This window comes from Solea solea, chromosome 3 (assembly GCF_958295425.1).
Source record: "Solea solea chromosome 3, fSolSol10.1, whole genome shotgun sequence".
Lineage (NCBI taxonomy): Eukaryota > Metazoa > Chordata > Actinopteri > Pleuronectiformes > Soleidae > Solea > Solea solea.
In genome coordinates, this window is record NC_081136.1 from 14,887,628 (window position 1) to 15,141,880 (window position 254,253).

The window sequence follows — 254,253 nt, forward strand, 5'->3', positions numbered from 1 at the left end:
AAATAGAGAAGAGAGCAAATAAGAGAATATAAGAGAACACCTGAGTGTTTGACAGCTGGTATTGTCCAACAGGAGCCTGGTTGCAGGTAACAGGTATGAACCTCCAGTCTCAGAAACTGTCAATCTCAGTGCCTCATAACTGAAGGTTGTTTTTTTTGTTTTGCTACCAAAAAAAAGCTACATCCATTTTTAAGTTTTCAAATCTGACGTCCACGTGTGCTTTATTAATATTGCATCTACGTGACTCTTAATTCTAACTCTACTAAATCTACTGTATTCATCTCCACACTGGATGGAGGCTATATTAACAGTGCTATATTTTTGTAGTATTTTAGGTTTTTGATTTGTTGCATTAGAGATCATTTGTAGCTTTTGTTTTTTTACACACACACACACACACACAGACAGACACCTTGCACAAACAGTGCAAAGTGTATATCACAAACACTAGGTCGTGCCTATGTTAAGTGTATTAATTAGGGCTGCATCTTTGCAGAGAAAAATCACCTACATTCACTTTTGATTACAATAGATTGCAGGCTACTGTAGGTGTGGACTTTACACCTTCTCTTCCCCCATGGAAGGTGGCACAGGAAGCTCATCTGAAATGTCCACTGGGTTGTTGTAGCCCTGAGACTCTTCTTCTGTGTGCTGGTGCCTCGCAAAATTCACAAAGACCTGGAATGTTAATGAGGAAAAGTTACTCAAAGATGAAGGCAAGATGAACACTTAAGACACGCAGCACTCCAACATTTGCCTCTAAACCAAACAGAAATTGTAGTCCAGGCAACGGGGTGCATGTGAATGAGTTATCAGACGAGAGCTACGAAGCATCAAGTAAGCATCTAGGCTCACGCAGTGAATGTCGGTTTGACATCTTTGACCAGCTGAGAAAAGGAGTAAAAACAGTCATTCTTGGCTCTGCGATACATTTTGATGTCAAAAGAAATCAATCTTAAGTCGTTCATAAAAAGTCATGTGTGTGCCGTAAACGCTGCTGCAGTCCAGGCTTTTTGTTCTCTTAGCTTTCGCTGTCTGCTGCGAATTAACCACATAGAGGTTTTCTTTTTTTTTTCCTCTGCAGACACAAGCTACAAAGAGAATCTAAAATGATAAGAGAGATTTTCAGCAGCTGCGTGAATATCAAAAGTCATGTGGATTACTGGATTGTATATTAAATCTTAATAAAAAAAATAAAAGCCCATTTCTGAAAGAAACTACTCAGTCATCTCCATGGCTACAAACTGATACAACAATGAGGGACAATAACGGGATCTTTTCAAGCTTTTGTTTAGAAGAAGCTTGGAAAAACAAAGACGTCTGTTTCAAACAAACAATTAATGTAATTGCATAAGGTGTAGCCTGATTATGTAATTTAACTAAAACAAACAATAAGTTGTTTTATCTATAAAATTTAATCTATGAGCAAAGGAAAAGGCTTTTCGATGACTATAATGCACTGTTTCTAAATCTCTACGACACATTTATGGGCGTCACACATGTAGTATATTTAGTTTGACAATTTCAGACATGATAATGACTATTTTACTTTATTTAACTTACTCAGTTAGTAACTATTTAGTCGTATAACATTCTTTTCTTTATTCTTATGCGGGACAGAGACACTGAGCACATCTGCTGTTTACCAGAAAGGTCTTACGTTAATTCTAGAAGCAAGGGAGGGTTATGGAAACTGTAAAATAGCAGATAATCTCACGAGTGGAAAAGCAAGTCACACCTGTCGCACACCTGAGGCCAGAGTTCGCTTCTGCTCCTGGGATATCAGACCATCGGCCAAGGTGTGTTAAGGTCAGGGTTGTGCAGACATCACTTCAACAAATGTATCGCCTGCCTATCTGTTTCTCTCACTCCCGTCTTGGCCTCTGACCCTGTCATGCGCTGATATTGGCTGGATGTGCGGAGGTTTGCTCTGTATTTCATATTCGTAGTCGAGCCCAGATACTTTGTACAATAATATTTATAAGCACAATTCACATTTAACTTTCTGAAAGAGCTTTAATGGTGCAGTTGACAGCATTTTCGGCCGAAGACAACTACGGTAAATTCTTCCTCTGCTTTGTGATGTGATTCTGTATTTAGTCAACCATCCAGTCATGACCTGAAAGTCATGCACCAGCGCTACTGAGTGACATTCCCTTAATAACAGATGGATACGGGCATTAATTACATTACAGAGGAAGCATTTGAGTGTTTATTTGATGCTCGTTGAGGCAGAACAGAAGAGGTGAAGGACACTCAATCTCCCAATTAACTTTGCACTGTGCACAATGGGAAAAGGCCCATATATGCATCTACGTCATTCATACTGTGTGTCCATGTTGTGTCCTAAAAGTGCAGCAATTTTTTAACGTTTTTAAGACGTTAGAGTTTGCTTTATTTTTGCCCGTCACAAAATGATTAGACATAGAAAAAGCTGTGACTCTTAAAAATGAATATAAAAGGAAAACATTAAATTACATTAATTATCAAACAAAAGCCATTCTTGCTGCCCTTAATACAGCTGACATTAAGAGTTCTGTCCCCGCAATTATTATTAGACACAGTTTGAAGCTGCACTAATGATTTTTGGTGGCAGTGCAACCCTTGACATGTTTTCGTCATAATTGGTTAATGGGGGCATCACGTTAGTGATTCGAACCATTATGTGTAAGGAAAACACTAATCTCATTTGGAGTCATGTCTCTGTCAACATGATTCATTCAGAGTGGGCTCATCCTGCTCTTTGCAATGTTGACAGCAGAAAAAACCCCAAAACAAAAGAATGCTTTAAGACTGAGCTTTCATTTCTGCCGTTACTGGTCTCTCCCTTAAAACGAGGACAAAGGACCTGAATGATATGTTTGAACTGACAGCAAACAGCAGTGATCAGTCGTGATCCATTAGTGAAAGATTTAAAATTAGACTCGGATAAAGTTAAAAACAGAAGACAACACACTGGCTAACTAATACAAACGGAATATTTCCTTCCTCAATGTTCCATATGGGGTTTTAGCATGCACTTAGCGTTACATATTACATCATCAACGTTACAGAACACGTACTATTAGGTTTCCATTTCATTTGAAGCTGCAACTGATGTATTAAAATGATGATGTTGAGTTTGTTTGGGTATTCCAGTCATTAACAAGACCGTGTGATTATGCTAAGGAAATGTTCATTCTCTAAATCCTATTGCATATTAAGGAACCAAAAAAAGGCTAAATAAATTTGACAAAAATAGAAAGTGTTCAGCCATTCCACCGCAGCGGTCACAGTGTGAATGTCACACGCACAAAGCAGCAAACACTTCATATTTGCACAACATACTCTGTGTTTAAAAGACACTTAAGAAAGCCACATTTTCCTTTGAAACGCTCCGTCTGTTCTGCACTGTCCTGGCCACCAATGTTAACGCCCCAGCTCCAGGCTGTGTGGATCAATATTAATTGTAGTGCAAGTTGTGTGTTATACTATAGGTCAGGGCTCTTCTCTATAAATCACCAGCTGAAAAGTGACTGTCTCAGCCTCCACAGGTTCTCCTGCTGTCCCCTCTGTGACCTCCTGAACCAAGTATGATTTATTTACTACCTCTGATCTGGTAAATATTGACCAGAGCACAATGTGGGGCAAGTTCACAAAGAAGAAAACAAAAAAAAAATTACCCAAGGTTAGAGTTAATAGTGCGGCTGAACACCAATGATCAGCATAAACAGCGTTCTGCTGAAATATCCTCCAGAAGAAACCTAATCTGACTGTAAACCCGACTGGATAAAAGCATTTATATCTTCATAAATTCCTTTCGTGCCATAGTGGAAGGCTAATCTCCCCCTGAAGGGTATATATTTATTTAAATAATGCTGCAAAAAAAAAGGATTTATCTTGAATTACCACTGTGTTGCTAATGGCAAGCTTGAAATCCCTGCAGTGTGTATTGTACCACAATGTAATTCATTTAAATATAACAAAGCTGCAGCTCAATTAAATACGGAGGAAAAACTCAGTGTCATGACTTCTGACCCATGGTTTTGCAGTCTGTGAAGATTTAGACGACTTACTTATTTAGTTTCTACCATTTGTTTGAATTGTTTTAGGTTCCAGTGGATCTTCAAGTTCTTTCATCCTGGTTTTCTCTGTTGTTCGTTTTGATTATGTCTTGTTAGTTTCCTGTTTTATTTTGTAGGTCCTCCCCACTGTACACCCTATCCGGTTTTGCTTCCTGTGTTTGACATTTGACATGTTTGACACGTGATGTTCAATTATCCCTGCTTCCCTAGTATATTTAGACTCAGTGCTCTTCAGTGTCCTGGGCTATGTTCAGATTATCAGGCTGAAGTGACTCATAAACGTTTTGCTATAGATGTGGCTAAGATCTGATTTTTCCAGGCCTGAGTGGACGAATTCCAAATGTCAAATCTGATCCGCCTCACTTTAGTATGTGAGCCCCCATATGTGGCCAATGTGACATGAGCGAGAGCAGTCATATCAAAATCCATGTGGCTTTTTGCTGATACACATGCACTTCGTGTTGTCGTCTTTGACCGACACCGCAGAAGCATGGCAAACTCAAATAACATCGAGGAGAGTGTTGTCCTCGAGAGCTAAAGCTCACCCACCTTTTGAGAGGGCAGCTGTGTTCAAATGCACGACACCTGTAGTTAAGAATGTGAGCCCTCGTATCTGATCTGTAATGGATCTCAGTTGAATCAGATTTGCATAATGTGTCTGGTAATCTGAGCATAGCCCTTATCGGTTAATCTGTTGTGTTTGGTTCCTGCTCTTGTGTTTGCATTTTTGCTCAGCTTTTGAATAAAAAGTTTTGTTATGCATTTGGCTCATATTTTTGGTTGCGCACTGACAACTCATATCTTCCTCTAATCCAAGGATAGGCTTTTTAATCCCCTCTTGGTGGCGTGGAGCACTGACCTTCCTGAACCCCTCAGAGGACATCCTCACCCCCACATGGTCATCTGCTGCTGAGCTAATGGTAAGTTTGCAGGACCAGACACGCTCACACCCTGAGTTACTGATTGCATCAGGTCAATGGGGGCATTTCGAAAACACAGGGTGAAACCAGTCTATATCTCAACAATCAGGGCTGTGTAGTGCACTTGTGCTGGAGTACAATATGGGCTCTGGTGGAGGGGAACTTTGTGTGCGTATATAAATATATAAAATCTGTCTTGATCAATACTGGGAGCTGGTGGATGAACTATGGCTACGCAAAAACTCTGTGTGGGCCTCATTGGTCAGTCTGACAGCCTAAATGGGAGAAGAAAATGTGTAGGCAGTGATAGATCTTCAAATCTTATCCTGGAATGAGCAGACTACCATTAACTGAGAGCACTTGCAATGCTGAATTCATTGATTAATGGCCTAATGATCTGTTAAACTGAGCTGTCACAGCACAGAATTACAGTACGACAATAGAGCATGGCCTCAGATGCCTTACAGGGCGCCTAAATTCTGTTCCTGTCAGAGAAGACATTTGGAGTCAGATCATGTTTCCTCTGCGTATGCTCCAAAAAACATTTTTATTTTGTTCTCAAGGATCATCACAGAAATGATCACTGAACATCTCTAAGTGAAAAATTTGGGCTTCACTCTTTTTATCCAAGTTCAGAGAAAACAGTTTCTCCATCTGGATTGAGAGAGGGGTTAATACCACATTAATTTGGTTTAAATTTAGTATTTAATCACTGCAGCCGTACATTGACTGAACCTTTAACAATAATTAAAAAAAAAAAATTAAAAAGTAAAGACTATAAAATACACGAAAAAAAGAGACAAAAAACATGTTTTCCTAATCCATACCCACAACTGTAAAATACATATGCACAAATCACAAAACCATAGTCTTGTGAATAGAGAGACTGGAATAATGTACTGTTGCATTTCTATAGTAATAAAAAGAAAGGATATTTATTAGGCACTAACCCAATGCAAAAATATTTCCAAAGTCTATAAAACTTATTACCCTCGGTCTTTGAGCCTGAGTTTTCTGAGTCTAAAGAAGGAAACAATAACACCTAAAGTTGACAAGAAAAAAGCCTTACCTGATCCAGAGTGGTCTGTGACACAGAATAATCCTCCACACCAAGCCTCTGCTGGTGGCTGGTGAGCTGGCTGAAGATGGTGGCCAAAGCTCCCTCTGCATATGGCAGCTGATACTGCAGCGTGTTGTGATGCTTTTCCTTCAGGACACTGCCTGCGAAGGTCTGCTGGACAAAGTCCTCGACGAGCTTCAAGGCCGGAGGAGAACCACCAACCCTCACTATCAGCGTGTAGCCATCCCCGAATCTAGAACAAATAAGCAGTACAGGACAATAGGGCCAAGGACAAAGAAGCATGGTACTCGCCAAGAAATTCACCTTTCTTTAATAGTCATCATGCAGTGTGATGAATCAGGGTGAAGGAACTAAGGAGTTGTTCAAATGAAAACTGGTCTCATTTTATTGAATGTACTCCATGTATTCCATGTAGGGTGAGTCATAAGCAGTTATGAACAAAAGAAACTCAACATCAAAAGTTCAATGAAATTGGTGTTAGGTGGATAATAGACTCCTCCATTTTTGCAATTAGCAAAATGCCCTGCACCTACTTAAGCATAATAGCTCAGAGGGTCAAAAGCACTCTAAATCAGAAGTAGCTTTAATGCAGCTGGTGCATTTTGCCAGTGATCAGTAAGGAAATGTAGGGAAATGTTTAATATTTAATTGACAGATTTATTTGGATAAAGTTTAAATCACCTGTAGTATGAAAAGTGGCTTGTAATGCAATTTGTGTAACCTTATCACTGAGATATTCAGGTTTGACACTTCTTTTAAGGTTAAGCCTCACCACTCCCACATGCATGTATAGGAATACTACCTCTAGCAGCAGCAGGAAGCAGCTATCTTCAGTAAAGCGGTCTGATAAAGCTAGAGTCAAATACTTGGAGAATACTAGATTTACATTCCATGGCCAACATCAAGTTACTGACCTCATCAGTTAACTGATAATGTGTCACAACTTGTTTCATTGCCTTAAAGAGGCAAAACTTAGTGACTGCTGTTTTAATAATGTGAACATTATGGTGTGATGTGTAAAATGAGTACAGCAGAGTACATTTGCATTATTGAACAACTATCACTTTGAAAATATGTCAATGTGCTCTTCTGTGTGAGCGGCGTCCTTGGACATAAACATTGTCACAGATGAAAATGGGCTGCAGCTAATCTCCAAACCTAATTATAATTCTGCATCTTCCCAGTTATATGCTACGTCTGGTGAGCACCAAATAAGACTCAGTGCCTTGTTATTCTGTCGTTAGTCCTCTTATGACCCATTGTTTTCTACCTAATTAATTCCCTAATGTTGGATTTACCCATGGAAATGTCCATTGTGGGCCAGTACAGAGCTGCATGCAACAAGAGTCACAGGCCCCCTCAGTGGTAATTAGCGGTATGCTGAATAAACTGTCGGTCTGCACGATCCCAAAGGGAGTGAGAGGAAAAGTGAGGCTCTCTGCTGGTGCTGAGGAGAACAATGACTGGACCCCTTGGGTAGCAGAGTTCCTTTAGTTAAAGCATGATTGCTTGAAGATGACGATCTACAGAGCAAGAACAGTGTAGAATGCCTATTAAATTCTCAGTTTCATTAAGATTGTGGAACAGCCCAACGCTACCTTTGGATCGTGCTGAAGCAAATGTTCACCTTGCTATAACGTTCTTACATCTTACAGGATGTAAAAGGTACATGGTGTATGGTAAATTTACAGGAGCTGAATCATCTGAATCAGGAACATGCAGATTTTCTCACATTTGACTCACATTGAATGACTTCAAACTAAACTGCTTCTGTACTTCACAGTACTTGGTCAGTACTAGTTCATCCTTATCAACTAAGGATAAATAAGGCTCACTGAGTTAAGTCTGTTCTTGATTTGCATTGCAACTGTGAACCACGAACGGATTTACATCACACATCTGTGATATACAGACATTTTGAACGAGTTGTGATATGAAAAAAAAATGTAAGTATATTAAAATAACACACAAGGATGCAGACAGTTTGTCATTTCCCATCCTACCTGGCTCCAGGTATTGGAGGGATCTGAGAACTGTTTCTATACTGTGATCTTCTCAGAGGCTTTACACCAAAGGTGATCAAAAGCTTACCTCGTGTACTCTACAACAAATGATGTAGTACACCGCGGCAAGTATCATAACGTTAGCACTTCATTAAGCAGCTGCCTGGTGGACAACCCTTCAACCATACCAAATTGTACTTCACTCTGACCTTAGCTGTGCTCCACATTGGCATGAAAGGCTTGTCTAAGCATTTAATGCACAAATGGCATCATGAGGCAAATGGGAAAAGAATCATTCAATATCTCCGGTATCATGACACAAAACAAATTATACTCTCTAACATACAAAATTCCTGTCTTGCTAAGTAGTAGAAAAAGAAAACAACCAGTGTGTTTTAAATTAACAGAATATCAATTTCCACATTAATTCTAATTATAGAAAAAGCTTGACCTTCAATTTGTTTTTTATTGGAAATCCATTTGACCAAAATGTAGGTGAAGTTGAATGTATGGCTCTTCAGTTTGATTCCTCTTCTTAAGATATGTTCATAAATATCTAAAGTACAGGCCATCTAAATACTACACAACCTTTTCTGATGACTTTGCTGAACTGACATCTGTACATTTTGCAGTTAGGGTTGCATTTTTTAACATTGACGTTGACAAATTCATGGAGAGGAGGCACTAAAGGCACTGAGGAATTGTGCTTGAGAAATAAGCACTGACAGCAGCATGTGACTGAGCCCACACAGAACAAAGGACACACTGTGGACTGGTTTATGTCCAAGGGTCGGAACACTTCTAAGGTTGGGGTGATTGATGCTGAGCCCTTTGATCATTCTAGTGTTTTCTTGTACAGTGTTCAAAAAGACAAATTCACATGACATGCCTCTGAAAACACAGGTGCTTCTTCAGGCTTTCACTCGGGCACGTACTCTCCAGTGTCTCAGACAATAACTGTGTTTTTCAGTTCAACTTCAATATTAAAACAACAAATGTAATTGGTGCCGCTGGGTTCCATAAAGGCAAAGGAGATTGCTGGTAAGACATTAAGGATAAACACCTCAGTGGTCAGAACTGAAAAAAGACAAGGGCCAAAAAGCTGAACACATGTGGCAAAATCACCATTCAAATGATAAATGTTGAATGGGATAGATTACATTGATTCAAACAAATTGTACAACATCGTGGAGAATAATCCTATAAAAGTGCGTTGAGGAGCAAAAATAGAACAGTTTTGAGATCGGCCATTAAGATCATCCCAACACTAGTGAAAATCGCTGGATTGGATATTAGAAGAAGAAAAAAAACATAAAATCTAATACTATTCAAATCCCATAAGTGTTTCATTCAGCACAGACGTAGGCTGTTTACTTTTTGCTTTAAATGTGTAAATTATTTGTGATACAAATATTAAATGGTGACCCGGTGGTAAACACATCATCACAAATGTGTTGTTCAAAGTTTGGTAATTTAAAAGGCAAAAAAACCAACTTTATTGGGCTGATACTGGTATTGGTAGATAATCCAGGTTGAAAGTTGTTTTTGAGCCATCCCTAGTACATCTCAGACCACTTTGTGTAAAATATTAAAAACATGGCTGTGGACATGATAATTTATTAATACATGAAGATAATAATAAAAAAAGAGGTTGTTTTCACCTGTGTTTTAATTGGGTTTATTTGTGAGTGAGTGAAAAACAACACAATGGATCTCCTAACTTGGCAGAGGGAGGGGGTCTGGAACTAACCCATTACATTTAGGTGCAGACACAAACAAAATGCAGAACCAGGATTTTTTTTCATTTTCTTTAACCATAATAACAATTATATTTGTACGGAACTGAGCTACTGACTAAAACATCTACATCTACAGACACTACCACATGCTCGTCAAGTGAAATGTAAAGACACAATACCAGAATAAAGCATCCACCTGCCTCCTCAACAAAGCAAATCATCTTCCATTTGCTCAAAACAACATCCACCATCAGTAAAGCACACACTTTATATGAAAAACAGCCAGAATAGTTATCCTGCTTTGTAATGAAGCATCATTATGGATGTTTTTATATGATGCAATCAAGTACAGCATAAATCTTTCAACACAACTGCCACCAAAACATCACAGCCATCAGGCTCAGCCAAGATGCAAAAAAACAAACCAAAACAATGGTGTCGGGAAGCAATGCGGCTCGGGTGGTGAATGGGCGGGAGAGCATAATGAAATGGTGCTTGTTAGCAACAGCAAAGGGGCTTCTCAATTAGCGTCTCCTCTTTGTCTAACTTACTTTTATTTCCTTTCTTGGTGCTTTTCTTGGGCTTCAGGCAGCACTTTGGGGAAAATGTCTTTCCTTCATTCTCATCATTTTGAGTCTGCCTCCACATTCCCAACAAAACAATTTCTTTCATTTATGATACACTGCCTCTCCTCTCCTCATATAAACTCTGACTGTACAGGCAAGGGTAAGCTTGGACTGAAACTAAAACCGCACTTCACCGCATGATCATGGCAATAGCACTGCATGTATGAAATAGCTGATTGGCTTTTTAACTGGTATAATGGATGACTAACTATCTTAGTCAATGGATTATGTTTAAACGTTGGACCTCATTGTTACAACCATAGCAGCATGGCTGAGCCTCTGTGCAGCCATGTCCATGCTGCAGCTCTTGCTTCTTCATTTTCATTATTCGGGCTTCTCCTCCACACTGGTCTGCTGGAAAGTCATTGCTCCATGTAATTTAAAACAAACAACAGCTAGACACCGATAAGGGCATGACAGGCACAAAATAATTCTGCTGCCTTCCTTCATCTGGGGGAGTCTGGAAAGGTCACCCTCACCACTGGCAAACCTAATATTTGAGTCCACGGGGGTGAGGGCTAACGTGGGGCAACAGGTCACGCTGTGGCTGTGGTGGTCTGATGCTTTGATCAGGCAGGAAGTCATCCAAAACTTCCTTGGTTCCTGGAGGGGGAGGGGGGCAGAGCTCGATGCAGGAGCTGCACTGTCAGAACAAGGACCAAATAGACAGATGGGTGGAATTTTTTTTGTCTGGTCAGTTAAGAAATGTACTCAATGTCAAAAGATATCAAAATGTGTATCAAAAATAAATGTGAAATAATACTGTAGAATAAAAAAAGGATTTTTTCAATGCTTTTTGTCAAAAAGTAATTTAAAATATACATATATGTATATGTATATAGATATATATGTGTGTGTATATATATATATACACATATACACATATATATATATATATATACACACATATGTATACTGTATGTGTATATATATATATATGTATATATATATATATATATATACACATATATATATATATATATATATGCCAATAAAAAAATATCACAACTAATTAAAAAGTAACTAACTCAACTAGGTATCTTTAACAAAACAACAAAATAACAAGTTACTAGTGTCAATTTGCAGTGGGATGTGTCATTATGGTTGGAGAGGAAAGGGTGCTGCCTTCAAGGAATGATGACTTCAGACGTTATAAATATGAGTGAACTGTGAATAAAGGTGTGAGAGACTCATTCATGACCTTGATTTGTCCATAGTAGCAGTTTTTAAAGATTAGTGGTGTCTGTCTGCCTCTGTGTTATAGTGTATTTACACGGTGTTTGCCTGCGATGTTGTGAATCAAAGGTGAGCTAACATGAAGGCCATCATGAGGCCTGTAAAAGTTATTACTGTGGGCTATTCAAACATGTACAGTATACTTCAACAAGGACCTAATAAAATACCAAGATATATAGAGCACTTCGCAGACCATGAAGGGCATTATGTAAATGTATTTTCTTGCTTGTTGCTTGAGCATAAAAAATAAGCTTGAATACAAAATCTAATATCTGTACAAGAACCACGCTCACACATGAAATAAGATTCTACCAACAAGAATAAAGATGATGTGTATTTTTGTAGTGCAGTCAGATATGCATGGCATATGTACAGTACACCTTCTGTGTCCGTCAAAGTCTCAATTACACGTTCATTGCAAAAGCATTGTAAACCGTGTGGAGAACGATTTCGTCCACCGTCTCTGCCAGTGACACGCACTTAAAAGCTGTAAACTATTGAGATAATGGCACACCTGCAGAGCTGTGGCACAGACAGAGTGGGAAGAACTTTATTGGACTTCTCAACATCAACTTCAGGGGATTGATCCAAACTTTTAAACACGGCTCTTGTAAAAACTCTCCTGTGCCCTCAGTGCATTACCTTAATGCATTAAACACACCCCACCCCCAACTTTTATATCATGCCTTGCTTGGAGCAAGGGGGAAATAAGACTCCAGACTGTGGTGTGTACTTACTGAGGGTACTATATGAAGTATTGAGTGATATCAATCATTGGAAAATCCTGCCTTGGCTAGTGGGTGGCCTTCCTAACTGACAAGATTATAGGGGCGCTTTTGAAGCGGCTTTTATTGGTTCCTCCACTTCATTTGGGTTTACTTAACACCTGGGAACTTTCATATTGTACACGCTGCTGGTGCTAAAGCACTATTTACAGCCTCTTGTACTTTTTTCAGCTTTACTCCTCCTTTTCCATCAGCCTTTCATAAACACCTTGAATGGTGATTGATTTGAGGGGCTCAGTCTCAGGACAGGTAATGAGGATGTTTTTAACCAAAGATAAAGATAATGAATGAGTTTCTTAAAATAGCCACACTACTGCTCAGATTACAAGAGTCAAACCACATCCCTAGCCCTTTTTTTGACATGCCAGCTACTTCTACAGTAGTTTAAATGGATTATTTTGGCTGGAATGAGGCTTGATTAATACACAGAGAGGTTGTTAAAGCAGCAGCAGGGCATCTCAGTGATAAAGATGGGGTTACCACTGAAGCCGCACTAACAAGCATGTACATGGCTCGGTTGGAAGTCTTGCCACCTAAGAGCAGCAGCAGCAGGAAGAATAAAAAAAGAGGAGATGGTGAGAGGTTTTTGAAGGAGATGGGTAGGGGGAAGAGAGTGACGGAGGCAGGGGCTGATGTGAATGTAGTTGGGTGAACATGTATTACATGTGCGCAATAGGGGGTCAATGTGTGAGAGACGCCATGTGATGATATTCCACACCCCTTTCAGGCGATTGTAATCAAAAAAGAGATGGAGAAACTGGGGGTGGGGGCAGGAAGAAGAACAGGACCCCCAGCTTTGCAGGTCAGCTGCTCACGCCGTGTGACAACAGTGTGCAGTCTGCCTCACCGACCAGTCAGTCCTCCACCCTCTCTGCACCAATCTCCTGCTGTCTGATGGAACTCTTCCCATCTATAAACCAGCAGCAGACTCTGCCCCTCCATTACCACATCATGAACATAAACATGAAATACTGGTTTCACCCCACACAAAGCTGAATTGATAAGGCTCAAGCAACCTTAATGAATGTAGACCACATGCTTAAACAAGGGTGGGAGGGGTTTGTGTGTGTGTGGGGGGGGGGGGGGGCATGGCAGCACAAACATGTGGCAGCATAGTGACATGAAAGGAAAACAGAGAAGACAGTCCTTAATTGCCTTTTCAGTCATTAACAGGGTCCCACACCTCATGAAACATTAATTACACAAAGTGCTTTGGAGATAGGGATGCTTAATTAGAAATGATTCACTGCGCGGTGAGAACTAAGAGATAACATTTCAGTGGCATGTAAATTGTCCAACATGAGATATAAAATAAGCACGCAAAAAAAACGTCACGCTTATCTGGCTCCTTCTCACTTGCCTGTCTAGTGAAGAGCTATTCTCTTCTGCTTGATAATATGTTGAGTGAAGTAGGACACGTGTTAACCCTCTGTTCTCCAGACCTGTTTTAGCTTTTAGCTCATAAATTATTTACAACCCTGCTCTTCCCCCTACAGACAGAATGCAATTGACACAGAAGATCTGACAATTACCTTAACATCTGGGAGGGACGGATTTGGACAGTGCTCTCCCACTCTTTGCATGTAAACTCTCCCTTATTTGCATTCTTTTTAAACATTTTCTCCCGTAGATTGGTCTTAAAGCATGGCCAATCATATGACATAACTGCTCTTAAAGGAAAATACCCTTGACACTTGTATCCCTCCTTGCTCGTTCAGGCGTTTCCTCTAAACCTCTGTATGACTTGAAAAATGGTCTGCTCCACCCCTCATCCCAGGTGTATTGATCTTTCTTTCCACCCGGCGATTGTCACCGCATATTCTTGTCGTGAGTGCAGTCCTTGCGTGTGTGTAATGTCCTTCCTCTTATAAGATCACACAATGTAGTGGTAATAATGTCACCAGACTGTACCTAAGGTAATGGATCGTTCCTCAGTGTTACACGCTGGGCTTGGGGCATAAATGCTGGCCTTGGGAAATGTCAGCTGAAAATCAGAGAGCCAACCTGAGTGCTTAGAGCTAACGGCAGGAGATATCTGGGGTGGAGATGTAGCAAAACACATTAAGAGACATGCACAAAGCCTATTAAGGGTGTGCATAAGGACAAGGATGGTGAAAATGGAATCAATGTGTCTAGAGGGAAACAACTATGAAAATGAGATAATGGTCAGAGATTTGAGAGACAGACCTGACTGTCAGCACAAAGGCTCCTTATATGAATCTTTTCATGTAAAATCAATACGATTTTTTCTATGGGTCTATGCCAAAAAAGGGGAGAGGCATATTTAGCTTAGTGCACCAAACCACATGAGACATACCTCTTCCAGGTAAGCAAAATAAATGAATACATTATTGTTCCGCACACATGAAGCTGCAAAGAGCCAGAAACTGAAGTTGTATACACTAAATAAAAACTTAAGGACACACATAAACGCTAAGTTTCTTTCTCTGTGACTGGAACCAAAGGCTGGTGAGCTTGACTTAGAATTACAGCCAGTTTCATGAATCAAAAATGTGATGGAGTCTACTGACCAGCAGCCCTAGAGTTGGGAATATGAATAGACACCAAGCTAAGCTGTGGAGTTAAGGTGCCATTCCACTGGCAATGAAATGTATTGTTCTGTTTTTACAGAATGTTCCGTTTTTAGGTGGAAAAAGAAGACACTAACCTGCTCTTTAGATGTTGGATGCTTCCGAGACACTTGAAGCGACCATTGACCATGATGGCCATTCGTGTGCACAGTGCCTCACACTCCTCCATGCTGTTGAAAGGAGGAATATTTCAGTATAATACATTTCCTTGGATAGTATTTCCTTTACAGATACAGTGAGAGAGACAATAGAAACTCTGTGTAATGGCTGTTTTTGAGATGCCTGTCTTTCTCATTCTAATGCTAAAATGTACTCGATCATGACAAGAACACTGTTCCTAGATGTCTGTATAATGGATACAGCTCATCCAATTTTAGACTTTGTTCACTCACAATTTTCTCCTTTCACAGCTAGTTTAAGTTTGACTTTGAAAACATGTCTGACACCTCAAATGAACAAAACATGTTGTAATTGGAGAGACGGTGAGGGGCCGCCTGCAATTTTTTTTATGATCTTTTTTTTGGGTGTCGGACTGGAGTCATTTGTTGCTGAGGCAAAAACCTGTGAACCCTTTCTGTGGAATTGTTCAATTAGGATTATGACTTTGTAAAACCTGGTGTATCTGACACCAGGTCATGCCATGGACAATAATTGGAGGCAGCTCTGACACACTGCAACCATGTCACACAAATGTTCAACACAAGTAATGAAGGCAATGTAGTCCAAATAAAACAGCCGCACAGATTATTCACATAAACTGCCAGGAACACTGATGACACAAACACTGAGGCAATTTGGGAAATTGGAAAATGAAGAGGTATTTTAATTGTAAAAAAGGATCTAAATCAGGTTGGCCCATCAAGTTTGTAAGCTGCAGTGTGCAAATTTTGTTGTTGTTATTATTCTGCTGATGAAAATAACATTGTAACATTATTTGTATGATGTGTCCTTCATCTGAAAACCAGTTATGTCATGCAATACTATCAGCCCTGACTGAGCGAGCATTTCTGTGTATACAGTGACTGTGCTAGAGCAGGTGGAGACTGGAAGCGTCAGCTTTTTGAGCAGTAGAATTCACTTCTGAAACTCCTTTGCAGCCATCTTTCCCTACTAACGCAGAGTTACAGTTGTCTCCGTCTGTCTTGACCTAAAACAAATCACTTCCTGTGTACAGAGTGGGAATGAGGCCGGGTGAGACAAGGTCTAAACACAACTATACTGGGAAACATACGATAGCTGATAGGCTTCATCAGCACTGTGGGAACCCATTTGACACTGGTTTAAAAGTAACGTTCATATGTTTATGTTTAAAAGTTGTGGACTATAGATTTAAGCTTCACAAATAAATCTATATTTTTTCCTCTCTCAAAAGTAAGGAAACGTAAATTTGCCCCAGGAAATCGAGGATACTGAACAGAATTCAGGACAGTTATTGACAGTTTTTTTCTTTTCGTGGTGGAAAAAATGACAACAATCAGTCAATATGCCCTCGTGCTTCATGAAAGCTTTTGAACAGCAAATGTGTTTTCAGGCAACTAACAGTAACTGAAACACAGGAAACAATATCTTTCAGCTAAAGTGTAACTCAAATCACTGCACATTCATTTTATGGACAATTTGGCAGCTGTGCTTTCTATATGATGACTGAAAATAGATCTTGCTGGGTGAAGCATGAATGTGTCAATGAAAATCAATAGATATATAGTGAGCGTGTACCTGTGCGACGTGAGAATGACCGAGCGTCCCTCTTTGATGATACTTAGGATGCAGTCCCACAAGAAGCGCCGGGCTTTGGGGTCCATCCCAGTCGTTGGCTCATCCTACAATAAATGCAAACTCTTTAACATTGTTTATAATACATGACACATTGGGAAATCATTGTGGAATGTATTGTGTCGTGGTTTACGTGGGTTACACAGAAATAGGTGATGGCCAAAAGGAAATACCAACATAAACAAGTAGAGAATTGTCATGAGTGACAATAAACAACACAAAGAAGGTGACAAATTCAACAAGTCATTTTTTGCCCTGACATGAAATGTTCATTTAATTTCTTATCCATCGACAATACATCATATAAATCTAGGTGTATCCGCAGACTACTCACAGAATGCACACAATGCAGACGTGTACTGAAACACTCTCCAAATACACACACACAGTCTCAGTGACTCAATGCTGTTTCTTTTCCTTAAGGCTAGTCTGTCCTTGCATGATTAGAGAGTGACAGTACTCAGTCCATTGCCTGGTTTCGTTCCAGGTCTGGTTTTGCCTCACTAGCAGAATCCTACAAATCCCATGGGGCATTTCCATCACTGTGCCCAATGTGTCCGTCTGCAAACCGAACATGGCAGTGCTTCAAGGCTGCCTGGGATAGTAACAGAATACTGAAAGTGACACAGACACTGACGACACATTATCCCACTGCCTCAAAGTGAAGGCGAGCCATGCTCAGGCGAGTAAATCAGGAGTTTCAGAACAGTGGAGCTTTATAGTCTGCAAACAGAGCCAGAAAACTGAAATGGCCACAAAGATTATTCAGTAAATGTAATTTACTGTGGAATTCCATTACCTGACTAAAATTGTTATTAGGGGCATAATTCAAAGAATTGCTTTCAATTATGTAAAGTCGTATTTTATATTTATCAGTTTATGAGCAACATAGTGAATTCTAGCTGTTAAATATTTATTGCAGAGCATTAACAAATAAATATATATAATTTTAAATATTATGTTTCTTAACAATTCAACAATTTTTACTTTTCGCATTATTTGACCATGTGGCACTGTGGTTGGGACAACCCACTTCACATTAATGCTACTTTATTGTATACATGTGATGTAGAAAATTCTCTATCATGATATGATTAATCTGTCAGTCAGTGAGGAAATGCTAACGCTTTCATTTTAAAGTCTTAATGAATACAACTTTAATATATACATAACGTTCTGTGTGCATTACAAATTGGTTCTTCCCTCACAAACACTAAAACATGACCAGAAATTGACCACTGAAAGGAACACCATGTCTATTCAAAAGAAATGTGTTTTTCATCCATAAGTTAATTCAGTGAGGATTTGCAATAACTTTGCTTTTGAAAGCGTATATTAGCCCAAACATCTTCCAACTACAGTCTTGTCTCTGTGCACTTGTAAAAAGAAAATAACTGATCTGAGGTAACACCGAATCTGCACCACATAAATATTGATTTTTAAGTATTGCACTCACAAGTCTTAATAACACAGAAGCGTAGCACATTGTTCCCTAATGTACACCACATCAGTGAAGCCGTATCTTACCAGGAAGATCACTGGAGGACAACCAATCAGGGCTATAGCAGTAGAAAGTTTTCGTTTGTTCCCACCGCTGTAGGTTCCTGCTGACTTGTTGGAATATTTGATCAGCCCCAACTTCTGGATCCCCCACTCAGCCACCTAGTGAATACAGAAAGAAAAGGTAAATATTACGATGTCAAGAACAGTGTTTGCTGAAGGGCAGCAACCAGGTATCTTTCCATGCACATGTGCATGATGCATCCTTGATCATTGTCATTGTTGAGCAATACTATCAGACCTGACTGAGGGAGTGTTTGTGTGTATAGGCTGGCAGCACAGAGACGGGTGAGGAGGAGGAGAGGCATTTATCCCGTGAAGCTGCTGGATGACCAGGTTTTATGTGCAGTTGCATAACCTCCTGGAAATGTTACTGGGTGCCTCTTTGTGTTTTCAGTCAACTTGTGCAGTGTTGCGTCACATGGGAACTTCAACATGTGACACAAGATCTACAGTAATTGGTCTGTATTTATATTGGGCTTTTCTTGTCTTGATGACCACTCAAAGCTGCTTTAGTCTAAAGTTTTGGCCATTCACAGCCATTCATACAGTGCAGCACATTGTCACATCTTTGATACCTATTCACATGCTGCCAGCACAGCTGTCAGTAGCATCCTGGGGCAAAGTATCTTGCCAAAGGACACACGGGCACACTGACTAGCTGAGCCGGGAATCTTAGACGACTGGCTCTACCAATGAGCTGCCGTCGCCTCTATAACACTATACTGAGAGAGTCATGTAGAGCTGAAAGGCTTAATCAGCATTGTGTAAACTCATTTGACATGTGATTTGAATGCAGCAGACGTTTTTATATGTAAAAGTTACACACTAGAGCTTTAAGCTCTGTCGCTTTCAAGGGCGAGACACGACAGCTGGCATCACTGTATGAGCCTCATCACAGGCTGCTGCAGTTCTTCACTTTTCTCCCTGCTACTTCAACAATGTATCACCAAACGTCTGCACAATGTCACCAGGTCTTAAAGGGCATGTTTACATGTCATATTAGATGTCGACCTGCAATTCTCTTTTGCTGTATATTCTTTACACATATCAATATTTGTTTATTCATTATGTAAATACGACAAGTGCAGTTCGGTTGGAGAATTGCTCCCAAAACCACAATGGGCCACTGTAAAATTCATGGTTGTGGTAGCAGCAGAGAAGTGAGTTCCTTTGCACTACAGCTCAGAGATCAAAGCCCTGGCGCCGGGTCTAAGGCCTGCAGTCGCCGCCAGCGTATTCCATGTTTGATCTTACTGTTGGAGAATAGGGCAGCGCAAAAGGAGTACAGGGGGGCCGCATCGGCCTGGCCACTCTACTAGGCATGCTGAATAATGTAGAGCCGTAACCCACAGCTGCTGCTTTTCTACCACTGGTCATTTTTCATTATGTATGTCTTCTCCAATTGCGGTTATCTATCACACTGAGGTGTGGTTCGGCTTGCCCTCCATGCATCCTACTTGAAAACTATGAGTGCTGGACGGTAGAAACACAAACAGCAAAACCAATCTGTATCGTGGAATAATAAACAAGTGGTTCTTAAACCATCCTAACTGGCTTCTCCATGTATGGACAGCAAATCTGTAGTAATCTATGCCTTGTCCCACTCTAACAGTAACAGTGAGTTAACTTATTAACGTGTTCCAAAGGGAGTAATAGTTACCATGGCGACCTCATGTTCTGGTACTCCCCGCAACCTGGCGTATAACTCCAGATGTTCTCGTCCAGTGAGCAGGTCATCGATCGCATCAAACTGTGGACAATAGCCCATATTCTGGTGCACATCCCTCATTTCTGTTCGTATGCTGGTGAAAAGAACACATGTATTATTTGACAAGTGATGCCATCGACTTTTAAGATAATGTCTCAAGTTTATATTAAATTTTTTAGCAACACAGAGACTATAGTATGAAATATGAGAACAGCTCTGAGGCCAAGGAGCATACAACATGCATTCTCTCTCTTGCATTACAATGAGGGCTCAAACTGAAATGTATTTGCTTGGAAGGATTCATCAAATATTCACAACGACTTGTAACAAGAAAAGGAAAATCAGAGCTGAGAGAATGGAGGCCTGTGCTTCTATTTAAAACTCTTCCAAAAATAATTGGGTGAAGCAGAGTGGTTCATTTACAGTCTGTGCTCGTGGTATCAAGCAAATGTCCTAAAAACTCTGCCTTTACACGTAAATAAATAAATAAATAAGATAAAACAGAATAACAAATCACAAAAATATGACTGTGACAGACATGTTGACGTTCATCTGATAAAGTCCAGCCATATAATGACAGCAGTAGAGGTTTCTGGGTAAATAAATTGCCATTTTTTTGGACACCATAATATCAATACTTTCACCACATGCAGGGAGCAAATGTTTCACCAGACTTTATTGATTTCAATTGCTTAGCCTTTTTCAGGGATAGTACTGGAACCGACTTTGCCATGGAATCTAATTTTTCTGGAGCAATGGTCACACTCAGTGAGGCTAAATGAGATCTGATGTGTTTGTAGGTTACTGCATCTCAACAAGGTAAAGAACAGAACGTTTGATTTACCTAGTTTGATGTTTTGTTGTTGCTGGAGAGTAGGTCAGCCTTTATTTACCTAACTGCGGAACCACCAGTTTGTTAGTACAGTACAAGCTGGACTGTTTCTGCTGATGGATGTCATAGATAGAATTAACCCTTCACATCACTGACAGCTGTAAAGATGTATTGCCTTCAAAAAAATCAATTCATGTCCTAACATACATACAGTTTGCCTTGAGCTTAGTTTTATTTATTTATTTAGTTATATATATATATATATATATATATATATATATATATATATATATATATATATATATATATATATATATTTTACATATGGTTAGATAGTTCTACATAATGCTTACTGCTTCCTTTCAATGAGCTACCAAACTTAGCCTAAAGGCTGGACACAAAAGGAACCTGTGGCTCTAGCCACAAACAAGCCGTATTGTTTCTTTTGGTAGATACTTTGTTAGTGTTGATTCATGTTTCCAAATGGTAACTCAATCGTATTTTGGCATTTCCATTCATAAATATGTGTACCAATGAAGTATGTTTTTTTTTTAACCATTTTTATTCATGACATCATATGTTTGTTCTGATAAAATATCATCAAAGCAGTGACATAAGTTGGCGAATTCAATTTTTGAGATGTTACATTTTATGAATTAATGAATCCTTTTTTGAAATGTTTATTTAAAAATTTTAAATTTTTAAAGTTAACGACAATGGGAGCAGTCATACCAACTGTTAATTTAGGCAATGTACACTGATTATTATTTACCGTATAAATTAGTGTTTTTGTTTGTTTTGTTTTTTTAAATTAAGAAATCTGACAATGGTTTTGTATTGGTTTATTGGCCTGTATAATGAAATAAATAGTCAAACTAACTTCACCTCTTCATTGGCTAAGGCAATCGTTTATCTTGTTTAGTCAGAATTCATACGCCCTGCATGAGAACATTCACAGTGGCAGGGGAAACCGTTAGTGATTATTGTTGTCAGGAATGCTCTCAAACTCGCATTTTAATAGCAACAGCTCAGATCTACCTCGACAGATCTGCTTCGTCTCAGTCATATTCTAAGGATTTCTGGTGTAAACATTTTTCCAAAAGTCAAACCTCAAGAGGTCTGGACTCTGACTGGGCTGCTGCAAAAGGCAGATTTGGTTTGTTTGAAGTCATTCTATAGCGGATTTACTTTGTTTGTTGAGGGTCATTGTCCTTCTACAGACACCCTGATGTTATCCTGGAAGAACCTTTGAAAAAACTTTAATTTATTTCCCCTCGATGATGTCATAATGTCCAGCTACTATCCAGTACTTTGCTGCTGTGATGATGTTTTCATTTTGATATGCAATTGCCTTTTACACCACATGAAGTGCTGGATGTTCCACCTTACTTTCAGCAGTTCGCAAAACTTTTCCTCTATGCCTTGTGGAGAGTCAAGGTGCTCAAATTTCATGCACTCTGTGAAGGTTTTTCTTTTTTTATTTCATGACATTCATACTTTGAGGAGTCATGTAGACCTTTGAACGGATATGTAAACCAGGTTCAATGACTCCTTTAGTCCTTTAGCTGACTCTAAGGCTCATTCTATGACCTTTTTTTTCTTGCAATTGTATCATCCATGAAATACAATGGCATATGGTTCTACTCAGTGCTATGTTTTTGGTTTTTTTTAGAGAAATTAAAGTTTCTTTCACCAATTAGCTGTACTTCATACAACACAGATATCAACCTTTTGCTTTGAATAATAAATGAGGTGCTTCACTGTCTGTTCTTGGTCAGCCAATGAGAGATTATTGGTGGTTGCCAGCCTATAACAGGCAGCCAGCTTTTTAGCATTCAACAGATTGAGACTGGGTAGTAAACATATGTCTATATAAAGAAGAACCAGCTCTTCTTTGTGAGCTCACAATCACAAATAAGAGGCAAGATTGTCAGCAGATCTAAGACTTCTATTTAAGAGATGCTGCTTGTTCTCTTCTGCCGATCAGTCTTTCACGCTGATGCACAGAAAGCATAATGAGATGAAAAGAAAGTAGTGGGAGTATTCACAGCTGTTTTTCTTTCTTTTCAGGTTTTGTGTCCTCCAAAGGTATCTGGGATTTGCCTTTATCTCCCTTACACACGTTAATCAATATTAACGCTGCTTTTTTAAGCCATGGTCCATTCAGGTTTATGTGGAACACAAAGTCAAATACCAGATATACATTACAACTACAGCAACAGCTCTGATGCACAGCCAACCAAGATTCACACCATGCTGGGATGTGTTGCCTCACAGATGTATGTTGAAGCAAAGAGACACTTGTTTGTTCCAAAATATAAGGAAGAGAAAGGCTTCCCACGCTCAAGCTCTTGAGTCACGTATCGCTGGTGTCAAGGTATTTTTTGGCATGTACAAAAGTTTCTCATGTCTGATTCTGCCCTGCGGAAAAAAAAAAGAAATAGAGCAAGGTACAGGGCGACGGAGTGAAAAGGAATGATATGTGTGAACGCTGTGCAAGACTCAGGAAGAAAGGGAGAGAAGAGTCTTCAGCATTTCTGAGAATATTGAGTGAGGAGACATGAGAGAACTTGAGTTGAAAAGGGACAGAGACAGCGAAATGTATGAGATATCGAAACTACCTACCCAAGAAAAACAAAGACTGTGAGTGTGAAAGATGGAGAAATAGAAAGCGGTGTTACAGTGAAAACGAGTGGCTCAGAAAAGGTGTCAGCTCGGGGAAAAAAAACCTCAGCTCGATCCCCATCTGAACAGCCATCTTGGGTGGCTAATTATGATGGGTTTCCTGGCGCACTAGTGGGAGTTAGAACCTCACCTGTATCCATTTAGGAAGGCCTCTCCACTGGAGACTGGGATATCCCCTGTCAGCATCTTGAATGTGGTGGTTTTCCCAGCTCCATTGATTCCCAGCAAGCCGAAACACTGACAAAGACAATGGGCAGGCCTTTATTAGAAAAACAGCGGTGTGTGGACGCAAGCCTCATCGGAAAACAAACTGCTGTATGATGAGACATTCTGTACATAGTAAGATTTTCTTGAACAAAATTGTATTCATTTAATGACGTGATTCTATCCAATGTGTAAATATTGCAAATAGTCTATATCACTGACTACAGTTTAAACATGACTAGTTCAGTGTTGTCAGTGTGTAAAATAACAAATATTCCTGTACACAAACACAATCAACACAGGAAAACATGAACACATTCTGCAAATTCTCTGTTTGTGTAAATTGCTACAACAAACACCGCCCTCCCTTCTGCTTTTCTCCCCGATGCTGCTGATTTTATTTCTCTCTGGACGGCAAGTGGCAGGAAGTTGTCTCAGTGACACTGTGTGATCATGTGACCTGCCATAGGTGCTCTGGCTCCAGCATAAATATTTGATTCCTGTCATTCATTGATCTCCGCTTGTTTGCGACCTGTGCTTGTGAATGCATAGAGGAGGACTAAGCTTGCTGTAAATAATGCATGGAAATGTGGTGTGTGATCAGCCGAGTCCTGTGAATCACAATATTCCGCTGGCATTTACACGGGCTTTGAGTAAACAGTGGCAGAGAGGATGGATATCAGCGCAAAGCTCACCAATCACGACCTCCTGTCAGCTTTGGAGATTATGTTCAAATCAAGCTTTCAGCGGCACAGCGTTTGTGTGTGCAGCAGTGAGAGTAAAGACACTTTGCACAGACAATTTGAAGGTTTATTTGTCCCAAACGGTGTTGTATTTGGTCTTTTCCTACTGCCAATTTACAGGTTTAGTGAACTAAACAGCACTGGGCCCCGAAGCCCTGCTGTTGCTTGTGTGTTTTAATGTTCTTCCTCACACTTTCTCCGAACGGTGCCTGTTTTCATGCTTGTCAAATCATAATTATTATTTTTAATGGCAAGAGGCCATAAAATAATTTCTTCCATATGGGTGATGCTGATAAAACATTTTTTTAACAAATGGGCAAATGCAGAAATGTGGCTTGAAAAGGTCCTCGTGTGATGTGACAGCGTTTGGCTCACCTCTGCAGCAGGCACGCCCACACATATCCTGTCCACAGCGGGGGTGCTCTTCCGAGGGTACACCTGTCGGGAGCAGGCGATAAAATGAATCATCCAGCCAGAGAAAAAGAGAGGAGGCAGGGGGGGGGGAGAGCAGAGACAGTGAGAAAGATAGCAGAGGATGGCATGAGAAAATATGGAGCGATAGACCAGAGCAGCAGGGAAGAGGTGAGACGAAGTAAGCAGGTGGAAAAAGAAGGATAGAGAGACACAGTAGGAGAGAGGGGGATGACTTCTTTTTTTTTATAACAAGAATGGGATGATTTGCCAGATGGGAAAGGGTAGAAAAAAAAATTGTGAGACAGTTGCACGGAGGGAAAGGGAGGACATGAACATTATTATATGTGACTTCAGTGGCAGTATTCATGAGGAAATGTGTCGCCACCTTGAAGGCCACTTCACTTTCTGAAGTAAGGTTATGTAAATCACACCAATATTTTATGTACAGACAGCAACTTTAACCTGCTTTTAGTGGTCTTAACATACGACCTGATGACTTTAGCAAAAAAAAAGAAATGTGTCATTGGTTTGATAAAGTACTACATGCTGCTGTATTGCAGATAAGTCTAAAATCTACCACATACAGTAGAGGACCCCTATAAAGAATTCATGCTCACTACACATTTGATATAATGAGCAAAACACACACTGATGGAGGGATGAAAAATCACTTGCCTCAAGGTGTATTTCTTTGCTACTTGATACATGAAAAGTCTGCAATATTCACTCACATTATTTATTTTTGCTCTCCACCCTCGAGGAATTGGCACCAGAATTCCCCACTGCTCAATTTTCCACATGGTAATCCAAACCATTTCTATCTTGATCAATGTGGTAAGCGTTCATTTGCTAAGCATATTTCAACAATGTACAATAAAGTACAATAAAAGAAAGAGAAAAAAAACCAAACACTTTTAGGCAGGCCAACAGTGCCACACTGGAAAAAAGGCTAAAAAGAATGCCAGGGTCCCATCTCTCAGGATATGAGGGAGAATAAAACTTTTTGACTGTGAGTCAGTATCCTGCTAAGATCATAAAGCGGCACTGGGAATGAGAAGGCACTTGATGTTTTTCACATCTCACTTGAAAACTTTCCACGCTGCATCCACATCCTCCCACGCTGACCAGCTTCCTCCATACACGTTTGCATTCTAAGTCTGTATTATCTGAGGAACCTCACCAGAGGAGGCAAGGAAACTTCCACTTCAAGAGAACAGGATTTATTAAAATCGGTATTGCACGCGCGCACACATTAAACAAAATAAGGTATTTCATGAAGTTGTTTTTTTCCACATCCAAGACTAGGCACGGGTTTGATCTAGTTTCAAAGTGGTTTGAAGGCAATGTTGTCTAGGTCTAGCTCAAAAAGACGAGACAAGGTCTTTGTTGTTGTTGCTGAGTGTGACAGTTAAGATTTTTAGCATTTGAATTCAAGGACAAAATGACTACTTTTGTCTGTTTTTTCCCCCGTTTTTAAAAGTCGAAAACATATTTATCCGTGTGTTTACATGCTTGTATGTGTCAGACACCGAAACAATGTTCAATAAAATGGAAAAGCGACAGCACATGTTTTTGTCTGTCGGAAGCATACAGTACATCTACTATATAGAATTTCTAAACCAACTAACCACCATCAGAAGAATAAGCTGTTGCAAATATATTTAGAAGTGTCACTTCAAGCCTGAAAAAACAATGTATTTATTACACAATTGGCACAAAGAGTTTGAATAAAAGCAGGAGTTGCAAGGATCCATCATTATTTCAGTGCCACCTGGCAGCTGCATTCAGAACTTATCAACCTGTATTATACATAAGATTTTAGTGATAGTTTGCAGTGCTTACGCTACATGAAAGTAGCGTTTACGTGTCAGGAGGAAGGCAATTAAAGGATAAATCTCCTCTGACTCGAGCACCACAGGAGCTGTCATGATAAGCAGGCCAACGTCTAATCAGTTGAGACAGTTAGGAGAATGTGATGATAGCAGTTAACATTAGATACAGACTAAAAACAGGTAGGAAAATTGCATGCCTTCAGCAGCGAATGTTACACTTCAGATATAACCATGACACTGATGCTCCTTTTTTTAAAGGAAGTGACCAAAATGTGGTCCCATCCAGTCGAGAAATTATATTTTTTCAGCATAATGTGGTTCCCCACCTTCCCCCTCCATCTTTACAAATACCTCTGGCAACTAGAGATGTATAAACTGAATTACTGCCCAGATGCAAGTCTAGGGCGATTAAACCAAAACACTACATACTAAAAATATTACCTAGTCAAGATGAAAGAAAGCATAATCACTCAAGAAAGTTTGTGGACTAAAGCACAAAATCCAAGAAAAAACCTCAAAGCTGTAAAAGTTTCAAACAAAATTGGTATCCATCCTCTCTGCCTGAATATAAAAAAAATACTTCCTCCTTCACTCATATAATACAAGTCTTATAACCCACAGTACACATTGTCAGTGGAGCATTAACAGCTGAAAAATAAAACGTTTTTGACAATAATCATGATTAAAATTCCTCATGGGTAAAACAACTAAGCTGTAAACAAGGAGAAAAAAACAAACAAACAAAAAAAAAGATCAAGACCTGTGTGGAGAGCCAAAATATCTGCACATCACAAATAATGTGTGTAGGAGAGAGGTCACAAAACACTGGCTATTGGAAATGGTAATTGGTTTACTGGTGCTGAACATGCATCACAAACCCACTGAGTATTTATTGGGGACCTGTGGGGTTGGACAGGAAACAACAGCAGGAACGACAACGACATTTAACATTTTGTTCCTTCATTTTAAGCTGTGTTTCCCTTTTCACTCATTACTTTATTATACAATATGGACTCCAAAAGTCAAGTGAGTCCACTCATATTTTATATGCCACATAAAAGTGCCAGTGTGCCAATATGTGTGGCTCATGTGGTTCATCTTTTGTGTGATTTCACACCCACACAGGTGTGTTTTATTATGCTGCCATTAAAAACCATTAACATCCTATTTGTCCACACCCACATAGTCCTGAGAAGAGGTCTGTGGGTGGACTATAGGTGGCAAGTGTTGGTCACAGATAAGTGAATTGTGTTTCAGAGCTGTAACCCTTACTTTTATATTCAATTCTAAACATAGTCACATTAAAAGGTGTCCTGCGGAGTTTGCTTGTTTATGCTATAACTTAAATGAAGAAAAAAAAAAATGTGTTTGCCCTTGATCACTGACACTGATAAATATTTCTGACCACATTGCCCAGCCTGAGGAATATGGTCTTAGTAAGCAAAGATCCTATAAACACAAGGTTCCTAAAGACTTTCTCTGTCAGCTTAGTGAGTGACTGACGGCAAAATGACAGCACTGGGCTCGGAAAAAATGCTCACAGGCAGACGCACCTCCATTAAAGTCTCCATTGATTTCAATGCCACTGCCAATGCAGCGGCTAAGTGGAGGCTAGCAGGTGGGGGCCACAGCAAAAGCCTCCTGCTTAGAGCGGCGGGAAAAGGAAAGGGAGGAGCAGGGCTATGACACATGACTGATGGCCTGTCGATCGCTTCAGAGGCATGTTTAGATTTATGACAGGGCCCAGCCTGTGGAGCATGGCCACCTTAACCACGCGCTCATTGATCAATTTGTTATCCACACCCCAAATGGATGAGGCACAGCTGTGGTGGGAGTCAATGAGGGCACCGCAGGAAGAATCCCGATGCCTTCTGCTACTGTTTTGTGTGATGACGGGCCACTGTGTCTCATCTAAGAGGTACGTCGTCAACCATGAAGGTGCACATTAACGACGGCTGAGCTGCTAGTCAACAAAAGAGTAGCTCAGACACGTGCTGTACAGTAGATGTGTTTTGATTAAGGGGGATTAAGTGTTGCCAGTAGTGCACCAAAAAGTTAAGTGTGCAACTTTTCCCAAGCAACGGAACATTCTTCTTGAAACATTCTCACCTTGTGAGATGATGTGTAACACATTACCCATCCAACTGTTTCACCTAGCACTTGTTTAGTAATTACCCGAGGGAGTGTGGTGCACGTCTGTGCCCATGAGCAAGAAGTGACAGATTAAGTATGATGAGACTGAGAAGACAGAGGGGGTAAAAGAGTGAAGAAAGGTGGTAAGAAGCAAAAGGCTGTTAGATTGTCCAGCTGTTGGCACTGAAGCTGCAAAGCAGGCAGCTGTGGCGACACTTCCTGCTGCCACGGCGCCTGCAGGGAGGGAACATCTGCGGATGGATGAAGCGTTAATCTCGGTGGTGTTGAGCCATGCACTCTCACAGCATGCTCGACTTCACCCACCAGAATAAGGGGAGGGCCTGAGCTGTAAAGGAACACAGACCTTAACACTCCTGTAAACGCAGTCAGGTCTGGTTTCCATGCCCACTCGTGACTGTTCAGAGCTGCACTTTGTGCGGCAACCTGTAATTAAACCACTCTGCAAACTGAATGCTGCAGGTGAACGGAAAAAAAGAAAAGAAAATGAAAACTTCCATCCACAGAAATATCTTTGCGCATGTGGGTTGTTATAATTTAAGATCTTGCTTGAAAAATACTTGATGAGTCTCAAAAGATTTCAGGTGAATGAAAGGTTAAAAAAAGATGTGTGAAGGAAAACAAATGATGTTGGAAAACAACCAGAAAGGTTTGCATTGAGTTGGAATTTGGAGTTCACTGTACCTTAGTGAGGTCCCACATCCTCAGAAGGTCATTCTGGGCTTTGCCTCCATACACTCGATCACGTTCCTGAGCAACATCGAGATCCTCCTCCTCGTCTGCAGGTAATGATTTCCCTGAAGTTAGCCTGGCAGAGAGAAGTCAACCACAGTTGGCACGACACCCTTCATTACAATTAACATGAACTCACATGACAAATTATCTCAGTCAAAGTTTAAGCTCTGGGAAAGAATCTCTGCAATTTTCAGAAATGGTAGAAATGGTAGAAGCGGAAGCACACAGAGATTGGTTTCCATGGCAACCTTGGTTTCAGACTGCTAATTTATATGGAGGAGAATAGGAGGGACATGGGCGAGCTGACTGGAAAACATCACGTAACCACGTTGGAATTAAATCTGACTTTGCCATTGTTGACAAACATTTGTACCTTGGTTTACAGAAGAACTTGTACTGGATAAGGAATGTGATCGCGAACATCACTACTCCCTGGATGGACATCGCACAAAGATTCTTTCCCACCATGTCCCAACTGAGTGGATCCTCAAAACGGTCTTCACCTGCACAGATGGCACGAAGGGAAAAAGGATGAAAACAGGAGGAAAAAGTGTGAATTTACAAATTGAATACAAACAGAGGGCGTGTAATGAATAAACACATCAAAAACATGCAAGTTCATGTTGATTTCCACCTCTTATCAACAAGCTTAGCAAAAAAGCATGTGTGTTTTATATTGGAAGCAAATATATTTTTGTCAAAATTCAGTAGAGCGGTGGAATGTGTCAACTCCTGTTGTGTGTTTCAGGGATAGATTTGACAGTGAAACAGTAGTTTAAATGCTACTCAGGCTTAAGAAAAGAAATATGCGTCACCACTGTAATATTGGGAAATTGCTGATATCCTGTACTTTTCCTGCTAAAGCCTCTTTTAGCTCATGAACATGTTAAGTAAAGCAGTGACAGCCCCATCCTCTAATCAGTGCCGATTTTCTTCTCTCCTCTCGACTTCTACAATCCTTGAGCCTGATGGGGGAGACTAAAGAGTCAAGAAAAACGAAAGTGCTTTTGGTCTCATTCTCTGGTAAATAGCACCTCTCCACACTAGCCCTTTTAAGTTGTGATTGCTTTCCTCTTTCTGCTCTCAACCACTGCCGCAAATTATTCCTCAAACCCCCTTTTCCTGCTCCATCTCTCTACAGATAAGACTCCTCTTCCTCTTTCATGTGCCACTTTGCCTCTTGATGCCCCCAAAGCCCCTGTTTTCCTCTTCACCCTTGCACCGGTCTAAATTTAATACATGTGGAAAGTAGAGACAAAGATGAGCCTTGTGTTACTGGTTGTGTTGCTTAAGTGGTATTCAAGGCTCAAATACACACTGAAGATGAGGGGTAACATCTCCAGCTTTATACTCCAGATGAGGGTCATGGAGCTGCTGGTGCCAATCCCAGCTGACAGAGAACGAAAGGGCGGGGCATTCACTCACACCTATGGTCAATTTAGAGTGTCCAATTAACCTCTTGAACCGAGAGAAAACCAACGCACAGGGGTAACAATGATATTGGCAAAACAAAATATAGTAGTTGGTCCACCTCTTTGGTCCAGATTGAAATATCTCAACATCAGTTAGCTCCAACCCGTTGCAAACAAGCAATTTGATTGGATGAGAAGCATTACATGAGTGCTGATATTGAGTATAACAGCACTGGGACTTATCACTGGGGACGTATAACTCCGCATATAATAATCACTAAATACGCTGTTGGGTGCTATCAACGTACACTGTTATGCCTGGTTCACACTGCATGCGTGGTGTGAGCGTCCCTGGCGAGTTCTGTCATATTCTGTCTATTTTTAAGTCAACTTTTTTGTCCACAGGTGACGTGCGTGGATCTCAGCATTTCACAACCGTGCTGATATATAACAGCACTGTTTCGATTTGCACCTCACTTAATCCTCACACAATTACACACACATTTAAAATGCACCCGAGTGTCCCGATTCTATCAGTGAAAAGCATTACAAAACCCCAATGTCCCTGCAAAAGTGCAATGACTAAAACTTAGTGTGTGCCTTAACGTACAACTACAGACCTTATATTTTATTTTTTTGTGCTAAAGAATAAAAAAAAAAGTCAATGTCCTGTTTCCATTAAAGAAACAGTATTAGACAAGGAGTGAAATCTTTCTTGTATTAAAATATAATCTCTTGAGTGATGAGAAACTAATGCAAGTTTGGACTGTGTAATGGAAAATTCTATTATCAATAGTACTTAGCAGATGTGGTCACTTTTGTTTCTGGAAAATGTGGCAATTTATTTTCCCACAGATTAGTTATGATGTGATAGTGGTTGTGGCCTCTCACCAAAACTGCTGAAGAGTGTGGCCATTGCCTGGTTCTTGGCCATGTCAATTAGCCCTCTGCCCAGACAGAAATGTGGGAAAATGAGCAGCACCTGCTTCACTATGTCATTGATGCGAGAAATATTCTGTTGAGACAAACACACACACAAACAAGACACCAATGAGTAGCATGTAAAAGCTTTGATTATGTGAGCTCTGACTGGGAGATCAGCTGCACCGTCCTAATACTCAGAGATTGACTAGCCACTTTGACAATACTTTGCCCTGATGCAAGTGTGGATAGTGAACAAACATCCTGTTCTCCCTCGACATGCATGCTGAGTGCTCTACTGCTGTGGGGATGCAAATGATACGTAGAGGGAGCAGAGAGCAATATTAGTTCATCTACTTTCTTGATATTGAAATTAAGCAAACATGCTGGTTTGTATCCATAAAACCATCACCGAGTGAAGAAGGGGCATCACCGGAACAAAACCACAGAAACACAAGAGAAAAAGGAATATAAAAGTACATAACGCCCACGGGCTCTTTGCATGTTTCTGTTTCTTTTCCTTCTTCTGAAACTGTATACAAGAACAAAAAGAGAGGTACACACAAACACAAAGCCGACACATTATTGCTTCACTGTTTCGCAGGGCATAAACAAAACAATAACATTGTCTAAGGGCATTTTGTAGCTGTGTGTCCTTCCCCTAATAATAATTGATTACATGAAGACACAATGGAAGAGTCTGCAACAAGCTCAGAGAAGGTGGTACAGAAAGTCAGGAAAAGGAGGAAAAGGTGAGAGTATAGAAAACGTCAGAAAGAGGGAACACAAACTATTACTACATTTGGCACAGCATGGCTTTCAAACGCAGGCTCATGCATTATGCATGCGGCTTTATTGCAGCACAGTCTTCGAAGCTTTTGCATACATGGGGAGACTACTGGATAAATCCATCATTTCTGTGCAGGGGGGGTGCTAAAGCAAAGAGTGGGTGGGGCAGGGAAAGCGTTGCTTTTTGTTATAGCTATGTTGAGATTTGCAGATGGTCGTCAGAATTTATTCACCGATGTGCGCAACCGTGTAAGAGTAAGCTTTCAGTAGGGAGTAAAAGATGAACGCATATAACCATGGGAGTCCGAGCCTTAAGAACTATTCAAATGCCAGATATAATTTCTTGATCACCTGTCGACATTTCCCAAATGCATTTACAATCAAGAGGAAAAGCCAATGTGCTGTCTTTTAAGAATTAGATCCCACCACTCACTCAATCAACTCCATATTTAATGTGCTGACATTAAATATAGAGGAGGATGCAGTGGACAGTTAGCTTAGCTAAACATAAAGAGTGGAAATCTCCCCTGGCTCTGTCCAAACTTAATATCTGCTCACCAGCACTCCTAAAGCTCACTAATTAACATGCTCCACCCTGTGTTAGTGACTCCTTTCAATCTCTGCTGGCACAGCGTCTAGATGTTCATGGCTAAACATAATCCCATATAACACCCACATAAAATGGCAAAAATGTGTTTTTTTATGCCAAGCTAAACTAATTGAATGCTCGTTGCATTTTCAATGACACTGGTATAGCCACTGGCATTGTTATTGTTCTGCAAACCCAACTCTTGGTAAGGAAACAAATAAGCTAAGTTTTTTTTTAAATGTTACATTTATAGGTCTACTGTGTAACATTTCGGAGGGTTTATTTGCAGGAAAGCATTACACTAAATGTGAGATGTTTGTACGAGTGTATAATTGCTTTCAAATGAAATTTGTTTGGTTTTTAAAGCCTGAGAATAAGTGTTGGGAATGAACTTTAGGCCTTGCTTTACAGAGGCCACCATCTAAACAAACAAACAAACAAACCAGTCAGAGAGCTGTGTTTGCATTTTGAAGTGGAAAGTTAGTGCACAACAAATACTCTTGGAAAAGAAAAGGTCCCTGCTTCTTCTTTTCACAAAGCAACTCCAGGACAGTAGTTCTAAAGTTGAGCTAAAGCCATACATTCATAACATTCATGCATTGATAAACTAAGTGTGCTACATGAAAAGGTAATGTCTTTCTTATTATTCATACAGTATTACTGTTCATAACACATAATTCAAGAGCATCAAGGTCGAAAAATAAGAAACCATTCCATGTTACTTCCTTTGTTTAGGATCAGCAGTGGACAAATGCATGTGAGAGATTATTCTGTGCATCAGCAGATATGAGAGCATGATGTGAAGTCCTCATTGACTGTGATGTCAAAGGAAACCTTCAGATCTCCGACTATGTGTTTATCAACAGTGCATCTCTATATTTACACCTGTGCTGGGAACAAAGAGCAGTAAAGACACTTAAAAATCAATATCTTATAAATACTTCAGTTTTCCCAGCATTCAGAAATGAATATCCACCTTACACAAAAAAAATGTCGATAAAGAATAAGACAATAAAAACATGGCTTGTTAAAATGCATAAAGGTTGATATCTTCTTCTTGCAAAAGGTCACACATGAATGACTGGAACTGAGGTGTATCCAACAACATCATTTCACGTCAGCATTTCTAACCAACATTTTGCACACAGTTTCTTGTAACCGTTATAATTTAATCCATGTTTGTCCTGTTATTGCAGTAAAACAGCTTTTATTTACCAGCTGCTTGTCAGAGTAGAAGCAGCAGTGCAATTTTATACGAGAGTGGAATCAAAACACTACATTCACTAACCTGGTTGCATTACATGAGAGACAGTATGTAGACACAAAAACACATATTAAATCTCCAGGTTTGCTGAAGACTTCACTGTTCTTTAGATTCAACTAAAACTAAGCTGATAGCGAAAGTCAAATAAATAGTTCTGACCTTCGCTGAATATAAACCTAATTTGAGATCAATACAATGAAATAACATCTTTTCTTGACTGGGTGTTCATCAATGAGATCTAAGAGGCTCTGAGCTGGAGATGGAAATGGTGGACAATTTCCCCCCTTACGTTCATGCTATACACTCATAAATCATTTTCAAATTGTTTTGAAGGTGGCATTGTCTGCGAGGTGCTTATCTGACCCACATCGCTACTTGTGCTAATTCCCACAGCAGGGCTTCATTTGTAATGCTGGGAATCACAGTGACAACATACAGACACGACTCCTACTCGAAGACTAGTTTGATATTTTATGGAGAAAACGGTCAGGCGTTTTATTGAAGAGTTTTTGCTAATTTGTTTTGGTTTCTAGTCTTTACTGAGGAGGAGAGACCAGTCAGCTGTCTGTTGTGACAGTACATTATAAAACTATCTTTTATTATAAAACACACCATCAGTACTGGCTGCTGGACTCCAATTACACGACATGAGGTGGGTAGTATCTGGTCATACTGCCACACCTATACTTTTATCCTGCAAAATCTGTTTGTGCCTGTGGTTATCTGTGAGTGGCACATGGTGGAGGTATTGACTCAGACACTGCTTCAAGCATTTAAGGTGGACTGGGATTGATGCAATCCACAGGGAGCTGGACAGTCCTGGGGGGAAGAAAATCTCCCATTCGTCTCGAGACAAAACTGGGGCACAGAGTCTGTATCACTGCAGCTGTGCTTGTTCACTCTTTTCCTTTTGCGATGTCCTCACTTAGAAAAATGGTGCCATGCCCGAAAGCAAACTAGATTCACCCTGTGTTCGAAAACAGAGAACTGAGTGAAGTCTATAGTTAACTTTGATTAGACATGCAGGATCAGTGGGGCATCATTGTAGTATCGACAGTGTGTTAGCTATGTTGTAAATGGTTTGTTTTGGAGCACTTACTTGTTTCAAAAACGAGAAACAAGCTGCAATTGTACTTCTTTTTTTTTGGTTAGTTTTTTTAGATAATAGTAAGTTTTCCTTTACCTTTGTTAACCAGTTTTTGTGGGTAATCTTCCGCCTTCCACAGGAGTGAAACTGACAAAACTGGTTAACAAAGGGAAAGGAAAACTTACTATTGTCTAAAAACAAACCATAAAAAACTAAGTTCAATCAGAAGACCTTAGGAACTTTCACAATAACATTTGTAGATTGATGTTGAGCCATCAGGTTCCTTTATCAGTAGTAAAATCAAGTCAGATTAGTTGAATTATCATGGACCCTGTGTCCCTGTCGAGTCTCATAGAAACACTATCTCTGTCCCTAATGCCTTGGACAAGAGAAGTGCACCATAAATCTGTCCCTTTACTCTACCCGTGGGCAACGTGCTGTCCATTAAATTATCACCAGTGGCGCCCTTTATGAGTAATATGCTCCACTAACACTGTATCAATAAATAAAGTGAATGCAGCGACAACACAATGGCAACAACCACTTTGTTTGAGGAGCGATGCACCAGCTTGAAAAAACAAATTGATTATGGATGCTGGTGATAATAAAATTGCAATGCAAATGAGTCAGCCTCGTTAGGAGACAGAAAACATCCCATGCCATCACCACACGGTGCCAGAGGAGACATCAAGTCAGGGCAGGAACGTCGGAGGGGGACAGAGTGTGCAGAGGACTCTGAACAGACAACATTACCCTCCATCTGAAGTGTCGGATTAGTGCTGTGGGAGACATTCTGATGAAGAAACTGATGTACAAGTAGCTCGTCAGAGAGTGAAGCACCGTTGTGACTGTTAAGAAGTAATGACTGATCAGTGCCAAGCTAAAAATATGAAGTGAAAACAAATGGGGTGCAGGAAGCTAATTGTGCAAGTAACAATCAATCAGCCAAATTAGATATATTCCATTCAGAGGACGAAGAAAAGTTATCACCACCTGGAGTTTGCTATAGAGAATCCTGTCACTTAAACACATTTTATAGTCACAACAGGCCAATTTCTGTCTTCCTCTTCTTTTTTTTTTTTCCTTTTTCATTTATTCCTTTTTCTTTAAATGGAAAATGATTTCAGCTCCAATCAAAAATGAAATGACTGACAAGTCAACATCACCCTCTCGTTCTTTTCTCACCAAACTAAGCTCTCCATTTCTTCTCCAGTTCCTTTCTTGTGTCTTTGTCTTTTGATTCCCCAGCGACTAAAGCAGCTCACAGTTAAAATGAACAGTTGCTGAAAGATGGATAAGGAGAGTTCTCAGAAGACCCAATTCTCACCAAACGATTAAACATTAAGGAGAAAGGGGGAAATAATTCCTTTGAAAAATCCTTGGGAGGATAAAGGAAATACATTTAAAGTTATGCCAGGTAGGTACACACTCCACCCACAGGCGTACGAAAGTCTCTTCTTTGAAAACACAGCATTCTAGGATTCGAGTCAATTAGCACGTAGTGCTATAGCTTCCAAATATAGTTTCCGTGCAGTTACTGAAGAGTGAATGTCTGTGCTGCTGCTTTATATTAACTATACATATGTGCATATATACATATATGTATATATATATACATACATATATGTATATATATATATATACATATATATGTGTATATATATATATGTGTGAATCCACTCACTGCATAATGTGTGTATGTATACATGCACACATGCATGTGTGTTTGATTGAAGCTTGCACTTACATCATCATCAAAGAGCTCCATAAAAAAGGTGGCGATGCTCCCGTTAATACCAATGAAGAGGTTAATGCAGGTCAGAACCACGTAAGCTGTGCTGGGAACACTGAAGATGAAGGAGGCCGGATACATCATGGGGGTGATGGACCACCTGAAGAAAACAACACACAGTCACATAAACCTTACAGACCTAGCACAAACACATTTGGAAGTGGTTTGATGGACACATGTGACCACATACAAGTGAGACAATGCTATAATGACACTAATACAGCTCAGCACATCGTCTAAATTATGCAGATGATTAACAATCAACATATTCTGACAATAAACGACAAACACATGTAAGCCATTTTTTCTCTAAAACAGCATTCTGTCAGAAATATTTCTACTTTCCTAAATATATATAGAAATTCAACTAAGCACCAGACTCTGCTTATCTGCTTATCAGAAAACATCAGCAGAGCTGTTGGCTCAGTCAAACTCAATGCTACACCATGCATCTCTCAAAAATCAAAACTTGTACAACAAAAATGAGATCCTGCGTTGTCTCCTAAAGTCATCAACAGATGCATTTGAAGTATCAGGCTTTTAACAGAACTTACCCATAGAGGATAAGCAGCAGAATCAGTGCAGGCAGGTTAGGAGGGGAAACATAGGCTTTTTGTTGAAAGGCGAGGAAGATCACAATCACAATCAAACAAGGGATGATGTAGTTACACTGTCAAAACAAACATAAACAAGCAAATAAGTAGCTGTCCTTATCAGAAGATGTTGATGATGAAGGTGTTTTGATGATGCAGGGTATTCATAACTAAATCAAAAGATTGTACGGTTTTGAGCTTTTCTCTCTGTTTTTTTTTTTTTAGATATTTCAGACAATTTGTAATTATAAAATCAGTCAGTGACTTTTTAATTAGCACTCAGAAGCACCAGGCTCCAATTTTCAGTGAATAACAGACTCATCTGTCTCATATTGGAAGCAAGTGGTTGCTCAGTGAAACCTGAAAATGTTTCAAATCACGAAACCTGAAAACATTTATTTTCTATTCAATCTATTCAGTATCAAGAAAGGCTTTCACAATTATAATCTTCCCACAGAACACAATAAATATATTTGACAACTTTGATATCATTCAACTGTAGATAATGACTCATTTTCTCTACTGAACTTTTTATTGAAACAGTAAATAGAGAGGAAGAGTGGTTTACTGTATGTCCAGTTCCCAGCAAAAGAAAATATGCCCAGTTACATAAAAAGGCTTTCAATGTGGATTTCCTGTTTTCTATTGTTGACGGAACATGCATGCAGATGCTGAAAGCTTCAGGCTGGAATCATTACACTGGCACCGTTGGTACATTTGTCTTGCACTCAGACAGCATTTATCCCCATAATGATGAGTGCCCTGATGCCATTTCTTTACTGAAGGTGGCTGATAAAATGTTTATTTCTACTGTGCCTCGGGGAAACTGCAAGTAAGCCTGTTGAGTATAACCAGCAGGGGTAGCTAGTGTCGATAATTACGCCTCAGCCAATAACTGTTGCTCAGGTGAAGCTCTTCCCAGAGGCAATTGGTCTAAAAACCACACTATAAATTACAGCATCTCTTTCTCAAATTTGAATATAGCCATTTTTGGAATAAATATCATCAGCGTTGTGGGAGATGATCAAACTAGGCTAAAATGAGGCCTGTGGCACAAAAGCCAGATTTAATTAATTGAGTAATAAAGTGGGAATACTACACTGTACCTCGAGAAGCAGTGATCAGTCAGGAGGTTATGCAGCCTAACAAAACAGGTACTTACCATGTCCCAGGCAAAATTGGCCAGCCAGTAAATAGTGGGGTTTACTCCACTGACAAATTGCAGATGCTTGGCTTTGGTCACCCGCTCTTGGATGAGGAAGAGGACAAAGCTGGCAGGGATGAAGGACATGGCGAAGATAACGCAGATGGACACGACCACGTCTGTGAAGGATGAGGCCCTGTGATTGAATAAAGCACAGTAAACAGGAAGTTGATGGGAGAGCTATTACTGACACTGTTAACGAAACAGGAAAACAGGAGCCGAGATTAAACTTTAGCCTGTGAACATTTATTTCAATCAACAAGAGACTTGTTGAAGTGATGTATTATTCATATCCTTTATGAGGTGAACCAAAGACGGCCTCACAGAAGAAAATAATTTCATTAGAAAAGAGCTAACTTTGTTTCTATTCCTACTGTTACCACTGGGCTTTCGTGTGCTTCGATATCTAAGTTCTTACCTTAGGGCGCCATTCAGAGCGTTGGGGAAAAAAACGCTTTGTGAAGTGAAATGTGAGATCTTTATGATTTACATAATTATAGCTCAATGCAAATCTAAATTAAATGGTCTCATGGTTCATATGAAACTGAAATAAGAGCTGGAGAATACAGGCTCACTTGATTTTCCATTTAAATTGGAAATCTATATACGACAGCATGTAGTATAAATACTGCAGCATTTACTTCGGTGGACCTGTTATATACATTGCTTTACATTAACAGCATGTAGCATATATTGCCATATCCCACGTAGCAGGTGGTAAACTGTTTATTGTCTTCCTCGGTCAACATTTAAATATTGTGGTCATGTATTGTGGTCAGAAATACAAATACAAATAACATATAAAATAAAAGCGAAGAGTTTCTCTCGTCTCCTGGAAATGAGCCAGATGACACTTACAGAGCTGAAGCAGCATTTAGTTCATTTCCTGTAATGCAATAAACAAATTAGATTTATCACTCGGCAACAGTTAGGATGCATTAAAACCACTCTTGTTACACCTGCTAAAATAATCAATATAAATAATTTAGTTGGTATTGATGACTTAATTAGACAAGCATTACATACGTTAATGGAAAGCACTGCCAATGCTATTTGTACATAATAAAAAAGCTTTTAAAGATTATGATGGGCCAATTCCTGTACAAAGAACAGAGGAGTGCAGACTTTTATATGTTATAGTCTCTCTCTGTCATGTTAGAAACAAATTATACCTTTCTCCTCCAATATGTCGACCTTCATTACGTAATTATATATCTTCATTAATGCCACCCGAGCTATGACAGTGTCCTTCATTGTGCCTGTGCAATTAGTATGTGGTGTATTCTTTTAACCCCCACTATCTTCCTCAACCTCAGCCCAGAATAATCCCTTCACAAGACCTCCTACTGCGTAATTAGCATGTTAAATAAGTTACCCTGTGCGGATACATAGCTGTATTTATCATCGCCAAACAGACACAAGTAGAACACATGAATATGGAATAATTTACATCAGTGGGTGCTAACCCTGCATTTCAACAGGTTTCAAGGGCTGTGAGATCTGTTTGGGTGCAGGGAAGAGTATGAAGAAGCGATGGATCTAACCCTGAAGGGTTACAGCTGGTTAATGGCTGTAAAGAAGAGGGCATGCTATCTGCTAATTAACTAATAATGGAAGAGCGAGTAAGATGAGCTGTGGGGGTAAAGCTTTATAGCATGGACTGCTTTCAAATCTCAGACAGCTTCGATGTTTAAGTGTGGGGGGTTTGGGGTAAAAGAGATAATTATCAAATCTGAGGCTCCAGGCATTATATCCAGGTTATGGATTTGTGACAGGCAGAATTATGTGGATTATATAATCATTTAGATTCGAGTAGATGTAAATTACAATTTGGCAGTAAGAAAAAAAAAATGTACATAGACAGATAGATGTGTCAGAAATTATATTAATCCATTGATAGCAATGGAATTACACATCCATTTCAAATGGATGGTAAGACATGACGTTTGTCAGTTTCATTAATATTCCTGAGCAATTAAGAGGTGAGAAATGTCACAAGAAAATAGAAGTTATTTGATGGTTTTTGTGACATTCCCAAAGAAAAAAGGAGACATCACAAAAAATGAGGTGGCACATTTGACAGGTGTAAAACATCAATTTGTTTCCACCTGCATACTTCCCACAGTTGTGTGGCTCGTAACGTCACTTGCACTAGAATTGGTTGGGGTTTCAGAAGTGAAATACAATAATTATAATAAAAACCCACATTCTAAAAGGTCATGTTTGGGGAATTAGGCCGACTGGTACGAGCTACGACCTTATGATTTGATGTTGTCATTATGTCAAAATAAACTTGCATGGGAAATACACAGTGCCAGGCACTAATATGTTTCGGAGATCAAGCAACCAAGTGCAATTTGCAAGGAGAAATTAATATCAAGGCCTGCAGCCCTTCTAAAGGTAAGCTAGCCTTCAAGATTATTATTATGCAGCACTGAAATATTTAGTCAGTGTGACGTATAATATACGACATATTATGTCGTCTATTTCGAATGTGCTAGAAACCATGCAGTGTGTTTGTGTGTTTGAGATGGAGAGACAGAGACAGAGAGAGAGAGAGATGAGGCATCTTTTGCTCAGTGTGTGTGTTTGTGTGTGAAAAATACTTTGTCGCATATTTTAGAATTGGGTTGGCGAGTTGGGAAATTCCTTATCGAAGCATTTACATCATATATTGATTTCTCGAATGGTATAAGTTGTCTGCCCTACCGCAGTTTACCCTAATGCCCCCGATTAGAAGCGTTCAGACTCCGACCCGGGTGAAGTGCAGTAGGGGAGAATATTACTTCAAATTATCACGGGCACAGTCTCGTAACTTATGCTGATAAATAAAAGGCGAGGGACCAGTTCATTTAATGATGAATTATTAATAATAATATAAAAACGCTAGCAATTGTATCTGCATGACATTCAGGTCATGTCTATGAGAAATATAAGGATAGAACCGGAAAAGTAATACTTCACTTCAGTTGTCAACAAGCAAATTAAAATAGTGTTCACAAGGAAACAAATGAGTTTAAAGTAGATTTTGACCAAAACACGGCAGGAAAAGTACAAGCATTAGCATGCATACTAACATGACGCTGAAATGTTCCTTTTGCTTTTACATATGGAAATGTCTACCAAGGTTTTTTTTTTTTTTTTTTTTAAACCCTGTATCTATTAAGTTTTATATGAAGGGCTTTTTTGCAGCTTAGAGGCACCATTATGCTAAAACTCTACAACTAAACCTTCACTATGCTCACCTCACAATGCCACTACCTCCACAAAGGACGGCTTCTACTGTGTATTATGCAAACAAACTGAATATTTTTGCACCACTCTGGTGTAACAATGCTTCAGAATCGATTTGAAAATCCTTGGACACCATGGACCTGGTCTGTCCTCTCTCTGGAACCCTCAGTTCTTCTGGTAGATGTCTTGTAATTATTCCCAAATTTCGAACGTGGACCCACTGTGAAGCATCCTTTTCTCACTATGATCCATCAATTCATTTATCTATCTACTTACGGGTAATGTGATAAGAAAATAACTTAACAATTGGTTAAATGAGGCTTAAAATGTAGATGAGTGGTAATCCTCTGTGACTTGTCATTTGATCCATTTAAGACTAAAAGCACAAATAAGAAACCCAGTTCCATAGTGCTTCATTATCTGCGCAGGTACTCCTTTTTCCCATTCTTGTGTGAAATTATTCACACAAGAATGGGAAAAAGGAGTACACTTATTCATCTATGAGATTCATCTATGAGATGCCTAAGTTAATCTGAAGATCACAGCTCATAAATTTTAGTCATCACAGCCTGCACAGAGAAGCAGAGAGGGACGATGCTCATCCTGGATCTATGGTAGGCAGGCCATCGTAATTATCTGCACCTGCCGCAGTCTGCCTCTTTAACTCAGGACTGTCGTCAGCACCTGATCACTACATAAATACCTAACTGAGGACAAGGCTGGAGTGGCAGCAGAATATGGAATAAAACTGGGGCTGTGTGGTGATTGGTAGCAGCCACTGAATTTCCTGTATAATGTCAGGCCTTGTATTATGACACTGCATGGTAATTTGCTGCAGTGAGATGTGTTCCCGTGGCTTTCCACTGAAAGCCTTGATTGAATTAAGGTCTCTGAATGGCCAAAATACTAAATATTCACATTCAATAATGTTCAGAAATACACATTCATATCTGTGGTCATAATAAGAAAACAAAACAGTACACAACATATCAAGAACTGCCTAAATCCATATGGTGTGAGCTACTATTTTGTGGTTTAGCACGTCATAAATCTCTAATTCTCATGGGAATCTGCTCCTTTGCTAGTCCTTGATAAGACATGAAGTAAAAATCCCCTTTAGGAGTTCCCCTGGGTCTCAAAATCTGTGCACAGTCTAACAAATCCCTCATCTATCTATCATCCGTCCTACATTTTCCATTGTACTGTCTCTTACTCATCTGTTCTCCCTTTGTCTGGGCTGTCTTCGCTTTTCCTTCCCACTCCATTGCTCTGTCCCTCTCCCTCTGCCTAGTCTCTCTCAGATCCCCAGTTACCATCAGTTTCTCTCGTGCATCTCCCATGATGCATTGTCAGAAAATCTGCATTATCGTTGCAATAGTGTATGTTGAAATTTGATGTCAACCAATTTTAGATTCTCGCCATGTAAAACATGCACACGCTTAGTTGTATTCAAAGTGCTGCTGTGCTGTAGATTTGACAGGTTTTGGCACATTGTTATCACATAAGTTATATAAAACATGGACATGTGCTCTACAAAGCTGAAACATGACACCATGTAAGACTCTACTCACTAACTCCATGCTGTTTGAACCTGATTTACCCTTTAATCATTGTTTTTTTTTTTTTTTTTTGTACTGATGACTCACAAGGCCATGAAGGAGAGTTGCTCTCTGGTGAGGTTGAGGGGGTGATTGGACACAGAAATGCCGAACTGGCGGGGATTCTTGCCTGCTGGCAGATTTCCCCTCAGGATGGCATTGTTGGCCACACTGAGGAAAGACACCACGGCGTGCCATGCCTGGTTGTAGAACCACACCTGCCGAGTTAGAGACAAGTGTAAGCATGAAAAACAGCGTGTAGAGGCTTTGCGCTTGCTTGAGATGCTTCCCAGCAACTATTATGTTTGACACAATTATTTGTAATTAAAGATCTAATAGAAATGTTTTGAAAAAAGACAATCAAAGACGTTCTATTGTTGAATATATGTGGCAATGGACACCACAACTTGTTACAACACCACTACTGTTAGCAAGTTAGAAACAATGATGGGACAAAATCTTGTTTTAGAGCCGAGTTGTTACAATACAATGATGTGAATCACCATATGGCCATAAAAAATGTGTGTTTGATCACTTATAAACACTTGCATTGATTTGCTGTTGTAAGATGCGCAACACAGTATTTTGTTACTGTTGTACTGTTGTATAGGTATATCATTATCTCATATAATGGGTACAATCCTGAAGAAAATACAATGCATTGTGTCCATTCTGTGCTAAAAAGCCACTCTGAGGAGAAGTGGTCAATTGATTTTCAAGCTGTTTTGCTGGAGATACTGTTCTGTCAGAATATGCAATCATTCATTTAATAAAAGATAAAGATCTGTGATGGCTGCCAATTCCAGATATGGTGGAGCATTCCAGCTGTAAAGAGAGTCAAATACGTTAATTGTTTGCATTCATTTTTTATGCAAGTGATCTGTGGCTGCTGGAATGAAGAGAAGAAAAAAAACGTTGCAGTGAGAGAGGACGCCCTGCTGATTGACAAAAAGTAATAATATGTCCCTTTATTATATTCCCTTCATCCTGTAATTTCTGAAACGCTTGCAGCTAAAATATCATTTGATGTATTCAAGATAACAGTAAAGAGCACAAGCTCGTCTGTGAAATACAAGACGGTAAGACAGAGGGAGTGAACAGAATATGTGAGAAAGTATGACAGCAATTCAAATTTTCACTTCTAAAAAAAACATCACCTTGTTTTACGGAGGAGGCAACACTCTGATGGGATTTTAACGTCAGTCCCCATTTTGAATTATGCACACAAATGTAGTGTGCTTTGTTTGAAGGCTGCCTCTCTATTCATTATACAATGAATTATGTAAAAACACTTTGCTTTAATTTATGACTGTCAAGAAAGTTCAAGGTTGGGCTTGCACTATAAAAATGGATTTAATTATCAAGTTTCCCATCCTTGTGTCAATTTTTGCATTAATAGACGGCACCATCATACCGCCGTGCCATATTGTGACTCTATCCCAGTTGTCATTATCATCACATCCATTCCTGACTTTAAATGCAGAGGATGTGGGCCATATAACCTGTTTTGAATTAAACTATCCCTGTAGTTAGAAATTGTGTGCACTTTTACCGTCTTATACACCCCATCATACCCCATTTCTTTCCAAAACATTTCAACGGCAACAGCCTAATGTCACTTCTACGATCATTACAACTTCACTTTATTATTCTAATGTATGAAAGAGAAGGGGCACCTGCCAATTATTCTAATACCTTGACGTTGTTCCTGGTTCCCAGCTTCTTCAGCAGCGTCTCAGACTTCTGTAAAAGCTGATCAGTGACATTATCCTACAAAAAAATGTGGAAAACAAGAAAGAGAAACACTTAGTTAGAGACTTAATTGGATACACTTGAGAAACCACTACTGCTCTTTGAAATCCAAAAACATGTGTAGGAGGAAGACACAAATTAAGACTTTCGGACAGTATTCGGATGTGATGAGGCACTAATTTCCCAAAGGCCAGTGTGTCCCGTTTTTCTGGCTACCTTTTCCTCCTCTGACATTTCTGTTATTAAATAGTGTGAAATAATTAAAACATAAGAGGAGGAAGACTAAAAAAGAAATCATATCAATTGGCTAATTACCTGGTGTCCCTTTAAAAATGTAACCAGTGTTGCCAGAAACAAAGTCTCCAAATATTTTTTCCAGAAGTATTGCCCAAAACATCTGTCTGTTTTTATGGTGACCATGTAAATGGTTGACTGGACAGGTTGCATTAAAATCTGCAATACTCCACTTGTGCTTCATGTGCAATGAGCCTTGGGATGATGGCTTGAGACGACAGGCACGCTTTTTTTTACAAACTGTCATGTTGATACCATGCTGTTCAGCCTGGTCATAAGAGCATTGAGCACATTACATGTGTGATATAAATGCAAATGGACCACCTGCTGGACTCAGCTTTCATCACAGGGCTATAGGGAAGGAAGGAATGAGAAAGGCACGGAAAGAAGAGAGGAGAGGAGAGGAGAGGATGGTGATGGAAAAAGTGCAGGTGACAACTGAGAAGAGATGTGGGGACAGAAAAAAATAAAGGGAGAAAAATCAAAAAAGACATCCCAAGAATGCAGGAGAACGCTCAGGTGCATGTGCTTGTCTGAACTGATAGAGGCTGTAACAAAATAGACACAAGAGCTATTTCTAGCCCTGAAGACATTTAACTAAGGACAAGGGACTGAGGAGATCATAGCACGACTGTTTTTTGTCTCCTTTCTGCGATGGCATAACATCATTTCAATAACACAGCATGAAATCTTCATCTCATTCCATATCAATGTGTAAAGAAGGGGGGGGAAGAAAAAGCAAACTATCAAAAAACCAATCTACACTGCACAATCACAAGTCACTACCTATTTATACAACAGGGAAAGGACACAACGACAAAGCTTGTCTATGAGAATTCTGCCAGCAAAAGCAAAGGAATCATTACTGTGTTTGGGATGTTTTTTTCTCCTTCTCCCTGGTTTGCATTGTTCCAAGTAGCAACAGGCAGTGCCAAAAGGGGACCATCCTGAGGATTAGCGGTAGCTGAAACGAGATGAGAAGTGCTCCAGCAGCTGCCTGGGTCTAATCCTTGACAAACTCCCCCCCGCTCAAGGACAATGACAAGGCTGGTTTGGCCAGTGGACCTGCCAGTGCCACGGCTAACAACAAAGCCACTCGAGTGTGTGGTGACATTTTTGGCTGTGGCCTGCACAGTTCAGCGGTCATATGGTCTGTATGACTGTCTGCCTAAGGTGAGGATGCATTAAGAAGTTGGCAATAATGAGTATGTGCTTTAGAGGGGTTTATTTCCCTAATTTATTTAGCTAGGTATGACAAAAAGTGTTGCAAATGGGGGATTATAGAAACTTCTCAAGGAAGAGGAGTGACATTTGTTCCATCTACATAACAATGTGTGCCATCTGAGATTTTTTTTTTGGCTTAATTATACAATTTGAGCACAATGTCTCTCTCGCTCTCATGGTTTTCTTCACCTTTTGCTGCACAGAAGAAAATGTCTACCTGCTTGACAGAGGAAATGCAATTACACAAAAGTTTCAAAGCGCAGTTTCCAGACTGCACAGGTGGCTGAAAGAGCAGACGCATGTCTCTACATCCCGTTACCATCTCACATCACAATGCCTTCAGAGCAGCAGCAGCAGCAGCAGAGAGTCAGCCATTTCCCAAAGACAGTGTAGCACTTGGCAACAAAAGGAAAAGAGAACTAATGCTACACCATTAGAGTTGTATTAGTATTGCAAAGATTAAAGTCACATCAGTGTCAAGATCCAAGAGACGGAAAGGGAACTGTAGTAAGGATGAGACCCGACATGCCAGAGGGCAACGTGCTGATTTCAAATGTAGTTTTTAAATGTGTATAACAGTTCATGTGTGTGAACTGTTATACATGTGTGCAAGAGAGAGTTTAAGAGAGAGAGAGAGAATGATGCAAAAAACTCATTGGGTAAAAGTGTATGACTATGCTGTACATAGATGAATTTAATTCAGGTAATTGAAGTAGAAATGTTTTGCTGCATGATTGTGCGTGTGACTGTCAAGACTCACATTACTCAATTTATTCAAAGCAATGCACAGACCTTTAGACCCCGTTGCCATAGACACTCAACGAAATTAATTTGAAGAATGGAAACCTCCTTTCTCCTTCACTTTTATTCCTCTTTCAGTGGCATCCAGGACTCCACAACAAATAACATCACCTGTATCCAAGATACAAAGCTGGCTGAACAAAGAACGCTGCGCTCCAATTAGCAGCAGCTCTCTCAAAAGATGACTTAGATAAAGGCAGTTTCTTAAGCACCAACTTCAGTGTCAAAAATAATCAGTATGTTAACATGTGACAGAGTAATGTCACACCTGCTTCAATTACCAGAAAGAATAAGGAGTTCTCAAACATACTATACCTTTGCCATTGACAACATGGCTCTAATATAACAAGAATAATACATATGTAGATTTTGGCAACATTTGGAAATGGCAAAAGCCAAACATGCAACTCAAAACAATTTATTTGATGTAGATAAAAAAAAGTATCCTTTAAAAACTTACAAATTTTTTTGCTTTTCTTCTAATGACTAAATTAATGAGTAATCAGACAGTGTGCATTTCATACACCATTGTTTAATTGTATGCCATCTCCTCAGTCCCTTGTCCTTAGTTAAATGTCTTTGGGCCGATAAACTCAGGCCTATCAAGTGCCAACCAGGTAATATTAAAATAAAGGCTCAACATGGATGACTGCCATCCTGTATGCAACAAGAACATGTGTTAACATCAACAAATAACAACAAAACAAAATAAAATAACAACAAAAAATCCACAGGGAGAGGGAGAGCGAGAGAGAGAACAGCTAACCACGATAAATTATTTTATCGAGTTAATCTCGGCTGTATTGATCGCAACGATTAATGCGTACACTTTGACGGCCGATTTGTGCAGATCTGTGAGAAAGAAATGTTTTCCTAAATCTGTAGAATAGGATGTGCATAATGTTTCACCTAAATTGGTAATTTGCCACACATTTTGGCTTTAAGAAATATCACCTCCTGTGATTTGAAAATTGCAGTAGGCCATATTGTGATTTTGATAAAAAAATTGATGAATCGTTCAGCCCTACTACACAAGTCCTAATTTAATGTGTTAGCACGCAAAGATCTGCTGAGTGATGTGAAACTTTAACAACTACTATGGATGAAGATACATTGGCTGTGCAGGTATTTAGTCATTCACCATAATATTCATGCTTGAGAAAAGGCAACATATGAACCAGAAAACTTTGATCTTATGAGAATAGTCTGTTTTTTTCCCTGAAAATTGAAAATACAATCAACATTTAAAAAAAAAGGGAATGGTGAAATGTATTACAAACCTGAAATGAACTTAATATGTCTTTCAGATCCACAAATGCAGCCTCAATCTCTTCTTCAGTCAGACGGACTTGGGAGTTGACTCCTCCAACAGAAAAACCCCCATATCTAAGACAGAAAAATTAAGAAAGGGAGAGGATATGAAGAATACTACTCAATACTTTCAAAAATTTAACTCGACAACTCGGCTTAATGAGTAACAACACTTTCAATGTATGCTCCATCAGAAGGTTTCAGTTGCCTTCTTGGTGACCAGTCACATACTACTATCCTCCAGCTGGCTTTTCTATCATCTTAATCTGTTAAATCTATTTGTTGATACAATTGTAGATACTTCCATACACAACACAAAACAAACAAAACAGACAGATTAACATGTGAACACTTGTTTGTTTCACAAAAGTGTGCATGGACTCCTGATCCTTAACCTCTATACAGTTAAAGGCCATATTTGAGGAGCTGTGTTAAAAAGTGGTTCAGTAGGAATAAAGCTATATGTCATAAAGAGATAGAAATTGCAGAGTGCAGGTTTTTAACCTTTCATATTCATATTACGCTCTGCTGACCTTCTAAAAGTGGATGCACTGACACCACAACAGCAGCACAGGTAGTAATTTGGAGGTCACTTGTCTCTAAAGTACCATCAGATGTGTGAGTGAAAGAACTGTAATAACACCATTGAAGAACAACTTAAATGAATGATGGACCGTATTCTAAAACACCTTCACCTTGTTTTACCCAAGTCCTCATAAGTCTTGACCAAGAAGTCTGTCATGTTCCGTCCAGTTAAATCCAGCAATGTGTCAGTTGTGTTCTGGATCCGCTGTTAAATGGACAAAAAGACAAAACACCCAATGCAATATATTAGTATGACCTGTAGTAACTTTTTGTGGCTGCTTAGGGTAAAATAGAACAGGTAATAAACAGTGACCTTATAAACTGAATATGTTTCTTTCCACATCCAGCAGATGCTCTGTACTGCTGTACTCTGTTCACAACAAGGCTAATGAGAACGCTGAGTGGAAATCAAAACATTAACCTGTGGCCCTTGCGACAATAATAATGAATCAAACGATGCTAAAACAATGCAAAGAGCTAAAGAAAGTGGCACAACCCGATTAACATGCACCTTTTTAGTTTTATTTTCATTGTCTGGACTTCGATGTTGGACTTTCATTTTCCTGATTTTATTTTTGTCTCGTAGTAACTGGTGGTGTTTTTGTCATTGTTGGTTTTGGAGGATTTCCTGTTTTATTTAGATAGATCGATATACTTTATTGATCCCAGGCTGGGAAATTTGACACATCCTGTTTTGTTTTGATACTCACTTGTTGTCTTTTCATGTCACTTCATCACTCCCTGGTCTTTCGATGACCTGCCCCGTCATAATTAGTTTCGCCTGTGTCGAGCCATCGCTCCCTTCCTCATGTGAATATATACTCACCCTGTTCCCTTTGTTCTCGGTCAGATTTTCTGTTTTGCTGCCCATTTTTGCTGATTATGATTCTGGTTTGCTCTTTGTATCCTGTTTCCCCCCATGGTTTTGATCCAAGTTTTTTTTTTTTTTTTACGTAACCCCTGTGTCCTTTTGCTTTGCTTTGCTTGCTTTGTTCTTTTTCTATTTCTACTTGAGTCTGCCTTCATTTCATTCATTAAAGTGATTTTTACCTGCACTCACCCCTGAGTTGGCCTGCACTTGGGTCCTAAATCACAACGTTTGTGTCAGTTTTCTTTATGGGTAGATGCAAAGTGACATACGAATCTAAGATAAGATAAACTAATATGAACTCCAATTAATACCGGGGAAATCATAAACATACAACCCTTATTATTTGGTGGGAAAAAATGGATGTACACAAATCGAAATTATACACAAATCAACATGGCTGAAGTTGTAAATATTTTAACTGTGCATTTCTCAACAATTCTTGTAATTTTAAGAGTTGCATTGCAATCAACAAAACCTGAGTCTGAATATTTTGCAGGTGATATCTGTTCGCAGAGCTGTGGAACACATTCTTTCAACCCTTATCATAATAGTCACTTCAGCGCAGATGAAAACAACACCCTCACCATAGCTGCAAAAACTGTGCCTAATGCCAAAGGACCCTAATTAGATGTTGTTCCTTGGATAAATGGGTATATTCAAACGTCTAATTAAGAGAGGGAGAGGACACCACACTGCAATGAACACACTCCACAATGTGTAGACTGATACTTCCCAGCACATACACTCGGGCCGGCACCAAGCTGCTTTATCCCTGCTCATTTAGAGAGTTAAAATTATGCTAATTAGCAGAGGGATCATTGATAAAGTGCAAAGTGAGACCCCCAGCTGCAATGCAATTTACCACTGTACCCTCTTGTTACAACAGTTGTTGACGCTTGTGTATAAACAGATTGATGCGAAAGCTTTTACACATGGTGTGTTGATTAATGGGCCTCCCCTTTGTGTTTATTCAGTAAATGGATGTATGTCCATGTATTAATATTTTCACATCTTTATTTTTTCTCTGTCCAAAACTCATTTTGGATTTAAATACTATGTATTTGAGTTACAGTGCAGAAAACAGTGCTCATGCACAGGGTGTTGAAGCAACAGAACATGATGTTTAGGTAATACGATGAGAAAAAAAAACGTAGCAAATTGAGAACGTTGCTGAGAAAAACTGATTGGGACGGTGAAAAAAAACATTAAGAGGACTGAAAAACAAGTCTAAAAATATAAGAATTCAGAAAGATGCCAGAAAAGAGAGGAGGAGGAGGAGGAGGGAGACAGAGTCACAAGGCAAAAAACAAACAGAGGGAGGAAGCAGAGAAAGAGGAAGAGAAGGACCCATCTGGTTTATGAATCAGAGATAAGGAGAACGAGTGGCACAGCAACCTTCGCTTATCTCTGAACAAACACGCTTCTCTTTGAAAAGCCACAGGAACTCGGAAACAAACACAACCAAAAATAAGAGCTTTTACACTGTGCTGTGTGCACAATGAATCTCTACACAAGCATTCAGGCAGTGTGCATTTAATTATTTTGGCCTAGGTCCATGTCCCTCATAAAAGCACCTCAATGGGAACATGGCGTAATGCGTTCGATACCTGGGCCTGCATCACTCGTTCATTACCTGGGAGCAGATTCACTGTGCTTGACATTTCACATGACATCCGTCCTCCACCACACAGTGGTAGCTTGATAGTGGAGGAAGCAAACGGCGGTGAAGGAAATGTAAATGAAGGAGTCACAAAATCTATGTTGAATGAGCTGGCACACTCGAGCACGGCAAAGAAAACAGACTGCTCTGTGTTTAAATCACGTATACCTCTAAGGTAGGATTCAAATTGGATCCAGTGCACGCAAAGAATAGCTATTTCAGGACAGCGGCGTCGTCTGTAATTAAACATGTTGTGTTACAGTGTGCGGTCACTCGTCTGTTGCATCTTGCAAGCGATGATCGGGTTAATTGTGTTTTCATGCAAAGTGATAGATTTCTGCATGTTGCTGAAGATGAAGCTCTTCATCTTAGCCGAGCATGTTGTTGAGTGAAATAAAGTTTGTTGTGTGATTACGTCCAACGTGATTACACCACACAATTGAACTTTTAAGCTGTGCCAAGCATAACTTATGAAATAAAGAGGGCGTAAGAGGAGGCTGTAGGAGTGTGTGAAGTACTTGCTGCTAAGGCTAATCTGTTTCAGAGTTACACAGGTTTGAGCCACAACAGAGACAAACCACTGCCTGGTTGCCTGGTCCAACGCTTGTCTCACCTCGCAAACCAGTGAGCTTTGTGCTGAGAGAGTGGTTCTAGTCTGGAAATGTCACTTTGCACAAAAATGAATGTGCAGTCGTCAATGTTGGTAGACAACTCAACAAGCCCCAGCATTATAGAACGAGTCTGACTGTTGTTTTTACCAGGCTGAGTTGGACTGGCAGGGTTTAGAGCACAGACTGTATATAAACATGGTGGAAAAATAACCCATCCAATTGTGAATCTTTGTGATTTGACAAGTGTTGGAAAACACGGGCTCAATGATGTCACCTGCAACCAGGCAGCTATTTCATGATACCGTGAATTAGTCAAATGAGACCATGATACCATAAATCAAGAAAAAAAATAGACTTATTTTCCCATAGACTCCATTCAAATTTAGCCTGGTAGGTGAGCGTTACTTCCTCGGACAGCTACGTCAATTTGGCTTGAAGCTCATCTGTGGTAAGCTGGATTCCATCACTGCTGACAAAAATCCAAGAGAAAACCTGCTCTCAGACTCAGAATGTACAGATTTGTTATTATTTCATATAATATATATCATTTCAATTCAACATTTTCTTATAACTGTGCAACAACATTTTCTCTTTCAAAACAGCAACCTCAAGTGGATAAAGACACAAATAATAAAATAAAAGACTCTCTATCTTTCTACACAAATGGTAAACCAATGACCAGCTTCAATAGTCTGATAGATGAGGCCAAGGAGAGTTATTTGCAAGCGAGCTGTAGTTAGGCCAGTCTCCAAATGATAAAGACATCAATCGTAATATGTTGAACGGGGTGGCTTTATCAATTCCTCTGCACGCATGATGCCCCCCCCCCCCCCCCCCCTCCCCTTTTTTCTTTTTTTTATCTATGAAGGTTAAATATCACCAGTGAACAAGAGTCAATACCAGAGAATTGATAATGGGCTTACGGTTCCCTGCCATTTCCATGGAAACAATGATTTCACACTACCTCCTGTGGTGCCGTGTCCATGTTTTTTTCTCTCTCTTGTCTTTTCTCTGTAGTTTCTCAAGGGCATATTCGGAAGATGGAAGGGGAGAAATTATAAAAAAAGAAAACCAGTATGAAGATGGTTCACTGTGTCATGATTTATTCAACAGCAGAGGCTTTCAGGTCAAAGGGAATACATCCTGAAAATGTGCTCAGCTTCTGTGGGTGGTCTCTGCCTTAGACATTTATTTATAGCTCCCCTGCGATTGACCACTGTCGACTTACAGGTAAGCAATGTCGCAATGATGATAAATGCATATGTTCCCAAGCACATGGGCGTATGCACTTACAAAGTGCACACATTTTGTTTGGCAGCAAGTCATATTCATTTATTTATATCTATGACAATATTCTACCTCGCTTGATAGAAACAACACTGTCAATCTACAAAAATGATACTCTCTTCAGACTCCATACTGTATATTTCAGTATGATGGCCACATCATATGATACTATATACAGGAAATATATACAAGCATGCCAAGACCTAATGCACTGCACTACTCACAACTGTGTTATAATCCACTGGTGGACTGTAGCTCACAGTAAGGAGAAAGAGAAGGTCAAAGAACTTTTAAAACAGCTTAGTGTAGACGCATAGGCTCTTCAATAAGGTTATTTTCATTACTCGTGAAAACTAGAGACACTGACCATCCACATCATCTCAAAATCGTGCTCCTATATGAACTCACACTATCACAGGGGTATAAATATTTCAAGAATTCAGATGATGAAATGAAAGGTTACAACGCTTCCTGGTTTACTGTGTTACAAACACTGACCCCCCCCCCCCCCCCCCCCCGCCAAATAAAGTGCTGCATAATGCAACACAACCATGATGAACAGAGAAAAGTCACAGTTAACAGCACATGCACTGCATATAAATGTGCCCATCGCCTCACTTGTCTTCTGCTCTACTCTCCTGCAGCAGTTTCTTATCTTACGTTTTAAAGTTCCTTTAGCCACAGAGGCAGACGACTGTCTATGGTCTTGCTACACGATAATATTTCACTGTCCGCAAGGTTGTTTCCATGCAAAATGAGAGTCCATTTGATATCCTTTTACACAATCGGAATTGGAACAAAATACGATGTGAATAAAGGAGTGATGATGCAAGTTAATGTAACAGGATGTAGGCAAGCATTGGACTTTGAACATTTCTTCTTCTTTTTTTCCACCAAGGCTAAGTGTAGTCGCAGCCATTTACAGCATGCAATAATGCAGTCGAAATAGGAGGTAGGAAGTAGGAAGTAAGAAAAAAAATAGAGAAGCAAAATGAAGAAGGAAGACCTTAATGGCCTGGGTACCAGAAGAGAGACACAAGTAGCTCCTGAACAAATGAGGGACTCCTTGACAGTGCTGTCACAAGCTATGAATGAACGTCGGGGAAAGGAAAAAGGTTACACAAAGGGCACTTCTCCTGTTTGACTGTCTCAACAATCATCCTATAATACGATACCTGGACAGTTGCTCCGTCAAAGTGGCCATAAATGGCCTTGTCACAGGAAGCAGCACACTAAAGAATCACACAAGTTCAACGAGGCATTACAGATTGGTGGAGGCTGAAATGGCAGATGGCCGGCTATATATGAAGGAGGTATAGAGGGGAGTGGGAGGGGAAAAAGAAAGGAGTGGTAAATGAACCTAGCAGTCGAGTGTCATGTCATGTCCTCTTTGTTAGAAATCATTGGCTTTTTTTATTTTACTGTTTATCTAATGTCTCAGTTGTCCTTCTGAGATTTCAAAACACAACAAAAAGTAATTTGATATATCTAAGAAAGTATTTTCAAAGTAATCAGTGCTGAACAACTTATTTTCTTGAGTAGACAATAACAATAATTATGCGTTATGTTGAAGATTTTTTTCCCCCAAAAAATGCCACAGCAAAGTCAAAACCACTGACATTGAGTCATGAAATTACGGGACCATGTGTAAAACGCATACAGTTAATGTCCATATATTATAATAATAAAAAATGTAAAAGTAGTTAAAACGCTGTACTGTTTTCATGATGTGATTTGGTTGATAAAGTAGCTGAGGCCTAAATGAAAGTTGTGATAAAAAATTGAAAAATGACAAATTAAACAACTGCTATTTTTGCTGATTACTTGACAGTTCCTGAGTCGAATCGAGCAAATATTATATACTTTTATCCAGTTACAGTTTATTTCATACCAACAAAACATACCACCACAGATCACTGCCTATCTGTAAAAAGCAATGCTGTTTTGCAGCCTGAATTTCAGACATGAGCTTTGCGTTTCCTCTCTCTCCATCTGGAGAAAAGCAACTCAACCATCATTAAAATCCAAGAAGAGGAAAATATTATGCGAATTAGGGAAAGGACACGGTCAAATTAGAATATTTACAAAATACAGACACATTCACACAACACAACTGACAAAATGTTACTAAATAAAATAATATTGTAATGGAAGTGGAAACTTCACCATCTACTCTCTTTGAAAGCAGGAGTGTAAGCCATTCATTTATTTCTGTGCAGGGTCTGCTCATTGATCAAGACTCTTACAGTGTTCTGTATGTAATGTATGCTGTTGTGTTAATGTTGTATAGTGTATAACAATATGATCTATATAGGATCCGTACTGACTCATTCAGACAACCTCCTCAGACTTGTGACGATTACAAAGAAGGTGTCATTGTTTTCAAAGTCTATGTTGCTGGATTTGCCAGTCCTACTATATACTACAGGATAAAAGGTTATCATATAAGAGCAAAAATTAACATTGGACAAACATTGGACAGATGTTTATAAGGTATGGGAGAACAAACTGAATCACTGGCAAAGGCCAAGTCTGCGTATTTCCAGTGGAATCAATTTTGTCCCTGCTTTCATGTATGCTCGCGAGTTCACAAAAGGGACGCAGCATAAAAAGGCTGATTTACATTTTGCAATGCAACGCAAAATCCTTGTTAGTAAGTACCTTTACATTTTCAAATCAAAATGATGCTGACTGTGACTTTCAGACGGTAAGCCAAAAGCTTCCTTGATAAGCATTTTTTATTGCAGTGTTGTGTCACTGATTTATTTTTTTTTTTTTACATCCAGAGCTAAGCACGCTGCAGTTTTTCCCCTCTCCGACACACATTTATTACGTGTGCAGATTTTAAGCAAAGAGCTGCACAGCAAACGAGGAGCAGTGGCCCTCGTTCAGTCAGAGTTTTACTGTCTCGCTCAAGGAATCACACGACGGGACTGACACAACAGTTAAGATCGTAATCTTGCCTTCTACAACCAAACCCTCCCAGGGAGAGTAACAAGCTTCAGTTTTAGAGACTAACCTGAGGTGGAGGGAGTCCTCCTGCTCCAGGTGGACAGTCCGGCAACATGATGTTCCGTTTAGGTGTGCTGCACTGACAGGAGGGGGAGGGGTTAGACATGCTCCAGTTTCCATTGAGGAAGATGTCGGACACTGACTCATCTACCGGTGGAGTTAACCAGTCAGACCCACTGGAAGAACATGGCAAATTCCTGCAGAAGAAGAATGAGGGAAATTGATATTAATTCATTTCTTCCACTCATGTCATCCTTTCCATAATATTCCCTCTTATCTTTTAAGTGCTGTGTAGCATGCTGTGCCACTGTTGTGTAAAGGACAAAAACTGTGGTGAGCAAGTAACCTATTGCTAACTAACTGGATATCATACAGTATTATCATAGAAGGCTAAGTGGGCTTTTTGCCCACTTAGTGTCACAAGTAATATAGATTTTATAGACGGATAATCAAGCAGCCTACTGTGGTTGTGTGATGCATTTTAAAAAAAAAAAAGTGCATTATAAACTTCCATGATATCCTTGGTTTATAAACGGTTTTCAACTTATACTGATCACAATGATGCAGTGTGCAACAGGCTGATAAACTCCAAGAAGATCAGCAAGAATAATGCAAACAGCACTTAGTGGTGGAGGGACAGAATGTGGAACATTAAATTCTGTTTTGAATCGGACAATCCAGATATTTTTTTAGTATTTTCCAGAACATTTTGGCCAATTTCTTGAGACCTTGAAGTAACAACCAGACACAGAGTGTGGCCTTGGCAAAGCAAAGCACTCTCTCAGACCATTGTAGTTATTTATTGATCAAATTTGTTCTTAAAAATTGGATTTCAAAGTCATTTAGGTCCCTCCTTGCCAATGCTCGGGGTTATTTGGTTTGTTTGATTGCTTGTTTTTGTTTCTGCAGTGAGATTTGTTAAAACAGACATGCTTAGATATGGATGACTCCACAGGTGTAACTTGCAATGCATACTTGCATAGTATAAAACGTAAAAACTACCATTTAACATAAATACATGTCAAATACACCAGGGTGCGATTATGTTTGACTGGGTTGTTTTCTTGTTTACTTTATCACTTACGGTATAGGGTCTCCGTTCATGCAGCGAGTCCCAAAGCCAGGATTGTTCACCAAGGATTCCACCACCTGAGACACCTCCAGGTTATCTGGCCCATCATTGCTGTATATAGTGAAAATTTAATTAATGAAAATACACATGCAAACATTCTGATGTGCAATGACATTTCATCCCACAGCAGGCACACGTTTGTTTAATCCATGGCAATCAGCCAATCTGTCATAAGGTCAACAAAGCAGACCAAATGTACTAATTGCGTCTTATGTTCTGACAGAAGAAGAAGAATAAAAAAAAAAGAAGAGGAAATGACTTGGATCATGGCTGGTTTTTGTGGAGCCTTGATATAAAAGCCTTTGCTCCAAAAGAAATGGAATAAGAAAACACTGTCTAAAATATGAAGTAACACCTTGTCTGGTTGCAAAACAGAGGTGTGGCTGCTTCACAGACAGCGAGAATTAGGCTTCCTTCCTGGTTTACCCTAGAATTACCGTCTAGACTTTCAAAATGGAAATACGAATAAGAGTCCCAGTAGACATGATAAATGACCTGCTCAGATCCTCTGTCATTCCTTTGAGTGACAGAGCGCCGGTGTCCATCATCAACAGCTGAACCGATTTACAGCACGAGCGCCGCAGAATCGATAACATCAAAATGCTTGGTATTCGCACCCAGACATTTTTGACGGTGTGTGTGTGTGTGTGTGTGTGTGTGTGTGTGTGTCGTTGAGAGCTCAGACTCCTGGAGGGACGACTGGTAACATACGATATAATTTGAATTTAAAGTACAATGGAGCAGAGTGGATGTGTCTCACTCGTGACCTTTATCCTCGGGTTTTAAACAGCATCACTTCACAAAGCACATTATTTCATATTAAAGGGCCTGATGTTGAGTAAGAGAGCATTTCAAGTAGTGACTCTATTACAAGTAATACAGCATTTGTACTGAATCAGCTCATATCCTAATACTGCCATTTTGTTTGAATACAATAAAAAACACAATCCATCTTCCGTCACAACTGATTAAGCGCTTACAAGTTGTCTAATCTGTTTTACACACTGGCCATTAATCTTCAACATATCTCGACTTCCATAAAGGCTGGGAAGGAAATAAGACATGCACTGGGAGATTGGCTGTGATGCATTTCATGTAAATACTCAATAGAAATGCTGCATGCCACTGGAGTTAGCTTAATCAAAAGTGAGAGAAAAATCGTTGCTTTTACCAACCTTTTTCTTCAGTTTCACATACAGAAATTCCCAAAACACTAGTGAATGTAAAACCCACAGGCTGCTATCATTTGTGGATTTTCTGTCTATAGCGTGAGCTCAGCTCTGCTCTTCATATGCACTCTTGTTCAAACGTCTGTCATCACAATCTTTGTGCCCTATACACGACAATGTCTCGAGTCTCAGTTAAACAATCTTTCCATTTCATTTAAATCCTTATTACTAACTGGACACACTTTTTTTTTTTCAAGCTAATTTTTAAAACACGGTGTTTCTTAAAAGACTATCGTGATGGCTTTCTGCCAAGAGTGGTCACAGCCCAGTCAACCATTTGGATTAATGCAGTGTTCATTGTCTCATTTAGAGGAGGCTCCATGAAGGTCATATGGTCATTTCCTTCTTGGCCAGTGCAGTTGAGTGCAGCTGAAGTGGTCTGATTGTAAAAATGGATTATGTGCAGCCATCTGTTTTGCAATTAACAATGGCTGGGTTGCCACGTTATTCAAGATAATAAAACCACTGGACAGATCCAAAATGAAGACTTGTGTATATACACAGAAACAGTGGAACTAATGAGTCAATGAGTCAATTTAGTGAAAAAGAAAGATCACAGACATTAGAACAAAGATAATAACAGAAAAAAAGAAAATGAGTATGACATAACGATATGAATATATATTATTTTATAATTTGATGTAAAACAATTGTGTTCTTGAGCTGTTGGATTTGAGTGTAAATACTTTGTTTAATATTCTGTTATCTGTTTTGCAATATCATAAATGTATACATTTAACTACCCCCCACCAGAAAAACAATATGACAGTATACTACTGCAACAGCTATACTTGATACACCAGCGAACAGGACCAAAAGCTACTAGAACTTCTAAATTGGATCAATCATTATCTTTAATCACCCGGTGCTAAAATGGATCATTGGCATTTATGAGGTATATCGTGCAACAATGCTCCTCTGAATAGCTGGGATAGATGGAAAAGAATGAAAAGGCACACTACCTTTAATCACACAGTCATCAGCAAGTCGGGTGTTTAAAAGTCATTCAAGAGAAGACAATATTTAGTAATCAGCCAAGGGGAATGCCATAAAAATTAACAACACTGGTTTTAAAATGTATCACACAAGAATATTCCCGGGGATGTGTGGTTTCGGGTTTTAACTATGACCTCTTGATTGTTCGCCAGGATTTCAGTCCTATCTCTTGCGAAAATGAAAACTGCAGTTTACTTTGGGAAGTAAAGTCACATCAATTGATCTTTGGTTTTTTGTTGGATCATTTAAAGGTTTTGTCATTGTTTTAAAAACATCCACTTAAATAGTGCCAACCTATTTCATTATTGTGAATGGACAGCAGTCAATTTGTACTGTGTAAAGACATGACAAAGTGTGTAGGTTGTTTGTGTGGGAGTCAGTGGTTGACTTCTTTGTTTTCGGTTGTGAATGTTTGTGGGTAGACTTTGATGACAACTCACTGCACAGTGTGCAGTGGTCAGAGTGACGGAGAAACTTTGACAGCAAAGGGACTGAAAAACTGAATGTTTCAGCACCACGGAGAGGGACAGGCTGGTTTAAATGTTTCAGCACCATGGACAGAGAGATGCACAGCCAGGCAAGATTTGTATGTTACAGCCCTGAGGAAAGGGGCTAAGGATTGCATTTAAATGTTTTACTTTCCTGAATTTCACCCACACTTTATTTTATAAAATTAAATACACAATATGCATATCATTATAAAAGGGAAACTATTAGAACAGCTCAAGATCAAAAATGACATAAAAAAAAGTTTTTTTAAGAGGAACAGAAAAGTTTCTTCAGCCTTGTGAATTATTTCAAGATTTTAGCTTCTGCATCACTGGAGAAAACAAACCTGCCAAAAGTAATGGCAACAGTGCCCTCCAGTTAGCTGGATGTTTGTGTATCATGTGCTGTATATGGTCAAAACTGAGTGTCCAGGAGAAATGATTAATTATTATTGTAATTATTGTTATTATTATTATTATCATTATTATTATTATGCTAGACTACAGTGATTCTACAATTTTAATTAAAAATTTAACACAGCATTGAAACTATGTATCACCATGTGAATGGCAAATAGAATTATTATTATTAATAATAACAAATCACTTTATTTTGCCTTTGTTGACAATGTATGTACCTATTAAACAGATGTACAATGTACCTATTGTACAAGTATCACATCAAAAAGGTGTAGTGTAGACCTTTTTAAAGTAAAACGTCTTTGAACAGTCTTTGAAGTGAAACAGTAAGTTATGAATGTGTAGAAATGTATGAATTGTTTTTGTGAGGTTTCAGAAGCATAGTAGATAAACAGTAATGCATTTTACCATCGCCGTTTACAAAGAGCAAATAACCCAGCTTGAAAAAAGCTTCACACCTATGTGTTATTTTGTTTTTCTGTTATCTGTATCTCCTTTGCAATCATTCAGTTGAATTTGATGTAAGCTGAAGATGTGCCTTTTCACCGATTAATGTCTGCAGTGCTCGATGACAGAATATGAAGCTGCAGCCAAGGAAAGGACAGACTGATGACCTCAGTGGTGCAAAACTCCCTAGGCAATTGAACACGAGCAGGACTGTAACTTTGTCTTTCTTTGATTTTCTGTCCCTTTAGTTGAACTTTTTTTTGCAGGGTTGCCACATATTGTTCATTTACTCTGGTGTAAATATGTATCATGCCGCCTCTACCGCTGATAACAGTAAACATGAACTGCAGCAGGATTCCTCCCTGAAAAAAAAGCCCATATCAGTCAGCACAAGAGAAGGTATTAAAATTACAGTGGATGTGTGGACACTGAAAAGTAAATAGAAATTATGTGGTGAACTGCAAGGTTTTCCATTTATTATGAGACACCACGAAAAAGCATTTTTGCACAGTAAACAATAAATAAACTAAGCTGAATGTTCTCAAATGCTCTGGAGAGAAAAACATTCTCGGCCGGTAGTACTAGACCTATTCTTTTGAGTAGAGAGAGCACCAAATGCAACTACTAACTACAGCCTTATACGTTGCATTCTAAGATATTCATAGCCGTATGCTTGTGAGTATGACGGTAAGTTTAAGAGATGATGAGACTTAAATGTGTTTGATTTGTTCGATTTAACCTGCAGGCTTTCCTGAAGCTTCTTCTGCCACAGAGGAAATCAATTCTTCCATGAAAAATCTGATCATGGTGCCTCCTGACTTTTCTGCAGAAATGAAACTGTCACACAGCCAAGAATCACATCTGTCAAAGGTGATGAGCTCAAGACTGAAGTATGAACAACAATAACTGTCAGTCAGAGTAAGAAGGATCTGAGGGATTGCTTAACCAGTGCTTACTTGATAATTGTATTTGTAACGTAAAAAAAACCCAAAAAACTGTTTTATTCTTTTATAAATATTGTAAATATACTGATCCAAAATGATGAGAAAATGTCTACTGCCATAGGCAGGGCAACACATAAGCCCTCCAGGAAGCTAAGGCAAATCCTGGGATTTTAAATGAGTATGTTTTATTCAGTGTTTTTAAACAACAGTAATTCCACAAATTCGACATTTTCCATTTTCATGGGGATACCTGTAAAATGTGGTTTGCGGCAATCCATACATCCAGGGCTGCAGCTCCAAACTGGGATATTCAGCGAAGGGTGGGATGATGAGTGAGAAGATCAGGGACAGGCACACAAACACAGGGGGCAGGATCACCTTGAACAGAAGAGTTTTCAGTCAAAATACTGGATTTAAAACGCCACCCTTTGTCTAACATATTTATATTTTACTATTTGTTAGACTTTACAAAGTTGGAAGTTAAGAAAGCATTAAATGGTGTTTTAATAAACCAATGGACACAAGCAAACCATACTTTTTTCAGCTTCAAATTAAAAATCTGTTCCTGGACACTGCAGCTAAAATAATAATAAAACAAAATTAAATTAAATTAACTGTAAACAAATGACTTAATCTTTAATCATGGACTAATGGTACCCAAGTGTATCAGCACGTGTAGTGTAATTTTAATTTTAATTGTAAAAACATACAACACCCACACAATTATAACGTTGTTATTGTTGGTCTCATTCCAAAAAAAAGATTAAAAAGAAAAGCAATACTCTGTGTGGCTGTCCACGTTTGTCAGCACGGGGGATGCGTGTTTATGTGTGGTAACCGCGAAAGCACAAGATTCACTGTGAGATCAGTTTCCTCATTGGCCTCCCTGAGCCTCCACACTGTCATTATGTGCTACAAAATGAGTGATGCAATAAACAATAAAGCAGGACCACTGCGATAATGTGCGCACATTAATATGCTCCCCACCAACTTGTTTGGGCTCTTCTGCATGCTTTATGAGTTTGATTAAACACTTCCAACACCACCACCACCACCATCTGGCCACTCAGATATAATTAGTTTCTTGCTATTCTCTTGTCTTTTGCGTGTGTGTGTGTGTGTGTGTTTTTATAAACCAGACGCTGCTGTACACCTCCTACCCCCTTCACCCGAGCCCAATCCTCTTTATTCCGATATGTAATTCTCTTTTCATTTCATTGTTGGGGCTGACAAAAAGGTCAGTGGGAAATACGCAAGGTATCTTAAATGTTTAATCACTTTTTAGTTTGGAGCATATTGTGCGGTTAGTGTGAGGTTTGCGTACATTTGATTAATTGCAGACCATTCAATTTGCAAGGCCAATTCAAGATTCTACAACTGGAAAAACTAAATTCGCTGCACAGCCATTAAAATGTGCTTGGTAGAAAGATAAAGAGCAGCAGTGAGACTGAAAATCTTAATGACAGACTGCATAAGAAAGAACTATTCTTTTTTTATTTTTTTTTTCCCTCACTGCAGACACACTCTTTTTCGCTCTCTCTCTCTCTCTCAACAGTAATTGCAGGTGACAGCTGGTACTTGTTCCATTGAGAGAGATCTGCAAAAAACAGGGAGAAGTCATTATGCTCACAAAGCCAAAGCACTCCCATGAACAATGCATGAGTTTATGGCATTCTGAAGTTTAGCAGGGATTTAAAGAAGAGGATTGGCTTTTATGCGGAAAGGGTATAAGCAAAAAGCAAAATTAGCTTCTTTTTTCCCCCTGCAAAGTCAAATAACTCATTAGATTTAGTTTCTTCAATAAACATTTCTGTTGATCCAATTTGGTTTGTGAATGATGGCAAATATTGCTGCCCCTTGTGTTTAAGTGGATAATAGCATCAGGTTGGAAATTGTATTGATACAATATATGGACAAAAGTATTGAATTCAGGTGTTTCAATCAGGCTTTAGGTTAGGCCCCTAATCTCCAATGAAGGGCAATCTTAACACTTTCAGCATATCAAGACATTTTGGACGATGCTTTGCTTCCAACTTTGTGGCCCTTTTCTATTGCAACACGATTGTGCCCCAGTGCACAAAGCGAGGGCTATAAAGACAGGATTTGACAAGTTGTGCAAGAACTTGACTGGCCCACACAGAGACCTGACCTCAACCCTTTGGGATGAACAGGAAGTTGGACTTCTCATCCAACATCAGTGCCTGACCTCATAAATGCTCGACAGAATGAGTGGGCACAAATTCCCAAAGAAACACTTCAAAATCCTGAGGAAAGTCTTCCAAAAAGTGTGGAAGCTGTTATAGCTACAGTTTATCCATATTAAAGTCCTATTGGTGTAATGGTCAGGTGTCCGGATACTTGTAGTGTATGTACATGTGGCCTGTTCTTCTTAGTGACTATTGTTATCTCCAAAAATAGATGAATTATAGTCACAACAATCAGAGTACTCGCACAATTTCACTTTCATACATAATAAAGGAACGCAAAAACAATGAAAATATTCTGGATTACAGAATGCACAATGTTAAACAGCAAGACTGTTGGATCTTGAGCTATTGTAGGAAGTTCAGTGTGAGCCAGTCAAATCATTTACAGCAACGCTACCAATAGCTGCGTCGCTGACATGTCCTCAAGTTTCATCCCCATAAATCACTTCTTTTGTGTAACATGCCATGATCTCTTTTATATTCCCCTAACTGCTTGTATTCGGAGAGATTACCTCGCCACACAATCATATCTGCTGACAATGGGAGCTGTTGACATGACGGGGGGAAAAAAAACCCTTTAGCCAAAGGAATAAAGAGGAGGAGGCAGGAGGTGTGTGCTGGTGACTGTGTGTATGTACCCTGATACATACTCACACTTATCTTTCCATCCTGTTCCACGTTCACTCTAAAGGAACGTCCAAGACTGACAGTGACTAATGGGGATTGGTACTGCAGCAAATTACAAGAACAGCCCATACACCTTACAGAGGTGAAACATTCCCCCTCTCTCTCTCTCTCTCTCTCTCTCTCTCTGTAGACCAGATGAGCTGGGATTCTGTCATCTTATGTTATTGGAAAATTCATGACAGCTGTCATAACTGGTGGCATTACATGATATTTACATATACTATGAATTTAGATGGGAGGTGAGTTTTTTTCAAACTTAGGGAGGGAAAAATCTCATTTAAGAACCCTGCAAAGTGCTTCTTAAAATGAAATTGAATTTGACTTGTTTAAATCACGCCTGTTTATTGCATTTGACTTTTTGAATTATGTTCAACAGGCACAAAATAATCTAGACAAACATTTAATAGGCTAATAGCAGTCTGTCATTTCTGTAATTGTTGTGCGATCACTTTTAATACAGACGTAATGGAAAGACATGATTAGCAAGTAAAATGAAAGAAAAACAAATCACGAGTGTCACTTTGCCTTTTTCACAGGGACCAGGTGAAATCACTGGTACTACAACTGAGGCGGGCACCATAATTGACTTATATATATATTGACTGAAGTGTAAACAGTGTTATGACAGCAATATGACATCAGGTCAAAGTGAAAAGACAAAACAAACAAAAACCAAAAGAAAGGAAAAGGATCTTCAGCAGCAGTAATAAACACATGATCGTGACATCTTTAGCCTCGTTCATATCCCTGGTTTTTCGCTGCAATAACTCAGGGCATCCTTTGGGAGGTAAAGGTGATTATTGTGTGTACAGTTTATTGACGTCGAGTTGCATCATTCAGGCTGCTGCTCTTCACATTTCTTCAAACTGTAATGCACTTTCACACTGTTTCCAGTCGATTTTGAATTTGAATTCCCTATCTAGTGACTCTTATCAAGATGGATTATGTGATTTTTTTGTCCCCCCCTTCTGATCTGGAATTTTCTTATTCTGTCATAATATGGGTCATTAAGTGATTTTGGGTTTTATACAATTTCACTTTCATCCTCCAATGCAACTCTCCTAGTGACACCCTTTAATTCATCAATATGACAGACTGAGGCCATTACCTGGGCAATGAGTCCCTTGCGGCTGCGGCGGGCGTGGTGGAAACGCTTGATAAAGAGCGCGAGGAACTGCCTCCTGATCAGCTCCCAACCAGTGATGACCATGGATCCCTTCCCATTGACACTGGTGGTTCTCTTTATGTCTGGAGTGGACATAAACTCACTGGTTATTTGTCATCTATGCATTTAAGGCTCGTACGTTGACCACGTTTTTCCGGCCCCGCTAATGGGCTGACAATTTAACATATCATGACACATCATGACAAACGGCGTTTGGGTGCGACGAGGGAAAAAGGTGACAAACAAGGGATTTGTAGACACTTACTTTTATGTCTCACACTCTGAGTGAATACTGAAAATTGAGGCACTATATTTTCTCAGTAGTCATTAAAGTAATAAAACATGGTCTGATTGAAAACCATTTTCATGATGAAAGACACTGTATGAAAGTGAATGTCTTTTATACGACCAAAATTGAATAGGTGACAAGTTAAGTCAGATAAACCTGTATGGATTGGAGGAAAATTATATTAGAAATTGCTTCTTGTGAAGACGGGGCTCTAGTTTATGCCCTCCTTTTAAAATGGCTACTGAAATGAAACTGTTCAATTAAAGTTGAACTAAATCAAGCTAATTATTAAAGAATAAAGGGTGTGTAGAAAAACAGACATTTGCAGGTATAATAAAACTAAAAGTCCGTAATAAAGAAGAAATAGAGCACCTACCTTCTACTTGACATGTAAATCTTTCCTTTAATTCTACATAAAAAGAGAAAGGAACAAGAATCAAGCAGGAAAAACAGCTCAATGCTATTTAAAATACAGTAACACCGATTTAGTTTGGTGAAAAGTTAACCTTCTGCACTACTGAATTTATTTAGACTAGTTTAGTTGAGATTTCTTTATTACAAAAGGAAATCGGGAGATACTTGCCACTCATTCCTGACACTTGCTCTGATGTGTACATGCTGGAGATGCTGTTCCTCTTGGATTTGTGGGAGCTCCTTTTGCAGTCGCTCAAAAACAGCTCCTCTGTTGCTAAGGGAAAACAAATAAGATATGTTGTTTTGGCCTGACCTAATTTAAGGTTATAAATAACAATAAGAATAGCTACCTGCCCTACAGAATGCCATATTATTTCTATAAAAGCACAGACCCAGGTGTTTCAAGAATGTGAAAAAAAAAAAAAAAAAAAAACAGTTTTAAACTGAAAAGTGAGGTTGTTTTGTGATGTAAACCAACAAAAACGCTTGTTATTTCCACTAAGGTCAAACAATGACCAGTTAGAAAACCTGATACAATTTTGTGATATATTATGTTATCTTTATACACAGAAGAAATCAAGCAACAACTTTACGTGAAACAACTAAGTCCCAATTTCAAATACCACACAAAACATACAGAATGAGAGACGTCGTTGCACAATGTGTAAACTGTAAAACTGAAAATGGACATTAAGCTAATTGCACAATACAATGGTGTTAAACCTGCCACTCAAACATGATGGTGATAATTAAAGATATGTCACCCACAGACACAGATTTTGTTGTATTAGCCATTACTGGTCAGTTTAGTTGGTTATTTTTAACCAGGGTGTGGCTACAGTGTACATCATTATCACCTTACTTTTTATTTCGGCATCCACTCCAGTTTCTTCTGCCACTTTAAGAAATATCTGTGAAAATAAATGCATTCTGAGTTTAAAATCTTAAAAAACGACAGCCACAGTTTGCATCCTCACATAATCATGCACACAAACTGAAGGCCCAATGCAAACCAGTCAATGTTTGTTGTTTAAGCCGCTGTCATAGATCAAAGTTGACATACAGAGTGCATGTAGATTTGATGTGGATTTCAGTTATTTTGGTCAAGTTTCCGCATGTAATCAGATTAGGGTTGTGCACTGAGGTTTTAACCTTCACTTGAGCATGTGCCAACTGGCCTCTCAGTGCGAAGCACCCTCCTCGACTGCATTTGTTAATTCAGGTCATATGGCAAAATACACATCTCTATTTGTGAGAAAGAGAGACTACTCACTACGCTCTTTGCACATTTCTGTGAGACTTAATGTGGTGAATAAATTCATTGAAAAATAAATACATTTTCTAATACATATAAAACAATTCAAGGGCAAAGATACATGACAAAGCTATTCAACATCAGGTGACGGTCGCCTAAAGTATACTATTCATCATTTTATGAGTATTATATGGAAATCGCTGCCTGTTTTACTCGAAGTGGACCACATGAGTGTATCTCAGTTTTAGATATTCGGAAAGAATTATTCACATTGTCCTCAGGCTGCGAGTGTCTGATTCATGGTACAGTTACTAAGAGTCGCTCATCGTTGTTGTACCCGGGTGTAAATTGATTAGGGCTGTCAATGGTTTAAAAGAAAATTAATAAATTAATCTCACATTTTGAAATTAGCCAATCTAGATTAATCGCAAAGTTTGCTTTTCTTCTAATGACTAAATGAATGTGTAATCAGAGTGTGCATTTAGACACTATTGTCTAATTGAATCTTCAAAGATTTTCAGGCCTATAAACTCAGGCCTATCAAGTGCCAACCAGGTCATCTTAATATAAAGGCAATTGTCAATAAATAGTGCCGTGAAACGCAGGTAACTTTTGTTTTCTTAATGAAACCTTCCATCCAGCAACTGACTGCAGGCAAGTGACTGTTTCACGTGCATAATTCCCAGCTTTCATGTTAGAGGTCAGCGCACACCAGAAGTAAACAAATTTGCGTTAACTGCGTTAAAAAGAAATCTTTCACGTTAATCTCGGGTGTATTAATCCCGTTAACTTTGACGGCCATAAAATTGATACTCAATTTTCTTTCTCTGTCCTATAATTTGCAAAGGTTCAAACATTAGTGCATGTTGTGGAGCACAACCAGCAAACACTGTGTGTTACATATTTGCAAACTCTACAGATGCTCGACGTTTGAGAAAGAAAAGTCAGCGAAGAAAATGTAATTAAATCAATGCATCGCAGCGGATGACTTGCTGTATTGCAGTTTCTCTCCAAGTCCCAAAGTTCATACCTGTTGGATAAATATAGATATTGATCCAGAATATCATTTATCATTCATGATATGTGATATATGAAGCAATGATAATCAGCTACTGATAGAGTTGGTTTGGATTGCTAATATACTGTCTCCAGTGGAATGGTTTCTCTCCATGTAAGTGTTTGCTATTCATGTTATTTTATGTTTTCTATAGAGAAATTTCAAAACATAGAAAAAGTGCAAACTGCAATCTAATTGGGTTTATCTGTAGGACATCCAACAAAGACATTTTACCTTTTAAAAGACGGATTCATTAGCAATGACTACTTAACACCATGATCAAAAAAAAAGATGAAGAATAACTTGTGTACTGCACTGTGTAGGCCAACTCGCTTCCTTTCTCTTGTGTGTGCATTACTCTCTAGTAGGGCTGTCATTCCCACGCTGAGTGTACCTCTTCCAGTGTGGTGTCAGAGATGCCGTAGCTGGTCAGTCCAAGGTCAGCCAAGGCCAGGTCGAGCTCTTGGAAGAGCCGAGCAAAGGTCCCATCTCTGGCTCCACTGTAGGGCAGTATGTAGGTGATCTCTTGACCAATGCTCTCCAAGAAGACTGCCCCCGGGACATGACGCTGCACAAGCTTATCCACAGCTGTCAAGTCTGCCAGACGGATAAAAAGGACTCCCAATAAACCAAATATTGTACACACACACACAGCAGACTTTTATCGAAAAATTCTCTCTGTTTATGTCGATTTCATCGAATAGTTGTTTTTTAGTGAGTATTTTAGGAACCATGCCCACTCCTGGCTGCAAATAAATGTACAGTATGTACTGTAAACGACAGCAGCTTTCAAATATAACAGGAAAAACTTTACAACTTTCTTCATAACTACTGCTGGGATTGCAACATAATTCACCTGATGCTCTAACCTTTAAAACATAGCCAAACACATCAGTGGATATAATACTTGTGCTTCATCTATTCGGAAGCTGAGTCTTCGCAGGAATCAATCTGGACAGTGTTGCAGAATACAGCACATCCATTATTGATCCACAGCCTCTCATACATAATTACTGCAGCTAAACAACCAATGGCTCTGTGCTTAGGAAGAAGTAAATGGATCTACTTCACACATCAGTCTGAATTATTTGTGAAAATATTGGTGTGTGTGTGTGTGTGTGTGTGTGTGTGGGTGGGTGTGTGTGTGTGCGTGGCAATAAAGTGAAATGTGCTGTCACTGGTGGGAATTACTTTTCAAGATTATATGTAGACATTGCGTACAGCTATGTTGAAAGAATGAGCATTGATTCAGGTATATAATCCATGTACAATAACCTCGACTCCATCCGAGTTTTCTTCTCATGTCTTTCATGAACACATTTGTTTATATGATCAAGGTCAAGAATGATAAAGATAAAGAGTAACTAGAATCATGAACATTGTATGTTGACATCACATCTGTTCTTCCTCTGCTGTTTCTAAATGAAATGGTACATTCTATGACTATTTGTAAATGTGATGTTTATATAATACGTAAGCATCTTTGGCTCCTTGATTGATTGGCGTACAATAAAGTAAGTGATTAGGAGTGAGGCGATGTGCATTATCCTCAGCTTAAAGGGATAAAAAGAGAAAAAAGGACTATGACAAATGAGATGCAGCTGATAAATATGCATTTTTCATTTTAAAAATATTTAATAAATAATGCAGAGATCTGTGTTGTAGGACTCCTTTTATTCAGCGATAAACACTGATTGTCATTAATAATGGGAGTCATTTTTTTTCTTCAGGATTCAAATCATCACCCACACTCCACTAAAAACTGGGATAGTGTTTTGGAAAATGAAAGAGACAGAGGCTACACACGGAAGAATTCACTTAGAAAAACTAAAATTAAGAGTTGGAGACAGAAGAGGCTCAACTGTAAACGTTAAGACTATTGTTTGTGGTTATTTGTTCATAAAAAAAAGACACACAAAAAAATAAGGTGATCTCATGACAATGACTCTTTGCTACAGTAGTGGGTGATGCTTCTTAGTGGCAGAATCTCTGCAGCGATTTGTTGTGGAAGAGAATGCTTTGGCTGAAACCTCCTTGTGACAAACATTTACTTGAGAGTACATTTCATGTGGATGTCCAATCAAACAGTAGAGCTGCGGCCCAAGCTTAACTAACTAACTAACAAAAACACACTGCTATAGAACAGCGAGTGATCAAAATCTTTCCTTTGGATTTATTGATTTCCCATTATCTGAAATATGATGCTCAAACGCCCATTACTACACCTTACTGTCTCCTGTTTTTTCTGCACTAACACTCCAATGCTCTCCATCAGAAAATTCAGGCATTTTACTTTAAAGTGCACTGTGCTAATAGTTCTCAAGGCAGCGGTTACTTTGGTGCCCGTAGCGCTCATATTGAAAAAGTGGAACTAAAATAATCTAGCTCATGAGTCTTCAGCACACTAGAACTATTTTAAGACCGTTAATGGTGACCTTTTCTGAACATTTTCATACATTCTTGTAATGTTTTAAAGAAGGCTGAGTTGTCTACATTGCTGCATAACTTTATTTAACTTAGTATCACCCACTTTCCTCAAATCTTTTAGTGTAGCATACATATGTAGGGTGTAAATCTGAAAATGTGCAGTTAGGGGAAAGAGAGTCTCTACCTGTGGGATCTGAGCTGTCCCAGCTTTGGCTGCCAATGCCTTGATCTGGGCTGCTCCTCCAATGAGAGTCTTTCTCCTGTTAATCAGAAAGGGATTAGAACGACTTTATCAGTACCTGCATTACAGTAACCCAAAAATGACTGTTTCCATCCGTTTTGATTTAACTGCTGTAAATAATGTTATGAGTACAAATATTAACATGGTGAGAGTGTGTTCAACCTGTAGAGGAATTTAGAATCCTAGGCAATACACAGGAATGAGAGGAACCTTTGACTGATTTCAACAAAGGGTGAATAAACTTGGCTTTTTTGGCATTTTTTGTACAGTATACAACACGACAATCAAACTTTGTCCAGCCCCTTTCTTTGTTTTGACTGTGCAACTGCAACATTTGCCACTGAGTTACACAGTTGTCATCCCGGAAAGGATACACTATTCTTCCTCACCCACAAAGGTGTTGGCGTGTTTATTTATTTCGAAGAAATGACTTTGCTCACCTCAATGAGCCTGCAGACTAATGGTAATTGCTCTAGTCCTGCTGGCATCAGTGCATCTTGTTCATTTGCTCCTATTGATTAAAACTAAGTGTGCGAGGAACCACTGGCGAGCAAAAGTGAGAATCACCCCTCTCCCCGGTGACAATTAGTATCATCCAGCACGTAGGCGTTTGCCAATTCTCATGCTGGGAGAAGACTAAACACAGATCATTACAGGGGGAGGGTGGTAAGAGAGAAGGAGAACACTCAGGAAAGCAAGAGGGAGCCATGTTCAATAATAGACTAAAAAGAGGTTACTGTTGTGTCAAAGGAGCTTGCAGCTGAAGTTCTTTTGTTGATGCACGGAGTCAAAAAGACTGATCCCCTACCAATTACAGCAAAATTATGATAAGATATTTTAATAAAAAGCGAGAAGTCACTGTGTGGTCAGGCAGGGGTTCTAATCACCAAAGTCTGAGGATAATTAGTGCACACAGCCAGTGCTGTCTGTCAACCATATGCACTGTTGGAATATCCTTGAGGATAAAACATTACAACAGTGACTTTTGATAACTTTATCTGCGGAATATTAAAATATGCTAATATTAAAAACCCTTTGACTCATCCAGCCACACAATTTAATTCTAGTGTTGTAGTCAATAGTGCAGCTCATGAATCCCAGCATGTGCTTTTTGTTTTTTGTTATCTCCCTTGTTCTATTTTGCTTTGTTTTTTTATTATTTTTGTCAGTACTAAAACCCACAAGTGGAAAAAAAACCCAAAGATGATATAAGACGCATGAACTGCTTAAGACAGCATATGACACAAGCATGATAATTATCAGATGAAATCTAATCAGTGCCCAGAGAGCACACACTAATATGTCCGTACCTCAGTGGCCTGACTGTGTATAATCCCATTACGCTGAGCTGTCATCTTTTCAGACCCATCTCGAACCAGAGTTAGGTAGTAGCCACTTCCAAAACATTTCTTCAGGAAGAGCGAGGAGCCACAGCAACGCATCTTGCCATGGGAGATGATGGCAATGCGATCGCCTAAAATGTCTGCCTCATCCATGTGGTGTGTAGACAAAATGATGGTGCGACCTGAAAGCGAGGCGGAGAGAAAGAGAGACACACAATTTGAAATGTGAAAAGAGTAAAAGGGGGGGGGGGGAACTGTAGTTATGAAAGTCACAGCACGGACGTGAAATCAAATTAAAAAACACTGTATTTCTGCAGCATCTTTCTCTATCGTCCACGTTTGACCTGACAACTGTCAAACTGACAAGAAGCCTGACAGGAAAAAATGTCACACATTAAACAACTCTTGTAATCAAGCCAGTTTCACCCTCTAGTATCCGTCTCCGTACTCACTTTTCACTCTCCTGTACTATCACATGGCAACAAAGCAAACTCCACAAGAAAGCGTGGGTGTGATTCTGAGACAAAATTAAAAAATCATGACAAAGGCCAACCCTAAACCTCCTTGCCAGTATTTCTGTGTGATCACACATTATTTCTGTGCCCCATGTTTCCCGTGCTGCGGTTCCTTAGATTTGAGATGCATCCAGCTGAGCACAATTGCATTGACAACTTCAATATGCATTGCAAGGTTATTCACAGGTGTTCTAATACCTCTCTATCAAGCTGCATCAGATAACACATATTAATTATCACATAGCCCTGAAATCAAAATAGGACTAGATCTGTCGAGAAGACACAGCATGGTCACATCTCCGTAAAGCTGACTCGAAAGCAGTATCACTTTAGAGTACTTCTGATCCAATAATGTTTCGGTTTTCTTGTGCGACAGAAACTATTTTATCGACTACATTTCTTGTTCGTCGACAAAGAAATCTCTTTAGATGTTAGTAAGTTTGAGAATTATTTTAAGTTTTATCATTTCTTTTAGAATAAATTAAACATTGTAGCCATGCCAGAGGCTCTGCTAGAAGCTCCACAGATGGTTGCTCTGCTCTGATAGTGCACCACTTTGCACTCTTTTATCATCCGTTTAATGGCTTGCTATGAAGTTTACCACAACTAATGACATTCATGATTCCCTCAGGACCAACTCTGTTGACAGTTGAAAATGTTCTTTTAGTAACACCACCAGGAAATAATTACCCTTTTTTGTAAGTCTATACTTGTGAGTAATTCAGCAGCACGCCGTACACTCAGCGTTTTCACAGTGAGTACCAGATCAAAGCATCTCCCAACAGAGATGACAGGTTGGCTATATCATGCATATTAATCTGAAAACATGATAAGTAGATATATTCTCAGTAATAAAGTTCCTTGGATTAGCGAGGGTTTATTGCAGAACTCCTGTGCTGAGCATGGCAGCTTTTTTTTTGTTTGTTTTTTTAAATGCACTGAGCTAGATAAATTTGTATCTTCATAGGTCGTATTATCCAGGGGACAAGGACATGCTCAGAGGTCATTAACTGCAGCCATTTTGCTTGGCCAACTATTTCAACTCTCTCCCACACTCCTCTTACCCTCCCATCCCTGTCCCTTGTTTTGCTCTGCCACCAGCTGAGCTGCTAAATCCGTCTCTTCTCTGTTAAGTATTGCTGCCTTGTGCTATGCCAAACAAGTCTGGATCTACATATATTCAAACTCAACAAAATGCCCAAGTTGAATGAATGCCACAGCCCAGTCAATTTAGCATATGGAGGAAAAGGCTATGCTTATGCATGGGGGTGGGTAGAGGAGATTGCTCGAGATTTAGTTTGACTGAGGCAGCTCATTTTGTATGGGTTTCTCAACCTCACAGATGATTTTTCTTGGTGTTTTTTTTGGTTGTGGCTTACAAGGAAAATGGGAATATATATATAAAAAAAACACTGCATTATCTGTGAGCTGGGAGCAAAATTAATGTGTTTGGACTACAGATGGTCCACAAAGGTATTCTGATTTATAGCGTGTTGTGGTGCATTACAGCACAAAGTGATATATCAAAAGCAGTTGTGCGTGTTCAGGTAAATTGGTAGCTCTCGCAAAAAGGAAAGAAAAGCGAGAGTGGAAATGTGGTGTCTGTTATTTTGCCTCTTCCCCTCCATATCAAAGTGATAGAGATTGATTTCACAGTAGTTAAATAACTCCTCACAGATATTATGTGCATGCATTGGGAGTAAGACAAATCACAGATCAAATCTTTAACAAGTGATGGCTACGGCAACCAACTGAGAACAATACATTTTAAAATTAATTCAAGTAACTTATCGACCAGATTAAAACTGTTTTGATAAAAAAGGATGTTACATATGTCAAATGTAACATAATTCATTCAACTCAGTAACAGAATTCTCAGAAAAGTCTCAGACCACGACAAGTGACAAACTTTATCGTAGCCTTAATGCAGCACTCGTTATGTCAGTTTCCATGGTGGGGATCAACATTCTCAATGCTATAGTAGACGGCTATAATGCATTTTATGGCATGTTTGGAGGAGAGACTTTATGTAATTTAACTGCATAACAACTGATTAAATCCTTATAAGCAACTTGAGAGATGTTAATGTTTTCACTCTCAGTGATTACATGGCTGCTGATACAAGCTGTTCAAATGAGAAAGTTGGTGAGTCAGTGGGAGAAATCCCTTGAAATAACAACTTTCATTAGCTGTGCAATCTGAAACACATTGGAGTGCGTGTGTGTGTGTGTGTATGAACAATATTGTCCCATCCACAAAAAACACACTGGCCTGTGGAAGGATGAGGCTGAGTGTATACTATGCATGACGTCCTGACACAATAGAAGAGCCACTATTACAGTAATCAGCATTCAATCATATGAATAATCATTAAAACATTGCTAAATTAAATCTTTACACGACACAGTGATATCATTTCGATGGACACCTACTTACAGTAAATCAAGCATATTAATCTTGAACAAACACTGAAGTTCCCTTATTCCTTTTTTTAAGATGCCGTTTCAACCATCATTAACCATATAATCTGCAACTAAAATTAAAAATAAATACAATAACAATCTGGTCAGCTTGTTCCTGTAAAAAACGTGTCCCGCTAATTATCTATGAAGAACTACAACATTAAGTCCACAAGCCTTTAGCTTTTTCCATACAAATGCACTGTCTGTGGCCTTTTATGCTAAATGAAAAAGCTTCATAACACTGTGGTGCAAAACAGGACTGGGGAGGCAAAAACATGACTCATTGAACCAGCCAGAATGTGGATGTTCTCATTATAACAGAGTTATCTCCGGCTCTGCACTGGAGTGAAAGGACCTGATTAGAGAGAGAGAAGCTAATGACACGTTGAGAGTGGAATGTCACTCAATGCACATTAAACATTTAGACATCTGCTAAGAGAATGTGCTACTATAATGTTCATGTCCTGCTTTCAGCCAACAGCAACCACAAAGTATATAAGGCCAGGGGAGAGACATGCTGACTGATATGGCAGACAATTAGGGACTGTGTTAAATAGGGATGTCAATTAAAGCTTCTTGGATTCACTTGTCTTCACTCGCATTTCAATCTGTTCCAGTACAAATTACAATTTCTCCACTCCCACAATTGAGTGTCACAGAGTAGAAAGGCAAAACGAAAATAAGTTCAGCGGGCTGCTCTAAATGGTTCATTAACTTAACAGCCCTTACATACTCGATACTTTTTAAGTTTTATTAGTTCAAAGTTAACCTCCAGCTCAGTTTGGAAAACTTTCTAGGTTTGACACAAATCAAACATGCACTCCGTGCATTCCACTGGATCCTTCACATGAGACTTCAAAGCCTTGAGTGGAGCCATGGTTCTTCCCACTGATCTCATACCTTGTTTGTACTTTAACAACAGTTCCCAGATCCCCCTGCGGGCATAGGGGTCGACTCCTGCTGTGGGTTCATCTAGGATGACAATTTTTGAGCCTCCAACAAATGCTATGGCCACAGACAGCTTCCTCTGCATGCCACCTAGAAGACAAAACAAGCCGTTATATTATGATCTGAATATCATTTTTAATGACAAATAACTGCAGCCGATACAAAATTGACAATCATAGTTGCTTGTAATCAGTGAATAGTATTAAATAAAGTCAATATTGAGACAATAGTGGGGACAGGTTATGGAGTAAGCATGTTGAGATGTACGTATCCATGTTTTTGAAGGCTGGGAGGAAGATATACCTCACTAAGGTTATTACAGTCACCACTCATAGAGAGCTGTTCAAATGCATCCAATGTAGTGTTAATGTAGTGGAAATGTCAACATGCATCAACCTTGAAAGTCATATTTTGCTCACAAGCAATCCATGACTGGGGACAATTTATCAAACAGGACTCGCTCCTGCCCCCAGACAATGAATTATAACCTGTGACATGCAGGTACTGTGTATGTGTGTGTGTGTATGTTGAGCGTGTTGCTTGTTCATGTGCTAGCAGAGGAATGGCATAACTAAACCGCTTTATCCTGAGCAGAAAGGTTCATTTCCAGATGATATATCTTCCCAGAAATAAATGCACCATATACACAAGCTGATGCACACGAGAAAAATATCATTTACATCTCTGCATAATTTCATTCACAACGTCAAGGAAACACAGATGCTAAAGACGTCGACAGACACGCACCTGACAGGTTCTTAGCAAGATCCTTCCGTTTGTGTGGTAAACCAACATCCTTAATCATCTGGTCCATCTCATTTTTCACCTCATCACGGCTGAGTCCCTTCAGTCGAGCATAGAAGTAGATGTGTTCTTCCACTGTCAGCCTGGGGACGGGAAAATAATTCAAAAACACGTGCTTGACAGACACATGGGGTGTCACAAACAACCAAAGAGGGCATCCTGTGCCAAAACGTCACATTAAAGCATTTTGGAAGATGATCCACTACTCTGAAGTGAACTAAACTAATATGATGTAATTTCCAGCTCAATGTTTGCATGAATATTTTAACTCCATTTAACAAAGATGCTTTGACTGCCTTGTATTAATATTAATGAAAGTAATTTGTAGGTGCTAAGCTATAATTATGATGTAGGACTCCGGTTGACTTGCAGTAGTCACTTTATAGAGGGGGACTCTTAAGGTGAAAAAAAAATACTGCATAATGGCAGAGAATGATGATATGAGGAAAAGTTCGGCGGCTGGATTGAAGTACATTTAATTTTTAGCATAAAAGAAATAATGATGTGTTGATGTGAAAAATAAGCTGAGACTGAGCCCTCATTAGGCACACGATTAAATTGCTCTGTGATGATTTCTTCCCCTTCTTCTTTTTTAATACTGCAGAGGCAAAACATAATTATACTAATGACCAGTTGAGAACATGGATTGATGGCTATCTGCTTTACGTTCACTCACTCATTGAATAAGACATTGTGCTGTGGGCACATTCCCAAATATTTCCGGATGCTGTCCATGTTAGAGAGGATGTCGTATCCATTGATGAGGGCTGTGCCGGATGTAGGCGGGAATAGTCCTGTCAGAATCGACCTAGAAAAGAGAACGTACAGTACATACCGAAGCTTAGAGGTTAGTTTTAACTTTTAATATAGTGACAATCATAAAGAGGAGGAAAGTTTTTATAACTTCAAAGCAGTTGGCGTCAAACAAGGCCCAGCTATATATATTTAAAGCTCTATTTAAATATACCAGGCAATTGACGTCTTGTCTCTTCTGACCAACACACTGCATTCTAATTAAATTTTCATAAAGTAGGGGAAATGATTTTTCTGTCACAAGGACTGAAAAATGGAACCACCAACATGGCTCTGACTGTCTATATCATCCCCATTAACTTCTATTCAGTCTCAGGTCATTAATGTTTAATTACAAGTACACCAAACAAAAAAACAACAGTGCGATAAACAAACACACGAGATTACACACATATTTGCACCACCATAAAGCAGCACAAATTCAGTAGTATCAGTGAATCTCACAGATGGATAGATATCTGCCATCTTGCAGGGAATGCAATGAAACAGAGCTTCAGTGTGCCACAGTCCTTCCTCTGTCCTTTGAGTTATTGTGCACTGTTATGTTTCGTTACAGTGCTCAGAGCGGATTTCTTCCCTCAGCCTTTAGTCTTGCATTACTTGCTCTCTCTCCCTCTCTTTCTCTCACTCATTCTTTCTGGGCCACTGGGTTTCATTTATTTGCTGTCATCCTAAACCCCTTTCCAACCTTTCCACAATTTTTTAAATAGCAATTAGATGCCTCCCTCTATCAACACAACAGCTGACTCTGTGTGATAAATGCCCTCTGAGAAGATGTCACTGCTTGAAAGCACTGACCACTGAATTATTGTAGCTACAGTGTGCTCGGCATTGTGAACAAGTTAGATTAGTTGCACCCAGTGAAATTACACAAACACTGAACCCAGTGTGGCAGAGCATGGGCGAAATAGATAAAACAGCTCACATTGTGGTCGTTTTTCCAGCTCCATTGTGGCCAAGAAAAGATGTGATCTGATTCTCATAGAAGTCCACAGTTAGTCCATCAACAGCAAGCTTCTTCCCAGTCTTGTAGATCTTGACAAGATTGCGGATGGAGACCCCTGCCTTCATATTGGGTGGTGGTTTCTCCAGATATTCTTTGGAAACACATACATACAAACAAAGAAACCAGCATTAAAAAAAGGTGTATTATATCTGTGCAAGTTTTGAATAACCATCCATCCATTGTCTACCGCTATATTCTCAACATGAGGGGCTGCTGGTGCCAGTCCCAGGTGACATAGGATGAAAGGTGGGCTACAACCTGGACAACCATTTACTGTCACACTCACATTTGGGCAATTTAGAGTGTCCAATTAACCTCTGCATGTTTTTTTTTTGACTGAGTACCCGGAGAAAACCCATGCACATACAGGGAAAACATGCAAACTCCATGCAGAAAGGCCCTTGATCCGACAGGGTCGTAAACCCGGATCTTTTTGCTGCAAGGCAACAGCTCATATCACTACACCGCTGTGTGACCTAGATATCTTACAAAGATAAGACGAGAGGGTGGCAGCTCTCTCAGAAACAAGGACAAATAAAAAATAAGATCATACTTTTTATTTTTTTGTTGCTGCAAACCAATTACCTACTATTTATATCTGCTGATTGGGAAAAAAGTTTTTTATCACCTTGTGCGACAAATACAGCGCTAATCACTCGCGCAATAAGAGCACACACACAGTCAACTGTGAGATGTGGCAAATCCATCATGACTGAGTGGGTTACACTATGACAATAGGAGAAACAAAAATGTTATGACCGTTTACCGTTCTGTTCAGTGAAGTCCTTTGGAAAACCGGGGTCAACACTGGTTGTTGAGGCTTTGCCACACCAATAAGATGCAGTGAAGGGGAAATACCACGGCTTAGGGATTCCATATTGTCCTGGAATTGAGCGTGGAGAATATTATTAACATTTGAATAATGGCCTGGCTTGAGGGAATGTGGTATTTCACTGTGTAGGATTCCCCTCGACAGCCTGACAAAATTCATGCTTTCTTTTAATTAGAGTCAGCGAGAAAAGCACAAGGGCTCGTTAGGACAGCAGAAGCAGTTGAATACTGATTTCAGCGAGACCACAAAAGGGAATAAAATATATATAGTCAAATATATCATCTTTTCAGATCATTAATTGGAAATACATAATGATTACCTGGAAAGACATTCTCAATGTACCAGGTGAGTGTCCAGTACAAGGCAGCATCAAAAAGCATCATGATGTTGGACAGCAAGAAGGTGTAGCGCTCCCCATCTTCTGGACTCTGGTTAATGTTGTACCACTGAATGCCGATGCCCTGCTCCTCATACTTGGCAAAGTTCTCACAGCCGTAGCCAAAGGCCACGCATGACAATAAACTCTGAAGAAGACACATGTGACAAAAGGAAAGACATTAATAGTTAAAGGAGTGAGTGGTTTGATATTTTATGAAATAGGCAAGTTTAGTGCTGAACGTTAAATGGGACTATTTATACCTTTTATATTTTTAATTATATTAATAAATATTAATGAGTGAGGACTAAATAAAGAGTAACCAAGTGAGGCCTAAATAAATTATGTACATCAGGTAGCTTATTTGGGCTGTATTATGTCCACTTTCACACACAGTATATGATCTGTTGACAGTTGTCACAAACATTATTGAAATCAATTGCGGGGGCAGAACCAGTTAGATTTTGATGTGGATCACATCGCACAGGGAAATCAAAACACTTCCATCCATTTCTTAGGAAATAACAAATGGTTCCTAATGTAAACCAGACAAAAACACAGTTAAACGCAGTATCTGGTAGGATGTCAGCTGTTTTTTTTCGTTGCCTCTTAACATCTCTGAGGACGTTTCAACCAAACAAAAACAAGACAGAAACTAAAGCGTACGTGCTGCAAACTGAGATTGGTTGGCTCTTTTATACAGAAGGAAATTGCAAATGATGTGTTGCCTATGAGACATCATCTGCCATGGCCTATCACTCTGCGTTGCCATGTTGCGTGCCAGCTGTTTTATCATGCCTCATTTGCTCGCAGCATTTTCACTGCGACAGAAGCCGTTGCTGTTTCAAGTTTTAGAGACGAATGATCACGGATACTGTCAACACACTGCTGCATTACCAGGGGCAGAATCAGAAAAGCTCTGCGGTGACACCAAACCTCGAGCCTTGCTACCAACACTGCTGGCATCTTCCCGGCTTGTCTTCCACTGCCCATCCACTGCCAAGCAAGTCAGTCAGCAGATGAGAGGTGACAGGACAGGGCTAGTGGACACACATCCTTGACCTCTTCATTGAATGGCTGACAAGAACGGGAGCCACGCGTCTTTGGCTTTAGAGAAAAGGGCATGAGTTTGGAAAGAAGACAAGCCCCCCTCCTTTGAACACATGTCAACACTGCAGACATAACAACCATTCAGTTGACTGTAGACAAGACGGTGTAATCAGGGTTGAAATGACGGAGAGTGATTCTAATCGACACAAATGAACGTCTGTCTGTAGAAGTTTGCTCAAATAAACTGTTGTCGTCAATTTGAGAAATAAATTACAAACGTGAAAAAGAGGCTGAAGCTGCAATAATCAGTCTATAAATAAATTACTCCACTGCATGAAGATAATAATCATCGAGGGAACCGACAGCTGAATGGTTAAATAAAACATGTCATTTTTCCTCGTTTACTTTTATACTTTAACTAATGAATACAAAAGTTGCAGTCTACATTTAAATCAGTGAAAGCCACGGCACCACAAATAAAGTCCAAACAAAATTCATGTGTTAATTAGATGCCAGATGTCGCAAAGGCTTTAATTAACAATTTTCAGAAGTAAAACTAGCAACTAGCCAAGTTTTAAATTGCTTTGAAGACCTCACTATTTTTGACTTTTCCTGGATATAAAAGAACCCTTGATTCTCTCTTGTTTCAATCCTTATTAAAAATTGAAACTGACAGAGAAAGAAAACCGTCAAAGAAGCAGTACGTAGGACGTTGGATTGTGACTGTGACTGATACACTGCCTGGAGTTCTTCTTTGGCACCGAGCTGCAGTCAAAACATGTTCATATAAACGTAGGTGATCTTTTAAAATTCTGAATAAATGCTTCATTATTGAGGGAGACGTGCGGAATAATTTGTATTCCACATCACGATGTGGCTCTTTCTAAGCTAGAGGAGACGGAGAGAGAGAGTGAGAGAGAGAGAGAGTGAGTGTGTGCCTCTGCACATACATACACTTCTCTGATAAAGTGTGGGGATGAACAGGATGGTGGTTTGGTCAGAGGAACATTGCTCATGCTAATTAGAGGGCTAGAGGGCTATCCATCTAGTTGGAGCAGGGGAGAAAAATGCCAGTGCCGAGGGACAACCTAGCAATGGCACTTTATGTAGAGATTAAATAAGGTTTACAAGACCTTATATGTAAAGCTCCAAACTAATCTGGACGCTTTCTGTAAAATTAAATGGGCTTTACATTTTCCTAAAGAAAAGGACTGGCATAATTTCCACGGACTAACTCAAAGAGAAGTGGTTTTACAAAAGATAACAAGAAGATTAAAGCGTGTGCCATGGAAGATATTATTGCTGACTGCAAATATATCAACGTGATAATCAAGGGATTGTTTATTTACCAAAAGAGCAAAAATGACCTGATCTAAATTCTAGGATGATGCACTTGCATGCACAACAATGACGTTTTACATTTTGTGTCTTTGTCTGCAAAAAAGACAGCAAGTGGACAAATGATAGTGGCAAAAATCGTAAAGGTCACAGAGAAAGGCTACACTGAAAGTTGAGCAATGGTGAACAATTTATCTTTATCCCTTCGAGGATTCAAGAAAGTCCCTTACTTCCATAGTTTCTCTGTCTAGTCTCATCTTTTATCTAAATATTTGATATTTCTGTCATTTGTTTAACAAAAGTCTTCAGGTTTGCACCACAGTCTGTCAGAACAAGGTAACAGCATTAATATTTAAAATAAATCCTACATGTGTTTCTGTTGCAATTTGAGTTCTCAGGCACAGACTTGTGCAGATGATAACAACAAATCTATGACAGATATTAATGGCGCCAAGTGAATGTACTTCACTTGGAACAAGTGACTATGACTGCCTAAACTGGGATTATAGTGACAACAAACCTAACCTGAGATTAAGGCTGAAAACTGAGCTAGGCTGATAACAGCAGGAGAAGATATTAAAACATGTCAGCGCTAAAGACAGACTTACCACAGCAACCTTGGCCGGGAAACCCATGACGTCCCTCCAGGCATAGCAGAGGATGTGCGGCAGATAGAGGACAAAGTAGATGAGGCCGCCACACGCCGCTGCTAAGTTGGCCTTGGAGAAGAAGACGCTAATGAAGAAGCACTGAGTGATGGTGACCACACAGAACACCAGCAGGAAGACAAAGATTACTGAGGGGTCGCTGTACTGCAGCACTTTCCCGTACTGTGTCAAAAGAAATAAAATAAAAGATGGGGGAAAAAAAACAAACATGTAAACATAATTCATATAAATCACACACCAACATGCAGAGAAATATTTTAGGTTGGTTGAAAAGCCAAGCAAACAGAGAAACATTAAGACTATTTGATTATTGATTAGTTGGAAGACAACACAGGCAGAGTAAAAGGTGTTTGAAACTGGTCAAAAAACATTTGATAATTTGCAAAAAAAAAAACATTTTTCGCATGGACTCATTTTTTTTAAAATATATAATCTGAAGTCATTAAACATGTCACTCTTTTATTCTGCCTGCTTGAAAGAGAACCGTTCTCTAATTTTAGAGAGTTACTCCTGAATCCACCCATTCACCCACATTTCACCATGACACTGTCTTCACTCAGCTTAATTCACTGTAAGATAATGATGCCAATAAAGTGGATGCTATTATGACCAAAGAACCATTACATGATACTGTATGAATCTTTCTCATCTTTCTCCTAAATTTACACAGGCTAAATGAACAACTGCCATTATTTTTGAACAGAGGTCCCTTTGGAAACTGCAGACACTTTGGTGGCCAGAACTCTCCAAAAGTAGTAGTAAAAGGTTCTCCTTCAAAGACTGTTCAATCATTCTAAAATCACCTTTAGTATGAGGGCAAGGAAGAGAGCACTTAAAGCAAGTGGAACGACACTGGACACTGCCCAGCTCAACCAATAGATGGCACTTTTCAGGCCCATGATCCTCACGGTCTCCTTCAGCCTAGCCTCTTTCTCTGCAACAATGCTCTTTACGATCATGGCCACTGAGTAGATCCAAGCTAACGTCATGTATAAGGGGAGGGAGCGTGCCAGAGACCGGAGGAACCTGAAGGATTGAGGAGCCAGACCAGTTAAAACAATCAATCCACGCAGTATTAATCACAATGCCACATGTTATCAAATTGTAATCGCATTTCTTTGGAGATGCATTTGATAAATACAGTATATGTCATTTTCCCACCACCACTGCGCTGGGTTGGAGTGGGTCGGGCAAAAGACACCAAAGAAGGCACCATTATAAATCCCTCCATCTCTCTCTCACACACACACACACACACACACAACTATAGTTAATTTTTACCTTTTACCTGTTCAAGTTATCAACATTTTTTCTGCTCGCACATAGAAATCAACACACACACACGCATATCATCCGACATCTTGTCAGACAGAGGTGCTTGAGGTTTAACACTTCACAATGCAATGATCTTGGATCGGTTATGTGTCATTGTTATTATTTATTTTTATTCTTGCATGAATTTATGATTGATGAGGTGTCAATAGCTGTCTCCCACCTGTGGTCTCCGGCACTGTCACTTGAGTTCCTTTAACATTGCTGCTGCATGTGTTGCAAAACACAACACATTCATCAAATTTTAATGACCGACAGCTAGCACGGCAAGACATTTCGGAAGGTGCTTTCACGCTGTCAAAACAAGGAGAGTCTGTTTGGATGAGGCACACGGTAGCAGCGATGGGTATTGATCACCACTGATCTGTGTTATTTACACGGAGTTCTTGTCACACACACCTGAATTGAGGAGGTTTCAGATGGGAGCCAAATATGGGAACAGTGTAAATACATTTGCCTGGTTCCACATAATGAATGCATTGCCTCCTTCATAATGAAAGAGGAAATATGTGTAAATTGGCTGAGGACTCAGGTGCAGGTGACAAAACTGGTTGTTGTCACACCTAATCCACATACAGCCTTATGATAATTACCATTTGATTTGCTATTATTATTAATGTGCCGAAAATGGCTGTGAAATTATCATTTAGAATGGGCCTGTGATTTGAATACACATTGTACTTGCAGTGGCTCCTCCAAGGCACTCGACTAACTCAATTTATTGTTATTAATGTTTACAAATTGTCGATGGCTTGCAAACACATTAGGCGGAAGGGAAATTACATTTCATCCAGCTGTTCAAATATCAGTTGTTTATTTACCAGCCACATTTTCAAATTAAACTGCAAAAATTGATTAGGCCGATCTAAATTAACCAATCCTTTTAGGTTTCATTAATGCTTACAAAACAATAAGTTGTTCGAGGATGTGCTCTGTCTGACGAAACTCTCTTTCTATATTATACAGTATGTCATGAGGGGTGCAGCTTTTTTTGAAAATCGTGCGCTTATATACTCATATTAGCTAAATAAGAAAAATCTTAAACATACTAATACACTTACTGAGCTTTCGCCATTGTCTTCAGCCCCTAGTGTATCTTGTTTTTGATGAGTATGTGTTTAATGGGTGTTGAAATATTCAGTACAATATTCAGCACAAAGCAAAACATATTTGAACACTAAAATTGGAAAATGAAAGGAATAGAAAACAGGAATATCAAACCACAAACTAAAATAAGGTAAAATAATATAGAGGTAATTAATTTTCAGTACCAAATATTCACTTGGCTTCTTGGTGTACAAGGCACAGAGGATGAGGTGATGCTATTCAAAGATATATAAACAAAATACTACTGGTGTGGTTTAATTAAACTTAATTACGCATTTGGCTGCATGCTTAATTAATTAGCCCAGGAAGGCTGATTTAAAGAATCAGAAGTAATGATTTGATTCTGTGTTCTGTAATTGGTTATGATTAACAACAGCATGAATACCAAAACACAAAGCATGAACAATTTGCCGCCATTAAATGACCCACATTTTCCATATTACTGCAAGAATATTTGCATTTTTGTTGTGCAAGTTTAATAAGTTAACAAGTTCAAATTTAGAACATGTGCATTATATTCTCATGCTGATGCTTTGTATTTTGATACTTTCCAGTATGGGACTCTTGTCTACTGACCTTAACCAAGATACTTATGAGCAAACAGGGAACTGTGAGCAGAATAATGTTCTCTGTGAAACTTGAAGACCAAAGGGCTCCATTTCGAATGCCAACAACACGCAGCACTTCCTTGAGCCTGAGCTCCTTCTCCAGCACCAGGCATTTGATGATCATGGACACAGAGTACATGAAGGCCAGCACCAGGAACATTGGAAACATGCTTCCAATACTGGAAATGAAGCTGGATGTTGAAGAAAACAATCGAAAACATCAGGACTGCACATTTGCACAGAAAGGGAACTGTATGTTGAAAACATAGCAATTTTGGCCGATTAATTATTTAATATGCTGCCTAATGCATACAGTCTTTAAATTAACCCTCCCCTTAACCCTTAGTGCTCACACGACACAGATCAGTGCACCTTCGTAAATTGCCATGGGAATAATATGCCACACCTTATATGGACATCCTGGGGGTGTGTGTTTATAGGACACATTGTCTTATGTGATGTTGCCTTATCCTCCATATGAGGGTCACAGGGGGTGCTGTGCCAATCTCAGCTGACATAGGGTGATTGGCGGGGTAGATCCTGGACGGGTCGCCAGTCCATCTCAGGGCCACATACAGACAGACAACCATCCACTCACACTTATGGCCAATTTAGAGTGTCCATTTTACCTAATCCCCATATAGCATGTTTTTGGACTGTGAGGCAGTAGCGATGATTTTGCAGAAGTCACAAAAAAAACTTTTTTCTTTTATGCTTGTTTGTAAAAAATGAGGAGGTATTTCCAAATTTCACAAATTTCAAAAAAATTCTGCTGTGTTTAAATAATTGGTGAAAATTTCATCAGATTGCCTATAGGCTGTGCTCAAAAAAAGAATGTAAGACACTATATTGCACATTCTTATAGCCTCTGTATATACTTTTTAACATAGTAATGGAAATGCTCTGTGCTCTAAGGGTTAAATACTTGTTGTTGTTCAAACTATTTTGGCAAAATGTTGATTGGATGTAATGGTCAGTTTAGGTTTGTGGTGCTGTTGAACAGAACTGCATTAGACAGATTGTTGCCTCATAAATTGGGGAAGACAAAATGATGACAGATGATAGTGACGGGTCTCTCTCTCGTTCGCTATACATGACATGTAGAGATTACAATTACAAATTACAGTGTGTTATTGCAAATTGGATTACGAACTGATATACAGTGTGTACTCACTTTTATGTTTGTATGCATTGCAAAAAGATTTTAACCCGTTTCATTTCACTTTTTTCATCAAAACACCACATATATAACTTAATGAACAACAGGTATATGGAACATAATATTTGAACACTTTGGCAAACAACTAAAACTAAAAATCTTTGTGTCTTAAACTATAAGCTAAACACTTTTCTTTAATCAATCGTCTGATTATGAAAACCCTATAAAAATGGAAAGAAAATCTAAAATTAGCGTTGCAATGATAACAGAAGAATCAGCTTTTCATTGTCATCACAATCGATAATGGAAATACAACGATATTCCACCAAATTCATTTTGAAACTAAGCTAACCTTCACAAACCTTGTGCATCCGCTCAGTCGAGCCATTTAGCGCTGCACCTTGTGCCAGAGATGATGTATGATTTAATTCTGTTACAACACAATGAGGTGATATTAAACTGGCTCCATAATGCCACCAAAATGCCATGTCAATATCTCCTCTGTCAATATAGCAAAGTGCTTCCTCTCCTTTATTAGACAGTGAAGGAGGGATATCAAAAGGACAGTATAGATTTCACATCTTACTAATGCTTACGTTACATAAAATGCCAGGCATAAAATGCAAGCAAAGCACAGATGTATAGATGACTGTAAAAGTGTATAGTAATTGGCTGAATATTGCTCCACTTCCAAGCACATTTAATACAAACAACTAATCAAAGTACGATTCTTTGCCCTGTAACTCTGGACAAGTTATAGTCTTATTGAATTCCTGTCATGTGAAAATTGTTCACTCCAATATTTCCTTTGCATAATTGCTAGTTAGCCCAGCATAAGCACTTTTTCTGACAGTAAAATTGAGTCATTTAATAGTAATTTAATGTTCCTGTTTTTGCAGTTGTTAAGTGCATTATTGTTAAATGTATTTATCCTCTCTTTAAATGATCATTCTGGGACACATTACACAATAGAAGAGGTTGCATGGAAAATACCACTCGTACAAGTATATTCAGCTCTAGTCTTTAGAAATATTGTTTAGTCGAAACAGTTTTGTCGATCACTGAATTGATGATGAAAGAACTGGATTGTCTTACAAAAAAACAACTGAAGAGATTTTGTTCCACGAGCACCTTGGAGGAAGTTCAGCTATATGAGAACGTGAATGAGGGACAGACATGGGCTCATTTTCAAGGACACCTCCCTGCTCTCACAGGATGGATCTTTCAGAGCAGCAAGAAAAAAGTTTCTTCAAGTTCAGAGCCAGAGCAACTTAATCCAAAATCCCTTATGAGATAATATAAATAAAATCTCTTCTTTAAAGTTGGATGTTTAAAGAGAACTGACATTACCATATCAACACACTATTTTAATGAAGTTAATATATCAGTACCCTTTTGAGGTAAGCAGCCTCTAGGAACCAAGGCTGCTTTTGCCTGCATGAAGTTACTTACACTAATTCTCAGATTATCTACTCCCGACTCTACATCTATATAATAATTTACACTCTTAGTGAGTTAACTCCCTCTGTGACTTTTTAAAACTGCAGGGGGAGAGATCAGTCATGCACAGTGTCTGACGTTGACAACCTTGCCAACAAGATGCTCTTGAATTATACATTTGTGGATCGATCAAGGGTGCTTAAGTAGCAGAACTGTGGGTGGATCTGTGTGAGAGGGCTCCAGTTACATTGGCAGCCTGACCTAAATTTAGGGAAGCTGGAAAACTGATTTCTCAGTAAATCGAGAGATAGTAGAGCATGGTGTCCCCAGAGGTTGACATAATATAATGCTTAAAAAAGCTTGCCGACACCTTTTAAATGCATGTGCTGTTTAGTTTCTTCGCTGACTGGGAATGAGAAATTTACTAAAGGGAACATACGAGTTCAATCGGGACACTGGAGGTACAAATTATCGCGAAAAGAGACCTGCAAATGTGGCTACTGTATGAAACAGATGTGCTTTGTGATTTTTCAATGTTTATTATCTACCTACTCTATCTAAGATTATCATTCGTAGTAAGGCACACCTTTTATTAGTTCTTGCTGCCGACAGTGTAATTAATTGTATTAAAAATTAGCTGTGTTCTAAGAAATTGAGATTGAGAGTATAAAAATCTGTAATCTTTATCATATTCCATGGATGAAGTAAGCATTCAAAAATCTATGGTTGGTCAGATCCAGTAAAAAATAAATACCTAAAGCAGATACCTTAATTCAAAATGAAAAAGTAAAACCCAATTATAACAACTAATAATATTTAACATGCAGGAAACAATATGCCAGCAATATTACATGCTTGGCTGGTATAAATACCCAAGTATCTGTCATATGGCCTCCACCTAATGCTATAAAATGCCAGGTCTTAAAAAGTGTCACAAAGGACCAAATGAATGAATAAACACACTCATTAATGCACAGCGCTTATTGCACACTCAGCTTCAGCCCTAATCAAAGTGTTGATCAGTCACACACTTGACACTTTAGATTCTGCCCATTTAGCAAATTAATAATGGCCATATGAATTTCAAAAAATATTGCCTATACTGTACATGTTGCTGGCCATGCTTTAAAAGCTAGAGTTACAGTGCATTTAAAGCCCTTTTTAAGGTATAGATACAAGGGGGGGATGCATGTTTTCTGATGTTATTAACACAGTATGCCACTAGAAACATGAAACAAAACATCAGCAGCTGATTTTTGCTCTTGTGAGCCTCAGATGTCCCAATTATGCTCAACTATTCCCCCCCCCCCTCTCTCATTTCTGGCTGTGCACACATTAGGTTAATTAGCCACTGTAGTTGGTCAAAAGCACATCCTCATGTCCACTAAAGGCCTGTGTTATGTATCGTGAAATGCAGCCTCAGATCTCACATCAAGCCCATGTCAATGTGAATGACCCACTGATGTGGAGCGCAGCCTCAGGATCTAAACAAGCGATGCCTCTGATTCAGGAGCATGCGATGGCAGAGAGGCCACTGATTAAGCATCAGTTTATGTGCTATCAGGCCTCACAGCGGTCAAGCTTTATCCCATACGGTCATATCAGGCCTGTGCACAGTGTGAAAATAAAGACACAGACAGTGGGAGGTAATACAGTTTTTGGTTATCTCAAATTCAAAATGCCAGGAGGGTCAGCAATGGAAGTGGCTCGGGTTTGCTGCAAGTTCAGTGGGTGCATTTCAGCCAAGATCACAGCAAAGACAGCTGTGATGTTACTGTTGGTTGAAGTGAACCAGTAAATTGATTGTTTTAGGTATGAAAGACATTGAACAAAGTCAAACATAAATAAATAATGTGATGCTAAGGTCATCACACAGAAACTAATGGAGCAAGTTTAAGTCAGAATATTATTGTACACTTTACATGTTCAATTTAGCACAACAATTCTGATTTTAACTGAAGTCTGTTATGTTTTAGATGTAACACAAAAACAACATATTTTACATGACCAACTCAGCACTTTCTATCCACACATTTTGCGAAAGTATTATTTAATATCATAATACCAAGGTTGTGAACTTTTTGTTTTATTAATGAAATGTATCTAATCACATTTTAATGTCTGATTAGACTTTTTTTCCCAAAACTGAGAGACAGTCACAGCAAAACACAAATATGTTCATTTGATTGTACAATTTTCTTTGTCCTTTTGGCAAAGAAAACACAAGTCAAGATAAAAAAACAATTACCAAAGAGGTTCTTCCCCATCTTGCCTCTCTGTATTATAGCACATCTTCCTACGCGTGATTTCACTCTTAATTATTCATGAACAAAATTGCAGTTTTAAAGTGTTAATTATTTATAGAAATGCCCAAATGGTGAGGCAGGTGGAAGAGTAAACAGTTGGGGGGACTGAGGGTATTGCAGTTCTTTATGTTTCCCAGTTATCTTCTGTAATTATTAATCCCATGTTTCATAGAGATGAAACTGAGGCAACAGCAGTAACAGCAGGAAATAAGCTGCAATATGGCTATATCATTCAAGATTATGATGACACAACAATGAGGGGTGAATAGCAATGTAACAAAATCTGGGCTTTTTATCTGAAAAACACATTTTAGAGATGATGTGTTGAATTATTCCTCCTGTGAAACTGCTCCGCATTACTCTAATATGTAGAATGTTTCTGCTATTTTGTGGGATTTTTTTGATTGAGGGGAAAAAAGACAAGTAAAAATCCCAAACATTCAACAGTAGGGATGTCAGGCATCTTTCATCTACAGCACGTCTAATCACTAATGCATGAAGTGGATGATTTTGTGGATGATCTCAATCTGAAATGACAAGATCTCTTTCCTATGAATATCTCCACTGGGTGCAGCAGTTACTTAAACTTCCCTTTAATGAGTACTTCTTGATGTATCCAGTAAAACCTAGGGTTGCTACAGCTGCTGCAAAATGAAGTGCAAAGGCAGTGGAGCTACATTTAATTCTGAATGCATAATGTGAAGGGAACAGGAAATAAACACTTTGTAGTAAACTGGAAAACTAAAAAAAAAAAAAAAAAACCATTAAGTCATTACTGCTTTTAATCATGTCCTTTCATTTCTAATTTCTCTAAACATGCGGTACGTTACAGGGCTTTTATTGCTCAAAACAAATATGTCAGCAGCAGTATTGTTGTGTATCCCAAACATATCTAACATAAATGTGTAATTGGTTTTGCTTCAGCCTCTTTAAATATTTCCATTCAAATACTCCCTGAAGATTACTTTACTGTAAATTTGGTGCTATCCAAAGCACATAATAGTTTCTAAATTACATCCCTAATGCTTGGAACCATGTTTCCCATGGGGGAGTGAATATTTTCTTTCTGCTAAAAGGGCCACAATGCGTTTTTGGACTTAAATCTCCCTGGTAATTATCTTTTCTCTTGATGGCATCACTGGGCTGTTCCTTTATTAATGGATATCATAATGCAGTCTGGATGGGAGTCATTTCCCAGACTCTAAGGAAATTTTGGCATGGACGATTCAGGATGATATCACATCATCTGTGTCCCTAAGTGACTGACATAACATGATAGAAATAAGTGCTATCAGTGGATACACACGCAGCACAAATGGCGCACTGCTATCAATCTTTTTGAATGTGATATGGCAATGACAGCTCTGAATACAGTTAGGAATAAAATGCCTCAGAAATAAAAAAAAAAAGGAAGAGATTCATTGCTTAAATGATTCAACATCCTTCAACTATTCAAGAATTTCCTGTGGTTTGAATAAAATCAATAGTTGTAGTCCACTATTTCACACCTGACTTTTTTTTTCCCTTCCAGTAAATTATTAAATTTATCAAGGATGTTACATTTTTATTATTGACTTTTACAATGATATTATGAGAAGAGTTCTTTATCTACATCGGAATCATTTCATCAGTGATCAGTGGAATAAAGAAACGAGCTACACTGAATAGGAAGAAAGAATAAGTGAGACAAATACGGTGATGTTTCCAGAGGGAAATCATGCGATCTAATTGATTAATAAGAACATAATTTAACTATGGGGTGGTAGTGAGTGGCAACCCCCCAGAGTGAGTATAATTTAAATGCTGTAATACTCCTTTTCTCCTCCTTTAATCCCAAAGCTGAAAGATATAAGACTTTGTACTCACACGTCATCCACGTAACAAGGGTATGGCATCTGCTGGGCGAAAACACCAAGGGGTTGGGTATTTGGCGTCTGCACTTGTATAATGCCATTCTCCATCATATCCTGCAGATAGGCAAAGCCTCCCCATATATAGCGCAGGTCGTTAATGGAGTTGTCTCGAGCCCCAGGAGACCATGACCTTATTAAAAGCAGACACACCATGATCTGTCTTAGCAAAGGGCAAAAAAACTACAGCTACAGAATCAGAACCACAGATTACTGACAAGAGAACCAGTCAGAGATACTTTCCGAGGATCATGGCTGTTTTCAAAAGGTAATATTTATAGTACAAGTAATAGTGGAGGGCACAACAATATTACTTTTCTTTGGCACCCAGAAAATGAATAGAACCCAGTTAACATCATCTCATGGGATTGTGCAAAAATAAAATGCCACTGCAACAATATTTTGTGTGCCATGAAAACTAATTTAAAGGTTATTTATACTTATTCTAGCAGCATCTATTTATGTGGTTTGTGTTTCTCTGTTGTGGTACTTTTGGGTCTGGGGTTAGTCTGTCACTGACTAAATTATCATCAAGAATATAAAAAGGGACGGTGGGCAGGGCATCTAACATGGCTCTGTGTAAATGTAGAGGATGGTACTGAAACAATTATCAGCAATTATCTAGTCAGAGTGAGTGAGTGGTGAGTAGTGCTGCTGAGAGTTAAATATGAATTTGGAACCAGAAAAAGCAAGTTTACTTTTGCAAAAATAGGGAAATCTATAAATGCTAACAGTGTTTATTTTTTTTTTTTTTTTAACATTTGGACTGAGCCAACAGTTTCTGCTTTCCTCATATTTAGCGCCGAGCATATATTTAGTCCCAGTATTTAATTCTCAGCACCAAGGAAAATAGGCTTTTCCCAAAATGTCAATTCATTCCTTGAATGTAGAATTCTGAGAAGTGAGATAGACAGTCTGAGCTGTGACATGTACCTGGATTTGTCTTTGTCGCTACGCTCAACATCATCCACGTCCATGCGGATTTTGTATTTGACATGAGGAGGGAGGTGGCTGGAGTTCGGCTGGAGGTTTTCAAAGACAACACTGGCCCAGTACGTGTCGTTCTTCAGAAGATCCTGTGCTTTGTTCACCAGCTGGCTTTCACTGGGGACTGCCTCAAACTTATTCAGGTCCAAACACTGTTGACAAATACAAAAATGCTTTATAATCTTTTCAAATAAATACACTCCCTTTTTATAAAGAGAAAATAGAAATGAACCAGGCAAGAACTCCGTAGCTGAATGGCAGATGGACATTCAACCGAAAGCATCACTAAGCTATTTACTAAATCACACAGTGTGCGTTTCCAAATTGTGTGGAGCTGGCAGGAGGGTGGGAAATGTTTTGGGCTTCAGCAGAGACAAGCAAATGAGATTCAGCCATGGTAGCACTCCCTGTTCTGCAGCCCTGTCCCTCTGTTTCATGAGACCATAATGAGCTAGCCATCCTGGGAGGCAGTCACACACGACAGCTGTCCACACATCTCAGTGTTGCAATAGTTTTGTCATTTCTCCTCCAGGAATCTCTATTGTATATTCTACAGTATATCAAGCTATGGAGAGAAGCTGACCATAATAACACAATTTGCTAGAGATACAAGTAAGAATAACACAGTCGCAGAATGATTCCATTAGCCTTAAGTTTGGAAAAGTGCTGACTATAGCAGGGAGGAAACAAATGTAAATCATAACAAATGTGGTTTTTTTTCTTACACAGTAATTACAGAAAAAGATTCCTGCATGTTTGTAATCTATTCTGCTTTGAGTCTTTGAATATCAGCATTACTTTCTGTCACAGACCATAATGTTCACTGAAGACTTGAAAAAAAAAAACACGAAAAAAACATGTTTCTCCTACCACTGCAGCCGCTAAGGCTATGCTCTCTTGTATCAAACAGTCTGACTCTGCTCTACACTCAGAAACTGGCCCTACTGGTAGCTACCCAGTGCCATTTTGGCCCAACTAACTCAAAGGAACATCAAGGGCATGGGTGTGTGAAGAATGTAGATGCTGGGCTGGTGCTGCTGACCACTAATGGAGGAGATGATGCCATGACACTGTTAACTACGACTGCTGCTGCCACAGACACATTCATAATGGCCTGTAATGCTGTTAACATGATTAGTGCTATTCTTTTTTTTGTATTTATGACTTTCACCATTGGTTTCACAATTGTCAGGGAACAGCATACGTTAAAACTGCATATGTGGCTCCAGATACATCAGGTCTCTTTATAGACTGGTGTCCAAAAAGATGTTACTGGGCCTTGGCGTTATTGTCACATTAATTTAACATCATATTCTTTCTCTTATTTATGGTGCAAATACTTTTTTTTTTTTAACTCTAAGCAAGAGGAACCCTTAATAAATGTGTAACTCAGGGGTGTCAAACTCAAATGACCAGAATTGCAAAATAAAAGTGCTTGGTTTGTTATAAAAAGATGTATACTTCACAATAAAAACACATTTATGACGCACAAAAACGGAGAAATAAAAAGAAAACTTGGCAAATAATGACGAGGATAACTGTAATTAAAACAGCTTAAATACATGTAATTTAATGTTGAGTGTAATACATTTAATAAAGCAATGATTCCAACCAAATGTCTTATTACTATTATTATAATAATAATAATATTGCTAGCAAATACATATAGTCTTATATTCTGTCTATACTCCATCACCTCAGTGGCAGGTGTGCCTCAGCACAGTGGTGGGCGGGTCGCATGTAATCGATTGGAGGGCCACATGTGGCCCCCGGGCCGCCAGTTTGACACCCCTAGTATAACTAGTCATTCAGTTCCCATTAGGGTGGAAAATAGACTGTTTTATGTTGGAATGTCAGCAACCATGTTAGGCTGATTCCCAAGACCCCAACCTGCCATCTTAACTGCATGAACGTGTGTGTATGTGTGTGTGGCAAGCTTTGTATATGTTTTTCAACACACAGCAAGGAATGAACGGCTCTGCTGCAAACTGTGCCACAGATCAATATATCAACGTCAACCGTGTGTGTGTTCCTACTTCAGGACACCTCTGTTCTTGATGCCAATGATTCAGTACAGGTCAGCAACATTTTGTTATGATTATTGTGGAAGCAATGAAGTGACAGATCGTCAGATCGTGTGTCTGACAGTTTGGCGAATATTGCAAGTCATCTGGGACAGCCAAAAAGAGCAAGGAGACAACAAAGCACTGTGCTTATAGACACATTGTGTACTGTATGAGATGCTAAGTACGCAGCTTACACCTTGTATTATTCTTTAATAAAATATACAAGAGTAAATTAAAGCTACACATATGTCAGGGACCCGTTGAGATTTACCAAAAGATACTTTTGTTGGAACATTTTAAAGGTCATGCAGCACTCCAACTCACCGACACCATATATTTCACAAATCAATTCAACAAATTAAGGAAGTGGCTAAACAAGGAAGTAGAAGGTAAAAATAAATAAATGCATATTTGAAATGTCCTCATCATTTGTGAGGAAGCAGCTTATTTTTTAATCAACCGTTTTACTTGACAAAAAAATGTTACACCGCCCTCTGTTGATGTGTTCATGGGATGGTTTGCATTAATGTAATGTAAGTACTTACACCAAGGAAGGTTGAGAGAAGCTCCAGCAACTGAGTAGTTGTGTTGTAAACATCACGCCAGTCGTAGGGATCCATACCAGGTGGACGATCCTCAGGAGGCCCATTGTACAGGAAGTTGGCGAGCCGCTCGGCCGTCCATCCAGTGTCTTCGAGACGCTGGTTGAGGACAGCAGCAAACGCAGGGTTCGCCAGCAGAGCCTAATTTTGAGGGGAAGAAGGAACACAAGCAATTGGAGGTTAGTTTGGTCCTTCCGTGGTGCTGACATTTATTTCTCTGCTTTAATTAGATGGGGCAAGATAGATGGCACTGTTGTACTTCAGGCTCCGTAAAGCACATCGACGACTGAGTACTTACATGGAAATCAACATGCAAGTCATAATATACAACTGTTGCAGTAATGATAGTGTTACTGTACAACAGTGATAATTGGCCTGTCATACAGAACGATAATCTGAAGTCAATGAGACACTCAATAACAGCACCATATAAAACTTAACAGTAGTGTAATAATAGAGTTTAATTGGTCTTCATTGAACATTAGAGTATTTCTGTGTTACATTGTTTACATTTCAAAGTGCAACAAGTCATCTCTGACGTTTGGAGAGAAAAGGGCACTGGACGTCAATCAAAATGTGGACCTTTAAAGTGTGAAATCTTGAGCAGAGAAACAAATGTATTCTGGTCCGTGTGCTCAGTGGCATTTTGTTGTCAACACTTCTGACGAGTTTCTTCTTAACCTTAGGACAAAGTGTCAAATTAAGTAATCACTACACATCATGTGACCTTTAAAAAAAAAAAAAAAGAAGTAGAGTAGCTGTTTCTACATTAAGGACACGACCCATCAAAAATGTGCATCTCCTGAAATCTTTTTGACACAGTGGTAGTAGAGTGAGCAGAGTCATGACAGCAAAAAGACCACGACGATTAGAACCAGTTCAGTTTCTGAAAACAAACCAGCAACCATTTCATGTGCCCTAATGATCAGTGTCATCTGGGTAAAAGAGCTGCAGAAATGCCAGAAGTGTCAAATTATTCTGACTGACAAAAAATTTCAGTAAGGATTTTTTTTTAATATTATAGAATGTTTCCATATAACATGACATGTTTTCACATTTGTTTAATTGGGGGACATAAATCTAATGGTCATGACATTACATGTCATTTGCTACAAAGAATACAGGTCAGATTTATATTTTATAATCCAAATATTTAGTTTATTGAGTTTCAACATATTATAGTTATGAATTCCAATGACATAGCATTAAATATGCTATTACTTTTCTGTAAAAAAAAAATCCCATTAATTCCAGAAATCCCCATAATTCCCATGGAAGGTTTCCAATCTGAAATATTTTCTAAATTAAATTTCCAATCCCATGGAAAGTTTCTGGAAAATTACCAGAAATGTTCCGTCCCTTTGCAACCCTACTGTAAATACAAAAAAGCCTAATTGTTTAATCTCTAAGAGCTATGTATAGTTAAATCTAAACATTTTTAAATATTTTAAGGACTAATGAAAAGGACAAGCCAGAGTGAACTGTGAGAACTAGAGCTGCATTGTAATTACATTTCAGACTTTTCTGAAATACCGGCAGCTTTACTGTGCCCTGCTGTTATTTGGTTAACTACATGTGCAAAGAACTCAAGTCTGCAGTTTTTCTTGGCAAGGTGTGATTTTCTTTTCTTTTATCAACACTTGATTTTAGTGGTATTGCGGACAAAGCTTCCCTACAAATCTAGTATTGAAGCATTATTGACGTTACCATGGTAACTACCAGTATTAAGCCAAACTGAAATTGTACAGATGACAACTTTAACAGTAAACACTATACACAGGCATTTGTGGGTATTTCCAACTTATTTTCAACCAATTTCCTCTCAAAGCCACTTCAGAGAATATGCTACAGTACAGTATGTCCTTCTCTTCAGCTCTGTACCCTAAATCTTCTATCTTCTATGAAATGTAGTTGTGGTGGTGATGGTAATTGGTGCATCAAGGTAAAACGTGTCTGCGACCTTCAAAGACCTCTGGAGATGACAAACCTCCAAAGCCACCAGCCTCATAGAGAGAGAAAGAGAGGGAGAGAGAGAGAGGCCGGCAGAAAATGAAGACAAAGGAGAATTGCTGGTCCATTTGTGTAAAGGTTAGGGCTAGGGTAATGAATACCCGGGCTATATGGAGCGCCCAATGTCTGCTTCCCTCCAGCTGCCTATAAGCTCATTTGGAGTGACACTGGAGTAATGTCAGTGTCAAGGAAATACAGCAAGAGGCAAAGAGAGAGTGAAGATGGAGGGAGAGAGAGAAGTGGTGGCAGAGTCCACATCCTCTACTTCTATAGATAATCCTTTCTGCCAGGATGAAAATTATCCTGCACTTATCCATAATTACTTTCCTCCTCCAGTTTCCATATCTTACTGCAGGTGCAACAAATTGAACTACATGACATGTATATTCGTGGTGCATATATTGTATGTATGACTCATCATTTTATATATTTATTTATTTTTTACTAGAAAAATACTTAGATTTGAAAATAAGGAAGGATTTTATGTCCTTGGGCATTCACAAGTTTACACAGAGTAGTTCAATGAAAGATTCAGCGAAGAGAATAAAGAGAAAATGGTTCAAATGAACTACTGATCACGTCAACCATTCTGTGTCATTTAAAAGGACACATTTTCTTTTAGAAAAAAAAGCAAATTAATGGTTTATTTTAAAAATAAAACAGAGAATTATGAATGTCAGTGAAAGGTTGCCAGGCAACTGGCAGAGACACCGATAGCTCATGACACCCAACCATCAAAAATGTCCACAACTTGCTGGTTTTGTACTTATCCTTTTGAGAGCAGACTCAAAATAAACAACGCCGATAATGTGTTTAATATATGCAGGAAAACTATGTTACTTTTATACACATTGAATAAGTATAACTACTTTAGGTTAAAGGACTGGGGATGCATTCTCTCAAACAATTCTTTATCAAACAGCTCCAAGCCTTCCACTTTTACCATCATCATATATTACAAATATTAACAAAAATGATGAAGTTACTTGTATGTGGAGCCAAAGACAATTTCCCACATTGGTGACAATGCAGTTTAATCTAATCCAACGTAAAAAGAGCAAAGTCTTACCCGTAATGCATTCACTTGAGGGCTATCTTGAAGGATATCGTAGACACGTGGGCCAAGTTCCTCCCATAAATCAGCAAGCTCTTTTAATTGAGCCAAGGCGTTGAATGTGCCGTTTGCCTGAAACACAAAGACAAACAATATTTATATACACACACACACAAAAAAACAAAACCTTTTGGAAACCTTTCACTGACAGGAAGCAAACCCACTGTGCCTCTTCTCTTTGCTCTCTTCTCTTTGCTCTGAGTCAATCCAGACATGAAAGTACTTCACTTGTGCACATCTCAGCTAATCCCTGGAGGAACTCATCACATTGTAACACTGTCACCCCCCATGGAAACAAATGTAAATGGAGTTATTTACCCCAGAACATTGACTTGTAAACAATATGACTATGTCTGGCCTCCTGCGCCAACACTGGGACCCTTGCTGGGAAGTCAGCAGATTTTACTCGCACTCGCAATATATTCTAACTGCAACATCCTCACCCCCTGCCTGTTGTTTGTTTTTGTTTGTGCAGTTATCGCAGTGATGTTAATATCTTGGAGAAATGTCATGTCATGATAACACATTACACTCATTGCATTAGGTCCCCTGACTAACTAGTGTAATATTTTCCTTTCTTCCCCAGGTAGTAACTTTGCATGACATTTAATGTTTTTCATTTGCACAGTGGAGGCCCCTCACACACTGCTAGTGCAATTGATCCGATCCTGTAAATACGGCACATTCAAATGCATGCGAAAACTAGGACCTCAAACAAGTTATTTTGTCGCTTTTGCAAAAAATATTTACACACTCATTCAGCTTAATATGCAGCAGATTTTCCCCTCTAAACATACTTTGTTCACAATGAGGAAAGTAGCAGGTGTATCAGGTGTGTAGAGGACTTTTCCAAGCACTAACGGCTTGAAGGTGCTCCAAACGTTGCGCAGTCCAGGTGTGTTCTCCAGAGTGTCAACAAGGGTTTGGCAGAAAGCCTCTGTACAAGAAAATGAGAGAGAGAAGACAGGGAAAGTCAGGGCTGAATCAAGGAAATTAGTCGACATTTGTGTGTCATGTGGACACACTTGTACCAATGGAACAAAAAGAAAGAAGACAAAAAGCTAAGCTAAGAGAAATCATTGAATTTTGTTTACACTACCAATGGCACAGTATGTAATTTCTCCAATTAGGGATTTCTCAATCAAAAAATGACAAAATATCTAGTTAGATGATTGGGAAGCCACATGGGATCATGGGAAATGCAGTTCTGCCACAGAAGCGCTCACAGGCAGAGCTTAACACATAGCAAGTAGAAATGAGCAGTCATGATTCCATTAATGATTAATGGATAAACATAATAAAATGACAAAACAAACACCGACACAATGGCTACTTTATATTGTTTTCCTTATGTTGATGTTTTATAGGGGATAACGTTGAATGTAAATACAATTTTCTATTGATTTAAAGTGTGTTGGAAAAGCTTTGGCTAAAGTAAATACACAACTCAAAACATATAATCAGCCTCATTGTTTTTAGATATTCAAATTAATAACTATACTAAAATCTGTTAAATAAATAGTTTTTTTTCTTTTGACATTTACAAACATGTCATCAGTACATAAATTAATGTATTAGTGAATATTAAAGTGAATTGTGGGTTTAGTTATTGGTACTTTAGTTCACATAAATGATGAGTTTTTTTTACAAAAATTACTTAAAAATGCACACAGACACAGTGACACAGGGAAAAGGGGGACGACAGAACCCAGACCTGCGGAATATGGGACAGCTGCTATGGAGCAGAGGAAAAAAAGTCAATACGCTCAGCAGCAGCAGAACAATCATTACTACTTTAACTAATCTGCCAGAGTGAATATTGCCAGGTTGATAAAGCGCTGAATAGATTAGACAAGGACCTGCACTGCAAGGAATGGAGCCTAGAGTATGAACAAAGCCAGTCCTGAGATTGCACTTGTGCCAGAAAATATGCAAAGCCTGTGTGGCACTTCAGAAAATGGATCAATTCAGAGTCTCATCCATCAGTCAATATGGCCGTCTACCTTTCTGATGTGTTGCTAACTGTCCTTTTTGTCCAGGCACCTGTCATTACATCAGTTCCTTTTTTTTTTTTCTTCCTGTCAAGAAAGTAACAAGACCTTAAACTTCCACTGTCTCTCATATCACCAGGGCAACCGTTTTCCCCATCAGGGAGATTTTAGTGGCCATTTTCAGTGCAATTAAATGTTAGCCTTTCTGCCTGCTGGCCATCTTTCACAGGTGCTCCTGGGAGGTCTGTGTGTGGAGAGCTAATGGCCACCCCTTTAGTATGAGCCTGGCCAGCTGTTCCCTCCATGGACTGCACAGATGTGACTTCTGCAAACATAACACTAAAAAGAAAGAAAACAAGTGGTAGAGCTCAGCAGTTGTCAGAAGTAGTAAGCTGTTGTTTTCTTTTATTATTTGGAAAAAGGAAAAAAGAAGACGAGTCTTAGATTTGCAATAAAGTTAGACTTTAAACAAGCTACTGTAGGACAATGAATATTATAAAGAAGAGTATACTGATCGTTCAAAGCAGTCATTTCCGAAATAGCAGTCCAGACCAATGACTGCGTGTCAAACAAAAACAGAGTGATTACAACATGACTTAAGGCTGTCAAAGCCTAAGAAGTTTTCCAAAGAAAGTATTTGAAAATAACATTTTCTTTGGCTTGTTATTCACAGCTAAAACTAATTCAGAGTTTCCTTTTATGAAAAATTCAGGAATGTAAATTGTGAGTTTTATATATACGCACACACACACACACACACACACACATATATATATTAAAATTGTTGCATATAAGAACCTATTTAATACTTGAGCAGACGTTAGATTTCAGGGGAACACACGGGCAGCCCATGGAAAAGAGGAAAGGAACTTGGTTTGTAAACGGAGGGTCTCAGGTACAAATCCTTGGATGGGCCATGGGCTGGGGTGCCACTGTACAAGGCGCCCAATCCCCATTGCTCCATGGGTGCAGAAAAGTGCTGCCAACTGCTCCTGTGTGTTCATTACTGGTATGTAATAAGGATGGGTTAAATGCAGAGGTCAAATTCATTCTCACTAATTGGTGTGTGTGCAAAAAATAAATAATTCTAACTTTAATAAAGGTACCTTTAAAACTTCAGTAAAGTAGGGAAGTTCACATAAAAAGCTTATGCAACGTATTGCAGTTTATGTAGCAATGCAGTGCAAGTTTACATTTAGAAATGGAGAAAACTATATTGTACATTTGATCGTTTCCTCAGAATGGTGCCAAAAACAAAATCTACAGTTGGTGGAAGAGGTCAGAGCGAGACGACCAGACTGGTGGGTGCTGTAAGGAAGGCTACAGTGACTTGGATAACCACTATTTACAACTGTGGAGAGGACAAAAAACATCTCAGAGTGCACGACGAAAACAATCCTGAGTTGAATGGGCTGCAACAGAGAAAGACTTTGTTAGGTGTCACGACTGAAATCCACGAACAAAAATCACTGCAAAGAGCACATCGACAGTGACGAATGGAAAAGCCTTTTTCTGATCAGTAAGACGGCTTGATCTAAATCCAGCATCACCAGACTGAAATAACCAGCTTTGTGTAAACAGACCAAGCTGGTAGAACTGCATGGGCGTTGTTTTCATATCACAATTTTATTACCTTAATACCAATCAATCACTGTTTAAAAGCCACGTCCTGACTCTTAGTGCTGACCATGTGCATCCCTTTATGGCCAGAGTTTACCGTCTTCTAATGGCCAATTCTAGCAGTATAATGGACCATGTGCCACAAAACATCGTACCAGACTACCTTCAAGAACACAATAATGAGTTTGGTTAACTTCATTGGCCCCCTCAAACACCTGAGGCATCATTTTATTACCTTAGCACAAAACAGTGTCTTAAAACAACAACAAAAAATAACATGTGTGCACCAATGCAAAAGCTGCAACACAATTGTCGAGGTAGTAAACTGAGGGAATAGTTGTCATTTTTAATTTGTAGCTATTAAATGAGAGCAGCATCATGATACATATATTGTTTTTCACAGATTTAATTTTGCATCACATATTACATATAGATCCACTCTACCATAAAGGTGAGACCAGTAATGTCAATTGGGCTTTTGCTCATGAGCCACAGCTGTTCTGTGCCTCTCAGAATTCCTTCCTTTCTCCCTTATTTTATGAATTTTGTTTGTGCACTTGATGCTATGAATAGCAGAGCACACCAACCTTGGCCAGCATGCTCACAACAGAAAGCAAAGAGTTTGGAATGATTTTTCCTTAGCTATCATATTTTTTTCTATATTATTATAATTATTCTATAGTTTAATTATAATTATGCTACCTTTTTATAACCATTTTGTTCCGGTAACATATGTCCTATAGTTTAAGCTGATGCTTCCATTACACGTAACAATGCTGCATTATGATCAAGTACATGACAATAAAGAAGCTTGAATCTTAAAATGCAGCACTCTAATGCTGAGTATCTTCAACCATGTTTTTATTTTTGTGTGCTACAGGGAGAATCAGATTATCTACACATTCTCTAGAGCTGTGAAATTCCTCTTTTCTTTTCTTTTTTTTTATATCAGATCTTTAAAACAAAATGGAAGGATGAAAGAACAAGAGAATCTGTTCTTTACACCAGGTTTAGCCACAGTCAAATAATTGCTTGGAGCCTCAAGTCAGCCCCTCAACTTACCTGGCAAATTTAATCAATTTGAGCTGCACCCTGGAGATGGGCTCAATTCAGCACTACAGTGAGACGGCGCCGCTGACACACTACACATGCTGGTGCTACACACTGTCTCACACATGCAATCCCATGAGCTCACATGCATGTGTGCACACACATAAAGGAAAGAGATTTTGCTTCACTCATATTTCAGGGATTTAACACAATGCAGAGTATGAGGCAGACATGCAGGTTCACACTGAGGCAAACATACACACTTATAATGGATATGTAAAAATAACATTGCCATTCAAGTGTAAAGTAAACTGCCTCACGCCTGAATCAAGGAACATTTATTGAAGGAGGGGGAAAACATCAAATGCCGCCTAGCAGCAGGACAACATTAAGTTAAATAAGCTTGAGAAAATGTCATTGCATTCACTTGTATGGTACAGAGGGAAGAAGCTTTAACATTAAGGGCATTTTTGACTGCCTACAACTGTCACCATAGACACATATTATGGCTTCACCAGCACCACCACAAAATAAAAGGTTGTGCTGGAAACTAGAAAAAAAGAGGGGACCAATTACTTGTTATTCAAAGAGATACCCATTAGCAAATGTTACTGGTGTGGTTTTCTCTGACACTGCTCAAAACAACAGAACATAAGGTTATTCTGACAATCCAATGAAGACGCATTAAATTAAGAAGTCTGTGGTGGGTACAAATAAGCTTGAAAAATAAGGACTGTCGAATTAAAAAAGAAAAAAACAAAATATATTATAATATTCCACTTCAAAGCAGCAAGCAAAACCTTAAAAAGGCAAAAAGAGGCTGGAATGCATCTGGTAAATAGAATGCTTTCAACAAACATATAAATGCAAGTATAGGACGGTGGTAAACCATATAATCATTTTTTTTTTCTCTTGCCATTTCCTGTTCAAATTTTTAAAGAATGTGTCAACATGAAATCACTGTTTAGTGCCAGGAAAGAGCTTTCATTGCCCTGAATATTCTGTACAATACAAGTTTCCTTTTGCCGTCAACAATTAGTTAGGACATTACAGAGCTGTTAATAGTATAGTTATTAATTTGCTGTTAATAAAACCTTGGCGTTGGCCTTTATGGAAGCTCATTCACGATTCCTATGACTGTACCTTTTATACTTACAATGGAGTAATAATTGGCCATTACACTAGCACAATGTTTGATAATTTCTTCTGATGCTAGCATGTAATCTCACCTTTCAGTATAACTTTGTTACTAGGACATAGAGAAAGCTTATTAAAAATCTCATTTTGTGCCTCCTTAGAACAGGTATTTAATGATGCATTGTCTCAAATGAGCATTGGCTACAAGAAGATTTGATTATCTAAGTGTTTTTTTTTTCATGAAACAAACATATGAAGTTATTTTTAAAGCTTATCCACACACCACCTACAACTTCTGTAATTGTTTTATCTAAATAAACAGTGGCAAAAGGGTTTATTTTTCTGAACTTCACCAGTAAGAAGGGTTTGATTATTTTGCATTCTTTCTGACAAAAAGGAATTGTATAAATCTAGATAATAATGCAGAATCATTTCATACATACCCTTTATCCCATATCCATACCTATATTATATTGTACATTCTACAACAGAATTAAACTACGGCTCCCAGAGTACTGCACTCATGTAATAAAAGACAATTGTGACCACGGCAACAAAACTGATTATACTTCTTATTTCCAATTATGACTTAGAGCATAAACAGGGTTATAAAACAACCAAGATGTAAAACTTAAGCCAAGAGTGAAATGATGCCGGATGAAAGCCAACTGGTAAGAAAACAAAAAACAATTGTTGTGGTGACTACCAAAACTGAGGGGAATAAACAATTAACCAATATGGCAAGCATTTCTCAAAATGGTGTAAAAACAAGGTTGGTCCTTTACACATATTTTACATAATATTTGTACATACAGTACGTCTAAACCTGTATATTCTTATATTTAATCTGGAGTGGATATTAAGCTGTTTCTGTTTGTCTTAACTGTTTATAACTTATAACTTGATTATAATGTTTATAAATGTTGCTTACAGCTGGCTTGCACTGGGAAAAATGTATATGATGCACTGTTGTTGTCAAAACACTAAATAAAAAATAAGTTCAAACAAGGTTGATCCAAGAAAACAAATAAAGAACTAAAGAAAAATATGTGTTCAAAACAAAATGTTGTTAAATGTAAGGTTTGTATATTTTTTAAGTAGCAACCAAAAATACTTAATACTTGCAGTTTAATTAAGCACATCTCTTTTTGAAACAGACAAAAATAAATAAATAGATAATAACTCAAGCGAATAGACCCAGGTGCACTGAAACAGGTGCAAATGACGACAAAATGTGTTAGTCTTACATGACCCACCTACAGTATATACATCAAGATTAGACACATTGGTTAGGTCAGGTTTTAAACATTCAGGTGTGCAATAATCCATAATGCCTTCTTATTCATGTGAGAACTTTTAGAAAAAAAAAAGATAAAAAGAAAAGCAATTCTTAAATTGAATTTCAGACGACTGCCAGTCTGTTTAGAAGAGGTCACCTCACCAATTCAGCACAAAACCTATTTGGACGCCTGACCATTCCACCAACAGGGACTGTAATGACGTATTGAAATACATACAGTATACAGGATTTTAATATGAAGCGTTTGAAGTATTTCTGTGCCTATTCATTCTGTAGAGCATTTAAGAGGTTAGGCACTGATGTTGGACGAGAAGCAATGGCTCACAATCTCTGTTTCAGTTCATCACAAAGGTGCTTGATGGGGTTGAGGTCAAGGCTCTGTCCGCACCAGTCACGTTCTTCCACACCAAACTCATCAAACCATGTATTATAGTGCACTGGTCGTGTTGGAATAGAAAAAGGCCTTCCTCAAACTGTTGGAAGCATAGTATTGTCCAAAATGTCTTCATTGGAGGTAAGGGGCCAAGCCCAGAGCCTGATTGAAACACCTGAATTCAATACTTCACAGGTGTGGCCACATACTTTTGTTCATACAGTGTATTTTGGTGATGCTTCTGTACTTCAGTTTTTTGGCATGGACCAACAGGCTAAAGGCAATATTGTGCCACATAGAGGTTTAGTAGTCTCAAGTTTTGCTCAAGATTAAATCACTCTTTCTTTTTACATTCTGTCTTCATGGTTTACTGTCTCTACATGTGTTTCTCAGATCTGACTCCAATCATTTGCACATTTCCTGTATAAAGAAAGTGCCTTCTACTTTGATATAAATGTCCCACATCTAGATACCAGTATGCATCAAAAGCACACATTGATGCAGTAATACTAGGAAAGCTGAGTACAAGCTGGGTTTGATCAACAGCGGTATCCTACTAGATCTTGACTGCATCACACGTGAATTTTTGTAGAATCTACATTTGCAGCAATAAAAATGTTCATTCGGCTACAATCATACTGAATGCAGGAGGTGGACTTCCGGTTTTCTCCAATGTGGGTTACCTTCAATAAAATTTATTAGAAGGACTAACCCTTCTCAAAAATCTGTACCATGTTCAGTTTTGCTTTCATTTATTTATTTTTTTTACTGTATAATAAATAATCAGTTATTGCTATCAGTCAAAAAACACCCACACACACAGTGGAGATTTTAATTAACTTTTTAAAGGAGATGCCATTCTTCACGGGCGCTTCGATTAGGCTGTTCTTCAGTAAACACTGGGAGGCAATGTGAGCCAGGCTCAGTGAAATCAATATCGTACAGGTTTCTGGCAGAAAGAGATCCTTTTCTACATACCACAAAACACCACACCAGGAATGTTTTAGAGTCACCATTGGTCCTTTGTGAGAAGTCTTGTTTGCCATTTTGTTCATATTTTGAATGTAGAATGTTTACACCTCATGGTCTGACCCACACATACAACATCAGTTTCTAATTACACTGAATTGCTATGTGCCCTTCTGTCCATTAGGTAATCATAGTGGAGAGAACCCAGCTTATAAACAGAAGGAAGAAGAGCTGATTTGATTGGCTGAGACGGATGCCAATCCATAATGGATTCCTAATCAAACTCAGGCATGGGCCTCAGGTGCCTGTTCCTGGACGTGCATAAGTGGTTGTTTTTCTACGGAGTACATTTGAACAGATGAAGCTGGGGTTTGAATTGACTTTGTCCGTGCAAGAGCACATTCACCAATATTTTTTGTTAAGAATACCGGTATTCAACTGATATCACTTTATATCCATACACTGGTATGTCCTCTGGTATGTCCTCTGTCACTAACTGATCAAAAATAATCTTCAGACATCACTATTTCCAAACGGCTGTAAATGCATTTAAAGTATCTTGTGTTTGGTAGTAAACTAAAATGGAATTTAAAGATTGAGACACAAGTACCGTGTGATCTCCTTGCGTTAACAAACAAATTTGCTGCAGCACTTACCAGAACTGTTGCCTGTAACGAAGATTGACTGTTCGTCAGCTGTTTGTCTAGGTGACTGGAAGCTTAGGGTCATATTGGTGAAATTGAAGTCAGGCTGCTTTCCACACAGTAGCATATTGAAACTGCCAATCATGTCCTCTCGGAAATCCAACGAACGAGCCGCTTGAAAGACCTCGGAGTTCTCTAACCTGGCCATCTGGGTACAAGAAAGAAAAGTCAAGCCTTTATAAATTAATGATAAATGCTAAATGCCTTTAAAACAAGGTAGCTCATACATCACGCAATATAAATGCAGATTTCTGTTTCATGTAAATTATACAGTAGTCACACTCACCTCCTCGAATACAGGCAGTGCATTTCGAGTAGTATTCACTATCAGGGTTGTTCTATCTACTGCATTCAGGTCCATAGGAGAAGACAGCTAAAGGAAAGGATGAAAAGTATAAAATATGGTTGTAGAAATGTGATTTTAAATAAAATATCTAACTGTTACAGCTTAAACTATGTACCGACAAAAATGTGCATGCTTTGTAACAATTGGTATTTAACTTAAAACCAGCGTTGAACAGTACAAAGCTTTGAACTCCATACACGCAGGGGGATCAGAAGGCTGAGAGAGGTCTAGAGTAGTGGTATGGTAAACACTGCAATATTAGTTTTAAAATAAAACAGTTTGCATATAGGAGCCCATTCAAGCATAGTTTAGAGCAGCCTGGAGACTGATGGAGTCTCAAGTACATTCATTTAAGATCACATCTGTGCAGAGCCGACATCAAGGGGAGACTTAGTGAGAAAGCACAAGTATTCCACTCAGACAACTCTGAGCAAAGGAGCTGAAAATCACCTGTGAGAGATCAATGAAGAGACAGAATTCAGCTTTGTTACTCTGTCACATTAAGAGACAAATTAAGTGAGCTAGGTCACAATACCATTAACTTAATTGCAAATGCACTTTGCTAGCGAAGGCTCCTGAGGTTGTTTCTTTTTATCACAAAATAAGCTATATTTACAATATTAGTAAAAACTTTAATGGCAAAAAGGTTTCCCCAGCACAGACTAAAAAAACACCAGACATTTGAATGATCCTTGTTAACAGACCCATACTGAATGCTATTCCTAAAGTGTCACCATACTAGCTGATTTTCAGTCAACCCAAACACAGTTGTATTAACGTTGCGGAAACAATGTCCAAATTATCCTCTGCCACTCACTGACTTATTCCCTTATCCTTGTCTTTATGATGTTGTTGTTGTTGTTGTTGTTGTTGTTATCACAATCATTCAGCAATGTCAAGCTTAAAGTGTGAAGCCGTATGTGTGCTTTTTTCCTCCCCATCTATTTGCTTGAGGCACTGAGGAGCTTTTCCACCATATCAGGGCTTTCGCTTTTTTTTTTTATGCATCTAAAATGCCTGTGGGCTTTAACTGTTCAAATGCTCGCCGACAAACTCTCTCTCTTATCACTTATTTAGTGGATTTGCTGTCCCATACAGATAAACTCAAAGAAAAGTGCACACTTTCATCAAACCAAAGGGAACTAAGATTTAAAAGTAAGGAAAAAAAACAAACATTCTTTTTAATAAATAATTCCCACCTGATTGAATGTATTCTAGTCATATTACTGGAATACACAGAGGTGAACACAATAGTGACAGTTTTGAAAGCTTCGATCCGCAGGGACAGAAAATGATGTCATTCAAAAACATTTGAGAAGATTACGTTCAGATAAAAGTGTCTGGTATATTTGGTTTTGACATGAATGCACTGTCCAGTTTTGACTTCAGATTGAAGATATAAATGTAGTTTAACACGTGACAAATTTTTTACTCAACTGACTGTCCTTACATTCAGCTTACTACAAGCCGTATGAGTTTACATAATTTCCATAGTCAATACATGTATAAGGCTGTGTGCCTTTCATCTTACAGCATGTAATTGACATTAATGCTGAAAATGACCTTGTGCAAACATGCTCACTTTTTCTGATTTATCACCAACTCCAAACCAACTTTTTTTTTATGATATGGAATGAACAGAGCATCGAGTTGTGTAGCAGCTAAGGATGGGTGACATCGTGTACCATAGTATTGTAATTGTTGTTTTAATGATGTGGAAAATTGACATTATGGAGCATGTAGTGTAAATGACTTCCCAAATGCGTGCAGCAGAAGCCCACTTTCCTACAGCAGTGAGCAGGATTCAGGGTCATGTGATCACTAGTAGACCTATTGTGATCACGTGACCTCTCACGAGAGCCTTCCTTGCCACTCAGGTCGGACATGGAGAAAGCATGGCGACGGCAACCCGCACATCTACTGTATGTCGGATGATTTAGTGGCGAGGCGTCTCTGGCGTGGAAGTGGTTCAGTTTTGACTGACATGGGTCAAAAGTCTGCAACATGCAAGATATGTTCGAAAACCTGTGGCTGTGACACAGAGCTCCTAGACTAACTTGTTCCACCACCTGCGAAGCAACCACTCCAAAGAGGATGAAAAATATGAAAAACTTGGCGACTCAGCAGCTGCTCAAGAAAAGCCTGCTTAAACCTGCAAGGCACACTCAACAAACCCTCGCTGAATCATTCAGCTGAAGAGTGCCTCATGATAGGTTTATACACACACATATACAATATATATATATATACACACACATGTAGATAGTGATAGTATTCTTTTGTGTTTGACTGAAAATTGTAATTTTTAATTTGTGTTATAGTAGTATGTTTAATTAGGCCTAGAGATATATTAAGTTTGTGTGCAATGTTCCTTTGAATATTTACCTGGGGAAAATTCAGACTATTAATACATATATGAAGTCATCTCCATACCAAATGTGGAGATAAACATATTTTCCTGTTTTGATTATAAGAGTTTTTGTTTTATAAATCACACGCTGACAGGTAACATAAGTACTTAGGTAGGCAAAATAAGCTTGAGCTTCAGCCTACACCTTTTCAGTCTATTTCTTTATGTGCACAATGTGTATGTGTCAACATAAATGTATCTGCATTTACTTGTGAATACCTGTGACCAAAAACTAAAGAAAAATAAGAGTCATTTCCTTAAATATTTTGTCTATTGCTGTTATCTGTAGAGGGTAAGAGGCTCACCTCAGAAAGCACCTTCCTCACATCCAGATTTTGCAGGAGTACTTGCTGGGTGTTAATCAGCTGCTGTTGAGTGAGGGAGCAGCTGACATTCTGAAAAGCCTCTTTTTCAGCTCGGCTGCGAAATTGGACATACTCATCCAGATCCGTCCCCTCACACAGAATTGTCCTCAAGTTGCCTGGACTTGGAATGCCTATGAGCTGGAAAGCAAACATACATGTTGGTACACATTGACAAAACAAGCCAACTTTTACTCATTGTGTCGTGTCCTTTAGGATGTTCAGCAAGCAGAATATATATAATAATATTATTTCAAGATCACATAAGAATTGTTTTTTTCTTGAATCACCCTCCGATCTTCTTTCCATATGCACATACACTATAGTGACGCAACATTATAATGACAAAAAATACCCATGCATGTGCAGTAGATGCATACAGACAGTTGATTTGTAACATTCCAGACAGCATACGGTAATGCCAAGCAAGACAGGATACACAGGCAGACGACGGATAATGACTTGTGAAAAACAGTACACTGAAAACTTTTATTTTTGGGGGGCACCTAGGACAATTTGCACCAGAACTACCTGCAGCCGTCAGAATGCCTCACTCAGACAAGGGACATGCATTTTCACTATATTTTACAATCCTTGTCATTGTCAGTAAAACATAAGTACCTTCTTTCAGCTCATCCAAAGACACTTGATTTATTCAGGAACTTTTAGAGACAAGATACATTTACATTTTCCTGTTGCTTGTTCATTTCATTGTAAATTACCTGCAGTAGACAATTTCAAATGATCATTTTGTCAACTCAAATATTACTTTTTGGCTTTGATGATAACTGGTTAGACGGAGGCAGCTCTTGTCCAGGACATAGCACACGGCATTTAAACTGTTTTAAATGGAAAGAATAATGTTTCATTGTGGTTGGGTTTCTTACCGCAGCACGGTGAACACACACTAGCACTTACTGGATTGATGTTAATTGATGCATTCATGAGGCTCTGAGCAACTGTTGATGGCACAGACAAATTCTCTCGAAGGTGCGTGGAGAAAGTCTCCTCGTCCCTCAGGACACTCCTCAGAGTCACTGGTTGATCTTGAACACAACATTGGAAAGTAATTACTTCACCAACACGACAAGTGATACAACATAAAATAATTTAAGCAGCAATGCACATAAGGTTGAACTGTATGGTGCTCAACAGTGGAAACAGAATATTTAAAAGGAAAAATATATTTGCTTATTTTTTAATGTGAGCTTTAATCTCATAGGTTGACCGAAAATCCTCTAGTTACACTTGTGTTATTTGGTTTAACAGGTACCCGGAGAGCCTGTTGTGTGTCGCCACCCCATTGCAATAAATTTGATTTGAGCAAAGTACAATAAGATTTATTCTCTTGCGGGTCTCTGTGTTCAAAACCACAGCAGAGTATAATGTTATCGGAACTGATGCGTTATCAGTAGCATCCTGAGTTAGTTTTGTTATACGTGTTGTTTTAAGTGGAATTACACTCTGATGACTTTCACTTTAATGTAATACTTTAATGCTTTCTGAACAACCGTGTCCATTAAAGCATTCTCTGGTACATGTACTGTAGGGGTCGAGAGCTTTCGTTGCATGCATGTGTGTGTGTGAAGTGAGACGCATGTGCACAGAAGGCCAGTTTTAAAACAAACTATCTGTTGTTATACACAGTGGATGTTGTGGTTAAGCACAGCGAAGACAGAATTACAGTGCATTTCGAACATATTTCCATCATGTATCTTTTCAACACGTTTTCTGAAAAGCCAGGATATGCGGTTGAGATGATGAAGCACTAACACTTTTACTTTCTTGTACCCAGATGGCCATTTAATTAGATTATGCCCCTTTGTACGTGTAATATATGAAAATAAGTTAACCACCACAATGAGGGGAGGAAGTGACTTTCACTGGGTTATACAAGGTTGAGTCAAGATAAATGTTTTATTAAGAATAACAATCACTCAGTGTTGGAATTAATTTTGCGGTTTGATGGACTGGCTCATCATTAAGAAGTAGAACATAATCCGATTTCTTTCTGAATACTGGTGGCTTTCTGAGTGAAGTGACCACCTTTTCAACAACACAATCACCGTTCACACCCACCATCCTTGTTTCCCCCATTCTTGTTCATGACCTTTTGCACTCCTGCCTCAGATAGTGAATTCTATTAATTATGGCCAGGCTTAGATCTTTGATGGATTTAATCTTGTATATTATAAGCCCACGACCCCACACTGCAAACCCCCCCCCTCCCCCTGCCTTTTTGCAAATTAGGTGCCGTATGAAAATCTGAATATCATCAGGCTAAACGAGTCTGATGCAAAGCAGCAACTTATCAAGACAAACGATCTGTCAGTCTGCATGGGAAATTGCATCGTAAATAATCACACGCCATTGTTTTTGAGGGATAAAGGGGAACAACAAATCCTCCAACTTGTCAGCCACGTGAAGGGGATACTTTTCTTGATAGAAGGTACTTAAAGACAAACGGAATGAGGCTGGGTATTTAGTCTAACAATCGTGATTTTTGATAAATTACAAAGCAGCAATTTAGCTTTTATATCATAAAAGAACAACCTACACTGTGAGCCCACTGCTTTCAGTCAAAATCTGTGAAAACAAGCTCATTGTGTAAGGCCAGTGCATTAAGAATTTGATATTCAGGTCTTCTTACCATTACTAGGATTAGACTGTGACAAGACTGAAGCCCACTGGTCGATGTTATCAGCCAGCAACTGCGTCTTCGTTAGAATAGATCTGTTCACCAGGAGGTTTTGCAGCTCTATCAACACTCCAGAAATTCTGGTAAAACAGACAAAAAAATAATAATCATAAATTGGCTGAATGTGTTCAATATATTCAAGAATCATGACAACACATTGTGATTGATCTTTAAGAGAGAGGAGAGTACATTCCCACACATACATGGAATTGTTGAAGTTGTTGACTTGGCCTGGTGTCTCCCCTGGTGTTGGGTAGTTCATACATGGATTGTTGATGTTGCAGAGCATACCCTGAAGCCAGGGCAGCACACCAGCCGATGGCATGGCTTTATTTGGGTAGTGACCTAATGGAATAGATGAATACTTACTCAACTTTTCTGCTGCCTTTAAAAATAGATCTCATCACAAAGGTTACTGTGTTTAAGTGTTTTTCCTTTAAATATTCATGTCCGTAACATTTTCAATATGCACCGCTGCTTTGAGTTATGCACATTGAAGCCATTCTGCAGATTTGAAAGTCTTGTGAAACAGAATTCAACATTAAAACTGCATTTTTACTTACATTGGCCTTGGTAAATTGGCTCATTAGTGGACCGCACCCACACCAGTATGATGAAGAGAAACAGAGGCCATATCACTTCAACGACCAGTCGCACCTGCAAAAATCATAGTTTAAAGTTTTCAACAGCAAGGACTGTCCAGCAGTGAGCTATTGCAATGCTGCAACTCATCTTTCCTTGACTCTTCACCCGACAACCTCAGCCATCTAAGCTTTTATCCATCCATCTGCACAACATTGCAAAACACACACGCACACACACCCCACAGCCCTGCACTCACTCACTGAGCCCTCTCTGCATACCTCAGCTGACCCGCCCACATGCTCATCCGTCTCTACATCTCTGGTGGAGTGACCTCCTAAGAGGAATCAGCTGGAATCAGTTCCACTCAGCCAACCTCTTGCTACTGCTTTTGTAACATGTTCAGACACTGTATCTGATGACACACTTTAGACCTGTATGGGGTTTTTGTCTCCATAATTATAGTGGAGGGCAAGCAGAGGGGAAGAAAATACAATAACATGTAGTGCTTGTTATGCCACAGCCTCATAGCAACCCTATGAATTAAGATGAGGTTTACACACTTGTTTTTATTCAGTTATAATTGGGAATATTGACATATCATGAATCTTGTGGAGGTTTGTTAGTGAGTTACAGAGAAGATAGTGGTAAATAAAAGCATCCCCTGTAAATTTCAAAGAAACTGAATTCAGTCCTTTAATTCTTCCCGGTCTGTGTGTCACAGAGGATGTCGTTCTGCTGAGAGGGTGAATTATCATAATGTATTCCAAAGAAAAGGCATGGAGAGGGAACACAGAGATCAGGGGGACTTTCTCAATGTCTGGCTCCCCAGGCATTTGCCATGAGACACCAGCGTCTTTGTGAATAGATAATCTCCTCCTATGAAATTATATGAAATACTGGACCATAAAATCAGTTTCATGCCTGTTATAAAATCTTAAAATGCTTGGTGAGGCATTCATATAATTGGTCATTAACCTCCACAAGCCCTCCAGAATCACCATTGTCCTTGCTAACTCCCACTGGTTTTGACTAATAACAATATTTCATGTTGACATAGGCCAAATATCCTACTTTCTAGGCATAAAAACCACCACTGTCCTCAGACACTTTTTTTTTTTTGTTGAAAAAAGTAGGTAGTTTCTTACTGATATAAAATGATAGCACCCTCTTTTTTCTGCTAATGGATAGAATTAAAAGGAAAAAAAAATGATATACACCAAGTTGCAAAACTGCAAATTACTCTGCTTTGACTTATTCCAAGGACGTATGAACTTTGGTGAAAGTTCATGCTTGATAATTATTATTTTTTCAATTTTAATTTTGTGAAGATCTATTTTATTCTGCTCTGGTAAGAGACACTATGCTGAACACAATGTAGCCCTTTGTATCGTTCATACACTATCTTCCTGGAAAACTGAATCATACAGGAAACTACAGTAGATACCTTGACATTCTTCTGACCCTTGAATATAGTTGCAAAACATTGTGTCATTTTATCTTTATGCAGCATGTGACCAGAGGGCAAGTGTGGGTGACATCAAAGTCAGTAAAATCCTTCATACACTTGTTGATAATGTGCAGACTGATGATGAGGAATGAGGAAGTGAGAACCGAGTTACGGCAAATGGCCTTGTAATGGAAAAGGGCTGTGGCTAAAACCTTAAAAGCAAGGTCAGAATATTGTTTGAAAAGGTTTTTAGATTTGGATTTAATGCAAATAATGATAATTAAACGGATTTACTTAAATAAACAATTAAATCTGTATTTTGCAAGTGACTATATTAAAACAGATTTAACAATTAGTCCAATCTGTAGTTTAGTATAATGTATTTTAATTGCAATAGGTGCAAATACTTGAAGCTTGGGCAGTAAAAGCAATTTATCTATCAATGAAAATGTGAATGATAACAGTTAAAATGTTAGTTGAACTATTTTCTATATAAATAAATAAAAGTTACACCTTAACCTCAGCAAAGAATGAAGCTACGCTCTGCCAAACAAACATGTTGTTGCCTCCCTGTGAAACCACTGGCTTCCTCCACATATATAAAAGCAAGATGGTAAAGGCATACATGAAGCATTCAGGTGAAAGTGACCTTTCAGAAATTTCTCCACTGAAGAAACTACGATCTTCAGATAAGGAAAAGGCCTCAGACAAAGAAAAAGATAATGCATTTTCTGAGATGTGAGCGCTACATACTGCCACAGGGGCTCCAACTTGACTTTGAACTTGGATTTTCTTTTTCCTCAGTGTAACATAATGGGAACAAAATGTTACTGGCCAGAGTAAGCATGATAACGTCAGTATTTTTATAAATTTGTTCAGCAAATGTTGAATATTGCTATTTGGCTCACTGCCAGCATTGCTGTGGAACAAATCACAACAATGCAATTGGCACTAATGGTTTTGGTTGTATTGGTTTTATGTCAGCTCTTGTATACAAATGGTAACTCTACTGAGAATACAAAGGGAGTGGGAGATAATAGCCAAAGGATGGGTAGGTGTGTTCTTCAAAGAGTCCATTGCTCTAGTACAACATCTAGGGTCAATGAATATGAAATATATGAGCTTCATATATAACTGTAAACTATTTGAAGTGTCATTTAGGTATGGACTAAGTGAAGTCAATAACTTATGTGTGGTAACTTTTGTAAACTGTGATGACACAAAGTCTTTTTGAGAAGAGGCTCTGGCAGTTTGTAAAAGGGGCTTGAGAGAAGTAGAAGTATTTGCCCTTCAGACAAAGCATTTAACATTTGTCACTCCTTATCCACTTCCATTAGGCCAAAGATTGGCTTTGTTAGAACTTAAACACAGGCAATGTGCCATACTGTGCAAAAGAGATACATTTCCAAAAATTGAAGGTGACACTATGAATTGGTTGGCATTAAGTTTAGATTGTCTTGTTCTCTAGTGGGAGCGTTAAAAAGACTCCCCTCTAGGAGGAGAACATGTTTGCTTTTTTTGTAAACCCCCCTTATTACCTTCCTCTCCCATGAATAACTTACCCGTCCTTGATAACACACATCCCTGGGACCATATTCACATTTTACTTCCATTGCTGACCAAGTTTAGCAGATATATGTTGATTTTTTTAAGGAGGATGGTGAGCACAAGTGTACCTTTTGTCTCTTCCGGAGAATGAAGTTCTTCCAAAGGAGCAGAGAGAATTGCGTCAAGAGACCCATTATGGCTTATCCTGGCAATAGCTTGCCTTAGCGTCGCTATGGCAACTGGCCCACTTAATAAACCCTGGAGGGAATAAAAGGTACAGTTTGGTTTTAATACAGAGGAGCAATGCATCTTGGGGGAGTGCCGCTGATCATTTCCTTCCCCAGGCCTTCAGGCTTGTGGTGCAGCACCTGTTTGGAGGATTACTAACGAGACAATCTACACTCAAAACAGGCCTATGTCTCAGCATATAGTATAGTGGTAACATACTAGTTTGAAACTACCGTCTTAAAATAGTAATCAAAAATCTTCCTTTACCTCTTACACAATTCTTCTGTAAAAAATATATTGGTAAAAGTTTTTTTTTACTTTTAATTAGACCAAAGATTACTGTAAAACATTTATTGGAGGTTTTATAGCCATCGAACAATGATTACACAGACAATAAACAAATAGATGTGATCCAGCCTTTCTATACTGGATCACATTTCAGTTTTCCTCAAAACTCCATTACTGACTAAAACTCAAAGACATCTTCATTTTTTGGCTTGATGCTAATGCTAGTCTCTAGCATTAATAGAAGGACAAACAATGCTAATAAAAATTATGTATCTCTTCAAGGGGCAGGAGCCAGAAAAGACAGAAAAGGGATAGAAAAGAACTCTTTCATATTTCCCAAATTTGTGTTGGATTTATTTCAACAACAAAAAAGGTCAAAATTACCCCTTTGGGAGTTCTTGAGTTAAAAAAATACATTACAATTAAATGTTCTCACCACAACTTTAAGCACATACAGAGCAGCTGCTGTGAGGAAGGTGGGGATCGGGTTCACAACTAAAGTGTAGTCCTGACAAGTTTGCTCCCTTTTAACGCTCCATTTCTTCTTCTTGAACAGATTCTAACCCCTCACTGTGTGTTTACATTATTTACTACGAGTTTGTGGATGGGGAAAGTTAAAGCTCCCCACTTTTAAAGCACCAAATAAGCACTCCAATGGAGTAAAGCAGAGTGTTCAAGGCCGGTCAGTATTCTGAAATGTTAACAGGGTAGGAAAAGACTTCATTGACTGTCATTTTGTTAAGGTACCAGTTTGTAATGTTATAATATAACATTACATATATATGAGAACTATATATGAGAACTGAATTGCAATTAAAATTGTATACTGCTGTTGTAAGGCTTACACTTCAAAACTGCAAACAATCAGTCTTTAATATACTTATAATCTACTATTCTTTAGCCTTCAATCTAGTAGTTATTTGTATACATTTTGGATGAGATGGTAGCTTTGGAACTACACAAGAGTGAAATGGCCCATGTCTTAACAGAGAGGCCTAGTACACACATGCACACTTGACTCCATCATACAGTATGCTTGTATAATTGTGAATGCAATGCATTCACTCGCACTGTATTTAAGCCTCGTCTTTCGAAAAATGTAATGTACAAGAGGACAGAATTTACCAGGGTTACCAACATTATTGAGAGTAAAAATCAAACAAAGCGTCAAAAAGGTGTGCGTAAATTGGGTTTGTATCTGAGAAAAGAAATGGAGTCTAAACCCGAGTGTGTTTTAAAGAAAAGCCTAACTCAAATACTCATTTTTAATTCCACATCGAAGGAAGAGATAAAAAAGTAGAGACGGTATGATTATGATTTGCATTGCAGCTGCACTCTTACCAATACAATAAACACAACTCTCCAGAGAACAAAGAACAAGGAGTGTGAAGATCATCATTTTAATCTACAACTAGGGGCACACTGAAATATAAACTGAAATTCTTTTTTTTGCCACTTTTTGGACTTGTTTTTCTCAAGGCTGTCACCATCAGAAGCTATCATCATCTTTTCATGGTATCATTAGTTCCAAAGACAACCCAGAGAAAGGGGCAATGGAGAAAGGACGTGAATGCAGTGATACAAAAAATAAAAGTAAACTATTGAGAGAATATAAGTGCTGATGCATGCCTGGCATTTGGGGACTAGGGACAGCAAAGAGCATTATTTCAGCCCCTAGGATGATAGAAAGAGTAAACAGATATTTTTCATATACAGCATGAGCACAGAGGACACCAGAGAATGCCTGAGACATCAGTTGCAAGGGCCCTGCTATAGCTCTGTGAAGGGTATAATGGTCCCTGTGCTCTTATAGTCATTGTTATTTCACCCTTTCTAACGATGTCTATCATGAGCTCCACCCCAAGTTTACTTTAGCAGGAATTCATATGCTACACTATGAGATAGGTTCAAAGAGATATGTATGTTTTGTTTTAATTCAGAGTAATGTGAATCATTAATGAATCCTTATAGTGAGGTTGTCAATAGTCTTAACGGACCAATTTTTTTAGTGGGTGGGTTTGTCAGTCACAATCATTCCTTGCAGTACATTTTAATCACCATTAATTTATATATATATATATATATATATATATTATTTTATTCTGACACTTTTAGATGAAAAAACTACACTTTGCACTTTTTTTTCATGGTCCAGAGAACAAGAAAGTGTAAACTTACATAAAAAGGGAACAACACTTATTAATCAGTCTACGTCTACTAGAGATCAACTGCTCATCAAATGCATTGTAAACTACAGGGAAATTCCAGACACTTGGTATCACCTGTTTACATTTGTGTTATCATTAAATAACACAAATGTAAGAGACCGATCCAAACCAAAATTTGCAATAGAAATCTGGGAAAACAGTGCTCTGAAGATTCCTCAGCTTTCTATGGGGACTGGGTCTGAACTGTGAGATAGTTTTCATTTTTGTCTTGAGAGAGACTCCTGTGAAAGGCAACACAATGCAGTTTGAGAATATGGAGAATATGGAGAAAGTCATCTGTATAAACTGAACAAAAAGACAAAGCATTTGTTATCTGTAAACCAGAGCTTTGCTCTTATGGTAAGACCTCTTTGTATCATTTACTTGTACAACATATTTTTTTTTAATAATTTGCTACACTGGCAGGATCGTAGGTTCAGGATTAGTTAATCACTAAATGTTCTTACTAATGAGACAATGTCATGATTCTAAACCCTGATGTTAGCAAATGTATGACTTGTTTAGTCTGAAGAATCTGGCTACCTTGGTCACACTGAAGTGAGTGAAAAAAAATGTGCTGCTTTTCCTCAAAGTGTTTAATTATCCCCTTAAAATGTTTCAAACATCAGATCATTTAAACTTGCATGACTTGACAACTCTGGTTGGTTGATGTGAACATCTGGTTTTTAATTTACACCTAAAAAAGCTCTCTTTTCACAGCCTTCTCGAAAGGTTGACTGTGTCCTTGTAGGAGTGAAAGACACGAGTAAACACTGATGCAGCACTAACCAAGTCTAACTATTGTTACATTCAAACACTACAAACCTCAGTAACACGGCAGCCAGGATCTTACATTTGCATCGACATAATGTAACTTGTTAAAAGACTGCATGTTTTTTCTTCTATCGTTAACTCTGCCTTTTTGCACCAAACATTACTTGTCATCTCAAATACTTCAAACTGAGATATTGGAGTTTTTTCCTCGATGCAATCACTGGTATGAAACATGTCAATACAGCTAATTAGTTTAAGAGAAGTTACATTTCTAAGCTCTGGTAATTGCGTTCCCTGTCAATCACTTTAACAGCTAATTAGTCATTCATTAGAGAGAAATGAAAGTGATATCTAAAAAAAAAAAATATGACGGGATAAATGTTAGCACTTAATAAGTGATTAACACATGTCATTCAAGAATAATGTATTTAACGATATAGTGTACACCGTATGGTTAATATAATTATTCTTGTACTGTATACAAGACGGCACTAAGGTAACACTGTATCTGGTGCTGCCTCTTCTCATAGCAGTCTATTACTCTACGTAAATCATTAGCATGGGGTGAGATTGCTCAGCACGGGTTAAAGTTCACGTTCATGTTTTCCCTTCTGACTCAGCAAACAGTGTTAGACTACGAGAATGTTTAAACGTGACATTTCGGTTATTAATGTAACCAAACACAACAAGCTATCTATTGCATTATTTCTTTCTCAACTGCTTCACATCCATTTTAAAAGCAGCCAGCCTGAAGACCAGTTTAATAAACGCTTTCAAATCTGATAAGCAGTTCTCAGGGCAGTCTTTTTGATCAAATACAGACAAGTGGAGGAAAACAGAGACAAGTTTTTTTAGATTCCCAGGCCTGAGCCTGAGTTAGCCTCAGGAGTGGTGCGCAAGCTACAACATCAACAACAACAGAAGAAAGACAGCATCACAGAATGCTTCACAACAAAACATGTGTCCTGTTAGAGAAAACAAACAGGCAAGACAACCTACCTCCAAGCTGTTTGATCCTCACCCATCAGCACATCTGTGAGGCCTAAAGACAGGTTTGACCAGTTTTAACTGCTGGGCCTTACAACTCACTCAAAAAGAAACTCTTTACCATCTCTTTCTCTCTCTCACGCTACCTCTCTCTCACGGCTGCCCGCTACCTTTTACCTGGAGTCATAAAGTATGTAAATGACCTTTGCTGAGCCTGTCGTAGCAACTGTAGCCACAGTAATGTAACAGGCAGGAAGCACACAGGTGGTGTACATAACAGAGTGTTCCTGTAAGCTAAGCCCAGTAGCACAGCACATATGTGCTGCTTCTTGTACTCTTGTCTCAGTCACCTGATGAGGCGAAAAGGGTGAACAGGAGCCTTGCCCTACATTTCAAAAGCCTTGTTTTTGTATTCACACGCTCTGTAAGTTTGTCTCACGGGGCGTCTCGCTAAACTTCGGAATTTAGTCACCTGTTGACTTAGCACAAATTATTCATGAGCTAATTAATCCTAGTTTTTAATAACTGAAGCATCAATTACAGAGGTTAGAGACCAGATGGGATCATGGGAAGTGCATTTATTTACTGTGAGAGAGAGCCAAGCTGAAAATGTTGATGTTGTTGATGATCAACGGAATGTGTCACATGGGGAGGGGAGCTAAGTGCATTGACTGTGTAGTTTTATAGCAACTATATAATTTGGTAACAAGGGGGCTAGGAGTTTATTATGCCAGGTGATAAAGAACAATTCCAGGTGCACTAGGAGGATATAATCATGCAAATGAGTTGGGTGTGTACTTAGAAAGAAGACAGGAAATAAACAGGACAGCATCACCCTGTACAGTATCGATCAGAAACAATACAACTCATAATCCATTTTGTACTAAAAGTAGCAATCATATTTTTAAAGGGGCAATCTCAAAAAGTAGATAAATGTGCATTTATTATCATGATTGCGATTTAACTCACGCTTTTTCAAGCGTTTCGAGAGAAAAAGTGTTGGCCCCGAACAATCACTCATAGGTCATTCTGTCATGAGGAGCCTACTCTCACTTAGTTACACACACTCTCATTCATAGAAGGTAGGTGAAACCTCCACTGCCCAAAAGTAATTGCATGGACTAATTAAGTGCTGCTGCTGCTGCTGCTGCTGCTCGAAGGTGCCAACATGGTGGAATACATGTGCTGTTCCCAGGTCAGTAAACCTTGTATTAATCTACCCATTCCAATGAAAAACAAGGCTCACATTTGCAACAGCACTATCTTGTAATTTTGTTCCAGCACACCATAAGGAAGAAAATGATAATAGGAGCAACCTGAATCTAAAAAGAAGAAACATGCTGAGGGCTACAAACTGAAGAGGTAGATACAGAGTATGAAGAGTAAAAGTCCTTAAAAAAGCTATTTTAAGAAGAGCAGTTAAGGAAAACGTTGATTTAATCATTACAGCCACCGGGGAATATGGCATTGGCACATTATTTATTGTCTTTGGGGTGTTTGCGGAGAATGATGGGTAAGCGATTTCTCATACTTGAGAGATAAATTATAAAAGTGAAACAATTTACTAGTTGTAGAGGCAAAGTGTCCTACACTGTCTACACAGTACTCCTGTAGACGAGCTACATGATAAAGTTGAATAAAATAGCTAATCTCACATTGTAGTACACTTACCTTATGATAACACAGCTAAAAAAAAAAAGCAACTGGCTCTCCAACTTTAATACCCCCATTACTGTCTCAAAACTCCCATGATTATAAGAGGCTCTTTGTGATCCATGCTGATTTTATTGCCTGCTTGGTAGGGCTGAACGATTTGGGTAAAATATCTAATTGTGTTTTTTTTTTATATATATACTGTGAATTGACACGCGACATTTTCTTGAACGAGGAAGTGTGTCCAAACCTTTGACTAGCAGTGTATACAGATATATATTTATATTAGGTCAAGGTTCAGTAAAATAGTCAGCAGATTCCAACAAATATGGAGCATTACTTCATGACACCATCAGTACTAAATACTGAGTACTAAATTGTTTCCAATATGTACCAACGATTACTTTCATTATCAATTATTTCCTAAAAATAAGTGATTAGTTATTTTGTCCATTAGATACAGACTATGTGACATGTTTTGGCAAATTTTCAGATGAGTTCCACAAACTAATGATATTAAGTTTATTATCATAAAGGTTACATTCACTTAAAAGGTGAAGTCACAGAACTGGTTAAACCAATTAATTATTTGATCAAAATGGTGGACAATTCATTAAGTAATCAATTAATTGCTGCAGCCTACACAGCCTAACAATTAATACGCAGCATTTATTTGTTTTCGAATTGCAATTTTAACTTGAAAAAGAATATCTGTTAAGCCGCACTGCTCTGCGAAGCTCAAGTGAAGAAAGGTACACTGACTTTAGCTCATGTGAGTTATACCACAAAGTTCAAGTTGGTAACATTACAAGGTCAGACTATGAGCTAACATTTCTATCACAGATGAATACCCAAAAACAAGTAATAGTCAACAGCTGAGATCACAGGCTGCTTGCTGGGAGTTGGGGAGACAAGCGAGATAGAACACTGCTGAGATTTCCTGGAGAGTCTGTGTCAGAATGCTAGCTGGATTCCCTCTACCCTTCCTTTTTACAGCTCTGCTCCTGTATGATGAGATGAGGAGTGAACACATAGGTGCTTGTTAACCATGTTCATCCAGACAGACTAGACAGCTGATGGACACTGGGCAGGGATAAACAATCGACAGCCCTATAGGGTCACAGCTGGCATTTTGGCTCTCTATTCTGTGTTATGTCTTTCTCTTAGCAGGTGGAGAGTTGTCCTCATAAAAAAGAAAACTAGCAAAGTTGAGGAAAACAAATAACAGCCTTCCTCGACAGATGCTGTTACTTCTCCCTGACTGCTGGCCATGTGTACAATTGTATTTGTTTTGAATTCAGCCTGCACAGGCTGTGCAGAGGCACAGGAACACTTTCATTTCTTTGTCTTTTAAACTTGTGTCTTCTATTTTGACATCACCACTGTATGGACTGCGGTGAGAAAATGGTGTGTGAAAAACAACACCTTGAATTGGACTCATAAGCCATTATACTCAAACTGAAGAGCTGTTCCATTATTCTAAGACAGATTTTCCCAAAGCTAAATTTGGTGCATTAGATTTTGCTATGAAATGAAAATCTAATATTTTAATGCATGTCACTTTTCTTCTCCACACAAAGTTATATTAACAAAAAAAAGAAAGTCCTCCATATTATATTATTACCTTGTTTTATTAATGTTTTTTTTTTTTCTGTATGATAGTTTTTGACATTTACTTCAAGAGGTAATGACGGCAGCAAAGTCGGCCTTTAATGATATCATTTGCATACCCTACATTAGGTTGTATGCTGGTGATGTTGTAGACTTGTGGCCTCTGTTCATTGGTCTGGACCTCTATACTGACCATGCATATGATGTATTAAACTGGTGATAAAATTGGTATTCAACACACAGTCCAGATAAAGCTACTCATTTCAACTATTTTCAGTTCTTGAACACTTTTAATAGGTGAAACAAATGATGTTGAACAGAGGGTGGCGGTGAGTGGGTAAATATTCCATCAGGATGCAGTCAGGTGCCTCTGCCACCTTCTGCCACACTGACACAGGAACAAAAATGCCAACCCAACAATTTGCTAACATACTATTAAATGGGCCAAAGTCAACAGTGGTATCATCTGTGGTAGTAAAGTGACTTGTATTAGTGAGGATTTACCTCAGAATAAAAGGGTATTAACAAGCTTTTATTGATCCTTTGTGGAATACTGACAAAAGCTAACAGCAGTGAATAACTTTGATATTTACTATACATTCATTCACTCAAGAAAGCTGCTCATTAGCTTGAATTTGACGTCGACTGAGTGCATTGCAGTTTCATGTGATAGCCCTAAGTTAAATACTCTGCAGCTAAGGCTGCTGCTATTTGTCGACCTTGTCAACAAAACAATGATAAAGTTAGTCGCAGGTTAATTTAATTGTCGATAATTGTCAATTACTTCATCACACGGCTTTTTCACACTGTGGACCTGAACAACATCTCACAATTTATAATGAGTGAGACATCTCGCTTTCTACCCATCTCTGCTGGGAGTCACACATGTAGTGAACAGTGGGAGACAGAAGGTAAACAACATGGCTGCTGCCAATCAACATCCCCTCACCTGAAAATATCAAAGTTTGGGAGCATTTTACTGTGGACAAACCAAGAGAAAAAAAATCATGTGTACAATTTGCAAAGCTGTACGGAAGCGTTTGGCTGCCACACATACAAAAACAAGTGGGGTGCTCAGTATTACGTTATAACGAGAAACTATCACGTTATAACAAGATAAGATTGTTTTCTCGTTATAACGAGAAACTATCTCGTTATAGCTCAAGGTAAATTGAAAAAGCTGGTGGCTAAAGAGAACCATTGAGTAATTGTGTGATTAATTATTTGATTAGTCAACTAATTGTTTCAATAATGACTAGTTGACTATCAAAATAGGCTATGCTACACAAAGTGGACATCAAAAAGAAGGTTATAGTATTTTTCTCTTTCCAAAACAGATGCACAAACAGCTCATAAACTAGAGGGCAACATGCTCATTATTTGTATTACAACTAATGTTTCTATGCCCTAGGAACTGTTTTCAGCTTCACTTACTAAGCCCTGTACTCTTCATGGCTCAGGTCCACACTAAAAAAATTATCTCTCCATTTATAAGGCCAGCTTGACCGTTCAACAAATCATTATCTGGGAGAGTCACAAGAGTCGCAGAATTTGGCATCATCCAGGCTGATGGACAGTGCTGAAACTTACTGTGGATATTTTTAAGACTCAGTCTGTTGGAGAGTAGCTGCAGAGTAGTCCGAGTGACCTTTTTTTAAAACACTTAGTGCAGTATAGTTGTGACAACCAAAATTACATATCAACACACACAATTGAAACATCCATATTACACCAATCACACCCAATACATCCACATTGAATTAATTTCCATATTTGAGTAGAACAGAGGAGAGCACGGCAACAGAAGGAATCAAAATGTATTCAGAAAGAGCAGATCAGAAACATGGAAATAAAGCATTTACTCTATACCGTTGTTAAATGTCATCCATGGTTCTCCACCGACTCACATACCATTTCTAAATTTCCAGGTCATAGGCCACTTGACACCGGTCATTCACCTTCACCTTTACCTCACTGGGCTGGTTCACTTACTCAATCATGAGTACACATACATTCTTTTGTCAAAACAAAGTAATACAAACAGAAAGGAATTTATTTCTGAATGGAAACTTTCCTTTGGAACAACATTTAACTTGCTTTACAAGAACATAAGGAAAACTATGTGAAACCATGAGATTTGTGTTTGAGTGATCTGAAGTCACAGATACTATGTAGTAGAAAAGTAGATAAAAATGTGGCTGGAAGTTTCCTAAGAGCTGGCCTTCATTTTCTTCTCTATTACTTATTGTCAAAAACGTTGCCATTGCCGTTTATTTGCAGGAAATCAATAAATCAGAATGACACTCAACCCAAGATAAAAAAAAAAATCTACTGCAAACTGTCAAACATACATCAGTTGTAAATGCCAAGAAGAATGACTACTTTGAGTTACATAATTAAAAAAAAAAAACATGCATATAAAAACAAAGTTCCTGTCAACTAGTTTGACATTTCTTGGAAATGTTAAGAATCTGATGGACAGGAGAGAATTCAATTAGTGAGGCAAGGAAATGCAGTAAGTTTTTTATATTTCATTGTGACTCATGGTAACCCAACAGGTTATAATTAATGAATGATGATGGGGCCACTGGTCACTTAATGCTCTAAGGTCTTACTAAACGTATGAATGTTGTTAGGCATAAGGGATGTATACACAGAGTTAACTGTGAAAGGTTTTCAACATCCTGTAAAACACAATGGTTGTTTCTGTGTGGAGAAGTTATTTGCACTTAATTGTCACATATATCCAAGGCCTTGTCAAGCTTACATCTGGCATCTCAGAGATCAGCCATTGTTTTTTTTCACAAAAATCCCTTGCCTGGATAATGGATAGCCTTTGACATATTGTCAGCTGCCTGTCACTATAGCTCAATGAAAACAGACATGCTCCTTTCTAGAAGACAAAAGCAAAAGCTCAGTAATATAGCTAATACCAATGGTGCAAACTGAGACATACACACATAATGGAAAACGGATTCCTGTCTCCTACTGGTTAGAGACAAATCACAAAAAGACTCATTTGTGGTTTGTCTTTTTCTTCCAGCTTATTTCTTCTAATGTGTGGATTCTTTGTTCAATATCTAATTACGGTACCAAAACTGACAGAAAATAGGAGCCCTAGGCTTCAACATGGGATATTTTGTTGAGAGGGAAAACAAGATTCCTTGTTATTTATAGAGAAACATATATGAATCAGCAAAAACCTAAAATATAAAAATAATTAAAAAAAATTGCACAATTCAGTTATTCTAGTGATATTGAAAGCATTGTATGGACACAACTCATGAGGGAGTTCACTTGATACAATGTACACATAATTGAAATTGATATTATTTATCATACTGTAAAGCCTTCAAAGTGAATTAGTGCTTCAATTTGGTGAGTAGTGTGTTATGTCCACTGTTTATAGTTCCATGTCAAAGAAAATGGCAGAGTGCTAATGGTGGGCTATGTTGCCAGAGCAAACACTCAACCAGCCCAGACACAAATGGACATGTACTAATGTCAATTAGTACAACTGTCAGACACAAGTAAGGTGAGATTTTTCAGAAAATCTATACTTATGTGGTCCCACATAAAATGAGTAAAGGACAGTCAAATTATGCTTTTAACACTGAAACAATAACATGAAGTACATTTACATCATCAACATTATATCTTAAACAAAATCTAAATTCTGCAGCAACTTGAAATGCCATCCGTCCTGTGTGGGAATGACTAAAACACAAACCACTTGCTAATGATAAACAAAATGATTGCACATTTATGTTTGCACTTGTCCCTGGAATAAAGCCAAAACATCACACGTTATGGCTTCTTAGAAGACAGCTATTGGCTACAAATTCCATCCAAAACCAAGTCAACCCACCTTTAACACAATACCACCAGGATAACACAAACACAGATATTATAAATTGATTTCAGAGTGATACTACAGCCTTGAGCTCTTGCTGGGAATATGGGAGATTGACTTGTATCTCTTGCTGCTGCATTTCAGGACAAGATGCTGCTCTAATTCTCCTCTGTGCATGAGGGAAAAGAGTCAATAAAAGGTGGATACACTTGCTGAAGGATATTTGCACGAGCTGTGTCAGTCTTTTAATAAAGACCAATACTGGAACACACGCGTTTGAGCAGAATCTGCATGCCTGGCATTTTCCTTACACTTCACACTGTAGTACTGGTGACTTCAAAGACAAAGATAAGTCATCCAACCCATGAACAGCAAATATCGTATATCTGCAATGCAGCAGTCTGATGCTGCACCAGCAAAAGAGGAGCCATAGTATTACACCATTTAGAACAGTGGCTTTTCATTAATTAACTTAAGGGGAAAAAATAACACATACACAGAATCTTCTATAAATCCAAATTTAAACATCTGTTCCAAAACTTCATCACAAACTTGTGTCTTCAATTAAATAATCCACTCACACAAGGTATCTTTCTAGAGAAACCAAACCAGCACAGCATAAGTGCCTTTGCTAATTCCAATTAGTTTTTATATCAGCCAGTGTCAATGTTGTGTAGGCAGTTAATGCACTTGCACTCATCACTGTGCCTGTAAATGTGTTGGTCCTAAAAAGGTGTGGTTGGTCGCATTGTTGGCACATTTCTATCTTGAGACCGCAGAAAGCCACTGTGTCATTAACGAACAAAAACCTGTTCTAAAGTCAATGGCAGCCAGTATTTTCATGCTTACATACACTCTGCTTGTTACACACGCGGGGATGTTCTTCTACTCCCCCACCTCATCAGGGAAATGTTGGTGCAATTCCTTAACCTGAGCAGTCTAATGGAGGTGTTGATGGGACAGAGGATCGGCAGATGGCGGAGGCAGAGGTTCCACTGGCCAAGAACCATGTGTCTGTCCCTCAGTAAAGGGCATTTGCTGCAATTATAGATGACCTGCTCACATTCCTTCCATCTTCTCAGCAGAGAATTGTTCACATATCCAGTTTATAACATTCACATTTAAGATACAGGAACACCTGGCTTTTAAAGGGAATGACAAGCAAAACTGTGATTGACTTTAATGATGAGATTATGCACTGTGTAACAAGCAAAAGTGTTGTCGGACACACCCTGATGCATTTGTGCCATACACTTTGGACCATGCCTATAGATCATTTAAAGAGGGTCCTAAAGCTCTTGGTGATGATGGATTTCTGAAAGGTCCAAGATTGCTCTCTGTTCAAAGTCTGATTGGCATTTCAAAAACAGTTCATTGATTTGCCCAGGTTATTTCCTCCACTGTGACAAACTCTGCAGGCTGTTATCCCAGCAGGAAGTTAACTGGTGGCTCAGTGTAAGAGCAGGCAGCATGAACTTGCTAAAACTACAATTTTAAAAATAGTGTATTTATGAACAAAAACATTTGTCTTTTTCTGGCTGTGTCCACATCACACCATGCTGAAAATATCACAGCTTTTACAAATGCAGCAAGTGCTCTCTTTGTCTTTTGATCATAGGCATCACAGCCATTATATTGGAACATTTCAAATTATTCGTTTGGACCCCCCCATATTCACCATGTAAAATATTAGTGCATGATCAGTCTATCCAGCCAGCACTGTTTCCATTGCTTCCATAAATCCATTCCACTTAATTGTTAGAAGAATACCCATACCACTGGAAATCTACTTCAGGTTTTCCTTGTTACCTACCTACAATAACTCACAGCACACATGCATAACGTATCACTACAGCAAGTGAACCATCAGTGGAGGCTGCTCAAAGCTGGATGAGGTCACGTCAGCCCCAGTGCCATCTCAAAATGTTGAGCTTTTGCCAAAGCCTTATTCTTTTGTTATATAACCTCTACATTAACCGTAGGTCACAGCAGATTAATGTTAAATTCGACTAAACAATGAAAAATTATTTTACTAGCATGAGCTACGCCTAGTAAAGTGCACATAGCGCACATATATAGTCCGACTACTGGCTACTGGACCATTGGCTTCAAATTAGGTGACCATAACCACTTATGAGACTAGGCCTAACATGTCATTTGTCATGTATTAATGTTATTTATTTCATGCTCATTTCATGACTTTAAGCTCATTTATTTCAGTAGTCAATAAAAACAGTGCTCACCCTATCTCTCTTGATATACTGTAGGTGCTTGAGAGACAGAGTCAGAGGCTGGGTCAGCATGTAGTGCACATACTCCTCCAGTAGTGTGTGAGTGATGAACGGTGCTGTGCAGTTATGAATACATTGTGATGTGGATGGTCTCAGAATTTTATGGAGCCTCGAAAATTGCCAACTACATATATACTACTTTTTGATGAATCATTCTAGGCTTGACTCACTTTCAAACTGCAAATCCAAAATGGAAACTTAAATCGATACTTATTTCGAGGGCCTTGTAGTCAGTGGTATACACTTCATGAAAGCCGTAACTATTTTAAAGGCGTAAGTAAAATGCACTGTTGGTGATAAATTGAGTCAAATTAATTTCATTATCTTGGCCATGACAGTGGATTTAAAAAACAGGCAGATGCATATGGACTAGTGGAATGAGGACTTATCATTGACTGAATTAGTTATTGAATCAATTGTTTTGGCTTAAAACACCAAAATGCCATCTACTTCTTTAAAGATTTTCATTAATCCATCAGTGAAGCTGTGGCAATTATGGTCATCTCAGCAGTTTCCCAGGTTTCGGTTGCTCAGTAATGACTGATGTGACGGGAGCAAAATCCCAGAAGCAGCATGGTTAAAAACACCTCTGGCTTCTTCCATGCGTTTTTAGATGCTGCATGAGAATGGCACCACTAACAACATAGTCATCTTTGTCTACTGCCTTTGTCTGCGGCATACACTTGCAAAGTGTTTTAGTGTACAAAATATGCGTTGATTTAAACAATAAAAAAAAGAAAAAAGAAAAACTGTTATAGTCCAGGATATTTATGTCAAGGTGCTTGTAGTCAAACCAGGAAGATACAAGGTCTGTCAGGCAGAAAGTGCAAGAAGGGAATCACACCTGTTAACATAGTGACAACCAATTTGGCAAAACAACCACTGCCTGGTGGCTGCAATTTGATATTTCACAAGGGGAAGGGAACTTTGCATGAAATGTGAGGGCAAACATTGACTGTGACAGGCTGACCATTGAGGTAATTCATTACTGGCCTATGATAATGGTGCCACTCGTGGAGCCTCCAGAATCTCTGTGTAAGTCTCCCTCCACATCCTTTGGGGTTGGGGAGGTGTGGTGCATGTGAATATTCTGAGTGATGACTGTGAAGATTAATGACTGAGCTGAGCCAAATCGGAGTCACAGGGAGCACACTGAAACTTAATGCACTACCTTCAAAAATGTTCAAGAGCCAAAAATCCACCATGTCCCATATCCTTGTGTCATCAAGTCTTCTGCAGATGGATGGACAACTTCATTGCACCTAGTCTTAACAGCTAATTAGACTAAAAATAAAGAGATAAACCCAGGCAGCATATCTTAAGAAATTGAGACAAATGCTGTATGCAACATTCATTAAACTGAAACCAGTGTTTCTAGATGCAATACAATAAAGTGAGGTGAATTTAAATTAGGTCACTGACTGTCACACCACACATATGATGTTGCTTCTCCAACATTATGTGCTCATGCAGTGTCACCTCCATTTACATATAAACAAAACAAGAACAAAAAAAACAACCACTTATAGGACTTATGACAAAGCAATCTAACACAAGTGCGGCGCTCCACACTGACTTCACCTTAACTCATTTGCTGACTTATGTAGTTTCACTTAAGTAGGTTTTTGAAGGCATGCAGTGCTGAGTATTTAACTTTTACCTCAGTGAAATATGATCATTTTGTGTCCGTATTTTAAAACTGTGTTCATTTCATATACATGACCCGATTTATAATGCTGCATTTATCATAGAACAATTCAATTCCAGGACTATAACAAGTTCAACAATAAATTGAGCATAGGGGAGTTTGCTTAGTTATGAAGGAATTACAACATTACAACATTATAAATCAATGTGCTGCACCCAAGTAAAAACCTAGCACAGTTAATTTGTTATAGATGACACAAAGTGTCGGTTGGCTGGTTACTGTCCCCCCCTGGAAACCTAAAAAAAAGAAAAAAAAGGCATGACACCCAATAATCTGTAACACTGCCTTGGGCTTGCACATAACAGATGAAATAGGCATTAGCTCTTTGTGGAGCCAATGCCTTGAGGTGAATGAGGCTTTACAATCTCTTGGACAATGGTTAAAATTATCTGTGGTCTAGAGGCATCCGCAATTTATTGTTCGCCTTGAGCTCTTACACACCGTTGAAGCCAGTTAGCAAACTACAGTATGCTCCCTCACATTATTATTACGGGGATGTGCAATACAATGAGAGAATGCAGTGACACAAATAAAAACAGTTCATTAAGCTTGACCATCAGCTTGTAGCTGGACAAGGCAAGTACAGGATACAAGAGGTTCTTTCACTGCCCGACGGCAGCTGGACTAGTTGCAGCCCAACATGCCATTTTTCTTGTAGTGTATAAACAAGTCAATTTCCCCTTCTACAGAGCAAGTTGAGCTGTCAAGATGCTACTCAAGCAGTGATGTCTCAATGCATTGTGGGACAGCACACACATATACAGATGTTCGTTTCTTTTCTTTTTACAGGATTAATTCAATCCGTGGATAATATCTCTGCATATTTTAGCACATTCAAGTAAGCAGACTGCAAGTGCCTTGGCTGACAATAAAGATGACAAAAAGAGAGAGGAAAGTGTCATAGAAAGAGAAGGACGTGCTTAAGCTAAAATGCAAAGTAGCCTGCCACTGTTGCTCATGTATTCATTATTATACTGGGTCACTTGGAGCCACTCATTTATTTATTTTATTCTGTCTCTCACTTCTCATTCACAAGGTCTGAGGCTTTTCATATCACTCTGTGTGATGGAATGTACCCATTGTTCCCCCCCCCTGGAGATTAAACTCCATGAAATGTCAATTTGAAATAAACTCTGAAAAAAAAGAAACAACCCAAGCATCGGGGAGAGAAGGCAGAGAAGAGAGGGAAATGTGGAAAAATTGAGGATGCAGTGTAGGATGTGGGGGGGAAAAGGAGAGGAGAGGGATCCAAAATGTCTTCTGGTGTGCAATGGCAGATGTAGACAGTGTGAAAGTTCCATAAACGTGTTTGAAAATTTTTGACTGTGTTGCCAAGCAAATCCTTTTCATTCCCTGGGCAAAGCAGCCAAAAAAAAAAGAACATTTTCAGCTACAGGCGATTGGAGGAACCAACAACCAATACATTGTAAAGTGCCATAGGAAGCATGGGTGAAGGAGGTTAATGAACCCACCTTTTCCATCATCCCACTGGGTGTTTTTATGGGAGAAAAATTAATTACTTGTGACAAATACACCAGTGCTTGGACAAGCTGCCATTTCTGCCAGGCAGCCTGTGAACAAAAACATTTTTCCAGTGTGGTTATATTAGCCATGGACTTGCCTAATCAGTGCCCTGTGAAACACACAGAAGAGGCATAACCAAAGCTCCATCCCTAGACTCACTGACAAAACATGACAGGCCATAAAAACTGCAAAGTTCACAAGCTTTGACAGTGTGCCTGCTGTTTCCAAAGCCAAACACTGTGTACTTTCCACCTTTATGCCACTACCCTCAAGGAGAACAGACGTGTAAAATGACAGACATTCTTCCTTTGAGTCCACTGCTCAACAGTCTTTGTCCCCAGCAGGCAAATCTTCAGGGCTGTCTTTGTCTCTTTTACGCAGTGCAGCAATATGCTCAACAATTTCTCTCACAAGCAATGTCATGATTAAAATGACATGTTTTAGTATCCCCCCCATTAGCAGCATATTGACCACATTAATCAAACTGCTAAACCCCTTTGTTTTTTCCAGATCAGTCAGTACGATGAACTCTTCATTTCATTCATGTGTTGAGTATTAGGGTCTGAACAAGAATTGTAAAGCTAAAGAATATGGGGTTTAAATAATTAAGATCATGCTGGCTTATGATTGCATTCCTTTCTCCTAACAGACACCGTGAAGACATGACGTTGCATATAAAAAAGGCATTAGCTCCATTACTAAATAAATATTAAATGATAAGTTTAAAGATCATCTGACACCTAAAGCCCCAGCTATAAACTACACGACATGCTGCCTACAAATATCCAAGAACCATTAAGTCTCTATGATGATCAGACCACTGACAATCAGTACATTTCAGTATACGTGCTGCAGAGTATGCAGAAGAGTATCTTTGAAGAATACAAATTCTCACATGATTCCTACCTCTGTATAATTTTGAGAATTATAAAAGAAGAGTTGGAGAGAAATACAAATGGAAATACAGTTGAAGTAGTGCAAATGGGTGGCAAATTTAAAGTGGATCTTAAATCAAAATAAAATGGAGGAGGTAATTCAACCAGGCTGTAGACACTACTGTCACTGAAGTAAGCACTGAAGTATAGCCACAGCAAGACAATTAAACAGTGATACCTCCCTCTAATGGTCACATGTTCTGGAGGAATGACAAATTAGAATTCAATGGAGCTGGACTTATTATAGCTGGATGCTTGCCGTTTAATGTCTGTGTGGCGCGACTGTGAACTCACAGACAAATTAACAACAAAACCAACGCAATTAAATATGATGTGATTTCCTATAACCAACACCTTTGGCCGAAACGTATGGATGTAACTGAGTCATTGACAATGATGAGCTCAGAAATTGTCTGTCAGTTTTAACAAAGCTTTCATTACAGCTGTAAATAAAATCTGCCCCCAGTGAAAACTGTGTAGTGTTTTTTTTTTGTTCCCCAAAGAAAGCTCAAGACATTTCCAGCATCACAGAAGCTTTCACAAGCTTCAAAATGACACACAAACATATTGCATAAGCATATACTCTGAGGACAAGTGGCATAAGTGTTCATGGCTGAATAGAAAGGAACTGCCAAATGTCACTGTTCTGACACTATAGGAAGAAAGTACAAAGAATGAAACAAAAAAAACACATAAACATAAACAAAAAAGTCAAGGCTGCGAACAAAAATGTCCAAGGACTGAATTACCCTTCAATTTCCTTCCCAGTATGTCAAATTAACAGTCAAAAATGTACAATTTAATCAGTCCACTTACTATCAAGGCAGTCTGTTGGGAACTGAACTTAATTGACACGATTTGTGCTGGAATACTAAATAAGCAATGACAGACTGCCTTTACAGTTCTCTTAGTGGGACATGCATAATTATGGGAAAACAGACACAGATGCTCTGGGTGATATGATGGCATCAGAAGGCTCACTTAATTTAATGCAGGCACATCATTTGTCCTATGGGAGCTTTATCCTAATACAGGAGCTTATTGCAGATTTAGTTAGATACTAATTTTAAGTCATCACTCACATAAAGGACACTGCCAGAATTACTACTGTATGAAATGTACTGTGGGACATTTATGAAGGTTTTAGATTCAGTTTGTTCCCAAGAGGATAAAGGACATGACCTGCTTGACTGGAGGATAAAGAATTACAAGCTTTTTTTATTTAGTTATTGCATATAAAAATGTGGCTTGCCTATAACAAAATTTCACTGTCAAAGTTTATGAACTTTGTCAGTAAAGAATATGCACGCTCACAGTTAAACATTGAACATCTGTCTTAAAATTAGTTAACGGTAAATAGTAATAAAAATAATAATAAAAATGCACTAAAAAATGAAAATATTAATAATAAACTCATATAATGCAGACTTTTAAATTATATCCCATTTGTGCAGACATATTTCCCTTTAAGATACAAATATTCCTTAAGGAAATAAGGTAGACTGAGTCATTTGTTGTTTCAAATTGCTCCCCAAAACAAGGTAATTTGGCCCACTCATCTATGGTGTGCCTGAAATAGTGCATCTTCAAAGGCTTGGGAGACTTGTCGTGGGAGGAGAATACCACAACTGTCCAAGCTATCAAATATAAACGAATAGCTGTGGTTCTGAATTGAAATTGGTCATTGTAAGCTTTGAGGTCATTACTCTAAGTTAAGGAGGATTTTGACTGAAAGTCATATCTCAAGGGACAAGGTCATGTCAATTGCACATCTACTGCATTCAACATGGGTGGGGAAGTGTAGAGTTAGATTTAAAAGGAGCACTAACTGTCATGTGGACTGATGTTCAAAACTGCAAGTGTCGGCTGGCAAGTGGCATTAAAAAAAAAGAAATTTTCAAAAATAAACAAGAGTAACAACTAAAATGAACAGTTTGGTCAGACGCCAGCACATTTGGTATGATCTGTCGTTTTTAGAAAAGCTTCGTTTTTGTTGTGGAAAAACTGCCACCAATGAAAACCTTAGTATCTCTTTACTTGATTTGACAACATAATTGGCACTGCCAAACAGAAAGGATTCACAAATTTACATTCAAAATATTGAGAATGCATCAGAGGAAGAAACAACCTCAAAATGGACTGTGAGTAAACTGTCTGGAGGTTTTTGTGTAGCAAGGTAATTTAAAAACTTTGAGTAGTTGTTGGAAGGATTTCATTTTAAATATGGAAAAATACAAAGGTCACATTGCTCTTTCACTTGCTTCTTTGATACGCAAATACATCTGACAGGTTGATAGTGCAGAAATAAAAATTTGATTTTGTTCTTGCTCAGACGCAATTTCGTGTTTCTATAAACTACAACTATGCATGTACACTTTATGAATTACACATCTATTTCAGAAACCTAGGGCATAAATCACAATTGATGCAGACCAACAGCAGTAGTATAGTAGGAGTCATAGTTTGAGGTATCACTTTGATAAAACTATGCTAGGTGCACAAATGTATAACCTCTCTTCCAAATACAGTACTTCATCCAGAATAACTGCCATTAACTTCCATTTGCATACACAGACCCTTAGCATAAAAACCAACTATTACACAAACTGGCCTTTTCTCAGTCTTCATCTCTGACAGTTCAATTTCCTGTGCAAAGCTTTCATTTAAGGCATCCTCTCTGTACGGTTATCTGGAATTCAGATCTTAGAAGGTTATTCAAGCATAAAGAACAAAGGGCCGTTGTGAAGATATTCATCTACAGTGTGATTTCTTATTTCAGCCAATACTGCAACGCCTACTGGAAGAGGTTCCCTTTTATCTGGACTCTCTAAGAAAGAGCCAGTGGGCATTAAGTTTTGACAGCTGCTGCTCAGAGTTGACAGTGTGGTTCCACAAAATAGTCAATAACTAAAGGGCAGAAATGTCATCCATAAAAACACTGTTGATCCCAAGGGACTACTTGTTATCTATCAAGGTGATAGCTATGGTATGCACTGACAACCATGGATGGACAACCTAAACCTGAGCTACTTCAATAATAGTGAAATGCAAAACTATGGCAAGCAAATACTGCACCAGAGCAACATATCAAATGAAACAAAATGATACTACAGATCAAAGGAGCTGGAAATCCCATAGCTATGCTTCACACACACACATGCACACATGCACACACAAACAGAGTGTTTTATTGATTGAGGAATGCGCTTAAAGTAATTGTCTAAGGTCAATCTAGCCAGATAAACTGTTTTCTTGCTTCATTAAAGGAAACCACAACTTCTCCGTAAGTCATTCAATGTGAGTTATTGACTCTCAGCCCCATGACATTTTGATACAAAAGCAAAGTCCCACAGATTTTAGATAAACTGATTGTTTGTTGCCCTTTGTCTTGTAAAAAAGGTCTTTATCAGACTTACTCCGATTTATTTTTGCCACTAAGCCTTTACAAATGCATTTATTTCCAAAGAGGATGGATGGATATGACTTCCAACTTGATATAAATCCTTTAGACCTGAGATGAGTAGCAACTGTAGACTTTGTTTTTCCCTTTCTATAATATATATTGTTAGAAAATTAGTCATTGGGTCAATTCCCCAGTATTTATTTCAGGACTGATCCCCACTTTTAATCCAGATTTACAGTAATCACCTACAAATAAGGTTTTTTGATATAGTTTACGCAGTGTTGCTGGTTTCCATACATTAAATTAAAATCAATTTTCAGACCTGAGTTAGGTCATTTATCACAGTGGACATCACATCAGCTCTTGTTTTCCTCAAAGTTACATTACTTAAACAGTACTGTATCTTGGTGTAGATTAGAAAATAGCTCAAACAGACATGGTGTTAACCACTGTGCTGCAGAGCTTTATTTTAAAAGTGAATGCAAATCAGCAAGGAATACATTCACTACCAACTTCAACTTAAATCAGAAAATGCTATTACCACATCAAAATGTGCCTTTCTGGATATAAAATGAAATCATATTTTATCACATGAAACATACAGTACACATGAAAAATTGTCATACATATTTTTCTTAATGTCTTAAAAACATGTTTTATAAGGTTAACATTATTCATTTTTGATCTTCTAATCAATTCATCCGTTAATTCACTTCAAGTCCAGTCAGTTTTATTTATATTGTGCCTCTATGGACCGTACAGTCTGATACGCTCTATCCGCAGACCGTCACATCGAATAAGGAAGAACGCCACAGAGGGAAAAGAAAATGGGAGAAACCTCAGGAATAGCCACAGAGGTGGGATCCCTCTACCAGGACAGACAGATATGCAGTTGGTGTCACAAGCTCAGCAGATTATGAAAAACATCAACAAACATGTAAAAGGTTGTGCCAAATTTTAAGGAATTCCCTCAAGAAGTACGTACAGCCTGAGGGACAGACATATGGATGAACCAGAAATACAAATGTTATACATTATACCTCCACCACACGGCTGTCAGCAGCACAGGGGCACATAAACCTTCACAGTACATGGGATTAAAAAGCTGCACAAAAAAAATATTGATTTTGATTTGAGCTTGCTTTAAATGTACACAGACTTCCTTGGACACAGAACCAATAAAAGCTGTATAGTCAAAGCTTGTCCTCTGGGATTCAGACATTGTGGTGTGGTTACAAATGAGGCTGTAGAAGTGCACACCTTTGTTCCAGAATATGTGGTCTCATCCCAACAACTGACTCACAGAATTCTTTTTATGAAGAATTCATAAATAATACAGAAATGAGGTTAGAATTTAAAACTGGCATCTATCCTTATAAAAGAAAAGTTTTTAGTAAGAGGTTTGGCATAAAGACAAACACTGATTAAATTAAATAAATTTAACTAATCTATAATTCCTGAAATGGGAAGCACTTCAATTATGTGTTAATTAAAATAATTGAAACCATCATATTATTAGCAATTAGAATTTTATTTTTAGTTACAGAACAACCAAAGCCTCTAAAACTACTAAAAACATCTAAGCAGATCTCTCCTATCACTCACAGAGCTACTGCTAACTTCTGTGTGATTTTAAAGTTGGATTCAGCTGCTTTAGTGGATGAGAAGGTCTCAATCTTTCAGATTTAGATTAGATTATTTTGTCAACACTGACAAAGTTACAAGAACATGCTAGAAACAAAGCAAGACTTTAAGAGTTTAAAATAATCTAGAAATGTTATTGTCCACTTTTATTTCTCTTCTTGCCTGGAATATTAATACCTGCATAAGTAAGGGTTCAGAGCATCTCTGCTGGATAACTTAACAACAAAAAGTATAATATAGAGTTAAATATTAATTACAAGCAGAGACTCCATGCAAACATCATGTTTAAAATGTCCGATGCAAATCCATATCAGTAATGACTTCTCATTTCTATTTATTTAATTTTAAAACTGATCATGATTCCGCTAAACTTTTGATAAAACAGAGGAGAAATGTCCCTAAATAATTCCACATTCAAACTGTCTCTATGAAATATTACTCAAGCAATAAGGTCTTGTGAAATTATTTCATTTCAAAGAAAATAAACCTACAGCAAGTTTCATCATGAAAATTAAAATTGTCATAATGCTACGAGGGAAATTGTAGCTTTAAAAAAAGCCCTCATGAGGACTGAAACTGAAATATCAAAAAATGACTTATTATTGCTCCACATAACATAATTCATCCTATTTGTCACCTCATCTACACTCACACAAATTGAACTGGAATTTGAAATGTTTGAATCACCATCTTGTTTCGCAGCACCACTGATTAAAATTAAGCCAATTAAGAATGTATAAGGAGTGAGAAGTAATTAGAGATCCCAAATGTTTGTGTTATTTTTTCAAAAACCTGAAATCAAACTTAATCAGAGAACAAATCTCCAGACTCTCAGAAGCTGTCTTGGACAAATTCCAAGACAGCTTCCGAGAGTCTGGAGCTGGCAACTGTAGTAACTGTTTTAAATAAAACTAAATTAACCTTTCCTGTGGTAGCTGTATGAAAACTGAGCTTCTCCTTCACGTTGTCAGTATCTACAATTAGCTGTTAATACTGTACTGTAATAATTCCACACAGACCCTTAAAACAACTAATCTGACGGTCCGACGTTTTTGATGGAGAGATCGTATGCACTTTGTGCCCTTAGTTTCCAGGGACCATCTCTGCTCCTCCATTAAATTCAGACTCGACCAGGCTACTCTGTGACCAAATTAGAAAACATGGCACTTAACAACTTCACCATTTATATCTTACTGTGTCACGCTAGCATCCATGATGAAAGCCAGTGTTGGTATTAGCACTCAGCCAAACCCAGCCCCTGTGATGAAAGCAGATGTGTACACATTAGTGAGAGCATCCCTTCAGGAGATCTCATTAAATCGCTGGAAAAGCAGTAGTGTCCAATCAACAGTATCCACAGAGGATCCCGAAGAATTTATTTTTATAACCTAAGCGGGGCTTGCATATGCAGCATATTTTTGGCTCCATGCTCTAAATGTTTCCATACATTCGTATGGCAAGTTGAAATGGAGGCTATTCACATTGTACAGATTTATCTTGGTTCTCAATAGCATATTTTGAAAGAAAATGATTATAATCGAGCAAGGTCGGGGGATTAATGGATAAGTGAGATCAGTTGAACCACACTCAGTGAACCTGTGAACCCATATCTAAACTGCAACCGTGATCAAACCGAGCAAAATAAATCCAGTTTGTACCACATGTGAAGAAATAAAACATAATTCTGTATGTTTGAATGTTTCAAAGAGCGAGTGGAACAAGACACCTATCCTGCAGTGACACTATCACCAGATTCAATCTACAATATGCTGATTCTATCATAATAAAGAAAATTGGCTTGATCCCTGAGGAGAGGGGCCCTAATAGAAAATAATTCTGCCCTTGAAACACTCGGGCCTGGCTTTGATTAGATGATGCTATCTTTGTTTAGACTTTAGCATCTGGGGCAGGACCATGTGTTCATATATTTAATTAAAATACCATTGCCTGCGCTGACAAAGGGTACTTATCTCATCAAAGTGTTCACTCTGGATTTTTTCTCTTAATTCAAAAGATTATCTTTGCTGATTGGCCATAGAGGTTGGACGGATGGGGGCAATGGTGACTCTGGAATCTATTGGCTTGTCAGAATACTGGCTCATCTGCTGTCCACCTTGACTGCAAGCCAGACATCATCACTGCAAGCCATCTGGCTTGGAGACAGAACTATTTTACCTTTATCACTGTGTTTTTATCATTCATCTAGAGGTGTGTCAAGGAATAATTACAGTGCCATTATGGTTGTCACAACCTTGCAACAACAAAATCTGTATCACTGACCCACCAATAATGACCTTTGTGTGCCACAACAACCTGCCCTCCCTTCTACTGGTACACTTTTAGAGTGTAACACAAACTGTAGGCAACAAAGCGGAAAAGCTTTTAATATTCATTTTTCTAAGTGAGACTGCAACTAATGACTATTTTATTGTAGACTAATCTAGCTACTGTTTCCACCATTTGTTATTTGAAACAAGAGAATAAATAAAATGAATAATTTAATTTTTTTTTTTAAAGTTCCACCTTCATTTTGCATCAAATTAATAAAGAGACTGACAATCCAGGTATATTTTTAGACAAAACATAATGTAGATCTGGGATGGGTTATTGATTAATCCATTACTCAGCTGGCAGATTACTCACCAACTTATTATTATTATAATAAGTATTATATACTTTAACAGTAAAATTGCCAAATAATAAATAGTAAATTAATATCTTTGGTTTTTGGACAGTGTGTAAGATAGGAAAAAATAAACAACTTGGACCACTTTAGGCTACATAAAATTGTATGAAACCACTGCCATGTCTTTGACATTTTTCAGACAATGCAACAATACATCAAGAACAATAATCAGGGGACTGGTTGATCACGAAAACAATGGTTAGTTGCAGGATGACCAATGTCATTTACGGTTGTCAACATTAATTTGATTAAGACTTAACCTTTTTCCTTAAGGAATATTTTCTAAAGTGGTTTTCACTGCTTCTGAAGTAGAACATTCAATATCAAAACACATTAACAAATCAACAGGTGTAAAATTCAATCACAATACACCTTTGCCTTATTCCAGTTGTTGAAGGTCAACATGCTGCAACGTCTCACCTTATGCCAAGACTGAAGGTAAGACTACATCTCAAGTAACCTAAGAGCTTTCAGAGCGCTGAGACCCAGCCAAGAAATGAGTAACAGTTGAACTGCTGTATATCATGCTGCAGTAGTCCTTCTGCTATTGTATCATACAATACACTAAACTATGACCTGTAGTAACACATAACAATTCCCTGGGCAGTCATTATCATTTTCCTGGCTACCATGCTCTCTCTCTAGCTCGCCCATCTCTCTCTCGTGGCCCTAACACTGAAAATTATCTTCCAAATGAACTCACAAAGGACTTTTGTGAATGTCACATAACCTGTTTGCCCATGGCATGAGTGGCCTGTTTGCTACTCCCTGATGGGTATGTGTTATAATACTGTCAGGCACTGAAGGGGGCACATGGTTCTGCTGCTTATCCCTACTGTCATAAAATAAGGCCATGATGGGACATGGTGAGGTATATTTATATGTGGCCAAAAAAACTGACGAGGGCAACTGGGACTGAGTTTAAGATGCAGAGAATGAGGGGCATTTGAAAATGTTTTTTTATAAAAAGGATGACACTGTTGTACACTATGAAGCCCATATACTAATTTATATATATGTATACATACATTTACACACACATAAATATATATGTATATACATACATATATATACATACATATATATATACATATATATATATATATATATATATATATATATATATATGTATATAAAATATGCAGTCTGCTCTAGAATACAGTAATTTGATTCAACTTAATCTTAATCTAAACAATTGACCATAACTACAATGAATTAAGCAGCTGGGTCATTCTTTCAACCAAACATAATGTCATAAATTCATATCATCTGAGCTTGTCAAAGAAGAAATTTCCGTGTCTTTCTTTTCTCACACAAAACATGACATTTGCAGATGTCTGCTCAATGTCTGGAAAATTGTGGTCAGCAATTTTCCAGACATTTCATGACATATTACAAACCATACCTGGTAAATGGGGGGGAAAAAAAGTTCTGAAAATAATTGCCAGTTTCTGCCTCAATAATTTCATCTGCATGTAGCCACAACAGCTCCTTGAGTTTTCACTGCAGTTTGTTGTTATGTTTCCCCTTTGTTTTTGTAAGACCTTTGTTATTGGTCTCATTTTGCTTTTTAAAAAATGTATATTGTCAATATACTGATAACCAGCTGGGGCATTAATCATTTGACTTAAATCTACTCCACATTACCTGTTTACTCTTTATTATAAGTCTGTATGTAAACACACAATGTTAAACATCTTTTGAATATGTTAACTATCTATACCCACTGACAGGAAAGGGCAGCATTTCTGATACATGTATTTAAAATATGTATTTCGATTAAAAGATATTATTTTGTAATTAGTATTTTACTGAGACGATAAAAATGTCTTAAAATTTTGTATCATATACTTTTATATATCATCATTTATATCAGACTACGCAGTGCTTGGTGCCTATAATTTGCCTGGACTTCTTGGCATCAGACAGACAACCAACCTACAAGTTGATCGAAACACGCATTTATCTCAACCACCTTTCATACTTGACAAGTTCCTGTTCAGCGTAACATTAGGTGGTGTTTGTAAAAGCTAGGTTATTTAACCCGTGAACGTTAGCTGCTAACTGTCACTGTTAACATCATGTTAGCTCATCACTTTTAATTGGATTTCCGATGGTTGTGTACCATGTTTTGAAGTTGACATCTCTGGTATCATGGTGTAATTTTGTTTCATGCATTGGAGTTGTGTACCTCAATGTCATTCACTACCATATGCTGCAACAACAAAACCCCATACTCCCCTACTTGCAGTATTTCTGGCTCATATTGTTTGCTATTTAAGCTACTTTTCGATTGTATTGTATACACAACATTTACAGTAGACTATGGCCTTGTATGGAGTGCAGCCGAAATCAGATTTTTAAGCATATCCAGATTGTATCTAGCCACACTGGTGTTAGGGTTAGGGTTAGTCAGAGTCAGAGTATACAACTGAATAAAACAAACAAAAGAAGCATAAGAAAAATAAGCAAGAGGTAAACAGGCTTTGTTTACTTAATTAGTTACATCTGTGATATGTCAAAACATGTGTGAAAATTACCTGCTGAGTGAAAGCATGATAATAACAATTATAGTAATACTACTACTACTAATAATAATAATAATAATGATAAAAATAAAAAATAAATGCTCACATTTTTCGCTGTATCAATATTTAAGTTATAGGATACTCAAGTTTGCCATTTTATCCTGCTTTTTTATATATTTATAAAATATTTATTTAAAAAAAAATTAATACTGGGCTTTTCTGGAGAGCAGCCATTTTGACGTGTGAAGCAGAAACAACACAGATGTTACTGATTACATTTACAATGGCTCTGTTCAGCCCATGTAATGTAAGTCAGGACAAAATGAAGCTCAGTCATTCATTTGATTATTTACACCTGTGATTCTCCAAACGCATAATGGCCTCTACAATCTCCTTGCAAATTATCAAAAGTAACAAAGTCACGTTCCTGAGAAAACATGTTCCCTCTAAGAGTAAAAATCTCACCTTTACACGTCTTGTCCCAGTGGCATTTTTTGTGGCTTGAAGTATTCAGTGTTTTCAGTCCCAAACAGGTATCCAGCTACTCTACTTTATCTGAATGCTGGCTACTATTTATCACCTTTCCATCTTTTATTACTTCTGTCCCCGCGATGTGAGCTTCCGGCAGCAGCTGACACGTTCCACTTCACTTTAACTGCAGTAAAACGTGACAAACATATGCTAATCGTATGCTAAATGGTATGCTAAAACTGTTTGCTACGTGCTAGTGTTGCTTGCCACGGACGCACGTGAGAAGAACACACAGTCATAACGCACTGAAAACAACCCGTGTCCCAACACTTCGGTCATAAAAGACATAATGTGCTTAGTTATCCTCTTCATAAAATGCCGTTCTATTTTGCTTACTGACGAACATTTGTTTCATTCTTCTTCTCTCGTGTACATTTTAATTGACACAAAGCAGGGCCGTCACAAGCCTTCATGGGGCCCGAAGCAAAAATTGACTTTGGGGGCCTTATTAACACCAATAATAAAGCAGTAAATGTGTAGCTTGCATATTGGTTTTAATCTTTAAATGGTAGTAATCAAAAAACAATGGACTTGATTTTCACTTAGTATTCATATTGACACAATACTAAGATGTGAATATGGTGTCAGTCTACTATAAATTAACTGTCTATTGTTTGACTTAATTTAATTAGGTCAAACAATAGACATTGCATTTATTGTAACCATGACAATGATTTTACTAGATATGATTTAAAAAATGCACCCTGCAAAAAACTATTACAAATAAACATAGTATATTATCATTAAATATTATAGTAAAAATAAAAAACTTATAGTCAACTCTTAGTAAAACTTCACCTTGTTAATTCACAAATAAGTGCAAATGCACAAAAGTATTAAATAAAATAAACAAATACTTAAATGATAAATGAATATATGGAACTGAAACACAATAATAAAATGGTTTAAAAACAAAATATGTTCAGTACTTTTGCCTCAAAACTCCGTAAAATGTGCAAAAGAATCACTGTAACAATAAAACAAAAAAAATATAAGATGAAGAAATGTTCTAGGGGGCCCCCAGGCACTGAGTTCACTTGTGCCTTGGGTCGGCACTGACACAAGGGCACATTCGTTGGTATAAATCATGAGGTGTGTTTTTTAGTTGTTGTGGGTGACTACACCAATGCTCAAACTACAAATAAACATATCCAGTTACAGTTTTAAACCTAACAGCCACCTGTACACACCACCTACACTGAGAGAAGTACTGAGAAGCCAAAGCATTCGAAAACATTGTAAACATGGTAAAAAAGGTTTTCTACTTCATTATCTTTTGTCTTTGTTGCAATGTTTTTTTTATTTTTTTTTAAATACACAAAGAATTGAAAAAGAACAGGTTGTCTGAGCACTATTTGGCCAATTAAGCTTAGATTCTGGTTTTGATTACTAAAGGCACAAAATCAAAGAATAGGTGCAGTATACACAATAGATTTAACATTTAACTTAAATGTAAAAACATGAAAATCCTTTTCTTGTACAAGTGAATGGTTTATCCTTGCTGTCAATGTAAAAATTAAAAACAATTCACTGGAGTAACAAAAACCAAACAGTTATTGATTACACAGTAATGGACACTTAATTATAAATATTATGTTCAATTTCTGGCAGTGGATCCCCATAAATCCTCTCTGCTAAACCTTTTAAAGTTAACGGAAAAATCATAAACTATGAGGTTTTTTTGGCAGAGGATCTCTGGGGTTCTATCCCAAATTCTTTCGTCAGAGGATTGTAAGTTATACCTTTTGGACAACTTCTCAAGATCTAATCTTACAAATTGTAATTCCATTAAGCTTAGGCATATCCTGTTTGGCCATTGCCAAAAAATCTACTGCACAAACTGGAAGCCAGACCTTCCGATGGCATTTGATTTGTGGCATCCACAAGTGAACGCTATACATAACCTTTATGTACATTGCATATGCCTAAATGTACTTTACCATACACACCATCTTAATTTAATTCAACCTCGGCTTAAAAGAGCTATTTTCCTCTCCATCTTGAGGCCGTTGAGTTGTCCCAGCGCATAGAGCAGGACCTGACATTGATCCACCTTTTAATTGAAATTCTATCAGGCACTTGGTCATTGATTTTTCACTGTGGGTGGCAAGATGTGAAATGTGCCATTTGATATTTGACATATGAGCTATTAATACATTCTTGTTCACATGGTATACTGGTGAACCTCTTGCCATGTGCTCTCATTCACACTTAGACACACACAGATGCAGACTCATGCACACTATGTGTGACCTTCATGTTGGCTGATGTTCAATCACACGTTTCAAAGATGCATTTTCCTCTAATTTTCTGAACTACTTAAATGTTCTTATTTGTGTACACTCACCATACAAGGTATTAAAATTGTGTCAATTAGTATTTAAGCTTGTAAAAAACAATTCTTGGGTAAACTCGACCACTGCAGAAGTAGTGCAGCAGATGACGGAAATACAATAAACCAGCATCAAATGATCACAAATGTTATTGATTTGAAAGTAAAAATGCACCAGATGAGTTGTATTAAAGATATAAAAAAAAAATCCTGTCAAGGATTAGGAGAGAGAACTTGAGGTTTGGCAGTGATGAAGCAAGGATGCAGGGAAAGTGGACATCGCCCTTAACTGTCAGCAACAAGGACATTTCCATTCACATGAACTGCTGAATGAAACAGCTCGCCAGAGGGAACTTCAACTGGAGCTTGAAATGTGAAGGTTTCTTTGATGCTTTTTAACCATTTGCAGTAGGATTAGCCTGTAAAAATAAATAACCAGATACATAATAATGTTTATCTCTCATAATATTCTTTTAAAATAGTGAAAAAAAAACATAGAAAAAGTCTGGCACAAAAGTAGTTCATTGATTATTTCTTTGGGAGCTTCACAGTGCTCTACTTTAAGAGCATTGAGCACATGTCAACACTTACTCTGTGGTTAGGGAGGTAAGCAGAAAACCTTTAGCAATTAAGGTTTTCAATTTAAAGTGTGATGGCTTAGCCAGTGAAATCAATACAATGTTCACTTGTGCTTGTCAGAAAATATTCTCGCTGGGGTAAGAATGTGTGAATGAGGGAAATGGTTTGACTTGGGGAAAAAAAGCATCATACTCTGACAGCAATCCGGACATTTTGTATGTGTCAGTAAACACATCACAATGACACCTCTAGTAACCCGAGTCAGTGGGAAGTGAGCTGTATAGTGCTGCTTATCCACTGTGGCATTTTGTGCCTCGCCAGCATGTTCCTGGGCAGCATCAAGGCCCGCGGTGGCTTACGAGCTTGCATAACAACTCATTAAGAAAGTGGATGTGGGGGTCGGAGTCACATCTTCAGCACATTTCATGAACTCGCTCGAGTTTGCAAATGCCAGTCAAAATGATGCAGCGGCAACAGCCAGAGCACTTTGCTGTCCACCCATGTCATATTTCCAAGGTGAGGAAAGACTGAGGCGTACGGGCAAGAGAAAAAAACCCCCCATAAAATCAGCCCCTACTTAATCTTTTGACGCAGGATCCAGCCTGTAACTATAGAAGTCATACATCTCGGGCAGTGACTCAGTTATCCCTCACAGTGGCAACGTTTTTTTTGCTATAATTATTCTGCCACTGTTTTGTTGGCCTTTGTGAGCAGAAACAATGGAACAATGCTTGTGTGCTTTGTCCATCTGAAAACTGTCTCTGTCAAGCAATACTATCAGACCTTTTACACCTTTTAGAGCAGAAGAATTAACCTCTGAAACCTTTGGGCTGTTCTTTGTGTTTTCAGTCATACACATGGTTCCCACACCTTGGTTGACTTTAAATTCAAGGACTTTTCTAGAACTTTCCAGGACCAATTCCTTCAAATTCAAGAACTGAATGTGCTGACACAAGAGCCGCTTCGTCCATGGTGTCCGCCCTTTTCTTCACACATTGATTTGCAGCACACTCTGCATCTGGCCAAGTGTATAATTATAATTTTCTTTGTGGAGCCAGACACTTTGGAATTTGCATTTCCCAGGCATTACGTAATTTGCTTAATGGTTCTCGCGCTCATTGTTCTACATGGAATCTCACGTCAACGGTGGATAGAGACAGTGTACAACGCCCACAACACTGCTCGTAATTACAAGTCGACGTTTGTTCTGCGTAGGCCTGGTCTACTCACATCGAGCAAACGCAGGGCAGAAACAGTAGGTGGTGTCGTAACAAACGAGGGAGACATTTACCTACTCCAGCCTGTTTTTAGCCATCTCACTTTACAACAATAAAACAAATCACTTCCTCTGTGCAGCATGTGAATGTCATGGGGCAAATCGACGCGCCATGTGGAGCAGATCATTGACAATGACAATGGTTTGAATGTAAAGGACAAACATGGCGAGACAAAGATCTTAAATTAAATATTTTAGAATGTCCTTTGTATAGAAGAAAGTCTATGAGGTTATGAGTTTCATTACTCTGGTGTTATCTGTATTTCTGGTGTAGAATCATTCACTTGTTGTGTTGGTTTTCCAGTCCAACAAATACACTGCATGTTTGACTCTCACTACTCTAACCAATCCCTCTTAATATTAAACTGTAGGTGCCTTTGCCCACAGCAAACTCAGACGAGTAGAGCAGCAGTAATAGTAGTCAGTAGTCCTGTCCAGCTCAAACCAACAGAGGCAAAGTAAAAAAAAAAAGGTTGCACATTTATCGAGCTAAAGACCCTGTTATGTTTCTCTGCAGCAAAGTTTAGGCAAGTAAATACTCATTTTACTTTCACTGGCTGAGTAAAAACAACAACAAGCCTAATGAGCTGCTCAGTGTCTGCATCAAGAGGAGATTAATGGCAGCACTGAGGAAATTAACTTTGATTTGTACAATTAGATCTAAATGTTAATTTAACTAGGAATCATTAAAAGACTACCATATAGACAAACATGACTTCTGTAATGTTTCACTTTTATTTTCCCATACAAAATACAGTTTGCTGTGTAACTGTTATTGCCACAGACTCAGAAATGGGTCGCAGGGGATTATTTTACTGTTGCCAAATACTTTTCAGAATTTTTACTTAGCCTTTTACTCAAGATTTATGAGTACATGTTTTAAATAACACATGTATATTGTGAAGTTTCTCTCAAACATAATATTTCACTCAGTTATGTCCGCTCTATTAGATGTGAGATAAATGGCAGTAAAGATAGTCAGAAATGTTATAGTTTGCACAAATTTGCCAACATCATGATTTAGATTGTGAATTTAATTGTAATAAATTGCCATTACTAAAATGTTGGTTCCTGTACAACGTTCTGTTTTTCTTTTGTGTCACATAGGACTCAGCAGAGAGAGTTGTTAACATATTATCACCTTGTAAAGTCATTATTGCGAACATGTCAGCGAATGGCCGAGCAGTTGGTCAAGCAGACGCAGAGCAAGTTTGGCATTAATTCAATGAGTTTCGTCATTTTGTTCTCCACAGGAATCCTGAGGCAAACATCTGACCACTCCGTCCACTGCTCGCTAAAAACATAATCTGTGTATCATGTGCTGTTGGGAATAGGTTGCAGACAGCGGGTTTATCAGAATCTTAAGAACATCTGCTAACTGCAGCTAGAAATAACACAGCTGAGAGCAGAGTCTGACGTGAAGCAGCGAGATTGCGGGATGAAACAATGAGACAATGAACTGCGGCGTCGGGTGATAATTTTCTGTTTGTCACTGCAAGCAACACATTTTTCCACTACACTGTCATTTCATCTATAACTCGTGCCAACCCATTAATGTTATCATCACCTAGCTCAAGCGGAAGAATGTGCCGTTTATATTTTGAGAAACTGGTGATATTGTATCACTATCATGAAACAATAGCATACTGTACAGTGATTGAGACGTGACTGTAGGACAGAGCAGGCTTACCTTTCTCCTCATGATCCGTGAGAGCGGTGACCTTCATGGCTCCCCTGCATAGCTGATCAAACCCATGTTACACATACAGTATCTGGAAAGAATTGATTAGTTACACCAGCAGTGATATTGAAATATTTATTACAGCTTATGAAATCACTGCTTCTATTGTAAAGCAGAGCAGAGCATACAGAGCACATCCACTGCTGCTATAGGCCAAATTTATTTGGCACCGAAATGGACAAAAGGGCTAATGAGGGATCATAAAAAAAAGAAAAGAAAAAAAAAATTGATTGCTCCATCGTGGTCCTTCACTGTGATCCATACAAAAGCGTTCCAAGACCCGGACAAAACAGCAGAATTTCTCTCATAACTAAGTGATAACTCTTAATCAGTAATTTATTTGTTGGCAAGTTTCACTGTTACAACAAATATTAGTTATGTGGTCATTCAACTGGGAGACCAATACAAAAAGGAATAAATAATAAGCCATAATCATAGCCGATAATAAAAACCTATTTGTGCCACAAACATTACCACCTTTCTCCATTTTTTACTGCTTGAAATGTAACAAATAAATAAATATATTTTTCTCCTCAAGGAAGGAAAAGAAAAACACTTGCAGTTCTTCTCACTCAAAAAGCTCTTTCTTTAATAAGTAAAACAGCCATCTTTCTTTTTTGTACAAGTGCCTGGTGCTCATCAATGTTCAATTTGTTCTCTTTCGGAGAAGCACAAGCGTTACTGAATGCCAATAGAGATGCAGAATGAACAATGAACCATTCTGAGGGATACCTTTTTCGTATTATTTTGCTTCTATTTAGATGATAATGTCTGGAAAGTGATAAAAGAGGTAAACAAAACTAAAGAAAAAACAGACTGTTACCAGAAACCCAGAAAGGCCAGCACAACAGAACAAAATTGCTCCTAACCACTACATTTACAGAGACAAAGGGTTTGCTCAGAACAGAAAAGCATACTATTATGTGCAATGCTAGTTATCTGTACAATTACATAGAAATATCTCATAATTCTCATATTAGTTTTTTTCCTCCCTCTTTTGACAACTGTTATTACAGTAGAGTGAACAAAAAAAACAAAACAGCTATGCTTGAAAGCATACGATCAATAATTCCTTCATGGCAACGGTTCAAAAGTTGTTGTTTTTTTCTCTTTTTTCAATGAAGGGACACTTCAGCAAACAAAATGTGCTGCAACTCACCAAAGAGGAAAAACAAATCTTTCAAAAAGTCAATATAGATACATAAGTATAATAAAATAGTCCTTTTTTTAAATTTCCCATTTATCCTGGTGAAGTCTATAGTTTAGACTTGTATGTTTCAGGGCAGTTCCTCGTCACTGTCGTACTTTATCTCTGAGGCCTTAAAATCCTGTGTGAGCAATTGTCTCTTTTCACACGGAGACTAAACACATCAAACCACACAGGATTTGAGGGGGGAAAACACAACACCAACAGATTCCTGCAGTTTCTAACCAAATATAGTCATATTTGCCCCCAAATGTAGGAGTTACAATCCTGGTAGTGGTCAGTAACAGTGAGGGAACTGTTTTTCTGTTCCGCAGTCTACAGAACACTGAATAAAAAGAAAGGCTACCACTGCCGACGACTGATGGAACAAGAGTACACGGGGGAAGAGGAGGACTACGGTAATGGGGGGGGGCACTTTTAGGGGAAGGTGTTTGGGCCTATAGGCTGGTGACCAGGTGGGAGGGCTCCTGGGGGGCCTCTTCTGGAGATAGATCCTCTTTGTTTGGGGGCACGATGAAGCCATCGCTGCTGCCCCGCCCGAGCTGGTAGTAGGAGTGCAGCTGATGCAGATGGTTACGTGAGCCCAAGTTGGGCATGCTCTTGTAGTAGACGTCGTCTGAGCTGGCCTCGGGGCTCTTGGCATCCTTGGAGCTGTCAGCAGCTTCTGCGGACACGTCGGGCAGGCCGGGCAGCATGGGCATGCTGGTGTACAGGGAGTCTCTCTGGTGGTTGTGGGTGGGTGACGAGCCCTCGTCCTCGGTGTGCTCGTTCGTGAGCAAGGGGAAGAAACTTTCACTGTTCTCCTGCGGGATCCTCCTCCGAGAAGAGGAGGAAGTGGTAGCGGACGCAAAAGGGTGGTGGGGCAGTGACAGGGGAGGCGGCGCCGACTGGTGGAGGTGACTGTGAAGGTTGTCCACTGCCTGCAGGGAAGGGGGCGGTCTTTGAGGCAACAGCGGGGCGTTCGACTCCTCGCGGATTAACTCCAGGCCCAGGCCTTCGTCATGGTGGGGACCAAAGGTCGCGTGGTCATCCAGACTCAGCGCAACATTCATCCCCATCCCCATCCCCAATCCCAAACCCATCCCATAGCCACTGTCCTTGCCACCATTGCTAACATTATTGACCAGTTTATTCATGAGGTTCCGATTCTGCTCGGTTGAGCGCTCGTGGGAATTGTTGAGGTACGAGGGAATGTAATTGGAGGTGAGCTCTTTGAGGATCTTCTTCTCCAGGGTGGTCTCCTTGTGGTTATAGCCCCGGTCAATGATCTGGACACAGTCACTCATGTACTCGGCGCTGGCAATGCTGTAGCTGTTGCCATGGTTACCATTCAGTGGTAGAGTATCCATGACACTTGTATCCCGGGCATTGTTCAGGATTCCCTCTGGAATGACAAAGATGGGTTGGGTCAGGGGAAAGGGTGGGTGAATGAGAAGGGTGAAATCTGATGGGATGTAATTGTGACAGCTAAATGTCAGCCATTTCTACAAACAGAAATTACAGCCATCAAATACTGAGGTCCTGTTATTTTGAAGTATGTCCTGACCCTCGAGCCCTCTCAGCACTTTGTGTCATCCACAATTCTATAAAGTGCACTCTGTGGAATAAAGACCCTATTGTATTAGAATTAGACAAGATATACAGCACTGCATTTCCACTGAAAGCCTGTACATACACGGCAAAATGAGCATTGTACACACTTACCTTAGTTAAGAAAAAACACTTACTATGACTCATTTCACCTCTCATTAAATAAAGTGATCAATCTATGGCAGTGATGAAAACACGGATAAAGGGTGGGACACGCACACAGTGACACAAGCCAGAATACAGCACAGAAACACAAAAGCTTGATGCACTACGCAAGCAAAGACAGAAAAAAGCCATGCATTCCACACTTCACAGAGTAAACACCAAGCAGCACAGTGGCTACAAATTTGGAACCCAGCCATATTGTCCCATATGAGCATTTCAATATCCATGTAAACATGATTCTGAACTAACTGCTTCGAATGCAAACCAGAGTGGAAGGACAGAGACGTTCTCACGTACTGCAGATTTAATACTCGATCTATTTTAGTCCAGGCTATCAACATCAAAGCAGACTTTTGACAATAATTCAGACCACCTCGGACAAGGACGCCCAGCTTGTTAGAAAATGTCAAGCCTGCAGTCTGAACTCTTGAATATCTGACAAGACACATCTCTGAGACCTTCAAGAAGAATAAACATATATACTATACATATATGTGTGTGTTTGTGTATAATGTAGTGCACGGACAAAAGTCTTTGCTGTTCTGTATTCGCTGAAAGAAACGGAGATCAATTTATATTGACGTGAAACGCTGAGGTGAGTCTGAATGTTGACTGTAAGTGGATTAGCTTATTCAGAGTGTGATGTGAAATGAGCCGATGGATATTTGGCAGGTAAAAAAATGCAGAAAATGTCGGAGGTTTTTCGAGCTGAGTAACTAAACTACTCACTTGAAATCAGGATGTGCTTTGCGCTGAATTTGAATGATCTATTTAAAAAGGTGAGGGCCTTTGTCATTAAGGAGTGCCATTACTCCCATACGGAATCACATTTTCTTTTTTTCTTTTTTTCATATTATACCCCTTTGTCATCACTGAGTGAAAAGAAAGTAAAGCCAAAGTCAATTACATTTGATAAGCAATGTTTAGTTTGACTCCCATACTTGTCTCTCTGTAGGGCTCTTTTAGGGACAGCATGAGGGAAAGGAAAGAAGAAAAGAAAACACAATAAGCAAAACAGTGACAGGTAGAAAGAGTAATGTGCACATACAGTATGCAGGTGATGCATCAGGATTATGTTTTCGAGAATGCACTCATTTAAAACTTCATCATGCAAAGTTTTGTTTACCCACAGCGTGTGATGCATTAGCATTTGCCTCCTATCAGATAACATGTTCTGCATCAGTGGCAGTGTTAGAGAATTACAGCGCTCTGTCAAGAGCTCCACTGCAGTAAATAATCCACTGATCAAATTATCTTCTCATCTAAATGTTTATCTTACTTTTTCTCCGAGACTTTCTTAGACGTACAGACTCTTAAAATGATAGAAGTCCCATACTAGTTGGTGATTGTTGGAATAAAAAGCGGTATAATGCATTTCAACACTCATTCTAGAATAAATCAGAATCTATTATAGTAACATTGAACATTTATGTAAGTGTAAAAGCCAGAACATGACCCCAACCTCTGAAAAAACTGTTTAATTTAACAATTAAATGGGAAACAAAAGTTCCATTAAAGATGGATTTATGCTTACACAATATTTAAACACTGAGGATTATCATTTTTTTTATTTTATTAAATGTTGTAAATCGTGTTTATATCAGAGTCAATGTCGTTAACCACAGAACAACAGTGTCTGACAACCCAACAGCACATTAATAAGACAGAAATGCTGACAGGAAACACAAAGAGACATAAGACACAGCAACACACGCTTCACTGACATTATTAGAGCACATTTAAAAAATATGGCTGGGGATGTGTCTTGCTCCCCGTGGACGACCATTCTTCATTTTGGAGCTTGGTGTTTTTTTTTTTTTTTTTAAAGCTTTCGTTTCTCTATCAGCCAAACAGCAATGACTGATAGTGACCAAACTGCACATCCTGACCAGGAGCCAAGACACAGCCCCAATGAAAAAACCCCACAGGACAAACCTGCGGGTGTTTGTTCAGTGTTCACACACAACAGAGCAGTGTTTTTCTTTCATCAAAAACCCAAAAATGTCATTCCTTCTAATTTTCAAATGACAAATGTGCTTTCTTATCACGGATCGTGACAAGTGTGCGCCACGTTTCATGTGCACAGTTTCTCCAGGACATGGAAGAGACGGAGCGGGGAGAGAAAGAAAAAACACTGCCCTTGCCACAATGTTAAAGAATGAAAAGAAGCTCGCACACCTTGTGTGTTGTACATGCCCAGAGGGTTGTTATAGACTGCCGATTCCCCAAGCAATGCATTATAGGGATTGTTAGTGCCATGAGGACGTAGGAGTGCATTTGGTATAAGATGGTTAGCCATAGCCCCTGGAGCAGCCAGAAAGAGACAGGAGTGACAGGAGAGACAGGAGAGCAAGAGCGTAGAGAGAGGAAAAGGTAGTTGGGGAAATAAATTGAGATATAGACAGAAATAGAGAGAGAGAGAGAGAGAAAGAGAGGACATTCATATCAGTTTGGCAGATGCAGCTGAGCAATGACAGCCATTAACACCCAGATGATCACATGATCATTAATGTGCGGGGTTCTTTGCTACATGTAAGTGGCAGAGCTGAGCTGACGTGGCTAATGGAGAGCGTATTAATTGTAGTGCTAATGCCAGCGATTAGTTTGAGGCCTGATTTTGAACTCTTCATTCAGGCAGCATACTGGTGGTAGCAGACATTAAGTACAAATAAAAAAAGCAAAAGACTCAAACAGGACAGAAAACAACAACTTCTCAGGACATAGTGTGGTCTTTAAGGATGGATTTAAAAAAAACACACAGTGATCCATGTTATTATACATCCACTGAAATGTCTCTGTCACACTAGAATATAATTTGCCAAATTCTGGTCCCGATCTGGATGATTTTATGCTGATTATGTGATCCTGTAGTGTGAGGAGTTAACAGACTTTGATTTTAACGACACATCAGAGTCATCCCGATTTTAAAATCGTAAGTATTAAACCTGTTTGACTAAACGGCGACTGGGGCGTGAGCAGAACCCCGCAATAAGCAGCGACAGCGAGTCGACCGGGAAGCGGATGTTTCGCTCTTCTCTTTAGAACCCTAACTTGTACAAGCAAAGTCGATTCCGCCATGATTTAATCCACAGTTTCTCACACACACAACAGCTATTAACTGACAACGCAGACAGTCCGCCTCCATGTCTGTTTATATTCTGAAGTCACGTTAAACCCCCACGCGAGATTCTGTGAGATCCCTGGAATCTCCTCCCTGCGCTTTCTCAGGATTAAAAGATTGGAAAACGGTGACAAAGATTGTTGTTTCTGTGGTCTCCCACGTTTTGAAACTCAAGTCACATTTGCAAATCCTCTAGTGTGGGCCAGGCTTAACTCACCTAACACTATTATAATTATTACAGCCGTGGGAAATCAGCTAACATTGAGACATGACTTTGAGTTGTAATACGCTGCTTTACGCTTGGAACTATTTTAAATGAATTAGTAAAATAGCTCTGGCTGATTAACTCCATCAACCACTTGGAAAATGGTCGCTGAAGTGGCATAGGAACCAAATGAAAGCGGTGGAGGGAGCTTTATTATTATTGTGGTTTGTGATATTGTCAATCTGATGAGCTGAAGCTGTTAATTATGTTTTTTTTATCTCATCTCAGTAACGTATGGATGAAGTGATAGTGTGCGTCTTTTAGTCGAGATGGTCATTACTTTGCTCGGGGTCCCGCCTCCTTCACACAGACAGAACACAGGCACATTCTCTATGTATCCACTACTTGTTATGCTTAATGTACTTGTTGCCAGGATCTGGCCTGAGTGACTCATTAGTTTCCTGAGCGCATACACACACACACCAAAGAAACCTTCACAGCCTGAGCCCTGTGATTAGCTGCCAATTTGGAGGCTGCAATCCTAAACATGAATGCTACACATTCCCTAATATTTATTTATTTTTCCTCACTGGTGGTCATAACAATTTATTTTCAAGAGTTTGAATAAATTATGTTTGTCAAGCATGCTGGAAATGTTACTGACTTGCGTTAAATTACTGTTTATAAGATATTTTTCCCACCAGTGAACATGGTATGATGCTTTTTTTCTTTCTTAATTAAGCCCATTCCTGGATTAATGTGGGTGAATGTGCTTCCACTGTGCATGATAACAGAGCTGGTAAACATCTTTAATCTGAAGCAATTAGCAATTACATCCACTGGCTGAGTGTACTGTTTTTATTTTTAATGCTCTGAATCGATCATAGCACCATTTTTATTTTACCTTGTGATGACCCCATATTTTCAAAGTTGATCTTATCATTTTGTTTTTTTTGAAAACTTTAATTGCAGGAACATTTTCTACCGTGAAAGAGTACGCTTCACTGAAGACTTAATATAATAATTACAGTACTGTTGATTTAGGCTCATCTTTCAAAATTATTCTAATTCTAGTTTAGTATTAATTAAGCATTTTATGCTTATGCTTGGAAAACAGTGTTTAATTTGTTAAAAAAAAAATGTGTGTCTGCTGTTGCTGCTTGCCCTAATTACAGCGTATTCCATAAACATCAGCTTCTTTTGAATTCTCCCACTGACAGACACCACACACACACACACACACACACACACACACATTGCGTTTGTGTTTGATAAATTGGACGATTTCCAAAAACACACTGATTGTGTAGCAATAATCCTGAATGCCGGGATAAATTGAACATGCGACGCTATCAAGATGATTGCATGACACGGTTCTCGGGATGAACGCGACGAGAGTGTCTGCTGCTCCCTCTCTCCCTCGCTCCCTCCCTCCCTCCCATGTAAAGAGGGGAGAGAAGAGCTGGGGTGTGGAAAAATGAAAAGGACAAATCAGACAGAAATATGTGCAATTTTGTTTGCATCTGTTCCTTATGGTGCTTAAGATGGTGGAGCAGACATCGTCCAACACTACTGAGGTTTGAAAAGTTTTGTTTCTGTCTGGGAGGAAGTCAGGAGTATTTAATCACATAATAGGTTTGTTTTTATGGAACTTGTATGTGGGTTTTTCTCCCTTTGCAGATTAACCACACCACCCAACACTCTGTTTCAGCTTCTCTATAACGGATAAAAGCAGTATCTGTTCATGATGCTCAGCTGAGTGCCTGATCACTGAGCTCTAGACACTTTCTCCATGTCTTCAACGGGAATCCGTCATTTTAACGTTGCATTAGTGTCTGTATATGGAGGCACCGCGAGTGAATTTAGACTCTGATATATCAGATATATAATAACTGCATGTCCATTTGAACTATTTAAAATGTTTTTTTTAAACAGAAATTGAACAATGATACAGGACTATTTTTAAAGTAATTTTGTTGTTTTGTTTTTGTTCACCTTTATTAGGAGCCAATTTGTTGACTTTACTCATGAGTCCTTTAATTTGTGAACGTGTTACAACTAACAAATAAAGCAATTTTAATTTACTTTAACTAAAAGTAAATATTTTGTGATAATTGGATTGAATTACCCCCCCCCCCATATCTTTATATTTGTTAATGTCTAAGACCTCTCACGACCCATGTGCAGTATCTTTGTGGCCGTTAACTGTTGTTAAATTGTAACACGCACCAAAAGGAGAATTGTGACTGAATACATGATGTTAAGCATCAACATTCATGTAACCATAGTTTCTTTTGCATTTACTTGAAAAAAAAAAAAAAAACCCATGGTGAAGAAATTTTGTGGATCAGCGTGACACTAAAGGATTTGACTCTTTAAGTTTCTGCCTTGTATTCACAGTCATGTTCTCATTCATCTGAGCAAACAATGTTGATAAAGAGTCAGAACTATCTGAGTTACCAAGAGCAGTTCTGAATCTTTTCTCATGTTGAAAATATGAATTGAAATTTTTAACTATTCTGAGTGTCTGAATGAAGCTATTGTGAGTTACCTTGACTTGAAATGTTAGGTTAAGGTTTGTGGATGAAAGCCCCCGTGTCATTTAAATCAGGTAAACAGATAAGAAAAAAATAAAAATAAAAGTGTCCCTGACATTAGTCACGTTCTCTGCTGAGGGCTGGGGACTTTCAGAGGCATTCAGGAAAAATATTTTGGTGAAGGACCAAATACCTCTGTTAAGTGATGCAGAGCTGTTGATGTCTCCAGTCATAAAGGAAGACTCGGACTGTTTTCTGACTGTGTCATTCCACATTCGACGGATGCGGCTCTGTGGAGAAACAACAACATGTCAAAACACAAAACCAAGATTCCCACAATGACACAGCTCCACGCAAGAAAATATGATCCGTGTATGTACTTTGCGCCAAAATATAATCTAAACGTTGGTATTGATTCCAATATTCAGACCAAAGCAGATCAGTGGTGGTGAGAAGTGATCTCCAATTAAAGACAGGCATTAGTGCTGAGAGAAGTGAGGTTGATAATAAAGTCATCAGTCAAGCTCTCTGAATCAGAGTGTCGGCTCAATCCAAGAGGTTTCACTCTGGTTAATTATGATGGAGTTTCATGGGCTGCTGCTCCAGCTACAGGGCTGGATATGCAACCACGGAGACGAATACTTTCTGTGCCGTGCTGGAGTTAGAGCAACTGGCATAGAACTTCACCTAATGTCTTCCTTAAGTTCTCCATGTATTTATAAAAGGTCAATCATCACGTCATCCAGCATGTGAGGTGGAAAAACTCCCACTCAGATTAGCGTGTCAGCTCCGGATGCCACGCAGCTCATAAGTGCAACACATAATGACACGGCATTGTTCATTTACATATCACACGTCATGTTGTCCTCAGCGCTGGAGACGCAGATGGCTTAAAATGACGCTGTTTTTATTTTATTTTATTATACTTTTAGCCAGAGGGTTAGCATGTTCTATGCAGATTACACGTTCATTCACATGCCCCGGAGACAGCAATAAACAACCACATGTTTGTGAGTGTTTCCATTCTTGTCGCACTCGTACACAGCGACTGAACATGAGGTTAGAGCCATCTTGTCAAACCACTGTGTATAATTAAAGACTCAGCTCTGTATGCGGAATCGTGCTTGTATCGTGGGTTGCCACTGCGCGCTTGACTCTACGGACTATTTATAACCCAAAACTGGGAGAAAATCACACTCTTTACAATGAGAATTTGATGTTCAATTAAAGTATATCATAGCTATTCATACACCTCGTGTAAATGTGGGAGGAATCAATTAACAATTTGCTTTACAGGGAGACTTACTCACGCAGAGAATTCACAAAATCTTGGCAGAGATTTTTCTATCTGCTGTCGTGACCATGAGCACATTCCTTGCAAAGCTGGAGTCAGTGCTTAAGTCAGTGAGTCAGTGTTTGTAGACTAGACCTGCTGCAGTAAAATAAGCAGCAGCAACTTTATGCACTTAGAAAAAGGGCTTCGTTCCCTTGTTATCATTTGCTGCAAATCTGCCATGCATACATACAAGTCACATTTGAAACCTTTGCTCTCTGTTGTTTTGTAAAGAGGTGCACATCTGTGTAATATTTAGTCAGTATCAGGCGCTGTCTTGCCTCTCGCCGATGTATACAGAGTGACCTGCTGGAAAACATGTGCATAATGTATTCTAAGATAAGATTCACTTGCAACACAACATAAATAAATCTGTCCTGCATTTAAAAAAAAGAGACAGAAAATCAAAGTAGATAGTGAAGAGGGAAAAAAAAAAAAATAAAATAGAGGGACATGAAAAATGTTCTGCTACCTGTGACCCTGTAGAGTAACGTCCCGGAGCACGAGACGCTGTGCCTTTCACTGAGCCAATGGAGTTGTCCACACTCTTCACACTGCAGCAGTGAGTCCGCAGGCATTTTCCATACTCCTTACGCACCTTTGTGAGGGGAAAAAAAAAAAGAAGCAAATATGGAACATAGACAAACTAACAGTTAGAACGGTCTCAGGGCAACTTCATACCCTTTCACATTTTCCAGCATGTCTGCTGAAGTGTGCAGTCACAACGTACGGTGTGGTTTACGTGTGCTTACGTCATGCCGCCGTACCTTTTTCTGCAGGACACAGTGGAAGATGAAAATGAACATCCCTTGCAGGGAGTTGAAGATGGTGAACAGGTACGCCATGACCACCGTGCTCTCGTTGACATACATCAGGCCAAAGGCCCAGGTCAGGCCCAGCAGACACAACAAGGCAATGGCCCCAATCACCCACGATCTGGAAAACAAACATACGACTTATAATTCAGCTGACGGACGCGTTTCACGGTCCTGGGTTTAGATGCATGGGGGACAGTGCAAGACAGCGAAGGACAATACATTTTTAGATTTTAATAAATGGACATAATGTGGAAGAGTCAGAGGAGTGTGAGGTATGATTGTATTGCATTAATATCCAAAGGAAATTGGTTAAAAGCAGGATAAAGCCTGATTTATACTCCAAATTGGGACACATTTAAATGTGTCAAGCAACAGAAATGGACAAAAAATGTTGCTTGACACTTTCCTGTCCAATTGTCTTCTATTGTAGTCATGCAAAGTGATTGGTTGGAACAGTTTCAACCCCTATTGACCACCTGCACTTGCTCTCCTCTCAGTAATAGCTGTAGATACTGTCTATGGATACAAACAAACAAGCAGACAGGAAGATAAACTGATCAAAAAGAGCTGGAACTGAAGGATAGTGTGTGGTTGGCTTCCAGTTGAACTTATAATTAAACATTTGTCCAGTTTTTGACCAAGTATAAACCAGGCTTTGAAATTATTCACAATTTAAAAAAATAAATACATAAATAAGAAGGCTGGCATATATTGTCCGGGAGAAAAGTCACAAAACAAATGAAGGGAAAAAGATAAATAGGTTAGACATGAATTTATTCTTTCTTTCTTTAGTCTTTGTTTTCTATTCCCATCCTTGTCTTAAGTACCTGCTATTTAAAACTCAATAGATGATCAAAAAACTGCAGATGTATGTGTAATAATGGACAATGTCTATAATAAATGGGAGGGCAACAGATGAGCTTATCCTCTATGAGTGAGATGTGAGATGTGAGAGCTGTATCTACATTCTAGTGCTAATATTTCGATAAAGTACACTGTGAAGATACAGGTGCCATTTAAAACTAATCTTGCTTGTCACATCTGTAGGCTATGAATATATTAGACAGGAGTGCTGTGTGCACACTAATGCAGCCTTCAACATGACTGACTACTCCACAATAAATCATGTTAATGATTCACACCGGCAGCAAGATGGATTTGGGTCCTGATTCGTTCGTAAGGGGAAGTAAATGAAAGATGGCATTGTGTGACAAGGGGCCCTTCCAATTTTGTCTTACTTGATCTCAGGTTCATAATCCTGATAGCTGAGCGACGTGACAGGAAAAAAACAATAACAATAAGCAACACAGAAACAGATCAAATTGCATTAAAATGGGATGGAGGGGTGCAATCCAAGAAAACAACGTACACATTTAGACACAAGACACACACAGAGAGAGGACGGCTCTTTTTGGCAGTGGAGATTAAAGCTACATTCATCCAAACATCACGCCTTCTGTTCTGGGAAAGGATGTGTTGGTAATTTACAGGTGCAAACCATAATTATCTCAGACCACAGAAGTATCAAGCGCCCTCATAAATGATGGCAGACCTTCGCATTTAAGCAGTTATAAATGGGGCAGGTGTGCGGGAAAATAAATGATTTATGAATTCAGCACGGCAACCATTAAACATAACTTTCCCAGGGCCGTCTTAATGACCTGGTGGGAGAGGTACTTCATCAAGGCGATTGCCCCCGGAATGGACACAGATTCACAAGCAGTGGGCACGGAGAGAACAAAATACTGTCCTCTAACTAGTGGCAGATTTGTTTGAAGGAGGGCGGATGATAGAGACACAAGAGGTCATAGGAAATGCATCCATGGGGACAGGATATGAAGAGGCTGCAGCTTGTAGCGCACGCGGCTTATCTTGCTCGGGAGTTATCAGATAAAAAAATTTGTGGATGAATTTAAGGAGCTGCATGGAAGGAGCCTTAGGGGCAAAACTTCTGAGACAGCAGAACGAGTCAGTGAAAAGAATAACAGCTCACTCCCGAATGAAGAGGGTGCATTTCAGTCGAGTTTCACCGTGTCAGGACCACAGCACATCTATGCGCCGATGTTACAAGATCACTTACAGACATGGGCTCAACATAGTTCATGAATAATTCGAATTAAATGTGTGTTTCAAACTATTTTTTAGAATGTCAAAATGATCCAAGCAATTGAAGCACTTGGGCTTGTCACTAAGCCATAGATCTATCTGAATGGCTGCATAACATATATATATATATCTATATATATATATATATATATATATATATATAGATATAGATATATATATATATATACTATCCATCCCTGAGGGCTGCTGCTGAGCACTTCTCGGTATCAGAAAAGTGAGAAAAGCTTTATTGTGCTAATCATCGAGCAAAAATGGAGGGGGAAAAAAAAGGAGCAATTTTAGTCAGAGAACTACTTCAGTCAATGGCATCAAATAACCTCCGATTTCTTTCAAAATAGCTTAATTTTGCCGGGGTGCCATTCACTGAAATGCCACATCATTGATGGATGAGATTCAAATTGGTCAATTCAACCGCTTTTAAATGTGCATGAAGCTGTTTCTGAGGGGGAAAAGGAAGCGTCGTGATCAACCCCGACGGGTGTTAATTGTTTAAACCAAAGGTATGATTTCAATGTTAATCACCTCAAAATGTTTGAGACATCAATGGTGCAAATGTTTTAATGTTTAATTTTATTTTTTTTTATCTCTAACATATAATACAATTAGTATATGAAGTATATATATATATATATATATGTCTGTCCTCTTCATATATATATATATGAAGAGGACAGAATTCCCACCCTTCTCCAAATACCGTTCAGTGCACTCTGCTCTAAATGTGTCGCATTCAGAATCCCGTTTGGTATTTAAAGTCGCATAAGAGCAAAAGTCATGTTGTGCACCGTGAATCATATAGGACAGCGGCAGCCGCGTGTCTCTATTATGGCAGAGGAGGGAAAGAACACATCAAACACAATATTCAGTCTACTCTACACCCTCGACTTAGAAATGTTGCATCTTACCAGTGCCATTCTACAATAACACATCCATCATAATAACGGTAGCTAAAAAAAAAAAAGAAGTGAAGATGAAACACAGAGAGATGTTACAGATAAATACGGCATAAGATAATAAAAAAAAGGCAGGATGCTAATCAAAGCAACGGGAAGAAAGAAAGAGAAAACACAGTGAAAGAGATGAAACGCTCATATTACAACAAAGCAGCGTGATGACATTCACACAGAAAACATGACATTAAATTGTAAAGATGAACCAAAGAGCAGAGAGATGAGGGGGGGAGAAAAAAAGCAGATACAACTCATTACGCAGAGATAAATTGACTTAATTAAGCCATGATATCATGATCATCAAACTAGTTCACCTTGATAACTCGAAGAAACGCTCATTACAAAACAAGACAATAATGAGTCTGAAAATAAAGAATTGCTACATTTAACAAGGATTCCATGCGTTCTTATTTATTATTGAGTCAAAAACATTAAAACGACAACTTTCTTATTTCTTCCACTGCTTGTATTTCTGTGGCGATACGTTGGGTTAATGAGGATCTTTTGGCTGACAAACTCTGAGCGATTTCGAGAGCGGTCGTGTTGAGTAATGATTCCCGACTTAAAAAAAACTGCGTCAGATGAATGAGCGCTGACAAAAGCAATGTGGCTTCCCACCATTTTCCAATGGTAATGTGAAACATGGCAGATTGTTTTGAAGCCAGTAAGCAGTGGGGTCAAAAGGCTGGTGGTTTGGTAGATTATAGGAGGCCAGAGTTATAAATCATGTGACACTCTTGAGAACTCTGCAGTCGATATTTCTCTGCGGAGCAAATGTATCTCACATGGGTCACATACGAGAACGGACTTGGAAGGAGTCGACCACACTCAACAAAGGGGAAAGTCGTCCGGAAGTTAATTAAATTGTTTTCCATAATTTATGGTACTTTTTCTGCCAGAACAAAACAGTCTTCAAATGTGTCCTACAACAATAAATTAGTTCAGTCATCTCATTCATGCACCTGCTGTTCTGGTCCAGTCATGGTCTGGAGTTTTCTCAGAGCTTTCGGCCAAAAAGTGAATTTCCACAATGAGCAGTCTCACCAAGGGCGTCTGTGTGGGCTGCAGGTGGTCTGCCTTCAGTCATGGCAAGTGTATAATCGATAGTGCACATTTATATACAGATACATTATACACACTATGGTCCAGGATGTATCTGTGAGCTTTTTTTCTTTCATAGGAAATAAAAGAACGTGGGGAAATCTGTGTTTTACAAGTGATCAATCAACCAAACCTGGATGTAGGTTATTTACTAGTTGGGTTTTTAGACTCAAGACTTCAGGTGGTTGTGTCAACACCTCCTGCAGCAGCAGCAGCAGCAGCAGCAGCAGCAGCAGCAGTGGCCATAACCAGGTTTCAGTAATTTCATTTTTGCAAAGTGCATCGTATTGATTCGCATTTTCTTTGTTACAAAGCAAAATCAAATGGGACCAAAAACACACACACACACAGCCTGTTATTAAACAGAGGCTGATGAAAAGCTCGGACAAAAGAATGGAAATAAATGTCTTTCACCGCGCAGCCACTGCAGGATGTGTCACATTTGGATTATCATATTATTAACAGTGCAGGGGGGAGACGATATTATAGGTCAGACAACGTGTGCCAAATGGAAAAAAAAAGAAAAAGAACATAAACAAATGGCAACACAATCAACAATGACACCAGCTATGCTTTCAACCCCCTATTATTAACTTTGTGTGAAGCCCTTATTTGTTGGTAGTTGACTGGTTTTACCAGTGAAATAATAATAGGGCTATTATATTTATAGTTTTGGTTGTTACACATACAGTACCATTAAATTAATAACAACAATCAATGTTAACAAGAACATTATTTCCAAAACAAAGCTGACATTTTTAAAGAGTATTACATTTTGCTGCCAATTCTTAAAGGTAAATGTGTATATCATTACCTTTAATTCAATATGCAAATATTTGTATTGTGGAACAATACAAAAATAGTTGTTGCTAATTGCTCATGTTGCCACATTACTGGTACAACACACAATGCTATTCTATACAACCTTCTGACAGGTTTAAGGTCATGTTGTTCTTCAACTTTTTATTTTATTTTCAATTGGGTCAATTTATTAGAAAGCCATTTGTATCCCGTTGATTCTGTTAGCTGCTCTAGAGTTACACCTGGGTCTATATGTTTTCCAGTTTTTAACAACCACTGAAATCACTTTACACTACAGGTAACATTCAAACAGCGCAAGGACACTTTGCCGTGTGGACTGCGGGAACCGTGTTCTCGAACTGCAGTCCTGTTTCGCTATTTAACAACTATTTTAAATTGTGTGGCAAGCAAATGTGTCTAAAGCAAATTCTTCACTTAGTAAATAGAGTGGAGTGCAGTGCACAGCTGAACATCTTTCAATATCACTGTGCTGACAGCAGAGTCGGGAGACTGACGTGTCCTGCACAGAAGCAGCAGTTCAAAACAGGTTAAAAACCACGGGTTGGCTCAGGATGCCCTACAGTGAATTTGTAATGGAAAAACACACTGGGATCGTGCGGGTCTGATATGGTGCAGCTACAGCATGCTGCATCATGCTCGGAGAAGATTGTTTTTTATGTGTACGACTGTGCCGAGAGGAGCAGGGCGAAGGAGGGACGCTGTGCTGAGCCACAGCCACTGATGTGATGCCACACAGAAGAAACAGCCAGAACGGCAGCCATAAAGTAGACTAATGTGTCCAGAGTGTGTTAAAAAAAAAGAAAGAAAGAGGAAGACTGCAAAAAACAGCACAGAGACACTTATTCATCACAGCAAAACAGGCAGCAAAACAACTTTATACCATGTGTAGTAGGATTCTGCCATGACCCCAGGCAGCTGATGCTTCATTTTACAGAGTAAAGGGGTCTGAAACAACCTCAGTACTTCTGTGGTATCACCCAAACTTTCTTTCTATCACCTTATGTTGAACACCGTGCCAGTATTGATATTGACATTCAGTAAGTCATCAGTGTTGGTGAATCAATAAGACTGCAGTATAGTGTTTGACCAAGATCTAACAGTGCTCACGGCTGGCTGTCTTGAGGTGTGCAGGAAGTAGCGACCACACTGCGTATTGACGTTCAGTTCAATAATGATGTCATGTCAAAAATCCTTTTTATCAACATACAGCCCTACTTTCTCCACATCTTGGTGGAACATTGATAAAGGAAGGAGTAAGTAAATTCTACATTTAATATACACTTAAACACTCTATATATTTTTTTAATTATTACTATGATGTATCGCTTTGATTAGTGGACGGGCAACTTTACTGTTTGTCAGAGCCAGAGATGACTAATAGTAGTCTATTCTAATGTCACTGTTTAAGTTATTAATATATACCTACAATACTCTGCAACAAGTATGCTGCCTTATTGGAGATATCTGTAGCAAACACATACAGACATCAAGAACCTATAAGTTTGATGGGAATATTTAGTTGAACTTTAAATTAACCCAAGGGACTGAAACTTTTAATGACGAATCTGTAAACTCCAAAGCAAGTTTCTATCTGAGTTTTATAACCAGCATTGTCCCTCAAGCTTCACATTATCTGAAAGCAACCAGGCATTGGCAGATAAACACACACACACACAAACACGTGCAGTATGAATATTCATCTGCCACATTATGACACTACGATAACACCGGGTCAGGTCTGTCAGATTGTCTTGTGACCTTTTCCCGGGCAGACAACAGCGTTCCCTCCGATAATGACGGAGATGCTACACAAAACCTGTTTGGAGTTTAACCTTGCCTGACACCACCTTTCACCATAATGGGAAGTCCTTACCTTGCAGGCTCAGACTCCTGGGTCCTGGGGTTGGGGAATTCACAACCTTAAGTGCTTTTAATGAGGTTTTGAAATATCAAAGGGGGGGGGAGGAGAGACGACATAGACTGCACCAGAACACCAGAGAATAACAAGTACTATGCCATCCAAGTGCTGCTCAGTTTGTTAAACTGAGTTGAAATTAGTACATTTCCATTGTCAGAGTGCATACGATGAAAGGAAACCTGTCAAATTTATAGCGAGAGGCTCATTCTTAACTACAAATAGTGATGGAAAACAACGTGCTGTGTCTGGACGAATACCAGCATGATCTGTGTGCTCTTACTTGATGTTGTCCAGGCAACCGGAGTCCGGCTTCAAGATGGCAGTGTGATGGAACATCTTGTAGAGAGCGATGCCCAGGAAGATTACATTGAGCTGAGAGGAAGATTGAAAAATGGACAGAGACAGCGTGAGAAAAAAGACTCTGAAATGGCTCTCGTGTGTTTCCTGTTTCACTTCCATCCATTTTAAATCAGGACACTTTGTAGCGCACTGCTGAAATGCTGCAGCCAGACCTGGTTTCCCACTTTGCCAAACAGAGCGCAAAATTCTATAAAAACTCTGCGGTGGTACAACGGACTAAACAGGGAACAGTGGCACAAGACAGCTGCATGCATGTGTGCGGGGGCTCTGCATCCCAGTTATTCACACACGTCTTATCATATTCACACTTAGAGGCAACCACAGGGAATAACTGTCACACTGCTGCTGCCTTTCACAGATTCTACATCTGGAGAAATAAAAAAAAAAACATTTGGCATGGCTTGGATTTTTATTATTTTTTTATTATGATTTTCTTTTTGCTGAAATGCTAAAAAAGACGGTCCCCTGCCGTGTCACAAACAATGAGAGTCAAGTCTAATTCTGTTAACACTGCTGGGCCCACGCTGTCAAAACACAAGACACGTTTTAAATTTACATTCCTGCTATGTGCATATACCATATGTGAGACTTGCTACTGTATGTTGTACCGACTATTTATTTTTGAATATTAATAGAAAATTAGAAAGAGGAGCTCAAAAATAAACACACAAGCGGAAGCAAGTGCATCTCGGTGATTTACACTTTTGAACGCACGTTTCCCAAACACACTGTAATGAGTATGGGAAATAAAACAGTCTTACATTTAAAAACAAAACAACAAAAAAACAGACTCGCTCTGCTGTATCTCATTATTTTTCTTTTTCACCGTGAGTCAAGAATCATAAATCACAAGAATCATAAATGACTCAATTCTGGTCACAGCATGGGGGGTGTGTTTCAGAATGTCTCCTCAAAAGTGACAGCAATTAGTGAGCTCTTCTACTTAGCAAATATGAAATAAAAAAAACTACTTATTTTTATTTATTTATTTTTTCAACTGCATTACGTAGCCAGAACATTAACTCACGCCCAAGGGTTGAATTTGATCTTTAGCTCCAGTCTTGTTTCTAGCATAGAAGCTCTTGTTTATAAATATAAAAGTGAAAACGAGTGAGTCATGACGCACACAGAGATGCATTGTGAATGATTACTTCCAACTGGAGCGTGAAAGTGCATTATTCATGTCTGGATTTAGCAACGAGACTGAGGCTAGGCAGAGAGACATGCATATGAAGAATCTTGGAAAAACACATTTGGATGAATCTTGCATTTAAAAATACTCCCGCGTGAGAACATTATCACTGTTTTTCATTTTTCACTTAAGCTGATGCCCTGATTACGAATGTATATTATGATGAGGTAAATCTGTCTCTCTCTCGCTCTCTCTCTGGTGGCACTGTGATATTTACAGGTTGGCATTAACTTAAAAACTTACACCAGAGCACCAGACTTACATTAGATTAAAAGCCGTGCGATCAATAAATGAGCTACTTTATTAGAAAATGAGGGCTGTCCTAGTTGGGAGAGACACATAAAATATGTGTAATGCTTGGGTTTTTGTGTGTGCCTGGGCGACGGGAAACGGTAGAGTCAAAGTTGGAACGAGAACTAAATCAATCATAATTGCGGTGCAGATTACTCCAACACTGCATACTGAGCAGAGTTCATTCTCCTTCTCGCTTTCTCTCCTCCACCTTTCTCCGTCTCCTACTCCCTCACTGTTACCACTAAAATTGTCGCAGGCGGCGACTGCAGCTGGGTTTCAAACTTCAATGCATTGCTCTGCACCCCTCATTCTTTTTCCCGGACGGCTCCGTGCCCGGCGGTGGCATATATGCTCAACAGGGCAGAGAAAAGAGGTAGGATGGAGGGAGCAAGAAAAAGTGTTCTCAGTGGACCATTCAAGCAACGACCCGCAGGCTAAGTAGGGTTAATGAGCAGACAGGGAGGGTTACGCTTACCATAATTATCAAGGTTGCCGGTCCTATGAAACTCCAAATGAAGTAGGTGTCCAGGCGAAGCCAGCAACTGCAGGGAAGGAGATGGAGTGAGAGGAGAGGGGGATATGAAGTAAGACAGAGGATGGGGAATATGAGAGGAGAAAGTGAGGGGGGGAGAGTTAAAAAAGATTTGAGGTTATTGCTTCATACCTGGGATCAGAGGGAGGGTGCAAATCAAAAACATAGACTGCACCAAAACACAGGCTGCAGTGATAACACCAGCCTTTCACAGTCAAAGTTGTCCTGCTTCACTGAGGAATATAGAGAGTGGAAAAGCTGGACGGACGTAAAAGACGGCCGACAATGAGTGGACTTTAGTTCAATTTCTTTTCAATTATTATTAAGGAGGGAAATTACGATCACAGATGATCATTTATGCATGATTCAATTAGGTTTCAATTGAATCCTGTATCAAACTGTATCACTCCAAAGGAATTAGATTGACCTCGACCCTGACCGACATTGGCCACACACAGTCCTGAGGCACTCAACATAGTGTCTGACATGCTCATGTTAACCGTGGTGACTGTGTGGAGCTGCTGTAATTATGTCCATAATGAAATAAATGCGCTTCTCTGACCTCCTCCTTCATAGCAACACATTACAGACAGTCAATTCCTCTCCACGGGTTAAGATACAGAACAGAGCTGGCGGGACGTGAAAAGTTCTCCTTTGAAAAGAGAAAGAAAGGAAAAAGAACTTGATTCATGACCTGTGGTTGAATTATTAATCTTTTAATCTCCGCTACTGCTGCACACACACGTCTCCATTTTTGGCCACTGGAAAATTACAGTTCATATAGCAGCGTTGTCATTCAGGCTGACAGAGAAGGGGCGGAATGGAAGTGGCAGGTTTTTTAAGTGCAATGCCGTTGCATTTTAAGGTAACGTGAAGTGCACGAGGCGCACACACACACACCACTGGGCTATTCAGACAGAACTAAAAAAACAACAGCAGCTACATATATATTCCTCAAATATCTCACACTGATTTAAAATGTGAATGATCAAGAAGTGTATTTTGGAATACAAGCAACAGTATTGTGGTTCTCTGCAGACACAGCACACTTCCAACACTGATGAGCAATGATATGATGAATGCTATTTTGGTCACACACACACCCTTGGAGAAAAAAAAACAACAACAAAAAAGAAGCATCTTCATATACAAAGTGAAAATTCAAGCAAAACACGTCAACTGACGGACCTCAAAGACAAACGAGACACGGGATAGGAAGTGACAGGACAGAAATTGACTGTTCCTTTGTTGTTACACGAGGTTGATATGTCTGCCTCTCACTTATATCATTGGATTAGAGGAGGCAACACAGAAAATCACACGTGGACACACAGGGAAGTGAGCAAGTACTAAAATCGGGCAGCTCATCAAAGCACATGTCGCTATTTCGCTGAGGCTTCTATTGTTCCTTTTACCACCTTATTTTTCAGATCATAGAAACGATTTAAAGACTTCTTCACTCGTCTCACAGTTGTGTTTGGATTTTGGGTCACATATACTTTTATCCCAAACCCTGGGGAGCTACTTTTGAGTTAAGTGAAATATCTGGGGCCTGGAAGACTACAACTTATCTTTCAACGTGTCCTTTGAAACATACAGTATAAGATGTAAGATGTGAACTTTTAAACAAGTGGAGGTGCTATGGGCTGTCAGGTTTCTTTATCTTGTGTCTTGTTATGAATCCAAATATCTGTTAATTGTAAAGAAGTGCTCAAATGACACACAGGGCAAGTCACATGACACATGGGGGAAGCAAAAGGTGTCAGGAGGAGACTTGTTGGTTGACTCTCTAGCTTTTGTGCATGTGCAGTTATAAGGAAACAGGTAAAAATATACATTATAAAGGTTTTCTAGTCTTTACAGTCATGTTAGAGTATTTGCCTTGTTCAGACCTACTTACATTTAAGAAGGTGGTAACTTATCTCTGTTTTATTGGCAATAAAGGCAATCTGTTTTTGAATGACGAGGAGATGCCCAACCTACAACATATGATCCAATAAAAGATAATAAAAAGGCAGATTTCAATTTCCAATGTGACATTTTAAAATTAAATTCAAACCCTAAGCGTGTAATAACAATCTGCACAACAAATATTGCTAAAATGTTACATCATCTACATTGACCATATCCTCACAACTTCCTTTTTCTTAAAGTGGCTCAACACACAGGACGAGCCACTACAGATTACTGAAACTGAGACCGATTCATTAAACCTGATGAATTCCACACATGGTCACATGATGATATTTGCTCAAGAGTAAAGTGCCTTGCCCCAGGTTACATTTAGTTTAATTACTGCGAGTCGGTAAAGGGAAATCGTACTCTAATCTCTCCGATCGCAGATGATTTGATGCTGGAGTTTGAAGAGATGTCTTTACAAGGCAGCTGACCTTCACACTGCTGCCCGCTTTTTTTATGCGCTTCACTTCTTATGAGTCATCGTACATTATGTCATTCATCTGCAGCAACAGGGTCATTTTTCACATGAACTTGTTGCTTATTTTTTGCTCAAAACATGGCCAGCCGTGATAACACAGCCATGGTACCCAAATCAATTTGTGGCCGGTATATGTGTCCTCCCCGACATTCTGCTTTTCATCCCGTGTCATGCTACGTCCACTCTCTCATTCTTCAACCCCGGCGAATAATTGTTCCAGCGGTGGCAGGCTTTAATTATTCACATGATGCCAAGACTCAGGCGGTGGCAGCTATCACCTCATTCATCACCAAGAACTATTGCTCCACCAGTCTTCAAATACACTCTCTACCAGTTGCAATGTGTGTACTCCGTGTGTGGATGTGTCAAATATGATAAACATACAGAAACTGCTGACGCTGGTCTTCATCATATTCAGATAGGTTTAAGATTAATGAGAGGAATGGAAGGTGATCCTCAGCTAAGCATTATACTGGTTTCTTGTAGGGATGGACAGGGATATTTGATTTGTATTTGTAAAAAAAACAAACAAACAAACAATCAGTTAATACAACTATTCAAAATTAACTAATGCTGATTAATGATTGCACTGCTTTAAAAAAAAGTTATCTGAAATGGTATCTAATTTGTGGTGCATCTATTACCACAAGGTGGCAGCAGCAGGAAACATGTAGCTAGTAGACTGCACGTGTTTGCAGAAGTGATGACATTTAATTTTTAAAGAGGATTCTTGAATGCATCTTGTAGCCACTCCTTTAATAATCTTCTTGAATATTTGAATAGCATTTTCGCTTGAAATGCCCCATCCCTAGTGAATTGACTGCTCTCTATTTCAGAGGAAAAATGTAGTATTTGCTGTTCCTCGTCCTTGTGTCCCTCCTCTAAATCTCTCCATTCCCTCGCTGTAATGTTGTTTTGTATCCTTAAAACACTGATAGCCTAAAATTCACTCAGCAATACTATCTCCTGAAGGAAGCATTTCTTTTTTACTGTCAAAACAATGTCAGTTCAGCAGTGGGGAAATGTACGAACCTTGAGTAACCGTTCTGCTTTATTAAAAGTTGATGATGAACGATAGTAACTGGTTTGTCAGTGACTTGTTAAAGCCCCTCAAACCAAAACATACAGTTGTTAAGTTGTTTGAAGGGTCTCTGTCGGTGTAGAGACTCACAGAGAGATGGTGTTAGGAGAGGGAAAGACTGTAACCCACCGAAAATTTGGATTTGTCTTTTTAATAAATGAAACACCATCATACATTTGGTTTCTTTTTCTTTTATACATCAGATATATTAATTTCTATTTATATTATATATATATATATATATATATACACACACATATGTATATATATATATATATATATATATATATATATATATACATATACACGTTCTGAGTCTCCAGCACTTTTATTCCACTTATATGTATGATGCTTTATTAATTGTATGTTTTATTGGTATGGTTTTATGTCTGCCATCTCATAAGATGTCCGTCGAAAGGTTGCCTCTGTTTTAACTGCAAGCTAAATCTGAATTTGGGTAGAAATAAAGCAACTTTACATTCTAATTGTCAATTTCACCAACAAATACAGACATGATTATATCTTGGCTGGTAAAACAGGCTGGTTATTCCCTGAGCAAATTACTGATCCTCACATTTCCCCTCATGCATGTCTATGAAAAAAGTCCCTTTAGACAAAACTGCTTTAAAGTACTATTAGAAAAGCTGGTACAACAGAGGTGAACAGCATAGCCTGAAATGAGAGTTCTTCTGTCTGGTGTGGATAACATATCAGAGTGCAGCATATTCTGTTCTCACATATTCTTCCATGTGGCATTCATATCCAAATATAATGGTACCTATAATAAATATAATATAATGACTTAGGGGAATCAAGAGACGGATAAAAACTGAAGAAATTGGCCAATCAATGTAGAAGAGGACACTATATCCTATATTTGCTCTATAATGGAGATAGCATGGGTAAAGGGCATGATCATTACCAAGCTCCATTGAAACTCCATTTGCTAACATGCAATTGGCACATCTTTCACACTCTGTACGTCAAGTCTAAAAAAAAAAGCAGCCATTTCCATGCTTTAGAGCAATCAAATGCATTATAGAACAGACATGATGGTACTTCACATGACTAGTAAATGGATAAATGGTTAACTGATGTGTACAATAAATACAAGGCCTGTTTTGGTAAAGTGAAGCTGTCCATGTCCTGTTGTATTATGGTTTGAATTCTACTCCCGATAAATCGGCAGTCAAATCTATTACGGGAAAATGTAAAAGCTGCAATCACGTTATCTCAGACTAGCGTCACAGGTACTTACATTCGGTCTGTGCCATAACTGCGGTAATCCACAGCGGCAGAAACAGCCACAATCAGTGCAGGAACTCCATAGCCCACCAGGTAGAAGTAGCGGCGGCGTGAGTGCTCGCTCTCAAACACCTCCACCAGCATGATGTAGAGCTGCACGCCCTCCAGGAACATCCATGTGAAGGCTGCCAGGAAGAAGAAGTGGAGCAGGGCGGCGAAGACAGCACAAGCAATCTGGGAATGGATTGTGATGACAGAAGGAAAGAATGATAAAGGAAGGAGTAAAACGGGCAAGAATTAACCAGTGAAATCATTTTTCAATCTAATCACTTTTTGGGCATTTAACTCATTTTCTGGAGGATTACACGTCTTGCTAAAGGGCACAGTATGACTGGCAACGTGCGTCATCCAAATGACTGCAAAACCAAGCAGCATTTTCCTGACCTCTCCATGTCTGTGTCTTCCCAACAATTAGCATTGCTAAGCTTTGTCTGGCTGAAGTGATTGGACGTCTGCCTGCAGTCATTGGCAGAAGGACAGTGTAGTGCACCCATGTGGTCATGTTTGTTTGCTTGGTGGCTAACAAAGATGAGAGAGAGCAATATGAATGACTGAAGAAGTGGACAGAGAAAGAGACGCACAAATAAAAGACATGCTGTTGTTTGCATGTACACATGTGCCCACTTACTTTCTAAGAATAATATACTTACATGGATTGATCTCATTGTTGGCACAGTTGAACCTAACCAGCACATTTTGTCACAGAGATGGATTCAATTAAATAGCTAAAAAGGTTGAGTGGACATTAATTGCAGTCTGGGAGAGTGATCTTAGAGCTGGGCTGTGAATTACATCCATAAAATGTAATGGGAGGGAAAGGTGTAGGGCCAAAGCATTGGCTTTAACTTCACAGGGAAGTAGCCTTATTCCAAAACTCCAGCCTGGGAGTTTTGTATGGAATATTTGTGATATTTGAAAATCAAAGTATACACGTGATCTGATAGAATGAGGTTGAATAGAAGGGTATAACATTGTTATTATTATTCAAAGATCCCAGGTTACAGATGTCTGACAATACGGCAATAAAACTGACTTCACAGAAATAAATGTTTATCATTATTCATGTCAGTTTTGGATGTGATTTATAGACCTTTTCAACTACATTTAAATCATTAGACAGTGTTTATCACTGTATCAAGTTATTAACAATATTAGATGTGTGTTTCTTCAAGTGATTTTCATTGGTATGTATTCGTTTATAACTCTCTAACTGGTAAACTACCCCAATAATCTATCAATATAACGTCACCAATCAGAGGCGCTTTATCACACCTGCTCATCCAGCTGTCTTGCTTTATATGTTTGGAAAAACAAAATTAAATTGGGAAGAACTGCTCTCTCTTCTGAAGCAGCTGACTCATGGAACAAAATACAACACGCTCTTAAATTAAGTCCACGTCCTTCTTTTGGACCTTTGAGAATTGCAATAGCTCCAACTGTTTTATTCAATGTCACATTTTTCATTTTGGCTTTTCAGATCTGTCAAACTGCTGAGATTTTTTAAATTCATAAATGTCTTAGCGTTTGTTTGAATGCCCTCGATTGTCTATGTTTTCTGTATATCTGTCTTTTACTTGCTATCGTTGTAAATGATGAAGATTTCTTAGGTAATAAAGGTTGTATGTAGAGTTTGTATGCATCTATTATCTATTATTGCTCAGACACCTTTTAGTGGTAAATGTTGGTGCATAAATCATCTATACTGCGCTCGCAGACCATCACTCAACCCCTTTTTCTAATACCAAGGATACGTGTGTACTCTGCCTCATTACCAAGCAAACATAACATGAATGCAACAGGTGTAATAAAGCCCTCTGCCTCTGGTGTTCATACAATGACACCACATTTGTCTTCAGCGTGGGAGCAGAGGCAAAGCGCACACACAAACACACACACACACACACACAATGATGACTTTAGGATGCTTACCCCTGCTCCTACACCTGAGCCCTCACAGAATAGTAAAACAATTCAAACTGCCGTCGCTATATTAGAGGCTTTGGGTATTGAACAGTTTGATCCAGGAAAAGCTGTTTAGAAATTGGAAAAACTGGCCCAGAAGGTAAAAGTGAGGTGAATGGATGAATTCATATCCACATCAGGGAGTCTCTGTAGTGTGTGAAAAATCACCTTGCAGGTGTTGGTGTGTGAGCGTGTAAGAGTATGTTCAAGTGTGAAGTTGGTTTTGTGGAACCAATGGAGGGAACATTTGTTGAATAAAGTCTTTTCAGCTTGTCTCACTGAGGCAATCAAAAATGTTCAGTTCAGGGCCGCTGGCACTCACTGGGATGTACCACTCATGGCACAGCATGAAACCAAAGGAAGATCTTTGCACACAAGAAAAGCTTTTTAAAATCTAGAGAGAAAATAGAGAACGATTTACAGGGCAGATGAATGCAAAGACTTTATTGGGCACGTCTTGCAGTCTCTAAAAGTTATTTAGTCAATTTATTGATTTTTGTGCGAGTTGGAAAGATCTTCATGTTGTATCTAGATTCTTTTAATGGAGTTCTGAGTAGCTTATACTCATCCTAAATTGCTTTCACCTAAACAGAAACAAGGCCCGACTTTCAAATGATCATACTTTATAAGTCATTGCATTGTGTGTCACCTATCATTTAATGGACACTCGTATCAAAATAGCTTCCAGTCAACTTGATTTAAACGTATAAGTGTGTAACATTAGGCAGTTTTATTGGCAGAAATATATATACGTAGAAATATACCACCTGTAATGATGTTACGGAAGTCTTTAAGACAAAAATTGTTTGATTTTGATGTACTTTTAGGCAAGAATCTTGGTTCGCCATGCTTCTACAGCAGTCAGATTAGAAAAACTAACCAAAGCGTTCTGCATTTTGAAACGGGAGCTCATGACACTGCATTTTTGGAACCTTGACAGCTGACAGACTGCTCTAAAAATATTCTTTTTTGAAGTGCAATTCCCAATACCATTGTTGTTTCCTATTTTACTTCTATAACTGCATTGTTGAGTAATGATCTAAGTTAATTTCATCAGTATTTCCAGCCAGTCATATACTGCCACAACAGTGGATATCCACAAATCCTAACCTGGATATTTATCCTAACCCTAACCTCGATCTTTGATTTTATATTAGCCTTTCTCTGACGCTCTTGGATGAGAACGAGTTGGCATTTCCGTCTGTGTGTTGGTTTGCTTGGTGCAGCCGTTCAACTGCAATCTCTATGGTGCAGGAGTACAAATCTCCACCAGCAACTTTCTTACCGGCTGGTCACCCCGATTGATGCCCACGAGGAACAGGGACTCAGCAATGAACAGGCTGATGCACAGGTTCTTATGGATGGTGTTACGATCACTCTGGAGGCCACGGAAGAAGCAGAAGGTGAAGAGGCTGATGAGCAGGCAAACCAAGGACAGGAGGATCCCGACCCACGTAATGACATCCAGAAGCATGTCATGAACAGGATCTGCGTGCTGAGAGAAAGAGAGAGAGAGAGAGAGAAAGACATTCAGTGAAGTGTTCATTCTCTTTGGTGACACTGTATTTATATATATATATATATATATATATATATATATATATATAAAAAAAACAAAAACAATTATCAATGGTAGAAAAGTGGCTATAAAATTATATCACCATTATACCCCAGCTACTAAATGATGGCTTTAATTTCCACTTTGAAATAATGTATCTGTGTGTGTGTGTGTGTGTTTTGTTTTCCATAAATCACTACACAGTGAGTCACAGGTGGTAGATATGAATCATGAATTAGTTAGGGTGAATCAATCTAAAATGCCCCTCCATTGTTTCATGTTGGTCAAGCAGCCGAGTAAAACAAAGTGAGCACTCTCAAGGGCCACAGGTGTCCGAGGCCATCGCAAAAAGGAATACAATCAAACCACAACATGTTCAATACCTTTCGCTGATGCTTTCCGATTATTGTTTCCTCCAGTAATTTGCCACCACAGCTAGTTTTTGGTGCTAAAGAACCCCTTTGCTGACAATTCGTTTGAGGCTTTACGGTACGGATAAGAATCAACAGTGATTCAGCTCCAGCCATGAAAGAAAATTTACATCCGTCCATAAAAGCCAAGTGCAGATAGGGAACGTGGGAAAAGGCCCGTTTAAACAAAGACATCTGAAGCAATATCAGAATGTGCCAAGAACAAAAAAAACAGTGTAAATTAATTGGGAAGTAGGTGTGACAATTGCTCCTTTTGCCAGTCATGTGTACAAAGCATCTAATCCACACAATCTCAGGCCGAGAATACAGTTGGACCATGAATGGTTAATGTGCTAAATCAAGCTTGTTGAAATGTAATACACCAACTAGCATGTTGCATTATATGTCTATTTATCTGTAGTATTTCAAATAAGGCTCAAAAACACATTTTCAAGTGCAGCTCTCCATTGTCAAAATCTCTGATGTCACCCAACAACATCACCAGACCCTGTGTGTAAGAATTAGTGACATCTACTGGTGAAAGCACAGGAACAAGGCTGTTCTTCTTTGTGTGGGTAATAAGTTCAAGAAGTTCGACATATAAAACACATGCTCTGGCTGTTTCAGGCTCCTGTACAAACATAGTGGTGCAAGATGGCAGCAAGACAAGGCCCTTGTCATACACAAGGCTACAAAAACCAAACAATTTTTTTATTTTGAAGTGATTATACGCAAACATACATATGAGGAGTGTATTCAATTTCTGCCAATGAGCCGTCCTTAAATGTTCCACACTGGACCTTTAAAGACAATGACTGCTGTGACTTTCAGATGCATTTACATTCAAAACCATCCTTCGGAGACAAAGTTAGACATGACGTAACATCCTTCTTATTTTGTCTGCTGACGGCTTCTGTCAAGAGTAACAAACTGCTGCTCCGCCTCTCTGACACCCAGTGGTAAATCTAAGCAACAAATGTGCTAAGTTTGCAACCCACCAGTAAACGCCCCCCAGGATGATGTAATGGAAACTGTTCCCATCAATACGTTTCCAAAGAGCAACAGCCAATAGAGAAAGTCCAACATTAGGCGACCGGACCACTGGTGTAACTCGATCACTCAGCAAGTCCGTCAGTGACAGACATTTAAGTTTATAGGTCCGGGCCTGCTGCGCTGGTACAGCTATACATTGATTTGCTACCCAGGGTTCATGTAACCCAGGGGGTACATGGAAGGAGAAGCATGCGACTTCTACCATTACACTTACAGCACAGTGACAGAAAAATCACAACAACCCATATGGCATGCACCGTTTTATTGTTAATAAATAAATAATAAGCAGTTTAAAACGGCTCCATTGGAAACATGATGGGTGGTGTAGACATCTGACAAAGCCGAGGGGGCCATCTGACAAATTTTTTTTTAACATTGCACAAGCCAACATTACTGCAACAGATGTGCAGACTCCCAGTGCAATTCACATCAGCAATTAAGGAATACACTATTACTATTTACTTTTCACTATTACTTAATTCTGTATCATTTTACCAGTCTTTAAAAAATATATATACAGTATATATATATATATTTTATTGGGCATGAAACCTAATAAAAAAAAAAAAATGTGGATTAACATCAGAGAGTGACAACTTGATTTATTAACTAAACATAATTACTGCATCCAAACACTTTGGTCAGCTTCTGAGGCGTCTTAATTTCCCAAAGGAATTGTCCTCTTTTTCAGTCTGTTGGGCATTGATTTAAAAAAAAAAAAAAAAAAGAAGGCAAAAACAAGCGAGCATTGGGGGAGGGGGAAGTGTAGGTGATGTAAAAAAAACAAAAAAACAATCTGTCAACCTCCTTAAAACTGACTGTCCCTGCTGTGTCTCAACGACTGTATAAGTGAAGCTTTTTCACTTAAACATAATGATGACTGCAACTGAGTGTTAATGAAGATCACACATGTTTCACCACAGAACAGTGTCACAATGAGTTTAAGGCAGACAGATGACTCCAACGTATGTATTTTTCCCCCTTAACTGTGTACGTCAGGCACTCTATATTAACTGTAAGGCTAGTTTGCCGTTTGTTATCAAAGGCTGTGTAATCTGTTTTGGCCTCCACCAAATAATGTATGAGTCTGAGCTATAACCTGGGACAAAACCCATGGAAATATTTGCTTACACTGAGAAATAACCCTGCAAAAGCACACTGAATGTCAGTTATGTGGTTATATATGTTATGTTCCTCCACCCTAGCAATCAGGTTACTGTGAGGAATCTTGGGAGATGAAGTATTGCAGAGAACCTTTGTTTAGTGGAAGCCCAGCTAATGCTAGCAGAGATGGGAACAGATGCTGATCATTAAGGGGCTCTGGTACAATAACAGCCGCAGTGCTCCTCAAGTCTGGGGGAAGGCGCTCTTTTGATTTTGCTGCCTGATGAGCCGTTGTGTATACGTTCAGAGTGGTGGGGGGGGCAGACGTGTGTGTGTTTGTGCCACTCTGCATCAAAGTGAGGCTTCAGCTTCCTTTATTTTAGAGCGTTGCCGATGCAATGGGTGGCAACAGATGCTGATGTCTGCGCTCGCATGCTCTGTAGGTGTGTGGTGCATGCGACACACAAGTCTGCTTTCAGTCAGTAATAATGCAGTGGGTGGGTACTGTAGCTGGACCCTAAGGTCTAGCGAGCTGTGCCGTGGCTGCAGGCTCTATCCATCACAGTCTCACCTTCGATTGGAGAGGGGCCCAGGTCAGAGAGAAAGAACGAGGCAATGGAAGATCAGAAGGCAAAGCTGTGGAAACAGCGAGAGGAGGGACGGGAGTGCATCTACACCTGAGTGATGGATTTACTGTAGCATGAGTTCTTTGTTCTAGGAGGTGGATGATGGCTGAGACGTCACTATCCCCGGTGTCTCTGCCGAAAAGTTTCCTTTTACTGGGGGCTCTGCACAGACAGGATGGCAAAGTATGGGATCTGCGGAGTAACTGCATCTCACTTCACACCTGCAAAGTTCCATCATGAGAATCTGTAGACGGGACTTCAAAGTGGGAAGATATAATTTGCTCTGTGGGTTGTAAGAGTGGCCAAGACATATAGCAGCATCCATGTAAGTTAGCAGAGCCTCACATCTGTGCACATTTTGATTCATCTTCCAATCGTTCTCTCCCACATTTCACTCTCATTCTTTAAACACATATATATATTTATTTGACTTTTTTATTTTTTATTTAATCTAAGGGCTGCCTGAAGAGTTTGGCTTTGTCACTCATCTGCTCTCCCCTGGAACACAATAAGGTTTCCAGACACTTGAGCAGTCTGACAAGGAGGAGCAGGTGTGGCATGGAACGCTGGTCATTCACACCAATCCATCTAAAATGACTTCATACACACTCCAGTATCCTCTGGATTCAAATATCTAAACAGGTTGAGACTAATGTGAGATATTTTATTGTGTAGTGTACTTATATTAGTCAAAATGTCTCCAAGACATGTTGTTACTAATGTTATCCATTTTCTCCATTTTTGACCGCTGTTTAAATGGAGTACTTTTTGCTTTTCACCCCCTGGCGGCTAACTGCTACTTCCTACGCTCCACTTGTCAAACTGGAAGACTACATCAAATTTTCATAAAGTCAATGTCGACAACAAGACAACAATTCCGATGATCCCACGCTGCGATCCGATGTTATCAAACGCTGCATTTTGTTATTGCTAGGGCCGTGCATTAAAAGCGGAAAACCTCAAAAAAATCAGGTTGTGGAAATGAGGAAAAGGGTTGATGTGGTGAAGGGAAGAGAGTGTCAGTTGTTAATATCTCAAAGAACCGCCCTCAGCATGGGGCCATGAAGCCAATCCAATTAAAATGCATAAATCTCCATACATGCCTCCAGAGCCCGGGCTTTGACTCATGAAATACGGTCAGGCAGGGCAGACATTTGCTCTGAGGGGCAGTGGCCCACTGCGGGGAGTCATGTGACAATTCCACCTACGGTATGACCAGGGATTTATGATCTGCATAGGGATGAGGAACAGTTGCAGAGGGGGCATATGAATCAAACACCCTGGCAAAGTTGTCACATTTCATGGGGCTGAGCGATGGATTCCTGCATGTGTTGCTGGAGCTGACATTCAGCACATGTACCTGCAGTGAATGTCACACTATTTGCTAATCTGCAATAACCATGTACCGTGGTGTAATGTGCCACCATGCATTTTGGTTGCTATGGCATTCAACGTGGTCCTGGTCTCGCCTGTCTATGCCTGAAACATCATGATAGATTTATTTATTTATTTATTTATTTATTTATAACATCACTCTTGCTGCACCATCCTTGTACAGTATGTTACGTCATAAAATACACAACTAACCTTGACTGTCCTTTCTCATCATAGTTAGCGTGTGATGGTGCCACTAGTGTAGATGTTGTGAGAGGACAGTGATGGATGTTACCCAAATATCACACCCTCCATCATCCAGCGGGATGCGCCATTGATTTATACTTACTGGTCTGTCGGGAACAGTGCCACTTACCAGTAGCTCAATGCCTCCCTGGGGCCTATCTCAGCACACGAATCTGCTATGTAAATAATAGCCTGTAGGAGGAACCAGAGCAGGTCTATATTTCTTGTGCTGGGGCTTGTGCTTTAGCCCATATTTAAAAAGATTTCTTTCTTTCCCTTACTGCCCACTAGCTATTCGCACAAATGGGAGACTTCAATTCTAAGGAAAGGGTTCAATACGGGACCCTCGCAGCTTGAATGAGTATGAGCCATTAGGGAATCTGAAGAATATGTCTTAAGTGGACCCTGATGAAATACAACACCATGGTGTATTTGTTGTGACATTCATTCAGCTCCTGCATCAACCCAAGCAAGAACAAAGTGACCCTGAACAGTTCATGCAACAAAGAGACTAATCCGCGCAACACAAAACAAGTCAACATCACCACTATTATCGAGTAATACTCGAGTCAAACGATGTGGCGCGCGAGTTAAACGCCTCCGCTGACAGAGCTAAATCCTGCCTTTCAACACTGAGCTGAGTGGAATGACTTTATTTCCAATACAATTTAGGCATCTTTGATTGCAGTGAATGTCTCAAGGCTCACGAAGAGACATCTGAAAGTAAGAATTATCTGTCGTGGCAAAGTCACATCAAAGTACTCCCACTCTCGTATTGCTCCCTCAAAAAACCCTGTTTGCAATCATTCTGAAAAGATACAAAAGAGACACATAATCTCACACACGCAGCTGCCGACTGCGAGTACAGTGCTGAATTTGTTTATGCGACCAACGGCGCTTCTCTGCTCAGACTGCAGGATCAGTCTGAGGCATCAGCAGTGCTCTGGAATAACAAGAACGGGCTTGAGTGGTGACACGGGCAGCAGTGACAGTACTTAATATCCTTGTGATTGTCCAAGTGGATTTGATCACCTGTAACTGACAGGTACACACACACACACACACACACACACACACACACACACCATTGACTGCACTCCCTTGTCCCATACCCTAACCTAACCTTAACCATCACAACTCCATGTCCTTCCCCTAACTTTAACCTGAAACTAATTCTAATGCTAAAGTTTTTACATCATCTACCACAGCTCTTAACATCTTCGTGTTTTATTAGCTGCAATATTAGAATAGAAATTATTCAGAGAAACTGATAGACTTCAAACATAATGAATTTTTGTATATTAATTACTTTTACATGAGTTTTATAACAGATGCTTGGCCACAGAGCAAAAAGAAAAATAAATAAAAGTCAGTGACATCAAAGACCAGCCTTGAAACTCTACAGTAAAACATTGATTACACATAATGAAAGTCTAATTCGTATTATTTCCAAATGACAACCCATCACATCACAAAATCAGTTTCTCCAAATCAACTCTTTCACACTGCACTGGCTTTTTCATCATTTTCTCCTCGATGAAAAGCATCCGAAGTAAAAACTGCGGCAGCAACTTTGATTCACAGTCACGGACAAAACAACGGCGTTCTCAGTGTCACATGCACAGGCAAAAAACTTCTAATTTGAGTGAAGTGTGCGGCACTTTGAGTGCAATTACAACACCGTGTGATACAGATGACAGCTTATTAGGCAGAACCTTAAGATTTCCCAACATAACACTATTATTATAAAAAAACAAGATGAAAGATGATGGCGATACTGTCCTCCAAAGGGAAACTGTAATTACAGCTTTCTTTCTTTTTTTCCCTGAGATGCTACTGAGAAATAAATAAGGTTAGAATATAATCTGTTGCTCTGAGGGTAATGAGTAATAACAAAGCAGGGGTGAGCTATGGTATGTTCTGTTGCCATGGATACAAAAACAGATCTTCAATTTATAAAGATTTCTCCATGCCTCTTTCTTGCGCAGCCACTCTCTCACCAGCCCTCCATTCACCGCATCCTGAGATACAACACACAAGTGACAGTCCGTCAAATAAAAAGCCTCAGACTCTCCCATTCAGCAGCTGCATCCAACATGCTGCCTTTTATTACAGCCAAGTCGAAAAGATAAATAAGGAATAACAGAAAGTGGAGAAAACACAGTCAGTCAGAACTGGGGCGTAACCACTGTCCACTTGTGAGTGAATGCAGCGCCACAAGAAAGCCAGCCTTTTTTTTTTCTTTTTTTTTTGTGAAAGAATGTTAGGGATTGGCTTGACTGAAAGCGGTCCTTTTACTGCTTATTTTCCTCTCTCTTCTTTTTTTCTTGTGCTGCTTTGCTTTCGCTGTGTGAAGGCTCCCATTCTTCGCTGCTCTCTCTCTATTCCAGACTTGGCTTCAGCACTGCAGAAAGCTTAGTGGGTCTGAAAGTCATGTTGCTGAGTGACAAACAGTGGCTCTCTTCAGCACGAAGTAAACCACACCACGACAAAAGTCCAAAAATGACACTGAAATTGACATTAACGTATGACCGTGTACATGGATGTATTTGACGAGTGAGGGATAGAGGTCGGTGAGAGAAGGTCCAGCGGTGTCATCAACGGGACCAAGTGAGACGGCACTCTTTTTTCTCTCTCCTCCCACTGATTCGGAACAGAGGCTCTGCAGCGACAGATGCCATATCAGATAGCAGAAACGACTCCACTATGTCAGCAGCGAGCTCCTCAAATTTCCCATGACAGAAATAATTAAGCTGTCTATAAGTATCAAAACAACTTCTTCCCTAAACAGTAATTCTCTTACATTTTCCATTTTTGTCCTCTTCTCTGCCTCTTCCTGTTTTTCCTTCTCCACACTGTGAAATCTGCCCACAGTAATCACACCACACAAATCTCAAGGTACAAAAAAACCTTGAGATTCTCCACTTCCATTAGCATCTCTCTCTTAATGGTCCAAATCACTCTTGTGATGCACTGATGACTGCACTGTACTTATTTGATGTTGTCAATGAAAATGTTTCCTCAATTTGAAATAAACAAATGCATAAATACATACATTAATAAGGGAAGCTGGTGCAGACTTACTAAAATCTTTATATATAGGCAAGGGATGTGCCATTTTGAATGTAGACACTGGTTTTCAGTGGAAAACAGACACCAGTCTGTCCGTGAACCATAGAGCTTGTGCAGGTGGCAACTAGTTTAGCTTGTGCTTACAATAAATCAATAAAACCTCAGGGAGTAATATACTTATATACGGTATAGTCACAGTCATCCTTTGTGTTACCGAGTTGTGTTTTCAATGTGGATGTCATCAATTCATTTTTAATTTTAAACTGAGTGAGATTTTGTATATGAACTCCAATCTGATGTCTTGTAAACTTTCATATTCAAAAAACCCAATGGGACCAGTAACAGAATCAATACTGCAATGCCTCTTATACGTTGGCATGGTGATCACATCACTGTAGTTGCAGCATTATGGCAAAAATGCAAGGAAACAGTCTTTCACATTATAACGGGCGTACAAATCGACATACAACCTTAACCCTAACCCTGTGAGAATAAGTATTTTCATTTCTCTCAGCTGCATATCGTGAAATGCGTCATGTTAAAGGAAGACCGGCCTTACCTTGACATCCACATGAGCCATCAGAACAGCAAAGTTGGTGAGATGGGTGCAGGAGCACGTGGTGTGTGTCCTGTTAGTGCCAAGCAAACGGCAGTCCTGCGTCGACCAGTAACCGGTCATTGTTCTCTTAGAGTAACTCCAGAATGAGCAGTTTGGGTTGAAGCTCTCCTTAGATTGCTGTTGGGAGTGGAATAAAGGAAAATGTACTGAGTCCCCTTAGTTTGTCAAACACAATGATGTGGATTTAATCACAGTAGCAGATCGAAGCAGGCTATTTTCCCCCACTGCAAATCCATACCCATTCTAAAGCGACCAGCGGGTGGTTTTACTGTCATACTGTATCAAACGGCTCCAGGCCTGTTTTTTCCTGGTGTTTTTTGACCTATCACTTTAACTTTCACTGCGTGACAATGCACAGCCCTACTGTTTAATGGGAACTGCCTCTGTCTACGCTGGGCTACAGCCCTAACAACAAGGCCACCTCCCCGCTATCTCGCTTGCCATTTTGTACAAGTCCTCTGCAACACAAGCACAGCTAACCCTAACTGCTGGTAAATAGATACATAAACAGTTTTCCCCTCTTGAGCCCAATTTTCCTTTGGAGCGTCAGCGATGAAAAAAGGAAAAGCACACTCACTATCCTTTCCTCGGTGACTCACACCATCCAAGGTTAAATGTATCTTACTATAAACACTGTGAGGAGCCAGAGTTTTTCATAGTTTCACACTCGCTCTCGGGTAATTAGTCTAATAAGGTTTTATCCTCTGTGAATGCAAATTTGCAGCTGATTGAATTTAACCTTCACACACCCAAACCCTGTGTAAAATGTTCCACAGCAAAGGAGCTGGGATGAGCCTCTGTCCCAATAATGACTTTAATTGGTACTATTAAGTGGCGACGCAAGGAAGCGAAACAATAACTAGAGGACACCTCATCATCCCAGAAGACCAGTGATCCAAAACCTAATGGTTGAGAGGGAGACTTAACTGTGGGGAGCCTGAGAAACAGGAACACCCTGCTCAGAGGAGTCAAGATAACCCAGCCTCATTTCAGGCTTATTTCAAGGGCAAGTTGGCTCAACATGCCAGAAAAATAATTAATGCCTTTGCTTTATTCTGTTAGAATCATATCCTCCATTGTATACAGTAAGTCATATGCGTAATATGATTTGCTCTAGTGCATCTTGCTATGATGAACCTATTCAGTTGAATGTAGTTTCAAACATTATGGTTACAATTCACGGTAACACACTTCTACATGACATGTACATTATGGTTATAATTATGTAATAGGGAGGACACTTTCTAATGCAAATTCCCGCTTGGTAATTACAGGGTTAATAAGGAGATAGTGTTACAATAATGTCATTTTCTATTTTCGAAGTAAAGTTAATGGCTTGGTAATGAGGATTACTACAGGTGCGCTATCAGTGTAACACATTCATATTCAAAAGTTTATAAATGAATGAAAGAAATATAATTTATTTAATTCTAAAATGAATTATCCCTTATGTCCCTCACATGTTTTCCATTGTTATTAGCAAGATACTACTAGGCAATTACTGTAGAAATAAGAATGTATCCCCACAATATTGCTCCACTGCAATTCAATTATTAACATACTAATACCATACTATTGTACTTTCATGTAAAGTGTTACCAAATTCAAGTTAAGTTTACTGCTAGTCGTTATCTCTCTTTGATTGTTGAAGAGCCTAATTTAAATGTATAAACAGCCACAACTATGCTTGTGACCAGTTCATCAGAGCGATCGCCTTCCACCGACTCTCACTGGTGTGCCAGAGAACAGAGTATAGAGCCTTGAGGAAGCGCTCTGTTCACAAAACGTCAATATTGCATCCATTCAAGCTCAACTGTAATCATGATTATTGTATGATTTATTGTACAGCCCACAGAGTACACCCAATGCACTCTATATGTAAATGTGTGTGTTTATGGCTCTTTGATATGATTAAATGACAACTGTAGTAGCAGCTCCCTTGGTTCACTCCGGTCTTTACACGCGGAAGACGCTACAGTGCGGAAAACACACTTTCCCAAAAGGGCACAATTTTATTGAAATGATTTGAGCTGAACAAGACAAGGGTATAAAAGCGCCAGTGCCCCAACATTTGACCAACAGTAAAATTACTGAATCTACAGTCCAAATTACAAATTACACTTAAGGCAGGTGAGTCACTGCAATAACTGTGCTGACATTGCCCCCTGACATTTTCCAGCCATTTAATTTTGACATCCATAAGCTATCGTCCTTTTACTCTCTATCCCTCTGTGCTCTGTTTTTCCTGCCACTGTTGCTCCCTTCCAGGTTCCTCCTACACATGAGAGCCACTGCGACTCTCCTACGGTTGTTCGGCACGCCTGATCATCGCTGAAGGCACTGTTTGTAGACAAAACAGGGATGTTTTGAGGGTAGCAGAGTGTGGAGGAGATAATGGAGTCAAGAGTGAGAAGTCGCGACACCTACAATGACTAACCAGCCTCCAGTGAGGCTAAATAACACAGCTATTTGTTCGGGAGATCAAGCTGGTATGTGTTCAAACTAATAAATAACAATAAGCATCCTTGTGCATCACAACGTGAGCAATTGGGGTTTCTGCTATTTCATTTTTTTTCTCTCTCAACAGAAGCTCCTCAATCTCACTTGATTTTGCTTGGTTTGAAAAGGAATTTGCACACTTTCGGTCGCACTTCAGGGGGGAAAAGAAAGTCGTGAGGGCTTTCTCCTGTCAAGAAACTTCACGTCTGTTTTTGTGTGTACATAAAAACAAGAGAAACTCAAGAGATACACAGAGGAGGAGGAGATTACCTGCAGATGTCTGATGGTAAAAATGACCGGGTCAGAAAGGTAGACTTTGTTCGAATCCTTGTTGATGGCAGCCGTGATTACAGGGGAGTTGACAATGACGGAGTAATTCGTAGCCAGGGCTTCACTGCCAAACTTCATGCTGGCGTTTTCCGTGGAAAGGTAGATCCCGATGTGTTTGTACAGAACGAATGCTATACGGATCTCACCTGAGAGAGGCAGACATGGCACAGGGTTCAGTCTTTCACAACAAATGTAATGTGGAAGCACATTTCAAAATAAAGGCTGATTATTTGCTGTTGAAAAGAGACTTTTACAGATTTAGGACCATGGCTACAGGTTGTTCCTACATTTAGCCACAAGAACATGAGTGACATAAGGAAATGTGGAAGTGGACAGTTTTTTTCCTTTAATTAATGTACAAATGAAGGAAAAAAGGTTTTGGAGCAACTTAAACTGCAAAAAAATGAAGAAAATAAACAGGAGATGTGATATTAAAAAATAAGAATTATAATATGTTGTTCATATTGCTAACCATACTCACATAACACAGTGTTTACCCTACATTCATTGATTTGCTGGTAAAATTTCACACAATCAATGTGCCACTAATTGATGGCTGAAAGAAGCCACAAGCAAAAAAAAACAAAACATTAAAGTGTCTATACAGATATATCTATGTATATTAAAATGTCAAAAACGACTCTGAATTTCTCAGCATCTTTTACAGATGAGTGATAGAGGCGAGTGAACTGTCTAGAAAGGTTCTGAAGGTAGGTAGATGGCAGTAGCCTCTGGTGTACAGTGCAGGGCATCTGAAAGCCACAGCTGGAGAAGCTGTGTCCTGCTGGTGTATCTTTCAAATACAGAAGCTCTGCTCAAGCTAAAGCATGTGCAGAAAAGCTTCTCCTTATGGACCTCCCTCTTAAATGCATGTGGTCATAACACAGGAAAGGGTCTTTCCCAAGCTGTGGCCCAAAGGCCTGCAAGCCTTCAATCGTCTAAAACATACAGGTACAACACCCTGGAAATACTATTCATGTTAATACTGGAAATAATCTCCAGGAGTATCACACAAGAATGTGGAGCTGTTTATAATAATACTAATAATAATATTAATAATGATAATATATATATATTTTTTTTTTCCAAACAAAGGCCGTTCCACAAGAGGAAACCTTCCCCACATCTGCAAACATTTCTACTTTTATTCAGTATTCAAAGAATGTGTATACCACTGTTCTATTTGCAGTGACAAAGGCAAGCACTCTCTCTTGTTCATCATGTCTTCTTCTCTTTTTCTCTCCTACACACCTCTTTCCCCACCAGCTGTATTACGTTTGAGCACTGATATGAAAGAAAGATCCTTCCTGCTGTTACTGAGATCGTTCTCAAAAAAAATAATTTGGATGCTATAGAATTGGCTGATGGGGAAATATCAGCTGTCCTGCTTTAACCATCCACCTGGGCACGGTTGGACATGCACTCAGTCATCATAGTGGAATTCGGATTTACATGGGCTAATAATGAAGTCTAAAATTGGAAGTGCCTTGCTCCTGGAATTCCTATAAAACTACCGGATAATAGGATTTTTTTGTTGTTGATTAATTACAGAGGATCTTCTATGACATGACCATGCATGCAACAGAATGGCTTTTCTAACCAAATGATAGTCCATTTGAGACATTTCTGATTTATCGCCAACCTGAACACTGTACCAAGTTACGCTGTACAAAAGGCATGAATACCCTTCAAAACCAACAATGTGGGAACAATGAAAGCAGACTCAGAGTCTTGACAGCTCACCATTTCGTCCGTGCTGCTTTAGCGTGTTTGCAGAGAGGTGGATCGCGTTCCCTTGTCCTCCAGTTTGAGGGAACTTCAGATCAGGCAAATTTCCATCTGTGCTCATCCTTGCGACCTCCAGCTCTGCACAAAACACAGCAAGACAACATTTAGAAATCAATAGATCTGTGTTCTGTGATACACAAAAATAACACAACACACACACACACAGCACTGTGCAAAAGTCTCAGGGCACCACTAGCTTTGTTGTTTTTATGTCTGTCAAATGATGTGACAAATTACATAATTATATGAAAATTGCTCGATTATATTTTAACAAACTGTCGATGAGTTTAACTCATACAACACGTGCATGTAATGCTCAAGCCTGTCTGGAACAAACCATTGGAGCCTTTAAGTAACTTTTAAACATTGAAACAAAAAAACAGGTAAAGGTGGAAAATAAATTTGAACAAATAATGATAAATAAGTAAAGATATCTTTATATCTCTACCATTATCAAACAAAGGTGTACAGAGAAGAGCATGTCAAAATCTATCTGAACAATAAAGCTAACCAAAGATGCACCTGACTTGTCTGTGAACCACTTCCTGCGACGTCTACACGAGACAGCAGCAAAATTCTTCAAACACTTCTTCAGCCACTTCACTGATTTAAAGAGCCACCCTCCAGCGGTTGCTGATTTTATTATTGAGTGCATCTCCAGCGAGCGCTGAATGCAACACACTCTTTCTTGATTCTCACCGCTTTGAAGACTCCCCTCTCAAGTGTGTGTGTGTGTGCAGGGTGGTCAGTGTCTCACTACAGGCTTCATCATTAAGTGATGATCAAACGTGAAGGTGACTCTGTTTATTCTTAAACTGTAAAAAAAAAAAAAGAAACAAGGTTGTCTTTACAATTTGGGAGAGAAAAAGGAATGAAGTAATTTTAAGGGATATTTTTTTTCCTCAGGAAAAGCAGAGAGCGAGATATATGAGGAGATAAACACCAGTGAGGGAGGATGAGCTTGCTTCTGCCGCAGCTCAACAGCTGTTGTGTCTGAAGCAGGCTCCTAATTTATGGTTCAAAGAGTCTGGCGTCATTCAGCAAAGGAAAACGAGCTGCTGATCGCAGCCTGGCTGGAATGAAAAGCTCATTCCATCAAAGTTATTACAGTATGATACGATTCAGTTTAATAAAGCAGTGGAGTGTGCTCTAATCTCAAGAACTGATGACCTGTGAGAAGTCTCTGCATTCCTAAATGTCACCTCAAGTCCCCGTGCACCAGGATGAACCCACTGAGTCATTACAGTGGCAGAGAGTGCTGCAGGAAATAAGTTGCACAAATGTCACATTCCAGAGGAAGACGACTAATCCACATTGCAAGTAAACAAGCTGCCATCACTGTGGTGTCATCTCCCTTGTAAATTCACACACTGATGCTGTAGCTTATGCGAAGAATGCCATCTCTCCACTGTTATTGTGCAGCTTTTGCAAATAAACATGCCCAAAAGTTTGTGTAAAACCTGACATACACTGAAGTACAGTGCAAGGTGAAATAAATTAAAGGAAGTTTTACATGTCAATCACGCAAACAAACAACTGTCTACCTTGCATGGATTCATTTATTGCAACATTTCAATTCTAGACATTTTTTGTTTTTTAAGGTGAGGGGCCATTTTAAATATAGGAGAAGTGGAGGCCTGTGACCAACCTCATATCACAGGTGCCACTCAAAAGTCAAAGTTTATCGACCTCAGTTACAAGAGCTCTCCGTTTTAATATATAGACACCAAGCAGCCAATAATATATCTATATACAAGAATATGTTCATTGACAGTGAAGTCCAGTTTTATTTGTTCAGGTGTATGAACATTTTAATTTGACATTTACAAATATGGGGATACAGTCACGGTGACCTCTGTCCACCACAGACTGTCTTATGAGCCGCATTTCTTAATTAAAGCTGATGCAAGCATGTGTCTGGCATTTTTGATCAATAATTCCATAATTACGTATTCAGCATAATGGAAGTAAACGTCTACACTTCCAGTATATGTTTAAAACATTCTGACTCTTTGAAGCTTTCACCAACCACAGGGCTGTTTAATTCAATTCAATTCAAACTTGGTTATAATAATCATTAATATAAGACTTATAAGAGGTAAGCATATCAGAGGAATTTATATGCCAACAAACTGTGGAAAAAGTCAGACAATAAGTGCTCTGTGAGTTGAACTCTGTGTGTTCAAAACTGGGGATCAATTTTTGCCTCAGCTGATCTGTTGAGTATGAAGAGACTGTCTGGTGGGAGGAGCTAAGGACAGAGACCTTCATCCCAAAATGACAGGCTAATGAGACTCAAGCACATTGCAGACCCTGGTATACTCCTGCGTCAGGGTCCTGTAATATCTCACTTCACCATCAGGTGGCGGTAACAAGTCTGGACGCAGGGAATAGGACGCATTCCTACCAAAGACGACGAGAACGATGCTACGGCTCCCTCGGACAGGTCTGGTTCGAGCGGCTCACAGCTGAGAACCCGTCTGGACCTGAGAGTTCAGGCTGGGTTTGGGCCGAAAAAATTTACAAATGAGGCGGGTCGTGTCGGGCCTCGGGCTTCCTTTTTTCCGCTCATAAAACACATTTCTCTTAGGTTGTCAATGATATGTTGTGAATCAAACCATCGCCGTTCACGTTCACGACTCAGACATCGATACTGCACAGCTGGCAGCCGTGCGTCACATGTGTATCAGTGTTTGCAACAGCTGCACCGCTGGATGTGACTTTAAAAGCCATTTGTTATTAAAAGCCAACTCCAATTTATTCCAACACAAAACACAACTCTGTCAGCCGTGAGAAACAGAACAATGCTAGTGTCGACGGACGATGACACCTCTCACTTTGATAATGAAAAGCTACAAAGGAGGCCACATTAAATCCTCCCTTTGTATCTGTTCTTACACCGAGGCTTCTCATACCTTCTATTAAAAAAAAAACCAAACCTGTATTAAAGTTCTCTTGTGCTCTTGCAAAGGCCGGAGGGTTTGGGTGAAACATTCCGCTTCAACTTAGTTAAGACAATACCCCAGATAGCTCAACATTCCCTGGATTCCGAGGCCTGCCTTCAGAATAAAGGAAGCATTTTCTTCCCTCGCTCTCGTTCTCCATCCCCTTGTGTAGTTGTGTAAAAGAGCTTACGACGGGCTTTAGGGAATTTCTTTGATGCCATAGTAGTTGTTACACCCAAAGGCTATACCTTCAAAGCCGGTTTAAATAACATGCTAATCGGCAGAAATCTGTTCATGAGATTATCATGCAGAGAGTGAAGCGCCCTCTCCCGCAGACAAAAGCCGAAAAGACGAGCACAGGCACTGTGATGTGTCAACACAAACACAGACACAATGGGTGTGGAAGCTATCCGTTTTCTCTGAAAGCAAAGAAAATAGATCTCATGATCAGTTTAAGCCGAAACTTGGAACGAGACACTCTAACGGTTGAGGATTCACTTCAAAGCAAAGGAGGCGGCTCCCTTTGACATTGATAGTGTGTCACCAGGTGCAATGTGTGTGTGAGCTGCAGTACAGTACACCTGCATACAAATCACACTTCACTTTACTTGTAATTCCGTGTTAGTGATCAATAATTAGCCACTGCAGGGATTATCAATGTTTAAATGGGCCTCCTTGCCCTCATTTAACTTCCCCGCGTGGCATGAGGGATTGCAGGAGCCAACAGGCTGGAAAAAAATGAGCCAAGCAAACAGAGAGATAAGGCCTAGTAAACATGTCACCAGCACATAATTAACCAGGCTACCACGACGCGCTATAAAGCTGTGCAGGCATCGTCTCATTCCCCTCTTCAGTGAGCCCAGAATCTCCTTAATACCACGATGAATTGTGTGCCAGATACAGTAAAATCCATTTTATTAATTCTCCCTACGCTTGCTTCCTTTTAAGTCAGTAGACCTATATTTTAGGTTACCATGGCAGCAGAAACTAGAAAAAGGAAACATGTTCAGGGAAGAGAGCAATAAATCATAACATTATTCTTTCCTAATTCCCCTTTCCCCAGTAGCCACTATCTGCAGAAAGTTGTTTAATTTCAATTTATTTATATGTTGAAAATGATTCTCAACATAAATGGCAGATTTGAGAAATTGTGATATTTCTATCCATATTTTTCAAAAGCCCCCCTGAGGAAAAACGGTTATGACATAAGCTCCATTATCTTTGCACTTTGGTGTTTACCCAGTGAATGATGAGCACTGATCCCTGACCTGCTTGACTAGTGGTTAATTCCAGTTAATAATTGGCATGAATATAAACACAATCATTTGAGATAATTGTCAATTTGCAGCCTACTGCCTACTGCCATCAGCCATAAGCAGCCCTGCCAAACCTCACCTCCTGTGGGGGAGAGAACACATCAATCCTGTGACCTTCACACTTGTACCACAGCCTCAAGAGCTCTGCTGTCGATATGACAGCACCCTTGATCAATAGCCGTATGGTGATCTTTGCAACCCCTTTGCAATGGACAGGACCAGTGGAAGATGAACCACTTCACACAGAAGGGAAAACACCACTGGAGAACATTTAAAAGAAATGCCAAACAGTGAACTGTCTAAACATCAAACTGACTGGGTTGAGTTTTCCAACTGAGCGAGTTTCCACCAACTTGAGGAGATATTAACTGAACTCTCTGACAAGTAAAATAGATTGTTTCCCAAATACTAAATTAATTGTTTGCAGATCATGAGTAAGTGCAGATACACAGATCTGGCCCATCACACTGGGATTAGCCATGAACTTGGACTGACTGCTCTCCTTTGTTCTTTTGCTGCAAAGAGCTGCTTGTGATGCATCAAGCAACAGCCCTTACTCATCACTTTCAAGGTAGGCTTTACAGCAATTGCATCTTAATATAACGGCAGGACTAGGCTTTTATTTTGACGACACTTCACATTAACAATGTCTTTTTTTCACATGATATAAAAAGACCACTCTTTGTGAGTTTTAAAGCGTCATAAAACAGGAAATAAAGGAAATGATGACGGCCATGACTAGACTTTATTATAAGTCTATTCCTATTATACAATAAAGAGATACAGTAATATGAATAAGAGCTACAGAAGACTTTACGGTCTTGTCACCTTTGCCACTCTGTACTAGCAGAATATCTAATCTAGAAAAAAAATCATATAGGCACATTATTAAAGTATTTCAGTGTATACTCACGAATGTTGTCAGTGTTCTCTTGCACAATGTCCGTCTTCAGCAGGTTGTCGGCGAGGACAAAGGCCCCTTGCTCCACCGTGTCCAGCAGCATGGTGGCGGCCCTCAGCTGCTCACCAGTGCTCAGCTCCCTCCACGCCGCCTGGGCCTGTGGTTGCAGCAAATTGTTGACTGTCTCCACCATGGCCTGAAGAGTCCGGACAAAAACAATGACTCAGTGAAAAGGAAGTGTGCTGGCCAGTGAATGGCTGCTTTTGTTTGCAAAGTGTGAGGTTTGGAAAATGCATGAATGAAAAGGAGGATCAAACAGAGTTCAGGACTGATGGAAAAAAAAACAAAAACACAACACAATCATTTGGGTTTGTGCGAGGGAAGAAGCACAAAGTTATTTTCCTCCCTTTTGCATTCAAACTGATTATACTATAATCAGCTTTCTATCAGGATCCTATTTCCACTTTGTTTACAAGTTATGCTTTTTGGAAATGGATCGTCAAATCGTAGCAGCAGCACCTGCATCTGTAATGACACTGAATACATTGTTTGCTTATTTTGTTGCTTTCTCTCTTTGTCAACAGGACAAATTAATCATGTAAATGAATCAGAGCCAATACTTACAAGACTACAGGCCAAGTCTTACATGACCCGAGGCAAGAGTCTGTAATTGGTGTGATAAATGTTCCTCCATGCAGACAATCCCAATACACACAGGCACCACAGCGAAACGCCACAACACATTTCAGTGGATGTAAGTATGTGCTGGTGGCAGCGACGTGTGTCCACTCAGATAAAAATCTTTCCTGCATATTAATGGCACTGAACGACATTATGCCTTATTTAATCTCCCCCACAACAATGCTGGAGCGAGTAAGTAAGGAAGAAACAAGAGTGTTCACGAGACAAGATGAAAAATTAAAAGCCATTAAAGATTTAAAAATGCCAATGGCAAGATTTATGAACAGAATACTAATTGGTCAAGCAAAGCATTCATTCCCATTACCAAGGCTCCAAAGAGCAAAATGAGCCCGACTGCCCTTGGAAGAAAGCTATTTCCAAGCCATTACAGTGCAGTAGGTGGTAAAACGCATAATTAGAAGAAAATGTCCTGAATTGCTAATAATAGCGACACCGCACACAGTACACAGAAAATGATGTATTCTATTTCAATGTTGTAAAGGTTCGCACACTTGTGACGTCCTGAAGATGGAAGCTATGATGTATGCACAAACCTTGCTTTAGATCATCCGATTATAAAAGGGAATAAGAGTTGTATTGTGACTCCAAAACAGCATGAAAAATCTTCAGCTAGAGTGTATCGAATGAATTTGTGATCCTTAAAAAAAGGGGCGGGGGGAGCGGTACAGCCATAAAGCATAAGTGTAATGGACCCTCCAATTATGTTCAAATGTTGAGTTGTGTTTGTTTCAAATCTCTGTGATCGTAAGTGGAGACGAAGGCCTGATTGTATTGAATTCACTGGCACCGACTTAGAATTTCAAACAGCACCAGCTGGCTGTTCCTTATTCAAAACATACTCTGCGCACATTAAGCAGCCCACACACACTCACAGTGGGAGACTGACACGGGGGTGTAAACACACCTTTGCGCCTGCTTGAACACTGGAACATACACAAACAACAGTACACGCACAATAATACAACTACACCCTGTACAGACACACACACACACGTACAAGCGGTCCACCAGCTTTGATGTAATTATTCCTTATCTGCAGCCAATCTCCATTCACACCCTTTGACATTCAGCTAAAGGCAGAGGTTGATTCATTCTCAATTAAGGAGCTGTTTTTCTCCAGGCACTGACATTTTTTTCACTCTTTGTTCACAAGTGCAAGACTTTTTTTCCCCCCCAGCACATCTTTTGGAAATACTAAAATAATGGTTCTTCTTAGTGGCTGTCTCACTCGTTCCAGATTTACATGAGATGCACAAAAAAGGTTTTTGACCCATCAACCCGAGGATGGGTGGGTTTATACAACCACAGGCAGGCTATCGATGCTCTAGTATTCATCGGAAATAATATCAGGACAAAGATCTGCTTTCTTAAGGGCATTTACAAAGGTAGAAAAAAAAGATGCTGACATTCACTCATGGTGCATCATTTACACATGTAGGAGATGAACAAATTGTAAAGTGAATTATTCAATGCAATAGCAAAATTAGTGTGTGTGTGTGTGTGTGTGTGTGAGTGAGTGAGTACGTCACAGTGACCTGTCAGAAATGGCTGTTTCACGGTGTGTTTAAAGATTACACAGCTAATCTGAACTCAAGCATCGGTGACAAATATAATTTAAGAGTAAATAATCACTAATGGTGGTAAATTGACCAGAGTAAATAAAACACCTCTATTTTAGGGATTAAGAAAAGGTTTCCTGCAAAAATTGAGGTAAATGATGTCTTAAAAAAAAATCAATTAGTTCTAAACTAAAAGGTTCACCAATTCAATCTCTGAACAACGGCAGTGTTGGAACAAAAAGTGTTGCTTCACCCTCTGCACTGCATGTATACTGCTTTTCAAAATGGTTTAGTGACCCAAAACATTGGCACAGTGGCTGCAAATAATGGAACACCAACACAGTGATATGGGAGGAATTGGACAGAGTGAACTGTCCAGGGCAGTGCTTTACAATAGGTCATGACCCACTGGTGGGCCGTGGAGGTACTGCAGGTAATGGAGGCCTCAGGCAGGGATTTAAAAAGGTATTCTATGTACCAAATTCATTGAAACAGTATATTATTTGTTCTGGGTAACACACTAAATTAAAATATATTCAATTAGGACTAGTCCTAACACATCAAAACGTGTGTTTAGGTAATTCTCCTGTCACTAACCCCAGGCACTGACGGTGGGTGTTGCTCAGTGGCTCCTCGTTCTGAGAAGGTCAGTAGTAGAGGACAAATTTCCCTAAAAGGATTAATTAAGTTAACTTAACCTTAACCACTTAACCCTTCAACATGTATGACTCACATTCAAAAGTTATAATAGGTTTATATCTGAGCCTGACATAAGGCTTCTCAGACATTGACAGAATGGTAATGACACTTATTTTTCTCAATATTGAGATGAATGGTTGATGAAAATAAGTTAAACCTACAAGCGATGAGCGCATGATGAACCTGAACTTTGACAATGCTACAAACTTTCACAACAATTTTAACTAAACCACTGGAAATTGTTTCATAACATTTGCTCAACATTGAGCAAGCAGTACATATATACGATGTAACGTGAAAAAAAAAAGTGACCTTCAGTTATTGCAGTCACCACAACAAAGACATTCTCTTAAAGCTGAATAATAGACGGTCAAATTGTGGGAAAGGAAATTCGGAGGCGCGCCTGATCCTTGTGCAGCGACTACTGCAGTCCTCCATCACAAAACTATACATCAAAGGAAAGCACTGTTGTGTTTTTGTTCTGCGGGAAAAGTTTACCAGCTGTTATCAGCAATTTAGAAAAGTAAAGCAGACCCAGTTAAAGGTCAGAGAGAATGAAAAATGCCTTTTCTGTGTTATTACCTTGTGTCCCTGAGTGTTTTGTTCATCCATCTATGTGTGACAAACAACGCTGGAGCGATCCTTGATGACAGCAATGTCATGTCCTTCTTTTTTTATACGGGTGGGGGGGGCTTAGTGGTTTAATATTTTTTTAAACGTCAAAGCTAAAGCTCCCATGCCACATCAGAAAAGTATTATTTTTTAAAGCCCCCGTTCTTTTGGACTGGATTTTGGAAACAAGGTCATATGTAAAAAGTCAAGCTTAGCTTGAAAAATTGCCATCATAATTTTGAGGAATGTTACTCTGGCCTTTAAACATATAGGCAGTGTGGACATGTGTCGTAGCGTTGTCGTGAAACACTGCCTGTCATTCTACTTAAAATATGCACATCCGTCCTCTTCTCATTTGATTAACATCCACTTTAAAAGCTCCTGTGCCATTTAAATTGACTGAATGGCTGTTGTTTAATCCAAGTGGCAACATGTACATTCAGAAAGCCAGAAACACTTACATGGACAGAGTTTTAGTGCAGCTCCCAAATATAGTTCAGACAATTGCTCTTACACTTTTCAAGTGGCCCCAGACGGCTAAAGCTTTACTGAGGTTAAATGAATCATCCATTCAGCATTTTCTGAAAATATGCTCATTCACTTAGTTTCTGAGAATCAAATGAAAGCAAATGATTCAATGGCCATGTCTTAATGGTACATTTAGGCCTTATCTACACAGAATCACAACTTTCCCAACACTTTTTTTTTGTTTTTAGTGTCATTTCAAGAAATCCTCCTAAAATGGACAAGAAGACCTGTTGCATGCACACAAAGATAGTGGGGATTAGAGTCTAATCTCCAGATTAGAGAGGTATGACATAAAAAAAAATCACAACTTTTTGACACAAATGCTTCAGGTCTGATAATTGTTTGAGAGCATACACACAATTAATAATAAGAATTAATAGTTAGGTCATTTCTATTTGCAAGGTCCAAAAGAGGCAGAAGAATGACATCAATAACTAAACAAACAAATCACCAAAAGTTACTCGCTGCAGCTTTAAATAAGCCGAACAACCTCAATGTTCTGCATAATACTGCATAATTTCTTCAGACAGCAGTGGGTTCGCATACCAACCAGACCTCCATGATGCTAATTCAGTGCCAGATCCCTGCTTGTATGTATTTGTGTTAGCTATGTAATCCCTTCCCACGTGGGGAATTGGTTTCTCCCAGAGCAGGCAAATTACATTTTGAAAACGTTGAGCTTCTACAAAAAAATTTCATGAGATCAGTGAGAGAGCGGCAACATTTTAAGCCTCAGTAGGAAAATGCACAGAGTGGGTTAGTATGGGTGGGGGGGTGTCGGGGGGGGGGTGCAACCAAGCAGCACACCACTACCATCATCATACTCTGTGCAGTTGACGGTGGCCTGCTGCTACTTTACTGCTATTAGCACACTGTCACTCCATCTGTCAACTGTAGCCGCTCACTCTGCTGCTGCAAACTCTTCCTTTTCCTGTGCTGAAAGAATGTCAAAAAAAAAAAAAAAAAAACACCTCCTAGTTCTCGGGTAGATGAGGAAATGCTAATCGTTAACTGGATCCACTGCTGGAATGTTCCACTTGGAACGAGGATGATGACTGGCTGTTAAAATGCTGCAGTGCACAGGCCATTTATACCAATGCAGAAGGAAGGAAGGGTTGAGGTGGACATTAGTGTTTGCTTGGCATGAGTTCAAGTCATCACTGTGGTGTGTGTTTGTGTGTGTTTGTGTGTGTGTGCCCGTGTGCAGGCTTCTATCTGTGTGCTGATTGATGAAATGAACTCAGGGTCTGGGAAATTGATTCTGGCTGAGGCTGATCTCCTGAGTTTCCCTTTCTGGCTTGTATGCACTCGGCTCTTGTCCCCTCGTTCCTCATCACTCCTCCCTTCCTGCTCACCAGTTGGTTCCATTCACTTGTTTTCGCTCACTGAAGTTGAAGGTTGATCTCAAAGTGGGGTAAAAAAAAAAAGAAAACACCTACACACACATCGGGATATCTTGTTCTTGCTGTCCTCCTCTCACCATTGCATCATCTCTACCTTTCCTTTGCTCATTTCATGTTACCTGTGCTAACTAAATCATCCATCTTCTTTGAGTCTCTGCAACATTATTCCATAATAGTTCAGGAAACCTCTCTCTAAGCTGTGTACAGTACATGAGTTACTGATGGATTACCTTTGTGCCTTTTGTCTTATGTCTTACTTTTCATCTTTCTACTTTACAACTTCCCCGCAGCAGCAGCAGGAGCAGCAGCAGCAGCGACAGAGACGTACAGTGGAGAAATGCCTTTATTTACCTGCTGATTCTTATTCTCAAGTATGTTTCAGCTTTCAAATCAATTAAATATTATGCAATCAACATGTTGTACGTTGTCACACCATCAAGACAAAAACAATCGAACACAAGGATCCACTAACGAACCCTCATCTTCAGTTTTAACAGTGGCCCAAAAAGATTCTGCACCATCTCAATACTTTTCATCCCGACTTCACCCAGATTAATCATTTGATCTGCAGGCAACACATTAATCATTCTAAGATTCTGTGGTTATGTTTGTGTATGAGAAAAGAGCGGAATCCTATACACACATTAAAAATATTCTAATACACCAAATATTCTTGGCAAGGATAAAAACACATCCCAGAATGCATCGAGAGATCTTTGCTCTCTCCCCACTGTGAGCGGAGACAACTCGCAAAGATTATTCAAGCAGAACGCTGCACTGCCGGCCAGATGAGGAGGTCTCTGTTTATGTGGAAGTGGTTATCTTCATCTTTTAACAAAATGACTACCGGGGAAATTTTATCATCTCGTTACACTCGCCAACGAGAAGCCTCCCTCCGTTTCGCCTGCTCTAAGGTCATCCTGCGCTGTGACACCCCCTCCGCTCATCTTTGCATGCAAAGGTGTCATTTTAATGAGAGGTCAGGGCTCAATATCCTCCCTGTATCCTGCAAATTCAAACTCACTTGGCTTTTACTAAAACATTTCGATAATATTTTGAACATTTGTGCGCTGAAGCGAGGAAAAAAGTGGACCATAAATCCTACAGTGTCGAGTAAAAACAAAACAAATGCTGGAAGAGGGAAGAGGATATTTCAAAGCTTGCTGGGTTTGACTTTAGCATTGTCCAACACGTACAGAAATAATCATAGTAATTGGACGATCATAATGTCACACCTATGAACAGACCAATAACTAACTAAAAAGGAATGCAAATCCTGCGCAGAGGGATTAAACTGGTTATGAAGCAGATCTCACTGTTTGTGAACAACTGGAAAGATGTTAAATAATTGTTTCAGATGCAGTGTGAACGGTGTGTGGATGTACTGAATAAGTCTGACTCCTCAACAGCACCAGGCGAATTGATGATGGAAGTCGTCCGTCAAGATGAGAATCACTCGGAAACATCCTCCCACATCGGCCACAATGTCTACACTTCAATTTGGACTGGGGCTCTCCTTTATCACAGCAACACCTGCACGCACACAATTTGCCTTTTCCCAAAGTGCTGTCAAGGTCTGTTAGCAGTGCTGTGTGCGGTCTCCGAGCAGAGGGACAGCAGAGGCAGGTGCGCCTCTCATTTGCTTTGCGTCCCTGTGCTAATCCCACTTATGCCGACCACCAGGGCCCCGTTGAAGAAAACATTGACACATTTCCCTAATCAATAAAAACAACTCTCAGAGGCTGGCAGCTCAGTTGCAGTTGAATGCTGCGTTTACAAGGCCGCAGATGTTCCTCCATTATTCCAGTTGGTCAAATGAAAGCATGACACAATTGTTTGAATTTGTCAAACCAGCGAGGGGACAGAGGAGAGGAGGGAGGGCACGGCTGAGCGGGTGTGTACAGCCGCGTATGGCACTGCACATACACAATCTAAAGAGAATACAAAGACACTGATAGTGCTGCATGCTATTCCCCCTGGTTAAGCCATGCAGAAATAAAGAGCATAAACAGCACCTTGTGTTTTTTAGCCAGCAGTTTAAATGATAAGGTTAATCTCCCTCTATATTTAATTCCTGTTAAAAGACCAAAACCAACTAAGCTGTTGCATTGCTCATGACATTCCAAATTCCCCAAGCACACTTTCTCCTCCTTAAAAACAAACAAACAAATAAGCAAAACCATTCAAGAGCATTTACATCACCACGATGTTGCATGACCAAAAAAAGGCAAATGTGCCTGTGTTAATTGTGCGAGTATGTGAGTCAAATTAGCAAATGAGTCACATCGGGCTTTGGCTATACACAGATGTGGTTGACTAATGGTCTTTCTACAGTGGTGCATTTGTTTAGAGAAAAGAAAAAAAAAAGAAAAAAAAGAATACAACCCATCTGCTCACATAAAAACACACCATATCCACACACGTACATTCCACTTGGATGTCATCTGCATAATCACATGACTATGTGCTTTCTGACATGCCTCGGAGGCATTCAGGCAAAATGTTGCACATGTACATGTTGTAAATACATGAGCGCTGTAGAGCATACATTAAACAAAAAAAACAACAACATCTGGCTGTAATGTGCAGCTTCATTGCAGATAGCTGTGTGGATGAAAGGAACATCGACTCATCACGCAATTCTCTTGTCAAAGCATAAAAGATGCAAAGCTAAAATGTCACTCAGTGGCCCAAGAGGTAGCTGAGTGAAGCAATAGCATTATGTACTAAGGGGAATCACACCCGTGATGCACCCATCTCCTGGCTTGCGTCATATGGGTCCTCCGGTACCGGCTGTTGCGCAGTTAACAGGCGGGACTTCACATACTGTTGTACATTTGCCCTTTGGTCAGTGGGCAGCATCTGCAACTGGTTGAATTTCGGCCACAAGAATGTTGCGGCTTTGTGGAGTGGTGCTTAAAAACCGGTGCGCATGCCGTTGGTGCACGCCATTGACGCACGGCTGCACAGCTGTGCAGTATCTTTGGCATTTTGCTGGCAGTGATGTCTGCGTCGTTCTGCGTCATAGCAGCACAAGATGCAGAGTGGACACCAACAAGCCCAAAGTGTCGGGGGTTTCGCACGCAGCGGCGTCAGGTCTGCCCCTCTCCATCAAGCAAGCACCGCACGTGAACAGCGATGATTCACAACAAACAACATTATATCATTTACAAACTGCAAGAAATGTGTTTTATGAGCGGAAAAAAAGGAAACCCGAGGCCCGACTCGACCCGCCTCATTTGCAGATTTTTTCAGACTGAACCCGTTGAGAACTCTACAACATGCTATGTCTTTGGCTGATTCAGAAGTGAGAAGTTAGTGGTGTAATGAGATCACTTCTTTTGGCTCTTAATCATTGAGAAAGGTAGAAGGGCGCTAAATGCCCAGAAGCAATATTATTGACTGATGCAATTCACTTCTGTGGGTTATTTCACTCAAAGTTAGTGCTGACACAGCGGGTTTGCAGCATTTTAAGATGATTGAAACACTTGAGAATGACACACTCTATGGCAATTCAAAAAAACCTGACGTCATGCTTCAAACGGAGAAGGATGAGAACAAAATATCACGTCACATCCATGCACGACAAATGATGACATGTGACCCAAACTGGGAAGTTTGAGGGTCGGAATGCAGTGTTTTTGATGATGTTAATGAAATTTGACCATTTGATTGAACCCGAGCATCACCACCATTACAGTGCTGTTGCTTTGAGTTTTAATTATTTTGTGGTTATTTTGACTTCAAAAGGTCAAGTTTCAAATTCCATGTTAAAAAAAAGGAGTGACAGGAAAATCATGTCCAAATACCTGAACATAATACCGGCAGGAGCGCTCTCTTTTCTGCAGCTGCAACCCAGAGAGAATGCAAGAGTTAGCAAAAGGTCAACAACTCCAACAATTCCAATTGAAGTGCATTTCTGGTTACAAGTACAAATTTCACAGTACAAAGGAAAACACGAAAAAGCCGCTCATGAAAGTTACTGTGAAAACTTATGTCTTGAAAAATCAGCAGTGTGATCTGAAATAAGACATGATACACAATAATCTTTATTTTTCATTTTATGTTTGAGAACTCCGGTGATCGATTTATCATGAAAATACAATAGTTTTGCCACAAAAACACCTGTCGCACTTTCTACTCCGGAGTTTTTGGAACTTCTGGAAAAAGTTACTGGCTCCACTTATAAGTGCCTCGTTCCACACTGGTGGAATGACCTACCGAGCGCTACTAGAAGAGGGGCAGTTCTTCCATGAGCATCTTCTGTCCTAGAACTTATCTCCTTCTGCACTTGGATCCACTTCTGCCATCTCTCCCTCTGTCAGGCCACTCATCCTATCTAGTGGATGTCTTTCCAAGACTTCTTCTATGTAGCTTATTCCTCTTTAATAAGTTGCTTCCATAAAAGCGTCTGCTAAATGCTTAAATGTTAATGTAGTTTAGTTGAACAGACCCAAATGCAGCTAAGACAAATGGGACTATTTTGGATTATGTCAGCCTCTTCTGATCAATCTCACTCTGCAAGCCCGGTGTGAGTAAATGCCATGTGATCTGCATTTCAGATGGACAGGGACTATTTCTGATACAAAGATAGAACATTTTATTTGCAAAAAAATGTTTTATTCAAGTCTTTCTGTCACTGCTGAAGGAGAAATAATGGTGGCAACAATTTAGAATACCTGAAATATGATGGAACGTTTAGGCTCAAAAAAAAAAGGGATTCAGCAGAACATGGGGAACAAACCGAGTTCTGATTCAGTCAGCGCAGCCACGTACCCTTTGATCACGAATGACAAGTGATGTTACTACTTGCCAACTCACTCCTTTCTTTGTCTGCCGGCAGGGAACATTGTGCTTTGCTATCAAAGAAATCTTTAATTTGCTTAGCTCTTTGCAGATTGTGTCAAAATGATTGAACTTCAGAGGTAAACTGCAGGCAACGCTACAGCAGAGGGGAAGACAGTGGTGTGGAAGTGTGGAGTGTGTCACTAACAGAGAGCGAGGGCTCTTATGAATAAAACAAAATGAGTGGTAGGTCCAGTTGACTTAAAGCCACAGTACGTAGTTAAAACCGCAAGCTCAGCTCATCACTCACTGCTGCTCTTAAAGGGCAACAGCACTTAACTTAGCCAGCAGTGCAGTTGCCTTTCTGAATATGAGGCGAGGTCATGTGCGGTTATGGTGGTAGGGGTCGTCGTCTGCAGTGGTCTTGTTGTGCGGTGTTTCGTTTTTGCCGTTATCGTGAGCACTATGTGGACTCTGGCGTTTCCTTGGGGAAAACTCTCATTAGCCAAAGTTGAAGAAAAGAGGAAGCTGTGACTTCAGATGTACCACGCTGTACTAACAGAGCATATATCAGTAAACAGATTATTATACATCATGACCTCTTGAATTTATTATCTTATCTTCGGGGTGGTTTTACTCTCCTCTGGCCAAATTTCGTTTTCTTCATACTATTTTCTTTTTTTCTCGATTTTTATGAAAGAAACTAAAGACTACAACAGCAGCAGCAGCCGCGACCACAGCAGTCCCTCTACTTTGAATGCTGTGTTTTATGAGAAACTTCTTTCAAGAGGTATTATAAACTCTAGTTGCTCCTCAACGTGAATGCCATGTTCCCGTCTGAGGCCTTTTGGCCATTTAACTGTCTCCCATCTCCATTGGAGAAAACTGGCACTAAAATCTCAATGGGGACATCTGTGTCTGTTGTGGCAATGAAATAAAAAAAAAAAAGCCCCCAAAAAGCTATCCCAGAACAGGTGTTCAGGCTCCTCTATGAGTGAAGCTGCTCCAGTAAATTAAAGACTTACATTCTGGATTTCATTGATATTTGCTACTGGCTGCTCAGCAGACAAAAAGCATTATTTTACCTCAAGGATTCGCTCGACTGATCTCTGCTACATGAGATGCATTAGCTTCCCGAAAAACTCAAAAGCGTTGCAGTCCAACAGTTTACACAAACCCACTGGATCCTGCTCCTGTTCCATTAGTCCAAATCAAACCAATGTAGTGCTTTTGACAAGCCTGGCATATGGATAACATCTTTGAAACTACATCAAAGTAAATCTGCATGTATATTGCAGGATACGACAGTGAGGAAAGCTTGAGCTACCCGCTAAAAGTAAAGGTCTGTGTTTAGTATGCATCGGAGCAAAGGCAAATGGTGGTTATCACTTTACCTGACAGCACAGAGCGGAATAGCACATCATTAAGGAAATACAGTCTCCTCAGGTTTGGCCTGAGTGAAATGTTGCCGTGGACAGGTTTTAAAGGTCAGGGGAAAACATGTTAGCTCACTCTTAGCTAATCTGAACACCGGATGGATCACCATTTGAGCAGGTCGTGTCTATCCGGCCTGTCAGAATCTGCCGGTGAAGCGGGAGAAAACAAAACCCCACAGTACCTTGTTGAGGCTGCGGGCTGCGCTGTCTTTGCCACCTGGCGTGAGATTCCTCAGCTGCACATCCAGGAGATCCACCAGCTGAACCATGGCCTTCACTGTGTAGGTGATGTCCCCCGCCTGAAGATTACTCTTGGTTTGCTCTGCCAACTCCCTCGCAATGACTGCAGCTGTCTCCCCGGCTTTTATCTGTGGAAATTCATTTTTTACGAAAACATTTAAATATCTAAGCTGGCTAAGTTTAGACACATTTTGATGGTAGCATGTCATCACTGTATTATCCACGGCCTGTGCACTGGAAAACATGGGTAAACCTGCTGATTACAATACAAAAGTGAGCAGAGATAAATAAATTTAGTTCACGCTTTACATTTTCCTTCAGTGCTGCTTTATTGCACACAATTAATGTGGTGAGATGCTGACTGTACACTGGGGCCAATATTGTACCCGGAAGCAATTATAAAATCAACTATTGAGGGAATTTCCCCAGGTAGCCTTAGACCTTTATGAAACTAATGGGGGAGCACTGCAGTGTGAGGGAGGCGGTGTATATGTGGTACACAGAGGACGCATGCACTCTGATATTCAGGGTTTTTTCTCATGTTTGGAGGCTTATATGTTATTTTCTTAAACTTGGGATTTGTTGAAAAACAAAAAATATGCAACGATGACTTCAAATCGTTTGCTTCATTTCGTTTTGCAGGCGTGTTTTCTAGCTTCCATTTACATCCCAAACACAACCACATTTTTTGGAAATGTAGGATGTGAACTACAACGCTGCAAAGGTCAAAGGGTCATTGACTAATGAGCAGACTATTTAACACAGATTTCGCCTTCGTCTGTAAGCATATTATATTATATTATATTATATTATATTATATTATATTATATTATATTATATTATATTATGTTCTATTCTATTATATTATATTATATTATATTATATTATTTTATATTATATTATATTATATTATATTATATTATATTATATTATATTATATTATATTATATTATATTATATTATATTATTAAAAGATGCACTACATCAAATGATTTATAATATCATGAGTCCATTATCACTGCTGGATCCACAAGAAAACTTTAAACAAGACTTTAAATTCTCTGCATCAACAGCATGGAAACAAATTGCCCCCACAGAGCTGCAGTCATGTAATGTCTTGTTAATCTCAAGCGAAGCCAGGACAATGAGTGGATGAACGGCTTCTCTTGCCCTCCACATTTCCAGTGGGTTGTCACGGAACATTCCTTGCCTATCGCCTCCATATACTTTGTCATCTCACTGGGAGACACCATCACACATTGTTTGACCTGCTCCTGTCGAGGCGGGAAGTGAGATAGGAGTATCTTTTGAAGGTGTAGGGCACCAGTCGGGCAGTTTCTGTGGCCTTTCAGTCACTTTCATTTGAAGTTGGATGAGACTTGTCCTGCTGGAGTCTGCACAAAGGACGCTGCTGCAGAACAAATGAAACCCCGGGCTCCTGCAGCATATACCAGTTTTAATTTAACAGCCCACACCTAGACATTGTCCAGTGTGTTCCAGGCACTGTGGGCTTTTTGGTGTGTACTGTGACTTTGAAGCTGACCCGTCAGAACAGCAGCCTCTGTGTTACAAAACCCCCAGCTTTACAAATGAACCACTTAGCAACAGTAACTAGGGGCTGCATGGGGTTTAGTGAATGGGGTCAGTTTTTTGAACCTCAAGTCATTTTTGTTCTTATGTAATCTTACTGACAATAGCAGGGAAAGTCTCTCTTGCTATCATTTTTTTTTGCAAGAGAAACTTCTTGAGATCCAACTTGTAAGCTATGGAGCCATCTTTTATACTGGCTAATGAGACTCACCACCACAAACCCTGAAAGGTTTGCTCAAACTTCTTTGTTCACACAGTTGGCACAGTTCTTTGCCCTGGTTTTCAAATGACTGTGTTTATCTGTACATAGCAGGGTGCTAATAATGTGAAGAGTCCCTTGCTGACAGCCATTTCAAGATGCCTTTAATTTTGGGGCTTCTACTTGCCAGACATTTAAATATCTTTATCTGAAAGAGGAACTTAATAACTCACTGTTTTCAGTGTATATACTGTATTTTAGTTATTTTATTTTAAATAATAATCTGGGATACATTCTAAGTATACGCATGGGACAATAGACATATTTCAACAGGAAGCGTTTTAAAATGTAGAATCTCTGCCGTAACCATAACTGGAAAAATATAAAACCCTTAGCACTGGGTTATGATCAGTAAATAATGTAAATGTGAATTCAGTATAGGATTAAATGCACAGTACAACTTAGGTCTAAATGGTGCATACATCTGGTGTTCAAAAGTTAGAGAACTTCTTTTAAGTAACATATTAGGTGCAGTTAGATAAGCTTTAAAACACAGTGATACAACATTAACAGGCTCATCCTGATGCTCCACCCTGGCATCACCTGCTATCTTCATCTGTTAATGAAGCTAATGATACTGCTTAAACGGGTCCACAGTGAGGTGTGTGTAAGAAGGATGATGTTTTTCTCTTTCCCCTCCCTGCTCTCGTTTCTTAATGAGGAGAGCTGTGAATGCAGGGTAAATAACTCTACTCCTTTTTTTCTGTTGTGCTTATCTGATGTCATTCCCTTTCATTTTGTCAGACAAACCATCTGGTAATGAGCACGGGCACAGAAAGGACAATGGATGACACGTCTTGCATTTCACATCTTTCCGTAGATATTAACTGGAAATAGTCTAGATTAGAATCTCTCTTACTGATGAATTCATGCGCAGCATGTAAAATGCAAAAGAGCCTCTAGCAAATTCAAAAAGAATGGTGGAGTTAATTTCTCCCAAAACAACAGCCTGTAGTGGAGGTTTGTTGCATGTTGTTACAAATTACCCTGCGCTGCCCAGATATGCACCTGATAATTTCCCTCCCTTTTATTCTCTTCCCCAACAGCCATTTTACATCCATATCCACAAAGTGCCATTTGTTAAATGGGCCCGGCTTTATTCCACGGAGTAGATCATAAGCGTTATAGCACGATGCCTCAGGGTCCTACGACTTTAAATGAGACAATTTTCAACATTAGCTGCAATTCATAACTTATAATAAACCCAATGCTCAATCCTCAGTAACTGCCTCCTCTTTAGATTTGATTGGTTTTAAGGATTTAAAGATTTAAACACAGGAAGGTTCATGAGGATCATGCTTTAGATTAGCGGCCCAGGACTCTATTAGACCTTTTATTTTCTCTCTGCACACACACATACAGAGAAAATGTAAAGCCTCAGGCTAATCAATGACGTTAATTGACCAATTAAAAAGAGACAAAGAGCAAAAAGGAGGAAGCCACAAAAACAGATGTCATCTGAATGCAGGCAATATATCGTGAGCTCCCTTATTTGAAATTGTGAGGTCTCGCAAACATTTTTTTTAAGGACAAAGCTCACAGGTCTGATTTCAAACTCTGTCTTGAAGAAATAATAATAATAAAAAAAAACATTCAGTCAAATCAATGTCAAACACTTAACATAGTCTTTTTAGGTATTCCAGTCAAGGGCGTTGGTTTGCGTATGGACGGTGAGGACATGTCCTCACCAATATTTGGAGAACGCCAGATTGTCCCGACCAATATTAGAGACGGGACAATGTGTACGTGTGTGCGAACGCTGAGGGGAGAGCGAGCGGATTTTACGAGCATCAGTGAACGCATTACAGCGAGTCACAGAGGAGAGGAGAGAGAGCGAGAGCGTAGGTGATGTGCTGATCTGACAACACAGTGGTGAGTTTTTAGGGCCATAACTAAAGGCTAATCTTTTTCTCTTCCCCTCTCTCTCTGGCCTGAAATACTTAAAGGAATACTTCACCGATTTGCATTTAGCTTTGTAACACTAGAATAGGGGGAGTATTTTTGAAAAATTGCGCTTCCCAACTTTTTTGTTACGTGCCCACCAGTGACCCTTGGTCCGAGGCTTGAAAATGTGACCCTTTTTAGACCCCCTCGTAGCGGGACGGGACCTCATTCCCAGAATGTAAACAGTGTACGCCATCTTTGCTAACAGGAACAAGTGTCACTGGTGGACACGTAACAAAGAAAAGAATAAAGATATTTCTCAACTCAGGAGAAACTGAGGTTGGAAAGGAATTTTTTTTTCAAAAATACTCCCCCTGTTCTAGTAATACAAAGCAACATTTGAAGTATTACTTTAACACACACATTTTCTACTTGCCTTGTAACCAGACTGACCATATTTCAAAAAGAAAGAAATGTGCAAAATGCACTTTCCTAGCCAAACCAACTGTGATGTTACTTTAACACCTATTCTGCTTGTTATGTCATGCAGCTTGGTACCTTCTGGCTGATGAGGTTGACCCACGGGGATGTGCAGTTGCTGAAGTCAGGTCCCTGGGGGTCCCAGTATCCCTCTGGGCCCAGGCACATGTATGAGGCCACGCCTGGAGAGAGAAGACAGTTAGTTACTGAGCAAAAAATGTATTAAAAAAAACTGTAGGTGAACTAAAGTTGCAGTCCTATGTGGTTTTATAGCATGTGTGTCAATGTGTGTGAACTCAGATTCATCAGATTCATCACATTTTCATCCTCTCGTCATCCTCCATCATCAGGTGATAGACTACGCAACGCTGTCAACCTTGTCAACTAACGACTACTTCTTCTGTAAGTACTTTTCTTATTCTCCAGACCAAATTAATGGATGAAAAATGATCTAAATGGTAGGTTTTTATCTTACGCTGGCTGGAATGAAGTGGCTTCAGCTGAGCTCGCCCAGACAGTGTCTGCATTTAATCATTAAAAGTCAGACAGTGCTTGAATATGACAGTTCAACACCATGGCATGTGAAAGAAAACACGCCAAAATAGATGCCAATTAAATCTGCCATAGCAGGAATTCATTACGCAAATCTGAGAAGACTGTCTCTGCTGACAGATGTGGGATTGGACATACCGTTCACCTTCCATTGAGCAACACTAAAGAGCATGTCCAACATATGTTGACAATCTCCTCCCATGCCTAACATATCACATAATCCTAATGAATAAAGATAAAACAATAAATGCAGTATTAAAATACAGTGACTTGCTCTCCGGTGAACCTCAAATGACGTCTATATTTTCCGAGCTGACATCAACGGGGCTTCACACTGACATTAAATTGCCCTTGCTTTTACTCAGAGGGAGGGTGCACTGGAGGGTGAGACGAGCAGCATTAACAGATATAAATTTTGATTGACATATAATTTCCTTCCCCAGTCCACCTTAGACAGCCTTATGTGTGATGGGTTTATAAGATAAGGGACTCTGCATTTCCTCCTATATTGAGAGGAAGGCAGGAGAAGGAGCATGAAAGGGAGCGGGAGAGGGGAGCGGGGAGTCGGGTGGGGGTGCAGGGGGGAGACGGAGTGACAGCGGGAGCAGTGAGGGAGATGGAAGGGGAGCTCGAGGAACTTTCAAAGAGTGGCAGAGGAAGCTCACACAGTCGTGTTCTACTCGGCAGTGTCGTCAGAAGAGCGACGGCTTTGAAGACGGCACCAAGAGGAGGTGGGGGATGAGTTTGTCTTATCTTGCCATATGACGCCTGTTAGCGAGGTCTCGATGGGAGCTGGGGTCTTGCCCATTAATGAAGCCTGTATGTGTGTGTGTGTGTGTGTGAGACTGTATGCTGACTGATGAAATAACCAACTTTTTTCACGCTTTGGGATGGATTTCAGGATATGATGTCACTTTCTGGTGTAAGAAGACTTCTCTGACGACAAAAATAAGTTTCAGAAAATCCTTCCTACGTGTGATATTTCTTTTTAAAAGTTTATAATAACACATTTTCACCACTGACTAGTTTATTTAGGCAACAGCATGTCCCACATGAATCGCTTTGTATTTCTCAGAATAACTATGGTTTAGATCTTGTCTTGTTGTTGTTGTTTCCGACGCTGCAGGAAATTAATCATTTATGACAAGACAGACAGAAACAACACTAACAACAACCAAATCACCAAAAGTGCAGCTTTAAACTTGAATTCATCTTTTGATTAAAAAAAATTCAGCACGATCTTCAACCTTTATCCTTTCCTTCCCTATGTTCAGTGGTCAAATCTCATGATACTGTAATATGAGATCAGCACTGACACCCTTTGTGATGAAAAGCTTTTATATCTGAAGCAGCCAACTTTATCTTAATGCACGTGAGCGTTTCAATAATAACATACTTTAAAAGGGAAAAAAAAAAAGATCCTCTTCAATAAAACAAAAATGCAGTTTGTGAGGCCACTAATTAAATAAAGCAAGCTTATGATGAGGGACAGGAGGCAAAAATCAGTGTAAGGTCAACAAGTCACCAGCCTCCGTAGAGATTTAAAGCTAATCTTTAACGTTGCATCAGTGAGTCAGGGATAAAGACTGAGGAGGGAGGACAGGAGCCAAGTGAACATGTTCTGCTGAGCGAGTTAAACATAAAGAAAACACACACCAGCGACCCACATCAAGGCAAAGACAATCACGAAACGAAACTAATAAAATCCTCAAAGAGTGAGAGAATGAACAAATGTCATATATGTATATCTATCTGATACCTACAGATCTGATATCTACAGATATTTTTTTTGGAGTTTTGGCCAAAGTAGTTAATAAGTCCTGCAAAATTTTTGACAATTTATGTTTCTAATTGCACAGGTAGACATATATTGTGTAGGATAAACTATTTTAAACAGGTAAAATGAATAGTTAATTGTTAATGAAAAGGTTTAAGCTATTATTACAACAACATTAATAAACAACATTACCTATGATTCCAGGTGGACAGAGCATCTTGGCCACTACGCCCTGCTTGGTCTTAGGCCAAGAGATGTCCATCATCACCAGTGGATTGCAGTACTCCACCCTGATGTTGGGAAGCTTGGAGGAGGGCGGCGCTCTGTCTTCGTCTTCGGGGACCAAACCCTCTACGAGCGTCTGGACTGGGGCCACCACTGTCGTCGTCGTCCTCGGCCACTGAGCCGCTGCAGCTGTTGTGGCAGGCATCTTGGTGGTTGTCGTCCTGGCCGCAGTGGTTGTCATGGTAACTGTGGTAGGTCGAGTGGTGGTCCTCGCTGTTGTGGTCGTTGTGTCCATGTATACCATGACAGAGGAGGAGGTTTCTGATAGGAACAAGAGGAGGAAGAAAATTCAGTGACATATTTGAGTAAAAAGAAGATTGAAGGTAAATGTCTTTTTTTTTTTTTTTTTTTTTCCAGTCACTATTCATTTATGTCTGAGAGGGAAATTTACCATGGTGCTGGGGAATAAAAGACATAGCTTACACAAAAGGCATCTATTCTTCCTTGCATTCAATGTGTCATTTAAGGAGAAGATATTTCAAAGATGATCGATTAAAGTGGCAGGTGTGACTGGTGTAAGCGTGCATTGTGGGGCGTCCTTCTCTGGCTGAGCTAACACACACAAACGCGGACGCAGGCAGACACTTCCAGCTGTGCAGTCTAAATGCAGCCGTTGACAAGGCCATCTCTGCAAGTCAATAGATGGGTGATGTTGCTCCAAACTATTTCTGGGTCAGTCGGGACAAATTGGAATATCCATTTCCTGGTTGAAAGTCCTCCATGTGGTTGCACTGCAGGAGGTGCTTGATAATGACACTGTTTACCTAAGCTGTTGAGGAGAAGGGAAATCACAACACCAACACACATACACTCTGACATGCCCCCTCACTTATCCTTTTCTTCTTCGCCCATGTACCCTGTCGTCATTTATCCAACCTGCTCATCCATCCTGTCCAAATTCTCTTCTTGTGTCTATGATTGAAAAACCACAAAATTGAAGTCCACAAACTGATTTAGTGGTCAGCCACAGAGGGTCATTTTAGATATGTCATACTATATTACGATTTAAAGGATAAAATATTCATACTTAAGTTTGTATACAGACACCTGACTGTAGGAATTGTTGTTTTTTATTTTCCCAGAGTGAGGTGAGTGATATTAAGCTGCAACATGCAACTTTGCAACTCAATTTTACATCTGGTATTTTTAATTTTCATTGCCAATTTCCTGAAGAGAGTCCTGTATATGTCATGGACTGCAGTACAGGGCTAAACGACTTGTGTATCTAAATATCCATATGTAATATTTCTGACACACTGCGATATAACTCATACAGATTTATGACAAGATGGAGCATTCAAGTACTATTCTCAGATATTATGGGGCTGTGGTGGATCAGCGGTAGAGCGGGTCATGGATTCGACCCCTCGCTCCAATAGTCTACATGTCGATGTGTCCCTGGGTATGTCACTTGTAAGTCACTTAGAATCCCAGCGTCTGCCAAATGTCTTTTTTCTTTCTAATTAGGTAAGAACACAGAACAATCAGAAATAGACAGATTATATTGCAGCCTTTGCAATTTGTAAATTACATAGTTTCAAATATCGATTTTGATTAAAAAAACAATGGATTGTTCATCCCTCGCACAGAATTTAGAAAAAGATTATTCCCATGAGAGTAAGTTCAACAAACACATGCAGGGCTTTTACAAAAATGAGACGGCCTTCAGTGAGTGCCACTGTTTGCAAATGGCACAAACCCCTGGAGGCTGTTATAACACAAACCGCATGAGCATCAGCAATCAATGTATTTAATGCTTAACGGCATTCAATGATAGCAAGGTTGATCAAATAAAATGCCGCCGCAGCAAGAGCTCCAGACTGATTGATTATTTGTTTTCTTTCGTGAACGAAAAGAGTTTTGTTTTTCAGACCTGCAGGTATCTTGGACACACCTGTGGAGACACTTCATCAGTGAAGTGGAGCTACAAAAAAGAAAAAAAAAACAAAAAAACCCAACAACCCAGAAATCTCATTGCACCGTAATGTGAAGATAAACAGCCTGTCTTCCTCCAAACTAGCTGGTAATGCAGGCTGGATCATTTTCTCTCACAGAGACAACATTAAATGTGAAGTGGAAACAAATAGCTCAAGAAAGAAGCTATAATTCAGGTGTTCACAGATGCAAACACTTGAATAAGATTACACAAAAGTATATTCCTATGCACACACACACTCACTGGAAGTCAAATATTTATTCATAGGCCCTCATCAACTAACATAAACTGACACTACCGCCCATCACTGAGGCTGTAAAAAAACAACAACACAAATCCTCAAATAGATATTTAACATTTCCACCAGCCATCAAGACAACATCATCATTTGCATTCTAAAACCACCATTGAATATCATCATCAATCTGCACCATGTGGCCGCCCACTACATCCTTCAACTGCAGTGAGCATGGAAACAGGAAGGGGAAAATATCCAAGGGCATCAGTGTATTAATGTGATTATTAATGAAAAACTTTGTTTTTGTACATCAGTATTCAAGTAGAAGTGATAATTCTAAATAGGCAGTATATGTAATACTAACGCCCCCTTTTTGAAGCCAAGCAGAATCCCGTTCATTTACAGTGATATAAGCCATTGCTGCTTAAACGACATACAGTAAAATATACCATTTGTTTACCTCATGGAAATCTGATCATGGAAATGCATTGCTTGTATTGAGGGCAGTAAAGGTGACTGTGCACAGGCCCAGATAAGCAGGTGGCTGGAAAAGATGAGCAGATAGGCCTTTTAGTATAAAATGAATTATTGTAGTGGTAAGAAGGGCTGATCCAGAGTGTGATTCTGATAGTGACAGATTTTTGCTGAGGGAGTTTGTTTTCTTTCACTGCCCTAAAAAAAATCCAGATGGATGTAAGTAAGTAAACTGTGCAATAAGCATACTAATATGGACCACTGACATACGGTTGGATATTAGGCTGTAACAAAAAAAAAAAACATCAGAGTTATTCTTTAGTGATTTTCTTCCTCACATGTAAGAAAAGAAGCACTGCAAATAGCGTATGTTGACTAATGTTGAGATTTTGCTGTGTGCTCCTATTTCTGAGATCGTTTGTTCACTTATACTTCTGCGAATACTACATTTAAGCAGGTCAGAAACTACTGTTAAAAAATAACAACGCCACACCATACATGATATATTCCCGCTGGACCCATTCCACTGCTCAACAATGAGTCAGCACAATTTTTAGGGTCTTTTATTTTTTTTTTTTTTTTTTTAGTAGCAACTGTGGCCAAAGTTGGTAACTATAGAATAATGGCTCAATATTATTTTTAAAATGGGTACTTTAGAGACATTTTTAGGTAATTTGACTAACGCAGTGCAAGCATCGTATTGTTCAGCTCATAGTTATAGTTTCTGAGTCGGTGCCATCGGGGAACATAAAGTATCTCACGCGGGGTGAAATGGACTAGAGAATATTAAAGCAATGTCAAAATGGCTGGAAATGCACCACAAAGAAATTAAAACAAAGAATCAAACAGTGGGAGTAGCATAATACAATCACATATATAGGCTTTAAATACACAACTTAATAAGCAAAAATAATCTATTTATACTGTATATATGTATACATATATGTCTTATTATATATATATATATATATACATATATACACATGTATATATATATATATACATATATACACACATGTATATATATATGTATAGATATATATATATATATATATATATATATATATATATATATATATATATAGGCTATGCCTTTTCTTTCTCTCAAAAGTTACTTCCTTTGAATTCCATTATCTTACCAAGTCAATAATGAACTATCATTGCCTGTCTCCTGTTCACCCATCTCTTTTAAATAAAGCTATCATATCACCTTCTTCAGCACTGATGGTAATAAGACATTGGGGGGGGGGGAATATGGCTTGAGGATATCGTCATGCCAGCAGGAGGTTAATTCAGAGTCACTGGGAGCCATGTCTGGAATGTAATTCCAGTCTTCCAAATGATCCCGTTGAGTCCACAGTTAAATTATTTTCCTGAATCTTCAGTCCACGCGCAGCATGTTAAATATGCTCACACACACACACACACACACACACACACAGGAGACACAGAGCAGGAGTGGAAAGAGAAGGAAGTGTCCTTGAGCAAACTTATATCTTTTCCATGAGATGGGCAAGATAAAGAAAGTTAAAAAAAAAAAAAAAAAAAAAAAAAGGAAAAGCCAGTGGCCAACAGCAGTCACAGTATTTAGGCATTATCGCCTTGGAGACAACACAAGGGCATTTTGTTTTGCTTTGCTAACTTTCCCATTCTGTCCAAATGGACGAAGAGAGTGTAAAACTTAGCTCAAGAGCACAAATGAGGTGAGCAAGTATTTGGTATGCTCCAAGGGACGTGTGAGTGACCTTACAGGAGTGAATGTCTCAAGCAGTTTTGCTGAAGGTTTTAGAACTAGGACTGTGTGGGTGGGCGGGGGGGGGCAAACTTTAGAAAACAAAGATATGACTGGCAATGGATAAACTTTTCTTGTTTAATACATAGGCAATTGATTTTTCATAATTATTATGTTTATTGCACTCTTAAAACTAATTTGATAAAAATGTTGACATCTCAAAGTCGGCCTCAAGAATGTCTCGCACCTACACAAGCAACCTTTTTATTCCAAAAAAGCTAACTTTTGTGGGCACACCAACTTCCTCTCATTGAAACAGCAGCTCGACTCATCATTCACGCTCCACTTCTATTACACAAAATCCCCCTCACCAAATGCATGAAGTCTGTTTCCACCACACACGGGGCTTTGTGCTTCATTTCAAAGCTTTCGTTTCAAACTAATTAGCTTCTCTCCCTGAATCCCAGGGCTCGTGGCTTCCACCATTAGATAAGCCCACTCTACTTCAAACCAGGAGGAGAAAAAACAAAAAACAAAAAAACCTGCGATGCCGTTATGAAATGAAACCGGTTCATATGACTTGCCATTTCCACACAGAGAGAAGGTTCACCGACTCGGAGAAATGTCTGCAGACTTGAGATCAAAAGAGGTGGAGAGGGCTTTCAGAGATAAAAAAAATGAAATAATGGCATAATGACTCCTCCAGCTGAACCCATAGTTCTGCTAATTTTAGTATATGGACCTTTATGCATGGTTACATCTTCAGGAAGCACTTTCACAGACTGTCGGCGATGTTGGACAGTCTGTGATGTCAGCCATTTACTTCTCACTCCCCCGCTTAAAATAGGATTTCTGGGAGCCAGGACGTGTATTTTTAGACTTAAGTGTACTTAAAGCCCAAACCCATTATCATGGCTGCTAATGGGTGTCTAAGAATAAACAAGAACTTTTCACTTCTTTTATTTGGCTTATTGAAGTGAGGATGCCGCTTTCCTTTCTCTTAGATGGAAGCTGGGAGATCATTATCATTATCATTATCTATACTACAGCTGTTGTTGATGTTCCTGATAATTAGAATTAACCTTTAACCGTTTTAGGCAGCACTACTAACACCAGCGTTGACAGTAATCAGTTATAGTGCCTTGCCACATTGAAACTGTTTAATCTTAAGTGAGGTTTAAATGTTACAGTGTCATATTATTATTTATAAATACAATTATGATGCTATATTGGGTATCATTTTAGCATTCACAGTGGGATGCGATGATATTTATTTTTATCTCCAAGCAAAACCCCTCTATCCGTATCCTTGTGTTAATAGCTCTTATGCTATGCTAAGCTGACTGACTGCTGGATTTAGTTTTATTACTGCACAGAAATAAAAACGGTACTCAAGTGCAGTATTTCCTCTCTGTCAAAATGCCTGGTGTCACAAAATATCATGAAAGTTACACAAAAGTGGTGGATTCATATGTTTCATTGACAACCCCAGTTCAACAGTAATATTCCTTTCTCCAGAAGACTAATCTTGTAATGACGTTTTGAAATACAGAAATATGACTCATTTATTATAAATCGACTGAGGTTCAAAATCTGTTCGATCCCAATGTTGTCTATTGTTTGCACTTGGGGTGGGAATTACAGGGTACCTCACGATATGCTACCAATAATATCACGATACAATTCTGTGATAATCAATACATTGCCAAGATGATCATGTAGCGATAATCTCGATATCTGTCTAAAACAAAATGCCGCGAGGAGACGTCAACACTATGAAACTGGCAGGGACTGTTTACTTTAGAGTGCCTTCATGTATTAATTAAAATATCGATATTTGCCCTGGTGTATTGATTATCGTATTGCACGAGGAAGGACGATACCAAATTACCAAATCAATATTTTGCCCCCCCCCCCAATATACACCCTGCAAAAGTGCTAAACATGTCCTCCTGTGCTGAGGAGAATGGCTTGAAAAGAAAATGATGATAGAGGTGCTGTCATTTAATGGGGACTTTTTGTGGCAGGGCCACAGAGGGGGGGGGGGGGGTTAAGTGGGTGGCGCAGTAAATTATGCAGCCAGACATCCGGTAATGCTGTGATATCATCTGACATGATGAGAACCGTAATGGATGGGAGCTATGCATTGTTTGGCAATTAATTTCTGATTCCAAAGCTCTCTTTCAGAGACTTGAGAGGGCATGCATAGGGGTGTCCACACTGCAGCGGAGTGCAGAGAAGCATATGCACCAGGCTGGGATGTGCTGCATGTGCATGCAAAGACGTAAAAATAAAAGTGCGTTTTTGTGCTGCATTTTAACTCATTTGCTGTTTTCTTATTTTCTTACTTTTTTTCTGCATCTACTTCTTTTGTATGGAAGGTTTTGTAGTGCAGTACTATGCAGAGGTGCATTAAATACTTACAAACAAAGCCACATGAATCCATTTTGAACAAGTGAAACTGCAGAACGCTGGAATCTGTCACGCTTCGAACAAGGCCAAACTTCATGTGATCCACCAGAGAAAGCAGATGGAGTGAAGAGCAGAGTAAGCAGACGAGCGGGGGTTCAGACTCACTCAGAGTAAAGGCACACTCCTTGCGCACATTACTGTTTGCCAAAAACAACCTTGAGGAAGGCTTTTCTGAAAAGACTGTCAACTAAACGTGGAATCTGCCAATATGGATAAGGCAAAGCTGTACAGAGGAACGCTGACATTGGTGATAAAGACAGTTAAAGATGCTTCAGAGGCCTCCAATCAGATTTACTCGGCTGATTGGCCAAAATAAATTACTCTGAGCTTGTGTGCCACCAAGCCTGTTAAATTTAATGTGGCAATTTTGGAGGCTCTGGAGAAAGCTGGAACACACACACACACACACAGGTAAAGGAGTAGAGTGAAGGAGAAGATGACACACACACACACACACACACTACAACATAACCCCCGGTTTCACATTCTTTAAGTAGAATGATTTGATATTCATCGGATGAAAAACTTCACAGACAAATAACAGCTCGGCTCATTACTACACAGCTGATCGGCCACGTGAGGATAACTAATGTGAGACACCAGGTGTGCGGAGATAAATCAGTGAGAAAAACGGAAGCGGCACATGTGTCGGCGTTTTCTGACGCTACACAATACACACACTACACAGGTAAGAAAACAAAGGCTTTAATAATATAAGACACATCTACTGTGTGTGTATATATATATATGTATATATATATATATATATATATATATATATATATATATATACATATATATATATATATATGTATATATATATACACACATATACACAGTAGAGTTTTTTTGTCTCCATGAGGACTACTGGTCTTGACACGGTCAAGGTGATGTCAGGCATGCCGGTCAAAACCATGGATTATGTCAAAAGGATATAACACAGAGCGACTCAGCCTTCCACAAACTTCAAACACAAAGACCCACTTTGCTTTTGCTATGCAATGTTACCTGCAATTCAAACGTCAGCTCAGGCCAAATTATGCCACACATCTGACTGTCTGATATAGTAGTCAATTTTTGGCTGTTTGAAAATGTTGATTTCACAGTGGACACTCCCTCGCCCCTTACCCAAACCCTTATCAAAATAAAGGCCGAACCCTAAAAGCAGTTTTTAACCACCAAAAAACCCTTTAACGTTATGTCCTCACAACATCCACACACGAGTACACACACAGTAGTACTTCATCTCAAACACTTTACTTTACTTTACACTCCAAATCCTGAGTCCCAAAGCCTCATTTATTAACTTTAATATAATACAAATTCAGTGTGGATCCCCAACAGTGACACAAAGCTAATGCTGAAATGTCTTGCTCCATTGGATTTGTTGGAAGTGCAGAAACACTTGAGGTCGTACAATGGTTCTTCTCTTCACAAACTCTTTGACAAGTACCAACAGCTGTGTGCAGAGAGCACACAAACCAACAACAAACACGTTTAATTTGGGCCTATCGTGAAATTAATTAGTTACAGCTGATGCGACGAACCACCCTCAGCGCTTTTGTTTGTTGAACCGATGCTCAGCATCAGCTAAACATGAGACGCTGCAGCTGAATATTTCCTACACTACATTACTAATGCTAATCACTGGAGCCACAGCTCAGGAAACCTGTGCCCCGACCATGGCATCATCCATGACTGTCTTTTACTGTGCACAGTGTCAAATGCCAACTCAGTGATTATATTTCTGCAGCTTAAAGCAGGTTAACAGGTTAGAATGTGATTGGTTTGATCCTGGCTAAGACACTGAACCATAATAATAATCATTTTGTTGACTGTGGCAGCAGTGCATAATTTGGTATAATTGTGTATAATAGATAAATGAGGAATACAGACCTCCATGGGTTAATGATTTTGTTGTTACTTTGTTCTTAACGCATTCCACTATGTAATGAATAAAACTTTTCAGAATATTTCATTAACTGAGATCTAGAATGCGTTGTTTCAGTGTCCCCTTTATTTTTTTTGAGCAGTGCCTATCTGAATACAGTTTTACAATATTTGTTTTTCCCATCGCTTTACTGAAAACTTCACCATAACTGTAAATGTATTTAACTCCTCCTGCACCATACTTATTTCATCCTTCTGCACTGTTTAACTTCTCCTTGTGTCTATGTCTTAGTACACAAATTACGTAATTTCCTTACATGTGCAGTCATAGTTGATTTTGATTATGATTCTGAATGTCCAAACTTTAGTGTAAAGCATTTTAATTGAATGTCAGGACTAAAAAAAAGAAGAGTTTCGACTATATTTACTTTCCTTCACAATGCAAGCAATAAAGAAACCTGAATAAAACCTGCTCACAATCAAAATGCGCTCTATCCTCCCATCAAGTATAATATAATAAAAATATGTGTACTTTTAAACATGTATCCTGTCGTAGATCGTAGCTCAGAACAGTTAAAGAGGCTGTGATCACCAACAAAGCACTCTCTGTTTCCATGCTTAAACATCTAAAGCTGCATTACTAACAGAGCCTCATTGTATTGTAGCATTAAAGGGCTTGTGAGAAGACTGTGTATTTGTGTGTGTGCACACAGGAATACATCTGTAAGAAAAATCATTCTGAGCTATAATCCTTCGCCTGGCACCTCACACTGAAAATGTTGCCCTCTGCAAAGAGGTGCACCAGGCATGTGATAAGTGTGCAGCCTGCAAATAAGCATGTAGCCTACATTCCTAAGCCTTGACATCAAAAAAAGGGCTTCACACATCATGTAAGACTGTTTCTAGTGGAATGGAAGCATTTTGTTTGCAAAGCAAGACATTCCTTAAAGCTTTGTACTGAAGAAAGACAAGGATCTGTGACAACACATCAGAGCAGCAGTGTGTCATAGGAATCTGTAGAATAACATGTCAAACTCCATCAATCAACAACTATGACAGGTAATGGAAGGTTAAAGAAACAGCAATGAAAGTCAAAGCACAATAGTTTGGTGCCTTCAAAAGCACAATGAGTCACACTTGGATCATCTCTGAACCAGAGTTTTCCTGCCTGTATTTACTGATTAAACCGTTTCGATCGATTGAGCATGTGCTAGACACTTCCAAATCAAGCCAAGACTTCTGAAGCACTCAAAATTTCGGAATGAAGGTCAGAGAACCCGCGGGGCTGGCACCATGCCATGACCAGATGGAAACATGTGGTAAAAATCCCAGGACTCGCAGACAGTGAATGTATCCATTATCCCAAGAACCAATTATGAGTGAACAAAAGACTCACTCCTACAGCACCACATTCAGCCATGAGATGTTTGTCTGACTGAACATCGAAAAATGCTGTTGATTATCTACAGCGGAATAATAAATCATCAAAAACACACCATTATATTAACGACTAACACAAAAGGTTCAACTAGAGGTAGATCAACGTTATCCTTTTTTTAATGACCACACTAGCTTGAGTTAGCTTACACATTTTGTTGACTACAACTAATGTTTATTTGACAAAGTTTCATTTTTGTGATGACTCTCTGTTAATATTCAGTTAAAACATTATCTTTATTTAAAACAAAGTAGTGCACTGCCGCGCAGACACTAAATGCAGGTTGGAGAGAAACACCATATGTTTATGTCAGAAATGTTGTTATTTGTCATTTTTTATTATTAATCTGTTATATCCTGTTATCGTGTATCAGATGAAGTGGGGGAAGTAACTCTGCATCTGGCATAACCATTATTTCTAAATCAACATCAGACACAATGTAGCTGTATTTCATATTTGTGCTGTATTTGTTTGGATTTTTGATTTTCAAAGGGTAAAGCAGTTCTACTGCCTATTAGGTTGACTCTAATATCATGCAACATACTTTACATTTATTTATTTGGCAGATGCCTTTTCCTGATACAACTTACAAAAGAGCACAACAACAAAAAAAAGAAAGCTTAAATACAAGATACTGGTATTAGGCTAAAACTATTTAATAAATTAGTAATTTAGTATTTGGTTTATTTCCACACTGGGGAATAATAAACAAGAGCTGTGGCTAATTTTGGCTTTGGTAATAGCGCATAATGTTCTCTGAAGGAAAGCAGTGGTCTGTATGATGGGGTTCAAGATGGGAAGTTTGTTTGGGTGGTCCTGAGTATTCAGTGGAGGTCAATGAGCAGTTTAGTGATACCTGCCCTTTAAGGCTGACCTAAGAGGCAGATGTGTCCCCTTTGTTTTCGACTATGGAACATCTACATCCACCGCTACCAGTATCATGTGATGTGTTTCTTTACAAAATTAGCTAAAATCAGCTAAAAAATTTAAATCCACACCATTGACATCATCACTGTGGCTAGGCAGTGATGGTCACATGACATCTCTCTTTAAATATTAAACATTTATGGGATATTCAGGGTTTTTTTAAGTTTTTCTTTTTTTTCAAAATCCAATGCAAGAACCTCAAATTTTACACCCAGGTTTCTGGATTGGGGGGGTAAAAAGTTAATTTAGACACGGTTTATATATCATAAGATATTCTAATAGAATTATATTGACTGGGTTCAGTTCAGTCCTAAGAGGGATTTAGTTGACAGTTGCAAACCTTGAACCACTGGAGCAGAGATCCGCACTGAGACTGTGGGGTTATCTGGCAGGAATGAAAGGCACAGTTGGCTGCGAGCAGAAAGCTGGACTCTCAACAGAGAAATTCAAGCCTGCTCTGTGTATTCCAAACTGTCCTTGGTGGAGCGTTCAGTGAAGGAAGCGGTGCAGATTTGGGTCATGGACAGTTGAGAGAAAATACTTGTCTCTGGAGGTCAACTTGGTCTTAGAAAATTAGTGAGCACAGTTTTGATCTTCTGACAGCAATAGAAAGTCCTGTCTCGTTTCAGTGTGCGTCATCTTCCTGAATGCTCCGGATTAATTAACTACGGGATGTACTGTGAATGTATGCACGTTTGCTCTTCCTTGATGTTATTAAAAGAGGACCATAGAGACATTTATTTTAGTTGTCCTTGTGTGTTGTTCACTGAATCTGCTCATGAAAAAGAGTGATAGTAAGAGAGCTTTTATATCTCGCTGCAAACAGCAGTCTGTGCAGCACATTTTTTTTTTTTTTTTTTATCACCAATTCAGTGAATTTAATTATCAGTGGAGTTGTCATGGAAGCACTTCCAGGCATAGATCATCTGTCCTTGAAAACAGGCTGTTTCGGCTTTGACTATGGAAGAGATTTTTAGCCAGTATACGGATCAGCAGAGGACTCTTGAATCTGGAGTCTTGTATTAATGTTAAATTAAAGATTATTTTCGCTTATTTCATAAAGAAATACATAGAATCGATCAACATGTATGAACAGTGTTAGAAATAAGACACAATAGAATAGTGCTGGAGTGCAGATGTCGTTAACCTGCACCTGCCTAATGTGTTCCAGCATGTGCTGTGCTCTGGCCCATGTGATTTGGCATGCAGCAGTGGGCCGCAGCTGTGGCTTTGGTCACATCTCTCCTGCTCTGTTGCCCATATACCATGCTCCACTGGTATAGCAGGTCATGCATGCTCGTGAAGGTGGAAGCACGAGTGTAAACGAGTCGGTGTTACAAATGATCACCATCACAAATGATGAGTAACACCTTTTCTCAGAGTGTGAACAGACACCCAGCAAACGATGCTGGGTTTGTTCAGTCAAATTTACTGAATGACTGCATCAACTTTACATTTTCACACTGCAGAGGAAATCCGTGTGTTTTTGTTGTGTATTTCTGTGACCGATTGGCGCAGTTTGCCTTTGTCACATTTACCTCACTGATCAATACAGTCTAATTGGTGAGGCACATAAATAGTACAAATAATATGAAGCAGCAGCAGCGAAACTTATTTGTGTGCTGTGAAGAAGTAGATCACCTCGGTGCTGATCCAAACACATTTTCCTACCACCTTATTAAGTAGTCTCCTCTCATCATGCAATATTGTGGAAAATGGGTGCGGCTAACAACTTGCTTTAACCACATTGAATCCCATATTTCTTCTTGGAGTTGATCAATCTGTTTATTACTTTAGAGTCCATTCAATCACTCTTTCATTCCCTGATCAGTTTGTTTATCTGACATTTATATTTGTTCTCTGACTCCATCCATCTATTTAATGCAACATTTTACTATCTATATTCATGCAGCAGACCCTTTGGAAGGCAGTCTATTCTGCACAACAAAAGACAAACACACAACTCAACATCTCACCGGGAAGTCGAGAGAAAGGGAATTTGCATTTGTATGTGAAAGTGTGTGTGTTATCGTTGCATGCCCCTGTTTAAAAAAATGATGGATAAACATTTAATACAAAAGGCACAAAACAACACCATTTCTCTCTGCTTAACCACAACAAATTATATTATGTGTAGCTGCGTATCGTCAAAACCAAACAGTGCATAGTCACTGAATGAATGAATATAATATTGGGTGTGTTGAAGCAGGACTTGTGTGTATAAAAAAATATTGGGGGTAAACTAACAGCCAGCTGAGGGAAACAAATTAAACTGGCAAACAGCAGGTAGAGAAAGCTCCGGAGGAGAAAGCCGAGCCAGGGACTTCACAGTCAAATAACTTGTGACATTTTTGACTAGAGCTGTTGATGAGATAGCACAAAGAATTACTGTGTTGTGCCAAAAAAGGTTATTTTTTCCATTTCATGCTTCCCTCACAAGCACCAATTTATAAAAAGAACTATAGAGTGGAGAAATTAGACTTTTCAAAAGCACTTCTGGGAAGTTTAACAAGAACAGTCACTTGTTCCTCGGCAAAGGCAACAGTGAAAGACAGACCGGTGATTGAAGTTGATTACATTTCTATTTTTTTTTTTTGTTTTTATCTCTTTTTGATTCTGCTAAAATAGAAGTTGCTGCAAAATGTGTTTAACCTAGTTCATCTACAGAACTTCATATGGAATTGTATCTTGAGATTTTTATATATATGTACAGAGTGGGAGTGTATTGTTATGGGTCAGGGTTTAGAAAACTAGACACGGTTTAAGCTCTGCTCTTCTTGTCTATGTCATCAAATGTGTGAACTGGTCCCTCATCTCCATTTGGTCATATGACTGGTGAGAAGCATCGAGTGATACGGAATGTATAGAACTATACATAGTGGAATTAAATTATGCTATGTACACACAGTTTATTGTCTCAGTATGTAGTTTTACCTTCTGCTCCACATTGTGGAATTGAGAGATCCCTCCATTTATAGACGACTTGCTTCATTCAAGTATCAAGAATGTGTAGATGAAATCCATCTAAATAGCATAATACAATTTTCGCCTTTCAGTCATACGTCTCTACAAACCTGCCAATTTCGAGTTTGCATCCTTGCCTGTTCAAACCCATTCACTATATGCACTGAAATGTGAGTACAAATATAATAAGTGTATGATAGAAAAAAAAACATGATCAGAGTGACCTTGACCTCAATGTCCTGATCATTCTTCATGTCACATTTAAACCTTTGAACAAAATGGACGAACAACCCCCCAAAAAGAATGCCTCTGGCAATGCTTGTCTTCAGTGCAGAGGTGCACACCTGTCTGATGTCCTGTTATCATTCACACAGCTCTCTCCATATACCCTTGAACATTTCAGCACAATGCACCTTTTCAGAATCACTTAACGGCTAAATACACTACTTTAATTTCGAGAAACTGGAGGAAATGAATAAATAAGGGGGTACTTACCGAGTCTGTTGTCCAATGCGCCAAAGTCAAGGGAGTACTTCACCACGTGGTAGTTGTTCCAAACATACAGCAGGTTGTCTCTGGGATTATAATCCACAGCGGCAATGTACTGGTAAGAGTTGGGAAAAGGAATGTCAAGAAAGCCGTCTTTACTGAGTTCCGTGTTGTAGATGTAGTCAATCTTGTTCCCTGTTGCTTCATTGTCATCGTCCTCGTACACCGACTTCACTACATACAGGATTCCACAGATCATGAAGGCGTTGGAGGCCGAGCGTTTGTCGTAAGCCGTGTCCCAGGTTCCCTCAACGCGTAGTGTGTAGGGGTTAAGCTGGCTGATGACGATCCGTCCGTTGTTCTGCTCAGTGGCATAGATGACCCAAAGGCCATTTTCATCAACGGCCAAGTCGATGTCCGATTTCCCTCCCCAGCGGTATGGAGACGTGTCGTGGTAGTTGGCGTTGGCAATAATGGCCTCGCCGCTCTTTATGCGAGTCCGCAGGTCAAACTTGACAATGTTGCGTGTGCGCTCCTTGTTGAAAAAGAGCGCCCCGTCGTAGACCACAAAGCCAGTGCCGTCGACGCGATGTGGGAGTTTGTAGGTTGTTGTCGGCCTTCCGGCTATGAAGTCTTCTTTGGAGGAGTACTCGGTCAGTGTATCTGTGCGATACGGCGTCCATGGCATGTAGTAGATCTTATCAGAGGCTTGGAGAGGGTCTTTGCACCAGGCTCCAGATTGGTGGTCCGATTCGAAGAGGTGCTCGCTCTGGTAGACTCTGCGCAGAAGCCCTGGGCACAGGAATACTGAGGGGCCAAAATAGGGGAAAAACAAGTACAGAGTTACATTGGCAGGTATTATTTGCCAAGAAATAAAACAGCATTGAAATGCAACAATGAAAAATGAGGTGCAAATCTGTACCTCAGCCTTCGTCACTGTGAAAGGCCAACATGCTCAGTTATATCCTCAATCCCCAATGTGAGAATTACACTGAATGTAATTAGTGATTAAGTCAACATGATTACAAAACCTTGACTCTATGATGGCTGGAAATTACACAGATCTCAACAAAAATAACAAACACAGTTTAAATGACTTCAAACTGAGTCTGAAATGTCCTTGTACTTGATATGTTTACATCTCATGTAGTTTGCGTCTGATTCTTAAAGCAATTAGCCACTATGTAAACACATTTGTGTGAGAATGGGGAGTGATGAATGGATTAGTGAGGGTTATCACTTTTCACTTGATCCAAAAGAAAAAAAAAACAAGCAGTAGGATGTTGCCATATGCGCCATAAACACAAAGTACATTTTTAATTTCAATTATCTTAACTTTATTTCCAATTATACTTTAACTCTTCTCAAATATCTACCAAATAATTGCATGAATAAAAACAAAGTGGTTTCTTTTATTAAAAAAGTTCCTTATAATTAGTACAGCACACAAATCCTAGTAAGAAAAAAAATAAAATATAAATTGCTACGCTTTAATTATTGGCCAAGGCAGCCCACAAGGAGAGGGGAAACAAAACAACAAAATACAGTAATTACATCATCTATGTAATGACTGCCTGTCCATTATTTCATCTACATGGCATTTTGAGTCTGCATGATTTACAACAGCACACACAGTAAACTAATTATATGTGAACTGGTTTGTACTCAAATCTGATAAAGCCAGACTAAGGCAATACAGCTGGAGCAGGTCAAAAGCAGGCTCTGTTTGTGAGAGCTAATTTGTGCCTATTATGTGAGACTGAGGGAATTGAGACAACATCTCAATTTAGTCAACAAATGACTAAAACCTAGGCTAAAATAGTTTTAATTAAAATTTAAAAATTAATAGGCAGAAAAGCCAAGATAACAATAGCGATAAATTCATTAATTATTGGCTGGCAGTCAGATTGACAGGAACAATAAATAATTTAGACAGAGCACTTTTCCCTTTTTTCCAGACATATTTGAAACCGGAATACACCAAATGAAAACTGTGTGTGTGTGTGTGTGTGTGCGCACATGTGCACGTGTGTGAAAGCTTGTTTCACTGTAATGGGCCAAGCGCCTGACACTGCGCTGACAGGTTCTCGCTGCAGACACGTCAAGAGGTAAAAGTTGAGCGCTCAGAAGAGAAGGAGAAGAAAGAAAGTGCAAAAACAGAGGCTTCTTTCCCTTGTAATCTCTCAAGATTAAACATGGTGTCTCCCTGCAGGTGAAAAATGTGCCAAGATGAGGCCCGCTGACGTAGTACCTCGGCACACATCTCAGCAGTTGCTGTGCTAAATGCTAAGAGGGCTGTTTCATATCTACAGTATACTGTTGGGAGAGACTACATGTGCCGAGGGACAAGGTCAGAACGGGTCTAAGCTTTGTATGAGCAGCATAGTAGAATCTGCACATGTTGAAAACATGCTTTTCAATGGTGGTAAGCACTGAGATGGAAGAGTGAACGAAAGACGCACGAGAAGTGATACAAAAGCAATCATGGCTTTCATGGGGAATTGACAAAACACGTACCGCAGCAGCAAAGTCACTTCTTAAAAATGCTTTTTTAACTTCTACTTCTCCTTCATATCTCATTCTCTTTGCCACAGTTTTCAGTGATGTGTCATTAATTAATGACGACGATGAAACCAGAAATTTACTGCAGAGCTATTAAAGCGGAACTCTTGACTCGTGTTTAATGATTTCATTTACATCTTTGACTTTAATCCAGCATTATATTTAATATGTGACAATGGCCATATTTCCCAGTCAAAAAAAAAAAAAGAATCAATAAAAACACAATGCTCCTGGGGCGCATGTTAAGATTTAGCATATGTTCTAATCTACAGCATCATGCAGTGCTGATAAAGTATGAACATGGCTGTTATGATCTGTCTTCAGTATTGGCTGGTGTGTCCCTGAAGGTTATAGTCATCATCATGTTAGAGCTATAATCCAAAATGCTGACAGCTTATTGGACAAGATATTGATTACCCACATAGCTCTCTGCTTTAATATTATGCAGCTGATAAAGCGGAGCTGAAATAATCTTCAGTTATTACAGCTGAAAAAGAGCACAAGCAGGTCTATAATGACCTTGTCATACAGAATGATTAGATTTGTGGCAATGTCAAAAGACCTGAGATGTTTGTGATGGCATTAAAGATATGAGTTCAGGACAATATTCACAGTTTTGGACTTTTTATCTCGAATAAAGTTTCTCTGGACAAATCAATTTTCCCCATGAATGACATGTCTAACCTCACCAATGGACCATATGACGAGCGTAAACATACGAATGTCGAAAACCTGTTTCAGCAAACCCGTCACCAAAAAGTAAATGAAACTTAAAAGCAGCAGACATACACTAAAATGAATACGCAGGTGAAAAGGAAAAGTTGTTGGTATTTAGTTACCTTTTTGTTCCACTTCTATTTTTAGGCATGAAGGGGAGAGAAGGACAGAAAAAAATAAAGAACAGATTAATGATGTCATAACTGTCTTTATTTTATAACAGTCACAAAACAGTAAAACAGGGGGTTAGTAGAAAAGACACATTTTATCATACAGTAAAAGGAGAAAAAAAGTACTGCATCACACGCGCCTGTCCGAAAGAGACAGATTAATCACGTCTTAAACTGTATAACATGTTTGTGAGATGGGGATGTGTAAAACAGATGTACAGCACAGGGGTTTTTTTTTTCTGAAGCCATAAAAAACACCCGGACAAGCAGCAAGCTTTCAAGTTTAAAGTACAAGTACATTTGTCACTGCACACGTCAGTAGTCTGACAATGTTTCATCATTTATGACAGCTGTATTCATGGACTGCTTTTGTCCACATGGGGGCAGTGGAATGAAAAGACCTGATAAATCGGGTACGGCGAACATGTTAGCAACAATCCACAAACGTAAGTGGACAGCAGACTTGGTCTCAGTTTACAACCTGCCAGTGGAGTGGAGTGTTCAGTGAGTTTTTAACTCTGTTTTGGTCTCCACCAATCGCTGCTCGACTTCTCAGCCTTAAACTAGCAATAAGGCAGTGACACAACTGCCTGCCATTGGAAGTAAAGACACTGAAACGGATAAAGAATGTTGAAAATAGAGCTGCCGTGCAAGAGAAAAAGAGGAACACCACAGAGGAGTGAAAGAGCACTCTGATCCAATACAGCCCATTCAGTCTGAACGAGAGGGCGAATCCATGTAATGTGACATATTTCCATACACAGAAGAGGGGGAAATGAGACGGATAGTGGACAGCGAGGGGACGAGCAGACACATGCAGTGTTTCGCTTCTTCTTCCGCTCCAATAGTCCCTTCCGACTGAACACTCGATGCGTGCGCACCACAATCAGATCATTTCATTTTACGTCCAGGTAAACGAAGGAACTGTAAATTCCAATCGGAATAAATCCTTTCAGACACTGAAACCCAAATAACTGTAGAGTCATTGACTCTCATTAAAGCCCTATGAGTAATCTCTTTCACGTGTCCAAAGGCAAAGATTAGTGCAATATTAACATATCCTTTACCATTTGAAAACATTTGAACAGCTAAACACACAGCAACAATGGGAAATCTGCCTTGAAAGCTGCTGTGTTGAAAAACTATTATAAACCTGAAGTGCATATATCACTTTCTCTGACAAGTCTTTTATGTCAGTCACGGCATTTTTCTGATCTCTTCCATTTGCAGTGGTGGTTAGGATTCACACAGCAAGTCTGCTCCTGTCCCTTTCACTCCAGTAATCCTGGTTCTAATAAGAGAGGATTAACCTCTGTTACCAGAGCTTACAAGAGTCCTTTTCACCAAATGGAGAGTGCAACAGAGTGAGGTATGGAGGTCGCTGGGTAGGTGTGGGGTAAAGTTTGAAAAATGAGAAAGTTATTAGAGGAGAACAATGTAAATGCAAGGCAAAGAGCCAATGCAAAATAGAGTATGCGGCGGAGCAGTGACATGTGGGCTAAAAGAGCAGGAGAGAACAAAATAACAGGGATGGGAATAGCTTTCAGCACGTAGTCTGTGTTTGTCAGATCATAAAAACTGTATACGGGGACAACACAGCACATCATCAACACCAAACACTCCAGCTGTCATTGAAATACTATGAGTCCATACCCGGCCTGAGCAACAATAGCTCCAGGCTACTTCAGCACCGCCATTTCAGGCAAACTCAAATTTGCCATTAACTCCAAACTGAACGTGGCCCCATAGATCAAATCAAAGTAAACAGCTAAACGTCTCGGAGTGAAGCCTCTTCACCCCCTGTGAGCAACAGCCACACAACAGGGACTGCAGGGAGGCCGGGGCATTTCTGATTGAGCGATCGCTAACAGTGGTGAGGAGAGAGGAGGGTAATGATCTATAGAGAAAGGCATTAGCGGTGGGGATGTGAGAAGTGGTATACGACGCAATCGCCAGGGGAGATGGCGTGAAAATGGGGTAAAGGATGTGGATGAAATCCCTGACAAGAAAACATGCCACTCCCCGAGCTGCAGTTCAGCATCTGGCCCTCTTGCGTGACCGGAGCACGGAGCTGAACGCGGCAAGGTCACCTGTGAGATCACTCGAATCAATTTGTTCATGTTACGTCCGCTGGTGTTTCACTACATATACTGTGTGGCTCAGGCTGAGGTGTACCTATTAAACAAGCCGGGGAGATATTGTGTCACAGATACAAGAGGAGCAGTGGGAGGAAGCAGAGTGAGACGGGGAATTGATTCATTTGAAAAGCTCCTTTACACCAACCCACCCAGCCGCTATTGTGACTGTGATACAATGTTGGTCCTGGACGTCACTGAGTAACTAAAAAGCACTTAGTTATCTTTCCTCTGTCACTTAGAAATACCCAAACAAATATGAATGAAAACAACACTCCGAGGGGAGTCTTACCTTTGTGTAAGGGTTAAGTCTGCACCTCTGTCACAAAGCACTTGAAAAGCTTTGTCCTGAAGACACAGTAAGTAGACAACTAAAGCATGTCCCTCATTCTATTCTGGCACTCACACAGATCACACAGCTTTTTACATATGTCCTCTCATTTATGGATAAATTAGACATAATTATCTCCTAAATGATGTTGATTTTCATGAAAATCACGACGGCGTCTAACACAGTGTGCTTCAGCGAAGTCAACTTGACGACACAGAGTAAAGTGATGAGCTTATTATTTGAATAATGCAATCAAAACACTCGGTGGTCATCCAATTATTCGAAGGCAAACATGGTGTTGGAAGAATTTGAATAAAACACGCCGCTGCCGTGAGGAGTTTGGGGTCCGTGGCGTTAAGAAAGGACTCATCAGATTTCGCCAACTTAATTGGCTGGAGTGGTTTCAGCTGCAGCTTAATGTTATAATTTGACAATTATTTTGATGGATGATCAGTCGGTCCAATCAGTCTGTCACCTGACATTAGACAACAGTTCATCATTGGGCTTTTGCAGTGACAGTTGGTACCTCATGGAGACTTGAAAAGGTCTGGCACATTTCCTTTGAGGGAAAACGATGAGCAGCTGTAACCATCCTTCTTTAGATGCCAAAACAAACCAGAGGGAGGAAATTGCATTGCTGGCGATGAGGATGAAAATGTAAATTGACAGATTTCCTGGGCTTGACGATTGACTGTGATCTGTAACTGGAGATGGATCATTAGACGTACCAAGGATTAGTATTTTTTCTTACAAAATACTTGCCAGGCGGACAGACAGAATGTTTTGGTTAGGAACATGCATTTGTTTTTATTTAATCACTTTCTTTAGGTGTTATCCTATACGCTGATCAGTGGTTAACCATTCAGTAGCCAGGTTGGAGCTAATTCTGACAACAGCTTTGGGCAAAGCAAAAACTCGCTGATCTGTGTTCCTGCAGCTTGGAGTTTGGCTTTAACCTGCCAAACACATAAAGCTAGAAAAAGCAACATGGCTGAATCTGCAGCTTATCTAACTGGGCAAGCTGTTAGTAAAGTACATTTACTGAAAAGCTGAAAAGGAAAAGGTTGTATAATGAATGTTACATTCATTACAAAAAAATTAAAAAAGATAATGTGATATTCAGTCAAATGAAATTATTATTATTTTTGTTTTCTTTTGTTTCATTACAAAAGTTATGTTGCTAATGTATAATGCAGCCTGCACTCAAATACAATTAGTTTTTACCTGACTTTATGCTAATTTTAGTGACGCTCCCACAGAACACACATGTAGAGTGACTAACGATGGGGGACCTTTGGCTAATGTGAGCAGCAACACTGTCATGTGAGCGGCAGCTGTATGGATTTTCATTTGAATAATTAATGCTTCCCAATTTCGCACTAATGGTTGAGACGTATCAGAATGGTATCATTAGCCGCTAATAGAGATTCATGGCAGAATGGCTGCAATATTTTTTGCAATTCTCCCCCCCCCCCCAATCTCTCTTTCTTCCATCTTTCTCTCTCTCAGCCAAGGAGTTGTGCAGAGTGCAAACCCCTTAACTCTATCCCATCAGCTTTTTAATTAATGACACAAATTACGGGGCTTTGAATAGCATGTGCCTAAGGATGGGGGACGACGTGCAGACTGCCATCTCTCTTTCTCTGAATTCTCTCTTCATCTCCTTCATTTCTTTTTTTTCTCCTATCATTTCCCTTGGCTGGAGCTTGCGAGTCGTTCGTACCATCGTTACAGGTTCCATTTCTCAACAGTGCTCGTTTTCTTTCAAACACTTGTCTGCTCTGTGTGCTCTCCTCTCTTACTTATTCAATCTCCTCCCTGGTGTCTCCTTTCTGTCTCCGTTGCGTTCTGCCTTCCCCTCCTATTGGGACGCGGCTATGCTATCTCATAACCTTGACAATGCAGGATGCAGTGTGTGTGTGTGTGTGTGTGTGTGTGTGTGTGTGTGTGTGTGTGTCTCTTTTTGAGGGACAGGTGCAAGGACTTGGCATGGATCCAGTTTGCTACCCACGTGGAACCAACCAACAGAGGGGAGAAAAGACGAGTGCAGCCTCGGCAAAACAACATTAAATACATTTTTGTGGAACGTAGCAACTGGAGCAGAAATAACCTAATTGCACATTCTAAAAAGCGTCTTGATTTTCAAGGACCTTGAAATGATGTAGGAAAACAGAGGGATGTGGGGGAGAAGAGAGCAGTCTGGTGTGGCTGGACGTGGTGGAGCACCAGTGAACAAATTAGAAGAAAAAAACACACAATAGAAACAGAAAAGGAGCTTTGATTAGTAGTTTGATCATTAAAAGGAGAGCCCCCCCGAAGAGACCAATCTCTAATTAGTGCTATATCCTCGACACTTGGCAACAAGTCTCTCAGACGTGTGCGCGAATGTGTGGGAAGCTGGATGAGGAAAAACACTGAGATAAAAGCTTTGCTTTTGTTATATAAATGGAAGTGTTTATGAACAGAGGCTTGGTAGAGCATTTATTCCAATGGTCTGGGGCAGATTTTGGTCAAAAAACAAGAAAAGCAAGTATGGGCCTGTGTGTTAGGCGGCAAAACAGCAGCCACTTTAAGGAATAAGAACCTGATAGATTACCAGCACATATACTGTAGCTATTAGCGGGGGGGAAACACTTCCCACATGTCCACATTCACCCCTGTCCAATATCATTATTTATCTACAATGGTAATCACTGTGTCCCTGGGCAATTATCACCTCCTCTCAACTGGGAAAAAATATATATATCTTCTTCTTTCTTTTTTTTCTTTTGAGGGGCATTGTTAATCCACAAACCCTGCTGCCTATAATGTAAACATTATTTTACAATGAGAATGCAGAAAATGTAGTACCATAAGACGGTAGGATTATTGATTATTAAATAGTATGATTAATATTTGTCATACTGTGTTGTAATTTTACAAATGATGTTAAACTATTTATTCTAAATGATTATAATAGTAATTTTTTTAACGACCTTCAGACAAGTATACACAGTATAATATTTAATATACTGTGTATGTGCATTTACTGTGTTTCTGACAAATATCAAATAGCAATATTATAAGATAATAAGATTATAATATGTTCAACTCATTTGTTAATGATGAATTGAGATGACTGGTTGATTGTAAACCTTTCTTTCTATGCAGTAAAAAGACATTATTACGTCTATAAAAAAAAAACATACTCTCTTTAATATGTTCTGAACCGCCCACAGAAAGAGATGGTGCACAGTAGGGCTGAACAATGTATCATTTTCAAATAGAAATTACAACTTGAAACAATGCAATTAGCAACCCGCTCATTTAATTCTTCTCTATTTGACTGTTATATCTTCTATACAACTTAACACTGTAACTCAAACATATCTAAAAGCTCTCATTCCTGTGCCATAATATAGTTCATGTTTTGATGGTATTGTCTGGTAGTGCTCCACCACATTTTAAATCTTACACAGTAAATCTTGAACTTAATCTTGACACAAAAACATGATATCAATCATCCAATATTAGTAATAATAATAATTCATTCAGCCCAAGTACACAGCAATTCATAATGTATGGTTTTTGTTTCTTAGTTTTGAATACTATTAGGTTATAAAGATCAGACATTATAGCCTAGAGTCAATTGATTTGTTAAATGTATGCTGAATTTGCTGCAGTATTGTCAACCTTCAATCACTGGGTAAGAGTAGCAGGCTGCTGCAAAACACATAACAATATCAAATACAATATAAATATCGGGATTATTTGTCTGAAACTTCTGCTCTGACCCATCAGAGCATCTCCTAAAATAGCAGCAGACGTACCTCTACTGGTTTGAACCTGTAATCAAACAGCAGGCCCTTGTTTAAAAGTCACACACATCCATTCATCTGCCACACCCTCCTCCCTCTAATGCTGACTTTGTCACTCTTCTTACTACTTCGCTTAGTGGCTTACAGGCAATAGATGCCCAGTCTACTTTTTTTCTCTGGAGCAAAGCAGCCATCTGGCTAAGCTGTCAATCAAGCACCGACACCAACACACTCATTCAGTGGTTAGAGGGGAAAAAGGAGTAAAAGTTCTGTGTTTGAACAGATCACTGCAAAAAGGGATGACTAACTGTGATTTCAGCAGAAATATAAGAGGTAAAGGGAAAAGCTCTTCAAAGGCAGGAATTCTCGGGCAAAGCCCAGTCCAAAAGTAATGTGTTGTGACAAGATCAGTCGCTGTAAACTCAGGCCGTAACACCACTGTGAATCTGGTGAGTGTGATACGAAAGTCATTGTCATCAGAGCTTGCAGTGCGAGATGGGGAGTGGCCAGCTGTCACTGAGTGATGAGATAGCATTACAGCCCTCTTTCACACATGGAAAGAAGTGGTCACTCAGGTGGGAGAGAGTCGGGGGGAAAGAACACTGTCTGGAGAACAACACTAATGCTCGCTGGCATTTCAGCAGGGAGTGAAGAGGGTGTGGTTGTGTGATGAATCAGCTGTCACGGTGTTGACGCTCACGCTTAGACCTGATGAGCGTGGATTGGAGAGCTCAAGGGCAAAAAGCCACTGAACTTCCATACAATCTGCTTAGTAGATTTACTGATAACATTAAATGGAGTGAATTACTCTTGAAGAGGCTTAAAAAGTTGACTACAGATTAGCCAAGGCAAAGAAAAGTACCGGAGGCTTGATCATGTCTGAGAATGAGAGTGATTTAAAGCCTTAGTGCATACATTTTTGGTGATTTATGTTGTTGTTGATGATATTATTCTGACCCTGTTTCGTCTTTGTGACCAGAAACGATGTAACAGGACGCAGCATGCAAATGTTGCACCTTTTATCCAAAAACAGGCTCTCCAAGCAATACTATCAGACCTGAGTGAGGGGAGCATTTGTGTAAACAGCAGCAGAACTGTTCATCCCATGAAACTGCAGAACAATTGGGTTTTTGAGCAGTAGAATTCACTTCTGAAAATGTTCATGGTTGCTTCATTGTATTATCAGCCATACTCTAAACCAGAGGTCTCAAACTTGCGGCCCGCGGGCCACATGTGGCCCCCCCAACCAACTTTTTGTGGCCCACCACTTTATAGTGAGATATTTCTGTCTCTATGTTTTCTTAATTGATAGATTAATTATGTATCATAAATACATTTATATTGTGAACCATTTATCGTTCCATATCAAAACAGACACTTTTATTTTGAAATTATGTGGAATATCATCTATTAATATTACTATTTCAATGTCCTTTTCACAAAACCCCACAAAAGCCCCCTAGGTCATTTGGGTTTGAGACCCCTGCTCTAAACTGTTAATAGCCTCTTTTACTAGCACAATATAGCTGTCTTGAAATAACACAAAACAGTTGAAAACAATGTTTTAAACGCTGCTACACTAGCTTATTCAGGACCGTGTAAACCCATGTAACGGGCATTTAGTATCAACAGAGAGATATTTTTTTTTTGTATTTATCAAAAACCCTTTGTTTATGTGTAGCTACATCAAAACAACACGCTAAGCTGATGTGACAAAGATTTGAGGCGGTGGTTTCACAGTGGGTGTGTTTGCCGTAGGTGTGACCGCTGGATAACTGGCCCTAATCACACCATATTAGGCCCATGCTGGATTGCACATGATAGCCATGTGTGGAGCATCAATTTCATGCCTCCACTTGCCAACACAGAAGGACACAGATAGGTAGCAGGTGCTGAGTAAAACTTGCCAAAACAATCTCTTCCATTATTCGATTAGGGCCTCCTGAACCTGCTAGGTGAGCTGATATTAGCAGAGTGAATTAAAAACTAATTAGGTGAGCTGGAAATAAGAGAACACGACATATTACATGGCAAGTTCCAGTGAGCCCAGGATTATGGTGCTCCGTTCAAATCAGGGAACTGATTGCATGATTATATGCCATGACTTAGCTTTCAAAGCGAGAGGCGTATCTGACAGGGCTGAGCCGGTTCCCACTGTGCTAGACAGGATTTTGCATTGTCCTTATTAGCTACAAACAGTGGGGGGAACTAGTGGTTTATGTATAGCAACACACTCCCAGTATGTTCTTTTCCTTTGTTCTCCTGCTCAACTTTCATCCACTCTCAAGGTGTCACTTTTGAAAAAGATACACAATTAGCCACTTCCTTTTTTCTGGGGTGGACGATGGGGCCAACTGCTCATCTGAACCAATTCTGTCAATTTCCCACAGAAAGATGCATGCAATAACTTGAAGAGTGGTGGGTGCGAGGGGATAAGGAGAAAAAGCAAGCTCTGAGCAACAGATAAGAAGCGCAACACAGCTTTAGGTGCACAGGTTTCAAGACTTTGACGAGTAAATGAGGAGATGTAAGCTCTTTATTGCAGCTGAGACAGAAGACTGGGTGGGTTGGAGGGTGACACAGTTGTGTTGACCTGAGTCCAACCTTTGGGAGGAGCTATTAAAGTGAAAGTTACATTGAGAGAAAGATCGAGCGGGCGAGGGAGACAGGTTTTAATTAAGGACACTGAGAGAATAGATGTGCATCTTGCTACTGAACTGTAGAAAGTCAAGGTGAGAGGGTGGAGGCAGGGACAGATGTCAGCCACTGGAGCAGAGGCCTGTTTATGAGTCATTATACAGGGTCAGTGCATTACTTCTGCCTGAGGGTAACCTCACTAATCCGTAAAGTGCATGGAGGAACATGCACAAACTGCACAAGAACAGACTGTAAATATGATTACCAAACATATTTGTCATTGCTTTTACTTGATGCCAACAGCTCATATGAAATAATTATTCAGACAAGAGCTTGAATGAAAATATAATGGATCAACGCCTTGTGCTGCGACACTGTCACACAGCACCGGCAAACACCGGCACTCTCCCTTGTAATTGTATTATTTTGATTCCATTACAACTGATAGAGCAGATCAAATTGCACATTAATAAAATCAATATTGTATCAGCAGCATGTGTCCATCGATTACGCACACTCCTCTGCTATTAATAAGGGCGACTCTGGTTGTTCAATCTTGTCGGCTTATGAAGATAAAGAAGAAAAGAAGCTCAGTCAGCTGGATGAAGACAACATCTGTCAGTGAAGGTAGGAGTAAAAAGGCAATCCTTTGGGGGGGGGGGTCATCTTAGTGACAGCGTTTAAAGGACAAGTAAGTGAGTGTAAGTGAAAGTGAGGCTAACTTGGAAGAAAAAGAGTATTAGGGAGAGGTTTTCAGTGGAATACAGAGTCCAGACTCCATCACTGACAGAGAGTTGGAGTCATGGGTGGCTGCTTCTCTTATTAAACACTCAAATCCTTCAGTCGTCCTCAAGAACTTGGTAAAGAGGTTTGTATCAATAGCCAAACCACAATCAGACTGCATTGGGTGAAACCTTACACCTTTGCCAGTGTTACGCCCTGATCATTTGTCAGCAATTACTAACCAGTCTCATGTATTAAACAGATGAAATATCCACTCTATTATTTCAAACTGGTTGTGATAACAATTCAAGCAAGACACCAAAACTCAAAGAAGTGTCTGCATGTGTCTTACAAAAGAATATGATTGCCTCCTTTGGGAAAGAAGAACAGAGTCCGCCGGGCTGTCACACATGAGGTGCATTTGCACCCCATTATAAAATCCATGTGAAAATCCATCTCCAGTGACCACGAGTGATTGCTCTCAATATACAAATAAACGCCTACATGACTTCTGTAATGTTTATGTGCCGCCAGCAGATTCTTCTGGGTGCATTCCATATTTATACAACACAAGGTGCTTCAGTCTTCCTCCCTAGTGCAACTCTAATAGGTGTCCCCCGAAGTTACAGCAGCAGTGCTGCCAGAAAGACGTTTCCAACAATTCAGGATGAATGTTCCATGTTTAATCCAGACTTTTCATGAGGAAGAAGGTTCTATAAATTTAAATTAAAATCCAGAAGGTGGGTGTTAAACCACCTGTTGACCTGTGCGGATCTCTAGTGGTAGAATGTGGGAAGTCAAGGAAGTCGTCACCTGTGCTAAACATCTTGCAGAATTTCCATAAGACTAGAGGGCGAGTACATTGTGTAACTAGGATGAGGACAGGCCAAGAAATCCAAACTTCTTTACGGATACCTTTTTGAATGAAGTGATTATATGCGAGTGTGACCATCATATAAATTCAGGAGAGTGTCATCAGGAGGTAACGAGATGTGGAGGGGTGGGACTGGTATAGTGTCGATATTGGCAACTGGACTTGCTTGAGTTTTGTTGAGGACTTTTCACCTCTCCATCACTTCTCAAACAAATCCAATTGTAATAGTCCATATAGTGGGTAATGCCATTATCTAATGCACTGGCAAAACACATCCATGGGGGCAAATAGCCCAAACTGTGCATATTACAGTGAGTGTGGTATAAAAGAGCCACCTGTCAGCACTGGATCACAGGTAGAGATGGTTATTACTTTGCAACATGAAAGCTCCTGTCAGGCAGGTGAGTGAGGGAGACATGTCAGGACATCAAATGTTAAAAAAGATGGTTTTGATGTGAAATATTGGACTTTGCTTGGACACAGCAGCTGCAGGCTACACAGATAAACTGCCCCTGACCAAATCTTTCCAGTTTTGATATCATATCAGAGCAAGGCACACAGTATGTCAGGGTTTTGGCACTGTGAGTTTGGCATTCTACTTCAAAGGTTGTTATAACACAATACCTAAGGTCATATGGCAATGTCCATTCCATTTCCTCTGGCCTCACCTGGACTTCCCTCCCTGTGTTCATACTCTCACCCCGTACTGACTTTTTCAATCCCTGCCCATACGTTTCCACCTCGAGTTATGAACAGCTTGATTGTTTTTTTGTTTTTTTTAACCTACTACACTAATTGAATCCTCTTTTTTTTCCATTTACCCCCTTCGGAGATGCCTCAGCATTAACTGGCATCCACTGAGCTGAAATGAACCAAAAACAAGCATGTTTTAATTTTGAAGGAAATCAGATTGATATTCTTGCTGCTAGAATAATAAACATGTGTCTGGATCGGACACAATTCTCAAATATATTAATAAGCTGGGAGCTGAGAGAGCTGATGGGAAGGTTGTGACAAATAATACCTAAACACTAACACTAACCTTTTTTGGACAACATTATTCCCACACATTCTGGGTACACCAGACTTAAACTACTTTTTGTACCACTTTGTATTTGTTGCAATTGTTTGCAATACTAACTTTATCCTCAATAAATTCCACAACCAATACTCCAGAGGATGTTCGGCATCTGTTTTCATTTTCAACAAAGACTCAAACAGCTGATAAACAGTACTGTGTTGATAGTCCATAATCACTGTGGTTACCGTTATTGTTGTTCACATGTAAATAACACTGTTAAGAATATTTCCTGGCCTCATAATGGGTGTTATGTTTTTTTTTAAATCACAGGAAGTATCACTTGTCCTCACATGGTCTGCTGCATTTTAATCAGCACTGCTGCACTGGATGACACATTTTCAGGATTTGATCATTTGGAACATGACAAGCCTGCATGTTGACTGTGTTGTCGATGAGTCACTGCTGTTCGGAAGAACTGAGAATGTTTGGCAGGGATTAACTGTGTAGAGTGAGAGAATGAAGGAATACATACTGTAAGGTACACATTCATATTGGACTTCAAGGTATTTGTAGGTTCCGGGACAAGGATCAGGAAATACATCTGGTCCGGCCACAACAGCACACTGGGTTCGGTTATTACATCTGAAAACAGAGGAGAAATGATTGTATTAATCGAACAAAACAAAACAAATTAGCACAAGGAGCACATTTCTAAATGAAGTTGAAATAAAAAATGATCATCACTCATCCAGTCTCCTCCCTTGAAAAACACAAACATTAGAATCAAATTTTTTTTAACCATATTAATCCTCTTCCATAAATCCCTACAGTGCCTGGGGGTTAAGTACCTTACTCAGGGGTACCCTAGCCCTTTGACCTGGTGGGGACTTGAACCGACAACTCGGTCACAAGCCAAGTTCCCTTTCCACTTTTTTTTACAGGTTAAAGCGTGAAGTACTTAGTGTGACCTGTCCTGACACTTGAACTCAACCAAATTAATGTTACTGGTTAAACCTGTGTTCGTCCTACTATTTCATGTTGACAAATATCTGCTGTGAAAAAGGTCTGTTCGGCCAGATTTATTCAAGGCATGCTTGAGCATCACATACACATGTTGAGTTAGTTAAAATTGTCATTTTGCTAATATAAGACCAACTTTCAGTCACATCCTTCCAGTCCAAATGCCAATGACCACATCATTTGACAGACTGTTAAGGAATTGAAAGTCATGGACCTACAAACAGGCTTTAAAGCACATAGAGATTACATTGTTATTGCTGCTGCTGATGATGGATGGATGGTGGTGGTGGTGGAGGTGGAGGTGGAGGGGGGTAGACACAATCAACTGAGTGCAAAATCAGCTCCAACATGAAATGTAGGTCTTCATTAAAAAACACAATTACACTGCTGGTGGTGTTCTCCTGTGCCATTTTGTTTTTGGCAGTCATCAATCAAAGCCCCACTTCATATGCACGGAGGCTCTCGCCACACATAATAGCAACACTTATCTCACAGCATTAACTCTTAAGCGTTTTGTCAAGTATTGATCTTTCTGTGGTCTGCATCTGTTTGCAAAATTGAAAAAACAGGGGATGAAGGCTGGGCTGGTTTCTAATTGAGTACTGACTGTGTATGTGGTCCCAGTGATGCCTGCTGCTGCTGCTGCTGCTGCTGATGTAAACTACAGTATTCACAGGAATCTCTGTCGTCCACCACATCTATTCTCATTTACAGACGACCATTATCTTGCAATATATAAAAGGTATTTATTCCCCAGCAAGGCTGTTCACAGTGTAAGTCTTGTGAAGGTCAAGGCGGGGTCTGACACAATGATTCATACACCACAATTAAAGGATTCTCTAGACCTTAATTAACATTGATTGGCTGCCGACTAATCAATTGAACCAGTGAGGGACAAGCAAAAAAAGGGGCCCATCTCATTCCAAGCCAACCTCGTAATGAGATATGGTCTGCCGATTCTCTCCCATGCAGGCTTTATGGGTTCATGAACCCGATCCCTTCCTACACTGACCCCCTCACCCTCCGCCACTCACTCACTCACTCACTCACTGCAGTCAGCTGACTGCGGCTCTTCCCTGCCTAAGAAGAGTTAATTCCCTGGCAGTAAATGTCACTCAAACAAATAAATGGTCAAGCCCATGAAAGTGAGAAACAATTATAGAGACAGCAGCCATCTCGTCTCTGCACTTCTCCTCCTAACTACAATTTTCTGGTTGATTCTGTTTAGAATTGGGGGTTTTGTAATCAGTAGGTGAGAACACAAGTTAAGATTAGATGTCACAAAGAATTACAAGTGAGGTGGATAGATGAGATGTTACTAGCCAGAGGTGGTAGAGCGGTTATATGAATGAACAGGGGGACACATGCAGTACATTTTTGAAAGACAATATAGTGGAGTTTTTTTTTATTTATTTTTTTTTTACTGTATAGGCTTAAAATGGATAACAGAAATAAATACACTTCTGATAAAACAATGATGCCCTAGAAGTTAAGCTGCATGGGTCAAAAACTGGAATTTCAATTACAGTCTGTAATAACTTCCTCTTGAGGGATTTGAAATCATAATGTGTATTTCACTCGCACTACAAACTTAATCCTGGCCTTTACATCTATCTTGACCCATATTCAAAATCCCCTTTATTACTACTGTGCATTTTTAACTTTGCACACACGGCCACAAATAGCACTTTTCTGTTCCCGAGGGCTGCTACACAATGCAAGGGAATAAAATAAGGGGGATAAATAATTAAAATTAAATGTATTAAGCACAAATCAATGGTAGAGTAGGTGGGGGGGATCGATAGCAGGAGAAGCTGCCCATGCCACGTGCCACAACGACTTCACAATTACCAATTACGGGGGTAATCAGTATTTCATCAGACACTTGGCTCTGATTGAGCCCTTTGAACTAGCAGGGGGAGAGAAATGGATTCACTTTGACTGAGGTATTAAGATATGTATGCGATTTGCATTTGCACAATAGCGGGAAATAGGCAGCAAGTGGCTGGATGATCCTGCAGGCAACACGCTCCAACAGGCAGAAGGCAAATGATGAAACAAAACAATGCACATCACCAGTAATATATCAATTCAAGGCGTCAACTCTTATTATTAACAACAAATGGATCACAGAGTCATCTGGGTGTAATACTCTGTCAGGACACGAAAACCCACTTCATTTTGCAATTTGGTCACCAACAGCCAATGTTTTAGCCACATTCCTGCTCCTTTTTTCCCCCTCATAGCTTTTTCCTCCTGTTCCTTCGTCTGCTCTTTGTTAGAACTGGCAGATTAGGGACTCAGACTGCCAGCTGATGAGGGGAGATGTGGCACAAAGCACCCGAGTCCTATGTAAGCACAAAGTGTAATCACTATAATCGCTGGCTGATCCCACTGCTGCCTCTGATGACAGTAAGTGGGTTGAGTCCCCTCCGTCTACTGAACAATACAGGACAACAAATAAAATAAATAAATATACACAGGTAAATAAATGAAGTGATGGCAGAGTAAGATACAGTCCATGATAGGGAGAGTGCAGGCAAATGTCAAAGAGACATTTGCCTTCACCGGAGAATAATGAAAGAGAATGTTCCCTTTTAGAAAGTGATTCATATCAGGAGGAAATTATCCAACAAGCCAATTGCTTTGAGTGATATTTTCATAGTACCCATGTCATTTTTGCGAAGTATACAGTATGTGTTTGTTTCGCAGTTTATGCCTATATGTTTGATGAAATAGTCTGTGTCATAAAGCGTGAACTCCTTTTGCCTTGGGTTATAAAGAGCAAACATATTCAAACTGCTTCATGTCCAAATTAATCACACACATTAGTATCGGTTCAAAAAAATTACAAAAAAAAAAAAAGCTTCCGATGCTTTGGGGACTGAGACTGTGTGTGTGTAAGTTTGTATTTGTAAGAAAGGAAAG

The 254,253-nt window shown here is 39.3% G+C and overlaps 2 protein-coding genes across 22 annotated transcripts in view; both read right to left on the reverse strand.

Annotated features, from left to right (window-relative positions):
- Window positions 1-390: 390 nt before the first annotated feature.
- On the reverse strand, window positions 391-124,997 carry LOC131456517 (phospholipid-transporting ATPase ABCA1-like). Of its 2 annotated transcripts, none has more exons than XM_058624915.1 (50): window positions 124,807-124,997; window positions 120,439-120,568; window positions 117,294-117,387; window positions 116,934-117,075; window positions 116,683-116,810; window positions 114,951-115,078; window positions 113,976-114,173; window positions 111,201-111,287; window positions 110,867-111,062; window positions 102,568-102,707; window positions 101,726-101,842; window positions 98,590-98,787; window positions 95,925-96,130; window positions 94,948-95,124; window positions 85,933-86,155; window positions 85,070-85,291; window positions 82,017-82,221; window positions 81,632-81,748; window positions 80,785-80,956; window positions 79,723-79,854; window positions 78,990-79,129; window positions 78,195-78,332; window positions 74,285-74,499; window positions 72,918-72,993; window positions 70,701-70,903; window positions 68,857-68,905; window positions 68,164-68,268; window positions 67,957-67,989; window positions 67,235-67,374; window positions 63,483-63,610; window positions 58,661-58,759; window positions 57,584-57,773; window positions 50,246-50,340; window positions 49,520-49,625; window positions 45,864-45,938; window positions 44,217-44,386; window positions 39,295-39,472; window positions 38,094-38,209; window positions 37,495-37,639; window positions 31,989-32,112; window positions 30,059-30,188; window positions 29,635-29,758; window positions 24,929-24,991; window positions 23,737-23,843; window positions 20,042-20,183; window positions 18,346-18,480; window positions 16,762-16,865; window positions 15,123-15,215; window positions 6,054-6,297; window positions 391-678 (listed from the first exon to the last, which is right to left on the reverse strand). In XM_058624915.1, exons 2-50 carry the CDS (start codon window positions 120,502-120,504, stop codon window positions 559-561), a joined length of 6,735 nt encoding a protein of 2,244 aa, XP_058480898.1. In that variant the 5' UTR covers window positions 120,505-120,568; window positions 124,807-124,997; the 3' UTR covers window positions 391-558. The 2 variants fall into 2 exon arrangements, with proteins under 2 accessions (XP_058480898.1, XP_058480897.1); XM_058624914.1 differs by lacking the exon at window positions 85,933-86,155 and adding an exon at window positions 88,145-88,367.
- Window positions 124,998-155,150: 30,153 nt separating this feature from the next.
- Window positions 155,151-254,253, reverse strand: part of LOC131456295 (adhesion G protein-coupled receptor L3-like) — a 200,830-nt gene continuing 101,727 nt past the window's right edge. Inside the window, exons 5-25 of one of the 20 annotated variants that reach the window (XM_058624503.1) lie at window positions 250,838-250,947; window positions 238,740-238,754; window positions 235,345-236,145; window positions 220,686-221,039; window positions 218,243-218,346; window positions 213,894-214,079; window positions 211,300-211,338; window positions 202,000-202,183; window positions 196,781-196,903; window positions 194,978-195,183; window positions 192,149-192,325; window positions 183,432-183,641; window positions 180,138-180,358; window positions 175,305-175,371; window positions 173,264-173,355; window positions 166,015-166,183; window positions 165,720-165,845; window positions 164,108-164,204; window positions 160,230-160,355; window positions 158,993-159,010; window positions 155,151-157,680 (exon numbers count right to left, since the gene is read on the reverse strand). In XM_058624503.1, the coding sequence (XP_058480486.1) occupies window positions 156,734-157,680; window positions 158,993-159,010; window positions 160,230-160,355; window positions 164,108-164,204; window positions 165,720-165,845; window positions 166,015-166,183; window positions 173,264-173,355; window positions 175,305-175,371; window positions 180,138-180,358; window positions 183,432-183,641; window positions 192,149-192,325; window positions 194,978-195,183; window positions 196,781-196,903; window positions 202,000-202,183; window positions 211,300-211,338; window positions 213,894-214,079; window positions 218,243-218,346; window positions 220,686-221,039; window positions 235,345-236,145; window positions 238,740-238,754; window positions 250,838-250,947 (4,372 nt within the window). In that variant the 3' untranslated portion in view covers window positions 155,151-156,733. Of the gene's footprint in view, window positions 157,681-158,958; window positions 159,011-160,229; window positions 160,356-164,107; window positions 164,205-165,719; window positions 165,846-166,014; window positions 166,184-173,263; window positions 173,356-175,304; window positions 175,372-180,137; window positions 180,359-183,431; window positions 183,642-192,148; window positions 192,326-194,977; window positions 195,184-196,780; window positions 196,904-201,999; window positions 202,184-211,299; window positions 211,339-213,893; window positions 214,080-218,242; window positions 218,347-220,685; window positions 221,040-235,344; window positions 236,154-238,738; window positions 238,755-250,837; window positions 250,948-254,253 lie in introns of all 20 variants that reach the window. The other 19 variants (XM_058624502.1, XM_058624519.1, XM_058624510.1 and 16 more) reach the window with 19 other exon arrangements.

Excerpts from the sequence above, each read along its gene's own strand:
- LOC131456517 (XM_058624915.1), bottom strand. The coding sequence starts at position 120,504 with ATGGGTCTCTTGACGCAATTCTCTCTGCTCCTTTGGAAGAACTTCATT. Across the intron at positions 102,708-110,866 it reads CGTTACAGGCAACAGTTCTG|AGGCTTTCTGCCAAACCCTT; the intron begins GTAAGTGCTGCA and ends TTTCTTGTACAG. Across the intron at positions 30,189-31,988 it reads CACACTCTTCAGCAGTTTTG|GTGAAGACCGTTTTGAGGAT; the intron begins GTGAGAGGCCAC and ends CCATCTGTGCAG.